The sequence below is a fragment of the Balaenoptera ricei genome, chromosome 19 (assembly GCF_028023285.1).
Source record: "Balaenoptera ricei isolate mBalRic1 chromosome 19, mBalRic1.hap2, whole genome shotgun sequence".
Taxonomy (NCBI): Eukaryota; Metazoa; Chordata; class Mammalia; order Artiodactyla; family Balaenopteridae; genus Balaenoptera; species Balaenoptera ricei.
In genome coordinates, this window is record NC_082657.1 from 62,458,217 (window position 1) to 62,741,245 (window position 283,029).

Below are 283,029 nucleotides of genomic sequence, written 5' to 3' on the forward strand. Positions count from 1 at the left end.
AGGTATGATTAAGTTAAGCATCTCGAGATGGGAAATGATCCTGCGGGGATCTGGGGGGTGCCCAGTATCCTCACAGGGTCCTTATGAGAGGGAGGCAAGAGGGCCCTAATTTGTGGCCATTTGTTCTGGTGGCTGCAGGAAACTCCCTATGGGCTAAAGCCCACTTCACTTGAGACTCAAGACTGGCTACATTTTCCCAAACGACAAGAAACAATTTGGGCTCCAAACCAAACTTTAAAGTGTCTCCTTCCCTCCTGGATCCCACGGGTCTGCAGTGGCTGCAGTCACCCACCCACCCAGTGCTCTGCTCCAGCTGGGGCAGCTGTGCTCAAACCAGTCACCAATGCTCCCAAACGCTCCTGTTTGACTCTGTGTCCCGTGTAAGCCGACATTAAAGCTTGTTGTGCTGAGTTTGGTCAGCATTATCATTTGATGGGCACTGGTGAGCAGTTGTACTTTTTCAGGAAAAACGTGTATAAGGAAGTTTAGGATTGCTTTCTCTGTAGTAGGTGCCAGAACATTGAAAAGCCCAAAGCCGGACAGTAAATTGTTGATACCACAGGAAGTCCTGTGATTGGAAAAAAAAAACCCCTATAAACCTCTGTCAAAATAAACCACATCCGTAATATAGGGTCCCTTTGGTCTTAGATGTTTTTTGTGGACTACAATAAGTCTGTTTATTCTTTATCTCCCCAAAAGAAATGGAGTTTATCACTGTACCTTGGTAGGCAGATGAGTATTTGCTTTCTTTTCTGGGCTGTTTTTTCCGTGTTTATCTGACAGTCAGTTAATGTTGGAAGATGACGTGATTGTTTGCAGAGCTGCATCTCTACCAGAGGGGAATGTGTTTAATGCTATGAAAATAAAAATACCATCATCAATTAGGATATTATTCAGCCTTAAAAGGGGAGGAAATTCTGACACCTGCTACCACATGGATGAAACTTGAGGACATTATGCTCAGTGAAATAAGCCCGTCACAAAAAGGCAAATACTGCCTGGTTCCATTTATGTTTGCTTCCTAGAGCAGTCAAAATCTTAGAGACAGAAAGTAGGATGGTAGATGCCAAGGATTGGGGGCAGGGGGGAGGAAATGGGGTGTTAGTGTTTAATGGGGACAGTTTAAGGTGAGAAGGTTCTGGAGGCGGATGGTGGGGATGGTATCAACACAGTGTGAATGCACTTTATACCACTGAGCTGTGGTTAAGATGGTAATTTTATGTTATGTGTATTTTACCACAATTAAAAAGACCCCGCAGTGAGAAACCATTACACACACCCCAGAATGACCATAGTTAAATGGTAGCATGTCCTGAGCAACCACTTTGGAAAACTCCTTGGCCTTGAAGATGGAGGGAGGGCCCACCAGCCAAGAAATCAGATGCCTCTGGAAGCTGGAAAAGGCAAGGAAACAGATTCTCCCCTGGAGAATGACTCCGGAAGGAAGCAGCCCTGCTGACACCTCGAATTTGGATTTCTGGCCTCCAGACTGTGATTCAATAAATTTCTGTTGTTTTAAGCTCCCCAGTTTGTGGCTGTTATGGGCTGAATTGTGTCCCCCTCCCCAATTCACATGTTGAAGCTCGAAGACCCCACTGTGGCTGTCTTTGGAGATGGGGTTTTTAGGAATTAAGGTTAAGTGAGGTCATAAGGGTGGGGTCCTACTCCAATAGGATTGGTGGCCTTATAAGAAGGGGAAGGGAGAGAACTCTCTCTGTGTGCATGCACCAAAAAAAGGCCACTCGAGGACACAGCAAAGAGCCAAGAGAGACCCTCCCAGAACCCAGCCGTGCTGGCACCTGGTCTCAGACTTCCAGTCTCAGAACTGTGGGAAGGAAGATACATTCTGCTGTTTCCCCCCCACCCCCAGTTTGTGGTCATTTTACAGCAGCCCCAGGACACTGATACACCAGGAATTTGTAATTGGGAAGAAAAGACGTTAGTCCCAGTCTCTGTGTTGCCAGGGCGTGGCTGTCTGGAGAGAGGACACCAGGGACCTGAGAGAGGGCTGGGTGGATGACCCCGGTCAGTGGAGTTCACTCGGCCCCTAAGGTCTGTGCACTGCTGTGGGTCCCTTGAGATATTCCGTGTCCCAGATTTCCATCCCCTATTGTGCTTAAGCTTCTTCTTCTTTTTTTAATATTTATTTATTTGTTTATTTATTTTGGCTGCACCAGGTCTTAGTTGCGGCACTCAGGATCTTCGCTGTGGCATGTGGGATCTTTAGTTGCGGCATGCAGACAGACTCTTAGTGCAGCATGCATGTGGGATCTAGTTCCCCCACCAGTGATCGAACCCAGGCCCCCCGTATTGGGAGCGCAGAGTCTTACCCACTGGACCACAGGGGGATTCCTGCTTAAGCTTCTTTGAAGTGATTCTTTTCCTTGCAACTGCAAAGTACATTGACTAAAATCGTGACCTCTTTCTCTATTTTTAATTTCAGAGGTTACATACGATCAGAACACGAAGCCTGGGAAACAACACTTTCTCTTGTTAAAGTCAGTTCTACCCGTTAGCTTGGATGTAGTGAATTTAGGATCCTGCACCATCTTCAGTGGCTGGAAGGATGAACGGACCTCCCGCTTCATCAGGGGCTGAAGTGGGCGGTAGTTGTTCACCATCGTCTTCTCTTCTTCACCAAGTGCAGAAAACATGAGCGAGCGAAACGCGGCCAGCTGGAACGGAGAGCAAGCAGAGTAATCTGGGTGCAGCTAGGGCGTGAACCAGGTCCCGTGTCCCTCGTGTCGTGTGTGGTCCCCTCCCATCCCTGAATCAGGGATGGCCCTGTATGACCAATGCAACATGGTGGAGGTGACCCCAATCTGGGTCAGAAAAGGCATGGCAGCTTCCACCTTGGCCTCCTGGACAACCTGCTCTGGGGAAGGCAGCCGCCATGCTGCAATGACTCAGCAGCAGCCCTCTGGAGAGGCCCACATGGAGAGCAACTGAGGCTCCCAGCCAACAGCCAGCACAACTTGCCAGCCACGTTGGGAATGAATCCTCCAGCCCCAGCTTTCAGATAACTGCAGCTGACGTCTGGCTGCAACTCCACAAGAGATAGATCCTCAGCCAGAACCACCTGAATTCTGACCCACAGCAACCCTGAGAGATAATAAATGATTATTGTTTTATTAAGCCACTACATTTTGCAGCTATCTGTTATACAGCAATAGATAACTAGTTTATATACTATAAATGCTAACGTAACATTTGATGCACTTTGCACTCCAGGAACTAAGAGGCCATTTTTCACGTATCATCACATCTGTTCTCGGAATATACTACGTGCTCTGTGAGAACAGCTCTCACACTTAACACAGAACTGGGATTACATCTGCATGGTGGCCACCTGTTGAGCAGGTCAGGTCCGCGTGGCTGAGGGGGAGCCCCCAGAGTTGTGTAGGGTGTGCTGCCTGCTTTTCCAGGCACTCAGGCGTGGTGTGCCCACTCGTGCGCACCTGCTTTCACCACTTCTTGACTCCCAGAAAAGCCTGCTTGGCAGGCCTGTCCCTGCCGTCCAGGGGGTGCACACACTACCTCCCCAGCCCCCTGGGAGGGGTGGGGGCTCTGCTCTGCATTTTTGTGTAATACTCACTCACCACTCTGCCTTAAAACTATTGACTTACGTTTCTATTTTCCTGCCGAGTAGCAGTGCGCAGAGACTATGGTCACTGCTCTGTGTCACCCCTCCATCCCTCCTGCTCGCCCACCCTCTCCTGCTGCAACATCTGACATCTAATGAGTGTTTATTATGCGTTTGTTGAGTGACAGAGGGGTCTTGGTGACAAGAGCCATTTTCTTTTCTTTTTTTAAAATTAAATTAATGGGTTTTTTTTAAGTCTTTTTAAAAAATTAATTTATTTATTTTCATTTTTGGCTGCATTGGGTCTTCGTTGTTGCACACGGGCTTTCTCTAGTTGCGGTACGTGGGGGCTACTCTTCCTTGCAGTGCGCGGGCTTCTCATGGCGGTGGCTTCTCTTGTGGTGGAGCACGGGCTCTAGGCGCGTGGGCTTCAGTAGTTGTGGCACACAGGCTCAGTAGTTGTGGCTCGCGGGCTTTAGAGCGCAGGCTCAGTAGTTGTGCACGGGCTTAGTTGCTCCACGGCATGTGGGATCTTCCCGGACCAGGGCTCAAACCCGTGTCCCCTGCATTGGCAGGCGGATTCTTAACCACTGTGCCACCAGGGAAGTCCCGGCAAGGGCTATTTTCAACCACTTCTGTAACAATTCTGGTTTGGGGGAAGGGTGGGTGATGTGCACCCACGTTCCACCTTCAGCCTTCCAAAACAAATAGCGTCATCCCATGACTTTATTTTATTTTTAAAATTTATTTATTTTATTTATTTTTGGCTGTATTGGGTCTTCGTTGCTGCATGCGGGCTTTCTCTAGTTGCGGTGTGCGGGCTTCTCATTGCGGTGGCTTCTCTTGTTGTGGAGCACGGGCTCTAGGCACACGGGCTTCAGTAGTTGTGGCTCGCAGGCTCTAGAGTGCAGGCTCAGGAGCTGTGGCGCACGGGCCTAGCTGCTCCGCGGCATGTGGTATCGTCCCAGACCAGGGCTCTAACCCATGTCCCCTGAATTGGCAGGAGGATTCTTAACCACTGCGCCACCAGGGAAGCCCCATCCCATGACTTTAAAATTAGAGGCTGGGGACTTCCCTGGTGGCGCAGTGGTTGGAAATCCGCCTGCCAATTCAGGGGACACAGGTTTGAGCCCTGGTCTGGGAGGATCCCACATGCCGTGGAGCAGCTAGGCCTGTGCGTCACAACTACTGAGCCTGCGTGCCATAACTACTGAGGCCCACGTGCCTACAGCCCATGCTCTGCAACAAGAGAAGCCACTGTAATGAGAAGCCCGTGCACTGCAACGAAGAGTAGCCCCACTTGCCGCAACTAGAGAAAGCCCGCATGCAGCAACAAGGACCCAATGCAGCCAAAAATAAATAAATAAAACAAAGAAATTTATTTAAAAAAATAAAATAAAATAAAATTAGAGGCTGTTTCACAGAATCGAAAGGCTGGAAGGACTTCCAAGGACTCATCAAGAGCCCTCAGAAAACATAGAGCTGAAGGCGAGGTGATGAATGCTGCTGTGATCGATTAGAAATGTCTGTCCTGGGCAGAGGATGGGAGAGTGGAGCATGCTTGCTGCATATCTGTCATCCCTAAACTGTGCCCTAGACAGACTTTCTCCAGATTCTGGAGATTTCCAGAGAAAAAGATACTTTAACTTTTTAAAAAGTATATAAGTAATATCTACTTATTTTAGAAAAAATAGAATATTTAAATAAGGATGAGAAAGAAAATAAGAACCACTGCAGACCTATGACCATGGGACAACCAGGGTTAACTTTTAGGTGCACATCTGTGTGACAGCTTAGGGCATTGCTCAGCAAATAGACACTCACCTCCTCCCTGCCCCACTGGCATTGGCCTGGCCATCATAACTTACTTTGGCCAACAGGATGTGAGCGGGCGTGATGCAAGCAGACGCTGTAAATGTGCATGTGTGGTTTGGCTTGTCTTTTGCATTTCTGTCACATGCCATGAGATCCAGCCCTGGGTGGCCACTGGTCCAAGAAGCATGAGAGACACTGGACCCAACCCAACCCCTAACCATGGCCTAAAACAGATTCTCCCAGCTCCCAGAGACCCTTGAGCAGGAAAATAAGTGTTTATTATTAGTCATTGAGCTTTGGGGTGGTTTGTTATGCAGCATTTTGTAGCAATAGCTAATACAATCCTTCTGGAATTTTCTCTGGGCACTTATAGTTCCATAACTTCTTAGCACAGCATGAGAGAAAACCCTCTGCGGTCTTGACTTCCTACTGTTCTATCAGCCAAAGAAGCGGAACAGATTCTAAAAGCTTCTCTTCTCCCTCAGTGACCCCACTTCTTTCACGGCTCTCCGGCATTCATCTATGACATCCCTTTCTTAGTTAATTTATTCACCTAAAACACCCACGGAGGTCCCAATATGGGCAAGGACCCATGTCCCAATTATAATGTCACTTCTGTTCTTTAAAGTTGCTTTACCCCAACGAAGACCAAAGAGCAAGTACTGGCCTCGTCCAAGCATTTTTCATCAGGGAGACTCTCCATGCCTGAGGCTGACCACTAAGATTAGAAGGTGCTAAATATAACTGTCCCCCCTCAGTTCCCTCCCCTCAGCCTGCCTTCCCTCCCTGTCTCTGTGTCTCTGTCTGTCTCTATCTCTGTCTCTCTGATTCTCTCTGTCTCTCTGTCTCTGTCTCCCTGTTTCTCTCTGTCTCTGTCTCCCTCTCACCACCAATATCTCAAGGTCAGAAGAAGACCTGTGATATGGGGAACTTCTGTTCACTCCCCAAGAGCTCCTGTTTCAACTGGAAGATTCTTCTTGTGCAGGAACATCTAAAACGCACCAAAGCACGAAACTCTAGGATGCTTGCTCACACTATCTTAGTGAAACCACCAAACCGGAGGGATTCCCATGCAGTTCTGTGCGTTGGATACAGGCGCCACTCACCTGGTCCTGAGCCACCTCAGTGGGCTTCTTGTGGATGATCCAGGTGACCGACTCAGAGAGCGGAGGCGTGGTCAGGGAGCCCGGATACGTCCAGTAGTCCCGGCAGGCGGGCAGCAGGCAGGAGGGCTGGAAGGGGCCCAGGGCCGCCCGCGCGTCCTGGGGGAGGAGACCGCAGGCTCTCAGGTGGGTGGAGGAGGCCGGGGAGGGGGGCACCACACTGGGCTTTATCTCAGCGATGTGGCCTGGAGGGGAGCATGTCTCCGAGATAAAGGCTGTGGTCGCGGTTGTCACATTTGGAAACCGTAACAAGAGAATGCGGCCCTTCCACGCTGAGCAGAGATGCCCACCGCAGGCTTGTAGTTTTTCTTTTAAGGCTACTCATTTTTGTATACCTTGGCTGTGAAAATATCACACTTTTAAAAGCTGATGTCAAATAACATACACAGCATAAAATTTACCATTTTAACCATTTTTAAATGTACAGTTCAGTGGTGATAAGTACCTTCACATTGTTGTGCAACCATCACCACATCCGTCTCCAGAATTTTCTCATCTTTCCAAACTGAGACTCTGTCCCCATTAAACACCAGCTCCCCATCTCCTCCCCCCGGCCCCCAGCACCCACCCTTCTACTTTCTGTCTGTATGAATCTAACTCCTCTAGAGACCTCGTATAAATGGAATAATACAGGATTTGTCCTTTTGTGACTGGCTTATCTCACTCAGCACAATAACCTCAAGGTCCATCCATGTTGTAGCCTATGTCAGAATTTCCCCCCTTTTTAAGGCTGAGTAATATTCCACTGTGTGGATGGACCACATTTAGTTTATCCAACATCCATCGATGGACACTTGGGCGGCTTCCACCTCTTGGCTGTTGTGAATAAAGCTGCTATGAACATGGGTGTACAAACATCTCTTCGAGACCCTGCTTTTAATGATTTGGGGGATATACCCAGAAGTAGAAACGCTGGATCCCATGGTAATTCTATGTTTAATTTTTTGAGGGACCACCAGACTGTTTTCCATAGCGGTTGCACCAGAAAACGTTACACTTTTAAGACAGCTGATCCTCTCTTTGGCAGACCTCCCCAACGTGAGAGCCATGGCAATTACAAACGCGCAGGGGGACGCCCTGCACTGGCTGAAGTCCCTGACTCGTGCCAGAATTTTCCTTCTCATCAGCGAGGGGTGGGATTGATGGACTGGGTCAGCCCAGCTCTCCAGGCTGCTCCATCAGCACGTGTCCTGCTTGGGAGCCCCATGTTCAGAATCCATGTTTGCTTGGTTTCCATGCTCTAGAAAAGCATAGGGAGAAACCTGCCTCTGAGTTCCTAATGACCCTGATGGGGTCCCACCATCACTCACTCACTCAGAGCTATTCTTGAGCACCCACAGTAAACCCAACTCTATCTTAGGTGCTGGGGCTACAGGAGAGACAAACTACCCGCTTTCGTGGAACTCACTTTTATTGGAGGAGAGCAGACGGCACACAGAACAAGTAAGTAAAACATCTAGTAGTTTACACAGCGATAAATGTGATGGGGAAGAATAAGGTAGGGCAGTGAAATAAGAGACGTGGGGAGTATAGGCTGGTGTTTTAGGAGGGGTGGCCCTGAAGGCCTCCCTGAGAAGGTGACGTCTGAACAAAGACATGGAGAGGGTCAAGGGGAGGAGATTTCTCCGAAGCAGTGGCCAGTGCAAAGGCCCTGAGGCAGGGTCTGGCCTGATGGGCTGGGGGATCAGTACAGAGGCTGCAGGGCTGGAATGAGCACATGAGACGCGGAAGTGATTAAAAGAGATGGGAGGGGGTGGTTCCCTGGTGGCGCAGTGGTTAAGAATCCGCCTGCCAATGCAGGGGACACGGGTTCGAGCCCCGGTCCGGGAAGATCCCACATGCCGCGGAGCAACTAAGCCCGTGCGCCACAACTACTGAGCCTGCGCTCTAGAGCCCGTGAGCCACAACTACTGAAGCCCACACACCTACAGCCCGTGCTCCACAACAAGAGAAGCCACCGCAATGAGAAGCCTGCGCACTGCGATGAAGAGTAGCCCCCTCTCGCCACAACTAGAGAAAACCCAGGCACAGCAACAAAGACCCAACACAGCCAAAAAATAAATAATAAATAAATAAATTTATAAAAAAAAAAGAGAGAGAGATGGGAGGGGGGAGACGGGGACACCCTGCTTCTGCCCAGGGCTGCGGACCCCTGAAGAAACCCAGCGGCAGAGGCAGGGGCTAGGGGGCTGCTGTCTGGACGCTGTGGAGAGAAAGCAGGGCCTCTTGGCTGCTCTCTGCCTCGTTGGAAGCAAAGCTCCGGGGCAGCCTCTGCTCGGAGGGGAAAGGCTCCTCGGGGTCCCTCGGGTTGACAGGCCCAGGACGGTGGCTGCCCCCCGCCCCCCGTGAAGTGAGTGAGGTGGAAGGCTGAGGGGGCGGCCCTGGGAGGAACGGGACACCAACCAGTGCCCAGCCGGAGCGGAGCCTGAACCAGGGGCCCGGCCGCGTGCTGGGCAGGCTGGGAGGACAGCCAGCACGAGGCGCCTGTCCTCGGGTCCCCGAGGAACGAGGCTCCCTGCTGGTGGGTGTCCCTCCCCCCAGCCCTCAAAGGCAAAAGCAAGGAGCCACTGACGGCTTGTCCCCGGGTGCTGACTCACCGCTCAGCCATGGGGAGGTGGTGTTTAAGCTTCTGGCAGCTGGAAGGGGTAAACTGACTCGCTCTGACAGATGGTCGCCAAGCACCTTGTGCCGGGCTCCACCTTGTAACCGATGTCTAGTTGACGGCTTACAACGGCATGATTGAAACACGATTCCCAAAGTGTAGCGCCCACCCACGTAAAGTGGACGATTCTATGGCTGTTCGTATATTCACAGACGGACACGCGAACCCTCAGCACAGTCGACTCTAGAACATGTTCGTTACCTCAAAACAGAACTCCAGAAGAAAAGAGCCCCAGTAAACACTCTTTAGCTGTCATTCCCCCTAACCTGCCCACCTGCCCTCACCCCGCCACAGGCCCCACTGATCTGCCCATTCTGGACATTTCCTAGAAATGGAATCATGTAATACGGAGAATTTTGCATCTGGCTTCTTTCACTCAGAATGATGTCTTCAAAAGCCATCTCTGTTGTAGCAGGTGTCAGAGCTTCATTCCTTTATATGGCTGAGTAATATTCCACCGTGTGGTCTAGTCAATTCTTGAAGGACACAGGTCACATATGCACATGGGACAAGATGCAGAAAGTACCTGCGGGTGTGCAGTGACAGATAAATCCCCCTCGTCCCCCCAGACCCCAGCCCCATAGGCACTGACGTGCCAGATGCCCTCTGAGGCTCTTACCTTGGATTTTCAGAACCAGCCTTTATGTCTGTTTCATGATAAAGAAAGAAAGATAAGAACTTCCGAAAGCCACGTGATTATAGATGGCGGCAAACCCAGATGCTACGGGATGTCTGTCCCATCCCACAGAGCTGGACACCACAGAGGTGCCTCCTAAGGCTGAAAACTTAAAAAATCAACCCAGACATTGGGGGAACCCAGGAAGGAGCACAGACTGTGACTAATGACTTGAGCCGATCACCCTCCCAACCCACGAGACACAGACCCCTGCCCTCTGAGGCGGGGCCTTTCTCACTTAAGATTCTAACTCTTATCTTTCAGGTGAGGAAACTGAGGCCCAGGGAGGAGCCCAGGACCAGAACTGGGCCCAGCGGCTTCCTCCAACCCCTGCCAACACCGTTTCTCCTGCACGTTTGCCCAGAGCCTTCGGGGAAGCAAACAGACCCCTTAGCACACAGCACCTCATAGCAGCTCTTTCTCTCCCACCCAGCGGTGGAGACCATGCCCTGAGGGGGTGGATGCCGCCGGGGAAACGTCCAGGTTTACTCTGGCTGCGGACCAGGGAGGAGATGGATGCTCTCAGCGCCTCGACCTTGCTGAGTTCCTGAGCTGGCAGACGGGGCAGCGGGGGGTGATCTGGTCTGGTCCCAGGAGGTCACCATCAAGGGGAGGGCGCCACACAGATCAAACAGCCCCTGTGAAAATGCCGAGGAAGGGCTGGCCCCCATCTCCCATCTGGAGCCGCTCTCGCCATTGTTAACACAGGTCGGAGACCCACCCGTCCCCACGTCCAAGGACCACGGGTGACTCCTTCCCTCGGAATTCTTTTGTTTGGTGCTGAACAAATAAACTGCAGTTTTCAGGAATTTCCATTTCTCCATCAAAGCCCTCTCTCAGCTGATACTGGAGAAAAGCTACCTTGCTGGCCTTGCTGTCTTTCGGAGCTACGCTGAGTGCAGCCAAGTGTGCAGGCGAGCTGGGCAGGATGGGTGCGTCTGCAGGACCCCTTGCCCCGCCTCCCTGTTCTCCCAGGATGGGGCTGACCCTAAGGATGCCAGGTGGCTTGCCGGTGGACATTCTTAAATGTCGATAGTTGAGAATTTATTTCAATTGGTTTCATTTTTTTTATTATTCTTTTAAACTTTATTTATTTATTTATTTATTTTTGGCTGCGTTGGGTCTTCGTTGCTGCGCGCGGGCTTTCTCTAGTTGCGGCGAGCGGGGGCTACTCTTCGTTGCGGTGCGCGGCCTTCTCATTGCGGTGGCTTCTCTTGTGGAGCATGGGCTCTAGGCACATGGGCTTCAGTAGTTGCAGCACACGGGCTCAGTAGCTGTGGCTTGCAGGCTCTAGAGCGCAGGCTCAGTAGCTGTGGCACACGGGCTTAGTTGCCCCGCGGCATGTGGGATCTTCCAGGACTGGGGCTTGAACTCGTGTCCCCTGCATTGGCAGGTGGATTCTTAACCATTGTGCCACCAGGGAAGTCCACGTTTCAATTGGTTTTAAAACAAACGTTATTGCTAATGGATGTTGTTGCCTGGGACAAGGCTAAAGATTTTTAAAAAGTGGATCAATTTCATAAAAAATACTAAGTAACTAATAGTACCACAGGTGGGTAGACAGGCAAAAACCTTCAAGATGCTGCCTGAATGGCTGAATGTTGGGAAACCCCATTACGCCGAGGAGGGAGGGCCCGAGAATAGCAGGAACACCTCCAAGTCGGTGAGCCAGCTCGAGACACAGCTGGAATCAGCTCCAGTGAGTCCCAGTTCCAGAATTGGACTCAGACCCTCTCTGCAACGCTCTCTCCACCCAACTGGTTCCTTTTTTTGGTTATTTTTTTGGCAAAGTAGTCATTACTCTAAGCAATGTCGCTTTTCTAATTATGTTGATTTCAAAACACGTAGCTTACCTTGTGCTTTATGTCCGGCAAGACTGCCACCAGCTTCTGCAGCGCCTCGTGGCGGGCCCCCAGCTGCACAGCGCGGCACGCCGAGCGGTCACGTGACAGGGCAGGGGACAGGGTGACAAGCACAGGTCACTCTAAGCGGACCTTGTTCAGAGAGCAGATCTGACTAGGAGAGCTGCACCCCAGCAAGCTTACCTTTAAAAACACGCCCACCACCGCCAAGCCGTCCTCTCCCATCACGGCTTCTGTGTAGTTTTGGTATTTCACAGCGTTCCAGTGAACTAGATGCAGCTGGAACCCAGAAGAAGAGAATTCCCTCCATCACCGCGTAGCCGAGAGAGGTTAGCCCGGCCCTCCTCCCTCTGTGCGGCTGACATGTGCCCGATTTAGGCTTTCAATGAATCCACGGCTGCAGCCCACGGTTCCCCCAGCCAAAGCTCGCTCAAAGCCCAGAAAGCAGGGCCTCGGCATTGCCAGGGGGAGAGAAGGGAGGCTCGCTTTAACTTTGTCAAACAGAAATGGGTGGTTGGATTGTTCGCTACTGCTCAGATAGCCTTGAATGAGGGTTGCCAGATCAGATATAGGACTCTCAGTTAAATCTGAGTTTCAGATAGACAATGGATCATTTTGAACGTAAGTACGCCCCCCAAATGGCATTTTTCTACATCTGTCACCCTCCTCTGCACTTCACCTATGTCCTTTCTTCGCACACCGTCCGTTGGTTTTCCTAAGTCCCAAGTCAGCATCACAACGGCAGGGAAACAGGCTGGGGGAACGGGCTTTCCTGGGCCCCGGTGAGTAAGAGGCAGAAGCAGGACCCCTGGGTTCTGTGTGAGGGCACGTGGGCCGATGCTGCGTGCGGCTCAGAACCAGGAAGGGGCCTGGGTGTCTGTCCGCATTTCCTGCTCCAGCATGCGTGGCGGTGGAGGCCTTTCTGAACGGTGGCCCAGGCCCTGAGTCCACAAGGACTCGGCCCAGAAAGTGCTGCAGCCTCTCGTGGTCAACAAGACCCTCCCCCACGCGGCTGCTGGACTCCAGGGCCAGGGCGGCCCTGCCAGGGGTGCGGGTCCACGTGGCTCCAGGTGGCACCTTGCTGCCAACAAGTCCCAATGTTCCTGGCCACGCACACCAGGGACCGTGAGGGTGGCGTGGCCTCCCCCTGCCCTCCTGTAGCTCACCTCGGCCCCCCACCCACTGTCACGCGTGGTCTTCCAGAAATAGGGACAGCTGGGCCTGAGGTCCCGCCCACAGCCTTCCTCCTTCATGGACCCCACCTGTGGGGCTGGCCCGGCCTCCCCAACCCCACAGGAAAAGGCCCGCCCCAACATGGGCCGGAAGCACGGCCGGGACGGCCCGGCAGCCCCCCGCCACCTGGCTCACGGACAGCCGCTGGTGGGTCCCAAGCTCTGCTCCTGCTGCTAAACGAGCGAACTGCAACAGACTCCTTTACTGAAAGAGCTGCTCACTAGAAACCGAGGTACAGTTACTCAGAGGAGTGAGGTTTACCAAAAGCAAGCCGCTGTTCCTTCATTTTTGTCATATTTGTAAAAATGTGTGTAATTATAACAATCAATGGAACTCCCTAATTATCAGCTGTCCCCAGAGGCCACCTCCGGCTGTGTGATTGCAGTGATTTTCACTTTCTGGTTTGACTGGACTCCGGGTCTATTTTAACCTTAGTATTACTTCCGTAACAACGGTGACGAGAACAGTCCAGAACTTGAAATACATGTAAAATCCAGGTGGCTGGTGGGTGGACAGAGGTGCAATAGAGTGAATTTGGCACATGTCAATCACAGGATCTGGGTGGTAACCTCACGGGTTCTCACTATACAGTTCTTTCATTTTTTTGGTAAGTTGGAAACGTTTCACAATAAAATATTGGGGGACACCAGTAAGGCGCCACTTACCACCCCATAACCACCAAAACCCAATTCCTGACCTTTATCTCTACTCCTTTTCTTTACTGACTCCCGTTTTGGAATGTTGCAAATATCACTTTGTTTTAAGAAGTTAATTTCTATTGTAAAGATTTTTCATTCTCAGTATAAGATCTTGAACGCCTCGAAGGACAGGAAGTTTCTCGCCTCTCGTCGACCAGCAGCAAGCGCGTGGCTGAGCGAGAGCTAAGGGCACAGACTCTGCTCCTAAACCCCAGCTGTCGGACTTCGGCAAGTTACAATACCACTCAGGACCTGTCTCTTCTCCCGTTCACTGAAAGGGCTAACAGTACCCTCCCCTTAGGATAGTCGTGAGGTTGAATGCGTGGGGTGGCCAACGGTTCTGGTTTGAGCACTGAGAGTCCCGCGTCCCAGGGAATCCATTCTGAGCGACTGGGATGCTTGATCACCCGACATCGAACCTGGCACATGGGAAGTCCCCACACATGGGCTGCTACGAACCTCCGCCGGGTACACGTGATCGTCCACCGTGTGCTCTGAGCCCCACTCGTTCACTGCTCCCCAGTGGAAGTGGAACTGCTTTAGTCTGTAGTGGTTTTCCAAGGGGCCACCACTAATTCCTGGAAGGTGAAACAGTGGAAATGGTGTGTTAGTCTAGTTGCTAGACTGTGGGGTTGCTGTGACATTGACTACATTGGGGTTACTCGATTTTGCTCTCAAGAGACTGATGTTCTGCTGAAACCACAAACTGAAACGTGGGACCTTGTCTGCCCTGTCACCTGGCCCCATCACCTGGTCCCGGCGGGCCCCCAGCAGCTCACAGGAAACACCTGAGTGATGCAGATGCCAGTGCTGCCACCTGGTGGCAGTAGGGGCCTCAGCCAATCGCAGGCAGCAAAAAGGCAAAGAAAAACCATTTTGGAGATGCGTGCCATGCCAGTCCTATAAGATTTCCAGACTTTCCTTTAATTAAAAAAAAAAAAAGAAAGAAAAGAAAAAAGAGATGTCTTTCAAATGAAAGAAGAGCAGATAAAATTCTATCACCAAATAATTTCATGAGCTAATATGTAATGAGCAAGATGTTTAAATAAACAAATTCTGAGATATGAGGTGCTACATTTTGGGGACTTCCCTGGTGGCGCAGTGGTTAAGACTTCGCACTCCCAATGCAGGGGGCCCGGGTTCAATCCCTGGTCAGGGAACTAGATCCCACATGCATGCTGCAACTAAGAGTTCACATGCTGCAACTAAGGAGCCCGTGTGCTGCAACTAAGGAGTCCGCCTGCTGCAGAAAAGACCTGGCGCAACCAAATTAAAAATATATATAAATATTTTAAAAAAAATAAGGTGTAACCTTTTCCACCAGGGCTGATCTGCAGGCAGCCCCTGCTCGGCCTAGCCTCACTATATGACCACTTTCTAAGTCACCCTGAATTCCTGGTGAGGCATCCCCAAGAGCTGTTAGCGTGATGCACACAAGTTCATCACCCCTGAGCATCTGTCATGGCGGCATCTGCTCTGAACTGTGGGATCATGGGTGCTGTCCCAAGAGGTCCAGGGCCACGGCTGGGAGCCTGCATTTGAATGAGCTCCCGGGGGGCTCTGATGCACAGGGTTTAGCCGGTCTTCCGGGCTTCAGCTGCACTTTGCTAACAGATTTCCACCACCAAGTGCGACACACGTAATGGTAACGGTTGGACATCCGCCTGTATTTGAGGTGAGCGTAGTGTGACGCTGGGATCCTCGGACAGGTCTGGAGGACACGGGCACGGCGATGGCGTGAGTTCCCGGGGTGGGGGGAGGGGCGGGCGTTGCCTGCATCAGCTCCTCCATGCGGCAAAAGCAGGGACAACATTTAGTGACGTGATAGATGCTGCTGAAAGTGTCAAATATGACTGGTAGGGGTGCTTCTGCTTTGTTTTTGCCATTGAAGGTCCTGGTAGCAGAAAGTACTGAACTATAAACTGGAAAAACAGATTCAGTCCATTATTCTGCCCTCGATCGAGTCATGAAGCTTCTTGCTGTCTGTCTTCACTTGAAAGCGTTGGTCTAGAACGTCGTTACGGGCATCTCGTCATGAGGCTCTATGGCTTTATTCTCCTGAACACCCACAAGTTATATCTCACTTTAGAAACATACACAGAAGTATCTCATCCCCCCGCAAGTATAAAAAAACAGAGTAAATCACGAAGCCTGAGTCCACGGGTGTGGAGGAGCCATTCTGCAGGGAAGAGGCTGAGATGGATAGAAAACCTCCCTGTTGGGTTCAAATTACAAGACTTTACTGGATTTTCTGTGGCTGAAAATACAAGGGGGTGATTGTTTTCCTTTGAGGGGTGAGGATACATGAGCCTACTGACCTCTGTAGTTTTGTGTTGTTTTTTAATTTATTAAGAGAGGTTAAAGAGGTTGTCGGTAATCCCGGGCACAGGAGCTAGGATTCGAAGCCAGGTCTGACGCCCAAACCCGTGCCTCGAGTACAAAACATCATCTGAGGAAATTACAAAAGCTTGAAGCACCAGCAGTGTGATCTTTGTGCCACTTCTGTCTGGCACTTTGCATCATGGTGGAAGGGGAGTGGGGAGCCCTGGCCAGCAGACACCTGGAGCCGCCCAAATGCACTGACTAGTGCGTTTGCTGTGTGACCTCGAGCAAGTGGATCAGCCTCTCAGAGCCTCAGCTGTCCCACCTGTGAAATGAGCAGTGCTGGCAGGAGGGCCTCATAAAGTGCAGTCAGATGGTGAAGACAATGCTGGTGGTGACCACACGCCATGTAACCCTTCAGGGACTCGGCTCCTTCACCTAATAACGAAGAAAGGATTCCTAGCTAGGTGGTCCTGGTGGTCCCTCCCACCTCAAGCATCTGAGGACTCTGATGTGTAGACCCCACATAAGGTCTCCAGAAAGAGCGACACCAAGTGCACGAGGCAAAAACCCACCACGAGCTGGGTGTCGGGCAGACCCCGCCAAAAATAACCTCGTAGAAAAACCACTCCCAACGGTGGCCACCAACAGAGAGCAGGGGAGGGGAGGGGGCCGGGCACGAGCATCGCCCCCCGCTCCGGCAGGTGAAGACTTTCCCAGGGTCACCCTCAGGGCAGGCCTGGAGCCCAGGGACCAGGGCCCCACGCTCTCCCCGCATCCAGCTGCCCCCAGAATTCTCCAAGGAGCAACCTCTCGCAGGGTGACTCCCTCCTGCCTGCTTCCCAAAGAGGGCTGCCTGTCTAAGGAAGAGAATGTGGACAGAGGTCAGCTTTGGAATCGGGCCTGCAGGGAGGAACGTTCCCCTCGGTGGGGCCTCTCCTTCCCGACTGCAGGCTGACACCTGGTCGTCTGTAAGCGGGCGGGGGCCACCCCGAGCTGGGACCAAGCAAACTCACAGCAAACCCTGCAGGCTGCTGCCCCTCGCCAGCTCTGTGACCTGCAGATGCAGATACGGAGGAAAGCACGGCACGAGCATCTCAGGAGGGAAGCGAAGAGGGAGGGCAGGCATGGCCAGAGGAGCCCTGGTGCCACGGGCTGGGCTGCAGGGGCGCCCTGCGGCCGGTCGGCGGTGCACCCGGAACCGGGCACTGTGATGCCCTCAGCCTCCCTCCTTCAAATGCATTTCAGGAGACAAACAGCATCAACTGTACAGGAGCTGCTTGAGTACAAGCTCGGGTGTCAGACTTGTACACCTCGAGCATCTTTCAAGTCAGGGACGGAAGACTCTCTGGAACGACGTCTCTAAAATTAGATGGATGGGCAAAGACAGCCACTAGCCGAGTGCCAGCGTCTCTGCTGAAAAACCGGAAAACAGTGCCCCGTTTCTGCAGGTGGTCGGGGGTGCGCTCTGGGTCGGTGCTGGCGCCATCGCCTCCAAACGCGGCGATCTCGGTCCGGTTACTAAACTGTTCCCAGCCTCAGTTTCCCCGCCTGTAAAATGGGGAGGATCCTAGCACCTACTCCATGGGACGTTGCCAGGATTAAATGCAAAGTTCTCAGCAGAATGCCCGGTATTCTGGAAGCACCCAAAGGACGAAAGCCGGCAGCCATGGCACATCTCTGCGATGGGATGAGTAAGGGGGTCTCATCCGTCCTCATGGGTCAGCATCTCCTGCCTCCTGGGCGCTGTGCACCCACATCTGTCAGCGCCGTGATCGCCAGCGCCTGGTGGACAGTCAGCACGAGCTCTGAGTGCACTAACCGACAAGCCAGCGTTCACCCAGCGCCCGCTGCACGCTGGGCATCGTGCAAAGCACCCTACCTTCCCCAGTGACCTCTCCTCACAGTGACCCTGCAAGCAGCTACTACTGGCCCAATCTTGAGATGAGGAAACTGAGGCTCAGAGGAGTCAATCACCTGCCCCAGGTCCCCCAGCGACTCCACCCCAGGCCTGCTTGGGTCCAGCCCCTCGACTTTCGTGGCAGGGTTCAAGCCAAACGCTCCTCTTTTCCTGCCAGGAAAGTTAGGAACCCAGTTGAAGGCGGCTGCCCTGGATAAAATAATCTCAGTGACTTTTCATAATGACCAGACAGTGTCAGAGTAATTCCCTTCAAGAAAACAGGTGTGGGGCTTCCCTGGTGGCGCAGTGGTTAAGAATTCACCTGCCAATGCAGGGGACACGGGTTCGAGCCCTGGTCCGGGAAGATCCCACATGCCGCGGAGCAACTAAGCCCGTGAGCCACAACTACTGAGCCCGCACTCTATAGCCCGCGAGCCACAACTACTGAGCCCGCATGCCACAACTACTGAAGCCTGCACGCCTAGAGCCCGTGCTCCCCAACAAGAGAAGCCACCGCAGTGAGAAGCCCGCGCACCACAACAAAGAGTAGCCCCCGCTCACTGCAACTAGAGAAAGCCCGTGCACAGCAACGAAGACCCAAAGCAGCCAAAAAGAAAAAAATATATTAATTAATTAATTAACGTTTAAAAAAAAGAAAGAAAAAGAAAACAGGCAAGCCCAATTTGTGACAAGGGGGCCTTTAGCCCGCCAGACCCCAGACTCTGCCATCCGCAGGGCTGTTCACAGACCGGAGGCCATGCATCCCCCTGGCAGTCTCCGGGAGCAGGTGTGTCAAGACGTAACTGGGGAATTGCATCCCTGAGGACAAAGATGTTGGAGGCTGGCTCCAAGCCCAGATCCTACTGTCTCTGTTCTCACAACAGCCGCTGATAACAGCCGTCAATTTGTAGTTTGGTGCTTTGACCAGGATAAGCAGGCTGTTGGCAGGCATGGTTGTTTTTAGGCTTAAAATAAGTCCAAGAGCAGTTTGACATGTTCTAATTAATCAAAACTGCAAATAACTCGATGGTGCTGAGGAGCAGCCTGTTCTCGGTGCCCCTCCAGGATTTAACTAACGTTCCCTCCGACACTCCACGCACAAGGGCAAAGGCTCTCCGTGCGTTCTCTGGATTAGGGAGGTCTTTGCCATTCTCTCCAGGAAAGTGGGAGCCACAGCTGGCGGCCAGCGCACTGGTGGTGCCTGAGGGGCACGACCCCGCCCCCAGTACCCCAAAATCCAGAAATGAGGGAGGTGAGATCGCTCTTGGGGACCTAACCTCTGGGACCACCACACATCGGCTCTGGGTTTGAAGCCAGGCAAACGTGAGCACAGCCCCTGGTTTCAGGCAGCGGGTCCCACACAGTAGTCCTATCTCTCTGGACCTCAGACCTGACGTCTGTAAAACGATAATGACGCCCCCACCCCCGTCAGAACGTGGCGAGCATCAGATACAGTAGCGCTTACCGAACCCTCCCTAGCACGGCCCCTGGCACCCCGGAGGAGCTCAACCAGCGGTAAAACCTTCTGTTATTATGACCGTATTCTGGTGGTTATTACATCACGATCACCATCTCATCATCCAAGCAGAGATCTGCAGTCACCGGAAATAGCCACTATTACTCCCAAGATAGGACCTGCACGTAAAGACTTTGAGGGATAAATGTATCTTAAGAGAGTGTCCTTTAGAAGGGGCTCGGCCAGCCACAAAGCGTATAAAGGAAAAATCATGCATTCATTCAACAAATATTCACTGAGTTCCTACAACGTGCCACAGCCTCGGCTTAAGTGTTGGACGTGGAGAGGGTGACAGAGGGCAGCCCTGCCCCTCCTGGAGTATGGACTGCCCAGGGGCAGGCAGGCAGTGAGTCGTGGACATGTGGGCAAGGACAGGGTGCTCTAGGGGGATCTGAGGGGTGCGGGGCATCAGAGAGGGCCTCCCCGAGGAAGTCGGGGTTCAGCTGAGCCGTAAGAGCGAAGAGGAGGGCCGGCTGTAGGCGGGAAGGGACAACAGGCAGAGTGGGCTGGAGGGACAGAGCGGGCCACTGTGATGGACCTGCGAAAGCTCCCAGTGGCGGGAGCGTAAGGTCAGCAGGGAGACGGGTCGGAGGGCAAAGGGGTAGGTGCCGGCAGTGGCCACATAGGGGAGCCTTCGTCAGCAGACTTTGAATGTTCCAGTCTTTAGAAATGGATGTCTGCCTAGAGAGGTGGGGTCTGGGGGCGACACTTGCATCCCCGTCCTTGACGTAGTTTATCCTTCAACGCACCTTTTCCCGCATTTCCTGACTTGAGATCTCCTTGCGAGCAGAGACTGTGTCTGGGGAGGTCCTGGGACCTAACGCGCCACCAGGCACAGCGAGTGCTTACTGCGCGGCTGTATTGCAGATTTACAAGCCTAGCTCCTTGCATGGAGCAGGAACGGCTAATTCCTGGGTGGTTTTGCGGAAGCAGTGGTGAGGGGCACTCCTGGCAATGGACGGAGGGAGAACGGGGTCACCACACTGGGTGTGACAGCGGGTAGGGATGTCACACGGTCCTACAAGTGTCCACCTTCCACCTCCCAACCGATGCCGGTAAGTGGGGTGTTTCTTAAGACAGCTGCCCACGACGCTGACGAGCCCCCAGGAGTGGTAGGGGTGTGTTGGCACCAGACGGGCCTCAGGCTTGCCCTGCAAGACTGGGAGCCCCCTTTCCGAGGCAGAGGAGCTGGTGGTTTAGGGAGATGCAGAGAGGGAGGAGGAGAGGGAGGCTGCCGGGCTAGTCACGAGGACCCTGTGTCCCTAAGGTAGCAGCAATCGAGGTCAGGCCGGGGGAGGGAAGGTGCGATGGGAGTGGGGCTGGGGGCCCTGGGAACAAAGAAGGGAAGAGGGAAAGATGGGGGGCGGGGAGAGCAGTGGGGGAGGAGGAAGAGACGGAAGGGATGCACTCACTGGTGACCTTGGCCTGGCTGGTGTGTGCGGTTGGGAGGGACTGACATGGATTCACGGGACGTCGGGGGAGGAGTGTTTTCCTGGGTGGGGATTATCATTTCCACAGATTGGGTGAGGGGAACCACTCCACCCAACCTCCACAATCACACCTTTGCCCCCCAAGATACCCACGCCCAGAGCCTGAGGGAAGAAACAGCGGATATACAAGGAATGAAGATGGAAAGTATACAGTTTTAGGAACCAGAATGCCAATGAACGAATTTGCAGTGAAAAATAACTGTCCCAGGAAACAAGTGTGGACCGAGTGGCCACAGTCACCTTCCTGACAGCACAGGACTCCCTCCCGGAATGCATCCCCCCCGCCACCCCCTTGCATTGTCTGGGAGGCACCAGCTCACGCCCACTGCAGGCCCCCCGCCTGACCCGTGGGGGAAGAGTACCCTCGGCCCTGGGCCCTGCGTGGGATGATGCAGGGTCCTGGAAGATGGCAAAGCAGTTCTGCTGCCACATTCACGACCCACCTCCCGGCCCCATCTCCAGCCTGCCTTTCCAGCAGGGACCCCCAAACTCTTCCGGCGTCTCCCTTTTGGCTTTCGTGCTGGAGTCAGTTTTCTTGGGTGAAGATTCCCCAACTGATGGACGTGAAGTCTGTGAACTTTAAAATCGTACTGACCTGCAGTTACGCGTTCACTCCAGGAGCAAAGGCCGCTCACCGGGCCCTGCTGTGTACACCCGCTGCCGACTCCGTGAAGCTCAGGCTCAGGACCCTGCCCCGGTGGCGCTGGGCATCCTTATTAGTCGTCATTTAGAGGATGAAAGGCCATTATTGGCCCCCCTTTACAAACGGCTTAAAATCCACTTTGGTGTTGGAAGGAGCCTTAGCAGGCCCATGACCTCTGTGCCCACTTGGGTCCTTGAGAGTGAGTGACCCTTCGGGAAGGCTGCTCACAGCTCCAGGCTTGGAGTTTCCATGTTTCCTCCTTCGGCCGATGGATGCGGTCACCAACCACAGAGTCCTCCGTAGTCAGAGGCAGCCGGGCCGGGCCTGGCCGGCGCTCTGTTCCCTCCAGTGGGAGGCCCGAGAGGGGCACAGCTGTGCCTTGTTCTGGTCTTATTTGGGCGGAGCCCCAGCAGGTGAAGCTAAGCTATCACGGGTGAAACGCTCACTTCTCCTGGCTCGGAGGTTAGTGCTTCCCACAGGCCTCTTCTAATCCTCCCTCCGGGCGGGTGTCCGACCTCAGTGGACAGAGGAGGAGACTGAGGGTCAGAGAGGTTAGGGAACGAGCTTATACTACCTGGCTGATAAGCTCCTTCTGCTGCAGAGCTGGGCCCTGACCACCATGCCGTCCTCCCCGCCCCCTGAGCCCTTCAGGAGGAAGATGAGCTGCCCCCAGAGGAGGAGGGTCTAGCAGGGAAGGCGGCTCACTCAGGCCACGCGGCTAAGTGGGCGGGAGGAGCAACAGCTGGGCATCTGAGCTCCTGGGACTCAGGCCCTAAGTGCCAGCAAGACACGGACTCCCGGCTTCTTTTCTTTTCTGTGGATGGCGGGGAGGGAGTGGGATTTGGAAACAGCCCTGATTTGAATGTTGGACACGGATGTCCTCTTCCCATGTATGGGCATATTTACCCGTCTCTTGGGGTTACTGTGAGAATGAAATGCCTTCAAAAGTGTACCCTGATTTGCACATTGGTTTGTCGCGTAATGGGCACTCAATAGCACCTGGCAGCAGTAACGATATCACTGCTAGTGGTAACCTAGGACCTGGTTCAGCGAAAAGGAGCAGCGGCATCTATCTGTGGCCTTTGGCCCTTGACCTTCCACCCCACTTTCTGCACCTACACTGCCCATCGGGTGGAAGCGGCATTGTCACTCCTTAGGAAAAGGATCGCTCGGGCGCTGGAACAAGGGGGCCTCGCCTGTGAGGGGTTTGCGGGGTGTGACCACGGGGTCCGCTTGGAGCCGGCGCTATGTTCCTTCTTGCTTCGTCCCCTCTGCCAGCCCTTCCTTCCCTGGCCTTCAGTCTCACATTCCTTGGAAAGAGCCGCTGCCTTCACCTCTGTTATTCATCATCGTTCTTGCTGACCGGCCTTGACCTCTGAGCTCTCCTATCCCTCACCCGCTGGAACCCTAATGTCCTCAGCCCCCGGATCTGGTTTGCTCGGCGTTCCTGCGCGCACCTATTGGTGTGACCTGACCAAAGTGATCACATACTGTGCAAAGTTACTTCTGCACCGTGCACCTTCTCCACTCACTTCCCCTCCTGCTGCCGAGGCTTTCCGTTTCTGTCGAAGAATTTAAAAAAAAAAAATTTGGGGAGTGTCTCATGAGTCTCATTTTCTTACTGCAAAACTTTTTCTTAGTTCTTCCTGTCTTTCAGCTGCATTTTCCATTTCCTTTGCTCCCGGCACCTTCCAATTTCCATTGGAGGTGAACAAAGAAGACAGAGAATCTGAACAGAGGTGGCTAGAGGCTGGAGATGGGTGTGGGTGGGGGCGGAGCATGTGAAACTGAGCAGGAGAGAAAGAAAGGAAACTGGGCTTTGCAGAAAATGACAAGTAAAGTAAAACCAGATTGGCCTGAGTGGACGTGAGCCGCAGGGGGATTATCCAAATAATTTATATGGCCAGGGAGAGACACCCAGAGAATTCGTCGGGTCTGTGGCAGGGCGGGGAGGGGCCCTTGGAACCCGATTGAGAACGTGCTGGAGGAGCCAAAAAGCGGGGGTCAGGACCTGGTCAGCACAGAGGCCTGGCTGCAACAGGGCGCAAAGGCCTTGAATTTGAAAACGACCGGGATGGGGGGATGCCGGGGTCAGCTCAGGTTCAACCGCCAGGTGGGAGCTCCCAGGAGAGCATGGGGAGTGTGCCTCTCTTCTGGGGACCGTAGCCCTGGGGTCCTCCCCTCTCGGTCCTCTCCTGCTCCAGGCGGGCTCATCCCTCACAGTCACTGTGATGGCCTCACCCCACACGAGTGACCGAAGCTGGGCAACGACCATCAGCCTGGGGCCAATGCGGCGATCGTGGGGACAGAGGCACTGCCCTTAGTGCCGCCCTACTGGGAAGTGGGCCCATGCTGCAGCCCGCCCTTGTCGCCCCATTTGGGAAGCCCCCGCCTGGGACAAATCCCCCCAGAAGGAGGCAGAGCCGCAAGAGGGAGGATTCTGACCCAGCTGTGCCTGGACGTGTCAGTACACGGTTGACGCAGTGATGCGACGTGGGCTTTAGAATCAGCAGGAGTTGGGCCTGAACCAGACCTCCCCCTGCCCAACCCCCACCGTCACTCCCCCCGCCCCACCTGCAGCCTCCGTTCCTCCTTACATAGAATGAGGATGGGGACTTCCCTGGTGTCCAGTGGTAAAGCATCTGCCTTCCAATGCAGGGGACGCGGGTTCAATCCCTGGTCAGGGAACTAAGATCCCACATGCCTTGGGGCAACCAAGCCCACTCGCCTCAACTACTGAGCCCGAGCGCCTCAACTAGAGAGCCTGTGTGCCGCAAACTACAGAGCCCACGTTCCCTGGAGCCTACGCACCTCAACTAGAGAAGAGAAAACCCACACGTCACCACTAGAGAGAAGCCCACGCGCCGCAACGAAAGAGCCCACGTGCCACAACTAAGACCCGACGCAGGCAAAAATAAATAAATAAATAAATAAATAATAAAATAAATCTTTAAAAAAAAAGAAAAGAATGAGGCTGCTCATACCCTCCAGAGCGGCATCTGTCTGTGCCGTGCTGTTGTTCATCCAGCCAGGGGCTCTTTTGAAAGGGGGTGTTTGCATGTCTGTCTGTCCAGCATACCTTCCCCCTTCTAGAAACGGCGCCACGATTTCCCCTGGACCAACACGTCCCTGGGCGTGTGATCTTGGTGAGGATCTTGGTCAGGGTGCTGGGTGTTCCGCCGACGAAGGGCAGGGTGACTCCAAGCTCAGCCACCAGTCCTCTTCCCCTGGGGCTCTGAATTCGTTTGTCAAACGTATCTTAACCATACACATACAAAAGTCCAAAGTAACCTTCGAAGTTTTTCACATTTTATGACTTAAAGGAAAACGAACTTGTTATAGAGATACTGTAACCGAGAAGGACCCTATGGGGCCTTCCCGGGACAGACCCCTCCCCTAGATCCTCTGCTATACCTCCTCTCTGAAGTACCCAGATAATAGTATCTCATGCATATTTCCTGAGTTTTTCAGATGCTAAAAACCACCACTAAATGAGGAAGAAATTAACTAACTGATGATCCTGAGCACATAGGCCCGGGACCTCCCGGAGCCATCAACCAATCAGAAAATTGTGCACAAGCTGATCACATCCCCTGGGACGCCCCTCCCTTACCTGACCTTTAAACATGCTGTGCTGAAACTCTTCAGGGAGTTTGGGGTTTTTTGAGGGGCACGAGCCACCTGTCTCCTTGCCTGGCCCTGCAATAAACCTTTTTCTGCTCCAAACTCCGACATTTTGGTACCGTTTGGCCTCATTGTCCGTCGGGCACATGAACTTGCATTCGGTAACAATGTCTGTAAGACCCATGACTACACATAAAAATTATATAGGAAGAGTATAGATTCGATAGGAACTCATCTACGTCCAAATCTGTTTTTCTCAAAATGACTAGTATATTCACACAACTATTAGCCAACCAATTAAAAGTTCAGGAACTATTATTCTTTATTCAATCTTTCAAAATTGCTGCGTAAAATTTTAAAAAAATTAATACAAACCGTATTAAACCTGAAAGGACAATTTTAGTCGCTCCTTGGGAATTTGGGCTTGGAACAGACCAACAAAGGCAGAAAAAAAGTTGGCACGCTAAGTAAATAAATGCATAAACCTCTGCTCCCCAGATCCCTGAGCTGGCCTGGTCCCTGTGCTTTTAAAGATGTGGTTAGGGGCTTCCCTGATGGCCCAGTGGTAAAGAGTCCACCTTACAATGCAGGGGACGTGGGTTTGATCCCTGGTCAGGGAACTAAGATCCCACATGTTGAGGGGCAACTAAGCCCACGCGCCACAACTACTGAGCTCACGAGCCTCAGCTACAGCCCACATGCTGCAAACCACAGAGCTCAAACGCCCTGGAGCCTGCACGCCACAACTACAGAGAGAAAAACCCGCATGCCACAACTAGAGAGAAGCCCGCGCGCCAAACGATCCCACGTGCCACAACTTAGACCCGACGCAGCCAAAAATAAATAAATAAATAAATAAATAATAAATCTTAAAAAAAAAAAAAAAAAGATCTGGTTAACATCCAACTTTCCCTTCTCTTCTTTGAGGTAATCTTATACTTCCAAGAAGGTGCTTTGGTTTGCGTCGGCCAGAGGTGGGGTCCCTATCCACTTGCCTTTGGCAAGCCCTACATGAGAAGCAACCCTGACGGATACTGTGAGAGCCATTCCAGGCATGTAGGCTGTGCTCAGGAAACACGGGCTCCTTCTCACCTGTGAGATGAGGAAAGAGACCCCTGGAAACTCTGAGCCACGGTGTGCGTGAAGCACCTCACAGGGCCTGGCACAGGGAAAAAGGGCTCTCATGCCGTGCTGCAGCCATTGGTCCATCAGAGTTGGGGCGGGTCAGGCTGGGCCTCAGTTGCTGTCCAGTCCCTCTGCCTGACTCGTTTATACCTTTAACTTTACATTCATTATTCATCCACCAGTTTACCGAGCACCTGCGGCGTCCAGTAGGAGTGATCCCGCCCTCGTGCAGTTTACATCCTCACTGGGGCGATGGGTTAGTGAACGAGACGACTGCACATATGGGAGGAAGTGGACCGAGGGCCGGCCTGGAGAGGACCTGGGCTTGGGGGCTGTGTCTGGCGTCCCCAGGTTCTGTGGTTCCCTAGGACAACTCCCAGGACTCGGCGTATAGTCATATGCACGGCTAAGACCTATCACGGCGAAAGGATGCAAGCAACGTCAGCAGAGGCAGAGGTAGTGTCTGGAGGAGACCAAGTTTCCAGAGTCCTCTCTGGTGGCGTCACAAGGGATGCCCTGAAATCCAGCAACGAGCTGTGACAACACGTGTGGAGTGCAGCCCACCAGGGTTGCCCATAGGAGACTCGGTGCCCAAGCTTCTCAGTGGGGGCTGGTCACGCAGGCACCCTCCGCCCATTGCAAATTCCCGACTCTCAGAGGCAGAACAGAAAAAGTTGAAAAAACACCAGATGGAATCCGGCAGCCAGCCCCCACAAGTAAAATAGAAGTGGAAGGAAACTTCCCAAACCTGTAGAGTATCCACCCAGCACTGGTGAGGGTTCCCACCAGTGAGGCTTTAATGAGATGGTGCGTGTACAGCCCTTGGCAGGACGCTGGGACCCGCCTCCCTGCCCACCTGCCTTGCAGCCCTCCACCACTGGCAACACCCCCAGACAGCCTCCTGCTCGTCCCTACTCCCCACTTTCCCCTCCCCTCCTCCTCCTGTAGCAGCTGGACATCAGCCAGGTCACTGCCCCGTCTCACTCTGAGCGAGCACCAGCGAGGCTCCCGGGCTCCGGACGCCCGGCCACCATCCTTCCTCCGTTCCTTCCAGGCCTCCTCACCTCGGAGACTCTCTCCTCTACCCCACTCTGCTTTTCCCCTCTGAGTGCAGTGTACGTTTTCTTAGCTCACTGTTTCTGCCTTCCAGCCCCTGGAATGTAACCCCCCAGGGAGGCCCTCAAGTTCAGAGTTTTGTCCCCAGTGACATAGCCGGTCGGCATCACCAGCTTTAAGGTGAACATCACTCTGCCCGTCCCCACCGCCAGCCTCGGCCGTTCTCCGTGCCTCGTCCGCTTCTCTGCTGACCCCGTGACCCACTCTCCGGAGTGACAGGAGGAAAGGGCCCCGACCCCAGCTCAGGCTCACCTGACCCCTCGGCGGAGTCGTCGAATTCCACCTGGAAGAGGTATCCGGTGTTCCAGACGTAGAGGCAGGCGGCCGAGTCGTAGGAGACCCTGAGGGGCTTTAGCCGGGGGTCGTAGACGCTGTCCTTCCAGCGGATGTTGATGGGGGACTGCCGGGCGCCCCCTGGCACGGAGGCCGGGCCCTTCCAGAAGGCGTGCACTGGGGGCAGAGAGAGGGAAGAGGAGACCCTGATGGTGCGTGGGCGCCGTTGCAGCCTCAGAGGGGGAGGCAGAAACCTGCAAACGCGGTGCCAGAGGAGCCAGCACTGGGGAACCCGGCCCAGCGTGGAGCCTGGGGCCACCAGACCCTCCGCCTCTTAACGCCGCCCCCGGTGGGCGGGGCCCTCGCGTCACCTCCTCCGCGGACCACGCCCAGGAACCGATTCCTTCCCGCCGGGAACGCAGCTCAGCTGGCTTTGGCCTTGCGCTGCGCCGAGCTGGTTCTGATCTGTGGTCATTGTCACAGCATGGTCACAGGGAGTCATGCCTGGGGGTCCAGCCCAGCCCCGGCGAGGCAGGCGGTGGAGGACTGTGGACTGGGGGGCTGCTACAGGTCTCGGAGAGGAGGAAACCAAAGCCCCAGGATCCACAGCAGACCCTGCCTGGAAGGGTCTGGAATAGAAGCCTTGTCGCTCCCAACCCCCGATCTTCCAGTTACCCAGCACTCAAGGTGGGGTCCGCGGACCAGCAGCCCCCCGGGGGCCTGCTAGAAATGCAGAACCTCAGGCCCCACCCAGACCCCTTGCAAGTTTCAAACCATAGAGAAGGGTCTGCACTCATGTAGAAAGACCCGCGCACCCCGATTCCCAGAGGCAGCTGCCTCTGGCTGGTTTAGAGCACAGCCTTCTGGCGCTTTCCTCCAAGCTCACAGAAACATACAGAGAGTTTTCAAAAAAAAGCAAAAGTACTGCTCAGTACAAAGTGGGTCTTCACCTCGGTTTTCTTCACTTAACTGTGGACGTCTTCACAACTGTCTCTCAGCACCTGTCCCCTCCTTTATACTCCGTGACCATGAAGAGCATCAGGCCATGTGGACCGGAGTCCTGGCCCCACCACTCTGTGGCTGTGTGCCCCTTGGCAAGTTTCTTAACCTCTCTGAGCCTCAGTTACATCACCTGTAAAAGGCAGATCACAATGGTACTTATCACACAGCACTGGTGGGAGCATGAAACGAGAGGCTTAGAACAGCGGAAAGACGGGGATTTTGGCATCAGCCTCAGGTGTGGACCAACGGATTAATTGGGAAGAGATAAGAGTGTTTGCCGAGAGCCCGGTGTGTGCCAGGCTTTGTGCTCACGTCGTTTCATCTTCAGGTGCCCCTGTGTGGCATTTCATCACCCCATTTTACAGACGAGGAGACTGAGGCTTGGGGAAGTGAAGCAACCCACCAGCTCTCACCTCTGACAAAAGTCACCAGTGCACACCCCCCTGGAGACTGGCTCCGAAGCCCAGGCTCTTCCAACCACCGAAACCTGGCAAGTGTGGAATACTGACGTCAGAGGTGAACTTAGCTGTCCATGCAGCCCCTGTATCTGACAGAGGAAGAATCTGAGGCCCAGAGAGAGGGCGGGATGAGTCCAAGGGCACAGAGCACAAAGGACACCACCACCGGGACAAGGCTGACACAGGGCAGTCTCTGGACGGAGCTGGCTGCCGACCTAGTTACCATGTTTGCTGAGATGCTCTCTGCTGGTGTTTGGAGCCCTAATGACTGGCAGCATGGCTTGTTCCATGGGGGCTGTAATAACAGCTCGTCCTGGGGGGGCCCTTGCTACCTGCCTTGCTCCGAGCATCTCGCCTTCCTGATGGCCCTGTGAATCTGAGGTTAAGGACTGGCCCACGTCTCCCATGGGAAAGACAATGTGGAAATCTGAAGCCAAGCTGTCTGGCTCCGGACCGTCTCCCATTTTGAAAGACACCATAAAATGAGACAAACATCAAATTGCATCTGGGGAAACTGGAGGCTCTACTTACAAGCATCATTCCTCTTTCTCTGTACACAGGGACCCTGAGAGCACCATCGCTCCAGCCTCAGTGGGTGACTGCGGAGGGTCCCCCACATCTGCTTGACCAGGACGGAGAGACCTGAGGATTTCGGATGACTCCTGCCTGACCCCAGGAGCCTGAGCATTTGCTTCTGTTCCCCGGGGACCCAATAACCAGAGGGAGGTTTTCCCCACTATCTGCCCTCACTTCAATCTAGACAACCGAGGAGTGGGGTGGACACACCTCTTCTGTAAAAACTCATCCAAAGCCCTGATGGTTAAATTTCAACCCGGCTTCTTGGATTACATGGGGTTTGGCTTAGGGGTGGGTGCACTGGGACAAGGGCCCTCGCTGTGGCCAGTCCCTCGGGTCACTGTGCTTTGACCTGGTAAACAGCAGAGTGAGGGAGGGTACCAGGGAGTGAGGGGAGCTTGCAGAGAGCTTGCTGCCAGGCCAGGGAGCAGACAGGAGCAAACAGACCAGAGCAAAGTCCCTGATCTTGGGCGTGACCCTGGCTCAGGGCTGCGCAGCCCTCCAGCCTTGGGGCACTCAAGACCAGGCACGGAGCCACACTGTGTGTACCTACAGGGGAGCAAGTGGCTCTTCTGCCAAGGGCTCCTGGGAAGCAGCCGTCACCTCTCCACAAAACAGACACCATCTGATAGGAATTCGTTCTGCCCAAAGTAGGGTGTCCTGGTTGGCCCGGGATACTCCTAGGCTTTGCCGCCTGCCTCAGCATTAATATGAATGTGCCCCTTTCGTGCACAAAATATCCACATTTGGACCATAAATTAGATGGTCACCTTAGCTACACAGCTTGTAATATTTGCAGATGCCAGATAACAAAACACTTGCTTTGGACTATACAGCAGTTTATTCCCCCAGAGACTTTCTACCTGTGAAATGGAGACATCAGTGTTCGGATGGAAAGGTGTGTAAATTTGGGGGCGGGGAGGTTGAAAGTATAAGCATCAAGGGAGTAGGGGTAGCATAATTGATCCTGGAATCCTGGATTCTTAGATCTGGAAACCCCACAGGACAGGGGTCCTGAACACTGAGCCTACTTGTGGGCTCTCGAGGGCCCGAGAATCCCATTGATCGGACGCACAGTTTGGTCTGCAACTTCCTTCCAATTCTCTGATGGGCCTGTGAGTTTGATTGCCTGGGTTGCAAGCCACAAAAACCAACTCTGAAATATATACGCTTTTCTTCCCATGGAGTCATTTTAGAAATGTACCAGCCCTTGGGTGGCTTCATTCATTCATTCATTCATTCTTTCATTCACTGACTTTTGCCTCGGTTTCCTCATCTGTAAAGTAGGGAACTACTAGCACGTACTCTGTTATGTTGTCGTGTTCATTATCAGTTGTAATGAACTGATGCAAAGAAAGCGCTTAGATGGTACCACTTCCATTACCCCCTGCAGAGCGCCAAGTTGCAGGTGCTGGCTGAGCCCTGAAGGAGAATGTCCTGGCATCACAAGTCCATCAGCTGACACCCCAAGGACCCCCTTGGCTCTTAGGGGTGTGTCCTCAGCACTGTCGGCTGGCTGCCCTGCTGCCTTCAGCTTCCTTACTTTAGGTAGACCACCTCACTGGCTGTCTCTGTGGGTCTGGGGTCTCCCTGCTCCCTGCAGCCACATGGCAGGGCCCTGCTTCACTTAGAAAGTGCCACCAACCCAGCTCGTCCCAGACATCCTCATGGCTGGCTCAGACATCAATTCAATTGCTGTTACAGTAGGAGCTGAACTCTCTGCCGTTAAAAAAAATATAAGGGCTTCCCTGGTGGCACAGTGGTTAAGAATCTGCCTGCCAACGCAGGGTACACGGGTTCGAGCCCTGGTCCGGGAAGATCCCACATGCCGCGGAGCAACTAAGCCCGTGCACCACAACTACTGAGTCTGCACTCTAGAGCCCGTGAGCCACAACTACTGAGCCCACGTGCCACAACTACTGAAGCCCACGTGCCTAGAGCCCGTGCTCCGCAACAAGAGAAGCCACCGCAATGAGAAGCCCGCGCACCACAAGGAAGAGTAGCCCCCGCTCGCAGCAACTAGAGAAAGCCCGTGCGCAGCAACAAAGATGCAACGCAGCCAAAAATAAATAAATAAAATTAAAAAACAAACAAACAAACAAAAACCATATAAAAGCCGTATACATGCGTGTTATGGAAAACATTTCAAGGGCTTCAAAAGTGAAAATTCTGTCTTTCCTAGAGTGAACTGCTGATAGCAGTTTCTTGTAGAAAATACACATATATATGGTTATCAATAATGGTCACGAATAATTTTCTCCATCAGTGTATATAGCTTTTTTTTTAACACAGTATTTCATTAAGAGACATACCATAATTTATCAAATCACTCCCCCTACAGATGGACTTTTTTTTGTCTTATAAATAACACTGCACTGAACATCTCTGCATGGAATTCCTGGGCTTGATGTCTGTGGGTCGAAGGAGAAATGCACGGACGCTGCCAATGCATGCGTTGCTGCTTGCCCAAGAGATTGTGCTACGTCCTGCTCTCACCCACTCACCTTATATTGTGAGCCACAGAGCCTCATTTCATCCAACTCAATATCTTCTAATTTTTGACTGTCTCCTTTTGCCCATACAACACTCAGTAATTAGTGAGCTTCACATGACCTGCAATTCTCTTCGGGAACTGCAAGTTCCTCATGTGGATTTGTGAAGGTGAATTTTGTGTCAGCTTGGCTGCACCGTGGTGCCCAGATACTGGGTCAAACGTTATTCTGGATGTTTCAGGATAGGTGCTTTTTTTTGGATGTGATTAACACGGAAATCGGTGGACTTTGAGTAAAGTAGATTACCTGCCGTAATGCATGGTCCTCGTCCAATCAGTTGAAAGATTTAACAGAACAAAGACTGATTCCCCCTGGGCAAGCAGGCATTCTGCCTTTGGGCCCCGAACCACTCTCCTGGGTCCCCAGCTCGCTGACCCACCCCATCAGATTTTGGACTTGCTAGGCCTCCCCAGTCACATCCATCAAAGGGCAGGAAGAAAAGACTGGAATTTCTATTTTTATTTCCTCTCTCACCTTTTATAATTTCTATTTTTCACATGTTTCATAGAGTACACAGTACATTAGTATCTGATACACGGACCTAATTCATACATAAATACACATGCGTCGGAGGGGCAGACTCAAAATCTTTTTGCTGAAATGAGTGTGTGATCAAAAAAGTTTGGAGCCCACCTTTCTATAAGACCCTTCAAATTTCTTGGCATTACTCTTTTCAAATAATGCTTTATTCTTCTTTTTTTCTTTCTATTTTCTTTTTGGCTGCACCACACAGCATGTGGGATCTTAGTCCCCAGACCAGGGATCGATCGAACCCACGCCCCTTGCAGTGGGAGTGCGGAGTCTTAACCACTGGACCACCAGGGAACTCCCAGTGCTTTATTCTTATATGATAGAAATTCAAATTCACTCCTAAATGCAACCAAATGCTCTCCAAAGTACTTTAAGATCCCAAAAGATACATACGCTATTCATAAAAAAATTCTATTCTAGTAAGAAAAAAAAAAAATAAAGAAAAAGAAAGAAAGGAGGAAAGAAGGAAAGAAAGAAAGAAAGAAAAACTCACACTGGGCAAAAATCTTGAAAATGCACGGAAGTTTCTACATGTGTTATTCACAGTAATTTCTTTGGCTCCTCCACTGGATTTTTTATACCATGATTTTCGGCATACACTTTTATTGATTTTATGGATCTGCTGATTCCCGATCTGAAGAGCCTGAGGGGTTGCTTTGTAGCTGAAATTTTGTCTTTACATGGACGTCAAACCAGCAGTGCTGTCCTGACGGTCATCACCTGCCTGGGTTCACTGCACTGCGTCCTGGGACAAATGAAAAGCAATGAATCAGGGCTGCCTGGGAGCCCAAGGGAATCGGTTCCTCCTCCTGCCCTGAGACGCACTCAGCCTCTTTTTCTGGGAAGTGTGACTCAACAGCTGCTGGGAGAAAAGAGCCTCTGCTCCGCTAGACAGACGCCAGTGTCAACGTCACAGCTCACGCTCCGATGCTCCTCTGGGTCTCACAAGAGCCCAGGGAGGCTTGTGTTGGGGCAAATGCTGTGATGTCTGCCCCACGCCTGGTCCCTCTCCTTTGGTAACGGCACCTGAGTTTTCCCTGGGACACTCCCTCTCCCCAACCAGCCAACCGCCCCCCCCTCCCCCACCATGTACCTGAGGCTTGGCCAATTGGAGGGAAAGTGGTTCACAGGGAACCTGAGCTGGCCAGTGTTAGCCCTGGGAATTGCTGCGGTTACGGGGAGAGAAGCACTGACTCTCCCTGGGGATTATGAAACTGCTCACATATGCACTATTTGCAGTTGCTGGGAACACTTTTTGAGATCCTGCCCAAGAATGGAGAGAAAATTGAGCCCAGAGCTGGGAGGGGTGGGGAGGGAGAGACAGAGACAGAAAGAGACAGACACAGACACATGCAGAGAAAATGACACTGCTTCAGCCAAGCAATTCCTGTTCCTATACCCTGAAGTCCACTTCCAAACTTTTCACTTATGTGAATCAGTAAGTTCCTTTTATTAAGTTCATTTAATTTTTTTTTTCTGTATTCCAAAGGGTCCTACCTTAGTTTCCATCTTACAGATGATGTAACCAAAGCTGAGAGCAGTGACATGACTAAGTCCCCTTGCTAGGAAGTGGCAGAGGCAGTGCTCAAATGGTGATGGAACAACTGGATGTCTACATGAAAAAAAAAGTCAGTCTAGACACAGACCTTATACCTGTCATAAAAATTAACTCAAGGGGCTTCCCTGGTGGCGCAGTGGTTGAGAATCTGCCTGCTAATGCAGGGGACCTGGGTTCGAGCCCTGGTCTGGGAAGATCCCACATGCCGCAGAGCAACTAGGCCCGTGAGCCACAAATACTGAGCCTGCGCGTCTGGAGCCTGTGCTCCGCAACGGGAGAGGCCGCGACAGTGAGAGGCCCGCGCACCGCAATGAAGAGTGGCCCCCGCTTGCCGCAACTAAAGAGGGCCCTCGCACAGAAATGAAGACCCAACACAGCCATAAATAAATAAATAAATAAAGTAGGTAACAGTAGCTTTAAAAAAAAAAAAAATTAACTCAAAATGGACCACAGACCTAAATGCAAATTCAAAACCGTAAAATTCCTAGAAGACAACATAGGAGAAAACCTAGATGACCTTTGGCTTGCCAATGACTTTTTAGATACAACATCAAAGACATGATCCATGAAAGAAATAATTGATAAACAGGACTCCAATAAAATTTAAAACTTTTACTCTGTGAAAAACATTGTCAAGAAAAGGAGAAGACAAGTCATAGAAGGAGAAAATATTTGCAAAAGACGCACCGGATAAAGAACTGTTATCCAAAATATACAAAGAACCCTTAAACTCAACACTAAGAAAACAAACAACATGATTTAAAAATGGGCCAAAGACCTGAACAGACCCCTCACCAAAGACAGACAGACGGCAAACAAGCATCTGCAAAGATGCTCCACTTCCTGTGTCATCAGGGAACAATGAGACAACAATGCGATTCCACTACACACCTATTAGAATGGCCCAAATCCAGAAACTGACGACACCAGACGCTGGTGAGGGCGTGAGGAAACAGGAACTCTCATTCATTGCTGGTCAGAATGCAAAGTGGTGCAGCCACTTTGGAAGACGGTTGGGCAGTTTCTTACAAAACTAACCATCCTCTTATCGTATGAGCTAGCAGTTGGGCCCCTTGGGATTTACTCAAAGGGTTTGAAAACTTATGTCCACATACTAACCTGCACATGGGTGTTTACAGCAGCTTTATTCATAACTACTGAAACTTGGAAGCAACCAAGATGCCCTTCAGTAGGTGAAGGGATGAATAAACTGTGAAATAAACATCCAGGCAGTGGAATATTATTCAGTGTTTAAAAGAAATGATCCGTTGAGCCATGAAAAGACACGGAGGAATCTTAAATGCATATGGCTAAGTGACAGAAGCCAATCTGAAAAGGCTACAGACTGTATGATTCCAAGTCTGTGACATTCTGGAAAAGGCAAAACTATGGAGACAGTGAAAAGATCAGTGGTGGCCAGGGGTTGGGGGGAGGGAGGGGTGGCCAGGTGGAGCGCAGGATTTTTAGGGCAGTGAAACTACTCTGCAGGAGACTATAAAGGTGCATACACGTCATTACACATTTGTCCAAACCCACAGAATGTTCAACACCAAGAGTGAGTCCTAATGTAGACTTTGGACCGGGGTGATGGTGGCGTGTCAGTGCAGGGTCATCGGTTGTAACAAATGCACCACTCTGGGTCGAGAGGTGATGTTGATGCGGGGTAAGTTGGGGAGGTGCCAGAGGGTATGTGGGAAATCTATACTTTTTTGCTCAATTTTGCTGTGAACTGAAAACTTGTCTAAAAAATAAAATTTAGTAATTAAAAAAAAAAAAGGGAGCAAAATGCTGACACACGCTACAACATGGATAAACCTTGAAAACACATCACACTAAGGGGAGGAAGCCAGTCACAAAAGGCCACATATCGTGTGATGCCACGGATGCGAAATGAAATGTTCAGAACAGGCACATATGCAGACAGACAGTTGCCAGGAGCTGGGGGGAGGGGGGAGGAAGGAAGGGCAATGACGGGTAAAGGGTGATGAAAACGTTAGGGAACGAGGCAGTGCTGGTTGCACAACATCGTGAATGCACCTGGTGCCACTGAATTGTGCACCTTAAAATGGTTAATGGTTAATTCTACACTAGGTGAATTTTTACTGATGGCACTTCCTTAAAATTCTCCATGGCCCAGAACGTGCGGCAGTGGTCTGTCCTGGCCTGGGTGGAATCCCCGCCAGCAGCGGTGGGGCTACAGGGGGTCCTGGCTCCTGCGCCTTCCCACTCCCCCTGAATCATCCTCTGAGCTCTGTCCCCAGGACTCCGGTTCACCCCCAAACCAGGTCTCTTCCAGGTGTCCGGGATGGGGGAGGAGCTACACGAGAGGTCCCCTGGGGGGACCAGGCACAAAGAGGCACTGTTCAGTGCAGGCTCAGGGAACAGCATATCCGTCCACCCAGTCTCACATCGGCAGGCCCAGGAGGCATCCGGAGGCCCCCCTCCCTCACCCCTGTCCCAGGATCGGATTCGTGCTCCTGTCCCGTTGACGTCACCCCTTGGAATCTCCTGATTCGGTCCCCCCGCCTCTCCGTCTCCACTGTGACCACCCTGGTTCAGGTCTCCACCGTCTCTTGCCTGAACCCCTACCACAGCCTCGACTGCTCTCCCCAAGTCCACTCAGGACCCCTCCTCCCCATCCCCAACTCATTTTCCAACACTCCCGCCAGAGTGAGTTTTGAAAATGCAAATCTCATCATATCCACCCTTGCCCCACACCTTGTAAAAGCTTCCCGTTATTGTAGGATGGAAAGAAAACTTGTCCCCTGGCCAACAAGGACCCGCATATCCCACATCCTAAGTACCTTTCCCACCATAGCTCACGACCTTCCTCCTCAAAGCTCTAGTACTGCCATGGCTGTGTGACCCTGGGTGCGTTGCTTAACCTCTCTGAAATTCATGTTCTTCACAATGAAAAGGGATTATAAGATGTGCCTGGCCAAGGCAAGGTAATTCAACACACGGTAATATGATCATTTCCTGAGTTAGACCCTCCGCTAAATCCTTTACAAACTCTGCTTCATCGAATCCTCCCAATATCCTCATGAGCTCTGAGTCTGAAACGCCAGTTCCCAGAGGAGACGGCCAACTTGCCACAGGGAGCTTGGACTCCAAGCCCACGTCAGGCCTGCTCTCACAGCCCTGGTCTATGGAGTTATACTGTTTTCTAGGCTTTTCCTGGGCAACTGAGGGCTTCACAAATAACTCACTGTTCTCCATGCTGGTGCATCTTCAGGAACAGGACCTTCTAAGGATTCCAGGGTGTGCCTGAAGTGGGCTCTGCACGGTTTTGAAGAAGGGGCCTTGGAGATCTTTGCAAACGCCTGGTGCACGCACATCCACGTGGTCCCCCATGTCTGGTGCCATCCAGGCCAGGGTGCACCTCCCTCTCTTTCCATAAAGCCCCCAGTGATGTGACTTCAGCCTAGTTAACTCCAGGAACTTGGATTGGATTCTTTATATATATATATTTTTGGCTGCGCTGTGTGGCTCATGGGATCTTAGTTCCCCGACCAGGGATGGAACCCTGGCCCTCAGCAGTGAAAGTGTGGAGTCCTAACCACTGGACCACCGGGGAATTCCCTGGATTGGATTCTTGTAAGGACTGATGGCAAGGAGAAGAGTCCCCTGTGGTAGGGAAGTCAACTTTCATTGGTAGGCAGTTGTCTTCGCTAATTTCTAGCTATTTAATTTTTTTTAAACCATGGTTAATCAGCTGTCAATACTGCACACCTTCGTCTATTTGAGCTTCCTGGGCAGCAAAGTGAAAAGTAAATAAACCTGAAACATCAAAAACAGAAAAGAGAAGTCAAGCACTCCAGCCTAAGCACAACTGTCATTTTGATCAGCTTAAAAATGACTTCGGATGACTTAGCAGTGGCCTGGAAAGGAAGGAGCAGGCAAACCCATGCCTGGAAGGGAGCTGCAGATGAGGACTTGGTGATATTCTGAAATAGTGTGAAAAATATCACCCTACGTTCATCTGCTTTCTAGTCAGATATTCATGAACCCTTGTCAAGAATTTTAGAGTTATGTGTTCAGACTGGTTGTAATTGAGACAGAGGTGGGGCTAGAAAGCACGGCTCTCCCGGGACTTTTGTGGCTGGCTTCAGAAACCCTTTTCCCACTGCAAACGGACTCTGGACTCCAGACCCAGGTGCTTTGGCTTCCAGACCCCGCTTTCATCTCTTCCCAGCTATGTAACCTTGCTGAGCAATGTTTCCAATCTCTTTGAACTCTTCCTCACCTCTGAACAGGACAGATCTCATTTCATTATCAGGATCTTCCCAGCGCTGACCTTTTGTGGTTCTTTGGAATTTCTTTAGGGCACTTTTCCTGCAGAGGAATCCAGTGACCAGTCTCAGGAGACCCCCGAGGGCTATTTCTTGAAGAGCCCCTAACGCAACAAGGTTGCCCAAGGCCGCACAGCTGGTTACTGCCCTGAGTACAGTGTTATTATTGGCGAAAGAGAAGTGGGCAGGAAACTAACGGTACAGCGTTTTCCTTTCCGAATGAAAATAGCTCCACCGTTTCGTGTTTGGAGGATCAAATGAATTTTAGCTCGTTGTAAACAACTCAGAAAACAGAGGCGAGTATAAAGAAGAAAAATGAAAAAGCAGTGGTAATCCCAGCAATACCAGTAAGCAGGAATAACATTTCTGGGAACTGGCTATAGTTTGGGAATTTTTTTCCTACGAGTACCCACAAACGCACTTTTATGCTCTATAAATACAGCCAAATTCATACTATGTTTTTCATATATAATAGTCCCTATATTATACACGATACATAACTAACATCAATTACATATAAAATATACATCACGTGTAATTAATATATATTTTTCCAGGACTGTGCCCTCGAGCCTGTGACGGCCCTAGGGACCCCTGAGCACCCGCTGTTACTCGGGGGAACACGGCCAGAGCAGTAGCTGGAGCCTCGCCGGGAGCAGCCGACCGCGGCATCTGAACTACAAGTCCCACCATTCCATGCAAGGGCGCAGTCGGGCGACCGGAGGGCGGAGGGACCACAAGTACCGGCAGGCTTGGTGCAGACGCAGGAACCACGAGTCCCAGAATGCACTGCTCGAAGCTCGCGCAGGGCCCTCCGGGATATGTAGTCGTCGGGGAGCTAATTCGTATTCATTAGGCCTCAAAGAAAATGCAAATTCCTCCAACGGTCCAGCGATGCGACTTCTCAGGGGCTAGCGAGGAACCCGAGCGCGCGACGCGGGAAGAAAGAAGCCTAGGGGCCTAAACTGTGGCGCGGGAGCAGGACGCGTGCGCATGCCCGGCGGTCACCAGCGCCAGCGAAGGGAGCGCGGGCGGCCCGGAGCGACAGGCCCCTCCCCTGTGCCCCGCCCCTCGGCCGGCGCGCCCGCCCAGGGAGCCTGCGCAGAAGGTGCAAGGCGGAGGGCCGCGGGGAGGGATTCGCAGCGCCTGCGCAGAGCGGCGGCTTCTCTCGCGAGGACGGACGCCATTATCGCATCTCCTCGACAAACACCACGAGAATTCCGCAGCCCACACGGTAATTGCAGCTCCCGCAGCCGGTCGCGTCTCCACCTCCCCCTTCCCGCGGGGCGAGAGCGAGAGCGAGAGCGAGATCTCCCCTCCTCCCTCCTCCCTGCGCCCTCCTCCGGCCGCCGCGCCCGCGCCGCCGCCCCCGCCCCCCCGACGCGGGGACCGGCCCCGACGGCCCGCCGCCCTGGGCGCCCCCGCGTCAGCCCTGTCAGCCGCCGGCCAGCCGCACCTCAGCGCCCGGCTCCGGCCGCCCCTCCCACCGCCCCGCCGGCGCGGGCCTCCCCTCCGGGACCTGCCCCTCACAAGCGGCGTCCGGCCGCGGGGCGGGCGGGGCGGGGTCGCGCTGCTGCTGCTGCGGTGCAGCCCCTCCGGGCCGAGAGGCCCCGGGAAGCCGGAGGCTGCGGGCGCGGGGACAGCGGCTGCGGAGCGGAAGTGCGGGAGGCGGCAGGTTCACGCGGGGCGGGCCCGAGTGAGGGGGACGGCCGTGGGGACCACTACTCGGTGCTCGGAACGCCTGAACCGCCCGTAACTTTAACTCCGTGGATTCAGCTCCAGTTCTCCTTTGTCTGGCAATTAAAATAAGTGTGTGTTTGTGGGACGTGGGATTCTGTCACCACTGGCGTTGATTTTTAGCAAACGGCTGCCATGTGTGGGTCCTGTGCTGCGGCCGGGCCTGCCGAGCGTTTGCAGCGTTTCTCATCACGGCGGTCCAGTCAGGTGGACAGGGAGGTGACCGAGGCCCACGGAGGGTAAGGGGCTTGCCCGGGACACACAGCCAGGTTTGAACGCGATCTGTCTGAAGTCCGTGTTCTTAAAAAGCTGCACACATACTTGATATTTTAATAAAGAATCGTACCCAGTAAAACGTCAGTGGAAAACTTAAGGTGAGAAGCAACAGCCCCCTGCCCCACTTCTCAGTTCCACTCCTCAAATTCTTTGATATCTTTTTGTTGTTTCTTGAGGAAGTTCTCCGTAGCTCTAAATAATAAGCTGGCATTGTATTGGTTTTATACATTCTTGACTTGCTGGTATGATAGGATGAGTTAGCTTTTCATATCTTATCTCACCTCTTCTATCCCTGCTGAGCAAATACTGCTTCACAGCCAGCTAATCCATTTCCCCTCTATACAGCTTTTTTTTTTTTTTCCTATTGTTTGTGATGGCCTTTCTTTTTCTTTGCACTTTCTGTTCCCATTGATTCTTTACCTCGTTTTAAATTCTCAAGGATGGTGTTGGATCTCTCCGACCTTGCCCTTCCCCAGCCCTCTGTCCTTTTTCTCATCTGGACTGATGACTCTTTAGACCAGCCCAGGTATCATCCTGATGTTTTCTCTTACTCTACATCTGAGTTTCTTCAGGTCTCATGTTTTAATCTTGGCTTTCTTTATTTCAATGAAAACTTTCCGCCAAGGAGCCTTATTCCTTTTGGGTAACTCGTGAGGATCCTCTGTGGTGTTCAGCCATTTCTAGAATGCCAAAACAATGTCGAGTCCCACCATGAATGCTCTTTGACTTTGGGGACGTGTCCTTCAGCTCTGGAATTTGAAATTCTCTTGTGTCATTTGAGAATTTCTTCTGGTCTGCTTTTATGCTTCTGTTTTAGGAGTTCCTGCTAGTTTGATGATGGACATCTTGGATTAACTCTCTGAATCTCCTGTCTTTATCCTCTTCCTGTGTCGTTTTATTCTTGTTGCTGGGATAGGGCTTCCATTTATCTTCCAGTCCTATTTAAAATTTTTTATTTCTACAACGTTTTAAGTTCTAAGGGCTTACTTGTTCTTTTTTTCGTAATAACGTATTGTCTGATGAATGCATTATCTCCTTGACTTTGGGGATACTGTTAAGGATTTTTTCACTTCCCTTGTTCTCTGATTTCTTGTTTCCTCAAGTGCCACTTGTTGTTCTCTTCTTTTTAAAAAGATTGGCTTCTTACTTTGTATGGCAAGTACTCTTCAAATATTGGTAATTGTTGTCTAAGGCAAGAGGAAGCAGGCAGAGAAATCTGAGTCTGTGGGGCTGATTTTTTGTTTTTTTTTGGCCACATTCGCACGGCCTGAGGGATCTTAGTTCCCCAACCAGGAACTGAACCCTGGGCCCACTGTAGTCAAAGCGTGGGGTCCTAACCACTGGAACGCCAGGGAAGTCCCCTGTGGGGCTGATTTTGAAAATGTGCGGGTTTCCCTTCGGGTGTTTGGGAACTTTTTATTGTGCTGGGACCTCAAATGCCAGAAGGCAGATTTTCTCTGGGCCTTTCAGCGTAAGGAAGACCCCTTTGATTTGGGGCTGCTCCACTTGGTGTAGGGAGGGCCGTAGTGCAGCTTTTCTGTATAGGGATCTGACTTCTGTGGGCGGCCACAGCCCTCGCCCTCGACTGAGGAGCCGGGGTATGGGGTCCTCGCCTTCCACAGGCTTAGAGCCCTCCTTTGGTTGTATCCACTCCTGTGTGCTCCAGGTTGCTATTTCCTTTTCCCCCCATTAAATCCTCTTGGTCTGCCAGAAATTTGCAAAATCTCTTGCCTATTGTCTTATATTCTTTCTTGTGGGTTTATTATACCATATTAAAAGTCATTTTAATGGGATGAGCAGAGCTCACCTGTGGGGCCAGTCGCTTTCTGTGAGTAGGTAGTCCAGAGTCTGTTCTCATTGCTCTGCTCTCCTGCCTCCCAGTGGCCTTGGTGATGGTTGCCCACCAGCAGTGGGATGGATGGCCAGATCACGGCCCCCATGGCCGCCTCCGCGTTGCCGTTGTGGGCGGGTGGTGTGCGTTCCTGCTGGCCGTTCTGGCTCCGCAGCCTTGCAGGGTGCCAGGCTCGTCTGGGGAAGGCGAGGCACAGACGGTGTTAGAGCAAGGAGTGTGATTTTAGACTCTGCAGTGAGCTGCTCTCTGTGTCACTGGGCCAAAGTTTAAGGATCACCTCTAGGTAAGCAGTGATTACAGTGCTCAAAGTGTAATCTTCATGCATTTTACTTGATTGTCCTTTGAAAGTTGTGAGTAGTGAAATACGTCAGTTGTGTTTTCCAGGGCCTTGCTAGTGGAGTGGTCCACAGCAAGGACCACAAGCGTCCCCATCACTGGGCTTTTGAGAGAAAAGCAGACTCTCAGGCCCTGTCCAACATACGGAATCCGAATCTGGAGCTTTGTAAACTTTTCCTTTTTAAAAAAATTTATTTTTTGTTTATTTTTGGCTGCTTTGGGTCTTCGTTGCTGTGCGCGGGCTTTCTCTAGTTGGGGCGAGCGGGGGCTGCTCTTCGTTGCAGTGCGTGGGCTTCTCATCATGGTGGCTTCTCTTTTGGCGGATCACGGGCTCTAGGCGCACGGGCTTCAGTAGTTGTGGTGCACGGGCTCAGTAGTTGTGGTGCATGGGCTCAGTAGTTGTGGTGCACAGGCTCAGTAGTTGTGGTGCACGGGCTTAGTTGCTCCGTGGCATGTGGGACTTTCCCGGACCAGGGATCGAACCTGTGTCCCCTGCTTTGGCAGGTGGATTCTTAACCACTGTGCCACCAGGGAGGTTCCAGTAAACTTTTCCTTTTGAAGGAAATTTAGACTTAAAGAAAAATTGCAAAAATAGTTTAGAGAGCTTCCCTCTGCCCGTCACCCACTTCCTTTAATGCTGACGTCTTAGATTATCAAATATTCTTATAAAAATCAGAAAATTAACATCGTCACAGTACTGTTAATTGAACTGCAGACCTTGCTGAACTTCATCAGTTTTCCACTAATGTCTTTTTTCTGTTTCAGGAGCTAATCCAGGATCCCTCTCTGCATTTAGTTGTCATGTCTCCTTAAGTCTCTTCCAATCTGTGATATTTACACAGCCCCAAAGTATCTCTCCCAAGATGTTTATAAATTACAAAGGAAAAATAGTAACTTCACAGTGGAAAAACCTGGCAGATAGCATCTCAGCATCACCAGTAATAAGACATAATGATATCATGTTTCTTGATATGCACTGAGACAGAAATGCATACCCAAAGTCTAACCATGACGAAACCCAAGTTGAGGCACATGTGCCAAAATCTTGACTAGTGCGCCTCAGAAGTACCCCAGGTGTTGAAAGATAGGGGAAGATTCAGAATTTGCACTTTAAAGGACTGCCAGGTGTAGCATATGCACTTTGCTGAAGAAATACTTCCTGTGCTAGATGGTTGACAAGGAGAAAAGAGATAAAGAACCACAAGCCTTGTTTGGTGGATTGGTAAATGGGTATCCCTGGCACAGGGTCTAGGTGAGTTTGCATAAATGGCTTATTGATAACACCACTTACAGCTTACTAGCCTTAGTTTTTCCTTATGACCTTCATCTACGCTGTAAATTCTGAAAACTTTAGCTGTGCAGTTAAGTATACATATTACATGACAATGCCAGACTGACTTTAAAATGTCCATGTAACTTTACCACTTGAGCTATTTAAACCTGGAAAAAGTAAGCATTTTCTCATTTTGAAGAAAAGACTTCTGGGGGAAAATATGTATTAAAGTTCTCAACGAGAATGTCTTAGAAAAAGCTGTAAAAAGTCCTCCCTTTACGAGAGGGAAATAAAGGTCGTTATTGTGTTCCCTGACTTCACATATATGATGGTCATAAAAACAATCGCATAATGAATTGTTCACTGGAATTGCCCTGAACCATTCTGAAATGTTCATTTTTGGCAAATTTGAGAGCCGCTGGGGGGGTGGGGGGCGGCATCACATGGTTGAAATTTGCTCTTAAAAAGTTACACTTGTTTTGTTGTTCCAGGATAGTACCTGGAGCTCATTTAACTCCTCACAGAAGATTTAGAATCCTAGCATCATCCCTGCCTTTCTGAGTAGTTTTAAAAGTACTTAACCCTTAGGTTTCTCACTTTTGTGTAGGTTGTGAAACCAGTTAAAAACTAGAGCTTTAGCTAATGATCTCATTTTATGCCATCTGCCTTGCCTTTGACTCTGTCTGTCCACTATCCAGGGCTGTGCCCGGGCTGCCTCCTGGGAAGAGAGGGGGCTGTCTTCAGTTCTAGAGGGCAGGGAGCAGGGGGATCGCTCTTGACCCCTTGCCACCCCCCCAGTGCACGCCCTCATCGTAATGCTGCAGACTAAGTCTAAGAGGAAGCTGAGCTTGGGATGACCACCCAGAGCCTGCCGTTGCTTGAAACCTGTGGGTATTCTTGAATTAAAACGTGATGGAAACCTTAACTTCCTAAGCCACTAGCAGAGAGTACACCCGAAGCATTGTGGAAGTCACGTGAAATTGATTCCTATTTTGAATTCTCTGCATCTTTCACATCTGCCCATAGCCAGGAACTGTCCAATTTGATTAAATGTTTTGGATCATCTGCCTCTGTGGTGGGGTGGACAGTAAGATTTGCTTTGTCTTTATAAGGACCCTCATGCTGGGGAGGGGGGATGGTGGTGGTGATGACTGGTGACCCATAAGGTCGGATTGCTGACAATGCACAAGTGATGGAAGAATAAAATCCACCAGAAAAGTCCAGAGAAGGTGAAGAGATGAGAATAAGTTTTATTACATCACTGAAAAGGTAGATAGGTGGGATGGAGTGTCTGTGGAAGCTGACTACCCTTTCCTTGCCCTAAGTCCTTCTGTGTTAGCATTTAGAGTAAATGAGCCCAGGTAATGCTCTGAAGGAGAAAGTGAGTTGGCAGGGAGGGCCCAGGTAGGGATGGGGCGGGCGGAGTGGTGTCAGGAAGCCGGGACTGCGCTGAGCGGCTTTGGGCAGAGCCCTGTACTGACAAACCTTTTGTAATAAAGATTTACGTTCTGTGCTGCAAAGAATGCTGCTTCTGGTCTCTAGTGATTTTTCCTTTTTCTTCAAGGTGGAAAGTCATCAAATGACTTGAAGCAAAGTTAAACCTTTCTAAAGTAGCAATGGGTTTGGATAAAGCTGGCAGTGAAAACTTGGTGCGTGTGCTGCTGGCATTTCCTTGTTCGTGTGAACTGTGTGTCCCTTGAGTGTGGTGAGAGCCCCCGGGCACCTTGATCTTCCTGGGTCGGGGGGCGGGATGACTCAGGCTGCGGTTCCAGCTGTCACCACCAAGAGTGGCCCTGCACTTGCGTGGGCAGGTGGATGGCAGGACGGGACCTGTCCTGTGAACTGGTGGGCTGGAGCCAGGGGTGGGCCTCAGGAGCAGGGTGCTGCGTTAAGCTGCCTTTCATGCTGGGAGCTTCCCTGGAGACGCCAAGTCATTCGCTCCACCCATGATTTTGACTGAATCTGACAAAGAACGCGGGGCATCCTGTTTACCAGTGAAGAATTGCTGCAGCTGTCAGTGGGCAAACATAGTTTGCTGTTAACTGGCTTTCTAGTTTTGAAATTAAACATTTTGTGGATTTTTAAGATTTGCAGGATTCAACTAATTTCACGATTTTTGTGAAGTGACGGTTTAATATTTATTACATTATTTTACATTTGTATAACTTAAATTTGCATAATTCAGATTTGTATAAAATGCAGTCCTACTGTGTTGGGAGAAAGAAAGCTGAAGGGGTGCAGTAAGATGAAAACAAACGTGTACTGCCTGGGGTTCCCTCTGTGCGTAGCTGTTAATAAAACACTCAGGGCTTCCCTGGTAAGAATCTGCCTGCCAATGCAGGGGACACGGGTTCGAGCCCTGGTCCGGGAAGATCCCACATGCTGCGGAGCAACTAAGCCTGTGAGCCACAACTACTGAGCCTGCATGCCACAACTACTGAAGCCCACGCACCTAGAGCCCGTGCTCCACGACAAGAGAAGCCACCACAATGAGAAGCCCGTGCACCGCAATGAAGAGTAGCCCCCGCTCGCCGCAACTAGAGAAAGCCTGCACGCAGCAACGAATACCCAGTGCAGCCAAAACAAACAAAAAACACTCAATTCAACTTGCTTCACGAGTTCTCCAGGGATCATTCAAGAGCTCAGGAAGCCTGCTTTGCCTCTTTGGGATTTCTGTGGATCCACTATAATCTGAAGCAGAAATCACTCTTTCCGGCCAACAGGAGGTGGAGCAGGCAGAGCCAGCCCATCCTGGAGCACCTCTCAGGAGGCCACGATCACTGCCCTTCAACAAAAGTTCCTGTTTCTTTTTCCCCTGTCTCAGTCTCCAGGCCGTTTCTAGAGTCTGGAGATGCCACTGATGTGGTTAAACGCTCGGCTGTAGGGCAGAAGTCAACAAACTTTGTGTCAAGGGCTATATGAGTAGACATTTTTGGCTTTGGGGGTCTGTCCCAACCACTCAACTCTGCCCTTGGAGAAGCCAGAATAGACATGGCTGTTTTCCAATAAAACTTATCTACAAAAACTAACCGCTGGCTGGACCTGCCCCTCAGACCGTAGTGTGTGACTCGAGACTGCAGGTGCTCATGCGAGTTGGGGAAAGAAGTCAAGCAGGGGAATTCAGCGAGAGTGAGCCGGTGGTGAGGAGCGCTCCCGCTGGGCCCCTTTCCCACAGGCCGCGCCACCTCCAGCAGCCGTGCTCCTCACTGCTGACTTGGGGAGCCTGGGGTGATCTGCAGGGTGTATTTTGGGAAAATGTGCATGAAGTATAATTGGCATCAGCGAAGCACCTTCAGATGAGAATGCGTCTGTCTGTTCTCACTGCTGTTCTTTGGAAGAATAGCCTCAACATCTCTTCATAGGAATTGGATTTGGGTTTTTTCAGGCTTCGAAGTTGCAAGAATAGTACAAAGAATTATGGTGTAGGCTTATCCTAGAGTCTCAGATGCTAATATTTTATATTTGCTTTATCCTTTCTCTTCTCTGCAACTCTCTGTGTTTGTGTGTGTGTATATTTTTCTATTATTTTTTCCTGAACAGTTTGAAGTCCCTTTAACCTTAAACACTTAAATGGCTGTTTCCTATTAACAAGGACCTTCTCTTATATAACCACAGTACAGTTTTCAAAATTAGGAATCTATCATTGATGCAGCTGTGTTATCTAAGCATCAGATCTAGTTCAGATTTTATTAATTATCCCGATAACGTCCATTTTTAGCAAAACAAAAAGGGACTCCTTTATTAACTTTGGATGTATTTTTCCCTAAGAACATTTGCCCTTACCGACATGATCATAAATTAGACACCATAATCCTTACAAATTACAAGTTTAGTGACATCAAAAGTCTGCATATTTATTGTTGACAGCAATCACTTTGCATAATCATTTCCTTCTGCTATTCTGTTCGGGAGAGGGAAGGGAAAGATTGGCAGTAGAGGTAAGAGGCAGAATGCCGGGCTGTTTTTAAAGTCTGCCCAGATCATTGGTTGCACGTGTGGATGCGGTGGGATTATGATGTGCTAGAGCTGTGGGTCAGAAATGAGTATGACCTTACATGGTGTCATTTGCTAAATTTATAAAAAGTTCTTTAAGGTCACTCTCCAATCTACATAGTCCTGTTGGGCTGGGTAAGGGTTATTTTCTAAGGGCTTCTGCTGTTCAGTGCTGGACCCATTTATTTACCAAAGTACAGTTGACCCTTAAACATTGTGGGGGGTAGGGGCACCAACCCTGCACGTAGTGGAAGATCTGAATAGAACTTGTAGTCAGCCCTCTGTATCCGTGGTTCTGCATCCTCGGTTCAACCAGCTGCAGCTCTTGCAGTACCGAAATATTTACTATTGAAAAAAATCGGCGTATCGGTGGACCTGTGCAGCTCAAACCAGTGTTGGGGCTGCTTGGCTTTGGGGCAGACTTGGCAGTGCCTGCTCTGCGTGGAGGACAGACACGCACGGCTTCCCTGCCGCGGTGGCGTGGGGCGCACGTCTGAGCATGTGTGAGACCCTTGGCACACGGCGTTCTTGGTGCTTGGGCCTCCTCGCCCACTTGCAGCCTGAAGTTCAGAGTCCTCGTCACGTTTCAGACCGGCTTCCTGGGCTTCTGGAGCAGTAAGAGGGAGGCATTCTGGTCTGATTAAGGCATTTGACTATGCATGCGGCTTTGAAAAGGTTAAAGTATCTTTATAAATACATGCTTTACATGGACATTTTAATGGCATGAACTTTTCATCAGTCTTACATCAGGCCCAGTAATTTTGGGGTTCTAAGTGCAGTTTCTAATCTTTAGGGTGTTGTTTTCCATGACTTTTTTTTGTTTTTTAAAAAATTAATTAATTAATTAATTTCTTTATTTTTGGCTGCGTTGGGTCTTCGTTGCTGCGCGCCGGCTTTCTCTAGTTGTGGCGAGCGGGGGCTACTCTTCGTTGCAGTGCGCGGGCTTCTCACTGCGGTGGCTTCTCTTGTTGTGGAGCATGGGCTCTAGGAGCGCGGGCTTCAGTAGTTGTGGCACGTGGGCTCAGTAGTTGTGGTGTGCAGGCTCAGTAGTTGTGGCTCACAGGCTCTAGAGCGCAGGCTCAGTAGTTGTGGCGCATGGGCTTAGTTGCTCCACGGCATGTGGGATCTTCCCGGACCAGGGCTTCAACCTGTGTCCCCTGCACTGGCAGGTGGTTTCTTAACCACTGTGCCACCAGGGAAGTCCCCATGACTAAGTTTTAATTAGACATTGAGAATTATGATCTTGAGTAAAATGGAGACTGTGAACTTGGCTCCTTGGCCCCCGAGGTGACAGTGGCGTGGGCTGTGTCTGCCACCACCGAGCCATGCCAGCACCGTGCGTGGGTCAGCCAGCATCTGCGACTCGTCCTTGACGGGCTCCCTACACTTTTGTCCATTTTCTGTTGTAGATCAGATTACTTTGTTCTCCTTCGTTATGGGCCCTGCCTCTGAGGGGCTGTGTTTGCCTGATGTCAGTTGTGCGTCAGAAACCTCTGGAGTGGTCCCTGCATCTGTCACCTGTCCTCGTTACTTGTTTTAATGACTGCTCAAGCTGGGTGTTCATCGTCTTTTTTTATGTTCCTGGCTAGGATTACAGCTTTCCTTAACATTTTGGCACATGATTGTTAGTATTATTTGGTTTCTGTAAAATTTCAAGGTGGAAAAAGATTAGGACACTGGCATCCTTACCCTGGACGGCTGACCACCCTCCTCCCCAAGCTTTGCAGTTCATGGGAATAAACAGGAGGGGCAGGTGAGTGATAAACGGATTTCAGTTTCTGGAGGGAGCTGAAGGATGGGTGGGTGCACAGCCCTGCTCTCAGGGGAGGCAAAGGGAACATGTGGTGATGGATGACAGTGGGGTTCGTTAGCCCAACACAAAGTGAGTTACCGAGTGACCGGGCCCTGCTCCCCATGCCTACCCCCCCACCCCACCCCCGCCACCCCACCTGCTCTCCGGTCTCATATTGCCTTAATAAATATTCATGGTGAGGGGATGGGCCTATCTCTGTAAAACGGGGATGCACCTACATCCAAGGTTGTGAAGACTCAGTGAAATAATGCTAATATGTGTTTAGGATCCAATGAATGGTAGCTCCTATAATTACTGTTATTATCATCAGCTTCACCCACCAGGCCCTGTATCTTTTTATGCTTACCAGTTTATATGGGGCAGATTTAATTGATAGAAATTTGCATGTAGTCAGAGTTTTGTCTGTGATAAACTTACGTCACAGAATCTTAGAATTTGAGAACTGGACAGGAGCTTAGAGGTGATTTAAATAGTACAACTTGCTAGTTAAAAGCTTGGGCATGGTTGTAAAGTATACACTTGTTAGAAACGCAAGGACCCTTGATAAATGTGTGTTTCTACTGTGAAGAATCCTCCAGTGTGAACTCCACACAGCTGGCCCGGCAGCCGCCCTTGGCAGTCATCAGGCTTAAGACAGCCTCTTGTTCTCTCCAGGGAGGTGACTTTTCTCCTGCGCTTCTCAGAAAGTAAATTGTGGTAGATTCTGTTGCTATAGAGTGTTGTAAGTTTGGCAGATTATTTGATATTCAGTGATATTTTATTGACAATTTTAAATTCTATCAGATGGTTTTAGACAGTTTGCAATGTTGAGTTTGAATTCTTATAATTTTAGGGCCAGTATTTCTTATATGGGCACATGTCAGTGGGAAAATGACTTTAAAAATTTTAAATTTCACCCTGAATTCAGCATGATGTGTTGTGGCTCTTTGCGACATAACATTCTTCTGTGGAGGTAAAAAAATTGACCTGTCATCTAATTTGTCCTCACGTCTGAGTGTTTTCCATGTTAACTGTAAAAAACACAGCAACAAGTGAAGTGTAGGAGAGAGCATTGCCTGTAGTCTCCAAATGTTGCATGTTTTACCTTTTTTTTTTTTTTAACGGGAAGATGATTAGAACCAAGATCTCTTCTGTCCCTGTAGCTGAAGGATTGAAGGAGCTGCCAGGCCAGTGACTAGTTCAGGAGAATCTGTGCTTACGGAGCACATGAACCTCAAGGTCGTTTCTTTATTCACTTGCTCAGGATTTACGGGTCACTCCCATGTGCCCAGCAGGGTGTTTGTGGCGTGATGATCCAGCGCACAGAGCAGAGGTTTTTACATTACAGTGAGGCTGTCAGTCACTGGACAAGCCGTGACAGCCCCCGAGCAGCCTCAGCCAGTGTGCAGACAGCTGGTTGCGGCTGTGTTCCAATAAAACTTTATTTGTGAACACTGACGTTTGAGTTTAATGTAATTTCATGTCAGGGAGTACTGTTCTTCTTTTGATTTGGTTCATGGGCTGTACAGGTGGAGGGTTGGAAATGGTCCACGGGGCCAACCCTTGGTCTAGAAGGCATTTGTTGAGTGAGTGAGTAAAATGAGGTCGTATCTAGGTAGGCAGGAGCCGGATTGGGAGAGGCCTGAAATGCAGATAGAGTTTAGATGTGATGCCAAGCCGGGCGCTGTGACGACAGCCCTTTGGGAGGTATGAGCCTGGAACTCATCTGCAGGATGGATGGGAGGGAATTGGCTTCCCGCCTCACCATGTGTGGCTTTGGGAGGGACGAAGGGACAGATCCGTGGATTCCACCTTAGGGTGGGTTACAGAGAGATGACGCCTAATCGCCAGGGACTGGAGGCAGGGACAGGGAAGCCGGTTCACGGGTTCAAGGAAGCAGAGCCCAGCGGCACAGGTGCAGTGGGGGAGGAGGAAGAGAGGAGTCGGGTGGGAAGGAGCAGGCCCCCGGGCCTGGTGATGGTCGGATACTGGGGGTGACAGCAGAGAGAGTTAAAAGAGGAGTTGCAGGGTTCTTTCTGGGGGGGTTGGTGGGATCTCCTTGAGCGGTGCTCTCGGGAAAGAGTAGGGATGGGGGCAGAGTTCGGCTTTGGAAGTGTGGGAGCGGATTTTATTGTCAAATGGCCATAGTGTGGTTTGACATACTGGACCAGGGAAAGCACTGGTGAGGGGTCCGGGCGGCAGTGGTGATTTGGGGGCGTGGGTGTTACTCCCTGTAAGGGCCTGCCGTGCGCCCCCGGGACATGTGCTTCTGGGCTCTGGTTCCCCGAAGGGGCTCCGGGTGGCGCGGCGTGAGGCTCAGACCTGGTGCCGCTGGAGGGCCCAGCGTAGGTGGGGCCAGGGGTGAACCCCGGGGAGGAGGAGGACCCCAGGGTGCTCTGAGCGAGGAGAAGTGCTGAGCGGGGAGGCCGGTGGGAATCGTTCACAGGGCTCTTGTCCAGTCCGACGGTGAGTTTGGAAACCAGTGTTTTGTTTGGGGTCCTGAAGGGTGTGGGAAGGGATGGTGTTTGCGGACGGGTGTGGGTGAGGGTTCCAGAATGTGCTCTAGGAGTTTGGCTCTGGAGGGATGTGCTGGCAGCTGGCGGGCGGCAGAGTGGATTGGAGGGTTTTATTATTTTTGTTTTTTCTAAAACAGTTATTTTGCAATCGCCTGAGATTTGCAGGTACGTAGCAGAGATGGTACAGGCTGTTTTTCCACCATTATGTCGTATGTGGCCGTGCCCGGGACGGTGTCCTCCTCCAGGGCGCTGGCTCTCCGAGCTCACCTGAGCTTGTTGACTGAATCCGTGATCCTGGCTGCCTCCTCGCTGGAATCTAGGGGGCACTTCCTAGAGGGGCCCGATGGACACACAGGTATACACCCTGCATCTGGGTGTGCGACGGGGCGACGTTCTGGCACATTGCGTCGTTTCTGTTTTTTCCTGCATTTGATAGTAAGTTGCAGAGGTCACCTCATTTCACCCCTAAGTGCTTGAGCACTCGTGTCCCGGGAGCAAGGGCATTGTTTTACATAACTGCACCTACAAACAGGAGCAGTGACTCCGTGTCACTGAAGATACGGTCCATACTCAGGTTTCCCCTGGGATTCTTTGTGGCTGCCTCTCCCCTGTCCCGCCCCTGGGCCTCCCTACATCGGCAGGTCTCCGCAGCCTCTGCCAGTTTGTTTCATGCCGTGGACTTTTCAAGAGTCTGGCCGGTAGACCAGCATCTCTGACCCCTTCCTTCCTCCTCCGACTGCTCAGCTCTCCGCCGGTTCTGGGCAGCGTGCCCTGATCCTCCTGGCCAGGCGGCTGCTGCAGCCCCCCACCGGTGTCCACCCTCGGCCCTGGCGGGCAGTCGATCCCAGGATACCCCCAGTGTCACTTCTCCGACTTACTGCCTTAGTAAGTGTCTCGTGGGCAGGGCTAGCTCTGCTCCCTTCAGCGTGTGTCTAGCACAGGACCCGGGGGTTGTTTTTTGAAGAATGTATGAATAAATGCAATAAGATCATTGATATTAATTGTATAAGTAGTCCACAGACACTCATTAAGGCTTGTCACAGAACTAGGAAATAAGGTTAAGGTGTTTAAGCCTACAGTCCCCGTACATTATTATAGTCCTGCATCTTTGGCAGATTTAGTATTTTATGTTATCAGAATAATACTTCACAGTGTAAGCAATTTAGGAGCTACCAGAGAAGAATTAAAATATGGGCATTATCTATGTAGAAACTAGAACTTTTATTGCGAGATATATGCAGGCCTCTGCAATGTATTTACATTTATCGTTGGCAGTTGGTAAATCAAGTAAAAGTTGCTTTTAATTGCTTGTATGATTTCTGTTTTATAGCAGACATTATCTGAAATTTGTTTTAATGTGCATGTGGTTCTTATGCTTTCTTTCTAGAAATATAATTCCTGAAGGCGGTGGTTGCCATCGTGGTCCACAGACCCCAGGGATGTCCTGGAGACATTCCCAGTGGGTATTTGTGGTCAGAATAGTTTTCATGATTGTCAAGAGGTCATTTGCCTCTTTTTGCCTGTTGACATTTGGACCGAGTCCCCGAGCTACCATTGTTGCTGGATTCTTTACTGCCGTGCAATTCAGAAAAGCCATTCTCATCTAAGAATGTCCTTGATGCAGCAGTAAAAATCATTCATTTTGTTAAATCTCAGCCCTGAGTACACCCCTTTTTAATACTCTGTGTAACAAAACAGGAAGTGTGTGGAAAGCACTTCTGCGTTTTGGAGTTGGGAGGTTGCCTGGAAGACGGGCCCTTCTGCAGTTACTTGGGTTGCTAGCTGAACTGGCCGCTTTTTCTCATGGACCACCATAACGGAATAATTGACACGTTACCAGCATTTCTTACTAAACGGACAGAGTTAGCCTGTCACTGCAAGGAAAGCAGCTAACACTATTGCCAGTGGTAAAATTTGTACTTCCAAGTGGAATTGGAATTTCAGAAAGCTTGTATCTGCCACTGTGAACCTGGCAGCTTCCTAATACTTCAAGACTTTTCTTTTTCTTTTTTTAAAATTAATTAATTAATTTACTTTTTTGGCTGCGCCGCGCGGCATGCGGGATCCTAGTTCCCTGAGCAGGGATCGAACCCGTGCCCCCGCAGTGGAAGCACTGAGTCTTAACTACTGTACCGCCAGGGAATTCCCCAGGACTTTTCTGATGAGATCAGTGCTGATGTTAAGGAATGTGATGCTTTAGGTAATCTGTAATGAACAACATTCGGAAGGTCTGCATAACTCACTGAACCAGTATTTTCCAAATGACCAAATCAGACCCGGGTAAATGTCCATTTAAAGACAGATTTTAAAGTGATAAAGTAACAAAAAGTTCAGCAGTACAGTTTTAGATTCCACATTGCAGCTCACCTTTGGGGAGAAATAAAGCCCTTGTTGAGGTTTGGTGTTGTATTACAGAGGAATATCCACAGTTATCTGAACGGGCTGTTCAGATGCCCTGCCCTCTTTTTCATGCAGTAATAGATATGAGAACCCAGTTGTTTTCCAGTAAGTCTGACATTAAAGAGATTTGTAAAAATGCAAAACTATGTCTCTCTTCTTGCTAAGATTTTGCTGCTGTTGTTTTGGAAACTCTAGTAGTTATTTTTTTTAAATTAATTAACTAATTAATTAATTTGTTTTTATTTTTGGCCGTGTTGGGTCTTCGTTGCTGCACACGGGCTTTCTCTAGTTGTGGCAAGCTGGGGCTACTCTTCCTTGCGGTGTGCGGGCTTCTCATTATCGTGGCTTCTCTTGTTGTGGAGCACGTGGCACGGGCTTCAGTAGTCGCGGCACGCGGGCTCAGTAGCTGTGGCTCGCGGGCTGTAGAGCAGAGGCTCCATAGTTGTGGCTTGTGAGCTCTAGGCGCGTGGGCTTCAGTAGTTGTGGCGCACGGGCTCTAGAGCACAGGCTCAGTAGTTGTGGCACACGGGCTTCAGTAGTTGTGGCGCGCGGGCTTCAGTAGTTGTGGCGCACGGGCTCTAGAGCACAGGCTCAGTAGTTGTGGCGCACGGGCTTAGTTAATCCACGGCATGTGGGATCTTCCCGGGCCAGGGATCGAACCCGTGTCCCCTCCACTGGCAGGCAGATTCTCAACCACTGCACCACCAGGGAAGCCCCTCTAGTAGTTATCTTTAGTAAAAAAAAGTTTTGTATGTTAATATTGTAATGTATGGGTTTTTGTGATTTTTAAATGAATAAAGTATTCACACATTTTCTGTTCTAATATCAGAGATGGTGATATTGATAGATACACGTCCACGAGTACAAGCTCACTAACTTTCAGATGGGGAAGGGGGTCCTGAGACCAGTGTGTCTTGAAGTAAGACAGCGGTGCTGTGGGATCAGTTTAAAGTCAGCCAGTTCTCTTTCCTGCATTGGTGGTTTGTATTTGAGGAGGTTTATATATTTTGGAAAAGGTGAATAAAAGTGGCCAGTTTAATCAAACGTGTTAACTATAGAGGGGAAGGACCTGCCATCTGAGGCTAGTTTGACCTTCTTCTCCTAATTTCAAACTTAAACATTTTTAGGGGGGCTGTTTTGAAGAAGAAACAGTGTGGCCTGGATTTTCCTAAGAATCACTGCTTCCCGATGATCTAGTACCTGGCTGGTCATTTATAGTCACGTTTTCTCTTTCTTCCCTATTTGTCCTTTGAGTATCCCCCTGCCACCCCACACTGACTTGGGGAAAATCAGTAAGCTGAGTCTTGTTCCCATGTCTCAGTTTAATAAAAGTTGATTTCTTTGCTTACTTCATACTGGCGTTTAATTAATTTTATTACTACATCTATATCCAGATGGATCTGACTGAATGGAATGATCTTTATTTTCTTGGAGGTGCCCTGTTTCTGGAAGTTGAGCTTTTTAACTGGGCACCACTGGGCCACTTCCTGCTGGGGGTGGAGGTTACCGCTCTGGTCTTCACGGTGTGTGGACTTGTCCTTGCTGCTCAGGTGGACGTGAAGCCGGTGCCAGAGGCGGGGCGGTGGCTGGGGCAGCGGGGCCTGGGGGGGCGGGGCTGCCGTTGGGCCTGGGTGCTGGCGGTTCCCACTGTCTCCTGAGTGATTGCTCTCCGAGACTTGTCTTCAGGGTCTTCTGTCTCTTGTACTCATCGGGGCCGCTCCTGCCCCTCCGAGGACTGTCTTCAGTCCGTGTATTTGGCATCTGTAAAGGGAGGTCAGCCTGGCATGGCCTACTCCCGAGGCCCCTCCACGGTGAGCTAGGCGCGCCCCCGCTTCCACTCATGACGTCACGGCACCTGGGCCGCGTCTCTTTACACGGGTCGCCTGCAGGGATCTGACGGCTGGGAAGTAGTTCTGGTAGAGCAGAGTCGGAGGTCACACAGTGGCTGTAGTGTGCGCCTCCCAGGGACAGCCTCCTGCAGACAGGTTCAGTGGGGCACTTGTTCAAGGGCTGATGGGAGAAACAGCTCTGTGCAGAGTGTCTGCCCTAAAAACCCCATATGTTGTGACATCCCCAATGAGATGACCCGTGTGATGTCGTTCTGGTGGTGACTGAGAAAATCCCAGGGTGGGCACAGGGGGCTTTGCCTGGTGACGTCTGCTGAAGTTCAGTCGTGTGCTCGATTACAGTAGCTTTTCTTTTTTTCCTGTTTCAGTGGCGTTTTGGTTTTATTTTATGGGTGTCCGAAATATTTAAAAATTAGCAAAATTAAAACTAAATGTGCAGTTCTGTGTTTTTTTTTTTATTTCAACACTTCTTTTTAATACAGAAAAATAACATATTTACATAGTTCTGTGTTTCTGCTGATGAACAGCTGCTCGTGTCTGTTGCTGACAACCCCTGAGCAGCTTGTATTTTCACTGTTAAACCTAACATGTCATTTGCATGAAGTTCACAGTTGTAAGCTAAACAGATATGTGACTTAATTATGGTACAGTCCTTATTGAAATCAAAACACAGACGTAGAGAACTCTGCCACCCTTCCTGCACGGTTTGTCAGCAGATGTGCGGCCCTTCATAGTTCTGCGCTGGGGGGTGACTCTCCCTTGGGCTCTCCCACTAGACCCGCGGCATGGACGTGCATGGTGTGCCAGGCCCCAAGCCGGGCAGTGAGCAAGATGGTGAGCGTTCCGGCTCAGTGGAGCTCGTCTTCCAGCAGGGGAGACAGATGCTAAACAAGATGGGTATTTAGCCTGTGTCGTAGGTTAGATATAAGGGCTTTGTGATAAAGCAGGAAAGGGCAGCAGGGACGTGGGTGCTGGTGGTGGGTGTGACGGGTGAGGAGTGGCTGGCCGAGGGGCAGGTGGACTTCGGAGGGTGAGGGCTGAGCTGGCGTGTGCCTGCCCAGCTGGGGCGGCCTCCTTAGGTGGCGGACTGAGGAGTCGCAAGGGGAGCCTGAGGGGTGCGGAGAGAGGCTGGCTGGTGCTGGGCGCCAGGCACGCACCTTGAATGACTGGGGAACCTTCAGTGGGCTTTGAGCAGACAGTGATGCTGAGATGGGCTTTAACATGATCCCGTTTTTAAACATTGGCAGTAATTCTGGGGCAAAGGCAGAGCAGGGAGACCCAGGTGGGGGCCAGTGCGTGGGTCCAGATGTGCGATGACAAGGCCAGAGTGAGGACAGCGGGAGATTCTGCCTACAGGTCGGATGAGAGAGGAGAACCAAGGCCCAAAGGTTCTGGCCTGAGCACCTGGGGTGGGAAGTCTGGAGGTGTCGGCTGGTTGTGGAGAGGGACGGGTCCAGTTTGGGTTCCTTCACGTTGAGACTAGACACTCAGGGGAGTTGGCCTGGAGGCCGGTTGTCACGTAGATCTGGAGTTCCTGGGAGAGGTCGGAGGTGAAGTGGATTGTGAGCCTCGGCAGATAGATGGTATTTCAGTGTGGACGAGAAGAGGTCCAGCGCTGAGCCGCAGGGCGAGGGGGTAGTCTGACCCGTGGTCCAGCAGAAGGGGCATCGCAGGGCAGGGCTCGGCAGGGCGCACCTGCGCGAGTGGTCACGGCTGTGGATGCCCACACGCCGTAGGCTGGGAGGTAGATTTAAGGCAGGGTTGAAGAAGGCTCCCTAATTTTTATCCAGATTTGACGTGCTTGGCCTCATCTGTGTACTTATTGCTCTGTTTTAGAAAAACAATCTCTATAATAATAAGCACAGTAAGTAAGTAATATGTACTTATAGAAAGCTCAACAGTCCGGGGGCTTTCCTGGTGGTGCAATGGTTAAGAATCTGCCTGCCAATACAGGGGACACAGGTTCGAGCCCTGGTCCGGGAAGATCCCACATGCCGCGGGGCAACCAAGCCCATGCACCACAACTACTGAGCCTGCGCTCTAGAGCCCGCGAGCCACAACTACTGAGCCTGTGTGCCACATCTACTGAAGCCCGCGCACCTAGAGCCCATGCTCCGCAACAAGAGAAGCCATCGCAGTGAGAAGCCCACACACCACAACGAAGAGTAGCCCCTGCTTGCCACAACTAGAGGAAGCCCGCACACAGCAACGAAGACGCAACGCAGCCGAAAATAAAAAAAAAAAAAGAAAGCTCAACAGTCCAGAAGGATAAAGGATGAAGGTCAGCTTGTTTTATCTGTACCTTTTCCCTCCTGTGTCACCTTGGTTCAGTGTGTATCATTCCAGAGCATCTCGTGTGCATTTGCATACACGGACACGTGACTACACACGGACACGTGACTACACATACATGCAGTTTTCCTCTTACACTCCTTTCTGTTAGTATTGTGTTCTGGAGACCTTTCCATTCACGTGAATGACTGTGGTGTCTCATGTCATTTACTTTACCAGTCCCCTGAGACTGAGCACTTGGGTTGTTGATTTTAGTTGGTGGGCTCTTTTCCACCCGCACCCTGGAAGATGCTCTCTTCACAAGCTTGTAGTCGTTGCTGTTCAGAGACGTTATTGAACAGTAATTGCAGTCCCGCTGCTTTGTGATATTAAGACTGGACTATCTCCAGGACTTCTGAGAAATGGCAGATTTCATTTGCCAAACTGGCAACCGCATGCATCGTTCTGTTCCAGTTTTCTTGGGCTTGTTGCCCTAATTTTTTCTGTTCAAACGTTCACTGTTAGCAGAATTTTAAATGACTCTTTATCCTGGCAGTAGAATCATTTTGAGTAAACAGCTTGGATAATTGTGTGGTGTCCTCATTTGGAAGAGGGTAGGATTCAGGATTTTATGGTGAGCTCGGAGTATTTTCTTAAGTTACTCACGGAGCTTCTAGAAATCAGGAAAAGCTTGAGTTGGGCACCTGAGAACTTTCCACCAGCCATTTGTGAGAGACAGGTATTTAACCTGGGACGTGTGGCCCCAGGGCCATCATGAATGGGCTTCAAGGTGAGTCACGGAGGTTAAGCCTGGCTGCACGCTGCAGATTCCAAAATGTGTTGTTTTTAGAGCAGGTGGTTGGTGATTTTCCTTTGGTATAAGGAAGTCCGAGGCAGGCAGTCCGGGAGGCCAGCAGCAGGAGGGCAAGAAGGAGGAAGGGTGAAGGCGGAAGGGTCCAGGAGCTGCCCCGCACTGCGTCTGCGCTCACACCCCATTGGCCAGAGTGGGTCACGTGGCCACAGCGTGCTGCAGGAGAGGCTCTGCTCTCTGGTGGCCCCGTGCCCTGTGAATTCGGATTCTTGTAACACTGAGCATCAGGGAGAGCAGGTACTGGGGTAGGCAGCCAGCAGTCTCTGGTAATTATGAGGCTCTGAAACTTGGCAGAGCTGTGTCTGTGCTTTTTTCCTGGAAAAGGAGCTGTAATTTTTTAAAAAGTAGATCCTGAAAGCAGTGTGTGACCCTAAAACGTTTTAAATCCATCAATTCAAAGGTGGGTAGGGTGGTATTATCTAACTGAGGACCACTGCCTTCATGAAGGAGTTCACTGTGCCCCTTTAATAATCCTTGCTTTGGTTCTTAGTTGGGAAAAAAGACCGAGTTATGGCATGAGTGACTTTGGTCTTTGTACCAACCACAGTTAATCTGCTCAGAGGTCACCTTCAGAGGACCCAGGTTTAGAATAAACCCCGGTAGGCCTGGTGGGCCCTCCCAGCTGTAGGTCCCGCCTGCCTCTGAGTCCTGGGGCTGCGGGTGAGGCTGAACGGGTGCCAGGGCTGAGAGTCGTACTGCATATGAGGGAGGTCGGGAGTGAGGATTTCCTCACGGTGGACGCCTCAATATTTAGTTGTCTGACCATTTTTAAAAAGTATTTTTACTTTTGAAAAGCTGATAAATGTACATGATTAAAACAAGGCAAATATAATTTCCTTTCATCTTTGTGCCCCAGGGGTAGTCTGTGCATGCCCCGCATATTTTTTTAAAATGAAGTGTGCTGTACACATTCTGCCCCATTTATGTTCGTGTAATACTGCATCTCGGGAGTCGTTCCTTAGAGAGCTCTGACTGGTTCTTCTAGACCAGCAGTCCCCAACCTTCTTGGCACCAGGGACCGGTTTCATGGAAGACAAGTTTTTCCACAGATGGTGGGGGGAATGGCTCAGGCGGTGATGTGAGTGATGGGGAGCGATGGGGGGCGGCAGATGAAGCTTCACTCGCTCGCCCGCCGCTCACCTCCTGCTGTGCGGCCCGGTTCCTGACAGGCCACAGACCGGTACCGGTCCGTGGCCCGGGGGTTGGGGACCCCTGTTCTAGACCGTTGCCTAGTCTCTCATTGTTCAGCCGTGACAGACTTGTTTTTTTAAAACAGCATTCAGGTTGCATCATCCATTCTTTTGCTGCTAAAAGCAACGCCTTGATTGTTTTGTTTCTCTGGTGGGTAGATATTTGCACACACATGTGACTCCCTCTGCTGGGCGGATTCCTTGGTGGGAAGGTCAGGGCCGGGCAGCAGCACTTTGATGCCTGTTGCCTATTGGTCTTCAGAGCTAAGCTCCCATCAAACGTGCAAAAGAGCGCCCACGTCCTGACAGGCCTCCAGCACGCCTGTCACACTGAGCGTCTGGTTGAAATTTGCATTTTAAAAAACACGAGAGAGGTTGTGTCTTCTCATGTTTAAAAGCTTTGTGACTTTTTTCCCTGAGAATTTACTCTCATTCTTACGCTCCTTTTGATTAGGTTTATTGGTCTTTTTTCTGTTGCTGTGAAAGGAAATTAGCTCTTTGGTGCATGTGTAACAAGTATTTTCCACTTTGTTTGAATTTTGCCTTAAGAAAAACCTTTTTATTAAATATAATACAAATAGAGAAAATCATAGTTTTGCCTGTTTGTTGTTGTCATTGAAGTCTCCTTTAATTTATAGGGGCCTTTTTGATGCCTGCCCCCCCCGCCCCATTTAATGAATTTAAAAATATTTCTCTTTCAGCCCATTGACGTTATCCTTGTTGAGGGTCATTTTTTCCCACCTTCGGCCAGGAGGAGCATCTTTGAGTTGGTTTCTGAGTCCTTTTGATACAGCCCTGATGTCTTTGATCGCTTCCCTACGTCTGGGATGACAGGATGTTATCTTGCATATTCCTTGCCTCAGACGTGGAATTAGCCATTTCTCCAAGAAGCCCTCATCTCTTGGTGAGAGGCGGTATTTCACAGTGTAGGCTGTAGGGAGCCACACTGCTACTGGATTCAGCTACTGGATTCTGCACACACGCCTGAGTTCATACCTCCAATTCCAATACGTGCCCCGAGTCAAATCTGCAGCCCCGAGACCTCTTCTGCCCGACCTCTGGATCGGCTTGTCAGGACATCGGGAGTGACAGAATTGGAATATCCTGTAGATCCTCATTTGCGCATGGAAAATTCTCAGAGGGAATTCCAACACCACCACTCAGTGTGATTGTTAAAATTGTTAAAATTTGTTGTGTGTGTGTTCTCCCAATTTTTCTCCCCATTTTTAAGCGGGTAAATTGTATCTCCGTTGTCAGAGCACAGAGCCGTTGCATACTGTGCTTTCTCCTTTAGTCTCAGTCCTCCCCGTAAACGTAGACTGCTCACCACTGACCAGTTCACATGTTGCGTCTCCAAGTGGTCTTGGTTTTCTGAATCTTGTTTTCCAGCAGTTTCTTCAGGAAGGGTTTGTGGGAGCGCTGTTGTCTGAGTGCTGTATGTTGGCACAAGTGGCTACCTGTGTACCTGAAGCTCACTTTGTCTGGATGTAAAGGCTCCCGTTACTTTCCTCCAGTGTCTTGTGTGTGTGAGTCTCCGTCCTTCTGCTGTAGTTTGATAATCTGCCCCGCCCCCCACCATTTTAAGGTGTCCAGTATTTTTGTCTAGATGTCTAAAATAATTTTTCTTTTTTTCTTCAAATAATTTTACTAGAATGTGTCTTGGTATTGGTTGTTCTGCCTGCCCTGCCCCAAGTTTATGGTGTGTCTTTTTCATACGTAGTTTCAAATGTTTTCTCCTCATTTCTGAATAGTTTTTTCGGATTTGCTTGTAGTATTCCATTTCATTGCTTTCCTTTGGTTTTCTTTGTAGAATCCCCTATTAAACATATGTTGTATCCTCTTTGCTACTTTTTCTTCAACTTTTTTCTTTCATTTCATTTTTTAAAAAATAAATTTATTTATTTTATTTTATTTATTTTTGGCTGCATTGGGTCTTCGTTGCTGTACGCGGGCTTTCTCTAGTTGCGGTGAGCGGGGTCTGCTCTTTGTTGTGGTGTGCGGGCTTCTCATTGCGGTGGCTTCTCTTGTTGCGGAGCACGGGCTCCAGGCATGTGGGCTTCCGTAGTTGTGGCTCGCAGGCTCACTAGTTGTGGCTCACAGGCTCTAGAGCGCAAGCTCAGTAGTTATGGTGCATGGGCTTAGTTGCTCCGCGGCATGTGGGATCTTCCCGGATCAGAGCTCGAACCCGCGTCCCCTGAATTGGCAGGCGGATTCCTAACCACTGTGCCACCAGGGAAGCCCCATTTTGTTTTTCTTACGGTGTAATTTATTGTATTTACTTGCTCTTGGATTCCTTCTAGTTTAGCCTTCATTTCCAAAATTATTTTCCTTTTATTTGTAATCTTTTCTGAGTTTCCCCCCCTCATTTCTGAGTTTTTCTAATGCTGGTTTATGGTTAGTGATACCTTATATAATTTCCTTCATGAATATTAGTTTGTTTTGAAATATTAGGAGAGAGTTTTCATCTCTTAGGGACATGTCTTTCTAGCATGCTTTCACTGTCTGTAGTGATGCTACTTTGCTCCTATTCGCTTTTAATAGGTGTCACCTTGGCATGAGATTTGACCTCAATATTTTCTGTTGTTAATTTTCTATGGAATTGATTTTCCTGGATATATGGAAGGAAGGCTAGATTTAGAATAGTTTTTCTAATTTCTGTGTCCTAGAGCTCTATTTTCTGTTGTTTTTAGAAAGTTGTAAAAAATGTGGTAGCTGTTTTCTTGCGCTCTCCTGGCTGTTTTCCTCTCCCCCCTGTAATTAGACTCTCATTCTCCCTGTCCTGTACGCTTCGTATTCTATTCTAGTCATTTCTTTCCAGTGTATTTAGCGCAGGAGGGAGCTTTGGATGAGTAGTCTTTGTGAGTCTGTGGTCCAGAATGTTGCCCTGGTGTTTGTCTGCCCCCAGTGGTGCTCACCTCCTGGGTTCAGCCACTGTTCCCAAGCAGACCCGTTTTTTCCTTCTCTCGGACCTCTGCTTCCTCCTTGCTGCTCCCTTGAGAACCTCGTGCTGTCAGTGGTTTGCCCACTTGCTCATGCTTTGGGGTTCTTTAGGAAACACCCGATCTCTCAGCTTGTTACCGACCTTGACCTGGGTTCGCTGTCCTCATTTGAGAGATTAAAAATCTCTGTCCCTGCCATCCCTCCCTAGTTGGACTTCTAAAGGGTTCGGCGGCAGTACCTCTGCGGTCCCTTGCCCCCCCCCCCCCAACCCCCCAGTTGTTTGTCATCGGCGTCTGCTCTGGAAGGGACATTTGGTGCTTTCGTGCTTTCCTCAGTCTCACGTGAGGTGTCTAAATGGCGGTAACACACCTTGGCCATTTGATGGATTGCACCTACATGAAAGTGTTGCATTCGTTCTGTGAAGGGAAATTTAAGGCAGGAGCTTGGCTTCTTCTCCTGCAAATGGTTGTCCCTAAGAAATTCTGGAGCTGCTACCGTTTAAGCTGTAGAATTTAAATCTGGATTTATAGGATTTAAGAACATGTGTGGAACCTGCAAATTTAATTTTATGCCTTTGGAACTTAGCCATTTAAAGGAGCTGTCAGTAGACTCCTGGTTGAGACTAGGTGATCTGAACCTCTTAATTCAGCTGCCCTGCGTGGGCACAGTGGGGGTGGGGTGTGCCTCAGGATGGTGGGCACATACGAGGCAGGCGCTGTGCTTTAAAGTTGGGTGCCCACTGTCTGCCCTCAGGGAACGTGCAGTCCAGTTGGGGAAGATAGATTACTTCTTTCATAAATATTTGTTTATAGGTAATTAAAATATAAAGTGTAGAATGATAAAAGTATTACGGTGGCATTGATTCCTGATCTCCAGGCACCCTGTTTGCAAGTACTGCATTTAGACCACTGTGTTGATAGGTCGTATTTGGAGAGACGTGGCCTCATTTCTGTTTTGGAGACGGTGTGTCTAGGTCTAATCAGAGTGTTTGAGGATCAGGAAGAAAGGAACGCACTGCGTTGCAGATGTGGTGCCATCTTGGCGGCGGCAGGGTGGTGGCGGACAGGCTCCGGGCTGGGGCAGGGGGCTGGTGCTGGGCTCAGTCCTCCCAGGAGCTGCCGCTCTCTGCCTGCCTGAGGGGAGGGCGCTGCAAGGAGTGGAAATGGGGCGGGGGGACAGCCTTGGCGGAAGGGTCCGTTTGGGTAAAATTCGGGAGGTATGTTTTTGATGGTTTCCGGGGTGTGGTGTGTCTAGTGGATCTGAGAGCTGGCAGGGGCAGGCGAGGGACAGGACGTGTTCCGTGGGCAAGAAGGGGACCCGGGACATCTGGCTTGGGGTGATGTGTCCTAGCTGTCTTAGGAAGGTGACTTAGGACGCGGTGTGGGAGTGGACTGACGAGGTGGGGACTAGTCTTGTGCTGAAGGACAGAGGCAGTGAGAAATGTTTGGGGGCCATTTCTCAGTTCTCAAAGGGCACTAACCTTTTGGTGGTTTGGGGCAAGAAGAACCCTATATTTAAAAAACCCACAGGCTTCTGGTGTCCTCTTGGATACAGATCATGGCTAGCAGTTTCCAGCATTTCAAGGTCACGATCGTTCATCTCCCTCTCCGCTGTCCTGGCTTTTGTTTTTAGGTGACAGAAACCCCGTGCTTCGTGAGTCTGATTCCTGCCCATTGACCGGCCACTCTCCTCTCGTCCTGGATGATGTCAGAACAGGACCTGGCGGATGTGGTGCAGATCGCCGTGGAGGAGCTGAGTCCCGACCACCCAGGTACAGGGCGCGGGCAGTAGGGGGCCGGGCAGTAGGGGGCCGGGCAGTAGGGGGCCGGCGCTCCCCCCCAAAGCGATTCCACAAGTTTCCTCTCCCTTCAGTAAAGCGAGAGAAAAAGCGGTGCGTGCCCTGTATGAAAAACCCGGACCAGAGCGCGTGAGCTCTGTCAGCCCCGTGCCCATCCCGGTGGTCCCTCCGCCTCCCCTCGGCCCACCTCTGCACCGCACATGGCTGTCCAGCCCCGGCCCCTCTTCCTGCCCCGCCCCCCGCTCCCCTGACTCCCCGTTAAAGCCCCCTGTGGTCACGTCTGGGCCTCTTCCACTGCTGTGCACAGTCTGCCCTGCGCGTGGACACCTGCGAGGTGCTCCCTCCTTCATCCACCTCCTCCCCGGGACGCTGTTCACATCGTTTGCACTGTTTTTCTTTTAAGTACATCCTGCTACAAAGGTCCTTGCTGCGTATTGCAGCAGATAGTTTTGTAGGGTAAGTTCCCAGAAGCAGAACCGCTGTGTATGTTCAGAGTTTTGGTAAGACAGGCTTTATCCGATTATTCTGTGAGGTGACTTTCCTGCCCTTTTGCCAGGGCTGGTAATTTTCCTTAGTGACTTTAAAGGCACCCATCTACTTTGGAACTTTAACTAGATATTAGACACTTTATAAGGGAAACCCTAAATTTCAAGAACTTCATCTTGAGCTACTTCACCTATGAAATACTTTGTTAGCACTTTATTTTATAAAAGGATTTCTTAGTAAGGGTCCTCCTTTTTTTTTATATAAAGTTTAATGTGTTTTATATTTCTGTTAAGTTTGAAATAACAAGTGTACACAATTAAATCACATAGTGTTTTGGTTGTCTGGTTATTCTTTCTGGAATAGTAGAGTTGAAATGCTAACTTTTTTCCCCACAGAAAAGAGAATTTTTAGAAATCTCATAAGAAAGTGTGACGATGTCTATCTTGTATGATCTCTTTGCTGTGTTAGTTGAAAAAGCTTCACTGGGAAATTAGTTATGTATGGAAGGGTGGGTAGCACATGATTTTGGGATTGAACAAGCAGTCACAAAGAGATTGGGGCACCCTTTCACGAATGCTATTCTTTAGTCAGTTTTTGTCATTTTGCCTCTGATTTGTTCATAAGAAGCACTATCACCTGGTAACTGGCAGGATCAAGACCTGCCAGATCCTTGAGCCAAGTCAGGGCATCTGAAGGTAGCTGTTTAACCCCAGTTTTCTCTGTAAAAGTGAACCAGTTTGTTTAGAGCGAGAATGTGAAGGCTTGACCTCATTTAGCACCGCACCTCAGAAACCAGTGAACTAAAAAAAAAAGCAACACTGTCACTGTACATCACAATTTTAAAAACAACTGTTCATATTTTGGTGGGTGGATGACAGTTTCTTTAGAAAACACTCACACTGCAATGCTGTAAAAGAAAAATGTTCCAGTTATATAAATTTTAAGCATTTTTAGAACTATTAAAATTCTGACAGTTTACTTCCCAATTAAATTCTCTCTCTGTAGATTACAGTCCAAAGAAGGATTAGAGAAGTCACTTCTGACCCTGGTGGTGTTCTGTGTGGGTTCCTTAACTAACTGGGAAGTATAGCTGTGGCTGTGTAATGAACACCTACTGTGCGCGGGGCCCCCTGAGGCCTTCGTAGACAGGAGGCCGGCCATCTCTGGCCCCAGAGGACTCCCCCAGCACCGGCAAGCACTGTGCTGCATCCCACACGTTTGTCCTGAGTGGGTTTAAGATTGAGATGATTTTTTCCTCATTTCTAAAAGGTGAACTTTGTAAAACTTAAACGTATAGTCAAGCAAGTAGAAGAAATAAAAGTTTCCCATAATCCTAGTGATAAAACTGCTTCTAAATTGTTGGCATGTATGTCCTTCCGTTTTTTTTCTGATTTCCATTTAAAATCAAAATGCTTAGGTTCTTGTGACTTTGCACGCACTCACCACACGGCTGCAGTCTCTTTGCCCATCTGCACACACATACGATTGTAAATTTCATTGGGCCTGTCATTCCAGGTGATCGTGATGGCTTTAAAATGAACATTGAGTTCTTTTGTCTAATTTTAAAAGTAATGCATGCAGAGCGATAAAAAACAAAGTAAAAAAGGACCAAGAAGAAAGTAAACTAGCAGCCCCGCGGCCCGTAGAAAGTGAGCGCCGGAACCCAGGTGTGTGCCCCTGTCACCGCCACGGGCTGTGTCTCCTTTCCCTCATCTGCTCCGCTGCCCTTTGCTTACAGCCTTGAGGTGCTTTGCTCTGCCAAGGACTTGGAGTCTTCTTCCTGTAGTTACAGGAAGCCGGCTGTGTGACCCTGGTCAAGTCGCTTAACCTCTCTGGACTGGATTTCAGCAAGTTAAAGGGATTAGACTAGCGGTTGCCGGAGTCCCCCCGTCCTCCCAGTCCTTTCTTAATTACCAGCGTCCAGTGGGAGTAGGTAGGCTTCGATGAAGGTTCTGAGAACCTGTGTTTTGCACTTGTAGCCACGGATTTTTCCTTTTTTACCTTAATGAGAACTCATTCCCACACATTTTATGGAGGTGTTTGAGGTGTGGAGACACAGTGTACGATGCAGAGCCCTCTGGTAAGCAGGATGCTTCTGGCATCGTTGGCCCGTGGCTGGTTTCTGCGAGGTAGAGCTTTGGGTGACAACTTACCTCTGGAAACCAGCTTACTGGTCTCGCCTGGGACCCCTGACAGGTTCTCGTTAGAGTCGCAGGTCTGTTCAGCGTAAAGAGTTTAGAGTTTTGAGACGAATCACCTGGCACATACAGGTGTAAAGGCACCGGGCTTGGGACCATGTTGTGCCGGCCTTGAACTTGGGCCGAGTTGCTCATCCGAGGAGAAGCCCTGAAGACCCCTTGGAAGGTGCTGGTGGGAGACCTTGATTTCAGCCACACTGGCCGGGGGGAACAGCTTTCCCTGTAACTTAGCGTGTTACGTTTGAGACGAGTTTGATGACCAGCACCTCAGAAAATGTAATATTCAGAGAGTGGCTTTGATTTTGGAATGAGGTGGCCGGCTGACAAGACTTTATTTTAAAGTCGGAAAGAAATCATTATTAGCGATTGGATTCTATCAGAAAAGGGTAGCTGGATAGAGCATTGAGTGAGAAGCCTGCAGTCTTGGTGTTGGGGTCACCTCAGTGGCACATTAGCGAAAAAATTTATCCGGTATCTCAGTTTTTCTTGAGATTAGGGAGAGATCCTATTTTCTGCCTGACTGAGAATTTTAAGTTAAATCTGTAAAAAGTAAAATATGAAGCAGGTTGTGCCATTTCTCATTTAACCTTAAGGTGACACCTTTATACTTAAGGTGTCAGAACTGTTTACTATCTTAATATTAAACAGCTATGTGAAACCTTTTGTATTAAAGTTTTTTTTGTCTCTGCCTTTAATTTTCAGTTGTACTGGAGAATCACGTAGTGACAGACGAAGATGAACCAGCTTTGAAACGCCAGCGACTAGAGATCAATTGCCAGGACCCTTCTATAAAGGTAAAAATATTAACGTATGTTTTTGTTTGTATCTTATGTGGGGCTACCATAACAAATTATCACAATGCGGGGTGGAGTGGGGAGTGCTTAAAACAACAGAAATTTATTCTCTCGCAGTCCTGGAGGCCAGAAGTCTGAAATCAGGATGTTACCAGGGCTGAGTTCCCTGCAGAGGCTCTGGGGGAGGGTCCCTCCTGCCTCTTTCAGCTCCTGGGGGCCCCAGGCGTCCCTTGCCTTGTGGCCGCGTCCCTCTAGTATCTGCCTCCGTCTTCACGTGGTCTCTCCTCCGTGTCTGTGTCTCTCCTTTTCGGTCTCTTATAAAGGCAGTCTCATTGGATTTAGGGCCACCCTAACCTAGGATGACCTCATCTTAACTTGATTACATTTGGAAAGATCCTGTTTCCAAGAAAGGCCACATTTGTAAGTTCTGGGGGTGAGGATGTAGACGTATGATTTCTGGGAGTCACTGTTCAACCCCCCACAAATGCATAAAGTCATGACGTTTTCCCTCGAAGAATCACATTGTTTAATTGGGATCGCTGCCACATGAGGCCTCTTCCTTCGTAGACCCGTGGACCTATTGTGCACAGAGGGAAAGTGCACAATTCCTGTGGCGAATATTTTCTACTAGTGATGAAGCACTTTTGTGCCTATCGTTTAAGTCACCTCAATTTTAAAGTTTGCTGGATGGGTTCTGGGAAACCGCTGAGTCAGTCGTGGGTGATGGCTGCTTCTTGGGTTTGCTTGTCTGGTCTGCAGTTCGCAGAGCCACAGAGATAAACACCAGCACCTGTGAGAAGTTAGGACAGCAGTGCAGAGAACCTAAGCGACTTCTCCTGTACCCTGTGGTTAGAAACATCCGGCTCACCTTTTTAACAAGGAGAAGCAGCGTGAGCGTAAAGATACGTGGGGTGGTATAAAGACACATTCAGTTAAATTTCTATTTCATACTAATGGATAGAGGGCTGCTGCTTCAGTAACCCCACATTATGTCTTAAAATAAAATGCAGTTATAATTTTATCACAAAAGAGGCGTGTGTGGTAAACAGCACAGCAGTCAGACGTGGATAAGGTGCAGTGAAAGCGGCCCTGCCTCAGCCCCGTCCCCTGGTCGGTGAGCAGGGCCTCGGGCCCCGGCTTGAACCCAGCACTCGTGTGCTGGGAAAAGTGTGCTCACCAGATTGCCAGAGCTCTTTATTTTATTTTTTTTCACTTTAAATTGGTTAATTTAACTTTATTTTTTAATACGTCTTTATTGGAGTATAATTGCTTCACAATGCTGTGTTAGTTTCTGCTTTATAACAAAGTGAATCAGCTATACATATACATATATCCCCATATCTCTTCCCTCTTGCGTCTCCCTCCCTCCCACCCTCCCTATCCCACCCCCCTAGGTGGTCACAAAGCACCGAGCTGATCTCCCTGTGCTATGCGGCTGTTTCCCACTAGCTATCCATTTTACATTCGGTAGTGTATATATGTCCATGCCACTCTCGGAATTCGCCCCAGCTTCCCCCTCCCTGTGTCCTCAAGTCCATTCTCTATGTCTGTGTCTCTATTCCTGCCCTGCCACTAGGTTCATCAGAACCATTTTTTTTTTTAGATTCCATATATATGCGTTAGCATACAGTATTTGTTTTTCTCTTTCTGACTGACTTCACTCTGTATGCCAGACTCTAGGTCCATCCACCTCACTACAGATAACTCAATTTCGTTTCCTTTTATGGCTAATATTCCATTGTATATGTGTGCCACATCTTCTTTATCCATTCATCTGTCGATGGACATTTAGGTTGCTCAGAGCTCTTTAAAAGGAATAGATTTGGATGATTTTTGGTTAATATCCCTTGTATATAGAAGACTTATTTAAAAGTACTATTCTCTGCCTTTCTTTGTTTTATTAATTTGTGAAGTTGTGTTATTAGTGTATAACAGTGATGTTCGTCCAAACTCCAGGCAGAATCACTTCTAATTCAGAATTAAGACAGTGAGGTTTCACTGTGTTTAGGGAATTTGGGAGCCACATGGTTGATGTCTTCAAATTATAAAAAATAATGGGGTCATCGGTGATTGTATCTCAAGACTTCAGCCAGCGGCTAGTGGTTGTCACGACGTCTTAGGTCAGGGTGGGCCTCGGGCGCTGCCTCGATGTCGCTCTCAGGGGATGGGCCATCAATGCTGTGTCTCCACATGGCCCTCTCACGGTCTGCCGTGCCTCCACGGCCCGTCCTCCTGGGGGGAGTCAGCGGAGGACGTGGGATTTCACCCTCTCGCATATGTGTTAGCTCTCCCGCGATGGGACTTGTCAGGGAGGTGATTGCTTGAGACACAGCAGGTTGTTGGACAGTGTGTGGGTTTTATTTACCCCACTGCTGCCCTTACTGACGTACAGACCGGGCAGTTAGATGCGTTTAAACTCTTCAAAAGATCAGCTCAGTCTGTTAAAAGCACTGAATAAGAGTATCCATTTTCCTCGCCTCCCGGGCCTTGATTCCAGCCGCACGGTGTGATGGACCACGTGGCTCTAGCTGTGGGGTCACCTCCCATGAGGAAGGGGAGCGGCCGCCGGAGTGGGTCTGCCGCGGCTAGTGGGCAGAGGGGCCGGCCTCCGTGCCGCCGTGCGCTGGGGTCCCGGTCTGCTCTGAATGGCCCCTGTGCCCGTCTGCTCTCCGCGGTCTGTCCCCTTCCTGCTGATGTGACTGGCACTCTGGGCATTTTTCCCTTTGAAGTCAAGGGCAGAAAAGGAGAGAGAAAAGGTGAAATACGAACTCTTCACTCTTTTCGGCTGCCGCCTCCCCTGCCCCCTCACTGCTGAACTGGGCGGCTGGACGCTCCAGGGGCTTGCTCCTGGCTGGCGCCCGTGTCCCAGTATCAGCTGGTGAGGCCACTGAGGGGAGCAGCCTGCTTCCCTCTGTGTCCCTGCCGACTCAGGGCAGGAGTGGCCGCCGTGGGAGGGGGCGAGCTTCCTGTCCGGTGTTTGTCTGAGCCGTTCCTTGCCTTTGGAGCCACGCACGTCCCTGTGGTCGGCGGGACTTGGGTGGCAGCAGTGGAAGGCGAGGCTGCTCTTTCTGTGGCCACTAGGTGGCAGGCGTGCTGCTCCCACGCGCGGGAGCGTCATCGCCACATTTCACCTTGGGGGTGGGGCTCAGGGGAGCGTAACATGAGCAGGCGGGTTTCCGGGCCGTTTTGATGTTGGATGTAATCTGTTTTCATTGTAGAATTTGACTAGTTTTATGTGTAAGTTTACTGATTAATAGAAACTTGCGTCGTAACGTCCACTTACATCTTGTGTTATACGGACTTAAGTGTAACTAGGAACCGCAACTACACAGAAGTAAGGGCCCGATTAAGTAGTCACGTTGTGAGTGCACAAGGTCGAGCTTGTTTAGTGAAATGCTTCTGGCTTATAACTAATGAGCTGAAGTGCGGGGATTGTTCTGTGGGAATAGACACAGCTGAGTCTGGGAAATAGCTGCTTGATGTTCCTTGGAATTGTCTCCTTGGAGTTCAGGATGCCCTTCCTGAAGCTTTCTTTTTTTTCACTTGCAGTCATTCCTGTATTCCATTAACCAGACAATCTGCTTGCGATTGGATAGCATTGAAGCGAAGCTGCAGGCTCTGGAGGCCACATGTAAATCACTGGAAGAGAAACTGGATCTGGTCACCAACAAGCAGCACAGCCCCATCCAGGTGCCCATGGTGGCGGGCTCTCCTCTCGGCGCCACCCAGACCTGCAACAAAGTGCGATGGTAAGAACCTCCTTCCCGGGCCCGGGCCCCTCGGCGCTTTCAGGGCGGGATCCTAGTCAGACTGGACAGAAACACGGGGCCTCTGCGGGGCGGCTGGGGTCGTCCTCACCGTTTCTTTTTGACATAAGCCAGGCTGGTGCCTCTCTTCTTTGGAACTGGCCCACTGGAGCTTTGAAGCTGTACGTTCGTTTCCTCTCTTTTTTTTCTGTTCCACCTGGCTAGTCTTGAGAGATTTTTTTCTTCATAGGTAGCTTTTTATACATTTCACTTGAGTATATCAAACTTTGCATTCGTGTCTGTAGTTTTTATTGTGCCTGTATTTTGTTTTTCTATCTAGAGCCTAACTGTAGTGACGTGTAGTAGTTCAGGTGCCGTTTGAATCGAAGCTTCTGGAGAGTGTGGGCCGATGGGAAGGGTGTGTCTGTCTCTGACCTGTTTTCCTGTCCTTGGTCCGGGGCACCGTCAGGGGCTCTGCTGAGATGAGCGGAAGCTCAGGTCGTGGGCGGCTCCTTCCATCAGCCCCGTTGGGGTTTTTATCCTTGCCCACGGCGGGCTACGAGGAAGTCTCACTGTGACGGTGACAACAGTTGTCTTTGCGCTTGACGAGAGCACGGGGCTTTTACCGAGGGTCTTGTCGCGGCTCTCTGGGCCGACTGCTGCCTCTCTCCCGTGTGTCTGCGGAGGAGGGCGGTGGGGCTCAGAGGAGGGGGGGCCACGGCCAGGCTGCTGCCCGTCTGCAGGTCCGCCCGCGTGTGCCCCGGGGCACGTGGGCTTGAGGAGGGTGCTCGAGTATGTGCCTCGTGTCAAGGTGGCTGCCTGTCCTGGTCTGCCTGGGACAGCCGTGGATGACGCCTGCAGTGTGGGCCTCCGTTAACTCTCAGAAGTGTCCTGGGGTGTTGGAGACCCTGCGTGGGCCCGAAAGCTGCTCTCCAGCCGGGGTGGGGGACCCCAGGGGTCTCTGTCCCCAAAGGGAAGGCCTGTTGGTCCGTGGTGATTCACCCTGTGTTTATACCTTGTCCTGACAGGTCAGCCGTATCTTTTCTCCCAGGGAACATTTGTGGAGTGTGTCCTGTCTGCGGGCAGTGAGGCTCAGACCTACCAGGACCAGTACCTTTTTTTTTTTTTTTAAAGAAGCTGGTTGTCCATTTATTTATTTATTTATTTATTTGGTTGTGCTGGGTCTTAGTTGCAGCAGGCGGGCTCCTTAGTTGTGGCATGCAAACTCTTAGTTGCGGCATGCAAACTGTTAGTTGCGGCATGCATGTGGGATCTAGTTCCCTGACCAGGGATCGAACCCTGGCCCCCTGCATTGGGAGCGCAGAGTATTAACCACTGCGCCACCAGGGAAGTCCCAGCCAGTGCCTTTTTTAAAGAATAATTTTTTTGTAATGCCCTCATACCCTAAAATGCAATGTTTAGAAAATGTAATTAAAAAACTAATGTAATGTCTTAATTAATGTAAGGAGAAATAAAAGGATGGTCATGTGTAATAAAATAACATATATTTTGATATGGAAAAGGCTGGGGGAACTACATAAGGAGTTAGTGAATAGGACCCAACCTCCCATGTTAGAGCTGGCAACTGGGAGGGCTGTCACCCTGGGACTCAGATACCAGTTGGTGGTAGAATATTGCAAAATGAGCAGTTCTTGATGAAGTTTCACATAAATCAAAGTGTAGTTTTTTCTAGACTCGAACAATAGTGAAATTCCGGGAAAATTCACCTTATATTGAAACTATCCAAAAATACTTTGTGTATGAGTGTAGAATGGAGTAAGATTCTGGGCTCAGAGAGTGAGAAGCATGTTGTTCACTCACGTGAACGGGGCCTTTGAGATCTGTGTGGGAAAGGTTTCTGTCGGGGAGGCTGTCTCATGCCTGGAAGGCTGTCAGCCTCCTTGGCTCTGCCCGCTAAACCCGTGGGGTCTCAGGTATAACCAAGTGCGCCCCCGGGCCCTGCCCTTGAGGACTGTTGCTCTGAGAGGTGAGGCGAGAGTGAGACAGGCTTCCTGCCCTGAGTAAGGATGGCTCTCCTGGAGGTGTGTCACTTTGTCGGGAAGAGGTCAGGACCCAGGGGCGTGCCGCTCAGACTCCACCGTCGGTGGTTTGTGGCCGTTCCATGAGGTCGGGCGATGAGGACGAGTCCTCAGGGCTGCAGGTGGCTCTGCAGTTGTGCTTGGACCCCGAGGCCGCTCGTTTGGGGCTTCCCTGGGTGTCAGGGCCTCGGCGGGCAGGTTGCCCTCGTTTGACACCATGGGGTGACGGGGCTGAGTCACAGAGTTGTACTGTTTCCAGTCTGCCCGTCTTCAGAAGGAGGATGGGGGAGAAGGGCAGGTCTGCAGGGGCCACCAGCCCTGGCCTCCCCTGCACGCCCGTGACGGACCTGCCATGGCCACGCCCGGCCTGCTGCTGAGCGCGGCCTGACTCGCGGGCCACGTCCCGCCTGACGATGGCGCTGCTGGCTGCCTGGGGGAAGGCACTTCCAGACTGAAGGGAGGCCCCTTCTCTCTCCAGCATTCCGGTGAGGGCGGGGCTCGTGGGGGCGTGTTAGCGACTCTCCCGGTCAGGAACCCCAGAGTGCTTTCCTCCACTGGGGAGAAGCTGTCATCGTGGAGAGACCTCCGTGTGCATTGACAAGTGGTGAGATCAGAGTAAAGTTTCCTAATACACACTCAGATGTATAATCTAGTTAATCCAACTCAGTTAGCTTTTCTGGTTTTAAAGGGTCGTATTGTGACATAAAATCAACCCATTATAGAATACACTTATTGTATGTTGGCAGCAGATTTATTACTATCGTTAATAAAACCATTACTTATACAAGTTAATGTTAGATTAATAGAAGGAAAGGTCATTCCTTCGCTTTCTTAGATATAGTTTAGAATAGGTTGTTTATGAATTATTTTCAAAGAGGATACTAAATCTGGCATTTCCCTCCATGAATGTTCTAAAATTGAGAAATAAAAATTGCCAGTAATTGAAAGCTGTTAACAAGAAAATTTGGGGAGAAGTAAAGGTCAAGAATTCAATCCTAGTATATCAATGAAAAAAGTGTATATTTAAATTAGAAAATGACTAATTTATAAACACATAAGTAAATGAGAAATGTGTGTCTTAAGTGTGGGTTGTAGAACACAGAAAAGGAAGTCTCCAAAAAACAATGAAAAATTGGTTAACATTCTGAGTAATAAAGTACTTCTACAAGTACTTTGTACCTCAGATACTTAAAATTTAACAGTTAGAAGCATATAAACCCCAGATTATTTTATATCCGGATCATGTGCTTTAAAAAATAACTTAAGATTCCTTAGGCCACTTGGCACTGGCTGTGAGTGTTGTTGGGAAGTCTGTCATCTCCCAGGACAAACGAGGACGACCCTGAGGGGCTTGTCGGCTGTGACGAGGACCCTGGATGGTGGGTGAGTTGTCGTCCACTGCAGCGTCCCTGACCCCTCCACTCGGAGAGGCCGCACCTGGCCCAGAGCAGCCCTGCAGCTGTGGGACGCACCAAAATCCACTCGCCTGTGGGTTATTTCTAATTAAAACTGGCCTGGACTAGACTTTGCTATCAGCTCTGAGAATTATTTATTTATTCTCTTGAATTCCCAGAGCACAGAAGGCAGTGGACTGCTGCCAACCCTATTTGGCATTTTGGATCCAGATTTTTCAGATTCTGCGCCTGAATGAGATCCTTTAAATAAATTCAAGAAAACAGAAGAGAAAGAAAGAAAGAAAACCTTTTTCTTTGATGCTAAAGCTTAATCATTGTAATAAACATGTTTGTAAGGTTACTTGGATGGGGTTTCATTCAGCAATAGTGTTCTACTTGGGAAAAAGAAAAATGGACTTGAATTCTTTTAGGTGGGTGCTTTTTTTCCTCCTTGTAAGTGTGCCGTAAATTGGGATTTTGCCTCATTGTGATCCTAGGTGTAGCGACGTGAGGTTTCAACCCTAAAGCTGTGTCGCACTGGCATTGGAAGGGGCAGGCACCGAAGCTTTCTGTGACGAGCTGCACAACTCAGTACCTGGCAGCTCACCCTTTAAGTGCCCTCGTGAGCATTTCAGGAATGACCTCCATTGAATTGTGTGGCGTGACGGGATCAAGTGTGTGGACAGGGACGTTTATATGATTAATGTAAAACCCCGTTTTCTGAGCTTCTTGAGGCCAGGCACAGCCACTTGAAGGACGGGCAGTAGGTAGGACCGAGCTGAGCCTGGGGTGCAGGTCCACCTGGGTTGCTGTCCTGGTAGATGCCCTCTGGGAGGCCAGTGCGAGTGCCCATGTGCAGTGTGGGGGCCCAGGGAGCTGTCCCTGCTGCCCAGCGGGGTCCTGTGGAGCCAGATTACTGAGAGTGACTCAAAGCCAGCTGGTTCAGGTTTGTTCGTTTTCATGAACTGAACATACTGATTAACTAGAAAAATGCTTGTGTTTCTTTTATTTATTTATTTTTATTTTTGGCTGAGTTGGGTCTTCGTTGCTGGGCGCGGGCTTTCTCCAGTTGCAGCGAGCAGGGTCTACTCTTTGTTGCGGTGCGCGGGCCTCTCATTGCGGCGGCCTCTCCCGTTGTGGAGCACCGGCTCTAGGCGTGCGGGCTTCAGTCGTTGTGGCTCGCGGGCTCTTGAGCGCAGGCTCAGTAGTTGTGGCGCACGGGCTTAGTCGCTCTGCGGCATGTGGGATCTTCCCAGACCAGGGCTCGAACCCGTGTCCCCTGCATTGGCAGGCGGACTCTTAAGCACTGCGCCACCAGGGAAACCCTGTGTTTCTTTTAAAAGCAATTGATTTTTATTCTTTTTTTTGTTTTATATATATATATATATTTTTTAATATTTATTTATTTTTCTAGTCTTAGTTGTGGCGTGCGGGCTCTTCATTGCGGCATGCGGGCTTCTCTCTAGTTGTGGCACATGGGCTCCAGAGCGCGTGGGCTCAGTAGTTGTGGTGCGTGGGCTCTCTAATTGTGGCGCATGGGCTCCAGAGCATGCGGGCTCAGTAGTTGCCCTGCAGCACGTGGGATCTTAGTTCCCCAACCAGGGATCAAACCCACGTCCCCTGCATTGGAAGGCAGATTCTTAACCACTGGACCACCAGGGAAGTCCCTCTTTTCTTTATTTTTTAATGTACAAATGGTTTATTTATTGAGATATTATTGACATGTAACAAATTTTTAGATGTAAAAGCTTAAACATTTCTTTTAAAGCTTTAGTGTGTTCCTATAATTTTAAAACAATTGTAATGAATCAGAGGCTTCTTTTTTTCCCTCCTTAATATTTATTTATTTATTTATTTATTTATTTATTTATTTTGGCTGTGCCGGGTCTTAGTTGCAGCACACAGGTCTTCGTTGAGGCATGTGGGATCTTTTAGTTGCGGCACGAGGGCTCTTAGTTGCAGTATGTGGGCTTCTTAGTTGTGGCATGCGGGCTTCTTCCTTGCGGCATGTGGACTCTTAGTTGTGGCATGCATGTGGGATCTAGTTCCCCGACCAGGGATTGAACCCGGGCCCCCTGCATTGGGAGCGCGGAGTCTTACCCATTGGACCACCAGCAAAGTCCCGAGAGGCTTCTTTTTTTTTTTTTTTAATAAATTTATTTATTTTATTTATTTATTTTTGGCTGCATTGGTTCTTTGTTGCTGTGTGTGGTCTTTTCTCTAGTTGCGGCGAGCGGGGGCTACTCTTCTTTGTGGTGCGCGGGCTTCTCACTGTGGTGGCTTCTCTTGTTGTGCAGCACGGGCTCTAGGCGCACAGGCTCAGTAGTTGTGGCTCGTGGGCTCTAGAGCACAGGCTCGGTAGTTGTGGCGCACGGGCTTGGTTGCTCCGTGGCATGTGGGATCTTCCCGGACCAGGGTTTGAACCCGTGTCCCCTGCATTGGCAGGCGGATTCTTAACCACTGCGCCACCAGGGAAGCCCCCGAGAGGCTTCTTTTAATACTCAAAACTGAAAAAAAAAAAAAAAGTGATTTCTTTTAAAGTTTTTCTTTCAGAGACATGTGTCATGTAAGATGAAAGTTTACATGTAAGGGGAAAGTTTTCTTCTTTCTTTTCCTCTAAGCTGGTTATCCACCCACAGAGAATTGAACTATTTGATCAAAAAATTATTTAAATTATTAAATTATTTAAATTCCCTCTAATATGCTGATTGCTGATTCTTTGTTTTATTTCCCAGAGGGTCTTTAAAAAAAAAAGAATGTTGATGGATGTTTGTGGAAAGGCTGTTCTGGTTTTTTGAGCCCTCATGGCTCCTGGGTAAAGAGGGGCCTCCTCCTGGGCGTCTCGGTTCTGGCAGTGCAGCCCCAGAGTCTCCGGGTGGTCATATCGTTCAGAGTTTAAGGCCAAAAGTACAGCATTTCATAGGCTTTGGACTGTGACAGGATAGGGTTGTTTGAATTGTGAAGAAATGGTTTGGTTTTAGCCATGAGGGATTTGTTTCATCCTTTCCTTATCGAATTTTGAATTTTGCGATTTCTGTTTAATTTTGTGTACATATGACTTCTTTTCCTGACTGGTGTTGGTTACCTTTCACAGCTGCACATTTCTGGTGGCCTAATCCTGATACCCTGTACATGTCAGGGCTACCGATCAAAGAAAACATACAGTTTACATACATACCATTTAGGGGATTGTTAACCTCATGACTACAGATTAGAGATACAGTCTAATCACCGAAGCAGATATAGTCAAAAGTTTTAATAGATCATGCACATTCTCATAATTTGGAGTACCTCTCTAGTTTTAGGATAACTCATGCCTCATGATTGGGGTTGTGCTGACTCTGAAGACCCACTTGGAGAGAACTGCCATCCTAACACCACTGAGTCTTCTGACCCACGCACGAGGTACACCTCTCCGTATTCGCAGGTCTTCAGTCCCTCTCAGCAGTGTCTTACAGTTTTCATTGTAAATCTCTTACGTGCATTTGTTAAATTTATCTCTAAGTACTTCACCCTTTTAGATGCTCTGATACATGGTATTGTGTTTTAAATTTTAACTTCTGCATGTTCATTGGTAGTATATAGAAATACAGTAGACTTTTCTCTGCTGACCTTTATTCTGAATTATTTCTAAATTCACTTGTTTTAGTAGCTTTTCAGTAGGGTTTTAAAAAAGTTTTACTTCCTCTCAAAGTTCTGTACCTTTTCTTACTTTGCTGCACTGGCTAGGATCTCCATTTCAGTGTATACTTTTTAAAAAATATTTTTACCTTATTTCTGGTCTTTGAGTGAAAGCATCCAACCTTTCACCCTTAAGTGTGATGTTAGCTGTAAATTTTTCATGGCTGCTCTTTATCTGGTTGAAGAATTTCCCTTAGATTCCTTATTTTGTGAGAGTTTTTGTCCTGAGCAGGCATTGAATTTTTACATGCTTTTTATGTACCTACTTGAGATGACATTTGGTTTTTCTTCTTCTTTTTTTTTTTTTTTAATTAATTAATTTATTTATTTATGGCTGTGTTGGGTCTTCGTTTCTGTGCGAGGGCTTCCTCTAGTTGCGGCGAGCGGGGGCCACTCTTCATCGCGGTGCGCGGGCCTCTCACTATCGCGGCCTCTCTTGTTGCTGAGCACAGGCTCCAGACGCGCAGGCTCAGTAGTTGTGGCTCACGGGCCTAGTTGCTCCGCGGCATGTGGGATCTTCCCAGACCAGGGCTCGAACCCGTGTCCCCTGCATTGGCAGGCAGATTATCAACCACTGCGCCACCAGGGAAGCCCTGGTTTTTCTTCTTGATTCTGTTTCTACGGTGAATTATACTGATTGATTTTGGATACTAAAGCAGCCTTGCATTTCTGTCGTAATAAAACCTGACTTGATCATAGGGTATTACCTTTTTATGTTTTTGGAGTGATGGCTAATATCTGGTTGAGGATTTTTGCATCTCTGTTCATGGACTGTATTAGTCTGTAGTTTTCTTTCTTGACGTGTCTTTATCTGTTTTGTTATCAGGATAATGCTCGCCTCAGAAGGTGAGCTCATTGTCCGGTTTTTTTTAAAAAGTAATTAATTAATTAATTAATTAATTTATTTATTTATTTTTGGCTGCGTTGGGTCTTCGTTGCTGCGCCTGGGCTTTCTCTAGTTGCGGCGAGCGGGGGCTACTCTTCGTTGTGGTGCACGGGCTTCTCATTGCGGTGGCTTCTCCTGTTGCAGAGCATGGGCTCTAGGCACGCGGGCTTCAGTAGTTGTGGCACGTGGGCTCAGTAGTTGTGGCTCACAGGCCCTAGAGTGCAGGCTCAGTAGTTTCGGCACACAGGCTTAGTTGCTCTGAGGCATGTGGGATCTTCCAGGACCAGGGCTCGAACCCGTGTCCCCTGCATTGGCAGGTGGATTCTTAACCACTGTGCCATCAGGGAAGCCCCATCGTCTGTTTTCTCAAAGTGTTTCTATAGGATTAGTTTCATTTCTTCCTTAACTATCTGGTAGAGTTTGCCAGTGAAGACATCTGGCCTAGGTTTTAATTATGAATTCAGTCTCCTTAATAAATACAGAACTTTAATAAACGTGGAACTTCTTGAGGCGGTGTTGTTTGATTTGTGTCCCTCAGGAGATTTCCTGTTTGTTGAAACTCTGGAGTTTATTTGTATAATATTCTCTCTTCACTGTAGGCCCACGTGACATTCAGTTGCTGAGTCTCCGCGGGCTCCTGGCCTGTGGCACTTACTCAGCCCCTTGTCTGTATGGCTTTTTGGGGTGCGCTGGTCAGGTGTCTCGTGGGGTGCCCCTGGTGGCTTGGGGAGGGCGGTCGCAGAGGTGAAGGCCTCCCACCGCCTCTGCTGGGGTGCAGCGCGGCGTGGCCCGTGTGGTGTGGAGGCGGGTCCCGGGGCTGAGCGGCGGCAGGCCTGGCCTCTGCGCAGGCGCTGTCCTCCCCGGGCCCTGCGCCAGCCCCGCTCAGGGAGCCGCGGCCGCGCTCTGCCTCCCGGGGAGCGTCCGCCCCTCAGGCACTGGGCTCAGGGCGGACGCTGGGGCTCACGCTGCTCCAGCTGTGGCCGGCGGGAGTGCTCTTCGGGGGCTCCCGTGGCCTTTGACACCCCCCCCCCCCACCTTGTGGGTCTTTTGTTTGGTTCGAGTGCTTCCTTTCGGGCTGTGCAAGACGTCCCTTGCCCAGTCCTCGAGGCGCCCTCTCTCCTTTCGTTGGGGTCGGAGCTGTGGGCGCCAGGGTCTGGCTGCCCGGGGCGTCCCCCAGCCCCAGGCCTGCCTTTCTGTGAGCAGGCGTCTCTGCAGCTCCTCGGGAAGGCGAAGAAGGGGCGCACGGCCCGTCCGCTGGCTCGGGGCTGTGGCTTCTGTGGGGTGGGGGCGGGTTGGATCCCACGCCTTCTGGGCCCTGTTGGCTCCAGGCAGCTGGGGTTTGACGTTCGTGGCAGCAGGTTACCCCATGTCTCTGGTGCAGTTGGTTATTTTGGGGGAATTGGTTTTACACTGTATTTTGCTCATCCCCTTTGATATTGGAAACAAAGTTTTAATGCTAATTTATTCTTATCCCTAAGAGTATTTTTTTGGATCCTGGTTTTTGTGACTTTTTAATCTTTAACCTGCAAGCTAGAGAAATAAACCCTTTAAGACAAGTGTTAGTGACTGTTTAGATGCTCGGGTGTTGGCTGGATTACGTGAACTGCCACAGCCCAGGACCCCTGAGACTTGTGCCTCCTGCTCATGTTCTTGGTGCCGAGTCGCATTTCTGGTCCTCCCACTGCTCTGCCCGCAGGGATCTGAGGCCCCGTGCCCTCCATCCTACCCCCTAAGGCCTCTGGGATGCGTGAGCACTTGTCCCGGGGCTACCTTTGCGTGGAAGGCACCCGGAAATGGAGCCTGGCTGTGCGGCGTCTCCCAGAACAGGTGCACCTATGAAAGGGGGCAGGGGGTCATGGTGGACCCCAGCCTACCTGCCTCTCAGGTGTGAAGACCTCGGGGCATCTGGTTTTATTGTTTAACTGAGGAGTGTCCCCCCGACCCCTCTTTTTTTTACTCTTATTGAAACTCTAGGATCCTGGTAAAAAAGTAAAAAAATTTCTTTTTGTAAGTACAATACGTGGGACACAATTTCGTATTTTACTAGGACCCCGGTTCTTGTATGTGAGGCAGGACTATAAGTGGAAAGCCAAGGATATGTGCCTTACCCTCCTGCTGGCATATTCTCATAAGCAGAAAAGAGGATTACTTGAGATTCTTGCGAGCTTGCTTCTGTCAGTAGAGGGTTACATGAAACTCAGAAAATTAATATTATACACACTTCCCAAACTGAGCTGGATGAGTGACAATTTTGAATTGCAGAAGGATCAGTGTCAGCAGATACACTGTAGTGAGGCTCAGTGGTAGGAGAGAGGAAGGCAAACACTTTCACACACTTTTTATTTTTATTTTTGTATTTATTTATTGTTTAAGATTTATTTTATTTATTTATTTTTGGTTGCATTGTGTCTTCATTGCTGCACGTGGACTTTCTCTAGTTGTGGCGAGCGGGGGCTCCCCTTCATTGCAGTGCGCAGGCTTCTCACTGCGGTGGCTTCTCTCGTTGCGGAGCACGGGCTGTAGGTGCGTGGGCTTCAGTAGTTGTGGCATGTGGGCTCAGTAGTTGTGGCACGCAGGCTCAGTAGTTGTGGCGCGCAGGCTCAGTAGTTGTGGCTCGCGGGCTCTAGAGCGCAGGCTCAGTAGTTGTGGCACACGGGCTTAGTTGCTCCGCGGCATGTGGGATCTTCCCGGACCAGGGCTCGAACCCGTGTCCCCTGCATTGGCAGGCGGATTCTTAACCACTGCGCCACCAGGGAAGCCCCACACACTTTTTAATATTCGGCTGGAACTCCACCCCCACCACAGAAAACAAAACTGGGCATCACTGTGTGAGCAGAAATAATGTCCGACTTGACTGCCTCACTCACGTGTTGACGAAAATAATCAATAAACAATCTATAATATGAACAGAGAAGAGTTTTTCGTGAGTGAGACTAAGGACTATAGCACAGAAGACTGCTCCAGAGAAGCAGGGTTTTCAGCACAGTTTCATATCTTGTCAGAACAGGGAGCATCAGACAGGTCAGGGACACACGCACTGCTTCAGGGTTCCCGCGGGACAGACCAGCCTGCGCACAGCGAGCCGGCGTGGCCTTGGCCCCTGGGAAGGGGCGCTTACCGTGGAAGGAGGAGCAGCACCGGCCTCCCAGGGAGGGGGCATTTCGTGGTATTTTCGCATGGACACTCTCTGCTTCTGAGCACTGTGGCCTTTTCTTTAGTGGTTAAAGCATATGTACAGTGAGTGTCCGCTAGGCCGCAAAGTCCAGCTGACGCAGGTGTGGGCCAGAGTGATGCCCATACCTCAGTACGTGAGCGTCCCTTTCACCACAGGCTGCAGGCGGCAGCTCCTTGTGAACCGCGGTGCTGTGCGCAGTTGCGGTCGCAGGTCACACTGGAGGCTGGCTTTGCCGGCTGGGAGTTGGTGCAGACACCGTGGCCCCGCCCCCCCGCCGCGCAGCCTCGCCTTTGGGCATTTTAAGTCGCCTAGGCTTGTCTTGGGAAGGTTAGAAGTTTCTCCTAAGACGGCAGTGCCCCCAGCCTGTGTGGACGCCCACTTGTGGACGCTCGGGACGCGCCAGCCCGGCCCCAGCCCTAGAGCATCTTGGTGTCCATGGCGCGTTGCTGTGGGTGGCGGCGGGTCTCCTCTCCCGGATGAGCTTTTGCTCAGAGAACTCACAGTCAGCGCTTGTGGACGTTCTTCTTGCTCCTTGGAAACTGGAAATAAGGGGTGACTGTGCTGCTTGGACAGACCTGATTTTTCCCAAGGGACCCCGTTCCGCCAGGGAGCGTAAGGAGTGCTGGTGGGGTTTGACCCCATGCCTGACCTGCCCCCGCCCGCCCTGAGCCACGCCCGTGGCCGCTGGTTCACTGATGGCAGCCTCGGTGTCCATTCAAACCATGGTCACATGGTGGGACTGATGGGCAAGGGGCAGAAGAGTCGGTGTTTTAGGACAGCAGCACAGGGCGTTCTGACCTACTCACAAAGCAGTTTCCTGAAACTGAGGGGAAGTTGAAGGCCACTTTGTAAGTGAACTTGGAAAATGTTTCCCAGGACAGCTCTGAAAGCTGAAGATATTTGGTTTTAAATCCATCAAAATAAAACCATTAAAATCCCCAGCACTGAAAGGGTAAGTGGTAGCAGTAGCTGAAATAGGATTATTCCTGTTCTCCACCGACAAGTGGCAAAGGGCATGAGAGATTCTTGGTTTTGAATCCAGGCTGCGTCACCTGTACGTGATGAGACCTTGGGCAGATTCTACTCTTTCTAAGCATCAGTTTCTTCATCAGTCAAAGGAGAATAAAAATCGTAAGCGAGGGTTGCTGTGAGGGGATGACGCGTGTGAGTGCTTAGTGTTCCTTGATCTTCAGCGACCCCGGGAGGGTGAGAAATCACTAACACTAACCCTCATCATTCACCGAGCGTCCGACATCAGCCAGCCTCGTGGTGCCTGCTGGGCGCACCCAGTCAGCCCTCAGGACGCAGGTTGCCCCGAGTGTAGACGGCATCCTGGGCTGTGCTCTGGGCCTCGCGTCTATGGGCGCCTGCTCTGTTCTTTTTTTTCACCGTATGGACCAGCCGAGTGAGCCCGAGGTTGCCCCTCAGATCTGAGGCTGCTCCTTGAACACACAGGCTTGCCGGTGTCCTGGGCGTTCATCTGCGCAGCCGGGACGCATCACTGAACAAAGCAGACGGAAGGTCACGTCGCACAGTGGGCTGGACCGGGTGGGCTCTGGGGGAAGCTGGTGCTACTGGGAGCAGTGGGCGGGGATTTTGTGCTTGGTGTTGTTTTAAACCAGGGGCACCCATCAGGATCACCTGGGGGAATTGTTAAAAAAAGAGAAGTCCAGGCTCTCCGGGCAGGCCCTCGCTTCCCCAGGAGATTCTGACGCTCAGGGAGTCGTGGGGTGCAGGTCCGGCTTCACTGACTTTGGTAAAGAACTTTGGCTCTGCCACTTGAGGACTTTGGGCTCAAACCTGCCTTTGCCACTGAGTAGCTGTGTGATCTTGCACGGGCTGTTGGCTGTCTGCGCGGGGAAGGTACCACGGTGCCCGCTCCAGCTTTGAGGCTTTGTTGCACGCGGGGCCCTGGGGCAGTCCTGCCTGAGGGGGGCGGCCCCCGCGTGACTGCTCCGCGGAGGTGGTGGGGGCCCTGCGCTCGCGGTCACTGTCTGCCGGGGCGGGCAGCCCTCGGCACGGGGTCACAGGTCACAAGCTGTAGGGCGTGCTTTACTTGTGAATGATAATGTACTTAGGCAGGAGTGTTCAGCTGTGTGTAACTAGCATAATCTTAGAATTAGGCAGGAGTGTTCAGCTCGCACATTAGCCTCATCTTAGAATTAAAACAGTCAGGATGGTCTGTAGGTCTAGGCGTTGCCCTTTTCCCTTTTGGTTAAGTTTTTATTTAACAGGAACTTTGAAAACTGACATTCAGTTCTAAGTAAAGGTATAGATAATGGTTTAAGATTGTGAAAGAATGAACTGAGCACATAAAGTTTTAAAAACCAGAATGACCGAGGAATAGATAAATTGATGAGTGGAACTGAATAGAGAGCCCAGAAATAGACCCACACAAATATGCCGGCTAGATTTTGACAAAGGTGCAAAAGCAGTTTGATGGAGGAAGGACAGCTTTTTGAACAAATGGTGCGGGAGCAGTTTCCACAGGCAAAATGAAAGAAATGCACCTCGGTGGAAACCTCACACCTTGAACAGCAATTGATTTAAAATGGATCACAGATTGCAACATAAAATGTAAAACTGTAAAACTTTGGGATGAAGACACAGGAGAAAACCTTTGGGACCTGGGGCGAGGCAGAGGCTTCTGAGACAGTCACACCAAAAGCACTATCCACGAAAAATAAAAGAGAAAGTGGACTCAATCAAGATTAAAAACTTACTTTCCTTTAAAGACCTGTTAGGAGCTGAAAAGACAAGCTACCGACCAGGAGAAACTGTTTGCAAACCACATATCTGATAAAGGACTAGTGGAATGTCTAGAATAAAGACCTCTCAAAACTCAACAGTGAAAAGTCAAACAATCCAATTCGAAAGTTGGCAGAAAACAGAAACAGCTATTTTACCAGAGAGGAGACGTGGACGGTGAGTAAGCACGTGAAAAGACGCTCAGCAAGGGAAACGAGGCTAGGAGACAGCTAGACACAACAGGGACCCCTCCAGATGCCAGCGGGGCGCGGAGACCCCGGGCCTCTCGCCGCTGCTGGTAGGCGTGTAAGACGGGGTAGCAGCTCTGGAAACAGATCGGAAGGATTTCTCGAAGTTAAAATGTCCTCACCGTGTGGCGCAGGAAGCACATTCCTGGGCACTTATCCCAGAGAAATGGAAACTCATGTTCACACAGAACCTCCACACGAATGTCCATGGCAGCTTTGTTTGTAATAACCAAACCTGCAAACACCCCGAAAGCCCCTGTCTGGGTGAAAGGTTAAACATGCGAGTGTGCCCCTAGGCACATGCTCGGGCCTGGCCGCCTGGGAGGTGTCAGCAGAGGCGTCTCCGAGGTCACACGCCCTATGCTCCCATCTCTGTGACATCCTCCGAGCGTCCGAGCGGTAGACGGGGAGCAGGTTAGTGGGTGCGGGGACGCGCCGGGGAGGGAGGGTGGGCGTGTCTGGGGGGCAGCACGACAGGCACACGTGGAGACTGGTGCGATCTGAACGAGGCCTGGGGTCGGTGCCAGCAGGGCCCCAGTGTCGCTTTCCCGCCCTCGGTGTCACGCTGCAGCTTACACGGGATTCCCAGGGGAGCAGGACCGGTGGGAGGGGTGTGTTTGGGGACAGCCAGCACCCACTCTAAGGGGCTTCCCACGCGGAATTGGCTCACACGGCTGTGGAGGCAGCCGAGCACGTGCGCAGCCTGTGTGGCAGGTGGACAGGCAGGGGGCACCGTCACCAGGTGGCACCCCATGGGCAAGAGCTGTTTGGAGTCTCCAAGATCAGGGGAAGCCTAAGCTGCCTTTTATTATTATTTTTTTAAATATTTAATTTATTTATTTAGTTTGGCCGTGTCACACAGCATGTGAGATCTTAGTTCCCCAACCCGGGGTCGATCCTGTGCCCCCTGCAGTGGAAGCGCAGAGTCCTAACCACTGGACCGCCAGGGAAGTCCCTAAACTGCCTTTTAAAGCTCTCACCCGATCAGGCCAGGCCCACCCAGGGTGATCTGCCTCTCGAGTAATTTAGCATCAACCAACTGGGACTTTCTATCACATCTGCAGAGCCCCTTCCCAGCAGCACTCAGAGTCGCGTCTGACTGGGTACCTGGGGCTGTGATTCGGCCTCGGCAGGACCCTGACGTGCTGTGACAGTTGCTCCGCACGGACGCTCAGGGTGACTACTGCTGTCTTCTTAATGTGATGTGGATGTTCCATAATTTTTGAAAAACAAAACATTAAGTTGTACAATTTGAGGTTGACGTAATCGCATTAGTGGAAAGGTGTATTTTCTGTAATATTAGTATTGGTATTTAAAAACAGATTCATTGCCCACTTAAATGTTTCCGTTATAATCTAAATACCGTCATCCATTAAAAAAAAATCCCCTGATGAATAAGCTTTGGACAGTCCAATTTTACATCGTCCCTTTTGCTTTTTGAACTTTCATTCCCATTTCATTTCCTTCACAAAATTTTATCCTGTCAACCAGGCTGGTACACTCCTTTGCAACAGAAATACGGATAGAAATTGAAGCTGGAAAATGTATTTCCTGTAACCGTGAGGCCTGGAGGGTTAAAAAAAAAAAGCTCTTCTGGATTGAGGTCTCATTACGGTTCTTAGTACACAGTTGAACAAAACAGGGTAAATTATTACCAGTTTATAGTTAACTCTTAACAATGCAGTATTGTGAATTTCCCCTTGAGATGGATGGGGCTTTAGTGTTAGTTAATTCCTGAATCTCTGGAGGGTTATGAGTAATCTATCGCTTAAAATGACGCAGGGTTCAATGTTGGTTCCATTTCTGTTTTCAGTTTTTATAGTTTGAAGTTCTGAGAAACTTTGTTTACATAGATAAATATGTGGGAGATGAAGGAGGTCCTCATTTCTTGCAGGTGTGTGCCAGCAATCTTAGTGGTCTGTCATCACAGATTACTTTGATTATCTGTGAGCTGAAACACTAAGTAGGTCCTCCGTGCGCTTCGTTAGAGGCGAGTGGTAAGGAGTGACCCCCGCAGAGCGCCTGCTGTCTTACGTCTGGATGGACGGCGTGCCTGAATATGATTGCGGGGAGGCTTTGTGAAAGGGAACAACCACATTGGCCAGAGGTGCTCTCCTGGGGCATCATCTTTAGGACATAGAACGTTCTGGAAGGAGGGCATCTGGGAATTGAGGCCCTGCGGGGTCTGTACACCCAGGGACCCCCGACAGTCGGGCGTCCCGAGGCTCCCTGTGCTCCAGCTTGAAGCTGGTTGTCTCAGACCAGCATTTCCTTGATCTTAAGGTCCTTTAGGAAACAGAGGTATGTTCAGTCTAACGACTTTGCCGGATGTTGGCATGAATCCATTTTAACCTGTTTATTTCCGGCAGACATCTCAGACCTTGAATGTGCTCATGTCCATCGTGATGTCCTATCGGGGTGAGAGGGAACGCCTTTGTGTGGGTACCCTGTGTGTGACCTCGGTACCAAGTCAGAGGCCACCTGGTCACTTGTGGTGCCTGACCTGTGGGTAGGTGGTCAGGATTTGGTGGGTTATTTCAGGTGTCACTGATGATTAAGTAGCACGGCTGAGAAAATGATAATGCCTTTGAGTGGAATACAGGTGATTATGCTTCTATTTTAGGAAAATACCCTGTGGTCCTGCCATTCACTTCAGCATGAAACGGTGCCATTTGTGCCTCTGATTTTGGGGACATTTAACAGGGTGTGGCTGGGACGGGGGGCTGGGTTCTCATGGGTGCTTTTGGGTTCATGAGCTTTCCTCCTGTAAAATCAGGGTTTCCGCGAGTTGGTTTTTGGAGAGTGAGATCCAGGCATGACATTGCTCTCAGGTAACACTGCTGTACATCTCGAGTGCCTGTTCTTTCTGCACAAAGCACGGCGGGAAGCGCTGAGGGCTGGAAGGTTAATGAGCAAAAAATCTCGACGACTGTTGTGCCTAGAGACGAGCCGTTGGCTCCTGCGTGTTTAAACACGTGTCTCAAAAAATAAAAAAATAAATAAACACACGTCTCCCTCCGGGAAGAGCCCCCGGTGGGGCACAATTCTTTTGTAGCATCTTTCCCTTCGAAGCAAAGTCCCCGGACCCTTGGCTGTGGTTCCTGCACTGGCCCAGCAGAACCCAGAGGTCAGTGCCCGGCGGTTGCCCCGCAGCCCCTCCGCGGGTGTTCGCCCCTTTCTGTGCATGACACTCACATCCTGGGACGGAACTGATAAGCACAGTGGTCACGAAAGCCTAGATTTCAGATGGGAATTCGCTCGGATGCAGTGAGTAAGTCTCAAGCTGTTTTTCATGCAGACCTGCTCCTTCAGAAACCTTGCACAGTGACAGCTGTGACACCTCCGTCTCTTCTCCGTAAAGATGTAAATATTCCTAACCCGGCTCTCCTGACAGTGCCAGCAAGGAGCAGAGCTAGACACTCTCCATTAAGAAGCCCACCCCCGGCTCGCCCTTGCCCGGTGTCACTTGTGCACGTTGCGCAGCCCTGCCGGGGCCTCCCCTCTGGAGCTCGGGGCGTGGGCGCTGACTTTTGATGACTCTGTGCTCTGACAATGAACGCTGTCGTGTTAAGGTCTTCTTTTTTCTGTGATTCTTTTGTTCCCTAGCGTCGTCCCCCAGACTACAGTAATTCTGAACAGTGATCGGCAGAACGCCGTTGTAGCCAAGATGGAAGACCCCCTGAGCGGCAGGGCGCCGGATCCCCTGGAAAATATCATTAGCAAGTCAGTAGCACGACACCCCACCTCTCACTGCCACTGCCGGGGCCCCGGGGACAGGGCGGCGTCCTGGGGCGCCCGTGTCGTTTGGCCCGGGGTTCTCCGTGGCCAGGGTCTGGGGAGGACGGCCCGGCCTGTGTCCACTGCCGCGTGTGCTGGCGGGAGGTGCCCTGTGTGCTCACCACGGTCCGCGGATCCCGTCCTCTCACCTCACTCCCATCTGTCTGTCTGTCTGTCTGTCCGAGCATGTCGGGTCGGCGACGCCCCCTCTGGTTGGCGAAGTGGTGGAGGTGTTTCGAGGTGGTGCCTTTTCCACTCCTTTTTCTTTGGAGACGCTTTACCTGTATCCTGGGTCAGAGGCGGGAGTGCGTGGAGGGCACCGTCACCTCTCGTGTGCTGGCGCCCCGCCAGCGTCGGCCTCACCGCGCTGCTTCCCGGCGAGTCTCACAGGCCCTCCTGCAGCCGGTCCCGCTTCTTCCTGGCTGTAGCCCGGGTTCCCCAGGGCCCCAGACCCCCAGGAGCCCGGCCGTGGACGCTCCGGGCCGAGGCCGTGGGCCGGCAGAGCAGCAGAGGGTCCGTGTGCCTCGTGCCCACGAGGGCGGAGTCGTGGCCAGGTCTGGAGTGTTTAGCGAGGTCCAGCCCCCAGGATGGAGCCCCCCAGGGTTTGCCTCGGCAAGCAGGGACCTCGCGCTACCTCCCCTTCCCCGTGCGCGGCAGCGTCTCGAAGGAAGTCGAAAAGGTCGTTCAGAAGGCGGTCGCGTGTCTCCAGGTAATGGAGCACTTTTTGGAGCTGGCGGGTGTTCTGGTTTCCTGGCAGCGTCTTACTGTTCTGTGTCAGGGTCCCCTGTGGTGGTAAGACTACCCCCCAGGAGATCCTCGACTGGCTTTTTTAACCCGCTCGAGTGGTTTCTGTCGGCGGGCTAGTTGGAAGCGAGAGCTGCGTCTTCACAGGCCGGGTCATTTCCAGGACACCTCTCGGGACGGAGTGGATCGGTGCAGTCAGTCTGGGTCTGCAGACATACTTTCTCTCACTCAGCCTTTCCTTGGACACGGCCTCAATCTCACCCTGAGTCAGACGTCAGCATTTTGTAGGGTCACCTCCCTGATCAGAAGGCAGCGTTCTAGGCCTTGGGTCACAGCGAGTTGTGATTTCACTTCTTTTGTGATGTAAACATTTTTTTAAACGTTTCAAGTTTCATACAGTTTCTTGGAGCCACAGACTGTTTCCTGCTATTAATCTGAGTAGAAAGAGCTGAGGGAAGGCTGGTGGCCCAGCGCGCGTGCAGGGGTAGCTTCTCTGAGACGTGAAGGGGAGAACGTCGGGGTACAGAACCGTCTCTGCGTGTTGCTGTGCTGCTCTCACCACACCGCTGGTGTCTCTGTTTCCCGCGCAGCGCGGTGCCCGGGCGTCGGCAGAACACCATCGTGGTGAAGGTGCCCGGTCAGGAGGACAGCCACAATGAGGACGGGGAGAGCGGGTCCGAGGCCAGCGACTCTGTCTCCAACTGTGGACAGTCAGGAAGTCAGAGCATCGGCAGCAACGTCACCCTCATCACCCTGAACTCGGAAGGTGCGTCCTCGACGCTGCTCCTCTCCTCCGCGTGGACGGTAACGGGTGTGCCGCGGCTCCTGAGCAACTCGGGCTGAGACTGCGCGGGTCCGTGACACGTGGCCTGTTCACTAGTAGATGTGACAGCGTTGTACGGTCTGCACACGGGGGGCCGTGAATATGGGGGCGCTGCGTTCACGGGGGGCCCACTAGCAGTTACGTGTGGATCCCTGACCACATGGAGGGTCGAAACCCCCCACATTGTTCTGGGGTCAGCTGTAATTTTTTTCCCTGCTTTTTAGAAAAGTAATATATGTTGTTTTTGAAAGATGATAAGATATGAAAATGACAAAGACAGTACAAGTAACCGGAGACATTCGTCATCCAGAGATCTCTAGAAATCTTCTGGGCTTTTTCTACGTTAACATACACGCTAGGTTTACGATTTTGTAACTCGCTTTTCCCCATTGCATAGTAGAAATCTCTCCACGTTAATACAGATTTACATAATCGTTTTCAGTCAGTTTTGCTTATTGAATCTGGTTCTGGAGGCTTTGTGATGATGGACAGCTGTAACTTGAGAGCTGTCGGTCGGCTCACCTGTCTGACCACAGCTCTGTCCTGTGTCTCTGACGAGGGCCTCACGCAGACTCAGAGGGGCTGCACGTCCAGGTTGAGTCCACGCTGCCCCTGCCCACTGTGATATAGGGGGAGCGTCCTCTCTCCTGCTGGGTCTGGGGTCCACTCTCACCTGGCTCTGGGTCCGGGTGGCGGCCTGGCATGCCCTCCAGAGGGTTCCTGCCGCCTGGCAGCTTTGTCCTTCTCTCGAGGGCCGAGTCGATGTTTCCCAAAACAGCGCGGAGAGAGAGGAGGGAACTCGGGCAGATGTACCATCGTGTCACCGAGTCCTCAAGCCTATAATTTGTTAACTAGGAAGGGCGGAGAGGTGTTTCTGCTTCTCCGTCTGAGTCATTGATTTTTCCTAAGAGCACAGTATAGATTTTTCTACGAAGATTTTCCCGTTAGACTTGTTACCACATCTGAAGCATTGAAAACATTTTCCTTAAAACGTCATTCACCTCTAACAAAAGTTGCTAGGGTTGAGATGGCACAGCAGGGCACAGAGAAAAAGCAAATTGGGCAACTTAGAAAAAAAATTGAGGTCTAATTTCCATTCCATAAAACTGACCATTTTAAAGCAGACGTGCCGGTGGGCTTTAGTCCATTCACAGAGCGTGCATGTCACCCCTATCTAATTGCAGGGTATTTTTACCACCCCAAAGAGACGCCACAGCAGTACCCCCATGCTCCAGCCTCCAGCCCTGCCACCTCTGATCTGCTTCCTGTCTGTGGGGTTGCCTGTTGTGGACGTTTCATACGAGTGGAAGCACGTGGTGCCCTCCCTTTGTACGTGCACCAGTCCTTCATTCCTCTTTATGGCCAGATGGCGGCCCGTCTAAGTGTGTAGATAGGCCACACTTTGTTTATCCGTCACCCATCGATGGACGCTGGCGTTGTTCCCACTTTCTGACTGTCACAAACAGTGCTGCTCTGAACGTTTATGGGTAGGTTTTTGTGTATGTTTTCATTTTTCTTGGGCTGATACCTGGGAGTGGAATTGCTGGGTCAGGGCAGCTAGTCTCTTTACTCATTAGACTTGAGGAAACGAGGGGTGCTCCTGACTTCATCTTAGTGGATATCGAATGAAAATTACATCTGCAACAATTGCAGAGAAAGCTAATTGTTCTTATTCTTTTTCCATGTGGATTTTGGGTAAATACTCCTGTAGGTCTGGCTGTGTACTTTAGGCCTAGTTTGTTTGGTTTAAACGGCCTCAGCTCTGAAACATGACATTGGATAATTTGGGGGGAGTCTGGGGTTATCATAAGAACAAAAAATGTCATCTTTTAAGTTTGTATTCCCTAATGTGATCTGATTAATGTGAAATATATTTCAGGGGGGACTGCAGACTGACTCTAATGTGAGCTTACAAAAAGGGGTCAAAATTTGAGCTTATTAGTATTAAGATCTGTAGGGAAAAAGTACAGGTTTTCTGTGTGTCTGAGTGCAAGCTTGCTGCCACTGTCCTCGGGAAGGTGTCCCTCCCCACCCCCCGCCCCCACCCCGCAGTTCTATGTCCTGAGAATGTCAGGTTGAGCTACCTCGGTTGGCACGGGGTTTGGGAAGATGGAACAGAGACCGCCGGTGTGTGCACGTAAATGTGGGCAAAAGAGCTAATCTGCGAACGTCTCGCACTGGCCTGTAGTGGCGTCATGTGGCCAACATCCTGTGACATTTATGCAGCACTGAGAGTCGGATTCGCTGCTTCCCTCCTGCGTCCTCCTGGGACCAGAATAGCTTGCTCGACTGGGGAGCGTCCAGTCAGCTAGTTCCTATCAGAGAAATGGGGGTAAGATGTAGGCGCTGGAGGGCTGGAGGCTCGGCCTTAGGTGCAGTCATCTTGCTTCCTGATAAGAGCCCAGGGCTGCACGTAGACAGATGTTCTTCTCTTCTTATGAAAGTATTTCTGTGCCTGATTGCAGAGAACCACAGAGTTTCAGAATGGCTATTTCTTAAGAAGTCCGCATTGTCTGCACGAATTGGCATGCCGTCCCCTAGCAGATCTTTATTATACTGCAGAGGTGCCAGGGGATTTACCCGTGCGTTAATCGGCAGTTCTGGCTGTCACGGCACCACCTCCATTTGGATCAGAGAAACGCTGACTGTGGGAAGCAGTGAGCCGTAGGCTTCTTTCTTAGCTCTTGCCCTTCTCTTCCCTGGCACAAGGTCTTCGTTTACCCCGACCTTTGGTAAGTACTGAAAGTGTGTGGGGGTTCATCGTTCAAAGATTAAGCTGGTGAACTGAGTCAGAGAAACAAATAAGCCAAAATGGACCAAAAATGGGATCTGTTCATTAATGAAGGGATTTAGTTAGATTCTTAATAAAGAGTTTTTAAATTCCTGCTGTTTATGCATTTGATAATTCTTACAGAACTTGACTAATCCTGCATGTAAAATGTTTGGTACTTGCCTTTAACAGGGAAGTACTTCTGTTATAATTGAATTATTGTCAGAAATCAGCCTTGTGTATGTTACAAAGCCCCGAGTCAGTGAAATGATTTATACGCACATATTTGTGATGTGCTGGGGTGGGGGGCAGGGCAGGGAGATAAAGTCTGGGAGGAGCAGGTGATTTGGGAGGGTTGTCAGGCACAGCAGGGGGCACCCCGGGGCATCTTCTCCGGGGTGTTGCTGGGCTGTGGGCTACGAAACAAGATCAGTACAAATAGCTGTGTTCACGAAACTGCAGCTGTACGTGTGCTGAGGAGGAAATTTAGCCAGAAACATTTCTTGAGAATTTGTTCACATAATTTATTTTACATGAACTTTTCTTAACACAAATTCTTTTTTTTTTTAAAGCTTTGTTTTGATGGGGACCATTTTTAAAGTCTTTATTGAATTTGTTACAACATTGGTTTTGTTTTATGTTTTGGTTTTTTGGCCGCAAGGCATGTGGGATCTTAGCTCCCCGACCAGAGATCGTACCTGCACCCCCTACATTGGAAGGCAAAGTCTTAACGACTGGACGGCCAGGGAAGTCGCTGCATAAATTCTTTGTGTATTTGGTTGGTAACACTAAAACGCATTTCAGCAGCCGCCATAAGTTGGCTGCTGACAAGAGCAGGGTTACGGAAGAGGATTAGTGTAACAGCGTCAGTGGGTCTCTGTGCAGGACCCCGTAGTGAATGGTCGCTGGTCCCAGATCAGAGAAGAGTGGCTGGGGGGTGGCGTCACAGCGTCCCTCGCCGAGTCTCGGGTCGGCACGTGGGACCCAGCATAGGGACACCCGGTCTCTGCCCAGCGCTCCCGCTCTTCCTGCCAAGTTCCTTGGACACCCGCTGTCGTCGCAGTTGAGCTCATGATGACTGTGCTCAGCGGGCGGGATTCCCCGGAAGAGGCTGGGCTCCGTCCGTCCGAGGTGTGGCCACGTGGTTCTGTGGGATGGGCCCAGCCTCGGGGGACGGAATCGGCTGCAGTGCCGGAGACGTTGTGTTTTCCCTTTCCCTACAGCATTATCCTGTGTGTAACCTAACCCTTTCGAATTCCCAGTTTAAAAACCCCAAATTGTCAGTCTGTCCATAGCTTAAAGATGTCACGTCAGTCCCAAAGAAGCAGAGGTGCTTGGGCTACAGGCACACAGTTTACTGTGTCTAAAGCCAGGAAGGCAAGCTGTCAGGTTCTGTGGTTGGTTGGAGTGTTACCGATTCACTGCAGGTGTCACCCTTGAACGAGGCTCCCAGTCAGGGTGTAAACACCTTAATTCAGAAGGGCTCAGAAACAGGCGACAGCTTCTAAGGACGGAGTGTGATCCATGCTGGGAGGCGGCCCACAGGGCCTGCTCTGGAAAGCCTCCTTGAGCCCCTTCCCGGGGCCACTTGGTCCCCCCGACCCCCAGCCCGCACCTCACATGTGGAGAAGTTCTTAACCAGCTTGGGCAGCCTTTATAAAAGCCCGATGGAAACTCAGCCTGATCCCTGCTCGGGGGGCACGAGGTGTCCTCGGAGGCTGGCCCGGAGGTGCTGGAGCCGGCCTCGAGGACCTGACCTCATGTGACCCATGGGCTGTGTGTGGACACCCCGTTCACCCCAGAGCCTGCGTCGTCACCATCCCTTGGGTGGAGACTGAAACGCCTCCCTGGTGGTCCCCTCTCCTGGCCGCAGAGACCGAGCCTGTTGTGAGTGACCGCTGAGGGGGACCGGCGCCCGGGGCGTCTGGGAGCCGAGGCAGCAAGGGTCCGAGTGGCCCATCCTGGGGGCCCTTCCCTCCATCACAGCTGCCCGCACAGGACTCAGAGGCTTCTGGGGCCCCCTGGACGGAACACCGGCGTCTTTGGAGAGAGCCCGGCCGCTGGGTTGGGCGTGGTTCCGGGGTGGCATCTGGAGGGCCTGGTGACCTCCCAGCCTGCACGAGACGCGTGCAGGGCGTGCAGACTGCTGTCGGAGGGCTCGCAGTGCGCCCTTTGCTTTGGAGGAGTGGTGACGCCTTGCGCCGCGTTTTCTCAGAGTCTTGAGTTGCGGTAAGGCATGTGACGTCCTGGCACGTAGGAGGCGCGGAGTAGATACTGTCTTGTCTTTGCCCCACGCGATTAGCTCCATACTTGGGAGAGAGGGACGCCCACGCCTAGGCCCGGGCCCAGCCGAGTGGCTCGGAACCGAGGCTCCCTGGTGTCAGTGGGCGTGCTGGTGTGTGCATCAACTACCTCGGGACGTGTGCCTGTGCGTGTGTGTGCGTGCATGTACGCACGTGTGTATTCCGTATACACACATGTATGTATGCATGCGTGTCAGCGGGTGGGGAGCAGGGGAGGCATGACACAGGCAGCTGCTTTTTCTCTATGTCAAGTTGGCGACCCTGAGACTGTGGTCATCCTTTTCATCTTGGGGCTTTCTCCTGTTCCTTTCATTTTCCTAGAACTAAAATAGACCCTCAAAAGAAATATTTGTATTCTGAACTGTTTGGTAAGAAAGTTCAAGCTACTGCTGAAGGTTTTTCTTTGAATAGGTTTTTTAGCAGTGTCAGTTAATTTAATTAAAGATTTAAATGATTGGAATAGAAAGCAAGTTTATTTTTCTTATAACCCAACTGGTAGTTTTTAAATAAAGCCACTAGAATCTATTGTTTCAGATGCCAAAACTGGACCAAGCTATTTTAGTAAAATAAATATATCCTTTCTGAATTGTCAAAAGGCGAATTTCTCAAATTTCTCAAATATTTATGTGGGCAGGTGCTCCGTCTTGTTTTATATTTAAAAGACATGATTCATTGTCACTGGTGGGAAGCTGGGCCCAGGCTGGGCTCGGGTCCGGTCAGAGGTGCCTTGGGGCTGAGTCAGCAGGTGTGGCCCGCGCACCTGGGTGAGGATTGTGCGCCCGAGCGTCGGGGCCAGGGAGCGCGGAGGTGCTGCCGTCTCCCGGGAGTGCCTCGATGGAGACCGTGCAGCCCTGGTCCTCCCTGCCCCCGGAGGGGCCCCCTGTTCCCACGGCAGTGGCTGTGTCGGTCAGACGTGCTGCAGGCTGTGTTTCTTGTCTGCCTAGCTCGGGCTTCTTGCTGGTCAGATGACCACACACACCTGAGACTCACAGCATGAAGGAAGTTAGGTTGTAGACAGGTTATAAAATGCCTTCCAACATTTTGAGGTGTTTGAAAGAAACTTTCTGGACAGTTCCCTATGTTACCAGAGATGTTTAAGCCATTATTTTCTGGAGTGATAGGGAGGGAAAATAGTTAATTTTTAGACTAATTTATTTTTTGGGGGGAGCAGTATTCCCTGAAATAATATCTCCTGTAGGAATTTAAAATGCCATCTTTCCTCCTCCAGAATGTCCTGGTAATACTCCTGGAGGCCCGTCTGCCAGCTCTGGGGCTGGGCGTTCGTCCGTGGCCACGTGTCAGCGGGGAGCTGGGCGAGGAAACAGCCCTCGCGGGCCCGCGGAGCCCGTCCCAGTGGCTATGCGCCCCCTCCCGCTCACGGTGGCCAGCCGGTCGCTTCCTCACTGAGCCCGTCCGGCCCTTTCCATGTTCTCGTCTGCAGCACAGCTCGCAGAGATCATCCATGAAGACTGGGGAGTTTCTGATCAGTCTGAGGATGATTATTCTTTACGTAAAAATGAGGCTTGGCTTTCCTTTGTGAACTTTTTCATTCATTTAACGTGGTGTTTTGCCTTCCTAAGAATTAAGTTTAATAGATGAGGTCGCTTTTTCGTTCCTTCCTCCTGGATCAGTTTGACAGTGTCTGCCTTTACCCATGTGTGCCCCCCGCTGTGTGCGTGGGACGGCGTGGTGTGGCCCCGCCTTTCTCGGTTGTCGCTGGAGCTGGGAGGCTGAGGCTGTCCCGGGTGGCATCTGCAAGGAGGGTGGCCCTTTCTCTGGTGCATCGCTGTTGGAGCAGTAGGGCCAGGTCTGGGGCTTGGACAGGTGGGGCGCTCCTTGCCCCGGCCAGAGAGACGAGGCCCCTTGCTGGGGGCTGGCAGGACTCTGTCCCTGCCCCCCAACCCCCAGCCCCGCAGCTTCTGGTTCTGTCGTGGTGCATGTGCGAGGGCCCTGGCGAAGAGGGTGCTTCCGGGGCTGGGGAGCCGAGGAGGGGGCGCGTGTGCGGGCAGCCCCTGGGGAAGCCGGCTCTCAGTTGGAGTCAGTGGTGGAGAAGCCGAGCCAGCCTCCCTCTTGGACGGAACGGCCATCCCGCCACCTCCACGCACGCTCAGCGTCACTTTGATGAGACGTTGACTCACGGTTTGGAAAAGGATGCTGAGCTCCTGCCCAGCGTTTACTTTGCTTTAAAGGTATTATCTAAACGCGGGAGCCGGCCTTGTAGAATTCATGATACTTGTTCCTGAGAAAAGCGCAAGGCTCTCTGGCCCCGTGGCGGTTGGGGTGGAGCCCGCAGCCCACTGTCCTTGTGCCCCACGCGGCGCCCCTCCCGCAGCGGCCTGCCCCTCCCCTCCCCTCCCACTCCCCTCCCTGTCCCTCCCTCTACTTGCTTCGTGGCTTGATGGCCGCAGGTGGAGGGAGGGTGGTCCTTCCACTCTGTTTGGCGTAATTAAGCCTGTGATTCTACACTCGCTGAGGGTTTAGATCCTGAGCACTAGACCCAGTGCCAGGCATAGAGTTGCCCAGTATCTGTAGGTAAACTAATAAACTCCCCAGGAGTTGGAGCCTTCTTGGCATTCCAGGGGTGACTGAGAGCGCCTCTAGAAGTCGCTTCCCATCCACGTTTAGATCACGTGTCCACTAGCTTTCCTGTAGGCAGGTAAACGTAACAGGTGGCTGCCGGCGAGAAAACTGCACGTATCCGAGCCTGTGCTCGTAGCTCTCCCTCTTCACTTCTAAACCATCCGTGTTCCTGAGAAATGATTCTTCTGACCTATCTCTTATTCCGAGTTCCAAAAATCAGGTTTGTGATTTGTTCTCTGTCCTTAGCTAAAGTCAGGAGCTCAGCCTCCCCGGCCCTTCCAGAGGCCGCCCCGGCCCAGTGGTGACGCGGTCGTCCTGATGGGGTTGCAGAGCCTCGCCTGGCGTCGGAGGACGTCGTGTGACTCAGGAGCCCGGCTGGGAGCCGCTGCCTGTGGCGTGGCAGGGCAGGGGGTGCGAGTCACAGACCGGCTGGCCTCTGGGCCTCGTGCTCTGCTCCAGGCCTGCGGCAAAGCCAGGCGGGGCTGGCTGCCCTCTGTGGGGCCTTCTTTGCGCATAGAGGCCAGAATGTAAATATCAGGACATTTCAAAACAAATCGCCTGAGAAATCTTAAAACAGTGATGACCCTGGCTGGGACACGACTTAAAGGCCCGCTGGCCTCCGCAGGAAGCTGGGTCCCTCTTAGAGGTTCTAACTCTCCCCCTTATCGCCGCCACCCCCCACCCCCGCCCCAGCGCTGGTGCTTTCAGGGGCCGCCTCTCACACCTTAACTTGCCTCCACGTTAGGATCAGAAGGGAGCGTTTGGAAAGCGGCCAGGTGTCCAAGCAGAGTCAAGAGTTCTCTTGATTTGTGATCATAAGTGGAGTTTCCTTTTGCCAAAGGATAAGGCTTTTTAAAGTTGATGTTTGTTTGACAACCGTCAAGCCCTTTCACACACAGGGTCAATCCTGCAGCTCCTGGCAGGCTGTGACAGAGAGGGAGGCTGGGCGGGGGGCACTGGCCCACTTGGTCAGGGTGTAGCCGGGAAGCCCAGTGCCCACTCTGTGCCTCCGAAATCGTCCCTCATCCCAGACGGAGCCGGCGGGGTGCCGGTGGGCTTGCAGACAGGGGGTCTCCCGCCTCTCCGCCTGGGCGGGAGGAGCGCCAGCTGCCCTCTTTCTCTCTGTGGGCCCACTGCCTGTCCTGTGAACGCCCCGGGCTGCCTCGCTGGAGGTAGAGAGAGCGGGGGGAGTCGCTGGAGCTCACCGAGACCCCTCTCTCTTGCAGAGGACTACCCGAACGGGACGTGGCTGGGGGACGAGAACAACCCCGAGATGCGGGTGCGCTGTGCCATCATCCCCTCCGATATGCTGCACATCAGCACCAACTGCCGCACCGCCGAGAAGATGGCGCTCACGCTGCTGGACTACCTCTTCCACCGCGAGGTGCAGGCCGTCTCCAACCTCTCGGGCCAGGGCAAGCACGGCAAGAAGCAGCTCGACCCCCTGACCATCTACGGCATCCGCTGTAAGTGCGGCCGCCTGTGTCTGCTGCCACCCCCGTCCCTCGTGGGAAGGCTCCGCTGGCGGTGGGTGCAGCGGGGCGGGACCCATGCTGCCATGCTGTCAGGGGGAGGGGGCTCTGGGTCGGATCTGGTCACGGAGCCAGGAGAGGAGTTTGTGGATTGAACGTTTCCTTTAGGAAGGGCTGCCCAGGGCCTGGCCTGCGGCAAAGACACCGGGGAGTGGGGGCCTTTCAGACCCTGGCCTCCCCTGACCTGGGGCCGCCCTCGAGGAGGGAGGAGGGGTAGAGCCGAGCCTTCCCTGCCCTCCGTTGACAGCGGCCTCTCCCGGGCTTCCCAGGGGCACAGGCAGGCCACCCGCCTCGTCCCTGTCCCAGAGGGCTGGGGTTCTGGGCTGCGCTCGCTGGTGGTGGCCGGGGACCTCGTCACGCTGAGCTGGACCCCCCGCGTGCTGTGAGGGTGGCGCAGGCTGGAGTCGGTCGTGGCGGCATCGTCCAGGCGACAGCTGGAAGGGGTGCGGCCTGCCCGCTTCCTTCTCGCCAGCACCTGCTGGCCTGATCTCACCTGAGAGCCCGCCCGACCCAGAAGGTGTTCGACACGGCTTACGACAAAGACACGAAAGAAGCAAGTAGGCTTCCAGCAGAAGGGTTAGGTGGCCACGTCTGAAAAACCTGGTGCTGGAGAGCCGCTGCGGCTGGCGTGAAATTTAAATCTAAGTTAGCAAGACAGAATGGAAAACAGGTTACCCAGAGTTCACCATCTCACAACAGAGAAGGGGTGCCATCCTGCCCGGGGGAGCTCGTTGCTCACACAGAGCTCTGACGGCGATCCCCGGGCCTTTGGGTGAGGGGCGGTGAGAAGCAGGGAGAGGAGCTCTCCAGGAGCCTTCACGCACAGGGCGGAGAGGTCTTTCCTGCGTCTGCACGCCGACCTTGGTGGAAGCTGGGGTGTGGTCTGGCTGCAGGTTTTCCTGACAGGTACTCAGCAGGGCGTCTGGTCCCTGCCTCACCCCAGGGGGCTCGTCCTCCTGGTCCCCAGCTCATGGCCCCGGCCATTCCGAGTCCCCGTGTGTGTCTCGGAGCCTGGGAATCATGTGGGGTGGCTCCTGAGAACCCACCCGTGGGACACGCTGAGGTCAGCCCTCGGAGGGGAAGAAAGCCGGGCACGGTGGGCAGAGCCCGGGCCAACTGACAGATGCGTAAGGACTTTGCCGTCTGTGTTCTAGGCTTTGTGAGGCCTGGGTCGTGCCTACCTGGCTCTGAAGGCAGCCGTTCTCACAACGCGGACCGATGGGCGTGACCGTGTTCCAAAAGAATGTTGCTTTCATGGCAGGCAGCGTCCCCGCTCTAGAGCACGGTGCCAGCCGGGACCCTCACAGCGCGCCGGCTGATGCCAGGGCTTCTGGAAACATGAGCCGGGATGTCAGGCTTGGCCTGAGGGTCACCTGGGGGCCGCCATGGCTGCTGCGTGTTGCAGGGGTCACCGGTTCTCTAGGCAGCGGGTGGTAGGTTTACTGCCCCGAGCTTCTGAGTTACAAGCCGGGTGGTCGTGCTTACAGTGGAGCCAGCGGTGGGCTGGAGAGTGTTTTGGTGCGAGGCCGGCCTGCCTGTGTTCTCTCGGAGGCTCCTGTGCCTGGGAGAATGGTGGGGGGGGTGTCTGGGGGCTGGCTGGGAGCCGTGCGGACAGCTGCTGTGTGTAAGCAGCCCAAATCGCCCTGTACATTTAGCGTACAGTTTTTTCTTTTTCTTTTTTTTTTCTGAGTTTTTGGTCTCGCTGTGCAGCATGTGGGATCTTAGGTCCCCAGCCAGTGATCGAACCCATGCCTTTTGCATTGGAAGCGCGGAATCTTAACCACTGGACCGCCAGGGAAGTCCCTACAGTTTCTTTTTCAGGCAGGGGAAGCCTGTGGGTGTCCTTAAAATAGAGGAATTCCTGACCCAGAGAATGTACATTTGCCACCACCAGCCATGCCCACCTTGCTGTGGACAAGGCTGGACTTAACATTTCTCTTTTCTGATTGTCAGAAGTATTTTCCTCCCTTTCTTTTTTAAGGGAAAAAAATCAGCATTTTGAAACACATAGGCACTTCTTCTAGCAAGGGAACAAAGTTACTGAGGGAGAGAGAAGTCGTGCGGTATGCCACCTTCTTCAGGGTTCCCAAGGGTTGACGGGCCTCCCAGAAATTTGGATAAGCAGCCGTGTAGCTTGTGTGCTCTGTGCAAAAGTAGATCATTATTGTAACTTTAAAAAAATTGGCCATGCTTTCATAAGGCATATGACCTAAGAATGTAGCAGTTGCCTTTTTCCCCCTCGAATTGAGAATGTTATAGCCTTAGTTCTTAGGGTTTTTACCGGTGGGTCGCATAGGCGTCTGCTTAGGCTGCGGGACACGCCTGGCTGATCTGATGAGACCAGAGGTGAGGTGGGCGCGCTCCCCAGCGTCGGCAGGTCCTTGAGGACGTCCGTGAGCGGGGCGCCGACGTGCTGAGATCCCACGAGCCCCCCAGCAGCTTGGGCGCAGATGGAGGAGTCACGTGTCCACGGAGGACTGTCGTCGGGTCAGTCCCCCGGGGCAGACGGTGCTGCTGCCGGGGCTTCACTCGCGTGCGGCGGGCTGCCTGAGTGGCCCGGGGCTGCCGTACCGAGCTCCGCCGACAACACGGTGCCCTGTCCGGGTCTGGGGCCACGAGGCTGAGGCCACGGCGCCGGCAGGGCCACGCTGCCTCCGAGGGCTGCGGATGAGTGTGTCCTGCAGCGTAGCTCCAGTCTCCGTGGCCGTCGTCAAGCGGCCGTCTGCTCCTGTGTGCGTCTGTGTGTCTCCTCTCCTCCTGAGGGCAGCAGTCATCCTGCACTTAGAGCGCACTGCACTCCAGTGTGACTGCATCTGCAGTTACTTAATCACGTCTGCAGGGACCCTGTGTCCAAGGGAGGTCACGCTCCCAGGTCCTGGAACGGACGTGAATTCTGGGGGACACTTCAGCACAGTACGCAGGGCCTGGGTTCTTTGGAACCTGGGCGATCAGGCTCCTCTGGGCCCAGCATGTGTCTCTGGGAGCTGGGAGGAAGTCGTGGTCATTGTGGGCTGGTGGCGGGGCGGAGCCTGTGAGAACGGAGGCGAGTGGGCGCCCCGGCTCACAGTCACCTTGGAGCGGCCGACCGCGGCCCCCGGGCTCTCCTCATGCACCGAGGAGCGGCGTCACTCACGGCGCCGTGCCCAGCGCATGGGGCTCCCCTGTGTGGGGAGAGGGGGCCAGCCTGGCTCTGTGGCCGGGACGCTGGACCCCGCGGTGCCCACACGGGAGCTGAGACCGTCACTTGAAGAAGTCAGTTGCCAGCGCTCAGGTTTCTACTTCCCTCTCCCTGGAACTTGAGGCTATGTTAGCAGTGCCCTGGTTTTCATTCCTTTGTGACCGATAAGCCCACCCCACGCCCCTCCGCAAGGACACAGGATTACAAGCCCCCTCGTGGGGCTCACATGAGAGCCGGGAACCACCAGTGTCAGCGATGGGCGTTCTGGAAAGGGGGAGGTGGCCAGCAGGGACGGGACCCCGCTCAGATCTTCGGGGGGCGCCCGGGCAGCACTTGGGAGCAGCGCAGGGCCTGCCCGCTGCTTCGTCTCCCCGGGCTGCTGGGGGGCTACGTGGCTCGTCTGCGGAGGAGACCGTGTCCAGGCCGCGGGGGGGGGGGTGCCGCCACCTCCTCCCCGGCTCCCGAGCGTCCGGCCGGGCGCCCCCTGCTGTCCGGGCAGAGGGAGGCGCTGCTGGGCTTTCTGTGGCCGTTTCTTCTCCACTTGGGTGGGCGCCGGAGGCCGGAATTTTAAGGCTGGTTCCCACTCCTCACTGATAACTCGGTTTGGAGCTGAAGTGAGGAGATTGACTTCTTACTTCAGGAGGTTTTCTTAGGAGCATCAAATGACTGGAGATAAAATGCTTCAGCAAGTGTGAAATACCAGTTAATTCAAAGTAATCTTTTTATCACTCATTGTAAGAGGTTCCTCCTCCTTTCACTCAGCTGAGGTTGCTCAAGGCTGGCAGAAAAGTTGAACGCCTTTAGCAAAGTCAGAGGAAGCCCACCCATGAGGCTCCTGGGGCGGAGCCGAGCCCCCTGTGCCCTCCTGCACCACGCTCTCGGTGGGGGAGGCATTGGTGCTGCTGGCGCCTTCCTTAGTGTTTCCTGGCAGCCTTCACGGGGGCATTGGCCATCGAGCTGGAGTCTTGAGTCACTGTTGGAAGGAACTATGTAATAAGATGTCTTAGAAGAATTTTAAAATGGCTAATGCAGAACTCTACGAATGTACGTTTTTTCTTCGAAGGATGTAAGCCAGGTTTTGAACTGGCAGATTGGTTTTACAAAGTTGAATTTAAGTATTAACGTTTTCGCTCATTTCTTACGTTTGTGTGCCCACGTGTGTGTTGTATATATTCTCTTCTATTACTAACAAGCTTTGGAATTTTGCATGATCTCATTAATCCCTAGAGGCATTCGGAAGGTGTTTTTCTTGTGTGGGAAGGCATGAGCGGATCTGAGGGTGGTCTGCAGGGTGCCCTTCTTTATTGGAGCAGGTACCTAATGAGGTGGTTGGATACGTGTGGTCACCACTTCTTTGCCTGTATTTGGGCTCCTCTGTAGCTGTAGTGGGTAGTTGGCTCCTCCTGTGACTGTACAGCTGTACTTAGTGGTCGGGTCCCCTTGTGACTATACGGTTCTTGTTCTCATAGTTGGGCTCAGTCAGTATTTGAGTTCTGTGGTAACTACAGTTGGTAGTTGGGTTCTCTTGTCACTCAAGTGGGTAACTGGCGGGAACTTTGTGAGCCCCAAGCCTGCATCTAGAGCCGTACCCGGCATGGAGCCGGTACTGAGCCGGCTCAGTAAATGTTGCGATGACTCCAGTTAGTTTAGAGATGACCTGAAAACCAGCAAAGAGGTGCCACCTCCTTATGTGCTTCCTTTTCTGCAGGAGGACAAAGTGGGGCTGAGACGTCACCTTGCAGTTCATCTTCTCTCTGATCCTGTAAACCCTGCCCCTCCTTAACTCAATTTCTTTTTATCAAGGTGACAGACATTTTGGTTGTCATTCTGTTTGGAGTCAAAAATGCCTTAGGCTTAGGTTCACAAAAAAGTTAAGTGTCTTTCCAAGACAAAAGAAACTTAATACAGTAGTTAAGAAAACAAAGACTTCCTTTGTTTTGATTATTCCTAGGGTCTGTGCTCTCCACAGAGCAGAGTTTAGGGATTGGGCCTCAAATGATCTCTCAGCAGACACTCCAAACTGGATGCTCTTCGTAGCCAAAACAGCAAGTTTTCCAGCTGAATCTTTTTATTATTAAATTTTTGAATTTCATCCATTTATTTTCCCGTTAATCTGCGAAGCTTCATGACCAGCTAGAAAGGAGGTCACCCTGTTGAAAAGCATTTTTTGTGGTTCCTGTGTTCCTGACCATTACTCCCTGTTGATTCAGCACAAGGAAGAGGTGAAGTGGTCCAGTGAGAGGTGGGCGGGCTGGCAGGGAGGGGTCTCCATTTGCCACCCGGTTTCCTCCTTGCCGGTAAGGGGTCTCAGATGCCCACATCACGCACTGAGAGCTCGCCGTAACGCAGGGGCGGACAGCGTGGGTGCCAGAGGGCTGCTCCGCCCTCTGCGGCCAGCGGTTCAGTGGAGGTGATGCCCACTTGGCTGGGCTGGGCGTGCGGTGGGGGCCCCAGGGAGTGGATTATGTCCGCCCTTAGGGAGTTTCATTCTGATGGAGGGAGGCAGATGGAGAGGCAAGGGAAGTTCCGCAAGCCTCAGACTCAAGTAGCAGTGGAAGAAAGTCTTCAGATGAGTTGTAACCAGCATTTAGACAACAAATGCGTAAGCATCTGTCATGCGCCTGGACATTCTGGGCTCTCGGCAGGCGTGGATGAGGAGAGCAAAGATACCTGTGTTTGTGGGGGAGGCGGAGTAAACGCCATCAGTATCTAAGTTCTCTAAAGTGTTAGAGCGCCGGGACAGGGGTGGCGGTGGGAGGACCCTGGGGTGAAGTGGGCTGGTTGAGGGGAGGGTCCTGAGCTCATGCGGGAGCCGAGACTTGAGAGGAGGGAAGGAGGCAGCCAGGCAGGCGCGAGCAAGGAGGAACAAGCTGGTGTCCTGTCTCGGCCTCAGGACCTGAGAGGCCGCGCGTGAAACCAGGGTGGACAGTTGGGGCGCGGGGCCTCCAGGACGCTTGTGGGAACCCTCACCTCCAGCTTGTTGCCCGACTCCATCTGGTGGGGGTGGATCACGTCAGATAGGTTAAGGCTGAATAAATGAAAAGCGATCATTGCACCCGACAGGTAGGCCTGAGGCGGCTCTCGCCCGTCACGCTTCCTGTTGGCGCTGCGCCCTGACCGCCGGCCGCGCGGAAGGCCCGCGCCTCACAGAGCCTCCCCTCGGGTGTGTTCTTGCAGGTCACCTCTTCTATAAATTTGGAATCACGGAATCCGACTGGTATCGAATCAAACAGAGCATCGACTCCAAGTGTCGGACGGCCTGGCGGCGAAAACAGCGAGGCCAGAGCCTGGCCGTCAAGAGCTTCTCCAGGAGAACCCCGTCCTCGTCCTCGTACGGCGCCTCAGGTACGACGCGGGGTGGCCCAGGCAGGTGGCCCCGGGGGCGGTCAGTGCGAGAACCATGGTTCTGTGCCCGCACGTGCCCTGTGAGAGGCGGGGAGCCTCGGCCGGACCCCGAGAGGCTTGCGTGGCAGTTGTCTAGGTGGAGGGCATCCTGGGCTCAGCTGTAGCGGCAGGAGCCGGGCCAGGACCACCTCGGACGCCGCCCTGAGCGCTGCTCCCTCTGCCTGGGGGGTCAGCACGTCGCTGACTCGCTGTCACTGTCACCATCTGTGTGGCGCCTGCAGGTGAAGGCTGGGGTGAAGCCTAAGTCGTGCTCGTTACTGCCGTGGTGAGGACGCAGCCTCGGTTATACTCATCCTCAAGATAACGGGAAGCTCTTAGGCTTTCTTTTCAGGCATTGAAAGGACAGCTGGGAAAGTTCGCCAGGAGTGACAAGGAGACCAGCATCGCTTGTCACCGAAGATGTCTCAAAACGTTGTAACGGAAATGGTTTTTTAACTCCTGCAGACGCTCCCTTGCCAGTGGCTCTCAGGACCTGAGCCCTGACCGGGGTCGGGACCGGGATTCAGGGGCAGCAGTGGGCAGGGTGGGCGGAACTCTCGTTCTGGAAACGCTGCAGTGACAAACCAGGTCACCTGGAGTCCTCGCAGGTTTATGAATCTTTCTGAGCCAGACCGCAGGAAGCGGTTTTCCTCGGTGGTTTGGTGGTTATCGGACACTTGGCCTTAACTTGCCATGTGAATCATGCAAGCTGGGGGTGGCCGACTCTCGTGGGCCAGACAGGTCATGCCCCGAGCAGAGCTTCTGTGCGGGACCTGCATTGAAGAGTCTCTCAGTGAGGAGTCTGGCCTTTCTGTCACCACCAGGATTCTGTCATGGGAACTTAGGTAGCAGTTGGGGGCCCGCTGGGGGTGGCTCCTTGCCGAACCGGACTGGCTCTGTGGTCCTAAGAGGGTAGGCGTGGGGGCTGTGGCTCCAGGGATGCAGGTTTCATCGTGGCCGGGGATCTGCCGTCTTACCCCGGGGCCGCCTGGCCAGCACGGCCGTGCTCAGTGCCGGTCCCCATCAGATGAGGCGGGCTGTGGAACCCGCGTCCCCACCTCTGGAGGTGCCCGGGACACGTGACGAGCTGACTTGCAGGCGGGCCGCTCGGGATCGTGTTCAGTTCAGATCCTGCCTCCGGGCGGCGGTCTGAGGCTGGGCGTTGCCAGCCAGCACCTGCGTGAGGCCCCGAGCCTGTCCGGACCACGTGGGAGCAGGAGGGTGCTGGGTCCTGAAGCTGTGCTTGGGCTGCTGGGCCGGCCACCTTGCATCCGCTTCTGACCTTGTGGTTGGGGACTCAGGTGGCCTTTGCCCCTCAGGTCTGATCTCCATCACGGGCTGGTGATGTCATGCTTTGTCTTTACCCTCGCTCACTTGTTGTTTGTTTTTCTTCCAGTTATTAGTGTTTCTTTCAGTTGAATGACAGTAATTCAGTTTAATGGTAGTCATGTGTCTTCAGTTCCTCTGTTTTTCTGTCCATAAACACGTCAGGGTTCCTCCTAAGAGGCTGTGGGTTTGGTTTTGGTTTTGTTTTTCTTTTTCTTTTTGGCCGCGTTGGGTCTTCGTTGCTGTGCGTGGGCTTTCTCTAGTTGAGGCGAGCGGGGGCTACTCTTCGTTGCGGTGCATGGGCTTCTCATTGCGGTGGCTTCTCTTGCTGCAGAGCACGGGCTCTAGGTGCGCGGGCTTCAGTAGTTGTGGCGCACGGGTTTAGTTGGCAGGCGGATTCTTAACCACTGCACCACCAGGGAGGTCCCCAGGCTGTGGGTCTGAGCAACTCTCAGTGCTGCTGTTGGTCCCGTGGCCTCTTGCGGGTGGCGAATGGCCACCATGAGGGGCTCTTCAGTGCCGTGGCCGGGCAGGTGCTGAGCCTCAGGACGTGTGTCTCAGAATGGACTCTGGCCGGCCCCAGTGGCTTGGGAAGGTCCGCAGGCTCCAGCAGCACCGTCCATGGCCAGAGTGATGGGTGCTTTCTCAGGAGCAGGGGGCCCTCTGTGTCGTCCTGATGGGCCAGCTGCCTTCTGGGCCTCGGAGGACGGACGCCGTGGTGCCACCTGGCACCTTGCTGCCTCCGCCCACCCGGTCTCTGTGCCTGGGTTGTGCAGCAGGGGGCACCGCGTCGGGGCGGGGGTCAAGGTGCACCTTTTTAAGGAGCACTTGAGGGAGGCCGACACCGTCGCACCCGCTTTCCCTCAGGTGCTGTATGTCTGGGAAGCACGAGGGGCGAGTTCCGGGCTCTGGGACGGGTCTGGACTGCTCTCGGGTGGTCCGCTGGAAGCCAGAGGGCGGCCCCTCCTCGGGCGCTGGAGCCCTGGGAGTTTTGAGGGAAACACGGACCATGTTCTTCTTTTATCAAACTCTTTTGGAAGTACGTTGTTCTGTAACTTTCTGTTGACTGGATATTCTTCTACTTTAACGCACTGCCTACTTGGCCCAAACTCGATACAGCACAGGGTGCTTGATTAAAGGGCCTCTGGGATGTCGTCCTTGTTCTTCCTGCGGACTCGTGGCCTGACCCAGCGAATCTGGTCCTTAAGGCTATTCTGGTGACAGACATAATCCAGGAACATGTAATTTAGCCAGGATTCCGTTAATTTGGAATTGGTAGTAATTCCAGCTGGAGTTGTCATGTTCTCTTTTGAAGTATCAGCAGACAAATGCTACAAGGGAGATTCTGAGCCGAGGCTGGTGTATTTAAAGCTGAATTAGTACTGCCAATTTGAACACAGACCACAACATCACTGGTTTTCAAGGGATTTTTAAAATATCAGTTTATTAAAACGTTTGTATCTCACACTGCTGTCTGGCCACACCGCGTGAACTTTCATATGTGCTTGAGTTTAAGGTGGCTGCGTTTTACTGCGTGAACCTCCGCCCCCAGCGCTTTTCCCCACAGCTCTCACTGGGGAGCACCCGTGTAGGGCCCAGAACGTTAGGGTCGCAGAGAACCAGCTCCTGACTGTGTGTCTCTCTGGACATGGGGGAGCGCGGCCAGTGGGGCGAGGCCTTTGAGGGGCTGCCCTTTCCGTGTCACTGCCGGGGACTGTGGTCCTCCCTCGGCGTGAGTCCTTGCCTGGGGTCACTTGCCGTATCTCTTGGATTATTCTTGACCACAAGCAAGTAACAGATGCAATTTTTTGCACTGCACTTTGATGTCAGTATTGATTGTAAAACATAGATTTAAATTGGTCTTCACGTTGCGTAATTAGAGGGAGCTATTGATGACGTGGTAAATTCAATAACTTGAATTTTGTAAGGATTAACATCTTAACACTGTTTTATTGTAACTTTTTAAAAGGCAGCCAGTGGAATCTATACCATGTCAATTTGTTACCCACCATTAAGCTATTAAAAAATGCATGAAAATTCTTTTCTTCAAGAATCAGACATTTTATATCTTTTTCCTCTTTCCATTCATATCAGCATTCTACTTCTCACAGAATTTCATTCTAATGTAGTATGTTTTTATCTTTAGAAGTCTTTTTGAGTAATCCATTCTTTAGAACAAAAATATGTATATACATTGAAAATTAAAAAAAATTTTTTTTCTGAGTCCTAATGTTCTAAGTATCTAAGAAAATTCTTCTGATTGAGATAGTATTACAGTTAAAAGTAATACACAACACGTGAAAACAAATGTATCTCATTCTGGGTTAAACATGGAAAGTAAACTTTTATTGGAAGTGTTCCTTTAATTGAGTGGATGGAGCTTTTCTCCCAAGTTAGTTTTTTGTTTGTTTGTCTGTTTATTTACTTTTGGCCGCGTTGGGTCTTCGTTGCTGCGCGCGGGCTTTCTCCAGTTGTGGCGAGCAGGGGCTACTCTTCGTTGCGGTGCGCGGGCTTCTCATTGTGGTGGCTTCTCTTTGTTGTGGAGCACGGGCTCTAGGCACGTGGGCTCCGTAGCTGTGGCTCCTGGGCTCTAGAGCGCAGGCTCAGTAGTTGTGGCTCAAGGGCTTAGTTGCTCCGCGGCATGTGGGATCTTCCCGGGCCAGGGCTCGAACCCGTGTCCCCTGCATTGGCAGGCGGATTCTTGACCATTGCGCCATCGGGGAAGTCCCTTCCCCCCCCCCAAGTTAGTTTAATTATCCATGGACCTACCTTGCGCTGGTCTGACACAGAGTTTAGTATGCACTTTGTTCCTGTTTTTCGTTTTCCATTTTTGTCGCTACATCTGAGGAGCTTCAGTTACTTACGTAGTGGGTGGGAACCGTCTGTGTCTGCGGGTCATCGGGTCTTTAGACGCTGACTACAGGTGGGAAAGCCCCGCTGTCTTAACAGCTGTGGCTCACGACGCTGCACACTGGAAGTCCAGGAACGAAGGCTCTCCCTTCATCTCCGGGGGCAGTGTGGCTGGGCAGAGAGGGAGGCAGAGGTGGGCTCGGCCCCAGGCTGGCAGCTCAGGCTCGTGTGCATCTCCCCGCAGAGACCATGATGAGCACGCCGCCGCCCGCCAGTGAGCTGCAGCAGCCCCCGCCTCAGGCCCTGCACTACGCCCTGGCCAACGCGCAGCAGGTCCAGATCCACCAGATCGGGGAGGACGGACAGGTCCAAGTAGTATGTACTTCTCGCCAGTTTGCCTTTGCGAGTGGAAGGGGAGGGCACGGCTGGGAAGCGGGGGGAGGGGCGCCACGACCAGCTTTCCCTGCACTTCTGGATCCCGCTGACACCTTGGGATGGGGTCCAAGTAGAAATAGTTAAGGTAGGCCTCCTACGTCTCGTAGACCTCTCTGCCGGCCCCTCGCGGCTCCCCTGCCTGTGCGCTCTGCCTGTCCTCCTGGGAGACATCGAGATGTATCATAGATATTTTCTCCGTTCAGAGGCATGGGCACCCTTTACTGAGGGGAGAAGAATAACTTCGTTCTGGGGCCAGCGGAGAGAGCTGGTGGCCTTAGTCATTGTGTAGTTTCCTTCGATTGTGTGACGAGTCGCCCTTGTGCGCTGCCGGCCCAGGTGGACGTTCCTCCCGACCCTTCGTGGGAGAGCAGGGCAGGAACTTCCAGGGGATCCTGGGGATGCTTTAGTCACCCAGCCTCCTCGCCGTGGGCCTCGTTGCAGGGCTGCCTCCTGGAGACCTGGTTCTGACCCAGGCGGCCTTGGTTTGCTGCTGCACTCAGCACGCCGTCTGGAAAGGGAGGGCTTCCCGAGAGCACTGAGGAGGACTGTGAAGAGTCCTTCTTCTTCCAGGGGAGACGGAGCAGTTATGAACAGTGATTCTTTGTTTAGCTGACAGTCACAAAAGCAGTTACTCTGATCTCGTTAGTAAGGAAGCTCTTTGAAAGAATTCCAGAATAGATAACTGTGGTACAGGGTTTACATAGATGTAGTCAAATGAAAGCAATAGAAAATTCAACAGTAGTTTATCTTCAGGTCCATTTTGATTAAGGTAGAATTTTAAATAAGATAATGGATATTCATTTCATTGAGCTAAGTTAAGATTTACAGGAATTATTTGTCTGCCTGTATCTACAAACACAAATGCATTTTAGTTGGAGTCTGATACTTTGGAACCACGTTTACTGTTTACTTCAGCTGTTTAAATCGCCACGTGTTTCTTTGCTTTAAAAAGCGTTGGCTGACGTGTTTTCCGTGTAGACACGTGTACAGCTGCCCCCCACCCTCCTAGTCATGCTGCTGTGTAGCCTCCAGCACCCCCAGGTCACTAGGGACCCTGTCCGAAAGTCCATGAGGTTCCTGGTCCCTCTGAGTTGATAGTACAATTTAAAAACAAAAAAACAAAAAACTTGTCAGTTTAGTTTTCTGGAAAATTGTGGTTTCTCCTTTTTCCTGTATGACCTTCACATTCTTAAATTTGCCTGTTTAGTAACATTTAAAGATTTCACAGATTTTTCCTAGGCCTCATTGCCCCTTTAAGAATTACTGCAGAGTATTCTGTGTTATGTCCTTAAAGTAGAACTTCAAGAGGGTGTTTAGTAAGCTCACACCATGCCTGTGTGATACTGGCCACTCAGGCCTTAGCTGTCTTTTCTTGAACGGCGAGTGGAGAATCAGGAACAGACGTTTCGGAGAGCGTTTCTTGTTTCCTCTGATGCTTCTTGGTGTCTTCTCTTCTGCGGATCCCACAGGGCCACCTCCACATCGCCCAGGTGCCTCAAGGGGAGCAGGTGCAGATCACGCAGGACAGCGAGGTGAGTCTGGCTGCCAGCCCAGGGCCCGCTCTGTGCCCACGGGCCCTCTGCACTCTGACCTTTGTCCAGTGCGGTGGACAACTGGGCATCCCCAGATGACACAGGTGTCCAGCAGAGACCGCCTGCTTCCCGCTTCCTGGGGCACCAACCCGAGGCCCTGCCTGCCCTCCACACCTTCCTGCCCTTGCTGCACCGTGGCCCCATCTGGGTTTCTTGGTGAACACTTGCTATATGGAGGCTTTTGCTCCTGGCTGAAGTGCCCTCTGCAGCCCCAGGGATGGGAGGAGCACGAGGGGGCCGCCCTTGAGACTGTGGCCTCACTTGTCCTCGTGGGGCCAGTGCGGGACTTGAGGGAGGTGGGACTCTGGTGAGAGAGCCCGTGAAGGTCCTGTGAGCCTTCGGCGCAGCTTTTTCTGACTCAGCCTCGACCGCCTGCCGTCCCGCCATCCCGGCCTCTTCCCACTGGTGTCCTTTTACTGTTACTCCACAGTAAGGACAGAGGCAGGAGGCCTTCCTGGCTGCACTCGTACCTGCCCAGGGGGCTTGGTGTGTGAAGGTCAGCTTGACCCTCCGAAGGCGGGTCAGGGCCTGGGGCGCAGGGCTGCAGCCCGCAGATTGGGGCGTGGCTTCCTGCACCTTGGCCCCGCCTGGGAGCAGTGCGCCCTGGATACCACGCCCACCCCCCCCACCCCCCCCCACCCCCCGTGTGCCATGTGGGCGGAGCTGAGGGCCGGGCTTGCTTCCAGCCTCGGGCATCTGCCAGCGCCAGGGGCTGTTGGCCCCCGGGTCTCAGGAGAGTCCTCCGGGAAGCCTGGGACTCGTTTAGGGGTGCTTGCTGGCTCCTCGTGTTCCAGCCGCGCACCGGGCTGCTTTCCTTAAGTGGGTGACGTCAGTGCCCCCGACCTCTCAGTCCCAGCCCCCAGCCCCCAGCCCCACAGTCGGAGGGAAGAGGCGGGCGGGTTCTGAGGGGACGGCTCCGAGCTGGACAAATCCCTGTGAGTCGTCAGATGACGGGACAGGTGTGTCCATGGGAAGGTGGGGCGCACGGCCGGGTGGGTGCCCGGGGGGTGGGGAGGCTAGCGGGGGCGGGGGAGCGGTGAAGGGGAGCAGCGCACGGGGGTGGGGGGCAGGTCCCGGGAGGCCTGACCGCAGCTGAGGAGTGGGCTTCCCCCTGCCTCCTGCGGGGCCAGCGGGCGGGGGTGGGCGTCTGTGAGCTCACACAGAGCAGCATGTGGGGGGGGGGGGGCGCGGAGTGGGCAGCAAGCTAAGCGCAGACGCCCCCTGGGGGCTGGGGGGCTTCCCTTCTCCGGGCACGGGTTGGGGGGAGGCCACGCCCACAGAGGGCCGCCCGTCAACCGGCACGCCGGCCTTGCTGCCTGCCTTGCTGGGGGCCCTTGAAAAGAAGGAAAATGGTTAGGGTTGGAAAAGGAGAAATCAATGCACATCCACTTTTATATTGTTTCTGCTCAAAATTCATTAGAATACTTCTTGAATTTCAATTTTTGGTATCAATTTTGCCCTTTTTTTTTTTTTAAGTTTTCTTAACTGAATTCCTCCTCTGTATAATCCAGTGGGGTTTTTTTTCTGTTTTGCTTCCATTAGGAATTGAATGCACTGAATTAGAAAAAATTGCTGATAGTGTAATGATTACTTTGTAAAAAGTTACAATACGCAATTAGTCTTCTCATCACAATGAAACCTTACTTTGTTCACTTAAAAATTAGGTAGTTATTTTGTCAAAATGAGGATATCTGTAAAGAGACATTTAGCAGCGCCTACCAGACTTAAAACAACTATTATTTTTTTTAAACAAATGAAAATGAATTTCCAGCTGGTGAGATCTCAGTAGGCCTGTAGTCTGGTTAATTGCATTACATCCCATTAATTTCGTGGTTGCCATAATGCCCCATGATGTGTCAGGTGTCCCAGAGGGGAAGCTGGGTGATGGGACGCAGGACCTCTCTGTACTACTTTGGTTCTTCTTGTGAGTCTGAGATTGTTTCAAAGTGAAGAGTTAGAAGAAAAACATTTCCATTTGGGGGTCAGGGTTGGGGGATGGGTACAATGTTTTTTTAACTGGTTTGTTTTGTTTGTTTTTTTAAGAAAAAATAGCACCTGTAAACTCAGCTTAAGTATTGATAGTTTGGGATTTTTATGGCTACAAGGGACCGATGTTGGAATTGATGTTAATGGTTTTGCTGGTTTTCACTAATGGCCTGGGGATGTTCCTGCCTCTGTCTCGTGCATCTTGAAGCTGTTGTCCTTGATCACACTCTTATTCATCCATTTTGCAGGGCAATCTACAGATACACCACGTGGGACAAGATGGGCAGGTAAGTGCTCACCTGCGGTGGATCCCAGCGTGGCAGGAGCGGGAGCGTTGGCCCCGGGGACACACGGAGACACACGGGGATGGGGCATGTGGACGGCGGGGCGCTGGGCTGTTGTGCAGCAGCTGTCTGTTAGAATAAGGCAGGTTTCGTTCCCGTTCATTGCTGTCAAACTCCAACCACTGCCTTTTTTTCTGGTCCTGAGAAAAAGACCCTGAAACCCTCATTGAGCTCACCTGATGTGAACTGTCTACAGAGTGAAGCGCCCGGCTGAGGCGTTCTAGGGGCAATTTGCTTCTAAGATGGAGTGAAATTGCTGGTGAATTCGAGGATTGACATTGTCACGTCCTCATGAAGAGTTTCTGTTAGAGATGTTTATAACCTGAATAATTATGAAAGGGAGTCTGGAGGATCTTCCCTTTTTATAAAACGTAATTTAGGAATCATGAACATGGAGCTCAGTCACTATCGAGATAATCACAGACGTTATTCTCAGAGCCGAGTGCACGCTCCCCTCTGGCACACTGTGTGCACTTCCCACGTCCTCGACGCGGGCCTCGTGTCTGCCACAAACGGTCACGCAGGGTGTGCGTTGCTGGACTCGAAACCAAAGGCCATCACGCCCCGAGGGTTTCCCGTTGAGCCCTCGGAGCGCCTTGGGACGAGTGTGACGTCCAAGTTGGAGTTTCTTTGTTTAAAGTGTCATCTTGAACGCAGTCATGAGGTTTTAATCAAAGTCCTAAAGCAGTATTAATATATAAAAATAGCTGCCTTGGCAAAGAGCCAAAAAGCCAAAGAATTGCAGAATTTTAAAAGCTGCACTGAGTTTTAACCTTAGTTAAACCTCTTCTTTAGCATCCTTCTCAGGGCTTTTACTCCAGGTCAGGAAAGCTGGAGACCCTTTGTCACTTGAGCATTGAAACAAAACCTCTGATTTCCCAGAGTTGTGCTTCTGGTTGTCTCTGCTCCTGCTGCTGGTGAGGCGGCCCAAGGTGACCCTGGGGAGGGATGTCGCTTCCAGGCAGCTGTGTTTGCCTGCCTTTCCGCTGTGCTTTCGGGGAAGGTGTAGGGAGAGCAGCCCTGTCCTGGAGGGTCGGTTACAGCGGGGAGCAGCGCAGGGGCGTCGAGCCAGCCTCTGCCAGCGGGAGGGCGGCCTTCTCCACACTGCAACGTGGGCCCCGCCACCCACGTTGGGCCTCACATACCGCGATCTACCGCTTGCGTCTGTTGGAGCAGATTAAGGGTTGAGGGGCCCCCCAAGCCCCAGGTAGGCCCTGTGAGGCTAGGCACTCAAACCCGGGGTGGAGGGGTGAGGGTGGCGGAGAGGAGAGCATGGGGGTTGGAGGTGAAGCTCCGGTTGGGCTGAGATCACAGGTTCCGGTCACTGGAAAAATGTCCCAGTCGCACTTCTCACCCTGTCCCTGCCAGTGGGGTGACAGTCATGGTCGGATGCTGAGATGCCTCTCCCTGACCCGGACGTCGAGTTGGCCGAGTGCGGACAGAACAGTCCCCAGAGGGTTCCATCGGTCAGCAAGGCCGCACGCGAGGTTCATGTCGGGTTCACTCTGGCAACACGTGCTTTCTTGGCTTTGCCGTTTTATACGTTAGAGATGTTTGTGAGGTTATGTGGACATTTTTAACCTTAGCAAGATATTTAAAATTTTTTAAATGAATTATACGGGATTAGAAGTTGACCTGGTTTGGTGCATTAATTAAGATTGATGTGATTAAAAACATGTTTAGGGAGCAGTAAATTGTGCCTTGTGTCCCTTTAGCACAGTGTCTGTCCTTCTGCTGAGACCTTTCCTCGCATTGTCCGTAAATCCTCGACTTCAGTCACATAACAGTTTGCCTTTCACGCCTGGAGTCTGGTTGCCTCCGGGGCTGTGCTGGCCTGATGTTCTGCCCCTCGAAATGCAGGCTGTCTTGGGGGGACAGTGAGGGTCTGTGTTCAAGCAGAAAGGTGCTGCTCTTCGAGAGGAGCGGACACGTCCGCCCGCCGTTGTGAGCGTGTGGGCAGCGGGGGCCTGGCTGCGGGCACGGTGCTGTGAGCCTCCTGCGCTGTTGGCTGGCAGGCAGGCCCCAGAGCTTGTGGGCGGAGCGGTCGCTTCAGTCGGGCTCGTCGCTGGGGAATCGGATCATGGGGCTGCTTTCAACCGTCAAGGCTTGAATTTGAGCCTCCAAAGTGGGGCCTCTGTGAGTCCAGCCAGCACACACTGGGCCTTGGACCCCAGTGGGGGCTTGCTGAGCTGCTCTCCCCACCCTGCAGTTCCCGGAGGAGCTTTTCCTGGTGAGGAGGGGTTCCCGTCTGGGGGAGAGAGGGGACACCCCGAGCTGGGGCCACTGCTCCCCGGCCGGCGTTCACTCGTCCCAGCTCACCGGTGGGCCAGGTAAACCTGGCTCTGGCTCCAGGTCTGTCCGCCCTCCTTAGAGCTTGGAGGTGCACTGCGGGTGTGAGTCTGCCTTCGGGCCTCGAGAGGCGGCCTCACCGTTTCCCTCCCGACTCCTGGCCGTGCGTGGGCAGCAGGGTGGGGTGTGGGACAGCCCCACCACGTGCAGGGGGCGTTCCCATCTGATGTTGTGCCTGGGCGCGTGGCAGGGCCGCCCTGCCCGTCCCAGACACCCGCCTTTCCCACCGCTGTGCTGTCTTGTCCACAGAGGGTTTCTGCTCACTCCCAGGCCCTTAAAGCACCGCGACGGGTTCTGTCCTGCTTCAGCCGCTCACGGCCGGGGCTGGGTGACTTTGCAGTAATGCATGACAGTTTCGGGTGCTTTCTCTTCACACCGCAGGACTGTGTACTGTCAGTAACTGTCTGAATTTGACCCCAGTCAGCAGGGTCCCCGGGTGCTGGCCGCAGCAGGTGCTGGGCCTTCAGGGATCCGACCCTTAGGAAGGGCGGGGAAGGCTGAGGGTGATGCTCTCAGACGGGGGCTGGCTCCCACGGAACCACAGCGCCTCCTGGCTTCTCAGAAATCACCCGCGACTCAAACAGTGGGCTCTGAATTTGCATGGTGAAGTCTGGGTACAAACGTGGCCAAGGCTTTATAGGGAATATCTGGGTATTCAGTTTAGACAGCAAGAGGTACAGGCTTTGGTTCTGATGAATTTGATGTGGTTGAAGATTTAGCCAACTCAAAATAATCTTTCTGATTTCTCTAATCAGTTGGAGGAAAAGCAAAATAATCTTACTCAGTTTCGGAGGTGGCAGTGCAGTTGTAGAACTAAATCTGGAAGTATAGATGTTACACGGGAGGTGAGCTCTGAGAATTGGAGGAAAGAAGTGGCCGAAAGAGGACGTTTGTTCTGGAAATGCTCTCCGTGTCACATTGGCTTCCAGGAGGCAGATCGTGGTGGGGAAGCGGAGGGCATCCTCCTGGCAGGAGGCGGGTGTGGGTCCGGGCAGGCCCTGCTCTGTGGCGGGGCTCTGTGGGGTCACAGGCACTTCATATCAAAGCCACATGTCTCCTGGGACGTGTGTGTGTGCTTTATTCTTTCCCTCTCACTTCTCTAAAGGTCACTGTTTTCTTGGGGGTCGGGTTGCCTGAGGCGTCGAAGTGTGTTATTTCACTTAGAGCTTCACGTCTGGCCCCTCAAGTGGAGACCACTGCTGAGGAGGGAGCGGGTATGGGGCCGAGCGTGTCCGTCACATCCACGAGTGTGATCCCCGCGTTGGGTTCATCTGGGTGGTTCAGGAAGATTCCGAGGGGACACATGCAGTGACACAGACGAGGCACTGCCCCTGCTCCATCTCCTGACTGTTCTGCTTTGAGTGTCTGAGCTGCTCAGCGTGCGTGAGTTCAAGGGAAGCCGGGTGAGTGGCTCATCTCGGCTCGGTCGTGTTTGGGGGCAGCAGCCGGCAGTGAGACCGTAGGATTGGGGACCCGCGTTGGCGCTGGCCTTGTGGCACAGAGGCACCTGGCTCTGAATCTGCTCCGGCTAGAGCCAGTCCCGAACCAGTCACCCTTCAGCTGTGTAGACGAACGCATGCCAGGAACCACACGCTTTGTTGTGGGACAGTGAGCACTGGGGCACGTCCCTGCGCTGCTGGGCTAGTCGGCATCTTGTTGCAGCCGTCTCTTGCTGGACGACCCCCGCCCCCACCGCCGAATTTGGGGCCAGAGAAGACAATCAGTTATTATCCTTGGGGCTTCCCTGGTGGCGCAGTGGTTAAGAATCCACCTGCCAATGCAGGGGACACGGGTTCGAGCCCTGGTCCGGGAAGATCCCACATGCCGCGGAGCAACTAAGCCCGTGCGCCACAACTACTGAGCCCGTGTGCCACAACTACTGAATCCCGCACGCCACAACTACTGAGCCTGCGCTCTAGAGCCCTCGAGCCACAACTACTGAGCCCGCATGCCACAACTACTGAAGCTTGCGCGCCTAGAGCCCGTGCTCCACAACAAGACAAGACACCGCAATGAGAAGCCTGCGCACCGCAACGAAGAGTAGCCCCTACTCGCCACAACTAGAGAAAGCCTGTGCACAGCAACGAAGACCCAACACAGCCAAAAACAAATAAATAAAAAATAAATAAAAATTATTACCCTTCACCATTCGGGGTTCGTTGGGCCCAGTGGGAGGGAGGTGGTTCTGCTCCACGTCATGTCACCGGGTCGTCTGGAGGCTCGGGGCTGCCCTGTCCAGGGGATCCCTCCCGGGCCTGGAGCTGGGCTGTCCCCCCAGCCCCTCGGTTCTCCATGAAGGCTCCCCCAGTGGCCCAGGGCCTCACAGCGCGGTAGCAGGGTCCACGGGGCAGATGTCACCAGCTTTTGAGAGCTGGGGTGCAGACATGCAGGCCCCATGGTGACCACGCTCCTGAGGGCGGTGTGGGATGTCCACGCCCTGGTCTGAATCCAGAGGATGTTGCTGGCAAAGAGGGATGTGACATCTCTCGGCATCCATTCTGGGCCCGGTGTGGCTTGACCGTGAGCTCCTGAAGGGCAGGGCCCGTGTCCTTCACGGGGAGGCAGGGGCCTGCTTGAGTGCCCGGAGCAGCCCGGTGGATTTCCATGGAGACGGTTACTGGGTGAATCACGCACCACGAGCCCCGGAAATGAGCCTCCCCGCTCAGGCTGGTGGGCTGGGGGTTAGTCTGTCAGTGGTGGCATCGAGATCGCAGCCCACCCACCCGAGTGGCATAAAATCTGCATCGAGAAACTTGACACTTACTGTGTGCTTCATTGGGTCAGCTTGGCTGATGGTAAAAGTTGGGTGCATTTTTTATGATTATTGTGTATTGTTAAATTTTTGTTGAACTGTTAGAGCAGTCTTAAAATGTCCTTTTCTGCATTTAAAGAATTGAGATTTTTAAAATCTAGATTTATACGATTTCTAAGTTTTGCATTCTGTTCATCTTGGTTTTGGGGGAGTTTAAGAAAACAAAGCAAAGACCGCAACATTTATTCGTGTGACTAAGAAGCAGTGCTCCCGAGCAGGCTGTCTTGGGATAAGCAGCAGCTGCTGCTTGCTGACCGCGAGGTCCCCTGGCCACCGTGTCTGCAGCGCCTCTGTTTCCAGGGCTCGTCAGCACCCGAGGGCAGGCCCGTTCCTGGGAGGGCGCTGGCACCTTTGTTTTAGTTAATACTGAGTTGTCACTAAAGGTCAGAACACAACCCAGGAGGAGGAGGCTGGGCCCCCCTGCACCTCCAGTGTCATGCTCCGGCCTCCCCACCATGTGTGGGTGACCCATGGGCGGCAGGGCCACCCCTGGTGCCACAGCCATGGGAGGAGCCAGCCCGCTGTCCACGGGGCCGGTGTCCCTTTCTGGAGCTGGACGTGTGCCCCCTCCGACATCCCAGCCCCTCTTGTGTTGCTGTTGATGATGTGAACTAGGGGATGTTATTCCCCGTTACACGTGGGGACAGTAGGCAGTGACTCTTCCAGGGTTGTGCGGGGAGGTCAAGTCCAGGATGGATGCAGCCCCCAATTCTCATATGAGTCCTCAAGCCCCCGCCTTGGCTCCAGGTCTCTAGAACACGGTCATCACTGCTGTTGTCACCTCCACCACCAGGACATCACAGCCACTGTCACCTCCCCCTCCACTGTCATCACTGCTGTTGTCACTGCCACCACCAGGACTGCACAGCCACTGTCACCTCCCCCTCCACTGTCATCACTGCTGTTGTCACCGCCACCACCAGGACTGCACAGCCACTGTCACCTCCAACTCCACTGTCATCACTGCTGTTGTCGCCTCCACCACCAGGACTGCACAGCCACTGTCACCTCCCCCTCCACTGTCATCACTGCTGTTGTCACCGCCACCACCAGGACATCACAGCCACTGTCACCTCCACCTCCACTGTCATCACTGCTGTTGTCACTGCCACCACCAGGACTGCACAGCCACCGTCACCTCCACCTCCATTGTCCTCACTACTGTTGTTGCCTCCACCAGGACTGCACAGCCACTGTCACCTCCACCTCCACTGTCATCACTGCTGTTGTCGCCTCCACCACCAGGACTGCACAGCCACTGTCACCTCCCCCTCCACTGTCATCACTGCTGTTGTCACCGCCACCACCAGGACATCACAGCCACTGTCACCTCCACCTCCACTGTCATCACTGCTGTTGTCACTGCCACCACCAGGACTGCACAGCCACTGTCACCTCCCCCTCCATTGTCCTCACTGCTGTTGTCACCGCCACCACCAGGACATCACAGCCACTGTCACCTCCACCTCCACTGTCATCACTGCTGTTGTCGCCTCCACCACCAGGACTGCACAGCCACTGTCACCTCCCCCTCCACTGTCATCACTGCTGTTGTCACCGCCACCACCAGGACATCACAGCCACTGTCACCTCCACCTCCACTGTCATCACTGCTGTTGTCGCCTCCACCACCAGGACTGCACAGCCACTGTCACCTCCCCCTCCACTGTCATCACTGCTGTTGTCACCGCCACCACCAGGACATCACAGCCACTGTCACCTCCACCTCCACTGTCATCACTGCTGTTGTCACTGCCACCACCAGGACTGCACAGCCACCGTCACCTCCACCTCCATTGTCCTCACTACTGTTGTTGCCTCCACCAGGACTGCACAGCCACTGTCACCTCCACCTCCACTGTCATCACTGCTGTTGTCGCCTCCACCACCAGGACTGCACAGCCACTGTCACCTCCCCCTCCACTGTCATCACTGCTGTTGTCACCGCCACCACCAGGACATCACAGCCACTGTCACCTCCACCTCCACTGTCATCACTGCTGTTGTCACTGCCACCACCAGGACTGCACAGCCACTGTCACCTCCACCTCCACTGTCATCACTGCTGTTGTCACCGCCACCACCAGGACTGCACAGCCACTGTCACCTCCCCCTCCATTGTCCTCACTACTGTTGTCGCCTCCACCACCAGGACTGCACAGCCACTGTCACCTCCCCCTCCACTGTCATCACTGCTGTAGTCACCGCCACCACCAGGACATCACAGCCACTGTCACCTTCCCCTCCACTGTCATCACTACTGTTGTCACCTCCACCACCAGGACTGCACAGCCACTGTCACCTCCACCACCATCACCTCCCCCTACACCACCATCACCACCATCAAGGGATCAAGCGAGTTTTGATGATTGTGAGCTGTGATCTGTCTTCTCTGCCTCGTTCTGTGGAGACCAAAGTGACAGAGCTCCCTCTGCCTGGCCCTTAGGAGTTTTATTGGGGGAGGTAACTTAAGCTAGGAGTGTGTGAGAAAGGTAAGGGGCAGATCCACGCGCTGTTCCTTGCCTGTCGCATCGTGCATTCAGTAGGCACTCAGGTGTGGAGCAGAGCCGTGAAGATTCACAGAGCTGCTTCCGGAGGGCATGTGGATCCAGGCGATTCAGATCTAGTGAGATGTGAACGCTCACTTGGTCCCAGCGCCATTGCCAGGCAATATCGTGTCTGTTGGAACATCTGAATCTGGGTCAATTTTTTCTCCATAGTTGGGAGATTTTCAGCCATATGGGGAATCTTTAAAGACTGGAGCTTTAGTCATGTTGCTTACATTGTGAATCACGAAATGGTTTAGTACTGTTTCAACTAGATTTTGGTAGATTTTTATTTTTATTTTTTTACAGTTGTGGTTAACGTCATCTAAGATGTGTATGAAAAAAGTTGTCTGTCTGTCTGTAGGCTGAACGACGTCAGGACACTTGGAAACCTGGGAGTTGTGTGTGTTCTGGCAAAGCCCGTCTCTGCAATAATGAATATGCCACACACACACACACACACACACACAGAAACACACACATGCATGGGTCACGTGTTAAAAAAAGGCAACACGGTGATGTGTCCAGGTTACTCTCATCCTGCATCTGTGAGATAACTTCACCAGTATCTAACTAAACAGCCCTGGCATTCTCGAGACTCTTAAACCTCTCTCGAGTTCTTTGGCATTTGTGTCCATCCTGATACTTTGCTTAAAAGTAAATTTCAGTAGCTCCCGGAACTTTTTCCATAAAATGAGGCATTATAAACCCAGCTGGGAAAAAGATTAGAAGAGATGGGAAGTATCCAACATTTTATGTGTAGGACGTTTTTGGAGTGTAGGCCTTTTTTGGGGTGGATGAGAAGAAGGGCTGTGTGTGTGTGTGTGTGTGTGTGTGTGCGTGCGTGTGTGTGGTGTGTGTGTAGGGTGCCTTTATCTGTAGCAGTGAAACAGTGTCTGCCATTCCCAGGGGCTCTAGTCCACTTTTAGTGGTCTGCACGCCAGGAGAGCAGTCTCAGCCTTGCAGATGGTACACACTGTCACTTCACTTCTTTTTTTTTTTTTTTAATTTATTTATTTATTTATATTTTTATTTTTGGCTGCGTTGGGTCTTCGTTGCTGCGCGCGGGCTTTCTCTAGTTGCGGCGAGCAGGGGCTACTCTTCGTTGCTGTGCGCAGGCTTCTCATTGCGGTGGCTTCTCTTGTTGCAGAGTACGGGCTCTAAGTACGCAGGCTTCAGTAGTTGTGGCACGTGGGCTCAGTAGTTGTGGCTCGCGGGCTCTAGAGCGCAGGCTCAGTAGTTGTGGCGCACAGGCTTAGTTAGGCTCCGCGGCATGTGGGATCTTCCCAGACCAGGGCTCGAACCCGTGTCCCCTGCATTGGCAGGCGGATTCTTAACCACTGCGCCACCAGGGAAGCCCTCACACTGTCACTTCACTTGTAATAAAAATGTTCCCTTCAAGAAAATACGTTCCTTCCAAAACACAGACACACATCTTGGAGAACCTAGGTAGCTCAGGGAATTAACCCCTCATGGAAAAGCCTTCTCTACCAGAAATGGTGGAAAATATCGTTTAAATGAGAAAAGGCCGGATGTGAAGGGAGTCTGGTGTTGAATGGTTCCCCAGAATACCCTAGAAGAGTCTCAGAAACAATGGCGTGTCTCCTGCCGCCCGGCCGTGGGAGCCGAGCGTGGCGCTGCAGGCTGTCGCCCTGCCCGGGGCAGCTGGCCCCGTCGGGACCCGGCGGCGTCTCCTGCTGCCGGCTCCGTTCCTCGGGAATCCTGGTCCCCAGCGGGGGTGGGGCTGCCGGGGGGGCACCCGACTCCCAGGACTCACTGTTCGCCACCTCCTGGGCCCATGGGAGGTGTGGCTGAGGATGACCAGTTAGTGACACTGGCATGGCAGTCCAGGCCTGTCATTTGTCCCTGGAGCTGGTGACAAACAAGACGGTTTCCTGTCGGACAAGGCCAGGAGGAGGTTGACAGAGGTTTGGGCTGGGAAGGATATTGTAATGGTGTTTTTAGAAGAAGTTGCACCACGTGGTTACTTACGTGTATGGTTCCAGTATTGTAGGTCATTGGAGTCACGATGTCTTTGGAGGCTCATGTCAGTTGAGGCTGAGTAGCTTTACAAGAAAACCCCAAAGGCCCTTCCGATTGTTCGGACGCATCGCCCACGGCCCTGAGCCCCTTTGGTCAAGCCCCACCTCAAAGGCTTTGACTCCAGACGGTCAAGGGAGGAGTGACAGGCCTTAAAATTCGAGAATCGTTTTTGATCAATTTCATCATTTTCAAATATATGTTTAAAATGTTAAGTTAAATAGCTTTAATGCTATTAGATCCAAATTTTGTTCATTTCCGTTCTTCACAGTACCCAGTGTAGTATCAGTTGTCAGTACTCAGTGATTCCTTGTTGATGAATGAATACAATAGTAATTATTTCAGATTAGCATTAGTTAACTGTAAGATATGCATGTGAGTTGAAAGCATTTTGATACACTTTTATTTTTAAGCCTTTTAAAATGTAGCATATGTTCACTGATGATTTTAGTCATGAGTAATAACTTGGAAATGTCCAGAGGAGTACTTACTTAAACCTTACAGCTCAGTAGGCTGAAAAATTGTGACTGACTAATTCCAAATTTCTTTTTAGTGAGGCCTAAGTTGTAGAACTTCTTCTGCATAAGGAAGGTTTGGTGATTGCTCTGGGCTCTCCTGAAGCTTTTCTGTCACTGTCTGTGTTTTCCGTGAAGGGCGTGCGTGCAGCGGGCAGTGGAGCCCATGCCTGGTGCTGGACCAGTGTCCCTGCCGTTTGGGTGATGGTGCAGAGCAGCTAAGTGCCCCAGCAACTGTACTCCAGACGCCGTCAGGGCAGCTGCTGTCTGTTGGAAGGAACCGAGTTACCACTCCTGCACCAGGAATTTACTTTCTGGATTTCTAGCTGTGGAGGAGGGTGGGTGGAAGGCCAGCCCTGTAATGGGGCTGCCCCGTGAAGTGCTGGCCATTTTTCCAGATGGTTCACTCCCTTACAGTCAGAGAAATAGGGGATGGAAAGTACCCGTGGGGACGTTTCCCTCCTGTTCTGCCCAGGCCCGGCTTTTCCCCGAGCAAGCCTCAGGAGCTCTGGCCGTCCATGTTGTAGAGACTGGAGGCTAGCTCTGCGTGCTCTTGGTGGGGTCATGTGTGGACTCTGGTGGTTGCAGCCCAGAGGGGAGTCGCTGCACTGGGTGAGGCGTCTGAGTTTAGACAGTGGATCTGGGCGGGTGGGGTGCCGGAGTTGGCGCTGGGCTCTCCCGGCGCCACGGGTCTCCAGGGCTTGGAGGTCTCAGGAGGATGTGGTGGAAGTTGCAGGAAGCTGAGCCGGGGGGCCGGGGCCTCCAGACGGGCCTGTGATGTGAGAGCTCTCACGGGGCTGGGACACGAGTGAGCCCTTGAGCCACTCAGCAGAGTTACTGCAGAAGACAGACCTTTCAAGCACAATGTCATCTCCCACTTTTACTCCCTGTGAGGGTGCACTTCAGGGTGACCGTTGGCTTCATTGCGTGTTCGTGAGGAATCTTTCGTCTAGAAATCACAGGCCCGGTCTGATCAGGGCGCCCGGGTGTGGGCTCAGGCCGCTGCTCCGGCGGGGCTGGAATTCCTGGCAGAGTTGGAGGACGCGGTCGGGCCCCCAGCCTGGGCCCCGTGGGCGTTGTGTTCGGACATTTGACCCCCCCCCCCCCGAGGCAGGACCGGTGCCATGCTCATGTTCGGGCTCCATGCAGCTCCAGAGCAGAGGTCGGGTTGGGGTGAAGAAGATCCCAAGGAATCGGGACGGCGTCCCCTCACGCTGAGTTTCCTCTCCCACAGGGACTGAGGGGGACGTTTGCAGGTGTGCTGGCAAACTCCGCTCCCGTCTTTCTTTACGTCTCTTCTGAGGACTTACGACCCCCTAATGAAATGAAATCCGTGTGACGTGCCACTGGGCTTGGACTGGAGAGAGAGGGTAGCACCTGGCACCCCTGTCAGGCGTGTGAGAGAGGAAGAGGGAGGGAGGGACTGAAGGACCCTTGAACCGATAGGCTCGCTGAGCGTGACAGGCATTCAGGGTAGAAAACGAATCTAGAATTATTTTCGTGTGTAGGCAAATACAGTCACTGATTTCAAGAATCCGGGCGATGTTTCTTGCTGACGCCAAAGTAAAACGAGCAGACAGCTCCTCGGGTGGCCCCAACCCGGCTTCAGAGCTGCCCGCTGAGCTGCTGCTTTCAGCCCCGTGCCCACGTAACGTTCCCATGTTGTCCCCTTGCTCTGTAGACACGCCCCCCGTGCTGACCGGTGAAGGTCGGCCCAGACTCTGACGGTGGCCTTCCTGCGGCGAAAGATGCACATTGGTGTGGATGGCCAACTTTGGAGCCGAGCCCTCTAGAAAGGGGGCGGCGTGGGCCACCAGCCCAGTGACAGCCGCCCCGCCTGCTAGCAGATGCTTTACCTAGCGAGGGCGGGCGCGGAGGGGGAGACAGGTGCCTCCCAGGCCACACGCGCGGCCGCGGCCGTCAGCTGTCTAGACCAGGCTCTGAGGGGACGGGGGGCACTCCGGTAAACCGGGCACGGCGAACAGGAGGGAAAGCGGGGCTCCTTAAAAGTAGGTCTTTGTGATGTAACTGCCAGGTGGGTCTTTTTGAGAGAATTATCTTCCATTTAGGGCGGCGCTCCCCCGGCACCTGAGTTGAGCTCCCCGGAGCCCCCAGAGCCGGAAGATGGATCCCCCCAGGCGGATGATGCCAGATGGGCAGGTGTTTGGCAAGGAGATGGGACAAAGGGCTCAAAGCCTTTTCATCACGGAGGCTGATGGGGAGAGGTGGAGAGTGCGGCTCTTCCTTATATTTTACAGGGAATTGATTTCTAAAGTCAAATGACGCTTTTGAGGTTTCTTCTTGTCTGATTTGCTGTGTGGCCCTTCTTTGACTCTTTCTAACGCGCCCCCGTCCCACGTGACCGGATCTGGCCTCGCGCTGTACTGGGGCAGCCTGGAGGGAGTCGGAACAGCCGCCTTCAGAGCCTCTTCTGTTTGGTGGTTTTCTTTCTGGCTCGCGGTCCTGGGCACGTAAGTTACCCTCTGAGTCTCAGCTTCCTCCCTGGCCACTCGCGATAACAGACAAGAGGCCATCTGTGCCCAGTGCCCAGCACTGCAGCTCTTGGGCTGAGGCCCCAGGACCCCGGCCTGTCCTGCTGCTCCCACGCAAACCCACTGGCCCTGGCGGTCATGTGACCCTGACGCCGGCAGCCCTCAATGCCCTCTTTCCCCCGTGTGCGGCCGGGCAGGTGCAGACACATATCCCTGGTGTCGGCCACTCTCTTGTGGGAGCTGGGCTCTCCTGGCTCCGTCCTCCCCAGGCCCCCTCGTCCACTGGCTTCCCTGGGCTTACCCAGTGAGGGAGCGTGGCGGAGGGAGCCCAGTGGCTGGGTGCTTCCTCTCCGGGGGTGCAGCTGGGGCCCGCAGCTGTGGGACGGGATCTGTGAGGCTCCCCGCCGTCCAGCCATCCAGCCCCCTCTCGTTAGCGGTCACACGTGGTGGTGGTGTCTCGTTTCCAGTGCACGTGGGACAGCGTCATCAACACAGCCCCGCGCTGGCTACTGGCTACGCTGCGGAATGCACTGTAAAGTGAAGTGTGGACGTGCCCTCCCCCGAGGCAGGCTCCTATTGGCTGAGCGTGGAGGGTTGCTTTCAGGTGTCTTTTCACTTAGAGGAAGTTGGAAGGCATTCTTTACACCCGAAGTTAAACGTCTGCACCGTTTCTGACTCCTGGTGTCCGTCAGTTGACCCTTGAGCACGGCGTGCGGTGTAGACAAGCACTTGTCACACACGAACGGAGCTTCTCTTTGTGAGCCTGGGCGTGTTTGCGGATGGCACACCTGCCTCAGAGCGCAGCCCCAAGCTCCCCTCTGCAGGGCGCAGGGAGGGGCCGGGATGTTTGTCTCCTGTCTCCCCCTGTCTGGGTTGGGCGGCTGTAATCGGGTACCATGGACGGGGCAGAAATGGCAGATGTGTGCCCTATGGTTCTGGAGGCCGGAAGCCCGATACCACTGTGCCTTGCCGCCGGGTTCTGGCGAGGACCCTCTTGCTGGTTATGTCCCCACGTGGTTTCCTTGGTGTGCCTGTGGGCGGAGTCCTGTGTCTCTCCCCCTCCTAGAAGGGCACTGACCCCTCGTAGGGGCCTCACACTCGTGGCCTCATCCAACCCTAATACCTCCTGAAGGCCCCACCTCCGCACCCGCGCCCCATCACTCAGGGAATCAGGGCTTCGACACTCAGTCCAGAGCACCCTGTCTGTTCCCAGGAAGGATTTGGGACCTGTGGCAGCTCTGCTGTGGATGCAGAAAGGGGATTTGGGCTGTTTGGTCCCCATATACCTTCTTGACCACACAGTAATCTCATGTGCCTCACATCAGCATGGATTGTTCTGAGACGCAACCTCAGGTGGGCAGGCTCCTGGGGAGGACACGGCCCCGGGGGTGGAGTTGGGTCCCAGCGGCCGTTTGCATGGTGGGTCCTTTGTTAAATGCTCCCTGCTGACTGGAGCTCAGTAGGAAAATTGCGTCATCTCTTTTTGGAAGTTCTTTCTTTCATCCCATCACAGTGAACACGACGATAATTTTTGTGGTTCTGTAGGGTGAGTTTTCCAAATTAAATAAAGAAACAGTGGGAGTCGAGCACACAGTCGGGGGTGGGGAGCAGGGAGGGAGGCCGGCCTGAGCCCGACCCCGGCCTGCGCTCTGCTTCCTGGTCGCGGCAGCTGCAGCGTCTGTGTCCACGTTTTGGCGTTTCAGCTCCTTGCCGCCGTGAGGGTGATGGCTGGGCACCCTCTTCCTTCCCCGGGACAGGACAGGTCACTTACATGCATAATTAACACCTTTTTTGTTCTTCCAGTGCTGTCTTACCCGCTCCCTACCCACCCCCACCTGACCCTTCTAGAAGCCAGAGGCCTGGAGCCCACGGGCAAGTGGAGGCCCTGGATTTGACTCTGGCTGAGTTATTCCACTCCCCCTCACCCCCACCTCACTCGACTGGAAGTCTTAAAGACACATGGCTAAGATCTGTTCCCAGGAGCGCCGCCCTCTCTGGAATGATGAGCTGAAGACCACGCATCTCCAGACTTCCGCTTTTGCTTTATCATATGTTTAGGCTTTGTTTTCCTTTCTTCCGGATTGTGATTGAGGCTCATGCCCGATGCTGGAAGGAGGAACAGAGCAGAGGGCAGAAGCCGCTTGTGTTGACGGGAGCCACCGCCCCGAGCTGTAAATCTGCCTCCTGACTGCTGGCCTGTCAGCTCTGGAAGCGCCAGCTTGCTGGCCTGGCCGTAGCATGCTTTTCTAAAACGTTGCATCCATTGGCTGGAGCCCTGAGTCCTGTGAGGAGTCTGCAGGCCAGGCCTCGCGCTGAGGGCTCCAGGAACACCCGGGGAGCGCTGTTCGGTCCGGTTCTGTTGTGTTCTGGGGTTCCTTGCCAGTTGTGCTTGTGTCTGGCCGTCCCCCTCGTGGGCAGGAACTCCAAGTGGGATCCAAGGAAGCAGATTAGCGTTCCTGTCCCTGGGTTTAGAGGCTTAAGAATGGTTGGTTGTTTCTGGCGTTTGCTGTACAAATGTACAAAATAGATTTTGTGTCGCGGGGTCTCCTGGCCGGTTGGCGGTTTGCGGCATCTTCCTCTCACCTCCTCATCTTTCTGTCGTGGGGGAAGCTGCTCTTTGAATTAACATCCAGGTTTGGAAAAGTCCACTGGTTGGGTGCATTACCGTAACCAGCTGGGTTCAAGCGGAAATGCAGACACAGGTCAGTGACCTTGGCTTCTCCCGGAGGCCTCAGGTGTGAGGGTCTCGTCCTTCTCCTGGCCACACACTTAATTAAGCTGTGCTCAATGCCTGTCTTGTGGGTGCATGAGGGTTTTTTGCTTGGTGTTTTGTGTGTGTGTGTGTGTGTGTGTGTGTGTGTGTGTGTGTGTGTCTGGGTGGATTCTTGGTTGGATTGAGAGTTTTGTTTCTAAGTATTACTGGAAAGTCCTTGGGCTCCTTGCATTTATTTTAGGCTTTGCACCAGTTTTGCATTATCTCAGTTGGGTATCAGACAGCGTTTCAGAACTGGCAGAATATAGAGAAAAACCAGATGTGTGCACTCCAGAGAAACAGCGCTTGTAGATCCAGGATTCCCTTAGTCGGCTGCTTCAGATTCGGACACTGTGCCATTTTTCTTTGGTCTGAAAATAATGGGCTCTGCTTCAGAAACACGCCAGGGAAGCCTGTGACCGAGGCCGGCCAGGTGGCGCGAGCTGCACCCGCGTCCGCGCATGCGTGTCTCTCCGAGGCAGCGCGGCCCCGCCGGCTCCCTCGCCCGGTCCAGCCGCGGGCAGCTGCCCTGGGAAGCCCGGAGGCGCTGCTTCTGGCTACTGTCCTGGGAGCTCGCTGCTTCCAGTTAGATAGTTGTTTCTGCCCCCCACCGCCTGTTGGGAAAAGGCTGCAGACAGAAACGAGCAGGAAGCAGGAAGGTGCCGCGGCTCGTGGTCGGGAGAAGGGGGAGCCAGGTGAGCCAGGCCCTCGCTGTCCGGCAGGACCTCTGGCCGCAAGCTGACTCTGTGCTCGTTCTGGGGCCGCCCCCGTCCCCCCGCCAGAGCGAGGCCCCCGGCGGGCGTCCAGCGGCCTCGGGTGCCGCAGGGGTCCTGCTGCTCTGCGCAGCGGGAGTCCTTGTCACCGGCTAAGATCCAGGTCAGCCTGACTGTGTGTGTCAAGAGCTGCGCGGTGGCCCCGCCGAGGGCGCCCGTGAGGTTGGCCCGCGGAGCTCTTTTTATTTGTCCTGGCTTCGCTCGCTCGTTTTCCCCTCAGGAGAAGCGTCCTGCCCCCAGAGCGTCTGCTCCTGCCCCCCCTCGGGAGAGGCCCTTCGGGTTGTCCTTTGTGTCCTTTGTGGGGTTGTCCCTGCCGGCTGTGCTGCTGGCTGCCCTGCGATGCCCCAGCTCCGGGTGCTGGGGGGGTCGCTCCTGCCCTGAGCAGCGGGGGCCGGTCGGGGGGCGGGCGGGGCACTGCAGAGCCGGCCTTCTGACTCCTTCTCACGGCCGTTCTCGCATCCAAGCTTCGTCCGGTTTTGAGAAGACATATTCTTAAGCCGGAGTTGGAGGCGGATAGGGCAGCCGGGCCTCCTCGTGGGGGCCGCTCTCCCCGTCCACCAAAGCCCAACAGGGCTTTGCTCTGGGTCCGTGTCCAGGACGGCTTCACCGAGCAAGCTGTTTGTCCCATCCGGGTACCCGCCGGTCACCCGGGACAGGCGCCTGGCGCAGGGGCCCACAGCGGGGGCCCGTGTGACCCTCCCACCCGAGTGCGGAGGCCCCCGGGGCCCGTGTGCCGCTGTGGAGGGAAGCCAGGCGAGGCCCCGGTGGTGCCTTCCCAAGGCTGCAGGAAGGCGCCGCAGTCGTGCCTCCTTGTCTGCGGGGGATGTGTTCCAGGACCCCCAGAGGACGCCTGAAACCACGGGTGACACCAGACCTGTACTAGGGTTTTCCTGTACGTACACATCTATGATGAAGTTTATTCTACAAATTAGGCACAGTAAGAGAACATCCAGATGGCCAGAATCACTGTTCTTTTGCTTCGGGGCCATTGCGAAGTAACAGAAGGGTGTCTTGAGCACAAGCCCTGTGATCCCAAGACAGTGGAGCCGATAAGCTAGATGCTGCTAAGTGGCTCACGGGCGGGACACGCAGGACAAAGGTCAGGACGGGATTTCATCACAGTGCAGAACAGCGCGCGAGCCAAACCTTAGGACTTGTTTATTTCTGGAATTTCCCATTTAATATTTTCAGACGCGGTTGACCGCGGGTAACTGAAACCGCGGATGAGCGAGGCGGCTTTGGTGGGTGGAGCAGCCCTGGAGGCCGTGTCACCGCCAGCCTCTCCCAGCCTGGCGGTGCCCTCGTGCGAGTGCCACGTGAGAAGCGGGCCCCTTCCTGCCCACTGGAGTCGGAGCCCCGTTTTCCATGGAGACGCTTGTCCCCCTTGGCTGTCCTTGCCACCCCACCTGAAGAGCAGACCCCCTCCCTGCACTTTTCTGGGGGGAGCGGGGGAGGGCGGCGCCTGGAGGGTGGGGGTGATATCGAAAGGCCCGGAAGGTCTTTCCCTCCTGTCCGTGCTCGTGCTCGCTCAGCGCTAGGTGTTCAACCCATTCCTGAATCGCTTATCAAGACCAAACCAGGGTGGAAACGTTTAAAGGGCATGGCATTTTGAAAGAATTCCCGGTTGAGAATATTCTTCTATGTTTCATTTACCCGCCAAGCTGGTAATGGGCCTACCTTCCTTATTATAAACGCTGCATGTTTAGATTCCGGGGTTTCTGACACTGTAATTCTTAAGATTTAATCAGCTGTGCAGATCACGTGAAAAGTCACTTTACTGAGAATGCGGAGAGGAAGAAGATCACTCGTAGGTACCGCAGCACACCTTCCATTTGTAGGGAGGGGTGGCTCATCCCCAAAACCAGAGGGCAGGCAGAGCTCGGAAAGAAGTTCCATGATTTCGTAAGTTTCATCAAAAGATAGTCTTAGATTTGACTTTAAATTCACCGTGTACAACAGTGACAAAACTGTGACGACGTTGTAATAGTTAACATGTGTAGTCGAGTCCAGGACCTGCAGGCGGGGGTGGGGTTGGCACGGGGGAGCACTGGTTACCGCCTCACAGCTTGTGTCCCCGGCCTCAGCCCTCAGTGGCGCTCTCCTCTGGCACCTCCCCCGGCTCTCTCCCTTGCCGGCCCCGGGCATTCCTGTCCCCCTTCTAACGGGCCCAGGTCCCCCCAGCTGAGTATCTGGACGCCAGCCAGTTCTCCTCTGCTCGTCCTGAGAAGCAGTCACTTCCCTTCACAGCCCGGGGATTGTTCCAGAATCTCGGCTCCTGGGGGTCGCGTCCTGCCCACGGTGCCTCGCACGCAGTGGGTCCTTAACTGAGGGGGCAGCGTGGGGTCTCCGTGCGCGTGGGCAGCGGCTGCTGGGGGGTGTCCGGCGAAGGCCAGCCGCTCGCTGGGGTTCGGTCATTAGAGACAGCTTAGTTAACTCGAGATGGTTTACATGGCTAGATTCAGACTCGGAGAAAAAGCCAATGTCCGTTTCGTACGTTCAGACTCGCCGGTAAGTTCCGTCTACCTCCGTCAGCTACTCGCTGTAATCTCGCAGTGTAACGTGTCTGCGCCCTGCCCCGCGCCCCCCCCTCCCCGCCCACCATGAGCGGATGACTGCCTGAGCCATCCGTGCTGTGCCGGGCCGGCCTTCGGCTGGTGCTTTGAGGTTGCAGAGCATGTGTGCGTACCCGCTCCTTGGGTTCTCGGTGTCCGGCTTTGATGCAGGACCAGCCTGGGGATCCAGATGCCCTAGACTGACCTTGCCTTTCCAGGGCCCGGCTGGGGATGTGCATGCGTCTCTTCACAGGGTGCCAGGGGCTTGGCCTTGCGTCTGGTCCCGAGGCCCCAGGTGGGTGGACGGAGCAGGCGGGCCGTGAGCCTGGCTTGTGTGTTTCTTCCTGCCTCTCCCCGGCTCACGGCTCCAGAGCTGTCACTCTTGGCGAGAAAGGCATCCTAAACAGCCCGTATCCTCCAGCTGACAAGGTCTCTCCTTAACGCTTAACCCCTCCTTCCTCCTGTTTTCTTCTGAAAGCTTTTCGTTTGAGTCTCTTAAGTTCCCCCAGAACTGCCAGGCTTGGGGCAGAGCGGACCACAAGAGAGCCAGGGCGAAGGGCATGCGGACACGCTTCTGAATGTTGCGCTACGGGACCAGCTCCGCTCCACTCCCCTCCTGTTCCTCGTCCTCTTTCCTCATCAACATCAGCGTGATCTTCACTTATTTCAGAAATAGTTACTGAGCGTTAGGTACACTGCTGGACGCTGGGGATCTGGCAGTGAACAGAAGAGACCCCTCCCACCCGTGTCGTCATGGAGCTCATGTTCCCGTTGCGTGGGATGGCTGAGTCTGGAGTCAGGTGCACGGTGGCCGAGGCAGCCAGGGCTCAGAGGGGCCCGAGGGCGCGGGAGTCCCTGGTCCCCGCCGCCGGCCCCGTCCTCAGGGGAGGGGAGGCCAGCGGTGGAGAGGGGGCGGTGGTCCAGCAGGCTGGACGGCTGAGCAGGAGGCTGGGGCGCGGGCCAGTGGGGAGTGGGCGCGCCTGGGGGTGGGGGACTGCCGGCCCGGCTGGCAGAGCCGCCCCCGTGGAGGTCACCCCCGGGGGCCCTCGTCCTGACACGTAGCTTGTAAGAGGCGGAACAGGCCCGTCTGTTCGGTTTGCTCAGAGTAAGGAAACGTGTTGTGGCTGTGTGATTTGGGGTGGGCTTTTGACTTTTTGCTCTTTGTGGGAAAATGGCTAGACTCAGCTTCCCGTCCCCCTGTCTTCAGGTCCTGCTGGCTTCCCAGCTTGGACCCTTTGACTTCCTGTCCCTGCTGGGAGTGTGTGGGCCGGAGGCCCTCCTGGGACATGCTGTGCTTCCGTAAAAAGCCACGAGGGTGACTGAACCCCAGCGGAGGCGCTCCTGGCCTCCTGGGGAGGGGGCGCTGGGCTTTGAGTGTGGGTGGCCCCTGAGCCCCGCTGCCCTCTGCCCTGCTGGGGCCACACCGGCTGCTGCCCGAGGCTGCTCGTCCCCACGGGGTCCAGGGCGTGGCTGCTCCCTGGCGACGGGGTGGCAGAGCTGCAGAACTGGGCAGGCCCGTGTCTTACTTCTGACCACGAATGATCTGGTGGTGGATAAGTTCTGGGGAAGAGAAAATGAATAATAGAGGGGACGTCAGTTTTCTCCAATTTTTAAAAACCTCTCGTGAACTCATTAGTACAAACAGTTAATACAGGACAGAGTGGTGTTTTACAGAGAGCCGTTGTTGTCAGGTCAGCTCTTTGGGGACCTAGAAGCCGGTTCCCGCCCGGAAGGAGGAAGCCAAGGAGATGAGCGTGGCCGTCTGCGTGGGCTGTGGCTGCGGGGACACGTGACCACACGTGGTGGAGTATGCACAAGTGTGTCCTCTCACAGTCTGGAGGCCATGAGTCCAGCACGGGCCTTGCTGGCTGAAGCTTAGGGGTCACAGGGCTGGTTCCCTCTGGAGAATCCCGGGGAGACAGAGGTGCTGCATTCCTTGGCTGGTGGCCCCTGCTCCATCTTCCAGATCAGCGTGGTGTCCGCGCTTTGTTATGTGGGAAGATTCTCTGCTTTCTGAGCCGCCTGTGTGACACGGGGCCACCAGATGCTTCAGGACGCTGTCCCCACCTTGATCCCCAGCTCAGTCCCGTCTGTAAAGTGCCCTTGCTGTCAGGGCACACGGCCCGGGGCCCGGGATTGGGACATACCCGTCTCTGGCCGTCACTCTGCCCAGCAGAGCTGGCCGCTGCGAGGTGTGAAACTGTGTTTGCAGATGGCTTCTGAAGACACAAGAGGAAAACCAGTTAGGACTTCCGTCTTTTATCCTGAAAATCGAATTTTCCTGTTTTTTTCCACTGATGGATTCATTATTAAAGAAATAGAACTTTAGCTCATCAAAAACTAGAATCACGTTTGAAACCGCAGACTGTATTTTCAGCATCCTCAGCTCTGACCCCGTGTGGGAGGCCGTGGGCTGGTCAGGAAGTGTGACTACGGCTGCCCCGCCGAGGGCAGCTGACGAGCGCCCCCAGGAGGTGGTGCCGTGGGCATGTAATTTGAGGGGGTGGGAGTGCAGCCCCAAGTCAAAAGCCCCACGGCTCATGGCAGCTCACCCCCGTGAATGCAGAGCCTCGGAGCCCCCCGGCCGCTCGCCATCCTCCCTGTGGGGCCTCGAGGCACCAGTCCGCCTGCCTGCCTATTGGAGGGCGCGGTGGGCCTGGTGTGGGCGCTCGTGAGTGATGGCATCACCCAGAGCCCGTCACGGGGGCCTCATCTGTCCCTCCCTCCAGGCACAGTCCAAGTGGGGTTCCTGGTGTGCAGGACGGGGGTCCGTGATCCGTGATTTGTCTCCTTGGAGGCAAGTCGGATCCTCCCCTGGGATCTGGGCCTCACCCTCCAGCTTGTGTCTCCTCTTCACACCCAGAGCCCTTCTCGACTCCCTCTGGAGCCTGGGGTCTTGTGACTGACATGCACATTTCTGCTTGTTTCTCAGACTCGATCAGTGGCCCACTGTCTGGGGGCCGCTCCTCCCCGACGCTCGAGTGAATGTGTCTTGCTTGCCCCAGGGTCGAGGCCCTGCCGCCGTCTGCCTGTCCTCCTGGCTGCCCTCAGGCTCCCCTTTCCATGAACCTGAGAAAGCGGTGACTCTGGGAAGGTCTCCAGGTGCTCTAGCTCCTGTTCCATCTCAGACCCGCGCTTGGCCAGGTCCCTGCGTTCAGTTCGCTCTTTGGGTATTTTTTCCTGTAAGGCCTAAACGCCCCTCTCTGTGTCCAGCACTTGGATGTTTGAGGGAGGCGACTTGCAGATGCAGTGGAGCGGCCTGGTCCCGCCGTGCACGTCCACACGGCACACCCGCACGCCACACCCTTGTCAGCAGGTGCCCCGCCCCGCGGTCCAGGTAGGACGGGGCGGCCTCCCCCGGCGCCGGCTGTGCTGACGCGGTTCTGCTCTGTGTCTGCAGGTGCTGCAGGGGGCCCAGCTGATAGCCGTGGCTTCTTCGGACCCTGCTGCCACGGGGGTGGACGGCTCGCCGCTCCAGGGCAGCGACATCCAGGTCCAGTACGTGCAGCTGGCACCGGTGACCGACCACACCGCTGCAGCCCAGGTGGGTCCTCCCTTTGGGAAGTGGACGGGGCCCGGGCCTCCTGCAGGTAGTGAACACGCTTGGGCATTTCTGCCTTGGGCCTTCTCCCGCGAGGAAGGTAAGTGATCCATGAGAGGTGCATGGTGTGGACGTAGACGCTCGCTTGGGACTCCGTGTCTTGTAAGTGCCTGAAAGTGTAAAGGTGAGAGGTTACTTCTTGGCCCAGATACCAGCCTTAAACCATTTCTTGAGATACTCTTGTCTCATGCAAATGTTTACCTATACATTTAGAGGCCAAATTAAGTGTACCTGAGACCTCTTCGTTCCTCGGGCTGGGGCAGGGCCGGCGCAGGGTCTGCGCGCCTGCTGGCCACGGGCAGTCAGTTTGCAACCCTTGCCTGTGGCCTCTGCCCTTTTCCCCCGTGGCAGCCTCTGGTGGGCCGAGCTGTGCCGCGCTGGGCTGCGGTCCTCTTCCCGCGCTGCTCGCGGTTGGCGCTCTCCCGGGAGCCCCAGAAAAGCAGCGCTTGGGCTCCATCTGGACAGTTTCTGAGCCGTCAGGTCGGCGTGGGGGCTGCTGCTCGAGATGTTCGAAGCGTTCGCACCTTCGGCCCCAGTGAGTGTGCTTGGTCAGGCGACCACTGTGGCCTCCCCTGGGTATGGGGGAGCCAGGCATGGGCCCCCGTGCTCGTGCCTGAGCCTGTTTGGGGGCAGTGTGATCAAGGTCTGTCAGGGCGCGGTCCGGAGAGGGTGCCCTTGGAGCAGCTCAGGCTGCTGGGGCCAGGGTGACACGGTGCCCTCAAACCTCGGGCTGTGGGCTTGACTCACTGACTCACTGCTGAGCGCCTCTGGGCGGGGGGCTCTCATCGCTGTGACCTCAGCCTGTTGGCCCCTCTCTGCCTCCTCCCTGGACCCCCTCCTCTGCCCAGCACTGATGAGGTGCGCGTATCATGCCGTCGGCCTTGACGCTTAGAATTAAAGCCCCGAGTCTCCACGCGGTCCCCCTCCCCTCCCGGCCTCCGCTCTTCGCCGTGCTAGGTGTCGTGTCCTGTCCCCGCTGGTAGTTGCTGAGGAACGCGGCTCAGCAGGGCCAGGCAGGTGGCCCAAGGTGGCCCTGGTGACCAGGTGTCTGGCTGGGTGATCAGCGGTCCTGCGGGGACTTAACCCTGGTTCACAACAAGTCCCCACCTGGCCCAGAGTTTTGGAACGTGTGTCCTGGAGAAGGCGCAGCCCCCTGCTCTCCCCAGACCTGTCCACTGTGCCACGTGGGCAGCAGCCGCGGCCTGGACACTTGTGCTTTTGTGCAGCGGTGATCAGAGAGGCATGTGCCACTCTGGAGAGTGACCGAGAGGGCATGAGGCCGACAGAGAGCCCACAGAACTTGGGGTGGGGGTGTGGACGAGCTTATTGATGTGGTGCGAGGGACATCTGCCCTAAAGAAGGACCCCGGGGCTCCGTCCGAGCTGGGCGGGTCTGACGCCCATGTCATTGCTGCTTCACACGCACGGGGGTACTCAGAATGTGTGCCTTGAATCTGGGGTGCGTGTCATGTGGCGGGTCTTCCTGGCCCAGGTCTGTGGTCTTCGTGTGGGTGTCACTGTCGAGGGGAGCCATGTCCACTGAGCTCCCAGCGCCTGACTTCCCGCCAGTGTCTTGGTCTCCAGTCACACCCTGCAGGTCTTGGGGACCACGCAGGACACAGAGCAGTAGATCGGAGGGGGACATGTGCACTTCCCGGGGTGTCTTCCCCGCAGAAGGGCTCGGTCCCCAGGGCCCAGCCTCCTCCCTGGGCCCCCGCCCGCCTCATGCATGGGGACGGGTCTCCCGATGGTCTCTTCATTAGCAGGAGGCCTCCCGCCCTCCTGTGGGTTTCCTTCCAGAGTTTGCTGCTCAGAACGGGGCTGTACTCCTCACCTGGTGCCTGGGGAAGGACGGGTCTGGCTCCCGAGGCCCCCGAGCCCCGCGAGCCCCCGCGGCTGCGTGAGGGGTGGGCCCGTTCCCCGGAGCAGCCACGGGCCGGGGAGAGGGCGCCCCGTCTGTGCTGGCGCCGCCGCGCTGTGTTCCGCTCCTGCCTGGGGCCCCGGTCTCCTGCCGCGTTTTGAGGACGAGGGGGAAGGGCAGGGCTTCCCATCAGAGCGTGGGCCTCCCGAGTGCCCAGCCCAGCCCCACCCCCTGCCCTTGCCCCACCATCCCGGGTGCCTGGGCTCAGAGCCGCCTCTTCCAGATCTTCAAGGGGAGGGGCCCCCGCAGCCTGTGGCAGGGCTGGAGCGCCCCCCCTGCAGCTGCCAGCGCGCGCCAGTCCATTCCCTTTTCCAGAAGGTCCATGTCTGTGTCGTCCCTCCAGCCCAGCCCAGCCCCTCTCGTGGCCTCGGGTCGGCGCGGAGGAGGCCTGTGCTGAGTCCTCAGATGGGTGGGGAACCGCTCCCACCACCCCACCCCACCCCCCCGCTACGAAAATGCCGTGTTGCCTCCGCAAACGGCCCCTTGAGCTGCAGTCGTAGGCGGAGCGCTGGCCCCGCCCGGGACTCTGCCTCCGCTGTGCGGCTTTCTCCACCTCCTCCTCCACGCACCGTGCCACCCCCCCCCCCCCCACCACCGCCCCGGGCCCCTCCTGCTACAGGTCCTCAGGGGAGCCGCGGAGCCCACCTCTGAGAGTCTGATGTTGCCTTTGACCAGCGGCTTAGGGGAGTCTGAAACACCCCCCAAGTGATCTCCATCTGGGAGCCCATTCTTGGTGGCTGAGATGGCTGGTCAGTGACTTATTCCAAGACTGTGTTTTTTTCCTTTAAACTACTTTAAAACTGTGACTATGCTGACCACTTGGAGTGCACGCCCAGTGGGAATGGGAACGCAGTGCTGGTGGCGGGAGCTGAGGGGCACGTGTGGGAGGCGGTGGGTAGGTGGGGGTGAGCAGGGGCCAAGACAGGGCCCCGCAGAGACGGACCATGGCCCTGGATCTGTCACAGCTGCCGGGAGCATCGTCTCCCAGAGCAGGGGCGACACTCGGGCCCCCAGCCCCACCCTCCAGCTCGGGTGTGTGTTTACTCTGTGCCTGAAAACCGCTGGTGTCCGTGACCAGGGAGCGGCCTGGACGCGCACACTGGGCCCTTTGATAGAAAGCCCCCTCTCCCCTCTTGCAGGCGGCCGACGCCCTGCAGCCCACCCTGCAGTCCGAGATGCAGCTGGAGCATGGGGCCATCCAGATCCAGTGAGGGGACGGCCACCGGACAGACAGGGCCCGGGCCAGAGCCACCGCTCAGCGCTGGTCGCCGTCACCCGCACCGTTCACACGCACCCGTCCCTCGGCTTCGCACGGGAGGGGGCCCGCACACGTTCTGCCCGAGTGCATCCGAGTGCCTCATCCTCGGGAAGAGCGCGCCGGTAAATAAAGACGACGGTAGCCCCTGCCGCCCCCGCCCGAAGACCCTGTTTCTTTCGATCACCCCGCCGTGTCCGGGGAAGGAGCAGGAAGCACAGCGCGGTTGCGTTAAGTACACGCGGGAAATCAAGAACTACGATATTTTTCTCTGTTCAAACAGCTTTTTTAATTTGCTATGGTGTTTATAACAAAAAACAAAATTGAAAAAAAAGTGGAGTAGCAGAAGCCTTTTGCTGTGTGCTCTGTTCAGCGTAATGAGAATAGGTATTTGCAAAAGAAGACTAACAATTTTGATGGAAACGTTGCTTACCTACTTTTCTAGGGGGATGTTGTCAGCACTGTGATTGTGCATTTCTAATGGAATAAAATGTATTTATGACCACAGCAGCTGTCATGTTGTTTCCTCTTAGGAGATGGCCCCTGGGCCTGTGGCGGCCCTGATGAAGCTGTGTGGGCCCTTCCAGAGGAAGGGGCGTGGCTGTCCTGGCAGTCCCGTGATGGGGCCTGGGGTGCAGGGGGCTGCACGATGGAGTGTCTCCAGGCGCCGTGTCCCTCGAGGCAGCGTGAGCCTTCAGAATTGGGGCGCTCCCACAAGTAAGCTGCGCTGTTGAATGGCATGGCCTCTTCCAGCCCCAGAAAGTCCCAGCTCTGGGGGCTCCTTAGAGAAAGTCGTGTCCGAAGGAGCATGCCATATTGACGGTCTAATTAACGTGTGTCTGGAATCCCAGAAGGAGAGAATAGAAGGAAGATGACACGTAAAGGACTGGGGAAGCAGAACAGATCTCACGTAGAAATACAGAGGAAGCCATGCCTGGACACACGCAGAACGTCGAAGACAAGCATAATCCAGAAGCAGCCAGAGAGGAAGGACGGACCACCCTCATGGGGGGAGGGAACATCAGAAGCAGAGGCGTTGAGGGAAAAATGCTCTACACGGAATCGGGTCTTTAGTAGAACAGCTGTTCAAGAACGCCGGTGACAGTTGGCATCTGGCCCAGAGCTCTGCTCTGAGGTGTACACCCAGGAGAATTGAAACCGTATGTCCACACGTAAATGTGCACACGAACATTCATAGCGGCACTTTTCACGATAGCCGGAGACTGGGAACAGCCTACAAAATGGGGTCCACCAACACAGCAGCCTTGTAACTCAGCCGTAAAAGGAAGGAAGCACTGACACAGGCTACAAGGTGGATGAACCTTGAACACGTGCTGAATGAGAGAAGCCAGACCCAATAGCCCACATACTATGTGGTTCTATTTATATGAAACGTCCGGAACGGGCAAATCCATAGAGACGAAGAGCAGATGAGCGGTGGCCTGGGCTGGGGGAGGGGAGGTAGGGAGTGACTGATACTGCAAATGCGGATTCTTCTGGAGAGGATGAAGATGTTCTGGAATTAGTGGTGCTGTTGGCACAACTCTATAGATTCACTAGAAGTCAGTGAATTGCACACTCGAAGGGGTGAAGTTTTGGGGATATAAATTATATCTCAAGATTATTAAGAATAAAGAATTGGGCAACATTTAAAAAAACAGGAACAAAAATGAGGGTGTCAGCTGCAGACGATTCCCTCTTATGAAGGAAGCTGTAAGACATTTTCTTCAAGAGCAGGAATATGGACCCAGGAGGAGAGTCTGAGAGCAGAAGGTTGGGGGTGGGGAGCAAATACAACAACGAGGAGGTGTATCTAGTACTCCACGTAAACTGCCCCACAATACAGTGTTGGAAAACATCGCTCTGCAGGTTGGGGCAGGCAGGAAAGGAGCTAAATCGTCGTAAAGCCCCCTTTCCTTGCCCTGGAGAGAAAGGGTCAGGATGCTGTACAATTGTCAGGCATCAAAGTCAATATTTATAACAGACGTTTAGGAAACACAGCACAGAAAAAAAAGTCAGTAAGGTGTGGGATGTCCAGACGGCGTGATTAGTGCACTTGACCTAATCGACGTGTAGAACGCAGCATGTGGCGGTCACGGGGCACGCTTTCTGTTCTTCCCACCTGCTCTTTTGAACTTTACTCAAGTCACCCACACACCAGACCAGGAAGAAGGTCAAACAGGAGATCAGAGTGGAAAAGTATTTCTAATTGACAATTAAATACAACAGGTCGACATATAAAACTCGTGGAATACATCGAAAGCTGTGCTTAGAGAAAAATTTATATTTCCTTAAGATATATTCCCAGAATTGGAATTGCTTTATCATATGGTAGCTCTATTTTTAATTTTTTTGAGGACTCTCCATACTGTTTCCCATCACGGCTGTGCCAATTTACATTCCCACCAACAGTGCACAAAGATTCCCTTTTCTCCACATCCTCGCCAGCACTTATTATTTTCTGTCTTTTTCATAATAGCTGTTCTGATAGGTGTGAAGGAATAGCTCATTGTGGTTCTGATTTGCACTTCCCTAATAATTAGCGATGTTGAGCCTCTTTTTACGTGCCTGTTGGCCATATGTGTGTCTTCTTCGGAAAAGTATCTATTCCAGTCCTTTGCCCATTTTCCCATTGATTTATTTGTTTTTTCGCTGTTATGTGAATTCCTTATATATTTTGTATATTAGCCCCTTATCAGATGGATGGTCTGCAGATATTTTCTCCCTTCTGTAGGTTGCATTTTTACTTTGTTGATTATTTCTTTTGCTGTGCAAAAGCGTTTTAATTAGATGTAGCCTCACTTGTTTATTTTTGCTTTCGTTGCTTGTGCTTTAGGTGTCATATCCAAAAAACTGTTGCCAAGACCAATGTCAAGGAGCTTTTTCTCTCTTTTCTTTTAGGAGTTTTATGGTTTCAGGTCTCACGTTTAAGTCTTAAATCCCTTTTGAGTTAATTTTTGGTTTTTGTTGTTTTTTTTTAATAAATTTATTTATTTATTTATTTTTAGCTATGTTGGGTCTTCGTTTCTATGCGAGGGCTTTCTCCAGTTGTGGCAAGCGGGGGCCACTCTTCATCGCGGTGCGTGGGCCTCTCACTATCGCGGCCTCTCTTGTTGCGGAGCACAGGCTCCAGATGCGCAGGCTCAGTAGTTGTGGCTCACGGGCCCAGGTGCTCCGCGGCATGTGGGATCTTCCCAGACCAGGGCTCGAACCCGTGTCCCCTGCACTGGCAGGCAGATTCTCAACCACTGCACCACCAGGGAAGCCCTTGAGTTAATTTTTGTGAGTTGTGTAAGATAGGGGTCCAATTTTGTTCTTTTACATGTTATTATCCAGTTTTCCCAGCGCCATGTATTGAGGACACTGTTTTTTCCCCATTGAATATTCTTGGTTCCCTTGTTAAATATAAGTTGACCGTATATGTGTGGGTTGATTTCTGGGATCTTGATTTTCTTTCGTTGGTCTGTGTCTGTTTTTATGGCAGTACCATACTGTTTAGATTACTATAGCTTCGTGATATAGTTTGAAATCAGGAAGTGTGATACCTCCAGCTTTGTTCTTCTTTCTCAAATATGCTTTGGCTATTCGGGTCTTTTGTGGTTCCATAAGAATTTCAGGATTGTTTTTTCTATTTCTGTGAAAAATGCCATTGGAATTTTGATAGGGATTGCATTGAAGCTGTAGATGGCTTTGTGTAGTGTAGACATTTTAACCATATTTTTCCAATCCATGTACACAGGATATTTTTCCAATTGTTTGTGTCTTGAGTTTCTTTCATCAATGTCTTATAATTTTTCAATGTACAGATCTTTCATTTACTTAGTTAAATTTATTCCTAAATAAGTTATTGTTTTTGATGCTATTGTAATTGAGATTGTTTTATTTGTTTCTGTTTCAGATAGTTCATTGTTAGTGTACAGAAACAGAAACAACTGATTTTTGTATGTTAATTTTGTATCCTGTAATTTTGTAATTTTGTATCCTGTAATTGTTTATTAGTTTTAACAGTTTTTTGGTGGCGCCTTTAGGATTTTCTATATATAAGATCATATTATCTGCAGGCAGAGACTAACTTATTCCTTTCTGACTTGGATGTCTTTTTTTTTTTTCTCCCCTAGCCTAATTGTTCTGACTGGAACCTCCAATACTAGATCGAGGAGAAATGGTGAGAGTGGGCACCCTTGTCTTGTCCTATTCCTGATCTTAAAGGAAACACTTTCAACTTTACACCATTGAGTATGATGTTAGCTGTGGGTTTGTCATATATGGCTTTTATTATGTTGAAGTGTGTTCCTTTTATAACTATTTGTTGAGAGTTTTTATTGTGAAAGGATATTTTAGTTTTCAAATGCTTTTTCTGCATCTATTGAGATGGTATGATTTTTATCTGTATTCTCTTAATATGGTGTATTACATTTATAGGTTTGTGTATGTTGAACCATCCTTGCCTCCCAGGGATCACTGTCATGGTGTATGGCCCTTTTCATGTGCTGGTGAATTTGGTTTGCTAGAATTTTGTTGAGAATTTTGCAACCATATTCATCAGAGATATTGGTCTGTAGTTTTCTCTCCTTGTGGTATCTTTGGCTTTGGTATGAGGGTAATGCTGGCCTTGCAAATGAGTTTGGGAATATTCCTTCTTCAATTTTTTGGAAGCGTTTGAGAAGGATTGACATTAATTTTTCTTTACATGTTTGGTAGAGTTCACCAGTGAAGCCATCTGGTCCTGGGCTTCTCTGTGTTGGGAGGTTTTTGATTACTGACTCAATCTCTTTACTTGTATTGGTGTGTTCAGGTTTTCTATTTCTTCGTGATTCAGCCTTGGTAGGTTGTATGTTTCTAGGAATTTATCCATTTCTTCTAGGTTATCCAGTTTGTTGGTGTGTAATTGTTCATAGTAGTCTTTTACGATCCCTTGTATTTCTGTGGTGTCACTTGGATGTTTCCTCTTATATTTCTGATTTTATTTATTTGAATCTTCTTTTTTTTCTTAGTTGGTTTAGCTAAACATTTGTCAATTTTATCTTTTTAAAATATCAGCACCATGAGCACTGTATACGTTTACAATTGTTATATCCTTTTGATAAATGGATGAATTGACCCTTTTATCGTTATATAATGACCTTATTTGTCTCTTGTTACAGTTTTGACTCAAAGTCAAAACTTTTTAAAAATGTAAGTATAGTTACCCCTGCTGTCTTTTGTTCCCTGTTTGTGTGTAATATCGTTTCCTTCCCTTCACTTTGAGCCTGTGTGTGTCCTCAAAGCTGAAGTGAGTCTCTTGTTAGACAACATACATTTGAGTCTTGTTTTTTTATTGTTCAGCCACTCTGTGACTTTTGATTGGAGAATTAATCCATTTGCATTTAGAGTTATTATTGATAAATGAAGAATTACTAATGCCATCTTATTGTTTTCTTACTGTTTTGTAGTTCCCTTGTTCCTTTCTTGCTGTCTTCCTTTGTGAATTGATGATTTCTATACTGTGTGCTTTGATTCCGTTTTCTTCATCTTTGTGTATCCCCTGTAGGTTTAACAACAGTCCTTTTAAAGCTGACACCAACTTTGACCATATACAAAAACTCTACCCTTTAACCCTCCCATTTTATCTTTTTGATGTCACAATTTACACCTTTTTACCTTGTGTATCCATTGACAAATTTATTGTAGCTATAGGTCATTTTTAATACTTTGGTCCTTTAACTTTTATACTAGAGTTAAGTGATTAACACACCACCATACTACAGTGTTAGAGTATTCTCAGTTTGACTATATACTTACCTTTGCTGGTGTGTTTTATAGTTTCATGTGCTTTTATGTTACTGATTAGCATCCTTTCATTTCAGCATGAAGAGCTCTTTAAAGCATTTCTTGTAAGGCAGGTCCAGTGGTGAGGAGCTCCCTCAGCTTTTATTTCTTCAGAAAAGACTTTATTTCCCCTTCATTTCGGAAGGACGGCTGTACTGGGTGTTCTTTGTTGGCAGCACTTCTAATATATCATCCCACTGGCCTGCACAGCTTCTGCCGAGAAACCCACTAATAGCCTCATGGGGCTTCCCTTGTATGTGAGGAATTTTTTTTTCTCCTGCTGCTTTTAAAACTCTCCCCTTGGCTTTCATTTTACACAGTTCTATTGTACTGTGTCCTGGAGAAGATAGTTTTGGGTTGAAATTTTAGGGGGATCTATGAGCTTTAGGAACTTGGAGGTCTAAATCTCCCCTCCAGCTTCGGGAAGTTCCGGCCATTATTTCTCTCCTTCTGGGATTCCAGTATTGTACCCATTATTTCTTTTAACGGTGTCCTATAGTTCACACATGTTTTCTTCACTCTTTTTCATTCTTTTTTTCTTTTTGCGCCTCTGGCTGGATGATTTCAAGTGGGCTGCCTTCTGGTTCACAGATTCTTTGTGCTGTTGGACCTCTCTATCAGATTCTTCATTTAAGTCACTGTATTCTTAAACTTTAGGGTTTCTGGGGGTGGAGGGGTGGTGTGTGTTTGTCTTCTGTTTCTTTGTCGAACTTCTCATTTTGTTCATGCATTGTTTTACTAATTCCATTTAGTTGTCTATTTGTATTTTCTTGTAGCTCACTAAATTTCTTTAAGAGGATTTTTCTGAATTCTCTGTCAGACATTTCATAGACCTCCATTTTTTGGTGTCATTCGTTGGAGTTTCATTAGTTCCCTTTCTTTTTTATAAAGATTTGTTTTTTTTGGATGTATTAGTTCCCTTTTGTGTGTCTTTTGTGTGTCTGCAGCCACCTGCAGGTGCTAGGGTCCGGGGTGAAGTTGGGCGCTCATGTCACTGGCCCTCCCCAGTGGGGAGGGTGTGTCTCTGCTGGACAGCCTATGCCTGGGGGAGGGGAGGTGGGGACGGGTGATGTGAAACTGTCTTTTCTACCCTCCTCATTGTGTCTTGTCCTATTTCTGTGCTCCGCCCACGTGCTGTAATCCCTCACCTGGAGTCCTTAGCTCTTGGGAAGCATTTTCACATGTGGATGGTTGTTCAAAGGGACATTCCTGGGAGGGGATGAGCGCTGGGAACTCCTATACTGCCCCCTCCTGATGGCGCTCTTAATAGCGCCTATGCTTATGAAATCTTATCTATAACTTAAAAACTTGTCACAAGAAAAATTCCAGGCGCAGATGACTTCACTGTTAAGTGCTTGGAGATGTTTACGGAAGAACAGCAGTCTTTATAAACTCTTGCACAGAACAAACACAGAGGCTCATGTTCCATCTTGTTGTGTGAGCAGCATAACCTTGACCCCAGCAGCCACAGAGCGGGGTAGGTGTTTGCCGCCCTTCTAGCCAGTAAAGGACATATATCTGGACCTGTAAGATAATAAGGTTTCTTATTACCAGGAAGGGAATAAAGACAGACAAGTCCATGTTGAAATGGACAAAGCGCGGGTGCCCCTAGGGAGACAGGGGAGGAGGGACGGGGTGGAGGAAGGAAACCATCTGATCATTTTCAGAAGCGGGGTTTATAACGGTCATTCATTCACTGCTGCCGAATTATTTAATGATTAGTGAGTTTTGCCCCCATGCTACTCCCCCGAAGAAAGGCAAAAGACATGCGCGCATGAACAGACCACAGCAAGAGGACCTCCAAATGGCCAACGAACGTATGACAGAGTTTTCCACTGATCAAGTCAAAACCACCATGAGATGGCTCCAGAATCACCAAGATTCGAAAGACTAACGACCTTGAGGGGTGTGTGGGTGGGGCCTCCCGCGAGGCGTGGGCGGGGCTGGGCGGAAGCGTGCAGACTTCCTACTGGGGAGAGCTCGCCCGGCGGGTGGTCCAGCAGCCCCTCCAGGCGCCGCACCCTTCACAGCAGCGCGGGTGCCTCCTCTGGCTTGCCCTTCCCACGGGACGCCAACAGCCGTGGGAGTGGATGGAGTCCTGCCGTCACACCGATGGGTGGGGCCAGAGGCAGGACTGTGACCCCGTTTATGCCCATTTCAAGAGGGGGCAGGGCGAGCCTCCTTCCTCCCTGGCGTTAGAATTATCCAGGGAGGAAGAGGCAGTGGTGAGGCGGGTGGGCGGGGGGCTGGCATCTCTGCGTGTCTTAATCTGGGTGCGCTGGCGCTGTGGGAAGGTGTGCCGTGATTTGTATGCTTTCCTTGTCACTCTTCACCCTAAAAGCTTTTTTTTTTTCTGCTTCTTCTTTCTAAATAAGACACACAAAGGGCCAAAGTTTGCTGCCGGTAGGCCCGCACTAAAACATCTTAAAAGCTATGCTTCTGGCAGAAGGCAGGTGGTGCCAGACGGAGGATCTGAGATTCGGGGAGGAAGGAAGCACAGAGAAAGTGGTAAATGTGAGTTGTCCAGAAAATCGGCCGCGTAGGAGAAAGTAATGTCTGTGGGGCTTACAAAGAAAAACAAAGAAGTAGCGTGTGATGAAGGGAGTATTCAGGAAGATGGTAGGGAACTAGTAGTTTGGGCTTCAGGCCATTAAGTTGTCCTTCCTTATCCCTTAAAAGACTAGGAACAGTATCTATAGCTTCCAGACTAATGGGGGGAAGTTGCTGTGAGGAAAAGTACCCAATGGCTCTGAAAGAAGGCAAGAAAGAAGGGGGCACAGGACGGGGGCTCCTCTTGGGGTACAGACGCTGGGCTGCTGAGGTCTTGCACTGCTGTGTCCCCACTGCCGGGTGAAGCAAACACGATCCTTGTGAAAGGAAGATAGCATGGAATTCAGTCCACAAGCAGTTGTGCACACTCACTACCCAGCACACAATCAGGAATAAGCAGGCAAACAAGAGAGAAAGCAGCACAGACGAAACCAACATAAACAGCGGACCACGGGTGTTGGACTCATCCCAGGCTTTCAAACAATCTGCTTACGATGTTCAGAGAGAGAAATACTGAGAATTTAAACAGTGACCTGAAAACTTTCTCAAAGTACAAAAGCATCATTGTACAACTTTCATAGAATAATCAAAATTACGAATTCAGGATGTAGGTATCATGGCAGATTAGGCAGAGCTGAGATCATTGGTGAACTGGAAAATAGGGTAGAAGAGAATAGCCAAAATGAAGAATGGTGTACCAAACACTCAAAGAAGGACTTATCCCACCCTTTCTCAAGCTCCTTCAGAAAACAGAGACGGAACATTTCCCAGCTCACTTTATGAGGCTCATATATCTTTGGCATCAAAACTTAAGAAGATAAGTAGGGACAGAAAATTACAGACCAGTCTTACTCAGAGAAAAAAAATTCTATGCAAAATATTAGCAAATCAAATCTGGCAATGCAAAGTACAGACAGGAGATCATTCGCTGCCTGACTTGCGGGTACCGAGAAACACATCGGGCTTGAGGTTTTATTTTATTTCTGGGAACCGGGCTGAGCTCCCTAAACTAAATACATGAATTCACAAGCATGAACACAATAAATCCTTCAGGTTTTCTTGGTGCCCATGTGTGTTTAGCTCAGGAGTGCAGCCTGGTTTGTGACGCAACACATTTAGAGATTAAGGGGGAAAGTCACATGATTAGCTCCACAGAAGCAGAGCCAGCCTTTGAAAAAAATTCAGCCTCTATTCAAAATGTTAAAGAAAAAAAAAGGCAGCATTCTAGAAATAAGAGGGAACTTCCTCACCTTGATCAAGGCTTTCCACAAAGCCCGGCCAGCCGGCAGCAGGCTCACCGTTGACCCCAGGAACTTGGTTCAGCGTTGAGCTGAAGGCCTTCCAAGCCGTGGGAGAGAAGGAAACAAACAAGGCTTCAGGAGTGGAAAGGGAGAGACAAAGCTGTCATTATTTGAGGTGATGCCGTTGTGTTCTAGAAAATTCCAAACAATTTCCAAAGACAGGTTATCGCAACTGTTAGAGAGCTTAGCAAGGTTTGGGGTCAAAACCAATTTACAGTAAGTCCCTACATACGAACGAGTTCCCTTCTGAGAGCGCGTTCATAAGTACAACAAATTAGCCTAGGTACCCAACTAACACAATTGGCTACATAATACTGTCCTGTAATAGGTTTATAATACTTTTCACACAAATAGTACATAAAAAACAAGCACAAAAAATAAAAGATTTTTAATCTTACAGTACAGTACCTTGAAAAGTACAGTAGTACGGTACAACAGCTGGCATACAGGGGCATGTTTGCATCTTTGAAAGTTCACAACTTGAAGCTTTGTAGGTAGGGGACTTACTGTACAGAGTGTTACTGCATTTCTACATTCCATCAGCAGTCACATAAAAATGAAACTTTAAAAAACCTTCATTAAAGTAGCCGTAAAATATATAAAATATCAAGAAATAAATCCAATTAAAGATGCATACGATGTTTATGGGGGAAAATCACGAACCTCCTGAGGGAGACCTGTCCCCATTGGTGGGTCACAAGGCGCCCTGTGGCCCTGGCCCTGGAGTCTGCTGGGCTTTGGCCCCCTCCCCTGGCATCCTGAGCCCAGGAATCCTTCACCCAGTCGGGAGCCAGTGAGGAGCCATAACCCGCTGACCGCCTCGCCCCTCACGCCCTCCCTTCCCTCCTCAACCTGCTTGAACTCTTACTCATCTAGCAAAAGCCCACACAGAAAATCCCAGTGTTCGCCTACCTGCACAGATGAGCGGGGGAGGACCCTGCGCTTCCCAGGGGACGCGTGATTCTGCCTGGCGAGCCCACTCTCCCCTCCCCAGCCTGTTCCAGCTCCTCCCGCCCTCACTCTGCTGGCAGAGCCTCACTGTTTCATCAAGGGAGGCGAGCACAGGGGTCACCGCCAAGCAAGTGTCGGAGCACAGCTAGAAACCCACACTCTCAGTGTCTGCGTGGGGCTCCGCACTGGAGGTGACCTTGGGGTCAGGTCAGCCACCGGGACTCAGCCTCTGAGCCTCAGATGTGCTGAGCGCTCTCTGTGCTGCATCCCACGGAATCCTGACTGTGCATTAAAATCACCCACCATCTCAGCCAGGCGAGGAGGAAGCAGGCCCGGGGAGCACCGGCCCCTGACCTGACCCCCGCCTCTCACCGCCCCACATCCTGGCCCCCCTCCCCATGCCCCGTACCCCAACCTGCTTTCCCAGGGCCTCCCGGAGGGTTAGTCCTTTGGCCGGCTGTCCTGGTCTCCTGAGGTGGGCTGTACGTGGTCTGGCGTCAGCGCGTGGTCTGGTGTGGCTGTGGCTCGGGGAGCACGTACCTTCCTTGAAAGTGTCCCCTCAGCCCAACCCCGGCCGCTCCCGTTCCCTCCCACACACATCCTCTGGTTGCAGCACAAATGAACATGTCAGGAAGTTTGGAGGCTGCCGCTCTGGCCTGGCCTGGGTGGGCTCAGAGCTGGGACCCCTCCTCACCTGGATGGGCCTCCTCTCATCCCCCCAGTGAGTCTCGTTTTCAGAAGGGTCTGTTCCCCGCCACCCCACGCGGCCCAGCCATTTGAAGTCACCGGGCCGTAACCCTGTCCTGGGTTCTGCTTTCCGGACTGTGCCAGGCGGAGGGTAATGAAGGGCCCAGCTCCACACACACACGAGCTGGGGGGAGCTCCTCCCGCTGCGTCCAGAGGTGGCCAACTCGGGAAGCCTGTTCCTGTCCTTGACCGTGGGCGCCGGGAGGAGGGGTCAGAGCAGAGCCCCTAGCACCCCCTGCTCGGGCGCAGGGCTGGTCGGTCAGCCTTGAGGTTTCTCGGTGACCGCCACCCCCCGCCCCGAGTAGGGGACGCGTGCCAGGTGCCCAGGGGCTTTTGAGAAGGCTGGCGACCCTCCAGAGTGGAGCTGGGGGCAGCGGCCAGCAGCTGGTTTAGGGGAAGGAGTCGGCGGCCGCCCTACCAGTCGGATGGAATAACAGACTGAGCAGGGCCCGTGCGAGCCGCGCCTCTTCTCTGTCCATTTCCTCTGCCAGAAAATGCGGAAATGGGTCAGGTTCTGGTTCCCCCTCTAACGGCATCAAACCACTCACCCACGCTGCCCACTTTCTAGGACGGTGCCACATCACACAGAGCCTGCCGTCCACCTGCCCTCGCTGCTCCCTCCCTGAAAACCCACATGCCGCGGCCCTGGGGGAGTGAGCGGCCACTGGCTGGCTCTACAAGGAGTGAGATTGGCCCAGAGAACCGCGGATCCGAGCGTTTCCGGCTCAGACCTGGCTCCTCTTCCTCGGTTGCCGGGAGGAGAAGGCGAAGCAGAGGGTGTCCAGCCGCCGCGCCGGCAGATGCCAGGAGTGAGGGTCACTGCTGTGGGCACAGCTGCCAGGCAGTGGTTGTGACTGTCCTTGTCGTGTTGCTTTACCACTGGGTTCGTTCCATGAGGCGTAGGACCCATACGCCCAGGCTGGGTTTCTAGGTCAGCTGCCCTCTCGTTGGGAGGACGGGCAGAGGGCCGAGGGGCCGTGATGCCCAGAGGAAGCCGGGAGTCGGGGAGGGTGGGCGGCCTGGCTTGCCGGCACCGCTGGATGGCGGTCTGAGGTTTCCGTGGGACTCGGCTGCTTAGTGCCACCCCGGAACCAGGCTGCCAGCCCAAGTGGGCAGAGCCGGGAGGACTGGCTGCAGACGCCCTTGCTGCCCGGCTGGACCTGAGCCCCTGCCTGACCCTGGGAGGTGCCCACTGGGACTCCCTACCCCCACCCCAGTTCCAGCCTCCTGAGGCCCGGGGAGGGGCCCTCGCCATGCACTGCCATGGCCGTGACCTTCCGTAAAGTTTGCACGGTGACGTCGTAGGTGTATTTGGTTATGACCACCGGTGCGCGCCACCCCCCATCACCCCTGCCCTCCTGGCACGGGCGCTGCAGTGGCTCTGGCTCGTCTGAGGCCTGTCCCGGGGCAGCAGGCGGGGGATACGGAGCGTCTGGGTTTAGTGGGGTGTGTTGACGGGTTTGCTGTCTCTTCTAGTAGAACTGAGCACCGCTAGCTGTCCTGGGTGTAGATAGGGGCGGCGCCCAGGGGGAGTCTGAGCGCCCCCGGGCCCAATGCACCCGGTGGTGACGCGGGGATGCCGCCACCACTGCGGCACCGGCAGAGCAGGAACCAAGTGTTCACCGCTGTGCCGGTCGGGTGTCCGTGACTTTGTACTGCTTTTCCTGAAAAGGACTCCCCAAAGTTGCGTAAGCTCTTGGCCTCACAAAACCTGGATTTATTCTCCGTCTAGTCACCAGCTCCCCGATTCGAGGGAGCTGGTGGCTGAAGAGCCCAGAGGGAGGGCTGAGGGCTCTGGCCTGGGATGCGGGCGGCGAGGCTGGCCTTCAGCTCGTTCCCTGTGCACTGTCCCCTGGAGGACCGTGCTGGCCCTGCTCCCTGAGAGGACCTCCGGGTGTGACCACACAGGGGCCCTGGCTCCCGGCCAGGCTGGTGGGTGTGAGGCAAGGCCGCTCCTTGGAGTCCCAGGCCCTCTCCGCCCACCCGCGGGCGGCCTGCCTAGTGAGGACCTCCTGCTGGCCAGGCCGCAAGGCCCGGGGCAGCTCCAGGACCCCTGAGCCCGGACCCGGCTTATCGCGGCCCCGCTCCCCCCGGCCTTGCTGTTTTCAAGGATGATCTCAGTGCCGTGGGTGTAGCTGACTGCAGGCCTGTGTTTGGTCTTTGCTGGAGTTTATCACGAGCCCTGCAGATGGATATCTCGTGCACCCAGTACAGTTTGCTTTATTCTCGTGCTGCTTTCTCCAGCTGGGACCAGGCCCCTGAGGACCGGGACCGCTCGAGTGCCTGCGGGAGCCCCCATCCCAGCCTCCCTGGCTCACGTGGGGCTGGTGGAGTCGTTTCAACCACAAGCCACGGGTGCCAGAGCCTTGCCAGCGAACAGAGGGGACAAGGGTGGGTATAGGAGGAAACCGAGTTTCTCAACAGGGTGATCCTGACCCCGTAGGAGATGCTGGTCAATGTCTGAAAATGCTGGGGGGTTGCAGCTTGGGGGCGGGCGTGCTACTGGCATCTAGTGGGTGGAGGCGGGACCTGGGACGTCAGGTGCGGGAGTTATTGTGAGCAAAAGGGGGCGGGGTGGGAGACCAGAAAGCCCTGGAGGCCCCCGTTTCCCCTGCAAGGCCGGGAACCCCTTTGGGCACAGCTGGCTTCCTACCACGGGGCAGCCCTTCTTTCCTCGGCGGGGACGATGGGGTGGCAGTGGAGCACGGGCAAGAGGGCAGAGGCACCGTGGAGGGGCGCCCTCTCACCCTGGTGCCTGCACTCAGCGTCCGTGGAGGAGCGGGCGGTGGACGGACCAGGCCCGGGGCCCCCTGTAGGTGCTCTGGGCGCTGGGACACGCCTGTCCCTCGGGGCCTTGCTCAGACCCATGGTCCTGGGGGCCCTCCTTGCTGACCACCCCCCTACCCGACCCCCACGGACCGGAGGCCCTGCAGTCCCTCCAGCCTGGGCCCTCGTCCGGTGTGAGGCCTCGGGCAGCAGAGCAGGAGGTGGATGGTCAGGAGGGCTCGGTTCGGGTCAGGAGAGGCCGGTGGAGGGACGAGCAGAGCTGGGCCTGTGGACGGGTCAGCCCCACACCCGGGGAGGGCGGATGAGCTCCACGCACAGGCGGAGGGGGGTGGTTCGGTTCATCCCTTTACTGGCTATGCAAACGGCATCAACCTCCCCTGCAGAGTTACTCCTTCGCTCTTTATTGTAAGTAACTGTTTTGTAGGAAAGCACTTTAAAGCTACACAAACATCCCGTGCTTCCTTTGACTTCCACTTACGTGTCTATTCATCTGAGTATAAGCGCATGAATTACAATTTTCTTCAACAGGGGGTAGTCTGTCACTGTCAGGGCACCCTGTCAAGCTGGCTCCAAGCACGTTGGGGGCCCCCGGGGGCCCTGGACGGCTTCCTGGCCGTCTGGTGTTTCAAGATGTTCCAGGAGCATCTGGTGTTTTCCTGCCCAGGTTGGAATCGGCTATCTCTCCAAGGAGTCCCGGCCACTGTCAGTGGAAGCTGGTGTTTAGAAACCATGATCTGGGCGCTGGGGTGTCACAGCTGCCAGCCCTCTCAGTGGACAGAACTAGGACTTGTACAGACGCAGGTCCACACTCACAGACAGCCTCGCACAAATGCACTCACTCACATTTATATCCGTGTTTATCTCATGATGTTTCCCCATTGCCGGCTCACTTCCCCTGCCAGGCGGGCCGTGTGTTCAGTTTATTGATGCACAGAGCTCCTCACTCGGTCCTTGGCAGGGTTCTGTGGGCCTTAGGAAGCTGTCCCTCGAGGCTGTGATCTGATGGATGGAGCAGCCTGGGCTCAGCGGGAAACCTGGACCGGGGCAGAACTCAGAAGAGAGTCCGTCCTCGAGGCCCTCCTAGCAGATTTCTGCAGCAGCTCCTGACCTTGGCAGAAGGTTGAGCAGGCCTCCGTGTCCAGTGGTGGGGAGTGATTCTGTGAACTACGACTTGGGCGTCTGTCACGGAATTCTTGGCTCCCGACTGAGGGCCAGGGGGCAGAGGGCGAGGCAGGTGTTCTCAGGCTGCAGCCGGGGAGGGGAGGAGGGAGTGTTTTGGCGAAACAGCTTGCACTTAGGCCAGGGCAGGCCAGTGGTCAGTGCGGTGACCCCCTGACCTGCGTCCGGGGTGGCTGGGACTTGCTGTTTCCTGGGGTCACGATGGAGCCCCCAGCTCTCCACTCTGGAGCACACCCCGTGACCTGGCTCGGGGGCCCACGGGGCCTTCTGCTTGTTGGACTTGCCAAGGATCGAGGAAAGGGGCCGGGAGAAGTGAGTCCGAATCCACATGTACCGTCAGCCAGTGTTTACGTCCCTTTTCCCTGGGCCGCCAGAGCTGCACCCTGACTCTCACCGAATGTGGTCGATCGGTAGGAAAGTCACACGGTCAGTGCCCGTTTCCTTTGTGCAGGCGCCCGGCCAGCTTGCGGGGCTGCGCCACCGTCCCCCGCCGGTGCTCTGGCCTGTAGGACCCACCCACCCCTTGTCCCAGGTTTGGCTGCAGGACGGCCTGGCTGGAGCCAGAAGCACAAAGGAAAGGAGGGTCGGATCGGGGGGCGACATTACACCCACAAGCTCCCCACCCTGTGGGGCTGGATGGGTCCCAGGGTGAGCTGCAGGGGCTGGGAAGCCTCTGCAGGAGGGGAGGGCGGAATTATGCCACCGGCCGCTGGGACCCTCTCCCCACAGAGCCAGAGAATGTGGGTAGGGATGTCGGCCCGTGAACTCGGCGCTGGATTCAGGAAGCAGGTTCTGACTGTGGTGCTGACTCGGGACAGGCCACCAGGCTTCACGCCAGCATCACGGGAGCGAAGCGGATTCTCTGGTGATATCCACGCACAGGTGGCTCGGCCCTGAGGCGTCCAGACCTCTCTTCCCACCGAGGTCCTTTTCAGCCTGAACTTCATGGTTCCTAGTACCTCCAGGGGCAAGGAGTTCCCTGCTGAACTAGCCACACTGACTGGCATTTCTCTTCAGGGCCCGAAAATACCCTCTCAAGTGTCAAAAGGCCTCATGAGTCTGTCGTGGTGACGGCAGACCCAAACCACTGAATCACGGGCTTCGTGTTGGTGAAACGCACAGCATGTGAATTACATCACAGTAAAGCTGCGAATGACAACGGCATCACTCTTTGGCACTTCATTATTCCTTCTGTTGCTCCTTTGAACTCCTAACAGGTGGGTGTAGAAGGGGGTCAGGCACCGCCACCGTCCCCATTTTGATGGTCACAGCCCCGGACGGGAAGTGGGAGGGCTAAGACTTTGGCCCATAGATTGTGAGTTTGGCTCTTCCTGTAAGCTCACCGTCAGCCCACCTTCCATGATTTAATGCTGATCACCCTCCTATCTGAGTTGGTCACTTTCAGGTTGATTAGTCTGATTCCCTGGACCCTCCCATTGCTTTGCTCTGAACCCTCTCTCTCAGACAGCACTGTGGCGGTCGGGCAGCCTCACCTTCCCGCATCAAATCAGGGCTGGTCCACGTGGCCAATAGCATATGGCGGAGCTGATGGGGTTGACTTCTGAGGCTGTAAAAGGCGCTGCAGCCTCCGCCTCGGCCTCTTGGATGGCGGCAGCCACCGTGTCGTGACACTCAGGCAGCCCCACGGAGAGGGCCACTTGCAGAAACCCAGGTCTCTGGCCAAGAGCACCAACGTACCAAGAGCAATGCCGTGTGATGGAGCCACCTTGGAAGTGCCCCTCCCGCCCTAGTCCAGCCTTCAGATGAGGCCATAGCCCCGGCTGACACAGGACCACAACTGCATGTCACAGCCCAAGTGAAGACCGCCCAGCCAAGCCCTCCCCAGAGGCCTGGCCGACCGACGGTGTGAGAGAAGCCACTGAGTTTGGGGGTGACTAATTACACAGTAGGGGGTGTGGCTGGAACAAGCACCCAGACCTGCACAGAACCTAGACGTGGGGATACACCCGGGACAGACAAAACCATCTCATTTTCCTGCCCAGGTCCCTTCTTAGTCATCCTGGGGTAACTGTACTCCCATCAGCATCAGTGACCTGCTCGGAGGGTCCACTCCAACCCGCAGGGCCGCAAGCAGGGCACACCCTCACGTGACAACCAGACTAGCAGTTTCACCACTTGGGAGGCCAGGTTTGGGTCTCGGCTCCTCCCCAAAGCTGGGCAAGCTGTTAGCAGGGGGCGAGCCTGTGTCTGCCCCACGAAGGAAAAGCCTTCCTCTGAAATGCCTAAATCAGAGCTCTTGTGGGTAGACCAGAGGCACTCAGCCTCCGCCATGCATTGGGAGAAGCGGGGGGAGCTCGAAGCCCCCGGTGCCGGCCCCAGCCCGACACCGGCTCAGCGTCTGGGACACATCGGGTGCCAGGAAGCTCAGACCTACCCGGGCGTTCTGAATGCAGCCGCGGCTGAAACCGCTGGTTCACATCAGCCACGTTGATGCTTAAAAGTGTTTTCAGGCCTTGTTTACAACACAGAGCAAGCACTTGGTTTAAAAAGGAGACTCCAACACATCAGGCAGTCCACATCTTAGGAAATGGTTTTTCTGGACACAGTGGTCTAAACTGAGATGGTTTATGTTTAATCGCATTTTGCCACAGGAAAAAGTGGCCCAGGAAATACTGCGCGGAGGGCAGGTTGCCCAGCTGGGCTCTTTAAATAGAAGTGGCCACAGACAGCCTAGTTCACTGACTCTGTAAACGACCACGGAGGCTCTACCTGCCTGGAGCACAGCTGCCCGACTGTACGAAACTCATTAGGAAGCAGGCGCTACGGGGACGTCCACGTTTTACTAACTCATGAGGTCCCTTCAGACAGCTGACACTCAGTGACCGGTTCGGTCTCGTACTGGGCAGGGTTCTACCAGGGACAGAAGTCGTAGGACATTTTTATGCAGAAAGATTTCTTACAGGGCTGGGTGCAGACGGCTGTGGGGCTGGCACCTGGGAACAGCCAGGAGCTGACGCTGTGGCCCAAAGGCGGGATTTCTTCTTCCTCGAGGAAACCTCCAATTTCTCCAAAAGGCTTTTAGCCTAGTGGCCGAGGCCCCCCGCACATCACGGAGGGGGATCTCCTTCACCTAAAGTCGGCTGATGGCAGAGGCTACCCACATCCCGCAGGTGCCTTCACCCCAGCCCCCAGGTGAGCGTTTGATTGAATGACGGGTGGACAGCAGCCCAGCCAGGTGCCTCGCCAACCTGACCAGGTCCCTCACTCGGCCGGCTCCGCCCCAGGTCCCTCCCGCCCCTTCCTCAGAGGGGCCTTCCCTGGACACTCACCCTGAAATAGCCGCCGTGTTGGGCTTCTCTGCCCAGACGCACCACTCCTGGACGCCTGTGATGTTCCCTTACTGGTTTAGGGCCCGCGTCCCCTGCTCCTCTGCAGGGCGGTGCAGACTTGCCCCCAGATGCTCCCTGTGATGATGGGGACGCCGGGATGACCGTGACATGGATTGCAAGGCCACCACCCCCAAGGGCAACTCCCAGACAAGCCCCAAAAGGGAAGCCCCACGTGGGACTCGGCACCTTCGCCCTGGTCCCCACGGGGGAGTTCCTCACCTCACAGGCCAAGGGCTTGGGCTCAAGTCCCAGCCCTGCCACCTGTTAGCTGGGTGACTTGGGCAGGTCACTTAGCCTCTGGGAGCCTCGGCTCCCATCTGCAAGTCGGGCAAGAACACCAGCAGACCCTAGGTGGTGAGCGTGACAGCGGGCCAGGATGCTGCGGGCCTGCAGACCAGGCAGGGGACAGCGGGTGGCCTTTTGGAGGAGGGAGGTGGCTTGGTCAGGCAGAGAAGAGCAGAAACAGAAAAGTGGGAGCAACGAGAGAGACATTTCAAAGGAAGAGCCTGTGACAACAGGAGGGAGAGGTCAGGGTTGGCTTTTTGTTTTGCAAATGTCTGTTTCCTGATTATAGAAGCAGTCCTGCTCATTGTAGAAAAGTCCAAGATTAAAGTCTGGGGGTATTTTAGTTTATTCATTCTTCTTTTCTCCACCCTCCCCCACCTCCCCGATTCAGCATTTAATGTCTTAGACATCAGTTAAGATGATTTAAAAATTCTAATCATTTTATTTATTTATTTATTTATTTATTTATTTATTTATTTAAAAGATTTTTTACTGATTGATTGATTGCTATATTGGGTCTTCGTTTCTGTGCTAGGACTTTCTCTAGTTGCGGCAAGCGGGGGCCACTCGTCATCGCGGTGCGCGGGCCTCTCACTATCGTGGCCTCTCTTGTTGCGGAGCACAGGCTCCAGACGCGCAGGCTCAGTAGTTGTGGCTCACGGGCCCAGTTGCTCCGTGGCATGTGGGATCTTCCCAGACCAGGGCGCGAACCCGTGTCCCCTGCATTAGCAGGAAGATTCTCAACCACTGCGCCACCAGGGAAGCCCCCTCTAATCATTTTATTTTAATGCATTGGCCCTCCATCCTGGAGATCTTATTTTGTCTATTCTAGATAGAATTCTAAATATATATATTAATATCTATTAAACCTATTAAATTATATCTAAAAATATATATTCAGATATAAAGCCCACAAGGTAGCAGCCCCTCAAGCATCACCCCGTGAGCTGTATGCTAACCCGTGTCATTATGTTTCCTAATTTACCAGCCCCCTATGTGGGGGCCTTTCGTTTCCAGTTAGTCAGCATTCTTGTAACATGTGTCCTGGAGCTGGCAATTCTTCCATAGAGGAGTGCCCACGGAGTGACTGCCCTAGAGGTTCACAGCATTTTCAGGGCTGCAGATACGTGTCGGCAGATTCACTGCCTGGGGCCTGCTCTTATGTGCTGGAACTACAGGGCTTCCCAGGAGCCCTGTGTCAGGACCAGGGGATGGTAGAATCTCTCCTTTGATTTCTAGTAATAGCACCTCTGAGAATGTTACATGTGTTAAAAGTCATTTAATCCTGAACACCATCCCCACTAGAGAGGTACTATTATCATCTGAATTTTGCGGATTTGCACACTGAAGCTCAGAGAGGTTAAGCAACTTGCCTCAAGCAGCACAGCCAGTAAGTGGTGGAATCAGATTTGAACCCAGGCAGCTGGCTGCAGAGTCAGGGTCCGACCTGTATGGACCTGCATGTCCCGCGCCTGCTTCCCCTACACCCGAAGCACCTGACTGACCTTTCTACATACTTGCCCCAGGCCAGCTGGTGATTATTCTCATCAAGGGGAGGAGAGGGGCCTCGTGCCCCTCCGCTGGTTTCCCTGGTAACTAATGAGCCCACCTGGTGGCAACTCCCCTGTAACTGGTAACCTCCCCTTCCCCGCCGGAGGGTGGCTGCCACATCGTCCTGCCCACTCTCCACCGCACTCGGTGGGGTGTTGCTCCAGGACCTTCTTGCTTCAGATACGTAAGCTCCGCCACCCATGAAACCACTGAAGTCTCTGTCACCGACTCCGGGCTCCTTCTTTGGTCTTGAGGCTGGGCAAGCACAGGCCTTGCAGGCCTGCAGGAGGCAGCCCAACAGGGCCCCTACACGCCGCTGCCTCTCCACCACGGTGTGCGTGCTCAGGGCGGTCTCACCCCTTTCTTCCACGTGGGAGCAGGAGCCACTTCAGGGGGAGCCACTGAAGGAGACCCCAGGGATGTCCCCTGTGGACTGGAGCTCTTGGGGCATCAGCTGAATTCTGGAACCAGGAATCTGAACCAAGATCGGGGACACGTCTTTTCAGGGTCCCCATCTAATGGCTACTGAGGGTCCTTCCTGAAGGGGTCTTAGTAAAGAGGGAGGATTCCTGAGACCCTTTGGGAGGATCACGTGACCCTCGTGTGACCGGGGAGCATAATAACAAGGGCCTCCCAAGGTCCACGTGGTCAGACCGGGAGGGAGGACCTGAGCGCCTGTGTGTGCGTGGGCACGTGTGTGGGGACGTGCGTGAGCGTGGGTTCGTGCATGAGCGTGTGCGTGGGGACGTGCGTGAGCGTGTGCACGTGTGGGGGGCGTGCGTGAGCGTGTGCGTGGGGACGTGCGTGAGCGTGTGCGTGGGGACGTGCGTGTGCGTGGGGACGTGCGTGAGCGTGTGCACGTGTGCGGGCTGCGTGAGCGTGTGCGTGGGGACGTGCGTGAGCGTGTGCGTGGGCACGTGTGGGAGCGTGCGTGAGCGTGCGTGCCATGCGTGCGTGAGCGGGGCTGGGGGCCCTCAGGGGCGGGGACTTCTCTCCCTCCCCGGCCGCTGGCGCTCAGGGGGTCGCTGCCGGCTCCCGTTCCTGCCTCGGCCGTGGACTCCCAGCCTGGCGGGTGGTGGGGCTTCAGGACCCGCTTCGGGTCAACATCAACAATGGCCGTGTTAAGCTCTCGGGCTCTGTTTCCCCGGGGGCTCACGAGAGTTGAGGGCGCCGTGGTGGGAGTACAAAATGGGCACCTCAGGGGCGCATCTCGGAGGAAAGGCGACCCTCCCCCCCACGGGCACGTACAGCCCCCCTCCCCACCCCGGGGTCACTGGTGTGTGCGTGTCGGTGCTGTGAACAGCTGCTGGACGAGGACGCCGGTCCCAGAAGGAGCGTGACCGCTGAGCATGCGAGGGGAACCAGCGGGGAGGCTGGTATCCGCCCGGCCATGCTTCTCCGCCCCCCCGCCCCCCGCGCCCACCAGCCTCCCGAGCCTGCGGGTGGGTCTGAGCCGCTCCATGCTCTGAGGGAAGCCCCCCAAAGGAGCCCGGCCAAAGGCAGCCCCCTCAGAGACCTGCGGGCTGGTAGCCCCGGGGTGGACGTCTCCAGAAATCCCTGCCGGCAGGTGCGCCCTCGCTGCCCGGGGAAGCGGTCCGGAGGGTTAAGAAGCGGGCCCGCTCTGCGGAGAAGCATCTTCCGGCTCCTTGCACATGTGTTCAGTTTACGAAGGAGAAGCAGGAGGGAAGCCAGCTGGGGACCAGGCGCCGCTCCTTCGTCCGGGAGCACACGAGACTGGGTTTCTTCCAGCCGCGCCTCGGCAGGCACGAGCAGGGTTAAGTGTGTGCGAGGGGAGAGGGAATCCCAGACCGCCCGGAACTTGAGACTTCCCAGCTGAGGGCGAAGCAGCGCCAGCCACCCTGCGGTTTCCGCAGGCACCTGGGCCCGCGGAGTAGGGGAGGACACGTCAACAGCCTTCCCGTCACACGCCACCCGCAGGACACGCGGCAGACGTGCCACGGCCGCCTCCGGGGTAAGTGCAGGCCCTCTGGGTCCCCGCCGGCTGGCAGCGGGGTGTGAGATGAAGTGCTTTCATTAGGAGGTGGGATGTGCTGGTGATAGGGCTGGCTGTGTCTTCTTCTTATTAATGCATTCAGACTTGCAACCAAGTCGTGACAACAAATGCAGTCTGGAAACGTCTTTATGGCAAAACAAAGCATTCTGCTTTCCTGTTGACAATTCAAGTGCTGGACCGAAAGCCAGAGCCCAGAGGCAGATTCGTTTGGCGCGTAGAGATCTGTCTGCGGTCTCTGCTCTGAGGGCGCAGTCAGGGTCTCCCTCCTTCACTTCGGGCCTTCTATTCTTTGCCCGATTTATTCTTTTTTTTTTTTCTGTGATATGTCCCCGGTGACAGTCTTCTGTCTCACCACCCAGGCTCGGATGTGCCGCAAACAGGCCTGATTAGCGACACTTTCTGCTCAATGTGCATCTCATTATGGCTGTTCTGAGCAAGTGTGGAGACAGGGCTGGGTCCCCCGACCCACCACGGGCGGAATGGGGGGCTCGTGGTTGCATATAACCTGTCACAAGCCTGCACTGTGGGTAACAAGCCATTTTACCAGACATGGGGCCACCAGTCTCTTCATAACGGTTTCACTTGAGCAAGTTTCAAAGCAGGTCGCCTCCTGGTGCTTTGATGTGTCTGTTTCCCATTATATGGTCAGGCCACCAGCAAAAGTGACAGTCGCAGTTTCTGTGCATAGACTTTCTGAAACACCCCGGGAGGCCTCGTCCACACGTGCAGATGCACCCACCGCCCTCACTCTCGGGCCTTCGTAGCAATGAAGGATGGCAGCCCCCCATGGGTTCTGGTTTCTTTTATTTGTTTGTTTTTAAATTAAAATACAAAAGCCCACCTGTTAAATGGTAAAGGAAAGATGAAAGATGAGACTTGGCAATCCTGTTGCCTGCAGAGCTGGGATGGTAATGGTAATAACAACATAGTAACACTGATAATAATAGACAGCTTCCCAAAGGCCTTGTGTGTTGTGCTTTTATTTTTTCTTATCTTATTTGATTTTGCAACTACCATTTTCAAATGAGGAAATTGAGGTTGAGGATCTTGACCAAGGACACATACCTAGTGAGTGGCAGAAATATTAATCCCAGGGTTCCGATAATAAGTCCTATGTTTTGTGCTGAAGTCGTTCGCCCCTTCCTTTGTTATTCTCCGTTACACCCGAGTGCTACCCTAGAAAACCCCCGCTAGGCAGAAGGTGAGGCCCAGCTGGAGGCCTCTTACGATGTGAAAACTTGGTGTGTGTGTGTTTAAAATCCAACAGTTAACGGGGTTAGATCTATGTCTACCATCTACTAGTAGGTAGTTCAGAGAGCCCAGAATGATGATATGAACGCAGCACTGATGTGACCTAGTGGGGAAACAGATGGAAACGCGAGCTGCTAGGAAGCATTTCTTGGCCCTTCTGCCACGTACCGCGTGTGCTTCCATAGGGCCCTGTATCCGCTAAATGCTGTCACAGAGGAGAAGGCCCTGGATTGTTAGCGGGATTTCTGGGAGGGGCTCAAGTGGCAGAACAGGAAGGGAGATGGATGAGGTTGGCCAGAGACCAGCCTCAGAGGTTGCTTCTCCTGAAGTGTTACTTTGCTTTGTGCAAGAATCTGACGTGACGTAGAATCTCGGGAAGCCCTTGCCATGTGGTGGCAACTCAGTCTCCCCGCGTCCTGAGTGGTAGCAGAGACGGCGGGGACGGCTTCTTGATTGTTGAAAACATGGGCAGGATTTCCCGCCCCGCTGAGGATGGGGTGGGAACTTGGGGCCTTCTGATGCCCTGGGCTCCCGTCGGGTCTGAACCTGGCGGTGGTCAGGCTTCCAGATTTGGAAATGTCAGCTGTCGGGCACCTCCATCGTCTTCCTGGCTTGGACTCCAAGAAGAGGGTCCCTCCAGGCCGGGAGTTCGGTTTAAGCTGAAAAGACAGAAATGAGGTGCTGGGCGGGTGAGCCCAAGCCCCGGGCACTTGCGGCTGACGTGTTAGCTGCCGGGAGCCGAGTGTGTTTGTCCCCACCGCTGCCTGCTGGGATCTGTCCCCTGGGTTTTGAGTCCCATGGCGTGAGTTTTCAAGGGGGAAGACTGCCAGGGTCCAGGGCGAGTGCTTACTTCACGGTTCTGATTTTCCTGGCAACGGTGTCCCAAGTCGCCAGAGTGCAGAGGGCCCTGTAGGTAGAAAGGGCCCTCGTCCGCCTCCCCAGACCTGGGCCCGGACAGCCGGGGAGGTCATGAGGCTCCGTCTCCAGAGTCTGCAGTTCCTCCACCCCGAGCACCGGCCTCGGGTGCTACCGCGTCTGCCTGCGGGCAGCAGGGCTGCGGGTTTGGCTGGACTCTGTCCCCTCCGCCAGGCCCCTCACTCCTTAGCTGGTGACGGGGGGCACGTGGGTGCAGGTCCCACTCTGTTGCTCCCCCAACCTGCTGAGTCCTCCCTTACCCGAGGCTGCCGGAGCCAGCCCCGCCTCCCTCCCGGGACCCGCTTGAGACCCTCCTCGCTGGGCGCCCTGCACACGCGCCAGGTGGGCCTTGTGGATGGGTGTGGGCGTCTGCTTCCCGTTCTCCTGCAGGGAGCGGCTCTCACCCCGTGGGAGCTGTGGGCCCTGCCTCCCAGGTGGGCGAGGGGCGGGCACATCCCTCAGGAGTGGTCAGAGCGGCCCCTTAGCTCTGGCTCTGGGATCAGGCCTGCTCCCGAGCGACCGGCTTTCCTGTCTCCTGCGCGCCAGGCCGTTGCTGTCGTGGTGTTTCATCCTCACGTGAGTCCCCATAGACGAGCGGGGTGAGTTATCTTAACCTCATTTTATGGTCACAGAAGCTGGACCTCAGCGCAGTTAAGGCGCTTGCCAAGGCCACCTGGCCGGAAGCTCTGAGCCCCCCGGCAACCTGGCTGTGCGGAGAGGGGTCATCTGCCTCCCAGATGTGATCTTAAAGAAAACACAGCAGATTTCTTGAGCTGTAACTCACGTACCATTCAGTTCACTCATTTAAAGAGTCCAATTCTGTGGTTTCTAGTGTGTTCGTGGAGTGGCGCAGCCCTCACCATAACAATTGCAGAACATGTTCGTCACCCCGAGCAGAAGCCCCGTTCCCGCCAGCAGTCACCCCATCTCCTGAGCCCCTGGCAGCCCCTGACCCTCTCAGTGTCTCTGTGGATTTGCCGGTCGGGACGTTTACCCTGAACGGAATCAGATAATATTTGGCCTTTGTGTCTGGCCTCCTCCCTCAGCATCACATCTTCAAGGTGCATCCCCGTGGCAGCCTGGGTCTCTACGTGAGACCCCAGCCTTTCCCGCCAGAGCCTCCGAAGGCGTCCAAAGACTCAGGGGGAGGCTCGGGCTTCATCCAGGGCACTGCTTCACGTTTCTCGTGGAGATTCTATGTTCTGCCCTGTTCTCCATGTCATGACAAATAAACACAGAAGGCTGTGGACCCCTGGCTGCCTGTGGCCAGATTTGCTAAGCCAGCAGCCCAGACACCTTTCACCATAAACGCGTGGGACCCTGCTGGCTTCCCTCACCACTTGGACGTGAAGGGGAATTTCCACCGTTGCAAGTGTAAAAGCCATTTCCGGGAGACCCTGGGGGACATTTTCAAAATAGTGTATGAGGTGTGTATTTGAAAGCAAACAGCCATCTCAGGCAAGATAAGTGAATATGTGTCATTTCAGGTGGACAGAGTATTGAGGACCTGCCTGAAGCACTGTGTTGTAAAGGATTCCAAAGCCCTGGCTTTGGAATTTTGGTGATTGATTGATGATGTCTGCCGTGGGCTGGGGAAGGGGTGACAGTGAGCTGTGTGGTGGCTTCTGGTTGGTGCAGATTTGGTTGGAAGGGAGAAGCCTGGATCCTGGAAGCCAGGGCCGGGCACACTCAGAAGGCAAGTGTTTACACCAGCCCGTGTGTGTGTGGACGGAAGGACACGTCCTCAGGCCCAGCTGCGCGGACCAGGCCAAGTTTCAGGAAGGCGGAGTCTGGGCCCAGGCCCAGCAGGCTGGTTTCGGGAGTCCATGAGGAAGTCATCTTCCAGGTCATCCCCCTCTGAGTAATCGAGGATTTAATAACCAGAATCTCTTGCCTCACCACATCTGGCAACGTTTGGGCCAGCACAGCGCGTTTCCTTCTTGGCCGGTGGGTCCCCGCGGAGGGAGCGGCGTGGATGGGCGCCAGCGCTGGGCCGGCTTCCAGCCCCCATCACATGCCCCGCACCTCTGAGGTCAGCGCGTTGCAGAGGCGTTACGAGCCCGTCCCCGCTCCGTCCTGCCCCCGGCGCCTCCCCTGCTCGTAATTAACGGACAGTCCTTGGCAGATGGGGCTCCTGAGGAGTATTCCTCCAACGGAGGGACAGGGGGTACAGCAGACGCCCACGGATGAGGCCGGAGGAGGAGCCCGTGTACCATCTCGGGGGGTCAGGTGTCTGGATGCTCGCCGCCAGGTCCCAGCGCTTTCCTTCAGTGTCCCCTTAATTATGCGTCTCCTTTACTGGCCTAATTCGTTTCTCTTGAAAGGTCAGCTTTTCCCCTTAAAAAGCAACCCAGATAGCAAATGTGACCAGAGCGGGGAGGGTGTGGTCAGTCTGTCCCTGTCTGGGCTGACGAGGTTGTCTTGGGGTGTCACCCCACCTCTTCCTCGCCCATGGTTTCCTTTGCTCTGCGGCGTGCAGGCAGGTGGGCAAGGCTGGCCTGAGGCTGCTCCCGTCCCGGTTAAGTGCCTGGGAGGTGTTTATCCTGTGCAGTCAGGGGCGAGGGGGTCGCTGCCAGCCAGGAGAGGGGACCCCAGGTGGCTGCCGCTCTCCATGTGGCAGGGTGACCTCAGCGTGGTCCCTGCCGCCCCTGCCACGTGGACCTCGCCAGGCCCACGGGCGGGTGCGTGTCCCGCGTGCCTCTGCCTTCTTAGGCCCATGAGGGCGGGTTATGGCTTTCTGTTTTGAGATGAGGTGACTGTGAGGGGCTGGAAGGTGGCCCCCAAGACACCCCCATCCTGATCCCCAGAAGGGCGGATATGTGACCCGACACGGCGGAAGGACTTTGCAGGTGTGGTTGCGTCAGGGAACGGAGATGGAGCGTTTCGTGAATCGTCCGGGTGGGCCGGGCATAACCATGGGGTCCTCATACGAGGCTGGGGACTAAGCCTCTGACGTTGGGCCCGTCAGGCCACGTGGGTGTTGCGTTCCATTCCAGCCCCCGGGACGGGGGCTCCATCGGCGAGTTCACGTCTTACCTGCGAACATCTGGTGGGTGTGAGCAGGTGTCCCGAGCAGTGGCCACCCACGTGGGGCGAATTGAGAAAACCCTCTGCTATAAAAACATTGTCCCTGAGGCACACACCACATGGCCTGGATCCCCTGTTTACAATCCTGTTTTGTCCTCACTGCTCAGCTATGAAATGCAAACCCTCCAAGGAAGAAACCGCATGGAACATTAACGTTTTAGGGTGGGAAGTGGCTTTCACAGGACGTCCAACTCCAGCCCCTTCTGGAATGACCCAGTGCGACGCCACTTACCAGAACCCATGGGGAGGGCAGGGGTAAAACAGCGCGGGATGTGTGATTCAGCAGGCCCGGGCGGGCCTGGGAACCTGCATCTCTCACACGTTCCCAGGAGGCACTGCTGCCGCTGGTCCAGGGTCCACACTTGGAGAGCCCCCTCTGGTTCACGGTTGGGCTGAACTGGGGGCTCCCCCAGCCCCTGGGTTCTCAACCTCTGGTTCTGGGAAGGACGCTCCGGGAGTGTCCCTGGGTGTCCCCAGGTGGTTCTGACGCAGGTTGCTCACAGGGTCTGTGTCACGAACGAGCGATTCCACCTGCAGGACCTGAGTTGCTCGAGGTCACCCAGCCTGGCGCCCGGCCTCCTGGGCTCTCTTCAGGCCGTCGTCCCTTTGCCTCCGTGCCATCCAGCGTGGAAAAGATGTTCTCCTATTGTGAGCGGCAGCTGCCAGCTAAGAATCCTCATGTGGCTGTTAAAAGCCTCTCATGGCAAATACCTCCTCCAGGAGAGACAGCTGCTTCGTCAGAGGTGGGCATCAGAGCAGTGGGTCTCGAGCGAGGCGGACCCTCCGAGGCCTTCAACCAGGATAGGTAGCTGTGCAGGTTGGGCTTTCCTGGCGAGCTCACCCTGAGTGTGTTATTCATGAGGGGCCCAGGTGAGCTGGGAAGGACCCACCGGGCAGGTGCCAACCTCTCGACGACCTTGGTACAGCCATGATGGAGAGGTAGGCCTGTGTCTCACGTGCTCGCCTGTCTTGGCCTCTCTGGGGCCCCAGGAGAGACACTGGGGTCCAAGGAGCTGCAGGGAACCGGGAAGCAAACGGCCTGTTGCCGCCCGCACATCAGACCACCTCCTGCAGTGGGGCTGGCGGTGCTGCTGCCTTTGGGGACCTTGAGAGACGCTCTTTTTACTTAGAGCCGGTTCCCATGGCAGCTGGTCGTGGCGTGGCCAGGTTCCCCGGGATTGGCGATGCCCTAGGCGAGGAGAGGGGACCAGGCGTCTGGGAAGCTGGGTTTGAAGCCCAGCGTGTTGGTGGGACGCTGCACTATGACCTCGGGCCCTCGGTTTTCTCCATACAGCAGGGCTGTCGTGGCCTCCGACCTATTGTAAGCGGTCAGCAAAGGGCCGCTCTTGGGACGCGTCCAGGGCCAGCCCTGTGGGCCGCCCCCCCCGCCCCCACTGTGTCTGCTGGGTGAAGGGCGAGGCGAGGCGGGGCCGCGACAGGATGAGCGAGGGATGCGTTTGCTCTGCGCAGCCGCCGCGGTCCCCTGGGCAGAGGTTCTGGCCTCCCCAGGAACGTGGGGACCTGCTGTGAGGGCATTCCTGCTCGGCCACAGGGCTGGGGGGCGGACGGCGGGCTCCGTGCCGGGCTTGTGCCTTGCGACGCGGACCCCACTGCCCCTGATTGTCTGGGTGACACCAAAAAAGTGCCCCTTCCCGACAGCGGGGCCCAGCCTGGCCCCCACCTGCAAGTGGGGAGAAGAGTGGTGAGCAGGTGGGTCGTTGAACGTGAAGCTTGGACTGAGCTCCTGGGGCCCTGGGCCTCGAGGCTGCTGGGCAGGGCGCACCCCTCCTGGGCTGTCGGGGGGGACAGAGGGCACGGCCGGAAGAGGGCTCTGGGCTTCAGCTTGTCCGCTGCGGCAGGGATCTGGATTTGGGGGCACAAACGTACAGCCCAGAAGAGACCCCTTCCTGCTTTGGGGGAGGGATTTGTGCACCGGTTCCGATAAGGGTCTTAGCTATCTGCACGAGCCTCATACACTTGGAAAAATCAAATCTACCGAACAAAAAAGCTAAATCCCAGTTTACCATTTGGAGGATAAGTGGGCCCCCCTTGACCTGCACTGGCACCGCCATCGACTCCACGCGCCTGTTCCAAGGGCTTTGACCCGCGCTGTTTATGCTTTTCACCATACCCGGTCCTTGTTCTGCAGGTGAGGACACAGACGCCACCAGAGATAAAAAAACAAAATGCTGTCCAAGGTCACGGGGTCAGCAGATGGTGGATCCCGGATGAAGACGGGATTATCTTACCTGAAACCCCAAACTTGTTACGACCACACTGCCTTTTCTTGTGTTTAGGGCATGACTCAGTCGAAGCCACACTTAAAATAGCAGTGTGCAAAGGTGGCAAATGGGAGTGCGCAAGCCCCAGATGGTCCCAGTATTTATTCCTGGTGGGTTGGGTTATTTTTATGCGTCATTGTAGTTTCTAATTTATCTACAGTGAATATATATTATTTTCATAATCAGAAAAAATGTTATAAGGATCTTTAAGAACACAGGGCATGATGTGCTAATCACGTGAGTCCCGGCGGGTGGGGCAGTCACCTCCTGAGAGAGGCTGGCGTCTAAACCACTGATGGCCCCGCGTGCAGCCGTGTGGTCAGGGCTTTCTGGCACACGCCATCATCCCTTCTCTCCTCCCTTCCTGATTTAGCCCTGACTTGTCTGGGGTGACAGTGGGCTCCGTTAAAAATACTTCCAAGGCTCCCTTGTGGTTAGGGCTGGTCATGTGGCAGCTCAGGTCAAGGAGATGGTAGCCGAGTGTTCCTCATAAGGCTTTTAGGGAAGCAATGAGTTTCCTGCTTAGAAGGGACAGACTCAGCCTGCGAGCACTGTTTACCCTTCCCCCTCCTGTCTGGAAGGCAGATGTGATGCTCAGAGGTGCAGCAGCCATCTTGTGTCATGAAGACAAAAGCCACACGCTAAGGATGGTGGAGTGGCAAGAGAGGAATTGGGTCCCTGATGGCATCGGGCCCCGTTCTGCCACTGGACTTCTGCTCCATCCTAACTGATACCCCTTCCTGTCTATTCTCTGGTCCAGTGTCTGGTGGCCCCAGTATAATAAAGATGCCCTGAGCACGACAACTGTCTCCAAAAGACATCTTCTCATTTTGCTTCCTCCTTGAAGACGTGGTCCCTAGCTGCTGTAGGCCTTGGGGGTAAACTCTAGGACAGGCTGAGTTCATAGCATCTGCCCTCCTGGGTGGGGATGTCCTAGCGTGGGCTTGTGGCCACAGAAGTGGTGGCCCAAGAGCAGCCTGGGGAGCTCTGCTCTGCGGGAGGGGAATTTGGCCCTGGGCACGTGGGTGAAAGTGGGGGGTAGCGGGGCGGGGGGGGCTCTGGAGGCAGGCTGGGGTTTGTGGGCCAGTTACTTGACTGAGCTTAGAGAAAGAGGTTTTCTCCTGTGCCGAATGGTGACCGAGGTCTCTGCCACCTCACCGGCCTCTCGTAAGGATTAAATAAGACATGCAGGTGCCCACATGCGGTGTGAGTGTTCTGGGGCAGCTGTGGCAAATCGCCCCGGACCTGGGGAGTTACAGCAGCAAGCGTGCCCTCTCACAGCTCTAGGACCAGAAACCCCAGATCACCTTCACAGGGCTGGAATTGAGGTGTCGCAGGGCCGCGCTCCCGCTGGCAGCTCCGGGGGTGGGGGATCCCTCCGGCCTCTTCAGCTTCTGGTGGCTCAGGCGTCCTGGGCTTGTGGTCGGATCACTCCAGCCTCTGCCTCAGTAGTCACCTGGCCTCTTCCCTGGCTCTGTGCCAAATCTCTAAGGACACCTGTGACTGCACTCAGGGTCCACTCGGATAATCAGGGCCATCTCCCCACTTTAAGATCCTCAGCTCAGTCACACCCAGAGTCCCTTTCTCCAGGTGGGGTCACATCACAGGTTCTGGGACGAGGACCTGACGTCTCTGGGGCGTTATCATGCCACACAGGTAGTGCGTAGTTGTTCCTGTAAGAAGGGCCTGGCTATCCCCATCTCCGACCCGGCTCAGCTCGGGGAACAGGTAACCTTCCAGCCCTGAGTGGACGACAGGAGAATGCATGGACTGATACCACAGAGCCCTCCGTGCGTGTGACTTGAGTCCTGCCACACGTGTGACATGCGACAGCTGCTTTCACGTTACGTGTCCTGCACTCTGTGATTTTTCCTTCAGGGAAGATTCTATGAGTCGCCAACATATGATTAAAATTAGACTTACTTTGCAAGAAAGCATTTTCCTCACTTCTCCACCCTTCCTTTAAATAATATGAACGATACAGTCTTTACTTAAAAATGCAACAGCAGTCTATCATGTGATGCAGGCGTTCTCAAAGTGGGGCCCCCAGGCCAGCAGCGGCATCACCTGGGAAATGCAGATTCTCGGGCCCTGCCCCGCCCTCCTGGCTCAGGAGCCCTGGGTGAGGCTGGCCGTTCACAGCCCTCAGAACACTGCTGCAGCACAGGTGGCCAGCCACTTTTCTAAGGAATGCTTCCTCCCAGCCTGCTACCTGCTCCTCCCAGGACCAGCCACGCTGCTGGGAGAGGTTCCTGGTTTTGCGAATCTGCTGGGGGAGGGGCCAGCTCAAGGGGACAGGGGACACTGGCCCAAAGGAGGGCCACCCAGGAGGCCACTTACTAAGTGGTAAACACTGGTGGCCAAGGACGTTGCGTTCACATTTACTGAGACTTTGGGAAAATGTTTGGGGCACCGTTGGCCAGGGATTTGCAAACATGCCTGCATGAATGTAGATCATTGCAAATGCTTATTTTTATTTTTTTTTTTTTTTTTTTTTTTTTTTTTTTTTTTTTTTTTTTTTTTAGATGCATTTTTTTCTTCTGTCTGCAGAAAGTAAGCCTTCTTTTTTTTTTTTTTTTTTTTTTTTTTTTTATAAATTTATTTATTTATTTATTTATTTATTTATTTATTTTTGGCTGTATTGGATCTTCGTTTCTGTGCAAGGGCTTTCTCTAGTTGTGGCAAGCGGGGGCCACTCTTCATCGCTGTGCGCGGGCCTCTCACTGTCACGGCCTCTCTTGTTGCGGAGCACAGGCTTCAGACGCGCAGGCTCAGTAGTTGTGGCTCACGGGCTTAGTTGCTCCGTGGCATGTGGGATCTTCCCAGACCAGGGCTCGAACCCGTGTCCCCTGCATTGGCAGGCAGATTCTCAACCACTGCGCCACCAGGGAAGCCCTGCAAATGCTTATTTTTAAAAAGGAGAAAATAAAAACCCAGCATGGATTTTGGTAGACATGGACAAATTTATTCTAAAATTTATGTGGAAAGGCAAAGAACCTAGATTTTTAAAGTGGGAAGAACTACTCTACCTGTTGCTAACACTTACCTACAGAGCTGCAGCCATCAAGACAGGGTGGCGTCAGCGGAGGGACAGAGGACAGAAAATGGGGCAGAACAGAAGGCCCAGAAACAGACCCACTCAGACGTGCCCAGCTGACCGGCAATAAAAGTGCAAAGGCCACTCCGCAGAGGGACCACGGCCTTTTCACCAACTGGTGCCGGAGCAGCTGGACATCCAGCTACCGTGCACCTCATACTAAAGTAAGCGCAAGTTGGGTCGTGGACGTGAATGTAAAACAGAAAAGGACAAAACTTTAGAAAAAAAAAAACATAGGAGAAAATCTTCAGGACCTGGGCCAGGCAGAGAGTTCTTAGACCTGACATGCAAAGCACAGCCCCTCCAAGGGTTGTCAGAAATGTACTGACACCCATAAACTGGGCTTGATCAAAATGAAAAGCTTCAGCTTAGTGACAGACTCTGTGGAGAAGACGGACAGACGAGATCCAGGCTAGGGGAAGACAGTTGCAAACCACGGAGCTGACAAAGGACTTGGGTCTAGAACATAGAGAACTCGCAAAAGCCAACAGTAAAAAACAACCCAGTTAGAAAATGGGCAAAAGACATGAACAGACACTTCATCAAAGAGAGATACGGGTGGCAAATAGGGCACGAAAAGATGTTCAACATCATTAGCTGTTGGGGAAATGCAAATGAAAACCACAGTGAGATACCACCACACACCTGCCAGCACGGCTACAGTCCAAACAGTGATAACACCAAGTGCCGGGAAGATGCAGAGAAGCTGGGTCTCGTCTGTCGCTGGGGGCATGCAACACGGTGCAGCTCTTGGAAAAAACGGTTTTGCGCTTTCTTCTGAAACTCAACAAGCAACCCGGCAATGACACTCTGGGGGCACTTATCCCAGAGAAATGAAGACCTGTCTTCCCGCGAGAACAGTCACTGCAGCTGTATTTCTAACAGCCCCAAACTGGAAACCACTGTGATGTCCTTCACCACCATGGAAAACTAGTCGGCAATAAAAAGGAACGAGCTCTGTGAGTGGAGAGCTGCTCACACGCACACACGTGCACACACGTGCACACATGTGCTCGTAGGGCTGGCAGAACCTGAATACGCACGAGGCCTGTACGGACCTCCTGGTCTGGCAGCTCTGATGCCCTCCTCCGCCTCTGCAGGATGTTACTGCGGGGAAGATGGGAATGGGGAAGGGGGTACGGGACCTCCTGCACATTTCTTTCCAATTTCCTGTGAATTTATCATTATTTAAGAATTAAACATTTTAGGGACTTTCTTGGCGGTCCAATGGTTAAGACTCCGCGCTTCCACTGCAGGTGGCACCAGTTTGATCCCTGGTCAGGGAACTAAGATCCTCCATGCCATGCAGCATGGCCAAAAAAAGAAAAACAAAGAAAGAAAGAAATTAAACGTTTTAAAGAAGGAGAGAATCGAAGGAAAAGCACCACGAATTCTTATTTTGTCCCTTTAATCTTTTTAACTTGGGGAAGTGACTAAGTCCTCTGAACAGCCGGCGCCTGAGTCACGGGGAGGCTCTGGGGACTCAGGCTGATCAGACCCCAGGGAAGGCGGGACTTTCCCGGGAAGGCCTTGACCCTGCTGAGCTCCAGGGGAAGCCTGTCTCTCCGAGCCTTGGGAGTGGGTGAGTAACCTACCAAGTTGTCAGGCGGGCTGGGAGGGGGAGCATTTTGAAGGTTGTGTAGTTCAGTTACATTTGTGGCTGTTGCCATCGACGTGTGCACTCTGTCCAGCCAGCAGGTACTTACTGAGCACCTCCTGTGTGCCAGACACAGAAGGCAGAGCGGAGTTGCAGAGGGGTGAAGCCGCTGGCCCCAGGTCACACAGCCAGTGCGTGGCAGAGCGGGAATTTGAACCTGACACTGCTTCTGGAGCCCACACGCTCCAGATGCGGCTTCTGGAGGCCCACTCGCCACGGCTGGACTGGCTGCCTCACGTCCTGGGGGTCTTCGTCACCCTCCTTCCTCAGTGCGGACGAGTCTGGGTCCACCCGGGTCACCCAGCTCCACTCGTGGAGGGTGGCTGCGGTGAGGTGTGTCTGAGCAGCGGTGGCTCAGCCGGGAAGCCCTCGGCGGGGTGCAGCCCACTGTCCTCCCCGAGTGTTGACCCGGCCCGGGGCATGGGCTGTGCTGAGGCCGGGCTCCTCGGGCAGCGGAGGCCAAGAGAGTGCGGAGCCGGTCTGGCCCGAGAGCGCAGCGGTGCCTGTGGGTCCTTGGCCACCGGAGCGGTCTCCCAGCCTCGACAAGCGCTGTCCGTCGGGAGCACCGCCAGGTGTCAGAGGGAGGGAAGCCCCCGTGAGCCCAGAGGCTGTCCCGCAGGCTCTGCGCTTGTCCTGCTGTGGACGGGAGGCCGCTTAGTGAAGGGGGAGGCAGCACAGTCGGGGGCCTGAAACCTGGTTAGAGGCCCAGCTTTGAAACTTCCTGCTGTGTGACCTCCAGGAAGCCCCTTGACCTCTCTGGGCCCTAGTCTCCCACCGACAGGCTCTGACAGGCTGTGGGTTGGGGTGCAGCGGCCTCTGCCCTCCTTTGCACCCTGATCGAAGGTGAGCATCTCCTTCTCTCTAAGGAGCACCCGGCCTTTGTGGATGGCGTCTTGTTACCTGGTCGCCTGTGCCAGCATCACGATTGAGAGACAGTGGTCCGGATGAGAGGAAGAGGGACACAGCACATGTTCAGGGCCGGCTCCCACCCCTCCCATCGCTGTGCTGCCACGTTCCTGTCGGGGAGGGGCACCGCCCTGCACCTGTACCAGCGGCAGCCCCCGGGGGGGTTTCCGTTCCCTCACCCAGGAGTTTCGTTCCCCGGCTGTGCTGCGGGTGGTCCTGGGTCAGACCAGAGCCCCTAACCCCCGGGTGCCATGGACCCCATCTCGGAGTAAAGACTTCTAAACGTGTAAAATAAAAACTCTCTTCTGGACGTACAGCGGGGCCCAGCTCCATCGTGGGACAGATTCCCGACAAAGCAAATCCGGCGAGGGAGGCGTGAGCTCCTCGCAGAGCTGCGTGGCCGCCCAGCGGCTCCTGGACCTGGGTGCAGTGCTGAGCACGGACGACCCCGCCGGCAGCAGAGGCCCAGGTGCCGCAGGTCCTCCCCCACGTCGAGGCCGACGTTTGCACTTGAAGGAAACGCTCCAGTTCATTAAATGAAGATGTAGTTTTTTCCCACCCAAGGTCATGGAGTTCTTTATCCGTCCTGGGGACGGCAGATGGGCCCCCGGTTAGGCTGATTCAGAGACGACGGGGCCTGCTCATCGAAAATACAGATTGCTGGGCCCCCCGGAGAAGGTCAGATCCTGAATCCCTAAGGGCAGCACTGGGAATCTGCATTCTAAGCCACGCCCCCTAGGTGATGTTTATAGCACTAAAGTTTGGGACTTTTTCGAGAATGCAGGATGGGTTCTAATAACTAAAGTCTCAGTGTGTTTCTGCCGCAGACCAGGAGCCAGATCCCCAGGCCATGGACAAATGGCCGCGAGAGGCCGGCCTCCCTCCCTCCCTCCCTCCCTCCCTCCTGTCTTTCTTTTCTCGACAGTCACGCCTGTAGACATGTTTTTCTCTGTGGATGGCTGTTACCAGCACCTCTGTGTTAAAAAGTTGCCTTAGAGCTTTCAGAGGTGCTGTGTTTCTTCCGGGGTATGCGGGGGCGTGGGGGGGCTTCTCCAGAGGCTTGGGCGGTGCTTCAGGCCTTTGGACTTTCCTCAAGGGCCGTTCGCAGCCGGGCTCAGAGGGGTGAAGGCCTTGGGGCTAGGGCCTCACGCCAGCCGCCACAGGAAGGGACAGCAGGGAGGCCCCAGGGTTCGGCCGTGCGGGGCGGAGGGCCCGCTTCGGGGCCGGTCATGGACTGAAGAGCACCGTCTGCATTCGGTTCACTTTCCACTTAATCTCTGTGTAAAGCTGAACATCAGCTTCCTCGTCTGAAGAGTGCGGAGTAAATGAAACACAGATGTTCGGCCCATTATCGGTGCACCAGATAGGTTCACTGTCCTGTTTTCTTCTGTGCCGAGTGGGCTGATCTGGGCTCGCAGCCACACCCGGCCGTTTCCTGGCAGTGAGACCCCAGTGGAAAAGGATCATTTCAAAAAGAAGATAAAATTCGGACTGTAAACAGTACAAAATGCACGCATGTCAGAGATTTTATGTAACTCGTTAACAATGAGGGAAACAGGGAGATGTCGCCCATGTTTCAGAGGTTTCAGAGAACGCCACACGCAGGCACCAGTGAGGAACGTCTGCGGGTTTACACGTGGGCTGAGCCGTCCGCTGCTGCACCTGCCTCTCTGTGGACCAGAGTCCCTGCGCCGTGATCACCCCCTTGCGGGCACAGGGCTGGCAGCGTCACTGGCAGTGAGGGCGGAGAGGCAGACGGGACTTTCTCCATTTCAGAGCCTTTGCAGGTTTCCTGACCCTGGTAACTGTTGAATGGTAATGACGTTCCCCCAGCCCCCACGTTGTCCTGAGTGAAAAGGAAAGAGACGGAGGGAGGAAAGGCTCTGCAGAGGCTTATGTGCATCAGGTTTGTAGAAGCCAAGGGGCTCGGGGGGCTTGGGGGGCGCGGTACAGCCGTGCTTTCATGTCAGCTCTTGGCTCGGCTGGAGCCGTTAAAACTTACCGCCCTGTCTCCTGTCTCCCCCCACCCCCACCCCAGTCCTCCTTCAGAGCAAGTTCCCTTGGCCCCGAAGCCGGGCACACGGGCGCCCGCAGTGCGTTATCACTGTGGCGCATAGCGAGAATGCCCTCCGGCTGCTGGCAATCACCTTTTTTTTTCTTGTTCACTGGTTCCCTTTCCAAGCCAATTGCTCAAAGCAACCAGACACCCAAGTTTCTGGCGGAGTCCCTCCCGCGGTGTGCAGAGATTCATGACGCCTGCTACTGCCGGGGGCCAGGGCCAGGACCAGGGCCCGGGCCTGGATGCCATCCACGGTGGCGGGGGGGGCGCCGTGGAGCTGGAGGCGCAGGCGCGGGAGCTGTCCTCTGCCCGGCGGCCTCCACCCGCCAGGGCAGCTGCTGGCCGGCCAGCGGGCCTGGATGTCAGGGCAGGTGCGCTGCTCCCAGCGCCTCCCCCCACGTGCGGAGCGCTTTGAGGAAGCAGGCTTCGCCCCACTCCCCAAGCCCTGGTCTTTGTTAGTTGGGACACGTCAGAGTGGGCGCGGGCGAGGGGAGGCAGCTCGCCGTGCGTGAGGGGTGTGCACGCCCGCAGCCTGTTCCGAGCATCGTGGGGGGCCGCGGGCCGGCCTGGGGAGCCCGCCTGGTTTGCCTGTCCTGACCAAGTCGCTCGCAGTTTGGCTCCCTTCTGGGGAGGCCGCTCACAGCGCCGGGGGCCTGGCTCTCCCACCGACAGAGCTGCGGAGCCCCCCACGTCCACACGGGGTTGTGGAGGGAGAAGCCACCAGCAAAGCTGGCTCCACGTGGGTGACGAGCCCCGTCCTCGAGGGTGTGGAGCAGGCCCGGGGCCGTCCTTCCTTGGCGGTGCCTCTGGACATGCGCTCTCTCCAGGGCTCGGCAAGGGGCTCCAGGCCCCTTCCTCTGCCTCGTGCGAGTCACGGGAACGGCAGATGATAAACGCATTCGTGCCTCTGAGCTTTGTTTCCGTTTCATGGGGTGATGTCATCGGCCCTTTCGGGAGGCGTCACTAGCTACAGGGCTGGGAAGGTAAGCCGAGGGGCTCCCCTGAACCTCATGTGGCTGGGGGACGCGGCCCGATGTCAGTTACTAGGGTCACCTGAAAACTCATCAGTGGCAGGAGGCTGGGTGTCCCAGGCCTGAACCCCGAAGTGGAGGCGAGACCCGCCCCCCGCCCCCCCCCCCCCGCCACCGGGGCAGGCGCCGTGCTGCATCCGCAGAGCGCTCAGCTGGGCTGGCGGGGCTGGTAGCGTCCAGTCTGCCAGAAAGCGTGAGTCACCACAGCTCCGGTGGACCTCATGGGCGAGGACAGATGGTTCCCACGCACCCTCTCCACTTGGCTCCTGGCGGGCAGAAGGCACGGGGCAGAGGAGCTGGAGGGTGGACCTCTGCCATGTCTCCTAGGGGCTTTGGGGGCGGGGACCCCTGTCTGGGTGACAGAGGCCGAAGTGCCCACGTGGTCTCCCGTGGCACCCACGTGGCCTCAGCCTGGGCTGGGCTTTCCTGGACCTCAGACCCAGGTGTTTGCCTTTTGAGGTCCTGGAAAAGCCCCATGATAAGGTGTGGATGTTTTGTCCCCGCGCCTCATGGGCCGGATGCCTGCTGCGTGTCCTGCACGGGCCTGTGCTAAGTGTCGCCCTCACTAGGACCCCCATCCGCATCAAAACTCTCCAAGAGGTTAACCCTAGTACAAAGATTAAAAAAAAAAGAAAAGACAAACTCAGAGAATTTAAGAGGTTTGTCCAGAGTCACACAGAAGATAGAACCTCAGCTGATGCATCCAACGCCACAACACAGGCTGAAAATTTCAAAACTATTGATTATGGTTATTGGATGGGCAAATGCGTTTAACACTCAGAAGGACATTATTAGCAGAGGAATGAAATCGTCCTTGAAAGGAATTCGGCTTTGGCCGCACGGCCTTTTCCGTCTGGCTGTGGACCATGGTGCTGGCTTGTCTGCTCCAGTCTGGCCCTGGGCCTGTGTGAGAGTGAGTAGGTGAAATTCCAGAAATAGTTAAGCATATCTATACTTTATTCCAGTGACCTCAGAATAATAAATCATTTTGTCTGTTGTTCGGTAACCTTCAAGTCCTGCCTTCCTAATCCCTAATTGGCAAAGCAGTTGCAACACCAAATTGCATAGTTCTGATGTAACTATGTAAATATTAACATGCTAGGTCCCGGCTCTGGTCGAGTTTACTCTTTATAATTCAGGCTTTATTTTGTCAAAAGACGCCTCTTCTTCCTTATTCCACTGGCTGCTAGAGTTTCATTAAAATGTGTAAAGAGATGGAGTGGCCTCTCTTCCCCATCCCAGCTGTTTCCCTCCCTTTTTTCAATCCCACACAGAAATAAATAGTATAAATGAATCCTGCACTGCCCCTGCCAATTAATTATCCACATTTTGCAATTTTGTTTCATCAATTCCTCCCTCTCCGGCCCACCCCACTCCTGCTACCCAAGTCCTTAAAGCGAACCTCAGCGTGGATTTGCCCGCTGGGCTGGGACATCGGGGCCCCTCGGTCCACTGGAAGAGCCCCTACTTGCCTTCCGCCGGGGGCTTCAGCGGCGGGTCAGTGAGCCTGTGTCCGAGGCTGCGTCAGGGATTGACTGTCTATCGTTCCTTCTGCGTGTCTTAGCGATGGTTCTTTACGGAGAAGGACTTTTCCTGCTTCATACAGGATCATGTTGGTAAGTAAAGCAGGGAGGGGGAGACCAAGCATTCATCCTGATGAACCAGCACCCTCCAAAACCCACGCGTGTGTTTTAGTGTGGTTGTGACGCCAGGGTTGTTCGTAGGCTGCTTTGCTTTAAAATCTACTGCAGTCTTTATGTTTTTGATGCTCAAATCCATCCTCGGCCAGTGGGAACCCTCCAAGATTCTCCTGAGTCCTTTTAAATTCTAATGTTTTAATTTTAATTTTTTCATGTTAAATACTTTTATTTAATCTTTTGAATTTTACACGTTGATGAGTTTGGACAAATTTATGCATGTGTGTAACCAACATCACAATCGAGATAAATCGCTTTCATCAGCCCAGTCATATCGCCCCCACCTGACCTGCTTCCTCTCACAGATTAGCTAGAATTTCATGTAAACGGAACCATCCAGTGTGTACCTTTTGTGCGTCGGGCTTCGTTCACGGCGTAACGTTGCTGAGATCTACCCGTGTAGTGTTGTTTAGCGGAGGTTTATCCCCCTTCGTTGTCGGCAGTGGTGGGTTGTTTGGATGTGTGTGTGTTCCCGTGTTGATGGACATTTGGGTTCGTTCTGGTTTGGGGCTGTGATGAATAAAGGTGCTGTGAACCTCCATGTAGAAGCCTCCGCGTGCACTTGCCATTTTCATCTTCTGGGCTCGTACCTGGGAGTGGAATTGCTCGGTCTTAGACTAGTGTAGGCTTAGCTTCATAAGCAACTGCCCAGGTGTTTTCCAGCGTGGCTGTTCCCTGTGCACTTGGACCAGCAAGGTGCCCGAGTTCAGGTGTCAGGGCTGGGAGGAGGCTGGAGTGAGTGAGGTGCCCACTCTCGGTGTCCCCCACGGCCAGGCCTGCATGAGCCCAGAGAGGGTGCCCCTCACACGATCACCCGCATGCCTCATTGCCCCCCATCCTCGCTAGCCCTTGGTACTGTCAGCCGTTTTAAACTTTTTTTAGCCATTCTAATAGGTGTGTAGTGGTACACGTAGTGGTTTTAATTTTCATTTTCCTAGTGACTAATGATTTTGAGCATTTTTTTCATGAGCCTATCAGCAATCTTTGATGAAGTGTCTACATTAATCTTTGATTCATTTTTTATTGGGATATTTTTCTTATTAACTGAGTTTTGAGAGGTTTTGTATGTAGTCTGGACACAAATCCTTGATGAGATACGTGTTTTGTGAATATTTTTCTCCCAGTCTTGGCCTTGCTGTCTCATTTTCTTAATAATATCTTTTGGAGAACAGAAGTTAATGATGTTTAACTTATCAATTTTTGTTATGGTTCATGCTTTTTTTGTGTCCTCTCCAAGGACTATTTGTCTATCCCAAGGTCATGAATAATTTTTCTTATGTTTTCATCCAGAAGTTTTATTAATTTAGCTTTTATGTTTAAATCTATGGTCCATTTCAAGATAATTCTTGTGTATGGTCTGAAGTAAAGTTTGAGATTCATATTTGTTTTTCATATGGATATGCCCTTGTGTCAGCATTGTTTGTTGAAAAGACTGTCCTTGCCCCCAGCAAATTACTTGGGTACCTTTATGAACATGAATTGACTATTTACATGTGGGTCTATTTCTGTGTCTCTTCCTCTGACCTCGATATCTGTCTTTGAACTAATAACCACCCTGTCTTGGTTATTGTGGCTTCATAGTGTGCCTTAAATACCATCTTCTGAATTTGTTCTTCTTTTTCAAAGCTGTCTTGGCTATTACAGATCCTTTGTATTTCCCTTTAAACTTCAGAATTGCTCTGTCAGTTTCTACGAAAACAACCTGCTTGTCCTTGCCTGGGATCGGGTTGAATCTATGGGCCAGTTTGGGAAGAGTTGCCATCTTGCTGTATTGACTTTCCTGGTCCATGAACATAACATAGTCCGCCTCTCCTTTTACTTGGGTCTCCTGTAACTTCCCTCAGTAATGCTTGGTAGTTTTCATCGTCAGGTCTAGCACGCATTTTGTTAACATTTCTCTGAGCATTTTAAGATTCAGTTGTAAGTGATATTTAAGTTTCTTCTTCAATTTCCAGTTGCTTGTGCTTATACAGAGGAATGCAACCTATGTTCAGTATTGACCTTTATCCTGAGACCCAGCTCAATTCTCGTTCTAGTCATTTCTTCTTTTTAATTCCTTGGGGTTATCTAGGTAGGCATTCACGTTGCCCAAGAATAGAAGTTTGTTTTTTTAATTGAAGTATAGTTGATTTACAATGTTGTGTTAATTTCTGCTGTACAGCAAAGTAGTTCAGTTATACATATGTGTACATTTTTTTATATTCTTTTCATATTCTTTTCCATTCTGGTTTATCACAGGAGACTGAACATAGTTCCCTGTGCTGTGCAGTAGGACCTTGTTGTTTATGAGAGTAGAAGTTTTACTTCTTCCTTTCCAACCTGTGTTCCCGTGTTGTCTGTTTCTGCCCTTCTGCTCTGGCCTGGACCTCCAGCATTAAAATAGAAGTGAGGCAAGCGGATACCCTTGCCTTGTACCTCACATTAGCGGGGAAAGTCCAGTATCTCACCATTAAGGCCTGTGTGTGCTCTGGATTTTACATGGATGCCCTTTATCGGGTTGAGGAGGTTTTATTCTATCTCTGATTGGCTTGGAGTTTTTATCGTAATTCGTTGCTCAGTTTTGTGAAAAGCTTTCACTGCATCTTTTGAGAGGATCTTATTGTCTCCTTTTTTACGCTTGAATTGGGGAATTTTGTTGATTGATTTTCAAATGTAAAACCAACCTTGCATTCCTGGGACAAACCTCACTTGGTAATTATGTGCTATCATTTTCATATGTTGCTGGAGATGATTTGCTCATATTTTGCTAAGGAATTTTGTGTCTGTGCTCATGAGGGGTCTTGGCCTGTTGTTTCCTTGTAATATCTTTGTCTGGTTTTGGTATCAGAGTAACAGGCCTCATAATGTGGATAAGAGATCATTCCCTCTCTCTCTTTATTTTCTTAATGAGTTTGTGTGATTTTTTAAAATTAATTAATTTATTTTTGGCTGTGTTGGGTCTTCGTTGCCGTGCATGGGCTTTCTCTAGTTGTGGCGAGCGGGGGCTACTCTTTGTTGTGGTGCGCGGGCTTCTCATTGCCGTGGCTTCTGTTGTTGTGGAGCATGGGCTCTAGAGCTCAGGCTCAGTAGTTGTGGCTCACGGGCCCAGTTGCTCCGCGGCATGTGGGAGCTTCCCGGACCAGGGCTCGAACCTGTGTCCCCTGCATTGGCAGGCAGATTCTTAACCATTGCGCCACCAGGGAAGTCCCAGTTTGTGTGATTTTGATGTTATTTTTTTTCCTTAAATTTCTGGTAGACTTCAGTGATGAAGCCACGTGGACCTCAGGATCCAGCTAGAATGTAGTTGTTTCACCTGTTTTCAGTGTTTCTTATGGTTACTTTCTATGTAGTCAGTTGATTCTGATTTTTTCATTTGCCACGGCAGTGTCAAGTTTGATTTCTCAATACTTGTATTGGGGCTTACAAATAAAGATAAGAAGTGAGCTATAGGACAGGGTGTATTCAGACGTGGCAGTAATTGTGCGTTTAGATTAGAAAGACTGAAGTATGAAAAATGGGACGTGCTGGGCTGCAGTAGGAGGGGCCTACAGGTCACCCTGTCTCCCCAAACAGTTGTGTGTGGGATTCAGATGGATTCAGACTAATGGTGGGTGTGGGTCTCCTTTTGATTTGGATTCTGTGCTAGAGACGAAGAAGATGAGATTTGGTGACAACCAGAGCTGTGTTTCGGAGGAAAACTTTGTTACTGGAAGCAGCGCTTACCCCTGAGTTACCAGAGGGTACATGGGTCTTAAAGGGGTCTTTCCGACCCTGCAGATCAGAGTTTCTTCCCAAATGCCTCCCTTGGAAACACGTGCCAGAACATGTAAGCAGGAAGCTCGTCTGTATGAATTGCGATTCCATGCTAAGATGTGTGTGTCCTGGGAAGGAGCGGGGTCTGCACATGGGGATCAGGTCACTGTAGCCCGTGCCTGGGCGCCGACCCTGACGGCGATTAGGGGTACGGGCTGGTGCAGCGCTCTGTAGGATGGCACTTCTTTGAAGTTTTACATTTAATCCCACCATAGAGCCATATTTAATGTTTAAAATAATTGAGCAGTTTAACCTCCTGTTCTCACCTCCAATCCTCCGATGAAATTAATGCTCTGGGAACTCACCCATTTTCCTGCTGCACTTGCCCCACTTCCCGAGCTGGCCCGGCTCCTCTGGAATGTTCTCTCCACCTGCGGAACCTGAGCTTCTAAGCAGGGGTGCTCCCTCTGTGGTGTGAAAACCGTCAGCCCAGGCGAGAGGACCTTTCCCAGCGGAGCAGGGATTTCTCCCCCCACCTGTCCAGGTGTCCCTCTGCCCCCGGTGTGACGTCTGCCCTCTGCACTTCTTCACCACCTCCGCAAGGTAGAGCAAGCCCCTCTGGACCGTGGATTCCCAGGGCTGCCCGGGGAGGGGCCAGGACCCCTGCCAGGGCCTTTCAGGGGCCTTTGCTGCCCGCTGCCCATGACTCGGTCCCGGCTCTGCTCACCTGGGCTGCGAGGATGCAGCGGCCGGGACAGGGAGATGGGGGCGGCAGTAAAAGCAAGCAGGCTGTCTGCTGTCGGTGCGTCACTGCCGCCGTGACAGCGCTCAGGCTTCGTTCAGGGCCACAAGGTAACAGGGTAAAGAATGGAGGGAGCCTTTCTCTTTACTGGAGGCCTTGCACCAAGACGAACAAGTGAAACACACACCTCTGCTCCTGAAACTCCCACTGTGCTACGCCTGTCATCTAAATAGCTGAGAATGAGTAAAGTCAGTTAATGAAAACAATTTGTAATATAGCAATAGAGTATAAACTCCCCCAGCAATCCAGAGGTGCCTGCACGTCTTCCGAGGAGACCTCACTGGCAGTGCGAGCTGCGTCCGTAGCCGGCTCTGCCCCTCACTGTGCACGTTTGCACAAGTCACCAACCCTCTCTGAGCCTTGGAGCCCTCGCCTTCGGATGGGGTCAAGCTCGGGCTGTCTGGGGACTTCCCCCAGCTCCTCGGATGAGCTGGGGGTGGCGTCTGGCGGGCGGGAGGTCCCCACCACCCGCAGTTGCTCTCGGTCCTTCCTCCTCTGAGCCGCGATGTGCGACTCGGCAGGGGAGGTGGCCCCGCCTCTGACATGTGCTTACTATTGAGGGCGCTGTGTTGTATTATATCCACTCGTCCAAGTGCCTGTTTCTCACTCTAGAGTCTTGCTTGGTTTGATGGCTGGTGCTTAGAATTCAGGTGATAAACCAATTCCTGTTCCATTGAAGGGTTTGCTTAACCAGCCGTTGAAGTTATTCTGAGGGAATCCTTAAGTTCTTTGGTCCTTGATTTGAAAAAGTTACCAATTTGGTAACTGAATTCTTATACTCAAGACCAGGTCATGCTGCAGGAGGAGATTTTTGTAGCTTTCTTTTTAGTGAAAATCGCTTGTCAGACTTAAAAGGACTATTATAAGCGTGCGGGTGAGGGTGTCGTGCTCTACAGCTCGCCACAGTCTGGTCCTTGCCTCACGGTCATACACGATCCAAATCCATGCAGGAGGCAAGGGTGTTCTCTGGAAAAACTGCACATCACATGTAACATGGATGATTCTGCTGTACTATAACACACGAATTCCTAAAAATCACCCTGTCCTGCAAATTCACGCAATAAAAACCACAGGGCTTGCGGGAAAGATGGGGCCGGGGGCATAGCCCTCAAAACTCCATCAGTGACACGTAAAGATGAGAACCCCATGAAAAGGGCACCATTTCCCACGTCCAGTGGGTGCACACATAGCCACCGTGGTGACCCTGCGCTTGGCAGAGACGGGAGCTGGCAGGGGACGTAGGTGCAGGGGGGCTGGCTGGGGTGAAGGTGGGTGTGCCCAGCGCAGGGGCCGCAGGCTTGTGTGTGTGCGTCTGTGTTCCCTCCAGGCTCTGTTCAGCGGGGTGTCCGAGTTCCCCAGTGTTTCCGGAGGGCGAGATCGTGCATGAGAAAAACAGGCGATCTGTCTTATCTTCAGACTGTTCCCTAAAACATCAGTCGTGTTGAACAAATTTGCGTTTTCACGACGGGCGTTGCGGCAGGGCTCGCGGGGGAGCTGTCTGGCCATCCTGGGTCGAGTCTTTGTAAAGTGAAAAGTTGACACACGTCATCCTCGCCCACTGAATAAATTAAAAAATGACCGCTTTTCTCTGCCAGAGACTGTTGAAAAAATGAAAAGCAAAACAAAACAAAGACTTGGAGTGTTGGCTAAGCCCGCGACCCGTCCAGACACAGACGGGGGCTGGTTAGTACCCCCCGCCCTCCCCTCTCTGGGGGGGCAGCCCTTCCCTAACCCCCTTCCCGGATCTTCTAGCTTTTGGGCAAGCGTGGTTTCACATTTCCCCCCTCCGGCGCGAGTGTTCTGCAGATGCTGGGGGATGAGGCTGGCGGGGCTCGGCGGGGCCAGGGCGCTGGGGGCAGCTGTGCCTGGCGGGGCGTGGGAAAGCGGAAATAGGAGGCAGAGCCGTCCCCGCTGGGCGTCTCGGTGGGCACCCCCTCCAGGGGGGGCGCGTGGGACAGGGGCCAGCCGTTGCCCTGTCCACTGCTGACGGGCACGTGTGCTCCCCCCGGACACAGCTGAGGTCAGATTCACCTCTGTGACCTCCTGGGGGTGGGTGTCCCCAGCTGCCCCCACATGGCACGCCTGGGCCAGGCAGGACGCAGCGTGCGCCTGTCCCCCATCCGTCTCGGGGAGCTGAGGACAGTGGTGCTTGTCCTTGGCCCCGAGGGGCCCCGTCAGCTGGGAGGACACGTCCCGCCCCTCCATCTGCTTTGCATCGTGGCCCGGAGTTCCAATGCTTCTCAGTCACTCTCGGCCACGTTTTGGAAGTTACCCTCCGCGGACCGGCCTTGCCGATGACTTCAGCTAGCCCACACTCCCTTGCAGTAATGTCACAGGACCACGGCCTGCTTCCCGTCCCAGCTCAGAGCCAGGAGGTTCTCGGGGCCCCCTGGGTCCCTCCGCCCTCGCCTGGCCCTGACCTCGGGCCTCTGCGGCCACCGCTGCCACCGCCTCTCATCATTCCTTCCCCGGTGCTCTGCCGACCCGTGCGCTTCACACAGAGGCGGGGTCCCGGCCGGCCTGCGGCCTCCATCACCCCGTTCCTGGCGGCCTGAGTGAATGGCGTGGCCTTTCCCAGAGGGTTTTTCTCTGTGAAATCAGGACTGAAAGCAGTGACCACTCAGGTGCTTCACAAATGGGACTGTTACATCTAGTGTCTCTGTGTGTGTGTCTGCCCTTCCCGGACGGATCTGAAGAGCTTCAGAAGCCGGGCCGGCGGTTAGCGGTGGCGATGGTCACAGCACGGCCAGAGGGCAAGTTGGGGTCCAGTCCCATCTCGGCCTCGCGCGAGGGTGCGGCCCGCCAGGGTGTTCGGTTGGGGCAGCGGCGTCGTGTCGGGAGGAGACTCAGGCTTCCTGGCCGTGTGGCCGTGGGCGCTGGGTCTGCCTGAATCTCAGCCCTGCACCTGTGGGGGCTGGACCGGCGCCTGCCGGGCAGCTCTGTGTGGGGCCCCGGGGCGGTGCCACCTGTGCACTGGCCTCGTCCCTCGGCGCCCGGCCCAGGAGGTCCTGCTGCCGTGCTTGGCAGGGTGATGGCCCCCAGGGATGGCCATCACCAGACCACACACCCCCAGAGTCGGCGGATACGCCGTGAGGTCTTTGCGGACGTGACTAAGTTGAGGACCTTGAGATGGAGTGTCCGGGGGGTCTGTGTCACCACAGGACCCTTACGGGGGAGGTGGGAGGTCTGAGAGGAGAGGAGGTATGGTCACGGGAGCAGAGTGAGGGTCAGAGAGGGGCTGGGGGCTGCTGCTCTGAGGACAGAGGGAGGGGCCCTGAGCCTCTGGAAGCTGAAAAGGGGCAAGAATGCAGACCCTCCCCGGCCCCCGGAGCCTCCAGAGGGAACCGGCCCCGTGACGCCTCGGCGGAGCTCCGTGAGGCTTGGGTCCGACTTCCGGCCCCCTGACTTCAGGGGATCGATTTGTGTGGCTTTAAGCCACCAAGTTCGAGGCTGTTTGTTCCAGTAGCCGCGGGCCACTCAGACACCTCCCTGCCCTGCTCCACTCCCTTCCTGGCTGCAAATACGAACCAAAGAACCGGACCGCGGATGGTGGCTATGGCAGCTCCGCGCTGTGGCCAACGGGCTCAGCTTAGGCCTGCCGCCCGCAGGTCTGCTGCGTGCTGAGCTCGGCGACGTCTCTCTGACTGGCGTTGGGATCGTTTCCAGGCCTCCTGAGCTGTGTCCGCCCGGTTTCACAAACTCGTCAGGACTTGCACGAGGCAGGGCGGCAGGTCGGCCCCGGATTCCACACGCTCACCCACCGCGGCTCGGCTGCCACTTATCAAAGCATTTTTGGAATCGTTTAAAGCGTCCGTATCTCCTTTCTTTGGATGTTCTCGGTGGTGACAAACCTTTATCTTGCAAGAGTGGATTCAAATTTCAGGACAGATGGAAATGGCTGGAGCAGAGACTTGCTGGTGTCCTTGACAAGTGACCATCCAGCCTGTCGGCCCACGTTTCTCTGTAAGTGAGGTTGGAAGGCTGCCTGGCGGCCCCGGTGAGGGAGGATTAAGTGAATTAAGACACGCCAGCAGGTCGGCAGGGCCCCGCGCGGCAGACACCCCGTGGACGGAGATGACCTGGGGCGGATGGGGGCTTTGTGAGGTGACGGGGCACGGTTGGCGCTCTGGGCACAAAGCCCCGCGGTCGGTTCCAGCTCAGGTCTCCTGGGGCATCTGGGGGTGATGGCGTCACGGGAAGGCCACCCCACTCTGTGTGTTCATGCTGTCGGCAGACCCTGACGGAGAGTAACTGGCTCCTGTGTGCCGGGTGGGCTTGGGGCGTGGAGTGAAGGAGAAAGAGGGGGTCTTCTCGGATGCGTCGGCATTTATTTAGTAGATCCCTGATTGATGGGTGTAGGTAATTCGGATTTTTTCTACTACAAACCCCGTGGTGGTGAGTATCTTTATTTATCCATCTTTGTGTAAACATCTCATTAATGCCTTAGGATCCGGCCCTGGAGGTGGGGTCCCAGATCCGGAGCGAGGCCATTTAACATTCAGACAGGAATCCAAGTAATTCCTACAAAGCCTGCTGCCCCGGCTTCCGTTCTGCCGGCCCGGGGGTCTGCCACGCCTCTGCTCCGGGGGGCTCTCTGCTCCCTTGGTCAGGCCTGACAGCTGCTTGGCTGGTGTGTCTTCGAGGAGGTGCAGGTGGCCAGGGCCCCCCCCGCCCGTGTGGGAGGTGGAAGGCGGCTGGCTGGGGTTCGGGCCGTGGGCCTTCCTCAGGGCAGGGCTCCGGAGGGACCTTCTCGGCTCCCGGGTGACATCCCCGTCTCTCCCCCCCCTTCGCCTCCCAAAGCTTCCTTATCCCGAGTGCATGTCTGCTGAGGAATTTCTTGGCCCCCGCTGCCTGCCGGCCGCTCTGAGTGGGGCTCCAGCCCACTCCGATGGCATCTGGTGAGAAGAATTTGAGGCCGGTCGGACTGCTGTCAGTGACACCGTCAGAGCATTCACCCCAGGAGGGGTGGAGCTGGGAGGGGGCCACCCCGAGGCCACCCGGAGGCCTGCTGTTGGCGGGAGCTGCCTGCCCAGTATGGCGTCGCCTGGCTGGGGGCCTGGCTCCCTCGGTGGGGGTCTGCTTCTCCCTGATAATCAGGGCGCCCACAACCAGGGCACCCACAACCACGCGCGCTGCAGGGGAGCTGGCGTGAACAATGCAGCCTCTCATGAAGCTCGAAGCGCCAGAGAGCTGCAGCACCATCAAAAGTGGATTGAAAACCTTTGCCCTTTTCCTGCGGAAGTGAGGAAGCGGCCCCCCCACTTTTTTTTTTTAATTAATTAATTAATTTATTTATTTTTGGCTGTGTTGGGTCTTCGTTTCTGCGCGAGGGCTTTCTCTAGTTGCGGCAAGTGGGGGCCACTCGGGGGCCACTCTTCATCACTGTGCGCGGGCCTCTCACTGTCGCGGCCTCTCCCGTTGCGGAGCACAGGCTCCAGACACGCAGGCTCAGTAGTTGTGGCTCACGGGCCTAGTTGCTCCGTGGCATGTGGGATCTTCCCAGACCAGGGCTCGAACCCGTGTCCCCTGCGTTGGCAGGCAGACTCTTAACCACTGTGCCACCAGGGAAGCCCTCCCCCCCCACTTTTAAAAAAAAAGTGACGAGAGCTGCCAACACCCTTCTGCACAAGTTCAGTGCTAGCGAGAAACAATTCACGTAAATTAAAAGGTAGAACCATTAAACACAGTTGAGAATCAGAGAATATAGGCCTACAGTTTTCTTCACAGATTTGAACTCAAATTCAAAAGTTGATTTTGATATGAGTTATGTCTGTAAAATTTTTCTCAACTTTTATTAGTTTGGTGTGGAGAGAGCTATATAAAACGTAACTATTGTTTTTTTTTTTTTTTAAATAAATTTATTTATTTATTTATTTATTTATGGCTGTGTTGGGTCTTCGTTTCTGTGCGAGGGCTTTCTCTAGTTGCGGCGAGCGGGGGCCACTCTTCATCGCAGTGCGCGGGCCTTTCACTGTCGCGGCCTCTCTTGTTGCAGAGCACAGGCTCCAGACGCGCAGGCTCAGTAGTTGTGGCTCACGGGCCTAGTCGCTCCGTGGCATGTGGGATCTTCCCAGACCAGGGCTCGAACCCGTGTCCCCTGCATTGACAGGCAGATTCTCAACCACTGCGCCACCAGGGAAGCCCTAACTATTCTTTAATACTTTATAATAGACAAGCAGATTTCCCAGTGAGCAAGAAGCTTCCAGGGATTTGAGTAGAGCAGGAAGTTTGCCCCGAAAAATAAGCCCAAACCTTTACTCCCTGTGTATCTGGGAACTGCATTTATACTGTCTCTGTGGCACAGAATCAAGCAGATGAGACTTTGGGTAAAATGGAGGCCAGGACCAGGGGGCTGGTGAATGCAGGGTCCCCCGACACCCTCAAAAAAAACAACTCCTGCCTGAGATGGGCATGTAGTGAAAAACCATACTAGGAAATGAACTCCTGTGAGGAATAACTAACCAACCTAGGATTAGCACTCTGTCAACTAGAAATAATAGAACAAAATGAAATAAGTATGTTTATTTAAAATTATGAACTATAAAGGAAGGAGTCAGAATGAAAGACCAACCCGCAGAACTTATTTAAATGAAAAATGTATCCTTTAAAATAAAAGAACTCACTGGGTAAGTCACACTGAAAAAACTCTAGCAAAGCCAGTGAGAAAAGTAGCTAATTGGAAGAAGGATCTGAAGACACAGAAGAGAGACAAAGAAAAGAGGTGTGGAAAAGAAGACAGAACTGTGTAGAAAACAGAGGCTAGAGTGGGAAAGTCCAGTGACAACTCCTGGGATTAACAATGCGTAGATGGGATATGAGAGAGGCGATTAGAAGATGTTGGGGAAAGTCGGGGGCCTTGCCCTCCTCGTTATTAAAATACAACCTGAGGCCACGCTAACTCAGAAGCACGGTGCAGAGACAGGTAAGTGGATTTAGAAAATGAGTAGAACCTAGCATGTGGCCCTTTAAATGAGAATTTAGGAATTTGGAAACATTTCAAACAGAGGAAAGGGTCATTCAAAAGTATTGTTAGTACAATTAATCCACCTTTTGGAAAAAAATAAAGTTGGAGCCCTACCTCATGTACAAAATAAAGCCTATGTGGATTAAATGGCAAAATATCAAAACAAAATATAAAAGGATTAGAATAAAAATACAGTATTTTCATAATTCTGGTGCAGGAAAGGCATGCTACCCCAAACCCCAAATCCATAAAGGACAAGATGAACACATTCAATGATGTAAAAAGTTAAACTGTTGTGTAGTAAAGACATGAAAGGAGACGTTGCAAGGCAAGTTCAGACCAGGAGGACACGCTGGCAGCATGTGGAGAAGGCAGGGGGATAGGCGGGGCAACGGCCGCCAGAGACAGCGGTGTCCCGATGCCCGGGACCCATGGGTAGGTCACCTCATGCGGCAAAAGGGGCTTTGCAGATGAGGTGATGTTAAGGCTCCTGAGATGACGTCATCGTGGAGCGGGGTGGACCCAGTGTCATCACAGTGTCCTTACAGGAGGGAGGGAGGAAGGTCAGAGTCAGAGAAGGAGATGTGACCATGGAAGTGAAGGTCAGGCTGGCACACGGCCATGAGCCAAGGAATGCAGCACCTCCAGAAGCTGGAAAAGGAAGGAGACGGATTCTCCCCTGGAGCCTCCAGAAGGAACCAACCCTGTGACACCATGATTTCAGCCCAGTGAGAGACCCGTTTTGGATGTCTGCCTTCCAGAACCGTGAGAGAATCAGCTGCCGTCGTCTTAATAAGTTTGGTGAATTTGTTACAGCAGCAACAGGACGCTTTATACGGACGTAGATGTTCAGATCAAGTGTGGCGCACAGATATCTGATGTATATATTCAGACCAGCTCTTCTATAGATAACATGAAACTAACCCATAACGGGCCAAGGACCCGAAAAGACATTTTCCGGGAGAAGAAATACAAACATGGCCTGAGGGCATGTGGAAGGTAAAGCCTGAGGGCTCCTTCTTAGAAAGTGACAAGAAGTCAGCATCGAGAGTCAGAGACCTGGGCTGGGGGCTGGGACACCGCCCAGGGGTGGGGACAGTGTCCGTCAGGCCCGAGGGGCACCCTGACCCAGCCGGCCATCTGTCCTGGCAGGTGTGTCAGTAGCCCAGCCTCCCCTAGGCCATGTGGTCCCCGCTTCCCGCTCCCGGGATGTGCCGGGAAACAGCTTGCGAACGGCCGAATTCCATCCCTCTACCCGTCTGTGAACGGCAGTTCCCCATCTGAATGGAGGTTGGGTTTCCAGGCCCCTCTTCCTCTCCTCCCTTTTGTCCCCCCAAATCACCGTGCACTGACTCTGTGCCCACACCCTCATTATTGATGGAAATGCGTCCCCAGAACATTTCTGTAAACCAGCCTCACTCGTCTCCCTGTGACCCATAGCAGGGCTGCGGTCTCTGGCGTGGCTTCAAATCTTCTCCTTCGCTTGAGGCCGTATGACCCGGCGGGTGTCGCCAGGCCAGGCTCCACCCCTGTTTCTAGGGTGGGCGACCCTGCTCTTTACCTCGTGGACTGCTGTTTCTGGACGTGGTGGGGGGCGCGTGCGTGGTGGCGGTGGGCATGCTCGCTCTGACTCTGCCAGCCGGGCGCTCCGTTAGCTCTCCAGGCGGGGAGTGCGTGCCCCCAAGGGTGTGAAGTCTTGTTCCTTTCAGGAATATCCTGACGGTTACCGAGCTGGATCACGTGAAGGAAACAGACAGGGTTAGTGTTCCGAATGCGCAGTGTGACTCAGTTGGGAAAACACTCCTGGTAATCGTCTCCAGACCCAGGCAGCCTTTGATCAGGAAAATCTGTTTATTCTGTGATATAAATATGGAAGAAATCCATTTGTTCCAAAGTGGATGCAAATGAACCCCAGCAGATATCCCTGCCCCGCCGAGCTGCCAAGAGCTAGGAGGGGAGGGGAGCACAGAGCCGGCCAGGAGCGCGAGGCCTCTCCCCGCAGCCGGGGTCCACCGTGCGGCGCTCACGCCAGTGGCCCAGGAGCTGTCCCTGAGCTGTGACACCTGCGCTGGCATGTGATCCCCGCCCTCCTTATGCACAGTTTGGGGTCAGTGACACAGTCTGTGTCCTTAGCCAGAGCAAGGACGCTGCTGTTTCTGTGTGTGTTTTAGCCGCCTGACTCTTCCCAAGGCCTCTGATAGCATCTGGCCCTGGGCCTCCCGCCCTCCCTGCCTCCCTTCTTTCCATCACAAACATTTACCAGGAGCCAGCTATGTGCCGGGCGCTGGAGAAACAGCAAAGTGTTTGAAGCAGAACCAGTGTATCTGGGGAGAGAGATGCACGGAGAGGCGATTGCACCCAGGAGGAGTGAGATGGCAGAGATGGGGAGGGAAGGGGTGGGGGAGGCCTTGAAGGCTTTAATAGAAAGAAGCCCAGACTTTGTCTGTTGGGCCTTGAGGAGTCGGCTATCAGTCATTTACACTTTAGTAAGAATTTAAGCCAAGGTGTTGCTTTCTGTAGGTTGATTCTCATTTTACGTTTGGTTTGTGATTGTGGAACGAAAGCCCTGTGCTCCCGGGAAGGATTCCAAACACCTTGGGTCAGGAGGAGTGGTATTTGGAAGAAGGCAAGGGGTGGGTGATCCACAGTCGGACCACGGAGCTCAGACGGTGCACCTGGGCTGGAGTACCTTCTGGGCGGGGGAGGCTGGACCCCTGGGTGCATAGCCTGGGTGCCCTCTGGGGTGGTCCAGGACGGGTCCTGCGTGGGGGGCTGTGGGGAGCTACCAGGTGAGCTGTGTCCGTTTGTCCACTGGGTCGTGAGTAGCTTCAACAATCACGCACAGTGTGGCCGCAAGTAGAATAAAATATGACCAAATATTTACTTGGTGTCAACTTAGCTCTCTGATGTCCTGGGGAGGCGGAGAGAAGATAAAGGATCATGTATGATGAATCCAGCTGCCTGGCTCTGAAGAGGGAGGTGGAATCTCTCTCATCCCTCCACCTACTCTGACCATTACTCTGTTACGTTTCAAGTCCTTTCTTGCTCATTTTTCTACCTGTTTTCAAGGACAGATATGATCACAGATGTAGCACGTGCTGCATTGAAAGTGTTTTAGATTAATTTTTGCCTCTGATCCCAGGCTCTAAGCTATGTGTTTTCTGAGCCCTCTGTGCTTGCCCGTGTGGCCCAGCAAAACCCACTTGTTCTCATGAGAAGGCAAAGCTGAATTAATGAAACCTGGAGTCCACATAGCGGACTTTGCAGCACTTTTTATATATTATTGTCTGGCTATGTCCCTAAATTTCGGGCTAGAGCCTCTCACGTCAGGCATCGGTTAAATGCCATTGTTGCCTTTTTAGAGATTAAGTACAGAATTTTTTAAACCTTGAGTGACCCGAGTCCCGGGGGCAGTGGTGAGTCACGTTGCAGGGGAGCAGCCTGATGTTCAGTCGAACCGATTGCAGTTACGGAAGCAGTGATTTGGGTAAGATTCAAACTCGCACACACAGAACAAGTGCACCCACCACCCAGCTTCGTGTCCCCCTCATAGCCCCCTCATACCCCACCCTCCCCGCTCCCCACCCACTGGGCTGTTCGGAGGCAAATCCCAGGTGCCCTTCCCAAAGTAACGCACCGAGATCCTGGCTTCTCGGGCAGCACGTGCTTTGCCATCTGACCCCTGTGGCCTCGTGCTCGGCCCCTCTGCACCAGGGACCCGCTGTCCTCCTGGGAGAGGCTGGGGCAGGGGGCTCGCTGGCCTCATGTCCCAGATGCCTGAGGGGCCACAGTTGCTCCTGACTCCTCGCTCTGGGTCCCCCAGGGGCCCGACGGAGCCAGCGCGCCGGGCCAGGCCTCTGCACCCTCCCCTCCCAGGGGGCCTCCAGGGCCCGGCCGCTGCTGCGGGGAACATGCTGGGGAGACCGAGGCAGGGCTGGCGCCCCACGTGGAGCGAGTGCTGGAGGACACGGGGCGCTGTGAGCGAGACTCCTGACGGGCCTTTGCAGCAGGACTCTCGGCCCTGCTGTCAGGAGGTGGCCCGAGATGCTGGGAAGTTCCCGGCGGGCCACAAATCCCCGCTGGGCGACTGGAGCCTGAGAAGAGGCTGGGGAAGGCCTGTGCCGTCCACCTCCTGCGCCCCCGTGGTTGTCGGGGGACGGTAGGGCTCTCCACCCCCTTCCCTGGCCGCTGCCCTGGGCTGGGCAGCTCTTGGCCCCCTGCAGAGTGGGGGTCTCCTTTTATGCTGCTGGCTTACGGAGGTGATTTCCTACCGCCCCTCCCCATCCTCCCGGACAGGCAAGGGGCGGCCGTCAGCCCAGGCAGTGCCCCTGCGAGTGGGAGAGGGGCCATCCAGAGGCTGTGTCTCGGGGGCGGAGCCTTGAGCGCAGCGATGGAGCAGATTTCACGGGCCGCCAGGATGGGAGGGCCGGTCAGGGGCTGGAGGGACGAGCCGCCGTGAACTGTCGCCGGGGCTCCGGCGGCGATTCAGTGGGCCGCTGTGTTTAGTGTCCCCAGGGAGGTCCCAAGCGCAGAGAAGCACCCCCTGCCTTGGGTGGTCGGATGAGGAATGGCCCCAGCGGTGCCCACGTCCTGCTCCCTGGAACCTTTGGGGATGTGGCCTCCCACGGCAGAATGCAGAGGAGATGTGGCATCTCGGGACGGGGAGGCCCTCCTGGGTCACCTGTGATCGCCTCCTGCAGGAGGGAGGCTGGAGGCCCCGCAGCACGGGCTGCAGGCTGCGGAGGCCCTGGGAGTTGCAAGGGGGCAGGGAGGCCCCTCCCACGGAGGCTGCAGAGGAGGCAGCCCTGCGGCGCCTCGATTTCAGGACTTCCGGCCCCAGACTGCGTGCGAGCGTAGATGGGAGTTCTGAGCCGCCAAGTTCAGGGTCACTTGTGACAGCAGGCCCGGGACACTTCCACAGTGGATAAGTACCTACTGCCCCCCAAACCCTGGCACGTCTGTGGGCCCCAAAACCATTCATTTCCTGGACAGAAGAGGAGGGTACCAGCCGCCTTCCACACCGCTGGTCTCCGGGGGCCTGGGCGAGGGGCTGTCAGAGGTGCCCCTGCTCTCTTCTGCGCACAGTACGCCCGAGAGGGTGGCCTTCTGGAGCGGCACCCGGGCTGGGTGACTGCAGCCCCACCCTACCAGACAGGCCCCTCCCCCTGGGCCTGGTTCTAGCTCTGGCATCATCACGCCGCCGCAGGGTTGGCCCCCAGGGCCTGCCTGCTCCTGCCCGGGCCTGGGATTTCCGGGTGGTGTGCGCTCTGCAAGGGAGGGAAGGACACTGTCTTTGGTGAGCTGCCTGCTTGGCCGGCGTCCCCAGGGCTGGCCGTGGCCCTCAAGGCTGGCTGCAGGTGGCTGACCACTTCTCAGCTGTCTGCCCACCGCCGTCGCCTCCCTCCTGCCGGCGGGATGCCGGGTGGACTCGCTTCTGATCGGGGTAGAACTCACACTTCACAGCATGGCAGCAAACTCCCCAGGGAGCAGCTGGGGCTTGGGGCCACCGTGGGAGCCCGGGAGCAGCACGTGGTCCTGGCAGCGGGGGCTGGGATTTTCGGGGCCTTCTGTGGGCCCCAGCTTTGCACCCGCTGCCTGGGCCGCCTCCCCGGCAAGTGAGAGGGCAGGGTTTTATTGGTCCCTCTGGACAAACTCCTTGCTTCTGTAAATTCTCACGATTCCTGGCTGTTTGGGGGTCACCTCTAGACTAACACCTTTTAAAAAAGGTTATTACAGTGTGGAGATCTGGGGCCGTGAAACATTACAAGACGTGCTCGTGAAAATCAATTTCAAGTGGCTTTCCTCTCTGGAATTCAGTCAGAGCTTTTCGCTGGGTTTTGGTTTGTGAATCAGTGTTTTGAAGGGCGATCCGCAGCCTCTGGCTGAACGACAGACCCGCCCTCTGTGCCTTTTCACATATACGTGGCCACAAGAACCGTGTGCGGGGCCTCCTAAAATACAAGTAGTTGCACCCCCTTCACCCAGAGATCGATTCAGAGCCTGGAACGGTGCCCAGGAATCTGCGTTGTAAACTGGCCCCAGACGCCTCTGTGGTAGGTGGTCCTCTGACCGCACAGCAAAAACCCCTGCCCAGATCTGCATGTGAGCAGGTTGATAACAGCGGGGTGGGGCCCACGTGGGAGCTGTGGGTTTCCAGGTCTGGAGCCCGCAGTCCCCAGGAGAGGCCGGTGAACCAGGCTTCGGGGGGAGGACTCTATCTGGACTCTTGGTTTATTTACTTATTCATTTTTACTGTAGTAAAATACACATACCATAAAATTTACCGTCCTAACCATTTTTAAGCGTGCAGTTCTGAGGTACTAAGTACGTTCACGTTGTTGTGCGACCATCACCAGCACCACTGTGCACAGAACTTGTTCATCTTCCCCAGAAGACCCTCTGTCCCCATCAAACACTCACTTCCCCTCCCCCTCCCCCAGCCCTGGGCACCTACCCTGCTAGTTTTGTCTCTATGAATTTGTCTACTCCAGGGACCCCATATAAGTGGACTCCTACAGGATTTGTCCTTTACGACTGGCTTACTTCACTTAGCATAATGTCCTCAAGGTTTATCCACGTTGTCACGTGTCAGGATTTCCTTCCTTTTTAAAGCCGAATAATATTCCACGTTGTGGATGGACCACGTTTTGTTTGTCATCATCCGCTGATGGACCCTTGGGTTCTTCCACCTCTTGGCTGATATGAATAATGCTGCTGTGAACATGGGTGTACAAACCTCCCTTTGACCCCCTGCTTTCTGTTCTTCTGGGTGTGTACCCAGAAATGGAATTGCTGGATCATATGGAAATTCTACTTTAATTTTTTGACGGAGCTGGATTCTTGGTTTCTCTGACGGTTATTAGCATTTTCTGTGACATGGGAGAAAACCTTCCCTGTCACCTGTCAGAGGAGTCCTTCCAGAATTCACTCCTAATTTGCCACGTCCCCTCCTGCCTCCCGGCCCCAGAAGCTGTTTTACTGCTGTGGGTTTCAGGGCTGTGAGCCCGGCCTGGCCTCCCCTGGGGCCTCTCGGGGCCCGGGATTCCCCCTCACCCCACCTCAGCAGACGTCCCCTGGGTGAGCGTTCACACAGCTCAGCTCAGACCCCGCCGCCCCGTGGATTTGGGTCCAGTGTGGGGCAAACCGGCGCACACAGATGCAGGACCCTCAGCTACGTACGAGCTGTCACAAGTGCAGAGCGGGGACAGAGGGGCAGCAGGAGGTTGGTCGTGGTGGGCGAGGACGGGAGGGCGTTAATTGTGTAGAAGCCACATTTAAGCAACAGTGTGAAGCCGGCCCCGCTGGAGAAATGCCGGTTCTGCGAGGGAGCGCGGGACCGCACCCTACGGCGTAGTGCAAGTGCTGAGAGCAGAGGCTCAGGGTCTGCGTCCCACAGCCGCGGAGGCGGTCACGGCCAGCGGGTGGGTTTCAGATGCGGGAGGAGAGTGCTTACAGAGCGCTCACAGCTCACGAATCCCCAGAGCACAGACCTGATGCTTCATCCCTGAACCAGCGTCCTTCAGAGTGACGCCTGCAGGGCGAGGCACGCAGAACCCAGAGAGCGACGCAGCCGGCCGGTCCGGTCGGGGGCAGACCCTGCGGTGAAAGCTGTGCTCCTGGACGTGGCGCTTGGGTGACGCGGCACCCGCCACCTGCGGCTGACACCGCAGGTCATGCCGAGTGAGGACACGTCACCCGCGCCTCGCTGCCAGCTTTTTTTTCCTAAATAAGATAAAAAAAATTCATGGAGCAAAAAATCAACTAACTGTCATGATGTTTATAAAAGAGATGGAAATTAGTCTGGAGATTTCTTATCATCCAACAACAAAAAGAAGACAGAGAAGGAGAGAGAGAGATCTGTTTTTTCCCCACCCTCTAGAGTGGTTCTTAGAACTGGCTCAGGGAACCTGGGTCGGCCCAGAAGGGCCAGGTGTCTCTCCGCCTGATTTATTCGGTTACTTAGCAACAACTTAGAACGCAGAACCGGAGCACACACCGCAAGTGTGTGCGTGTCCCCGATGGAGCCATGAAGCAGGACTGGCCACAGAGTGCCCTGCTTCGAACCGGCTCCAGAGCGGGCGCCCCACTCTGTCTGGGAGTGTTGGAAGGTCCCTGGGGACACCGGGCTCCGGACGAGACCCCTCCTCCGGGCTGCGGGTGGAACCTGCCTCTGCTGAGGTCATTTGTCCTCACCGTGTCTGTCGCTCCAGAGCCCGAGTGTCCTCCGTGTGGTCACTGGCGCCGACCCGAAGGACCCTCATCCTTCACTGGGATCGTCCTTCAGCAAACCGCGGACGTGCTCTGTGCGGCCACTTGAATTCGGGCAGGGGAGGGCGGGCGGCTCAGGCCTTGATGGAAAAACAATTCTGAAAACTACAGCACAAGGAAAATCTCATTTTTTAATGTGGTGAAAAAAAAAAACCATTTGGCTAAAATTCCCCACCAGGCACTGCTTTGCTCTAGAGCTGATGTACAGCCTCGTGGGCCGGCTCTCCAGTCCCCACAGGGTCTCTGAGGGTCCTGTCCCCTCGACGGTGTTTCCCCCTCCCGGTGCCAATGGGGCCTGGGCAGCTATGGGCTTCCGCTGCCCCAGAGACGGGATGTGCACGGCTGGTGGCGGCCTGGCCCCCTAAGCACCGGTGAGCTGGGATCTGCCACCGGTGAGCTGGGATCTGCCAGCTGGTCTGCTCCCGGCCCGTGGCTGATGCCAGCCCCGACTGAGTCACCGGGAGCTGGGCACCCTCCAGATGCTTTATCCCGACTGTCCTTGCTAACAGGAAAAAACAATTAACGTCGACCTGGGTCTCTGGATGGATTTTTTTCAGTTTTTGGATGTTTTTAAAATGCCAGACTGCTTAGCAATTGGTAAATCCCTTCCCTTCCTTGAAAACAACTTCACTTCCAGAGAGGCTGCCGCTTTCTGGGAATCCTGAGGTTCTAGAGATCTGCACGCAGCGCTGGGAACAGGGCCTTGCTGTGGACATTCGCTACACATTTCCTACACAAACGGCCATCTGATGAGTTGCCAGACTTAAACCATTTGGGTTTTCACTGATGATTTTGGACCCGGGGCAAGTTTCTGTCAAGCGGATTTGCTCCAAATGCCGTTTCCTCTGTCTTTCTTGCTGGGGAGGCACCCGGCGCTGTGGGTGCCCAGGTCCCCTCTCCCAGCCGGTTATCTGTGGCCAGACCAACAGCCTGCCTGGGCTGGGGAGCGTGAGGGAGTCCAGGCCCTCCCACCAGAGGGGCTTCGTTCTGGGGCTCCCACCGACCCACGTGCAGAGGCTGCCTGTGCGCCAGCCGACCAGGGGCCGTGCCGGAACCCGGGCGAGGGCACAGGGCACTGGGCCAGCTCGGCCACACCAGCCTTCCCCAGGCGGGACGTCTCTCGCCGTCGTGGCGGGTGTGGGACGGGAGGCTGGAGCTTGCACCCTTGGCCGAAACCTTTCCCTTGAGCCCCCTTGGATGTAATCAGGTCGGTCTAGGTTTCCAGCAATGCCTGTACCCACACACCTAGGAGTGCAGTTGCTGCATCCAGGTGCCCTTTAAACGTTGGCATTCAGATGCCCACTTTCAAGGTGGTCTGTACTTTGGCCGATGCTGTGTGTTAAAGTCCCTTCTGACCCTTGTTAATCTGACGGGCTCACCTGGCCCCTCCTGGCTCTACTTTGCTTAGTGGCAGCTCTGATGCCGAGAGAAGGGGGGGCCGCCTGCCCCTCCACGGGGTGCGTTTTCCGCAGCGCAGGTGGTCTGCGGGCTTGCAGACACGACTCCTGTCCCTCCCCGGTCTGGGTGCCTCTCCGGGAGGGTCAGTCTGACCTTGTCGGGCCATTGGGCTGGACGTGTGGGAGACCCGGGGGCCTGTGTCAAAGGGGAGGCCTCCCTGCCTCACCTGTGCCGTTGGCCCCGGGCCTAGGGGATGCCGCGGGCCCTGCTCGGGGTCCTGCTTGAGGGAAGGAAGGAGAGCGCCTAAAATGTGGGCGCCTGCCATGGGGCACCGTCTAGGGACAGAGCAGGGTCCGGAGTGTGACAGTGGAGCGCGGGGGCTGACGGAGGGTGGCTCGGGGCACCGCGGATGGGTGGATGGAGCAGAGCGGCCTTGCTGCCTGTGCGGACGTGGAAGAGGCTGCCGGGGACCATGTCTGACCTCGATGTTCTCAGAGCGAGGTCAGACCCCGAGCACGCAGGAGGCTGGCACGTGTGCTCCTGGGACCTCCCTTTGTGGGGTTCTGTTCTTCCCTTTCCTCATCCGCTCCCGTGAACCACAGACGTGGACGAGCCCCTGCCGCATGTTAGGGGTGAAGGGTGGAGAGACCCCTCCCCTGAAACGTCCACTCCCCACTGGTTTTCAAGGAAGACAGTGGAATGTACTGGAAGAAACAGACCGTCTGACCCGTCCTGTGCCTTCAGGGTCGCCCCATGCCCGACACACAGTAGCGCTCCGTGGCCACCTGCACCACGGCCTCCGCCAGGCATACACACAGGTGAGCCCCAGCTGGGAACTTACCCCGTTGTAGGACACAGCTCTGCGTCTTTCCAGCCTCACCACGAGCTCCACACCTGTTCCTGTGCCATAGGACGGGGAAGATGCGTGGGAACGGATGGCGTAAGTCTTGCTGGTGAGCAGGACACTGGGCTTCTCATCCCCGAACCATTTTCCGCCACTGCCGCTGTTGCTTCTTGGGGCTGGCCGGTCCCCTCCAAAGGGGAACAGCTCGAAGGTCCACACGTCAGCTTGTAGACTTTCCTCTGGGTCCGTCCTTTGCCTGGCCCCGTGGGTCTCCACCTTTGGAGGGCAAGACCTGGCATCAGGGTTGTGTACACCCAACTCGTGTGCCAGGGGACACTTTGACCACACAGCTGTGACTTGACTTTAAAATCTCACGTGTAAGATGTGACTCCATGGCATTGAGTCAGGGAGGAGGAAAGAATATCATCCCTTTCCTACCCTCGTGGGTCTTTTGTTTCCAGTGTGGGGTGAGTTAAATTCATCTAAACACCTGTCTGCAGCACAGGACTGTGGTAGTCAGAGCTGCACATTTGTGTGTTTGTGAGGTGACTTGATTGGCTGGGACAGGGCTCACAGGAGCAGTTTCTAATTTTTTTTTTTTTTGGCCAAGCCACATGGCTTGTGGGATCTTAGTTCCCTGACCAGGGGTTGAACCCGTGCCCCCTGCAGTGAAAGCATGAAGTCCTAACCGCTGGACCACCAGGGAAGTCCCAGTAGTTTCTGAATTGAGCCTTGACAGAGGATCGGGAGGAACTGACCAGATCAAGAAGGGGATGGGAGAGTAGCACTAATAGAATCCTCATGTTATGGTAATAATAACAGCTGTCATTTGTTCTGTGTTCATTATGTGAGACGTGTGCTTTTGCTTATTTAATCCACTCAACAACCCTTTGAGGTAGGGACCATTATCCCATTTTACAGATGAGGAAACTGAGGTCCAGGGGGATGAAATGAATTGTTCAACCTGAGCTGAGTCCTGTAAATGTCAGGACTCAAACCTAGGCAGAACTTGAGACATTAACCAATATTCTAGAGGCAAGGATGGACTAAGATGTGAGAATTGTAAAGAGAAACTGCAAGGATGTCAGATCTGATTTTAAAAACACATTATTTAAAGGATCTTGACAAGTAGAAGTGATAACCTTTCTTTTAGAAAGGGAGTTTGTCTAGCAGAATGAACTAACTTTTTAGTAGCAAACCAAAACAGTCTATCAGCAATAATTATCAGATGTTTCCAGCTAAATGAGAGCAGATTTGCAGGTTGCTTCTTTCTCCCTGTGTAGTGACAGTAGGAGATAGACAAAGACAAAAAAACATGCTTCCAAGAAAGTCATTTATTTGGATGAAAAGTTACATTTTCCTATTGATAAAAGATACCATCTTTATCTTTCAATTTGAGCATTTAGTCTGTTTACATTTAACGTGCTGATTAATATATTGGAGAGTTCATCTAACATTCCAATCTATCTAAGTTACTGTGTGTTTTTTTTTTTTTTTTTTTGACTTTTTCAAGGTCTTCCAGTGTTTGCCTGCATTTTTTTTTTCACACACACACACTGTATTTTATTTTTACAAGAGATAAATAGACTGACACCAAGCATTGTACATGGATGACCACAACCAAAGCAACAATGATTGCAATTACCAAACATGAAACACACTCATACTATGTCATAATATTGACATTCAGTCCAGTAATCCTCCACTGTAACAGCTCCTTTACTTTGCAGTGAAAATTGATTTGTATATTCTTTGCCTCTGAGTCCTTGTGGGATTTTTTTTTTTTTTTAAATTCAGACAGAAAGTCACAAAAATTATACTCATCCTCATCAGTTCACTCAGTCCCATGTAATTAATTTTTTTTTTCATCTTGATCTTTTGTTAGCACTTTTATGAGTTCATCAGTTTTTCATTAGAGTTCTGAAAATGCTTATTCATTCAGTTCAGCAGTACAGTCAGTTACCAGAAACCTGTACTTGTCAGAGTCTTTTCCATGAATTTCTTGAAGATGAAACCCTTTTATAGGAACATATTTGCAAAATCATCAGAGAACACCCAGAACTGTCTGTAAATGACAAAAGACTTAAAAATGACCATGGTTAAAGATTTGATGAAAGTTCATAATAATGCAGTTGACAAGAAAATTAGTTATTTCTGAGATATACATTTTAAAGTAATAACTAGGATTATTACTTATAACATTATACCAGAACATATAAGATTTTTAGAAATTTCATGTAATGTCTGAAACATTTATATTAACATATTTCCATACATATTTCCATACAGATACAAATATACGATTTTTAGAAATTTCATGTAATGTCTGAAACATTTATATTAACATATTTCCATACATATTTCCATACAAATACAAATATAAGATTTTTAGAAATTTCATGTAATGTCTGAAACATTTATATTAACATATTTCCATACATATTTCCATACAAATACAAATATAAGATTTTTAGAAATTTCATGTAATGTCTGAAACATTTATATTAACATATTTCCATACATATTTCCATACAAATACAAATATAAGATTTTTAGAAATTTCATGTAATGTCTGAAACATTTATATTAACATATTTCCATACAAATAACCCAATGAAAGTTTAGTATTAGTTGTTTTGTTTGTTTTTTTATACTGCAGGTTCTTATTAGGCATCAGTTTTATACACATCAGTGTATACATGTCAATCCCAATCGCCCAATTCAGCACACCACCATCCCCACCTCACTGCAGTTTTCCCCCCTTGGTGTCCATATGTCCATTCTCTACATCTGTGTCTCAACTTCTGCCCTGCAAACTGGCTCATCTGTACCATTTTTCTAGGTTCCGCATACATGCATTAATATACGATATTTGTTTTTCTCTTTCTGACTTACTTCACTCTGTATGACAGTCTCTAGATCCATCCACGTCTCAACAAATGACTCAATTTCGTTCCTTTTTATGGCTGAGTAATATTCCATTGTATATATGTACCACAACTTCTTTATCCATTCGTATGTTGATGGGCATTTAGGTTGCTTCCATGACCTGGCTATTGTAAATAGTGCTGCAATGAACATTCGGGTGCATGTGTCTTTTTGAATTACGGTTTTCTCTGGGTATATGCCCAGTAGTGGGATTGCTGGGTCATATGGTAATTCTATTTTTAGTTTTTTAAGGAACCTCCATATTGTTCTCCATAGTGGCTGTATCAATTTACATTCCCACCAACAGTGCAAGAGGGTTCCCTTTTCTCCACACCCTCTCCAGCATTTGTTGTTTGTAGATTTTCTGATGATGCCCATTCTAACAGGAGTGAGGTGATACCTCATTGTAGTTTTGATTTGCATTTCTCTAATAATTAGTGATGTTGAGCATCTTTTCATGTGCTTCGTGGCCGTCTGTATGTCTTCTTTGGAGAAATGTCTATTTAGGTCTTCTGCCCATTTTTGGATTGGGTTGTTTGTTTCTTTGATATTGAGCTGAATGAGCTGTTTATATATTTTGGAGATTAATCCTTTGTCCGTTGATTCATTTGCAAATATTTTCTCCCATTCCGAGGGTTGTCTTTTCGTCTTGTTTATGGTTTCCTTTGCTGTGCAAAAGCTTTGAAGTTTCATTAGGTCCCACTTGTTTATTTTTGTTTTTATTTCCATTACTCTAGGAGGTGGATCAAAAAAGATCTTGCTGTGATTTATGTCAAAGAGTGTTCTTCCTATGTTTTCCTCTAGGAGTTTTATAGTGTCCATCCTTATATTTAGGTCTCTAATCCATTTTGAGTTTATTTTTGTGTATGGTGTTAGGGAGTATTCTAATTTCATTCTTTTACATGTAGCTGTCCAGTTTTCCCAGCACCACTTATTGAAGAGACTGTCTTTTCCCCATTGTATATCTTTGCCTCCTTTGTCATAGATTAGTTGACCATAGGTGCTGTGGGTTAATCTCTGGGCTTTCTATCTTATTCCATTGATCTATGTTTCTGTTTTTGTGCCAGTACCATATTGTCTTGATTACTGTAGCTTTGTAGTATAGTCTGAAGTCAGGGAGTCTGATTCCTCCACCTCCATTTTTTTGCCTCAAGACTGCTTTGGCTATTCGGGGTCTTTTGTGTCTCCATACAAATTTTAAGATGATTTGTTCTAGCTCCGTAAAAAATGCCATTGGTAATTTGATAGGGATTGCATTGAATCTGTAGATTGCTTTGGGTAGTATACTCATTTTCACAATGTTGATTCTTCCAATCCAAGAACATGGTATATCTCTCCATCTGTTGGTATCATCTTTAATTTCTTTCATCAGTGTCTTATAGTTTTCTGCATACAGGTCTTTTGTCTCCCTAGGTAGGTTTATTCCTAGGTATTTTATTCTTTTTGTTGCAATGGTAAATGGGAGTGTTTCCATAATTTCTCTTTCAGATTTTTCATCATTAGTGTATAAGAATGCAAGAGATTTCGGTGCATTAATTTTGTATCCTGCAACTTTACCATATTCACTAATTAGCTCTAGCAGTTTTCTGGTGGCAGTTTTAGGATTCTCTATGTATAGTATCATGTCATCCGCAAACAGTGACAGTTTTACTTCTTCTTTTCCAATTTGTATTCCTTTTATTTCTTTTTCTTCTCTGATTGCCGTGGCTAAGACTTCCAGAACTATGTTGAATAATAGTGGTGAGAGTGGACATCCTTGTCTCGTTCCTGATCTTAGAGGAAATGCTTTCAGTTTTTCACCATTGAGAATGATGTTTGCTGTGGGTTTGTCATATATGGCCTTTATTATGTTGAGGTAGTTTCCCTCTATGCCCACTTTCTGGAGAGTTTTTATCAGAAATGGGTGTTGAATTTTGTCAAAAGCTTTTTCTGCATCTATTGAGATGATCATATGGTTTTTATTCTTCAATTTGTTAATATGGTGTATCACATTGATTGATTTGCGTATATTGAAGAATCCTTGCATCCCTGGGATAAATCCCACTTGATCGTGGTGTATGATCCTTTTAATGTGTTGTTGGATTCTGTTTGCTAGTATTTTGTTGAGGATTTTTGCATCTATATTCATCAGTGATATTGGTCTGTAATTTTCTTTTTTTGTAGTGTCTTTGTCTGGTTTTGGTATCAGGGTGATGGTGGCCTCATAGAATGAGTTTGGGAGTGTTCCTTCCTCTGCAATTTTTTGGAAGAGTTTGAGAAGGATGGGTGTTAGCTCTTCTCTAAATGTTTGATAGAATTCACCTGTGAAGCCATCTGGTCCTGGACTTTTGTTTGTTGGAAGATTTTTAATCACAGTTTCAATTTCATTACTTGTGATTGGTCTGTTCATATTTTCTGTTTCTTCCTGATTCAGTCTTGGAAGGTTATACCTTTCTAAGAATTTGTCCATTTCTTCCAGGTTGTCCATTTTATTGGCATAAAGTTGCTTGTAGTAGTCTCTTAGGATGCTTTGTATTTCTGCGGTGTCTGTTGTAACTTCTCCTTTTTCATTTCTGATTTTATTGATTTGAGTCCTCTCCTTCTTTTTCTTGATGAGTCTGGCTAATGGCTTATCAATTTTGTTTATCTTCTCAAAGAACCAACTTTTAGTTTTATTGATCTTTGCTATTGTTTTCTTTGTTTCTATTTCATTTATTTCTGCTCTGATCTTTATGATTTCTTTCCTTCTGCTAACTTTGGGTTTTGTTTGTTCTTCTTTCTTTAGTTTCTTTAGGTGTAAGGTTAGATTGTTTACTTGAGATTTTTCTTGTTTCTTTAGGTAGGCTTGTATAGCTATAAACTTCCCTCTTAGAACCGCTTTTGCTGCATCCCATAGGTTTTGGGTCGTCGTGTTTTCATTGTCATTTGTCTCTAGGTATTTTTTTATTTCCTCTTTGATTTCTTCAGTGATCTCTTGGTTATTTAGTAACGTATTGTTTAGCCTCCATGTGTTTGTCCTTTTTACGTTTTTTTCCCTGTAATTCATTTCTAATCTCATAGCGTTGTGGTCAGAAAAGATGCTTGATGTGATTTCAATTTTCTTAAATTTACTGAGGCTTGATTTGTGACCCAAGATGTGATCTATCCTGGAGAATGTTCTGTGCGCACTTGAGAAGAACGTGTAATCTGCTGTTTTTGGATGGAATGTCCTATATATATCAATTAAATCTATCTGGTCTATTGTGTCATTTAAAGCTTCTGTTTCCTTATTTATTTTCATTTTGGATGATCTGTCCATTGGTGTAAGTGGGGTGTTAAAGTCCCCCACTATTATTGTGTTACTGTCGATTTCCTCTTTTATAGCTGTTAGCAGTTGCCTTATGTATCGAGGTGCTCCTATGTTGGGTGCATATATATTTATAATTGTTATATCTTCTTCTTGGATTGATTCCTGGATCATTATGTAGTGTCCTTCCTTGTCTCTTGTAACATTCTTTATTTTAAAGTCTATTTTATCTGATATGAGTATACCTACTCCAGCTTTCTTTTGATTTCCATTTGCATGGAATATCTTTTTCCATCCCCTCACTTTCAGTCTGTATGTGTCCCTAGGTCTAAAGTGGGTCTCTTGTAGACAGCATATGTATGGGTCTTGTTTTTGTATCCATTCAGCCAGTCTGTGTCTTTTGGTTGGGGCATTTAATCCATTCACGTTTAAGGTAATTATCGATATGTATGTTCCTATGACCATTTTCTTAATTGTTTTGGGTTTGTTTTTGTAGGTCCTTTTCTGCTCTTGTGTTTCCCACTTAGAGAAGTTCCTTTAGCATTTGTTGTAGAGCTGGTTTGGTGGTGCTGAATTCTCTTAGCTTTTGCTTGTCTGTAAAGCTTTTGATTTCTCCATCAAATCTAAATGAGATCCTTGCTGGGTAGAGTAATCTTGGTTGTAGGTTCTTCCCTTTCATCACTTTAAGTATATCATGCCACTCCCTTCTGGCTTGCAGAGTTTCTGCTGAGAAATCAGCTGTTAACCTTATGGGAGTTCCCTTGTATGTTATTTGTCGTTTTTCCCTTGCTGCTTTCAATAATTTTTCTTTGTCTTTAATTTTTGCCACTTTGATTACTATGTGTCTCGGCGTGTTTCTCCTTGGATTTATTCTGTATGGGACTCTCTGTGCTTCCTGGACTTGGGTGGCTATTTCCTTTCCCATGTTAGGGAAGTTTTCGACTATAATCTCTTCAAATATTTTCTCTGGTCCTTTCTCTCTCTCTTCTCCTTCTGGGACCCCTATAATGCGAATGTTGTTGCGTTTAATGTTGTCCCAGAGGTCTCTTAGGCTGTCTTCATTTCTTTTCATTCTTTTTTCTTTAGTCTGTTCCGCAGCAGCGAATTCCACCATTCTGTCTTCCAGGTCACTTATCCGTTCTTCTGCCTCAGTTATTCTGCTATTGATTCCTTCTAGTGTAGTTTTCATTTCAGTTATTGTATTGGTCATCTCTGTTTGTTTGTTCTTTAATTCTTCTAGGTCTTTGTTAATCATTTCTTGCATCTTCTCAATCTTTGCCTCCATTCTTATTCCGAGGTCCTGGATCATCTTCACTATCATTATTCTGAATTCTTTTTCTGGAAGGTTGCCTATCTCCACTTCATTTAGTTGTTTTTCTGGGGTTTTTTCTTGTTCCTTCATCTGGTACATAGCCCTCTGCCTTTTCATCTTCTCTATCTTTCTGTAACTGTGGTTTTTGGTCCACAGGCTGCAGGATTATAGTTTTTCTTGCTTCTGTTGTCTGCCCTCTGGTGGTTGAGGCTATCTAAGAGGCTTGATGGGAGGCTCTGGTGGTGGGTAGAGCTGACTGTTGCTCTGTGTGTTTTTTATTTGTCTTGATTATTCAGTGTCACTTTTTCTCTCCTTTCTCGCCTTTTTAAAATAATTATTTTTATTATGTTATACCCCCCTTTGTTAGTTTGATAGTTATAAATACCTTTCTTATTCTTTTAAATTACCATAGAAATTAAAATATGTATCTAGGAGTTGTCAAACTCTAATAAATATTAGTATTTGTAAAAAAGAGAAATAACCTAATTTTTTAAATACACAAAAGTTTAGAATAGGCCCTTCATTTAAAAATCTTCAGATGGCCAATAAGCATATGAAAAGGTGCTCAATATCATCAGTCGTTAGGGAAATGCAGATGTAAACCACAGCGAGTACCAATATACTTTCACCAGAATAGCTAAAAAGTTATTATTTTCATCTGCAGAATTTCTTTGATTTATCTTCCAGTTTACTAATTCTTTCTTCAGTTAGACATAATCTATTAAGTTCTAAATTCCAGTTATTATATTTCTCAGTTCTGGAACTTTTTTTTTGACTCCTTCTTATAGTTTCCACTATACCAAAATTCTTAATCTTGTCTTTCATTTTCTTGAGTATTTTAAGGGATTATTAGAAGTTCATATTCTGATGATCCCATTTCCATAATCCATGGCTCTGTTTCTATTGTCTGTTGTTTCTCTTGATTTTTTTTTTTTTTTAACATAGAAGGCATTGCTATACTTGTTAGACAAATGAGAAAACAGTACCAGAGATTTTTTTTTTTTTAAAGTTGCTTTCTTAATTATTATTTATTTATTTATTTTTGGCTGTGTTGGGTCTTCGTTTCTGTGCGAGGGCTTTCTCCAGTTGCGGCAAGCAGGGGCCACTCTTCATCACGGTGCGCGGGCCTCTCACTATCATGGCCTCTCTTGTTGCGGAGCACAGGCTCCAGACGCGCAGGCTCAGTAGTTGTGGCTCACAGGCCTAGTTGCTCCGTGGCACATGGGATCTTCCCAGACCAGGGCTCGAACCCGTGTCCCCTGCATCGGCAGGCGGATTCTCAACCACTGCGCCACCAGAGAAGCCCTCTCTTGATTTTTGATCATGTTGTCCCATCTCCTTATATGTCATATTATTTTTGATTATGTGCTGGATATTGTACATGAAAAAATACAGAGATAACTCAAGGCCTAGGACAATGTCATCTTCCTCCATGAGAGGATTCATCTCAGTTTCTGGCAGGCAGCTAGAGTGTTAGGCATACCCCTGTCACTGCTGCCTGATCAGGGATTGAGTTCCAAAATGACTGGTCCTGCTTAACAGTGCAGCAAGGCGGCAGGTGAGGTAGCGCTTACCTCGTGGGATGTGGATGACCCCACTGAGGATACTGAGAGTGTCTCCAGGAGGAGATGGGAAGCTGACGCAGTGATTTTTAAAGTTCCCTCCAACACAGTGCCCCAGAGTCTCTGTGGCTGTAACCCCTACGGCGCACGTGTAGGACAGGCAGCCTGTCTCCAGGGCTCCTGCTCCACCCTCATGAGTCGCTCCTTCTGGCCTCAGAACAGTGGCAGCAACCGCCTCTTTCTCCTGAGGCAAGGAGGCCTCCTCTGCTTTCTTCAGCCAGATGTCTCCCGCTCACACGGGAGGGATGAAGCAGCCAGCCTCAGGGATACAATCGCAGCGCCTTAATGTAGACACGAATTCCCCGTGGATCTAGTGAAAATGCAGATGCTGACCGGCACGTCTGGGGCGGGGCCTGAGATTCTGCATTGCTCCCAGGCTCCCAGGTGGTGCTGGTGTTGCTGGCTCAGGGACCATGCTTTGAGGAGCACGTGGGGCTAGATGACTGGTGATGAGGAAATCCAGGCTTAGGGGAAACCTATGTGAAGGTGTAAGTCCGGAGGAGGTGACAGAGCCGGCAGTGAAGAGCTTTGACCTGAAGGGCCTGAGTTCAAGTCTTGCCTCTGCCCTTTATGTGGAACGTGGTCCGTTGATTACTGCCCTGGGCCTCAGTTGTTCTTAACATAGCTTTATTGAGAAGTAATTCATGTACTGTACAACTCACCTATTTAAAGTGTCCAATTAAACAGTTTTTAGTATGTTTACAGAATTGTGCAGCCATCACCACAATCAATTTCAGAACTATTTGGTCACCCTGAAAAGAAACCTTGTCCCCATTAGCAGTCTCCCCACATTTCTCTCTCTCCCTGCCCCTAGCAACCATGAATCTACGCTTGCCTATTTTGGACATTTCACATAAATGGAATCATATAATATGTGGTCTTTTGTGTCTGGCATCATTCACTTAGCATGATGTTTTCAAGGTTCACCATGTTTAGCCTGTGTCAGAGCTTCATTCCTTTGTATGGCTGAATGATATTCCAGTGTACGGATTGGCCACATTTTGCTTATCCATTAATTTGGTGGTCATTTTGATTGTTTCTGTTATTCGCCTATTAAGAATAATGCTGCTATAAACACATATTTTTGGTGTGGTCATGTTTTCACTTCTCTTGTGTATGTGCCCAGGAGTGGAATTGCTGGGTCGTATGGTAGCTCCATGTCTAACCTTTTGAGGGGCTCCCAGACATGGCAGCTGCACCTTGTTACATCCCTGCAAGCAATGCTTGAGGGTTCCAGTTTCCCCCCATCCTCATCAACACTCTGGTTCTCTGTCTTTTTTTTTTTAAAGCATTTAAAAAATATATGTATTTATCTTTGGCTGCATTGGGTCTTCATTGCTGCGTGCAGGCTTTCTCTAGTTGCTGCGAGCGGGGGCTACTCTTCGTTGCAGTGTGCAGGCTTCTCATTGCGGTGGCCTCTCTTGTTGCGGAGCACGGGCTCTAGGCGCACGGGCTTCAGTAGTTGTGGCACGTGGGCTTAGTTGTCCCGCAGCATGTGGGATCTTCCCAGACCAGGACTTGAACCCGTGTCCCCTGCATTGGCAGGTGGATTCTTTTTTTTTTTTTTTTTAATTTGTTTTTATTTATTTATTTATGGCTGCGTTGGGTCTTCATTTCTGTGCGAGGGCTTTCTCTAGTTGTGGCAAGCGGGGGCCACTCTTCATCGCGGTGCGCGGGCCTCTCACTATCGCGGCCTCTCTTGTTGCGGAGCACAGGCTCCAGACGCGCAGGCTCAGTAATTGTGGCCCACGGGCCCAGCTGCTCCGTGGCATGTGGGATCTTCCCAGACCAGGGCTCGAACCCATGTCCCCTGCATTGGCAGGCAAGCAGGTGGATTCTTTTTATGGAACTTGTTTTTTTGTTTGTTTTAATTAATTAATTAATTAATTTATTTATTTATTTATGGCTGTGTTGGGTCTTCGTTTCTGTGCGAGGGCTTTCTCTAGTTGCAGCAAGCGGGGGGCCACTCTTCATCGTGGTGCGCGGGCCTCTCACTATCGCGGCCTCTCTTGTTGCGGAGCACAGGCTCCAGACGCGCAGGCTCAGCAATTGTGGCTCACGGGCCCAGCTGCTCCGCGGCATGTGGGATCCTCCCAGACCAGGGCTCGAACCTGTGTCCCCTGCATTGGCAGGCAGATTCTCAACCACTGTGCCACCAGGGAAGCCCAAGCAGGCGGATTCTTAACCACCACGCCACCAGGGAAGCCCTCTGTCTTTTTGATTAGAGCCATTATAGTGAATGTGATGTGGTATCTCACGGCATTTCCCTGAAAGCTAATGATGGTGGGCATCTTCTTCACATGCTTATTGCCCATTTGTATATGTTGTTTGTCTTTTTATTGTTGAATTTTAGGAGTTCTTTATTTTAGATACAAGTCCTTTATCAGGTATGTGACTTACAAGTATTTTCTCTCATTCTGTGTCTTTTCTCTTTCTTGATGATGTCCTTTCCCGTCACAGAATTTTTAATTTTGGTTAAGTACAGGTTACCTATTTTTTTGTTTTATTGCTGTGCTTTTGGTGTCACATCCAAGAAACCATTGTCTAATCCAAGGTCACGAAGCTTCACACCTTTACTTTCTTCTACAACTTACAGCTTTAGCTCTTACATTTAGGTCTTTGAGCCTTTTAGAGTTAATTTTTGCATATGCTGTTTTGTAGGGGTCCAGCTTCATTCTTTTGCATGTGGGTGTCCAGTTGTCAGCACCATTTGTTGAAAAGATTGTCCTTTTCTTATTTTTTATAAATTTATTTGTTTATTTATTTTTGGCTGCATTGGGTCTTCGTTGCTGTGCGTGGGCTTTCTCTAGTTGCGGCGAGCAGGGGCTACTCTTTGTTAGGGGGCGCGGGCTTCTCATTGCGGTGGCTTCTCTTGCGGCGGAGCACGGGCTCTAGGCGCGCGGGCTTCGGTAGTTGTGGCACGTGGGCTCCAGAGCGCAGGCTCAGTAGTTGTGGCGCACGGGCTTAGTTGCTCCGCGTCATGTGGGATCTTCCTGGACCAGGCATCAAACCCGTGTCTCCTGCACTGGCAGGCGGATTCTCAACCACTGCGCCACCAGGGAAGTCCTGTCCTTTTCTTATTGAGTGGTCTTGGCACCCTTGTTGAAAACCAAAATGACCATACTCATGAGGGTTTAGAGGGTCAGATTTTAGTCTTAAGCTCAGGATAAAGATTAACGCCTGCGTCATACTGCCGTCACGAAGGTTCAGTGATCAGTTCCCCCGAGGAGCCTTCGCACATGGCCTGGCACCCAGCAGGCGCTCAGAGCGTCGGTGATGATGTGGACGCAGGAGCCAGGCGTTCACCCCGCAAGAGGCACAGGCTGGGAGGGAGGGGGCAGCGTGGCCACTGCTGAGCTTGGGGGTAACGCTTCCCTCCTCCCAGCCTGTCTCGTTGCCATGCCAGCGTGACCTGGCCAGCGGGGATGGAAAGAATTACTCTGACTTTTCACAAAGATGGGCGATGATCTTAGGTGAGGGGTAGGGAGTTGGAACAGAGCGTCCTTGCTTGGTAACAAAGCAACAAAGCCTCGGAGAAAACATGGCCGCAGACAATGTTTTCCAGGGAGGCCGCCGGGCCCAGATTTTCCTGCTGGGCCCCCGTTGCCCGCAGAGCGGCTGTGGGGGGCTCTCCTTCCCCTGCGGGGCTGGCTTATCCTCCGGCTCCTTGAATCCCCCGTGAAGCGTGCCGGGCACCAGGCAGCCGGCACACAGCTGTCGTCCGCGGCCACCTCCAGCTCAGGGCCACACTCGTGTCGCTATGCCGTGGGCTGGGGGATGAAGCAAAGACCACCACCCGTGGTGCGTCCGGAGGGCCTGGCGTTTGGATACTCTTTCTACCAGCATGTTTTCCACCCCAGGATCGATGGAGCACCTGCGAGCTTGGGTGCGTGATGGTGGCTCATCGTTTCACGACTCACATCGTGCCTCTGGGCTGCTTCTTTACTCCAGGCGTCCTGTTCGCCCCAAATTCCACTTCCTGTACAAAATCCTGGCAAAATCCGTAGATTGTGTCCTGCTGGGACTCTACCATCTCAGCTGCTGCTCATGGGCTGGTCGAGACTTGTCCCCTACAACCTCTGGCATTCCCGTCAAGGGCAGTGCTGTCCCCTCAAGGGTGGGCAGTGCCCATCTCTCAGGCCTCCCCCTCCCGAGGTCCCCCAAACCTGCTGTCGGTGACCACGCCACGCAGTCCTTCTCGGGGATCGGCAGTGCCTCGGCGGGGTGGGTGCCGTCGGGAAGTCTGATTTGGTCCGAAGTGGGACTACTGAAGAAATGCCCAGATCCTCCCTGTGGGCAGCGCTCCCCGACCAGAGCCCCCCGACACAGAGATGGAGCGGGTCTCGCCGGCTCACGCCTTCTTCCCCCGCAGCCCCCGTGTCTGCAGCGTTAGTATGTGACTGTACGTCCCCACAAGGGCAGGGACTGGCCATCCTGGCCACTGCTGAGTGCTGGTGGCCAGTGGGGACCCCAGGACCTCTGCTCGCTGGGACCCCGCCCTCCCTCTGCCAGGAGGGACTTTTCCAGCACCTCTGTCAGCCACTCAGCGGCATCCGGCTCCTCCCTCCTTCAGGCTAAGACGCGCGGCCCTCTGCTGCCTCCCACCCCAGCCCTGGGAGCCAGTCCTGGCGGTGCGTCCACGTGGCCGTGCCCGCTCCTCTGCAGGTGCTGTGCTCCCCCGCCCTGCCTGTTGGGAGGCCTGGTCCTTGGACTGCCCTGGATGGCCTGGGCTGGGGCCGAGGGGAAGGGTGCCGCGCTTTCCAGTGTGACGCTGGGCTGGGCACTCACCCTCTCCGGACACGCCCTGCGGACACTTGCGGAAGGAGGGGCGGGCCGTCCCCACACGGGCACAGGGGTGCCTGTTGGGTGAGGGGCGTGGGTGTCCACCCCACTGTTCTCGGAGCTCCTGGGCGACAGGCCGGTTTACTGGCCTCCACCCTCTGCAGAGCGCCAGCGCCTGGAAGGGGGGCCGGAGAGAGACTGCGAAAGGAGAGGGTGAATCAGGACCGTGGGGCCACGGTCTGGGGTGCGGGGAGCGGGGAGAACGTCTCCCCCACGTGGTTCTTGCATCCGACGCAGCTTCTGGAAATGAAAACAGCAGTTGAGCCTGTTTTTCCAGTGTTTCATTTTCCTTCGAAACAGAGCTGCATTCCTTCAGAGCCTCTAAATATTTATCTTAACATTCTTCCTATAATTTAAAATTATTTGCCATATTCTAGGGGATGTTTCACGTCTCCCATTGTGCAAAAGCTCTCTTGTTGTCACAGACGCAAGCCCGGCGTTCTCTGTCCCTGGTCACGGACAGCAGTGTGACCAGGAGGGAGACTCGGTCAGGCACTAACTAGTCGTGTCTCTAACATTCACTAATCTCCCTTTGAAGCAAAGACAGCAAACATCAGGCCGGAGATTTGGGTGGCAAGAGAATCTAGCTAGGATTTAAAGATTTAAAAAATGAATTTATTTTTAACGTGTAGAGCCTGCTGCCCTGCCAGCCTCTGGTTTCTGGCTGTTGTGCCGTCCCCACCAGTGGCCTGTGGGACACGAGGAGCCCCACGCCACCAGCCGACAGGGCAGCGGGCCGCATAGGAAACAGTGCAGAGGCTTTCTCGGATCCAGTTTAAAAGTTCAACGTTGAAGGTACAGTAATTTATTTTTGCAGTGATAATACAAATTCAAATTCTGGCGGAACACACATCATGCTGAAAACAAGATTTTGCCAAACTGAGATGTCTGTGGAGCAGAAATATGCTTGGAATTGACAGTGCTACCCAGCAAGCGATAACTGCGTCAGAAAATCCTCCCCATCGCGAGAGACGCTGAGGCTCGCGCAGTTCACAAGTAAGAAGCGGAGCGACTGGACCGCAAAACCGGTGTGATGCGGCTGATGCTGAATTGAAAAGCAAAAGCAAGTTCAGCCGGGCAGTCGTCCTTCCCCCTGTGCTCACTGCCACCCTCATCCGTCGGGCTCAGAGCTGCCGGGTCCTTAGTAAATAAAGTGGCCCACAGTGGCATTTAATTGTTAAACAAGCCCTTTACATTTGGGGTGCATTTTATTCAAAACCCACTGGGAACTTAAATTTTTCAATGAATGTCGTGCCAGAAAACTTCACTTCGGGAAGCTTTTAGTGAAGCACAGTGATCACAGAGCAGAGTCGCTCACGGAAGGATGCCGACATGTTTCCCTGCAAAAGCGTAGGAGGACCAGCGGAGTCACACGCTGTGGTCCTGGAACGGGGGTCTTTGGGAACAGTGCTGTCATTTCACTGTGGAATGTTCTGGACCAGCGGAAGAATCTTCTGACGAGGTCCACATTTTAAAATCAAGTGTATTTATATTCTGTACCCACATGGAATGCAGAACCAGAACCTTGCATCACCGGGCATCTTTTATCCAGTCTGGGACCACGTCCATCCGCTGAAGTCCTACCCACCTTGCATAACTCCCCCAGGAGGCTTCCCACCGCCTGTCACGGTAGCACACGCTCCTGCCGGTCCGGGCTCCCCAGGCCCTTGGTTTACGCTGCCTCAGGTGACCGTAGCTTGTTAATCCTGGTCCCCACGAGCCTCCAGCATGATGTCCCCTGATGCTGGTTGAAGGTCATGGAATGAGGATGTTACTCCCTGTCCTGTCCCCGTCTCAGCGCGGTGCGCACTCAGGAGTCCGGTGTTCAGAAGCGTCCGAGGTTCAGGACTTCGGGCCGTCTAGCAAGTCACATCTCAGCCTCTTGGTTCCTAGCGTTGCAAGCAGAAACGGCTGCTAAGAATGGCTGGGGACGCTGAGCGCTTGCTGTCGTGCCGGTGCTGGCAGCGTGCTCTGAGCACATCACCTTTTAACCTTCACACAGCCCTGAAAACAGGTGCTGTCATTGCTCAGCATTTTTATTTGGGGGAAAAGAGGCGCAGAGGTGAAGACGCCGGTCAGTTCTGCAGCTGGCGTTCAGCACAGTTAAGGACTCGCCGCAGACAGGCCGGCCCCACCATTCACACACACAGGGAAGTCGACCTGATTTTATCACGAACACCCACATAACCCACCACCTGATCCCACCATTAGCGTCGAGCTGCATTCACTTTATTAGCTGGTGATCCAGCTCTCCATCCCTCTCTGCATCTGTGGATCCGTCTTATTTTTGTGCGCATTTCAAACAGCCACCGCAGACTCCAGTACGCTTCACCCCTTAACACTTGGGCTCACATTTCACCAGCTAGAGTTCAGTATTGATGTTTTTAAGTAAACTTTCCGTGCAGTGAAATGCACAAACCTTAGGTGTACCGTTCGCTGAGTTTTAACGTAAGCAGACACCTGTAAACCCCTCCCTTATCAGCACGTGGAATTTCCCATCCCCCCAGAAAGTGCCCCCACCCCAGTCAGTCCCTGCCTGCACCCCAATGAGGCGGCCAGTGTCCTAATCTTTCCATCATTGATTAGTTTTGCCTGTTGCAGAACTTCATATAAACCAAGAGTCAGCGTTTTTAGCTACCAGTCTGTACTGCCACCTGGGTGAGGAGTTTTCAAGGGCTAGCCTTGGGGGACTGACAGATCTTTGTTTTCTCTGTGTATCAGCCAGGGTTCTCCAGAGACACGGGACCAAGAGGGTATCTATCATCTATCTATCAATTATCTATCTAATCTATCTATCTGCAGAGAGAGAGAAATTTATTTTTATTTTAAGGATTGGGGGTTGACAAGTCCAAAATCTGTAGGGCAGGTCAACAGGCTGGAAACCCTGGCAGGGTGTCTGTTATAGTCACAAGGCAGAATTTTTTTCTTCTCTGGGAAACCTCACTTTTGGCTCCTAAGAGCTCCAACTGGTTGGATGGGGCCAACCCACCTTACGAAGAGTAATCTCCCTTACTGGGAGCTGGCTGATTGTAGGTGGTAACCACGTCTACCAAATTCACACAACCTTGATGCTGGCATTCGACCAAGCAACGCACAGCTTGCCCTCTCGCTGTGGGATGTCTCCGTGTTGAGACCTCCCGCTCCGGACCTGGTTGAGAATTGGGAAGGCAGTGTCCTGTCCCAGAGACCCAACTGGAAGGGAGGAGCCAGGACCCTGGTCAAGAGTCTCACCAGCCGGTGGAGGGAGCCATGCTGGGCCGGGACCAGGCTGGGGGGCGGGAGGGGGTGGGAGGGCGGTGCCTGGGCCTCCCTACTCCAGCCCAGCCGCTGAGCGCGGCTGCATGTAACCAGAGGGGCTTCTCTGTGCTGCCCTCCTCCACGACGGCTCTTCCCCAAAGATGATTTGATTATGTTTTAATGAGAATAATATTTGCTTCGAGGAAGGATGAATCCAGCCGTGTTTTTATATCAGCCAGATGTCCTCAACTATTTACCCCCTCCCTCCGCTAGGAATCTGGCAAAACTTGTGAAGCAGTCGGGCCCCAAAGATTCCCCTCCCCGGCCTCACCTCTCCCAACCGCCAGCTTTAATTCTCAGGCCCGAGGGTGTTTCCAGGGAAAGGGAGCCACGTGGAGCTGATTCATCTGCACGGTGCTCATCAAAGTACAGTTTTGTAAGAGCTAATTGGTGCGCGGAGAGCCTTTCAAATCTTTTTTATAAGCCTCTTACTGACCCTGTTGTTTGAGCCAAGCCTTAATAGAACCTCGACTTCAGAAGACTGATGATTGGTCCGAAACTCAGAAGCTCTGGTGGTGAAGCAGGCACCAGACTTGGCTGAAATTTTCTGCTGATTTTAGGCTGAGCAAAGCCAGGCAGCTGGGAAAGCCTAGACTTCAGCAAAGCTATTAACTGTTTTCTTCCCTTCTGTTTTTCAGGCTGACAGCAAGCTCTGAGCCGTGAATCTGGAGACCTGCCGCAGCGACAGGTAGGGCTGGTCACTTGTCCCCGCCGCTGATCCGCGATGGCCCAAGGGGTGGCTGTGTTACCTTGCCCTGCGTCCCTTTTGATAGAGTTTTCTTTTGCCAAAGAAATGGGGTGTAGGGAAGTCACTTCGTGTGTTTCTTGTCTCCAGAACTTAGTTGTTCGCTCATTCATTCTCTGATTCAGTAACTTTTATTGAACACCTACTGTGTGACGAGCTGTAACAAGGGCCGGGCATCAGTGTTGAGAAAGAGGCATTGCGTGTGTCCTTCGTGGGGAGACGGATACCTGCCAGGCAGACAGCTAAGCGGGAATGTGATTGCCGCTCGCGATGGAGGGAAAGAGTCCTGAGCGCAAGACAGGCGCCTCCTCCGGCAGGTGGTGGGACGAGGGTCTGCAGCTGGAGAAGGAAGGGTGTGGGCGGGGCGGGGAACAGAGTGTGCAGGGTCCCTGAGGACCGGGAAGACCTGCGGGAGGGGCGGCTGGGAGGCGGGTGAAGAGGCTGAGGAGAGGAGCGTGCGCCGTATCCCAAGAGTAACGAAAAGATGCCGACATGTCTGCAGCAGGAGATGGACGTGGTCTGACGTGTGTTGTTGTTTAAGCCAGGTTTATTGGGATATAATCGACATCACTAAAATCCACCCCTCTCACTGTGCTGTTCTGAGTGAGGACAAATGCGTCCAGTTGCATCACCACCACAGTCAACATACAGAATTCTCCCGTCACCACCCCGTCACCCCCCAGAATCCCCTTTGTAGCCGACCCTTCCCGTCGCCAGCCCCTGGCAGCCCCCATCTGATTTCTGTCACTGGGGATCAGTTTTGCCTTTTCTGGAACGTCCCTGAAGCGGAATGACCGGACCTGCCCTTGGGGTCTGTCTTCTTTCACTGGTCGCAAGGCATCCGACGGCCACCTTGTCACAGGCATTAGTCCTGTGCTCCTCGTGACTGCTGGCTGGTCTTCCGTGATACAGACGCATGCATCCACCTGCCGCAGACGTCTGGGCGATGCTGGTTCTCGGGGCCGCGCTTAGAGCGCTCAGGAGCCCTTGCACTCGGGCTGGCGTCTCTGCCTGTCTCTCCCCAGCGTCCAGTCGGCGCTCTGTGTGTATTCGTCGGGATTTCTGGGTTGTACGGTGAGATAGATGTAACATGAGAAACCACCAGAACACATTGCAAAGTGGCTGCACCCCAAGGCACGCCCACTGCCACGGCCAGGAGTTCCCGTGTCCTGGTTGTCCGTGTCCGTGAGCCTGGCCGTCCTGGTGGGTGTGCAGTGGCCCCTCGCCGGGGTTTTGGTTTGTGTTCCCCTCAGGACTGGTGCGTTGAGCATCTTCCCATGGGCTTCCATGGTCTCGGGTGGGGTGTGGGGAGCACCGGCTGGGAGCCGGGGCCCGAGTCCCGGTCTCAGTTCAGCCGCCAGCTCGCTGGGTGACCTTGGGCACGTTCCTTCCCCGCTCTTGCCTCATTTCCTTTGCTGTTCGCTGGGGGTGATAATGCCGCTCGGGGCTGTTGTGAGGATGGAGGCCGAGGTCACTGTGGGAAGGGGCTTGCCAGCCGCCCGCCTGTCGTGCGGTTGTCGTTACGGTTCCCAGGAACAGCAGCCGCCAGTGCCCTGTGCTCCGTCTCTGCCCGTGGACTCAGCACACCCCTTCCGTCCTTGTTCACTCCCCAGCACGACCACAAGAGATCAGCGACGAGGGCAACCGACCTTAATCCATCTTTGGCCTGGCCAGCCTGCAGGTCACCTTCACAAGCACGTCTGTTTGATTTTCTGTGGTGCAGGAAGGTGGCTCATACACGGTGAGCCATCCTTTCTGGAAAACCATTCACCGTCGCTGTCCTCCCATCCCAGCCTCGGCCCCCGCCCCATCTGGCTCCTCCCACGAGCTCTCCTGAGCTCTACAGGCAGTGCCTCGTTTCCACCTTCTCGGCCGAGAACCTTCGAGTCATCCTGGACCGCGCGCTCGCGCCCACATGCAGTCACCTAGCAGGTCCTGTGGCGCCTTTATTAAGAGAGATGCGGAAGCTTGCCATCACCTCCATCACTTGCTGCCAGCCCAAGCCCTCCTCTCTCACCTGGACCACGGCCAAGGCTTGCTCATGGGTCTCCCCGTCCCCTCACCCTATAGTCTGTTCTCCAGAAAGCAGTCAGAGAGGTCCTGCGCCCCCTCAGAGACCCGTCCTCCTCCCGCCTGGGGCTGGCATCCTGGCTGCCGCCCCGGGACCTTCTGCCCAGACCCCTCCGGGCTGCCCGGCTCCGCCCTCCACTCGGGCTCTGCCCCAAGGCCACCTCCTCGAACACCTCTGTCCCTGTTCCCTCCTGACTTCTCTCCACGGCACACGGCCCCGCCGGGATGTATTTAGTATTTACGGTCTGTCCTGCATCCAGGAGGTCACCCCTCCGCTCTGCAGAGGGTCTGCGGGTCTGGAGCCTGGGACACAGCCCTCGGCACATGCGGCCCTGTGAGCACCTGCTGCATCAACAGGCACGTGAATGATGAGGAATCAGGGCTGGTAACGGTGGTCCTATCCCAGCGTGAAGGTCCGTGTCACAGGGCAGCGGTTTTCCTGAAACCCCCAGGGGGTCAGCAGGTGGCCCCTGGAGGTCATGCTCCTCCAGTCTCAGGTGGGTTCACACGTGCCTTCTCAAATGGGCTGAATAAGGGCGACCCTTGGGTGTGAGAAGAAAATATTAAAACTTCTATGGACTTTTGAATACCATTCTTTTAAAATTTCGCTGTGTATATGTGTTGAGCAGTTTGGCCAATATAGTGATCAGATAGCACGTGTGTACGCCTTATAAACAAGCGGACAAAATTATTTACAAATGGAGATGTGCCAGGAGAAGAGTTGAAAGACTTGTTCCAGAGCTGCGCGTCTTAACCAGGGGCACGTTTGCCCACCAGGTAGGGGTGTCAGGTAAAATACAGCATGCCTGGCTAAATATGAATTCTGGAATTTTAGACGAACAAATAGGGTTTTTAAACAGTATGAGTATATCCCAAATATTGCTTGGGACATACTTATACTAGAAATTATTTATTGCTTATCTGAAATACAAATTGGACTGGGTGTCCTATATTTTTATTTGCTGAATCTGGCGTCTCTGTCCCGAGGGGATACGTGGCAGTGTCTGGAGACAACTCTGACGTTGCAGCTGAGGGAGGCGCTCCTGGCGTCTCGTGGGAGGAGGGGTGCTGCTCAGCACCCCACAGTGTTCGGGACGGCCCCTCCCCATACAGACTGCGTTGCCCCACTTGTCATTTGTGTCCAAATTGAGACTCTTCTCTGGGGGGGACCGCTTGGTGGTGCCGGTGGCTCTCCTGGTCCTTGTCACCCTTGGGGGAAGGGACTTTCCTCTTGGTGGGCTCCAGGTCTGCTCCAGAAACCAGAGGAAGCCCGGCGACAGTGCCCACTGGCCAGCTCACCACGTACAAAGTTCACGGAGAGGAAAGTCAAGACCCCTTAGATGGTCCTTGCAGGCCAGACAAGGCAAACTTGATTTGGGAAGGTGACGGCCGTCGTGTGAAACTCAGTCCCTTTCCATTCTTTTCCTGTCTCTTTGTTTTTCAACGTAATTGCCCCCCAGAGCTCTCCGTCCACATGGTATTGAGAGTCCAACAGGACGTTATTTTCCACTGAAGACCATTCCCTGCCTCTCTTCCCACCTCAAACCCTCTTTCCCAGACGGGCTCACACTTCTCTCTGTTAGTTGTTTCTTCTGATTATTTTTCACTAACTCTAAGTATTTTGCTTTTATTGCTACTTCGTGATCTTTCACATTTTAAACACCCTTTATCTCTCTTGCACAGCTCCCCACCCTGCGCCGCCTGCAGCCTCTTCCACCTCCCCATCCTCATGGAGCTAAATGGTGCCCCTCGGTTAAAGCAGTATTTAGCGTGTGAAGCGTTATGGACAGTGTCAGTCACGTTCCCATCAGGCTGCACGACGTGCTAGAGTCACATTTCTTTTCTGCAACAACCTTTTGTTTTCTCTGGGGTTAATAGACGCTTCTCTCCTACAAGCTTAGTTTTCTGCGTCTGGTCCCCTGTTTCTTCTCCAATCCATCTATCTCAACCCTCAGATTCTCTCCACGTGGTAAGCCCTGCGGATAGGTGATGGTCCAACTGTTTGAGGGGGTTTCCTCCCACGCTTCTGTCCACCCTCGGCCACAGCTGGGAGCACTGTTTCTCCGCGTCTCACATCTTGCCTTATCTTGGTGTTCGCCTTCCCTTCCTAGCTTCTTGGGAAACAGTGCACGGTGGGTAAGTTTTTAAGAACTTGGGTGTCTGGAAATGTCCTTATTCTGCCCTTACACTCGATAACTTGTCTGACTACAGAATACTGGGTTTGAAATAATTTCCCTCCAAATGTTAAAGGGTATTGGGGTTGCCATTGAAAAACAGATGCCACCTGATTCCTGATCCTCTGTGACGTGTTTCATGTGTCTGGAAACTTCTAGGCCCCCTCCCTTCTGAAATCTCATGGTGTGAGGCTGCAGTGTGGGTCTCTTCTAGGAGCTGCCTGGGAACTTGGCAGTGTCTTTCATCATGACGATTCCTGCCCCTCACTTATGGGAAATTTTCTTTTACTGTACCTTTAATTTAAAATAGTCCTATTTTGCCTCCGTCTTGTGTGTTCCGTAACTTCTACTGGTCAGGTCCTGGGCCTTTTGGGTTGGTCCTTTTATTCTCGTACCTCTTCTCCCCATTTTTAATCTCTCAATCTATCTCTTTCTCTTTAGCTGTTCAACTTTCTGGGAAATTTCCTCAAACAATTTCTTCCTACTCTTCCATGATATTTTTGGTTTTGTTTTACGAATATGTTTTAAATTTCCAAGATTTCTTTCTTATTATTGGAATCATTCTTCCTTTCTTACGGCACCCTGTTCTTCTTTCATCGATACACCGTCTTTCCCTTCCGGACAGTTATTAACGGTGCCTCCTCTGGAGCTTTCTTCTCCTCCCTGCATTTTCTGTTTCCTGAGAGTTCTTTTTTCTTTCTGCCTTCTTCTTTTTTCCCAGCTTTTGGGTTTGATCTCTGTCTTTGTTGTGAGGGTCTCCACTCAGTGTCCGGGGTCCACGGCTGACCTCCATTCTCAGAGTGGGTGTGAGCAGGATGGCACGTTACTCTGAATTAAGCCAGGCTTGGTGAGGGCCTCCCAGGAGGACAGTGACCCAGGAGCCAGTTGTTTCACAGGAGGATTCCCAAAGTCAGTATCTGTGCTCACAGCTCCCCAGATGACCATTTCTCTGGAGGGGGTCCGCTGGTTTCCATCTGCCGGTGAAGAGGCTGCTCGCCAGTGAGTGGGAGGAGGGGGTGCAGGTCTTGGGCATGGCAGGCAGCCTGCAGCCTGGTGGTTGACTGATGGATTGAGGCAGCCAGCCGTCATCTTGACTTGTGCCTGGGTTCCCCAATTCAAGAACAACCCCTGCCTTTGCCAGGGTGGGAGAAGGACGGTCTCAGCCGATTGGGGGTGGAAAGGAAAGGGCACGGGGGTCCAACCAGGGCTCTTGCTCCCCATCTTAGCCCACACTCCCACCCTCGGGGACTCCTGGGGTCTTCACTTCGTGAGCCAGTGGCAAGTTCTCTATTTGAACAGGGCCTCCGTCTCGCTCAGGCTCCTCAACTCTGCTCTCCATCACTGGGACCCCCCCCAGCCTTCTCTCCACTTGGTTTTCGTCTTCCATCGGACAGTGTCCACCTCTGACCCCCACTGCTCCTGGTGGGCGTGTGCCGTCTCTGCCTCTGCTCTAGTTCTGTTCTTGTTAAAAGGGCAGAGAAAAATGGCGTGTGTTCTTTCAGCCAAATTTAACTGGGCGCTGCAGAATCTTTTTCAAAATTTCCAATTATATGTAAGAGAAAGTCTCAGTTAGGTATTAATATGACTCTAATACCTCTCCGGAAGTTGCCGGTCTCTCTTTTTAATGAAGAATGAGAAAGTCCCAGGAAAGCAGGAGCATCTGGCTAGAAGTTAATCATAGTGTATTATTTTCATGGGTCCCTGAGGGTTTTCTTTAAAAAGCAAATGATACTGATTTCTCATTGGTGGCAGTGACGTAAATTTCTTTTGAAAATAAATTTAGATACTTTTAGAAATGATGTTAAAGAAACATATTAAGTGAATAACAGGTGGGTATTGCGGAGATTTGGCAAACATTTGAGGGAGGTACGTGAACAGCTGGTATTTGGGAACCACCTTGACCTGACGCTTGGCAGACCCAGGTTCACCCTAGCTCCACCTCTCATGGCAGTGGGCCACCTGCCACCTGCTCCAGGATCCCTTTGAGAATGCAATACGATATTGATATGAAGTGCCGGCCTGGGGGCACCTAGAGGTGTGTGGAGCCCGCTTTAGAGATCGCTGCCCTGCGTCTTGGTGACAAGTACCTGTCCCTGTGTCACTTTGGCTTCCGAAGCAGAACATCTGCCCTTGATTCTGCCAGGAAGACACATGCGAAGGTCATGCTCACAGTTTCTGCTTCACATACACACACCTAATAATAATAAACCACATTCCTAACTCCTATTCCAAGCATGGTATCTCCATCATCTCTGATCAATATTGTCTTCAGTGTCAGCCTAGGAAAAAACGTTCAAGTCTGTGGTTAAATAAGGAAATTGCAGAGAGTTTATAAACTGGTGTAAGACCCACAGCTGTCCTACTTTGGGGAGAAATACCCTTTATCCTGAGATAGTACTCTTTTTGTTATTTCATGAAATGATAGTGACAGTAGAGAAGAATGGATCTTAGGGGTTCTATTTAAAATGTGGGGAAAAAAATCAGCTCTACATTAGACCAAAAACCTCTTCTGAAAACGTTACTGACTTTTGGTTTTGGACCTCTGATTCTGGCCAGCGTGGGGTAACAGGCATGGGAATTACCTTCCTGCTGTAAATGACCAGAAAGCTGGAGGGAATGTACCAAGCACAGCTCTCACACACTGGACAATAGACAGTGAAAGGGACAAACAAGGGCCCATGACTGCACCAGCTCACTGTAGGGAAGGGAAGTGAAATAGAGGTGGTCCTCACTGAGTGGAGGAGAGAGAGCTTGGAGTTCAGGGAAGCCAAATTAGCAAGACTTGGAGGGCAGAGTGCTGGGGCAGAGAGAGCTGCAGAGAGGCCCCACCAGGTCGTGGCTGATGTGTGCATGTATGTGAGCGAAGGACAGATGGCTGGGGAAAGAGCTGCCCAAAGGAGCAGGCAGAACAATCCTTGGAGCTCACACAGGGCTTAGGGTAGTCTCTGTTTACACCAGTCAGGATGGAAAGACCTTAGAATACACTGGGCATTAGTAGAATCCTCATGAGTATTTTCTGAATAATGGCGGTAAGTTAGTTTTAGCCTAAGTCTGTTCTGGACCCACGCTAATGACACTTGATAAAAAGGCTTCGGAAGAGTCTAACTAATTCCAAATAACTCAGAACTGCACACCAGAATAAAATCCAAGACCATTTAAAGGAGCACCACAAAAACCAGAAAGCAACAGTGAACATTCACAGTGTCTGGCATTCAATCAAAATTAACCATGCATGCAAAAACAGAAAATTCAGACCCAAAACCAGGGGGAAAAATCAGTCAGTAGAAGAATACCCAGATGTGGCAGAGATGATGGAATTCGCAGACAAGGATGTTAAAACAGCTACTAAAAATATGTTCCATACATTCAAGAGGGAAGAGCAATAAACAATAAGAAGCAAAATGAAAGATATAAAAAAGTCACAATGGAACTTTGAGTTGAAAATTTAATATCCGAAATGAAAAATATGCTGGATAGAATTCACAGCAGAGTAAACACTGTAGATTTAAATATCAGCAAGTTTGAAGCCATAGAAACTATTCAAATTAGAGCAGAGAGAAAAAAGACTTAAAAAACAAAGTAATAGAACTGTGGTGACCCGTGGGATCATATCCAGTCATCCAGCCTGTGTGTAATTGGAGTTCTAGAAAGAGAAAGAGGCAGGGACAAAACCTGTTTTGAGGAAATAATGGCCAAAAGCTTTCTGAATTTGATGGAAACTAGAAACCCACAGATCCAAGGAGCCAAATAAAGCCTGTTTTGAGTAAATACTGAGAAAGCCACATCCAGGCACATTGTAAACAAATTGCTGAAAACCAGTAATAAAAAGAGATCTTAGAGGCAACCAGATAAAAATGACACATTGTAGACAGAGGAACAGAACCATGAGGGACAGCAGACTTCTTGCCAGAAACCATGCAAGCCAGAAAACAATGGGGAAGCATCTTTGAAGTGCTCAGGGCAGTGGGGGGCAGGGTGCCTGTCAACAATGATTTTATTAGCCAGTGAAAATGCGGTTCACAATTGGAAATAAAATAGAGACTATTTCAGGCAAGCAAAAACCAATAGAATTCATTGTCAGCAAATCCAGTTTACAAGAAGTGTTAAAGGAGGTTCTTCCAACAGAAAAACAAATAATCCCAGATGGAAATTTAGATCTACACAAAGCAGTGAAGTTACCCAGAAATAGTAATTAAATAGGTAAATATAAAAGATATTTTTCTAATTTTTACATCTCCTGCAGCGGTATTTCACTGTTTAAAACAAGAATAATAACAATGTATTTGGGGGTTTATAGTTTACAAGGAAGTAAAATCTGTGACAATAATAGCACAAGGGATGGGAGGGGGACATAGGAGTATATTGTTGAGTGATTATTACACCAAATGTGGTGGGGAATAATATTACTTGAAGGTAGATTGTGATAAGTTAAAGAGGTATATTGTAACCTCTAGAACATCCAGTAAAAATAAAAAATTAAGGGGTAACTAATAAGCCCATAGTGGGAATAAAGGAGAATCATTAAAATAAAACCCTTGATTAATCTAAAAGAAGACATGACAATAAGAAAGAAAAACAAAGAACAGATGGGGCAAGTAGAAACCCAGAACAAGGAGGTAGATTTAAACCCAACTATATCATAATTACATTAATTACATAATTAAACCCAACTATATCATAATTACATTAAATAGTCTAACGTTCAAAATGAAGACAGAGATCGCAAGGTAGGATAAGGAAGCAAGACCCAAGTAAATGCTGCCTACAAGAAGTGCAGTTTACATAGGAAGCCACAAAGGTTAAAAGTAAGAGGATGGGAAAAGATGTACCTTGCTAACACTAACCAGTAGAAAACTGCAGTGACCGTACTAACACCAGACAAAGTAGATTTCACATCAAAGAGTATTTCCAGGGACAAAGAAGTCCATTCATCAAGATAAAGGCGTCAATTCATCAAGAAGACACAAATGCTGAATGTGTATACCCCCAGTAACAGCTTCAAGATACATGAAATGAAAACTGATAGAGCTGAAAGGAGAAATAGAGAAATCACAATTATTGCCGGCAGTTTCGATACCCTGGGCTTAGTCAGGCTTCAGCCAGAGGAGCAGAACCTGCAGGAGGTGTGTTTGTATCAAGAAGATGAGAAGTCCATTCATGCAGTCGTATAGGCTGCAAAGCAGGTGTGACAGCAGGGTGACGTGGGTGCAGACACAGCCAACGCTGTTGTTCATGGGAGGAATTTCTTCTTTCCCTGGGGGAGCCTCAGCCCAGCTCTTAAGGTCTTCTGACTGATTAAGCCAGGCCCACCTAGATCATCTCCTTTACTTAAAGTCCACTGATGAGGGACTGTAATCACATCTGCAAAATCCCCTCCCAGCAGCACCCAGATGAGTGTTTGACTGGGTAACTGGAGACCATATCCCAGCAAAGCAGACACATCAGGAAGCGCATCACAACCCTCCTTCCCCCAACAAATGAGGGAACAAGTAGAAAATCAGTGATGACACAGAGCACTTGAAAAACGTTATCAATTAACTTTACCTAATTGACATTTACAGAACTTTCCACCCAACCGCAGTAGAACACACATGGAAGATTCATCCAGATGGACTACATTCTGGACCATAAAATAGAGCTCAATAAATTTAAGAAGATTAAAAGCCTTCAAAGTATGTTTTCTGATCACGAGGGGATTAATTTCAAAGAGGTCAGGAGAATTCTCCAAGACCAGGCCGCTGGTAAGTGGTGGAGCTAGGATTTGAACAGAGCCCTTCTTGCCTTTGAAAGATGCACCCACTTCCTGTTACGCCTCCCCGACTCCTGGGGGTGAGCAGGTCTGTGCCTGGTGGGCTAGAGATGTCTGGCACCTGGCTCCAGTTGCATCTTGTCACATGCTTACAGTTGCTGGTGATCCTGTGTTATTAGGACCAGCCTGTGCAAACGCTCGTGAATTCAGGCTCACATCCATCATCACGAAGGGCCTCGTGTGCGCCACCCCTGGGTGCTTCTGTCTTCGGAGATGCCAGGGTGAACTGATGCGGCCGGCGTTTCTCTCTGAGGACCCAGAGATGCAGTAGAGAGAACATGATGCATTGGACCTGGGCCATCAAGGGAGCTGGCTGGGGAGCCGGTGTCCTGTCAGTCAAGGCGCAGAGGCGCCGGAGAAGGAGATCTGTCCTGGGACGCCGAGGAGCAAGCCCAGGCCTGTCCAGTACCCTCCAGACACTGCCAGAACCCTCTCCAACAGAGCTCGGGGTGGTGGAAGTGGTGGTGCCCTGAGCCAGTGCAGCGGGCTTCACACATTGCCCTCTCTCCCACAGAATAATAGAGCAGGTCCTGCTCCAAAACGTCTTGAACTTGGAACTCAAAACAGCAGCTGAGAGAAAACTGTAATTCAAAAAGATACATGTACCACAATGTTCATTGCACCACTGTTTACAATAGCCAGGACATGGAAGCAACCTAAATGTCCATCAACAGATGAATAGATAAAGAAGATGTGGCACATATATACAATGGAATATTACTCAGCCATAAAAAGGAACGAAACTGAGTTATTTGTAGTGAGGTGGATGGACCTAGAATCTGTCATACAGAGTGAAGTAATTAAGAAAGAGAAAAACAAATACCATACGCTAACGCATATATATGGAATTTAAAAAAGCAGTACTGATTAACCTAGTGGCAGGGCAGGAATGAAGACGCAAATGTAGAGAACAGACTTGAGGGCACAAGGTGGGAAGGGGAAGCTGGGATGAAGTGAGAGAGTAGCATTGTCATATATACACTACCGAATGTAAAATGGATAGCTAGTGGGAAGCAGCCGCATAGCACAGGGAGATCAGCTCGGTGCTTTGTGACCACCTAGAGGGGTGAGATAGGGAGGGTGGGAGGGAGACGCAAGAGGGAGGGGATATGGGGATATATGTATACATATGGCTGATTCACTTTGTTGTACAGCAGAAACTGACACAACATTGTACAGCATTTATACTCCAATAAAGATGTGGGGTGGGGGGAAACCAGCTGAGGGAAATACCAGTGTTAAGGTGGGCACATTTTTAATTGTTATCACTGCGTCTCTGTCCCCTGGCGGGCTTGTCAGCTGCCTGCTGCAGGTCGTTCCAGACTTGTCAGCCCAAAGGCCATCTGAGCATCTATCACAGCTCGCAAATGACCGGCACATCATCTTGCATACTCATCTGCTTTTGTAGTAAGTTTGGGTAAAAAGCAGCTTTGGAAAAAAAGAGTCAATTAAATCCAAACAGATGTTACGTGAAATACGTATGTGAACCGTGGATGGTGAAATGATGGGTTCTCATGCGTGGCCCTAAAAGCTTTGGCAGAATGGGGTGTGGCTCATTCCCATGTGGCATGTGGCAAAGAAGTTCTAATTTTGGAACCCGGCACGCTTTTCCAAGGCCATAGAAATGGTAGAGCAAAGGAGAGGCCTTCCTGTACTTATCTGGTGATTGACAGGTGATAATGTTTTATTGGAGCAGAAACATTTCCGGACTAATTTATTCCTTCACTCATCTGGGTTAAAAGGGGTGGGGGGAGTTCCAGGGAGAGAAGGAGAAAATGGGAGCGGATTGGGGGGGGCTAAGCTGAACGTGTTTGCCAAACCACACATACCCAACTTTCATAACTAAAACGAAACGTTGAATTAATCACAACAAATTAAAACACTATTTATTGAGGAACGGAGGGGCCCAACTTTTTGTAGCTTGTGGAATTTCCTCTGTCCCTTCTGTTCTTCTCTCCCCTCTCCCCTCTCCCCAGCCTCACTCCCCACTGGCAGATGAACTTGTTTTTCTTGCCACGGGAGTCCATCGAAATCAGAACACTACCTCGACAGGAAGCAACATATTCTATAGTTACCCTGGGAGCGGGGAGGTGTCCGTTCTCCTTCCTGGCACTTGGCATCCCAGGCAGCCTGGGGATGTGCCCTCGTACCCCGCTTCCACTCCTCCTGCCAGGGCCAGTCACCGTCAGGACGTAGCCAGGCTTTTTTATTGCAGCAAAGTGAAACTCACTCACCGAATTCTTTCCACTTTTAAAGCACTGCCTGGCTCGCTTCTCACGGAGGTCGTATTGACTTGTGATCCACAGCTTCTGAAAACTCCTCGGTCTGTAACGCAGGCCACAGGGGAATGCGACGCTTTATTCTCTCTCCTAGGAGTTCTGTGACTTTTCAATCCTATTCCAGTGACTGAACTCTCGAGACCACCCCGCCGCCCCCTCCCTCTGTCACGTGATGCAGAATTGGAGATGGGAGGGGAGGACCGGCCCCAGGCTTGGGGGGTGGATGACAGCTGGGAGAATAGGGGGGAAGGTTTGGGGGGGCTCTGGTAAAAGGGGCTTAGGGGTTGGGCTGTGAGAATTGGGGGAGAGGAGGGAAGGGGCGCCACAGGTTATGAACTGGGCTCTGAAGGCTGGGGTGAAAGGAGCCGTGCCCCTGAGTGGCATCTGCTCCGCTGATACGCCGGGCCCTTCCCGAGGGCACTGATGCAGAAAAGGAGCACCATCGCCTGCTTCTTACCCTCAAGAGGACTCCTCATTTTGCCACCAAAGGGTAGAGCGTGAGATAAACTTTTGTCATCATTCTGCCTGTTTTCAGTATACCCTGGACTCTGTTTTTAAAGGAGGTGTTTAGACTTGCTATGTTGGAAAAGCAAAAAAAAATAATGTTTTGTAAAACAAATATTCATTGGCTAACTAATATTTTGGATAGACTTAGGTTTCCCCACATGTTAGGTTTGCTTGAAGAGGAGACGGACCACATCAGGGGAGAAGGAGGAGAAAGATTCCTTCATTCATTAAAAGTGATTATTGGGTTAGAATAGCAGTCTTGCCTTGGGCAAAGAGAGGGTGCTGAGCGCTGTCACCGGAGGAGGCCCTTTCTCTTTCACAGCCAGGTGTCCTGGGTTCCCACAGACCCACTGGATGAGACCACTTAATGGGCCATCAGAATTTTTCCCTTAAACCCCAACCCACCTCTCCCCATCCTCCCAGTATGGATATATCATCATTCAAGTTAGGTTGATAACCTGTGTTAAGTAATTTTGTTTACAGCAGTGATTCTCATGGTGGGGGTGGCCCCAGACCAAGGGCATCAGCGTCACCTGGGAACTTGTTAGAAATGCAGATTCTCAGGCCCAGCCCCACAGTTGCTGAGTCAGAAACTCTAGAGGGAGGGGCCAGGCCATCTGCCTTTTAATAAGCCCTCCATGTGATTCTGACACAGTTTGAGAACCTCTGGCCTTTGGAACTGTGCACTTTAAATGGGTGAATTTTATGCTCAGTGAAGATTTCAAAAACACACACAAAAATAGACCATGTGAAACAAAAATTATAGTGCTGTTCTGTGGGGTTTATAGCTGGTCAAAGTAAATATATGACAACAATAGCACAAAGGATGGAAAGAGGAAATGAGAACATGTGTTGTTGTAAAGTTATTTCCCTATATGTGAAGTGGTTTAATATTATCTGGACAGACTTTAATACGTTAAAGTTATATATTTTAAGCCCTGTTGCAACCACTAAAAACTAAAAGGAGAGGTAATCAATAAGGTTGTAGCAATGGAATCATAAAAAATACTCAATCCAATAGAAGGAGGAAAATAGTGACAAAAATTTAAAAGGAACAGATGAAGACAAATTGGAAAATTAATAGTAAGATGATAGATTTAAATTCAGCTTCCCAATGAAAAGATAGAGATAAGATTGTGTAGAAAATAAGACACAAATATATGTTCTCTCAAAAAATTTTTTTTAACATTAAAACATAAGTGGATTGAAAGTAAACAGACAGAGAAAGTCACACCATGAAAATGCAAATCAAAAGAAAGCTAGGGTAAAGATATTAACATCATACAGAGTAGACATCAGAACAAGGAAAATTACCAGAGATGATCAGGGACATTTTATAGGAATAAAATTGTCATTCTGGGGACTTCCTTGGTGGCGCAGTGCTTAAGAATCCACCTGCCAATGCAGGGGACACACTTCGATCCCTGGTCTGGGAAGATCCCACATGCCGCGGAGCAACTAAGCCCATACGCCACAACTACTGAGCCTGCGCTCTAGAGCCCGCGAGCCACAACTACTGAAGCCTGCGTCCCTAGAGCCTGCGCTCCGCAACAAGAGAAGCCACCGCAGTGAGAATCCCATGCACTGCAATAAAGAGTAGCCCCCTCTCACCACAACCAGAGAAAGCCTGCACGCAGCAATGAAGACCCAACGCAGCCAAAAAAAAAAAAAAAAAAAGTGTCATTCTGCAGGAAGACGTAACACTGTAAATGTGCCCTCATCTACACGTGAAACAAAAAGTAAAGTAGAAATAGAAAAATCCACAAATATAGTTGGAAACTTCAGTATGCCTCTCTGTAAGTTATGGAACAAGTAGAAAATCAGTAAGGATGTAGAAATCTTAATCATAATATCATCTAAGTTGGTCTACTTGATATTTATTGGACAATTTTCCCAATATCAGCAGAGTACACATTTTTTTACAAGTGCATATGGAACATTCACAAAGTATGGTGGGCCATAAAACAAATCTTAACAAATTTAAAAGAAGTGAAATTATGTGAAGTATATTATCTGGCCACAACAGAATTAAACTAAAAATCAATAATATGTAACTCCAAATATTGGAAATTAAACAACATACTTTTAAGTAACCTACGGGTCAAAAAATCAAGAGAAATTAGAAAATAATTTAATTGAACAAAAAAGAAAGCACAGAACTTCCCTGGTGGTCCAGTGGTTAAGAATCCGCCTTCCAATGCAGGGGACATGGGTTCAATCCCTGGTCAGGGAACTAATATCCCACATGCCGCAGGGCAACTGAGCCTGCATGCTCTAGAGCCCGCACACCACAACTAAGATCTGAGACAGCCAAATAAATAAATAGATAGATAGATAGATGTATATATCAAAGAAAGCACAACATATGACAATTTATAGGATGATGCTGGTAAGGCAGCACTTAGAGGGAAATTTATAGCATTAGATGTACCTGTTGGTAAAGAAGAAGTTCTCAAAGCAATAATCTAAGCTTCCACCCTTCAGAGCCTTGAAAAAGGAAGAACACAATAAATCCAAATTAAGCAGAAGAAAGGAAACTATATAGATAAGAACGGAAATCAATGAACTTGGAAACAGAAAAATAGTAGAGGAAAATCAACAAAATCAAAAGCTGGTTTTTTGAGCAAAACAACAATTGAAAAGCCTTAGCCAGACAGATCAAGGAAAAAAGAGAGCAGTCACAATTACCAATATCCAGAATGAAAGAGGGACATCACTACAGATCCTACAGACATAAACTGCAATAGTAAGGCACACAATAAGAGACTATTAACCTTTATGACAATAAATTTAATAATATACATATAATGAACAAATTTCTTGAATGACACACACTATTAAAGGTCACTAAAGGAGAATTAGATAACACACACAGCTCTCTATACAACATAAAATTTGAATTCATACTTAAACATTTTCCTACAAAAATAAACTCCAGGCCCAGATAGCTGGTAGCTGGTGAATTCTACCAAATATTTAAGATATAAACAATTGCAATTCTACACAAACTCTTCCAGAAAATAGGAGATGAGGGAACACTTCCCAACTCAATTTACAAGCCCAGAATAACCCTGATACCAAAACCAGACAAAGATATTGCAAGTAAAGAAGACTACAGACCAATATCCCTCATAAATATAGACTCAAAAATTCTTAGCAAAATTTTAGCAGATCAAATCCAACAACATATAAAAAGACTGACACATCATGACCAATTCTGTTTACCCTAGGAATGCAAGATTAATTCAACATTTTAAAACAAATGAATGTAATTCATCATATCAGTGGTCTAAAAGAGAAAAAACATATGATCACCTAAATATATACAGAAAAAGCATTTAGCAAAATTCAGTATCCATTATTGATTTGTAAAAAAAAAAAACTGTGGTAATTAGGAGTGGAAGAGAACCTCAGGCTCTGATAATAATGGACAAATAATGAACATCTGTGAAGAACCTATAGCTCACAATCACACTTCACAGTGAAAGACTGAAGGCTTCTTCCTAAGATTAGAGACAAGGTAGGATGTCTGCTCTTGTCACTTCTATTTGACGTTGGGCTGGAGTTTCCAGCCAGTGAAGTCACTCCAAAAAAAAAAAAAAAAGTAAAGGGCATTCAAATTGGAAATAAGAAATAAAATCACCTTTATGTGTAATTCAACATGATCATCTATGTAGAAAATCCCAAATGATCTGCCAAAAAAGAAAAAAAAAAGTTCAAGAGCTAACAAATTTAACAAGGTTGCTGGACACAAAGTCAATATATAAAAATTAATTGTATTTATATATACTAGAAATGGACAATTGGAAGTTGAATTTAAAAGGCAATACTATTTACAGTAACATCACAAAGTTGAAATACTTGGTGGTAATCTTACAAAATATGTTCAAGGTTTGTATGCTAAAAACTACAAAACATTGATGAGAAAAAATATGAGAAGACCTAAATAATTGGAGAGCTATACCATGTCCATGGATTGGAAGACTTAGTTTTGTTAAGATACCAATTCCCCCCAAACTGATCTATCAATTCAGTGCAATTCCAATCAAAATCTCACCAGACTTATTTTGGTAGACATTGGCAAGCTAATTCTAACACTTACGTGGAAATGTAAAGGAACTTAAATAGCTCAAACAATTTTGTAAAAGGAAAACAAAGTTGCAAGACACACTATATGATTTTAAGACATACTATAATGCCTCTGTAATTAAGACAGTGTGACATTGTCATAAAGATTGACATGTAAATCAACAAAACAGAATAAAGTCCAGAAGTAGACCCACATACAGATGGTCAATAGATTTTTCAACAGAGGTGCCCATATAACTCAATGGAATAAAGACAGTCTTTTCAACAAATGGTACTGGAACAACTGGATATTAATATGCAAAAAAGAGAGAAATAAACCTTGACTTAGATCTTGCCCATATACAAAATTCAACTTACAAAGGTCATAAATCTAAAGGTAAAATTTTAAAACCATAAAACATGTAGAAGAGAACAGAAACAAATCTCTGTGATAATTTGTTAGGCAAAGACTCTTAGGATACCCAAAAATGACCACAAAAGAAAAACTTCATTAATTGAACTTTATCAAAGTTAAAATCTGCTTTTAAAAGCCACGTTTAAGGACATGAAAAGACAAGCCACAAACTAGGAGCAAGTATTTGCAAAACACATCTGACAAAGGACTTGTAGCCAGAATACTGAACTCTTATGACTCAATACTAAGACAAATAATCCAATAAGAAGCAGGTAAAAGATTTGAAATAATACATGAAGTAATATACAAAAAGATGCTCAACATCACTAGTCGTTAGGGAAATCGAAATTAAAACCACTGTGAATTACCACTAGGCACCTACTAGAATGGCTAAAATAAGAAAATTTTAAAAAAGGAAAGGTAAAGAAAGTCAGACTATACCACGCGCTGACGGGCGTGCGGTGCAACAGGAATGTCTCACCTTACTGGTGGCACAGCCTTGTCGGCAAACTGTTTGACAGTTTCCTAAATAGTTAAAGTACCCTTTACATAGGATCCAGCAGTTCTGCTTCTCGGTGTCTCCTGGGGAGAAATGAAAACCTACATTCCTACAAAATCTGCACACAGATGTTTATAACAGCTTTATGCAAAGTAGCCAAAGACTGGAACCAACCCAAGTGCTTGTCAACTGGTGCCCAGATGAACAGACAGTGGTGCGTCCATACAGTGGAAGCTACTCTGAAATAAGGAGGAACAGGATGCTGGTACAACCACGTGGGTCTCAGGAGTATTGTAGTAAGTGGACGAGACCAGACTCAAAGGCTGCGTGCTGTGGAATTCCACGTACAGAACGTTCCAGAACAGTGAAACCACAGGGACAGAAAAGAGAGAGGTGGTTGCCTGGGGCCAGCGCTAGGTGAGGGACCGTCTGTTAAGGGACCGGTGTTTTGTGTCTCTGTTGCCGGGGAGGGATAGCCTCGCCAGACACACTTGTCAGGTCATCCAACTGCACGTGTGAAAGGGGTGAAGTTTACTGTATGTAAATTATGCCTCAGGAAGCCAGAACTTAGTTAAAATGTGTAAAGCCATCAGGCAGGACCTGCCAAATGTAGTAGGTGCTCAATTAAAAGGGGATCCCATCATTGCAGCCCACCTGTCTGTTTGGGGGGGGACAGGAAAGATGTCCCATGGGAGGAGGGGACCCTGTGGGCTTGGATGTGAGGAGGTGCTCCAGGCAGAGGGGGAGCCCCTCCAGAGGCAGGAGGGAAGGAGCAGCTTTGTTGGGAGCAGCTGAGCAGCAGAGGCAAAGGTTCTGGCACAAACCCCTCTCCCTGCTCCTTCCTGCCTTCGCCTCCCCCGTGGGTCAGGGAGGTGAGGCTGGCCCACCCGCCTCCGCCCTTGCCCAGTGACACACCCCTCACTGGCTCCATGCCGCTGCCTTTGGTATCTATTTAACCGGGTACCGTGTGGATAACCGGGTACCGTATGGACACAGAGACCGAGGTCAAACCCAGAGATGCCAGCCCCCATCTCCCCCAGGCGCTCATACTTGTGCCTGGAGCCATCCTTCCCAGCCCACCTGCCTGAGGACGCACCTCCTTCCCACCTGCTCCCTTCCCCTCTTCTGCTCCTACGAGGCTGAATGAGATGCTGAGGGCAAAAGGGGCCCAGCTTGTGAGACTTTCTTTTGGGACTTTCCAGCACGGGGGTCAGAGGTCCACAGCATTCGGGAAGGAGCCCAGACATTTGAGGATTTATCCAACTGACTCTGCCCCTGACAGCTCACCCGTAAGTAAGCAAACTCGTTTTCCCGAAGATGCCCGCCCTCTTGCCCCACTCCTGTCCAGCTCTTGGGCATACAAGGGTGCCATGTGGGAAACAGGACCCGACCTTGTAGTGCCACTGTGCCAGGTGCAGCCATGGAGAAAGGTTCAGTGGAGACTGGGGCCGGGACAAGAAATGGTTAAGGGAACCGAGGCAGGCGGTGATCGGTAACCCGCTGACAAAATGACAAAATGACGGGTGTACTGGGAGAGCAGATGCAAGCAAGCCAGTGTTTGAGTAGCCCTAACTATGTGGAGGTGAGGCGGACACACAGAGGCTCCAAGCTGGCAGATACCTGTCCCGGCCTCGTGTCCACAGCCGGGAAGACCCCCTCCCAGGTGGCAGTGCTGCCTTCCCCCAAAGGGAGGGCCGCGCGTCTCTGACTGATTCCGCAGTCCTCAACACGGCTCCATCTGAAGAAGGCCTGCTCCCCGGGCCGTGCTGGGGTGGCACCACAGCCTGGCGTGTCCCCGGCCCGGCAGCGTCGGGGCAAAGGGCCCAGATCTCCCAGCGACACGGGGAGAGCGATGACGGAGGCACAGCAGAGCCACGGCCGGCCTGCCGCTGGAAGATCCCTTTGGAAAGGGGGAGGAACCGGCTATTTAACGTATTCTTTGTGCCATCCCCCCAAAGGCGCAGCCAACTGGAAAGCTATCTTAGCAGGAGACTGGAAAGAAAAAGGCAATTTTTCTTGGCCTCGTGGTCTCGGTTTCCTCTGCTTTTGGCGTCGGGGCTGTTTGCTCTCTGATCACTGCCGAGCAGTGGTGCTGGGCAGCGGGCGGCGCCCATGCCCCGTCACCTCCCCATCTCAGGTTGCGGGCACCTCTCAAGTCTGCAATAAAGCGCCACTGTTTACACAAGCAAAAAGACCAGTGATGAAAGAAAAAACTCCAGGACCACAAAGACGACCTTCACGGGTGTGTGGAAAGCGCCGGAGGCATCAGACCCCCGTGATGCAGTTCCCATAATCTTGTCATTAAGCAAGCGCTGCTGATGGCTGTGTTCAGGGGACACCCCCTCGCTGGCCCTCGGCTCCTGCCTGCCTTGGCTGGGCTTGTGCTGGGACGCGGGCGCGGGTACTCCCAGGAAACACGCTCGCTTAAACAAACGTGCATACGCTGGTGCATACACAAGACACGCGCACAGACGTGTGGACCCGCTCCCACTCCCACTGCCTGGGGTGGCCCCGGGGGGAGTGAGACAACACAAGTATCCTGCACGCTTAGAAGTCGCTCCACCTGAAGTAGACGCTGTGGTGGTTGCCCTTTGTTATTCTGACGATGATGACGGTGACAGTATCTTAGATTCTGGGGCCCCAGGAGGAGGAGTCCAGCCTGGCCCAGTGACCTTCCTCCTGGGAGGACCAGCTCCGCCTCCAGGCCCCCACATCCAAGGACGTCTCTTTCCCGCTGGGACGCTGGATTTGTCAAACTGGGTCATGCTGACGGGTATGCAAACTTGGCCTCTTTATCCCCTTTCCTGATAAATCAGCCCGTAATGGGAGGCTTCGCCAGGAGCCTCTGGAAACAAGCGTTGCTCTTCCGCAGCCAGCCTGGGTAGCGAGTGTGGAGGGTCGGGCCGCCCCACCCGCAGGCTCCACTCGACGTGTTTGCGGGGAGGTGAGCCAGGCTTGGGTCACGTGCTGCAGAGTTGTTTTTGGCACCAGCCTTTTCTGCCGGAGAGCACCAGAGGGGCTGAAGAGTCAGACGATAGCTCTAAACAATAAGTGCGAGCCCCAGTACCCCCGAAATGTGGCAGGGCTCCCCCTTTTCCCAAGAAGAGGTAGTTCAGCCCAGATGGCATCGGCTGCTCAAATGCGCCAGCCCGGGTGAGGGAGCTGCTGGGAGGTGGATGGAGGGGGCAAACTGCCCTCGCTGGAGGGTCGGCCCGCCCGGGGCTGGTCGGGCTGGCGGTGCATTGGCCAAAGGATTCGAGGAAGCAGCCCGTGACCGAGCGGAGGGTGGGTTCCAGAGTAGCTGCTGGTCAGACGGACCCTCGGGGACCCTGGACTTTGGACGGTCCACGTGAGTTTGGACTGCCCAGGGTAGGGAGGGGGGTCCTGGGGGGTGGCAGGGCGTGGGGAGTGCCCTCCGTTAGCAGGAGGAGCGGGTGGGAGTCTGGCCCGAGGTCAGCTCCTGCTGAGGCCCCGCCACGTTCCCGCGAGAGGCGGCCGGGGGTCCAGCGCTCCTGGTGGGAAAGCCCTTGAACGTGGAGGGGTGTGGACGCCCAGTGGTCCCGTGCTTGCCCGGCGTTGCCCGCGAAAGACCCGCAAAGCTGACGGCCTCGCCCGTCCTGCTGGCGTCCCCAGAACCCCAGCACCCTCTGTGCCCACTGTGCAGGCTTGTGTTCAACCCAAGAACCCACACGTTCTACTAATAACCAAGTTCTCCTTGATAAAATTGGAAAATCTCCTGCAGGCCTTCTAAATGCAGCAATTCACAGCCTCTCTGTAATTAGAACAAGGCTAGCTTATGCCAATTAGAATAATAAAGGAAAGCCTGCCTCACTCTGTGGATAATGCTTTTTGTGGAAACAGATTATGAATCACGACCCTGACAACGTCCCCCCCCCCCCGAGTTTATTTAGGGTTTTTTTGACTTGAAGAAGTCTCTGTAAATTGAACCTCAGAAATGCTGAGCGAATCCCAAATGTGGTTTATAGCAGTTTGAAGTAGTCCAACTTAATTCCAGATTGCCTGCATTTTTTTTTTTTTTTTTACATCTGCGAAATCAAAACCAGACAGATGCTTTATTAAAATGCAGTGCCTAATGCTAATTTTTTTCCCATGGCTAGTGTAATCGGTCCCGACTTTTTCAGTTTCTCTGAGTGTTTATCTTGGAGTGGCTCGAATCTCTTCCATCCTCTTTCTCCTCCTCCCGTGGCGTCCCCGGTCTCTCTTCCCCCTAGCAGGGTCTCAGGAAGCCGCCTGGGCAGGGAGGCAGGGGTAGGGGCGGCTGCTGGGGTCTGTTTCCCAGACCCTCCTGCTGGGATCGCGGCCTCCAGCCCGCTGGGCTCTGCCTCTGCCACCGTTTCTCCTTCCGTGACCCCTTGTCCACTCTGGAACTCTGGTCTGGCCCTAAGCTCTTTCACGCTCACTGTTTCCGAGCAAACCATGAGCATTCATTACACACGCCCCGCCCCGCTTTTGCCCAAGCTGCTCTCCCACCCGAGTGCCTACCATATTAGCCTGAGAATGCCCCCGTCCCCCATCCTCCCGGTGTCTGTTCCTGTTTCACCAATTCCGTGACATCTCCCTCACCCCAAGCACCGCGACTGGCTCCCTCCCCCGAGGTCCCATGTCACTTTGTAGCGTCTGTGACATCGTGGGAGACTGTCTGTCGTCATCCTGAGTGTGACTCCCGGGGATTGCCCCAGCTGCTGTGTTGAGAAGGATTCTGAGGCTGTGTGACCTGGTAGGGCACTGCCGGCTTCTTTAGTGAGGCCATCGCGGCAGCTCCCGGGCAGACGTCTGCTGAACACGGTCTGGATCCCGTGGTGCTTGAACCTGCCAGAGCACCAGAACCCCTGGAGGCTCGTTAAGCATGGACCCCAGTCCCAGAGCTTCTGGTTCTGGAGGTGGGGACACTGATGCTTGTCCTGGGCTGGCAGCCTCAGCCTCCCCAGGAACCCTGTGCGAAATGCAGACCCTCACCCTGCCCAGACCTACTGCGCGAAACTCTACATTTAAAAAGATCCCCAGGGGGCTCCTGTGTTTACCAGAGTTTGAGAAGTGCTGGCTTAGCCCCTCAGCTCCCTGGAGCAGCGACCACGTCCTGTGTCTCTAGCAGTCTTTGCACATACTTGTAGGACGGATGCTCCGTAAGCCAGGTGTTGCCTCATTTTCCCATTTGAAAAGGAAGACCCTTCTTTCCCGAACCTTGACCCCAGTGAGGGGAAGATGCTCTATTAAAACCCTGAAGGGTGGGCTTCCCTGGTGGCGCAGTGGTTAAGGATCCGCCTGCCAATGCCGGGGACACAGGTTCGAGCCCTGGTCTGGGAAGATCCCACATGCCGTGGAGCAACTAAGCCCGTGCGCCACAACTACTGAGCCTGTGCGCCTAGAGCCCACGAGCACAGCTCCTGAGCCCATACGCCTAGAGCCCGTGCTCCGCAACAAGAGTAGCCCCCTCTCGCCTCAACTAGAGAAAGCCCACTTGCAGCAACGAAGGCCCAACGCAGCCAAAAATAAATTATTTAATTAATTTAAAAAAATAAAAACACTGAAGGGCATTACGTACACAGCAGCACTTTTTAAAGTTTCTGGAGGTTCAGCAAACGTGGATAAGATCGGGGGGAGGGCACGCCTTCAGTGGTACCTTCTGAGCTGTGTACCTGCCCCGTCACCTCTGACAGCAAAAGCGTCTGAGTGCACTTCTCAAAATAGCACCAGAAGGATGAACGTGGTAACGCTTGGACGCCGTACCCGAGCAGTAGGTGGGGTACAGAGGTCTCGTGAGGTCAGGGAGGAATTGACTCGGGGAGGGATGTTGGGCCACGTGGACGCGTGTGCCTGCACAGGCCTGGGACTCCTCTCTGGAAAGCACTGGGTATACCCAACGCGGATTTATTGTGCTCCTGCTGTATGTGGGGCACTGGGCTGGATCCTGGGGGTGGGGAATTGCTCCCTGTGCTGGTTGCCACCGCAGAAAAAGCCACAGAAATACTAACCAACCAGGAGGGAAGCAGATTCCAGGGAACTTTGGAGAGCCTCATGCACCATTCCTAACTCCGACCCCTGCCTGTCCTGCCTTGACTTTTCTGTCTTGTTTCCTCATCTTGATCCTTTGTGCTGCGAGGTGGGTGCTCGTACATGGGGCTTTGGGCTTCGGGCTTCGGACTGGTGGGTGGGTCCGAATCCACGTATGTAGCTAATCTGGATACATCAGGCCCAAACCTTCCCACTTTTCTGGGCGTCTCTCTTTTTTTTTTCTTGGTCTGAAACGTTTTGATTAGTATAGACTCACAAGAGTGGGGAAGACTTTAAAGGCTAATTTCAGGTCCAACACCGACACATTTTAGAGGAGAAAAGAGGGACCCTTGGGCATCTGCCTGGGTAGTAGCTGAACCAGCACTGACACCCTTCCCCTCCACGGCCCCCACACGCCGGGCGCCATGCTGGGCGTTTTGCACACCTCACACTTCTGATTCGCATAGTGGAAGAGATGACATGTTTGTGAGATTAACAGAGGCTCGTGTTAGCTGGAGCAAGGAGGGCGGGGAAGGAGAGGGTAGCAGAGATTGAGCTGGAGAAGTAGATGAGGATGAGATCACACACAGCCATATGATGCGTGTTTGAGATTCGTCGTTAGTCCTGAGGGCAATGGGGAGCCATTGAAGGCTCTAGGCTGGGAGTAGCACAAGCAAAACTGTGCTTTATAAGCATCCCTGTTGGATTTGGCAGGGCTGAGACGGAGGCTGAGGTGAGGCTGGTGCAGAGCCCGGGAGAGCGACGGGGTTGCTTGAACGGGGGCGGTGTGTGTATAAACGTGTAAATGGGATTTTGCAAATTGTTGCAGTCATGCTTTGCCTTCCGTGGAATATTAGTTTCCTGTTGCCTCTGTTACAAACTTGGGGCTTTAAACAACAGAAATTTGTCCTCTCCCAGACCTGGAGGCCGGAAGCCCCCGAATCCAGGTGTCGCAGGGCCGAGCTCCCTCCAGAGGCTCCGGGGGCTCCTTCCTGCCTCCTCCGGCTCCCGGGGGCTCCGGGCTGCATCCCTCCATCCCTGCCTCCTCTCCTCTCCCTCCGTCTCCCTCTTTTAAGGATATTTGTGACCGAACTCAAGTCATCCAGGAGCATCTCATCTTAACTCACACCCGCAGCGTCTTTGCCATGTAGGGCGGCATCCACAGGTTGAGGGATTAGTACCTGACGTCTCTGGGCCACAGTCCAGCCCCTCACATGGGGCCAAAGGGCTCACCTTCATTTGCTGGCTCCCTGCTAGCTGGAAGGGGCTTCCGTGGTCCCTGGCCTAGCCTGGACCTGCCGTTGGGAAGTGCTTCCATGTCCATGACCTCTGACCCTCCCAGGAATCCACGAGAGGGGCAGGCAGCTGCACTCCTGCCTGGAGAGAGGAAGGACAGGCTCAGAGGGAGGTTGTGACCGGCCCCAGGTGGCCCAGCCAGCGGCACTTACAGATGCGAGCGTTGTGCTCTGATGAGGGCACAGGGGAAGGGCTTGCAGGCAGGGCGGCAGGCTGGCCGGGCCACCTGGGGAGGCGTCGCGGGGAAGCCAGGAGAGCCGTTTACCACTCGGGGCCCTTTGGCTGCAAGGGCAGAAACCCAGCCTAGGCGCCCCCAGCACAAGCGGACCTGCTGACCTGAGCCCTGAGGGCATGTGTCCGGCTCGAGGCTCTGCTTCCTTCTCAGGAGGGCCGGCCCTCATGACAGCAGGGTGGCGTCTGGCAGGGTCTGGTCACGCCCCTGTGTGGCACGAGCTCCTTTCTCCAGGGCTCCCAGCCGTGTCCCAGAACCTCATGGGCCACTGCCCCCTGGACCAGTCCCCGAGACCAGGCGACGGTTGCTCGGATGGGCTGGATCGTGTGGCAGTTCTCGGAGCTGGTCAGCTCTGCCCAGGCCACGTGACCTGAGGAGAGATGGGGGCGGGGGCGGGGGTGCCACGGGGGCGACTGAAGTGCTGTCCCAGAAGCTGGGGCACGGACCCCGTGGAGCCGTGGCCGTCCTGGCCAACACGCTGACCAGCAGAAGGCTGTGCCTCGGGAGTGTGTCCACCCCGGGGGCGTCTTGGTCCTGAGACCCTGAGTGGCAGAGCTTCTGACCACACCAGAGGATGACCTTCCCGCCTGCGTGGAGTCTGTGTCCCACGAGGCTGGGGGACACATGCTCAGCTTCCACTTAGCTGTTCCCTCCTGAGTGTGGGGCAGAAGCGTGTTTGCAAACAGCTATAAACATTTAAGACTCCAGTGACCACATCAAATGTGCACTGGGGAAAAAAAAAAGAAAGGCGCTCCATGTGAATGCAATCACACGTCTGCAGGCAGCTCGGGTTTCTCTCTGACACCAGGGACGTTCTGAACTTTGTGGGAAGAAGCCTCAGCTGTTTGCCCGGTCACCACTGTCCCACGTGTGGGCGTCTGAGCCCTCACGTCACGCGCAGGGAGGGAACGTAGCATCCGCTGCGTGCCAGGCGCCGAGCTGAGCATCGGACGTCTGCTCTCCAGTCCTCAGCGACCTTCAGAAGGAGTGTGGCCAACCCCATCCTCATGAGGACACTGCGGCTCAGAGAGGCTCGACAACTTGTCCAGGGACGCCCAGCAGCAGGTGGCAGGGCAGGCTGTGCTGTGTGTCGCCGATGTCTCTTTTTAATCACAACGTTTTCTGTGTCCTCCTGTGCGGCTGGATTAGAATGTCATCGTTCTAGGCGAGCTCCCAAATGCTGTCCCTTTGCAGCAAAGGGGACCGCGTGCAGCATTGGAGAGCCTCCGGGTTCTCTTAGACGCTGGAGAGAGTTATGTGGGCTTAGCACGGGTGCTGGGTCTAAGGAGTTCTCCTGGATGAGCAGGATCTGGGTGCCTTGAACTGTCTCCCCAAGTCTCTGGGGAAGCTAATCTCGCCCCTGTGGTGAAGCTGGGCCCCCATCCCAGCCACGGCGAAGGCGGGAGGGGCAAGTCCTCCCTGCACCCCCCTCAGTTCCTGCCCACCTTGGGTCCCGTGCTGTGACCCCACGTCACAGAGTGGGGAAGGGGAGCAGTGGGGCCCGAAATCCTGCACCGTGGGTGCCGGGATCTCAATTTCCCACACGATGACCCCAGACTCAGGTCCCACAGCTGGAAGGCCTGGGCTCGGATTCCAACTCAGGTCTTCAGATTTCCCGGGGGTGCCCCATGTTGCTTAGCCGCGGGATAAGCGTGTTGGTTTAAGGTCTGCGCTTCTGCTCTGCTGTGCCGTCTCCCCCCGTGTAATGAGCATCCCACACGCCAGGGCTAGAGGTCCCAGCAGCTCTGCAGGCTCTGGAGGGTGGTGGAAACAAGGTTCGAGGCTGGCTTTCCATTCACACGCCCCCCCGCCTTCGCCCGCCCCGGGCCGGGCATCCCTGTGGGGCCAGCGTCCTTGCCCCCCTGTGCAGGCGGGACCCCAGAGACCCAGAAGTCCAGCCACCCAGCCGGAGCTGCAGCTGCTTCAGCTTCCTGCCAGGCAGCTGCACGATCAGAGCGGCCGTGGACACTGTGTGCGCTAAGTGGAGGTGCCCTCTGGACCCCGGCTTCCCGGCGGGGTCTCCGTGCCCTTCTGGCTGTGGCAGCAGGCCTGCCAGGTAGGCATGGGTCACCCTTGGGTCGTTGCCAGAGGTGGGTGTGTTATCGCTGAGAGCAGACGTGCCATCGTGCCGTCCCCTCCCCTCTGTCCCCGCACCCACCATGAGGACGAGGGGCTGGCGCCCTCCTCGCTGGGGTGGAGGTGCCCTGGCGGGTCACCCTTGCGTTGTGAAATCAGTTCGTTTGGCATCAGCGTGGCTGCTGCTGTCCAACTCATCCTTCATCGTGTCAGGGCTCGCGCCAAGCATAGCACAGTGTGTTGCTGGCACTGTCCCGCCAAGTGGGAGGGCCGTGGATGGCCAAGTGGCATGGGTCCAGGAGGCCGTCAAGGGCAGGGAGACATGAGGGGCTGTCTGCTGCTGCTGGGGGAGCATTCCGTCTGCAGTGGCCGGGGCCTGGGCCTCGGGATATGGACACGGGGTCCTGAGAGAACCGTGTGTGCTGTTGCTGGGAAACCCATCACTAGTGGACTGGGGGCAATGACCATGGCCCCAGCCCCGACTACCTGAGAGGTCGTTGGCTTTTGCTCTGAGTCCTTCTCTCCACCTGACTGCAAGTCCCTGAGGGCTCCTATCTTGCTTCCCCTGAGGGCTCCTGTCCTGCTTCCCCTGAGGGCTCCTGTCCTACTTCCCCTGAGGGCTCCTGTCCTGATCCCCTTGGGGGCTCCTGACTTGATCCCTCTGAGGCTCCTTATGCCCTTTGGCCAGTAGAGCAGTGTTTGGGAGGCTGCTTGAGGAAGAGCCTGAAGGTTGCAAACAGGAAGAGAAGTGCCAGTTGTACAGATGGAGTCAGGGTCTGAACAGCCCTCCTGAAGTACTCGCTATTTTGAAAGAATATCTGTCAATATCTGTACCAGGTCTCCAGCAGGACTGGTGTCCACAGACTTCAGTCCAGCCCTGGGAACTGCCGGCACTGAGGTCTTGAGGGGTGCTCCCGCATGGCTTGAGCACTTGGCCGTGGCTGGACCCTGCGTGTTGGGGACAGGCCTAAGGAAAGGGGCTCTGGGTTGGGCGAACCATAATGAAGGAGCCTGAAGGCTCCACCAAAGGTTCCAGCCTGCCGAAAACCCAAGGCCCAATGGGTGCTGCTCGACCCTCAGGACACCTGACATCTCAGGTGCCAGGCACGGAGGTGGGCGGTCCTAGGGTTGGCCAGCATCTCCCCAGAGGCCCCGAGGCCCCAGCTCGTCCCATGCGTCCTTAGTTGCTGCTGTAGCGTCGTCCGGCATCTGCAGGCACCAGGCCGGCTTCTTTCCGGAAGGCACAAAGGCGGCCCAGGTTCCAGCTGGGGCCAGGGGTTCCCAGGCCATGAACAGACCAGACTGCATCCTGCAGTTGGGTGGGTACTGGATTTGGGGTCTGAAAATCTGGATTTGAGATCACAAGCTGCCTCAACAGTGTGGCCTTGTCTCACTTCTGGCAAACGGGGTAATGACGTCACCACCCCGAGGGTTTCGGGACGATTAGTTGACAAGATGCATCCGCAGGTACTTTGAACTCTTAAAATATATTTATTTTTCTTCATTCGGTCACAGAAGAGAGAAAGGGCCAAGGGAGCTGAATAAACAAGAGTAGGGGAGGAAGCTTTGAGGGAGAGGAAAAAGAAGAGGTATGTATTGGGGCAAAAGTCAGAATTCTTCCAGCATCTCTCCTGGGAGCCAAGTGATAAGCCTCATTCATTCATTCATTCGTCAGTCCCCAAACACCAAGACACGGTAATAGGCCCAGCTGAGAATTTTAAAGGGAATAACAATTCCTGCTCTCATGGAATATAGGCAGATAGGAAGTAGTGATTGTGTTTGGTGGTGAGTTACTGGTCAGTTTTGCCTCTCTCAAGGAGAGAGGATTGAATGTTTGCATCACCCCCAGATTCATTCACTGAAGCCCTAGCCACCAGCAGGGTGGTATTTGGAGGTGGGGCCTTGGAAGGTAGTTTGGTGTGGTCATGATGATGGTGACAGTGATGATATTGGTGATGATGATGGTGATGGTGGTCATAGTGCTGATGGTGGTGGTGGTGATGATGGTGTTGCTGATGGTGGCGGTGGTGATGGTGATGGTGGTGGTGATGGTGGTGATGATACGCTGACAATGTTGATGGTATTGATGGTGGTGATGGTGGTGATGATGATGGTGATGGTGGTGACGATGGTGTTGCTGATGGTGGCGGCAGTGATGGTGGTGGTGATGGTGGTGATGATACGCTGACAATGTTTATGGTATTGATGGTGGTGATGGTGGTGGTGATGATGGTGATGGTGATGGTGGTGACGATGGTGTTGCTGATGGTGGCGGCAGTGATGGTGGTGGTGATGGTGGTGATGATACGCTGACAATGTTGATGGTATTGATGGTGGTGATGATGATGATGGTGATGGTGATGGTGGTGACGATGGTGTTGCTGATGGTGGTGGCAGTGATGGTGGTGATGATACGCTGACAATGTTGATGATATTGATGGTGGTGATGGTGGTGATGTTGATGGTGATGGTGGTGATGATGGTGCTGACAATGTTGATGATATTGGTGATGGTGATGATGGTGGTGGTGATGATGAGGGTCAATACCCTTGGAGCATGGGCTTTGGTCCAGCCACTCTCTTGAGCTCTTGACCTTGATTACCTGGTTATTTCCCTTCACAAATCAGCCAGCTTGGAGTTATTGATTATCCTCCTCTTCTAGATGAGAAATCAGGGACCTGGAGATGAAGACACTTGCCCAGGTCACGTGGCCAGCAGATGGCACTGAGCTGGCCAGCGCCAGAGCTCACTCTTAACCACTTCAGGGTCCCGTCAGGTCATCCCAGCCCCGGGGGGAGGGTGCAGACATGGGACGCCAGTCAGGTTTGTCCCAAGACTTGGCAGAGGTCACTTTCCCTGCACACACCAGGCAGCGGGATGGGGAAGAAACGGTCTGTGTTAACTTGTATCATCTGCCCCCAGGACGCTTGTGGCTCCCAGGCCTGGTGGCCTCGGGCACCAGGTGCTCGGCCGGCGTCTGGAAGCACTCAGCTCCTGCTGGAGAGGGTGGCCTCACCACGTAGCCTCCTCCGACGGGCGTGGGGCAAGGTCTGCAATTTCACGCTGTGTCCTTTCCTCCTTCCCCGCCCACTGTGATTCGCTCTGGGGCAGATTTAAGCCCTTCTTTATTTTCCAGTCCAGGGGTTTGTCAACGTTTCAGTAGACTTGCATAAATCCACCTTTCTGGTGCCAGGACAGTGCGGCCGAAGGGAAACGTCCTGTTGTTCTGTCCTGGAAAGGGACGAGGGAGCGTCGGGTTTCAGGAGTTCGAGGGAGCCCGGCGATCGTGGACACTCACGGAAGGCTTCTTCGGGAGACCCCGCTGCTCTCCCAGGAAGTAATTCTCTCTGAGCCCCAGTCAGGGGCCAGTTTGGCAAGGGGGCCCAGGCTTCGCGGCGTGGTGGCAGTCTTGTTGCAAACCGTCTAGTCTCAGAACACAGCTGGGCTGCGTTGTAATCACACACAGATCTCGGCAATAAATAAGGTGTGCGCGGACATGCTCTCAGATGAGTGTGAATTTCTGCAGTGTGCACAAACAAATCTCCCAGCCTTGAGACAGCTAGAGGAAGCCAGGAGGGGTGGACCAGGGCTGTCTGGGGGCCGTGGTAAGTGGTGATTTGAAAATCCACAGTTTAGTTCACACTGATGGTTTGGTATGAGGCTGTGGACGTGAGGGTTTTCTGGGGAAGGGAGAGGCTGGTCGGGAGCGGGTGTGAGGCTGTGGCCGCTGCCCACCCTGGTCCAGGAATGGGTTGCAGTTCGCTTCTGGAAGTCAGGCCTGCTTTGGCGGGTGCCCCTGGCACATCGTCAGGGCCTGACACACAGGTAGTAACAGTCCTCGCCGAATGGGTGAGGCATGTGTAATTTCGTTTAGAGAAAGGGTAGAAACAGACAATTGCTCTGGGACTTTGGGGTACCACAGAGGCTCCAACGAGAGCAGAGCTGTGGACATCAAGAAAGGGCCTGATGACTCTCTTATTGGTTTTCATGCCCTGAGCTATCTAAACAGAAATCTCTTCCAGAGTGATTTATATTCTGAGTAAACTGGTCGAGGACATCCTCTGTGGGCTTGGGAAGATGAGATGGAACTCCAAAGAGGATGATTTGACGGGCAGATAGCCGGTCCCACAATGATTGATTTGGGCATCTGGAACCATCCTGCCCAGAGGAGGCCGCGGCGCCATCCACAGCCTCTCCCGAGGCCTCGGGTCAAATCAGCAATAGTCTATTCTCACTTGAGGTTTGGGCTCTGACTCAGCCCCACCTGCCCGGCTGCACCTGGAACGCTGGCACCTCTGAGGCCAGCCCTACCCTTTCAGTCTGGGGGGAAACTGAGGCCCAGAGAGGGCTGTGGCCCGCGCCGAGGGGCACTGAGTGTGTGAAGCTGTGCTTCGCAGACGAGTGCCCTGAATCCCAGCCTGGGTTCATCTGGACGGCACCCAAGCTCGTCGGCCGCCAGCTCAGAGGGGCCGGTCCGGGGTCGGGTCTGCTGCCTGGACCAGGTAAGGGGCTGGCTCTGAGTGGGACGGTTTTGTGACTCTCAGAGGGAAGGGCCGGCGCAATTCAGCTCTCCTTGGGTCTGCCCGCACCGCGACTAGGGAAGCCTGGGCTCCGCCCACGGGGCTTAAACAGGAGGAGGCGGGGTTGGCGGGTCCACTGAGAACTGGTTGCACAGAGGCCACCAGGGAGTGTGGGGGGCCATGTAGTGGTCACGCGCCGTGGACCCCGAGGCCCGTCTCACGCTCACTCTCTGCCTGGGTCCTCACAATGGCCCTTCGCACCCTGGTGTCACCGTTCGTCCTAGACGGGAAAGTGAGACTCAGAGAGGGCAGCCAGGTGCCCAAGGCCACACAGCAGGAAGGCGAGGCCCTGCCCCACACAGAGCTCTTCCCCAGGGGCCACGCGGCCTCCTGAGGATCAGCCCCGCCTGCGCCTCCAGCGGGACGTCGTGGAGGGGACATCTCGCTCTTGAACAGCCAGTTACTTCTCACCTGGGTCATGGTCCCCAAGGGTCTCTAGAGGAGAAACATCTTGTTCATAATTTGTCCGTGGGTTTCTGCCTTTGACGGTCCTCGGAGCCTCGTGGCTGCTGCCCCAGTAAATCAGGTCGTGATTTACTGGCCTTGGGCAGCGCTACCGGGCACCCCATCTAGGAGGCTGGCTGTGCCCTCTCTCGAGGCCTTTGTGTGAACCGTGCTGCGGGGAGTGGGGAGACAGCGGCCTAGACCAGCCGTGGCCTCAGGGGTCCTGCCCCCTGTACGGAGAGACGGGGAGCAGGCTCTGGGGCCAGTGGGACAGAAGCTGGCAGGGATGCCTCTTCCCACGGACCACCCGCCATCTAGATGCTCCTCTTTCCATTCTCAGCGCTGGCGCACAGCCGGTGCTCAGGCACCACGTGTCACATGGGACTCAAGGCACAGACGAAGCCCGTTCCCATTGTGGTAGTTATCACTGCTGTGTAACAAATGACCCCGAGATGCAGCAGCTGTGCTCCATCTCACAGTTTCCGTCCAGGAATCTGATAGCAGCTTGGCAGGGTGGCTCTGGCCTCACAGCCTCTCCGTCAAGATGGGCTTGTGCTGTGGTCACCTGAAGGCCTGCGGGGCCTGGAGGGTCCACCTCCAAGCTCACGCCTGGAGAACTCACGCTGGCTGCTGTTGGGGTCACCTGCCGTGTGGACGTCCCCATGGGTCTGCTTGAGCTTCCTCACAACCTGGCAGCTGACGCCCCCCCCCCCCGCCCCCCAGAGCCATGAATCACGGGAGCGAGGTGGTGCCTGTTGACCTCATAAGTCACACACTGTCATGTCCGCAACCTCTATTCATTAGAGGCGAATCTCTAAGCCCAGCCCACACTGAAGGGAAGGGAATTAGGCTCCACCTTTCAAAGGAAGGAGTGTCCATGCATTTCACAGCATATTTTAAAACCACCATGCCCATTAAAGCTAGATAAAGCGAATTTCTTCATTCATCCAAAAAATATTTAATGAGCACCTGCTATGTCCCCAGTTCTGGGGACAGAGCAGACATAAGTGGCCATCACGTACTCACATGGCAGCGGGTGAACAGACAACACATGGGTGTGTTCCAGATTGTGTGGTTTAAAGGGTAAAGGCTGGGTAAGATGCTGTTTCAGGTGGAGAAGGCAGGGAAGCCTCTGGCAGCTGACACTAGCGCAGAAACCCGAGGAGGTGCTGACCCACGTGGGCTCTCTACCTCCCGTGTCTAGAGGCTTGCTCTGGCTGCTGGTGGACGGGAGGCTGGGCTGGGGCTCAAGCGTGGAAGCAGCGAGACCAGTTGGGGCGACGGCAGTGTCCAGACCAGCACCGTCCAGTAGAACTTACTGCTACAGTGGAAATGTTCTACATCTGCACGAATGCAATCGCCATCACTCACATGTGGCTTTCGATCACTTGGAATATGTCTCGTGCAGTTGAGGAAGTGAATTTAAAATGTATTTAATTCTAATGACTTTCAACTTAAATAGCACCTGTGGTTCCAGGTGGCTGTAGTGGACAGTGCAGGTCCACAGTGGCTTGGGCGCAGGTGGCAGCATGGGAGGAGGTAAGAAGCGGCCAGAGCCCGTGTATATTTTGAGCGTGGGGCTGACAGGTGTTTGATGGATGGGTGATGAGCAGAATGGGGTGCTCGCTGCCCAGGCCTCCGGACTGTGAAACCCGGCTTTGAATTCCGGCTTCGTTAACGGGTGGTTCTGTGGGCTGGGTGCAGTCCCCAAACCTCGCCAAGTCTCAGTCTCCTAAGAGTAGGGGTGGTCGCTCTGCTGGCTTCTCAGGGGTGCCATGAAGCACAGAGGTGATGGTGAGAAGCCCGCGTGGCTCAGATTCTGTACATGTCAACGCGGGGCGAGCCAGCACCGGCTGGGGAGAGAGACCCTCTCTTTATCGCGCTCATTCTACTTACAGGAACGCTGCTGCCTCCTCGGTGACCGGTGTCAGCCCAGGTTCCACAGGGGCTCCCCTTGGTGCCTATGGGGCGCGCCAGGCTCTGTGCTGTGGCCTGATGGCCCAGGCCTGGCCCTCCCTCTCCCCCAAAAATGCCTCCTCCTGGGCTTCCCACTCTGGCTTCGCAGGCACGAGGAACCCTGGCCGGCTCTTCGGCAGTGGCTGCACATGATGTTCTAAGGGCTGCCTGTCAATGGCTGTGCACCTGCCAGGCACATAGACGGGTCCTGGGCGCACGTGCTTGTGGGTTCATGGCCGCAGCACGGTGGCCTTGGGGCCCCAGACTCCTTGGTCTGGGAGCCTTGCAGGGCACCAGCCTGGCCTGCCTGGGCAGCTCTGCACCTGTGAGCTTGTCCCCAGTGGCCTCCCCTGGGTTCCCGCATCTGACAGCCCTGCGACGAAAAGCCCATGTGACAGTGGACGATGGAGCTTCCAGAAAAGATGAGACCTTTTCATTATAAAACAGGTGTTTTCAGAGGAAAAATCCAGCCAATGCCGGGCAAGCATCCGTCACCGGGCCGTTCGTGCCGCGCTCTTCGGCCAGCCCCTCCGGGTCCCATCCGCCGGCAGTGGGACTGTCAGCAAGCAAGGGGAGGTGTTGCCGCCTGGCAACGTGGACGGCAGGTGGATGAAAGGGACACGTGCACGAAGTGAGGGGCCGGCGATGGGGCAGGCACGCAGCGCTGGCACCGCCAAACCCCGGCAGGCTTTCCTGGAGAAGATGGAATCGGGAGGCAGGCTCAGCAGCGACGTGCCAGGTTGTCCAGGGTGCCCCGGGAAGAGGGGCAACTCTGGGTCCAGGCACTGCCTCTGGGGCTCGGACAGAAGCCTTCCCTGGAGCCTGGGAGACCGAGAAACCGTCGCTCCCTCGTTCAGAGGGTGGCTTCCTGCCCTCTGTCACCGGAACCGAAGGCCCCCCAGGAAGAGCGCATCCTCTGCACGCCTCGGCCCCCCGCTCCCACAGCCGAGCTAATAAGCAGGAAGACCGACCCTCTCCCGTCGCCGGACCAGTGGTCTACGATACAAGGACGTATTTTTGAACGGCCGGCCGTGCCTCTGCTTGTCGTGTGCATGGCCGTGGGCTGGATGTCACGGCACGACCAGGTAAGGGCAGCCGGTTTACTCTGCCTGGTCTCACTGTTAAAGCCATGGCGTGGGATGTGACTTTGGAGAAAAATCCTAACAAGCAAGACGTGTTTCCAGTTTTCTGAGAGCCTTGACGCCTAGCCTCTGGGCGTGAATAGCCGTCGGCTCCTCAGGTTCTCCCAGAGACGCCCTCCGCCCACGCTCAGGCCCGGCCCCGATGCCATTCCCAGCAGCTGCTCCGGGTGCAGGAGGGGGAGCGGTGGCCCTGGCCTTGGGGACAGAGTGAGTCCCTTGTGTGTGCGATGAGGTGGCCCGTCCGTCCGAGCACACTGTCCCTGGGCAGGGGCCTGGGCAGTTCTGTGTCCCTGCTGTGTCCACAGACGCCCCCAGGCGCCAGCGCTGTCGTGGTCCCCGCCGGGCCGCGCGCCTCGCCCTGGCCCTGAGAGCCACCAGCCTGCTCTGCGCCCCAGCTCACCCGTCTGGACCAGGCAGCAGCTCTTTTCTGTCAAAGGGCCAAAGGGTAAATACGTTTTTGTCACTTACTCTTGCTTTGCAGCTTCTTTCTTTAAAAATGCAGGGTTGAAGAGCGGTCTCAGTTCACAGGTCAGACTCGGCCGTGGGCAGCAGTTTGCAACCCCTGGAGTGGACGGCGGGGTGAAGACAGCGCCTGTCTCGGAGGGACCCCAGAGGCCCCGAGCGGCGCGACGCCTGGCGGGCGCGGCTCCCCCGGTCGCTTGCCTGGGCCCCGTGTTGTACCAGTCAGGGACCTGAGGCTTGGAAAGGCTAAGAATGTCCCAGAAGTGCCGCGGCTGCTGGTGGGCGGGGCCCTGCTGAGCCCCAGGCTGCTCCCTCCGTGCTCTTGGCCGACAGACCCCGCTGGCCTCAGCCCGCCTGCCCGCCGGGCTCTCCCCTCCCTGCCTTCTCCGGTGTCTCCCCCACCCCCTCCCTTCTCCCCAGACGCCCCAAACTAGTGGCCCCTCCAGGGAGATTTGCATCTCAGAGTCCCCAGAGGGCGGCGCCTAACCCAGGGAAGGGCAGCCTCAGGGAGCTCCTAGCAGGGCGCAGGGGCCCGGGAGCCAGTGACCCACAGCGTGCGTCGGCTGCTGTATCATTCCGTGTGAGGTGAGGGTGGCGCCACGTCCCATAAGCCCTCATGGCGAGGCCACGTAGAAGGGACCGAGCTTCGCTGCCCCTCAGGAGGTGCCTGCAGCCCCAGCCTGGGGGCTGGGCTCCGGCCGTCCGGCCACGTGTAGGCATGGAGGCCCCGGTGGGCCCTGCTCGGCGTCCCCGAGGTTCCCGCGGTCGGCTCAGCTGCACCGGGCGAGCTGGGGCCAGGTGCCCTGTGTGCCTGCCGCGGTGACGTCTCGCCCTTCACCCGGCGCCCTCGTCCCCGATGGAGCCACCCAGCAGGACACGTTTGCTCTGACCCTGAAGGATCCAGGTTCATCTCCTCTTAGAACCTGAGGCACAGAACGGGTTTACGGTCCTGGGGAGGAACTTGGGGGAACACAGCCGAGCTTGCACTTCCAGGGCAGCCCCGAGGGGCGTGCGTCATTTCTCATCCTCCTGCCCGCTTAGATGTGTCCTCAGGCCCCACACTGTCCCCGACGGAGTCTCCCTGGGCCAGCACCCGGGGCGCGGAGGTGACGGGGACAGGGGTGTGCGATGACGGCCCCAGGAGGGGTCTCTGCCCGTGTGGCCCTCGGCGTGCGGCACGTGTCCTGCACCGCACGGGGCCTTGCTGAGCAGCGCTGCAGCCTCGCACAGCTGGGTAAAGTGCCCTGTGACAAGGGCAGCCTGAGGGATACTTTGGGAACAAGAGGAAGGTTCAGGTCAGCCACCAGGGAGTCGGAGCCGAGAGGGAGGCGGAGAGGAGGCAGGGTGCCTCCACAGGGGCTGCGACCTGGCCCGGGTGCCCGAGAGCCTCAGCCGGGGGCTACCCATCTCCGTCTGTGCCCTGGAGCCTCTGCCATCAGCCTGCTGCTTGGGGGCACTGGGTGTGCCCGGGTCTCACCCACACTGTGTCTTCAGTCCTCGTGGGAGCTCAACCGAGCAGGTCCTCGTGCTAGTGTCCTGGGGCCACCGTAGCAAATGACCATGCACCAGGGGCTTCAAACAACAGAAGTCTATCCTCTCACAGTCCTGGAGCCAGAAGTCCAAAGTCAAGGTGTCAGCGGGCCAGTGTCCTCAGGAGGCTCAGTGGAGGGTCCCTCCTGCCTCTTCTAGCTCCTGGGGGCTCCAGCGTCCTTGGCCTGTGGCCGCCTCCCTCCCGTCTCTGCCCCTGGCCTCCCGTGGCCTCCTTCTCTGTGTCTGCACGTCCAAGTCTCCCTCTTCTAATGAGGACACCAGTCATTGGTTTACAGCCCACCTGACGACCTCATCTTGACTTCATCACGTCCGCAAAGACCCTGTTTCCAAATAAAGTCACATTCACAGGTGCTGGGGGTTAGGACTTGGGCATGTATTTGGTGGTGGGGGGGGGGGGACATAATTCAACCCGTAAGAAGTATGAAGTTTTAAGTAAGAAGAATTTTTTAGGAAGTACGTCCTAGCCCCTTAGAGTGGCTAGAGGCGACCAGAGCTTTGGCCCTGAGGTTCCTGGGAACCAGAGCAAAGCAGAATTTTGTGGGCCTGCATGCGGCCCCTCTGCTTCTCTTCAGCCGCTCACATCAGGCCCTCCTGCCCTTCAGCGCAGAAAACTGTCCAGAGGGAGGCGGGCGGACAAGAGGGAAGAGAGGTCCCGCTTCAAGCTTCTGAAGGATTTTCTCCAGCAGACAAGAGGCTTCGTGGGCCAGAGCTCAGGATCACCTTTGTAGGAGGGAACCAGGCACAAGATGCAGACAGAGCGGGGCGGTTAGACATCTCTGCTACGGTCCCCGCTCGATTGGACTTGGCTATTGGAAGCTGGTGGCTGTGGGGTGGGGCCCGCCATGTGCTTTTCAGAAGTCTGCAGCTTCCCACCGTCACCCCACAGACCTGGAGCAGCCCGACATGGGCAGCGGAGCAGTTGCTATGAAGCGAAGGAGTTCCACTTGGGGTGCTGGCACCAGCCTCCCGGCGTCCAGGAAGCTGGCGGGCGGTGGGCTGCAGGCGTCCAGCAGGAACCGGAGCGGGGCCAGCTCTTGGTTTCTGATGTGGAAAGTGGGGAGCACATTCGGAGGGGTTGCTGAGGCCACAGAGTCTTGCCCTGTCCTGCTGGGGGACAGGGCAGGCAGCCTCGCCCAAAGCCTGCAACCTCCCCAGCACCCCGATTTCACCCCTGACGTCCTCGAAGCTCTTGGCCGCGAGAATCTGAGGGAGCTCGTTACTTTAAGAAAATAAATGGTGAACGAGGAAGATCATGTCCGAATACATAACCTCAAACCGCAGTGGAAAGTGTTCCCGAAACAAAGTCAGTGTCTCCTGTCCCCTGATTACTTCCCCGTGTCCTCCGGGAGATCTGAGGGGCCCCCCGGGCGGGGGGAGCCGGAGAAGGTTTCCTGGGGCATCTCTGTGCCTGGACATCTGTTGCCAAGCAGAGTCCCCCGTTTGGACTGTTGCGCAAGAGCCGTTTCTCGGGATTCTGATCCCCTGGTCAGCAGCCAGTAACAATCCACCACCCGCGTCCCGGCCTTTCCCTTCACATCAGTGTAACGCGCTGAGCCCCCGTGTGGCAATCCTGAAGGTGGGGTCAGGCGCCTTGGGGTCGTGCTGGAATTCCCCAGAAAAGTTTGCACAAGGAGGGAGAACGGCCGGAGCCGGCCCCGCACGTGACAGGCGACGGGGACGGGGACGGGGTCTCCCATCACAGTGCCTGCCGTGGCCGGGGCGGGGCCTCAGGGATGCACCGCCCCTCCTCCTCTATGAGAAGGAAGCTGGGGCTCCCGAGCCGTCGTGGAGGGGAGAGTGGTGTCTCTCGGGGCGCGCACAGGCCAGATGAATGACGGGTTAACACAGATCTGGAAAGCAGGCCTGAAAACCAAGGAAGGTCCGCAGCAGAGCCAAGCCTCAAGAATGTTCCAAGGAGGAATGGGGCTGGGGCCGTGGAGGGTCCTGGGGGGGTAGGGGGGCACTGGGGTGGCCGAGGGGCGCCAGTCCCCACGGCCCACACGTGGGGGGCGGGGTGAGGGCACTGCCTGGCCCTGGGTGCAGGCATCTGTAAGGACCCTGCTGCCCCAGGAAGGGGTGCAGGCGTGCGTCCTGGGCAGATGTGCCACCCGGGGGAAGCAGGACAGGACGCAGGTCTGGGCGCCTCCCCTGGAAGTTTTTGTTCATTTTCACCCCCAGATACTTCAGGCATGGTTTCCTCAGCACAAGGACAGCCCCTTCCATGACCACAGCTCAACTTTTGAGATTGAAAAATTAGCATCTAATCTACAGACCTTGTTCACATCCTGCCTACTGTCCCAATAAGGCCCTTCATAGCAAAAGAGAAAAAAGAAAGAGTTATTCCCGGTCTGGGAACCGACCCGGAGCCAGTGTTGCACGCGTTGCCCAGCTCTTTGTCGTCCTTCAGTCTCGGCCTGTCCTTGTCTCCACACAGGGGCGCGGGGGCTCTGCGGGGGGCTGGCAGGTAGGATGCCCCTCGCTGGCGTGCCTGGTGCCTCTGGAGCTGAGATTCCGCTGGGCGTCTGCGGCGGGAATGGCAGCAAGTGAGGCAGGCGGCGCCCCTCGGTGTGTCCCGACCCCCGACCTGAGGCACCGGGTGCCCAGGGGCCCCTTGCTGTGATGGTAACTGACCACCTGCTGAACGGGGCCCCCAGGTTTCTCCACTGGGAGGTGGCAGTCGTATGAGGTTTCTGCAGCTGCTGTAACAAAGCGCCACACACAAGGAGTCTCAAAAGAATAGAAATCTACTCCCTCCAAGTCCTGGAGGCCAGAGTCAGAAATCCAGGGCAGGGTCCCTCCTGCCCCGTCCAGCTCCTGGGGGTCTAGGTGTTCCTGGGCTCACGTCCGCATCACCCCAGGTTGTGCCTCCTTAAAATGATACAAACGACTGTAGTCAGGGCCCAGGAAATTCTCCTTACCTCTAGGTCACTCACTCACATCTGCAAAGACCCTTTCTCTCCGTAGGATGCGCTCCCAGGTGAGGGCGTTAGGGCCCGATGTGTCTTTGGGAGCCAGTCTTTAGCCTGCCTGTCCGTAGTGATGGATAACTACTCGGTGAGATGCCTTGGGAACGGACAAATGTCCTGAACTTCATCAACTGTGATTTTCCAATTCTGTCATTTCTTTGACATGCACTAGTGGGGTTTCTACCATGAGGAGGAGGTCTTCTTTTCTCCCACTTATGTTTTCATCTGTTTACTTATATCAGTATGGATTCTTGGGTTTTTATATATTTGTGGGTTATAATCCGTTACTGATGCAGTTTGACGCCCAAATTGTCACAGATTTGGCCGCTGGGACTCTGTCCCTTTGACATGTTCCCATCATTCTTCAAACACTCCCTTATTTTCTGGCAAAAAAAAAAAGACATTCCCAGCTCATCTTGGGCATCCTCTGTCGCAGCCCTTCGAGCTGGCGTTTTTCCCAAGAAGCCTCCCTTCAGTGGCGAGTGGTGTACCTGGACACCAGGATCTGGTGCTGGGCGTGGTTGCTGCCGCTGTGCCTGTGCTTCTAAGGCTTCTCAGTGGCTGCACTGAGGCAAGGAGAGAAGGGAGGAAGAGAGGGAGGGAAGCACAGAGGGAGGCGGGAGGAGGAGAGAAAGGGGCAAGACACGCCTGCATCCGAATTTCCCCGTAGTGTTTGCACACGCATCACGCGTTTCCCGCCGACACCTCCACCTGCGTCCTGAACCACCGGTGCCCTCTTGCTGCCCCCCTTTTCCACGCTCGCCGCTCCCTCCTCCGACAGCAAGGAACCTGGCTTCCATTGGCCTCCACATATTTACTTCTGTGCTCAATCCTACAATACACAGAAAATAGTTTCAGAATTGCTGACCCACACCACTGTGAAAAACAAACCTATTCACCAGACTTCAATGTTGCTTACATTTCTTTTTGTCTTTAATCAGAAGGCTGTTCAAAAATTACGTGGGTGAGTTTTCCCTGCCCGAACGTTACTCATGTGAAACACGGTTTGGTTCTTTTGTTTCTATCTAGAATCTGCTGAGAGTCACCACTCCATCCTTTTTTTTTTTTTGCATATGTAAAATATTAACATGGGTTCCACAAAACTCTACACACAAGCATATTCAGAGAATTTACCAAGGATGACCCTGTACTGACACGCCACCATCACCCGAGTCCAAAGTCTACATTAGGACTCAGTCTTGGTGTTGGACATTCTGTGGGTTTGGACAAATGTGTAATGACGTGTATGCACCTTTACAGTCTCCTGCAGAGTAGTTTCACTGCCCTAAAAATCCTGCATTCCGCCTGTCCAAGCCTCCCTCCCCCCAACCCCTGGCCACCACTGATCTTTTCACTGCCTCCATAGTTTTGCCTTTTCTAGAATGTCACAGACTTGGAATCATGCAGTCTGTAGCCTTTTCAGATTGGCTTCTGTCACTTAGCCATATGCATTTAAGATTCCTCCGTGTCTTTTCATGGCTCAACGGATCATTTCTTTTAAACACTGAATAATATTCCACTGCCTGGATGTTTATTTCACAGTTTATTCATCCCTTCACCTACTGAAGGGCATCTTGGTTGCTTCCAAGTTTCAGCAGTTATGAATAAAGCTGCTGTAAACATCCATGTGCAGGTTTGTATGTGGACATAAGTTTTCAACCCCTTTGAGTAAATACCAAGGGGCCCAATTGCTAGCTCATATGATAAGAGGATGGTTAGTTTTGTAAGAAACTGCCCAACCGTCTTCCAAAGTGGCTGCACCACTTTGCATTCTGACCAGCAATGAATGAGAGTTCCTGTTTCCTCACGCCCTCGCCAGCATTTGGTGTCGTCAGTTTCTGGATTTGGGCCATTCTAATAGGTGTGTAGTGGTATCGCATTGTTGTCTCATTGTTCCCTGATGACACAGGAAGTGGAGCATCTTTGCAGACGCTTGTTTGCCGTCTGTCTGTCTTCTTTGGTGAGGGGTCTGTTCAGGTCTTTGGTCCATTTTTTTTTTCTTCTGGCTTGTCGCGCGGCTTGTGGGATTTTAGTTCCCCAACCAGAGACTGAACCCAGGCCCTTGGCAGTGGGAGCTCGGAGTCCTAAGCACTGGACCGCCAGGGAATTCCTTTGGCCCATTCTTTAATTGCATTGTCTTAGTTTGTTTTTAATTTCTGTTTTTTATTGAAGTATAGTTGATTTACAATGTTTCAGGTGTACAGCAAGGTGATTCAGTTATACATGTATATGTATATGTATTCTTTTTCAGATTCTTTTCCGTTATAGGTTATTACAAGATACTGAATATAGTTCCCTGTGCTATACAGTAGGTCCTTGTTGGTTATCTGCTTTATATATAGTAGTGTGTATATGTTAATTCCAAACTCCTAATTTATCTCTTCCCCCCCGCCCCGACCCTTGCTGTCCCCTTGGGTAACCACAAGTTTGTTTTTGAAGTGAGTCTGTTTCTGTTTTGTAAATAAGTTCATTTGTATCATTTTTTTTTAGATTCCACATATGAGCGATATCATACGATATTTCTCTTTCTCTGTCTGACTTACTTAGTATGACAATCTCTGGGTCCATCCATGTTGCTGCAAATGGCATTATTTCATTCTTTTTTATGGCTGAGTACAGGTTGTTTTCTTTTTTTTTTTTTAAATAAATTTATTTATTTATTTTTGGCTGCGTTGGGTCTTCGTTGCTGCGCGCAGGCTTTCTCTAGTTGCGGCGAGCGGGGGGCCACTCTTCGTTGCGGTGCACGGGCTTCTCATTGTCGTGGATTCTCTTGTTGCGGAGCACGGGCTCTAGGCGCGTGGGCTTCGGTAGTTGTGGTGGGCTCAGTAGCTGTGGCTTGTGGGCTCTAGAGCGCAGGCTCAGTAGTTGTGGCGCACGGGCTTAGTTGCTCCGCGGCATGTGGGATCTTCCTAGACCAGGGCTTGAACCCATGTCCCCTGCATTGCCAAGCGGATTCCCAACCACTGCACCACCAGGGAAGCCCCCAGGTTGTTTTCTTATTGTTGAGTTTTAAGAGTTCTTTGTCTATTGTGGATAACAGTCCTTTATCAGATGCGTCTTTTCCAGATATTTTCTCCCAATCTGAGCTTGTCCTCTTCTCTTGACAGTGTCTTTCACAGAGCAGAAGTTCTTAATTTTAATGAGGTCCAGCTTATTATTATTTCTTTCATAGATCATGCCTTTGGCATTGTATCAAGGTCATCTAGGTTTTCTCCTATGTCATCTTCTAGAAGGCTTAATTTTTGTATCTTACTTTTAGGTCTGTGATGCATTTTGAGTTAATTTTTGTGAAGGGTGTAAGGTCTGTGTCCAGGTTTATTCTTTTGCATGTGGATGTCCAGTTGTTCCAGCACTGTTTGTTGAAGAGGCTACCTTTGCTTCATTGTGTTGCCTTTGCTCCTTGACCAAAGACCAATTGCCTATATTTATGGGGGTCTAATGTGGGGCTTTTTACTTTGTTCCATTGATCTATTTGTCTGTTCTTTTGCCAGTACCACACTGTCTTTGATTACTGTAGCTTTAGAGTGAGTCATGAATTTGGGTAGGGTCATCTTCTTCCCCTTCAATATTTTTTTTTTGTCTTTATAGGTGTTTTTATTTATTTGTTTATTTTTAACATCTTTATTGGAATATAATTGCTTTACAATGGTGTGTTAGGTTCTGCTTTAAAACAAAGTGAATCAGCTATACATATACATATATCCCCATATCTCCTCCCTCTTGCGTCTCCCTCCCACCCTCCCTATCCCACCCGTCTAGGTGGTCACAAAGCACCGAGCTGATCTCCCTGTGCTATGCGGCTGCTTCCCACTAGCTATCTATTTTACATTTGGTAGTGTATATATGTCCATGCCACTCTCTCACTTCGTCCCAGCTTACCCTTCTCCTTTCCCATGTCCTCAAGTCCCCCTTCAATATTGAGTTGGTTATTCTGAGTCTTTTGCTTCTCCATGTGAACTTTACAGTCAGTTTTCAATATCTACAAAATAACTTCCTAGGATTTTAATTGGACTTACATTGAATCTGTACATTAACCTGGGAATAACTGACATCTTGACAATATTGAGTCTTCCTATCCATGATCATGGAATACCTCTCCATTTATTTAGTTCTTTGATTTTGTTCATCAGAGTTTTGTGGTTTTTCTCATACAGATCTTATACATATTTTGGTAGATTTTTACCTAAGTATTTCATTTTCGGGGTGCTAATGTAAACGGTATTGTGTTTTTAATTTCAAATCCCACTTGCATGTTGCAGTATATAGGAAAGTGCTTGACTCTGGCCTATTAACCTTGTATTCTGCAACCTTGCTATAATTGATTATTGGTCCCTGCAGTGTTTATTTTTTTGTCAGTTCTTTTGGATTTTCTACATAGACAATTATGTCATCTGTGAACAAACAGTTTTATTTCTTCCCTCGCCATATGTATATTTTTAATTTTCTTTTCTTGTGCATTAACTAGAACTTCCAGTACGATGTAGAAAAGGAGTGGTGAGAGAGGACACCCTTGCCTTGTTCCTGACCTTAGTCAGGAAAGCTTTAAGTTTCTCACCATTAAGCTTGATGTTAGCTGTAGATTATTATTTTTTTTTTTTTTAGTATTAGTTTTTTTGTTTGTTTTTTTATACTGCAGGTTCTTATTAGTCATCAATTTTATACACATCAGTGTATACATGTCAATCCCAATCGCCCAATTCAGCACACCACCATCCCCACCCCACCGCGGTTTTCCCCCCTTGGTGTCCATACGTTTGTTCTCTAAATCTGTGTCTAAAATTCTGCCCTGCAAACCGGTTCATCTGTACCATTTTTCTAGGTTCCACATACATGTGTTATAATGTCTCTGTTTGGTTTTGGTATTAGGGTAATGCTGGCCTCATAGAATGAGTAAGAAAGTATTCCCTCTGTTTCTGTCCTCTGAAAGAAATTGTAGAGAATTGATGTAATTTCTTCCTTATGTGTTTGGTAGAATTCACCAGTGAACCTGTCTAGGCCAGATGCTTTCTATTTTTTATTTTCTTTTTAAATTTTTGGCTGTGTTGGGTCTTTGTTGCTGCACGGGCTTTCTCTAGTTGCGGTGAGCGGGGCTTCTCATTGCGGTGGCTTCTCTTGTTGCAGAGCATGGGCCCTAGGCACGCGGGCTTCAGTAGTTGTGGCACACGGGCTCAGTAGTTATGGCTCGTGGGCTCTAGAGCGCAGGCTCCAGTAGTAGTGGCGCATGGACTTAGTTGTTCTGCGGCATGTGGGATCTTCCCAGACCAGGGCTCGACCCCATGTCCCTTGAATTGGCAGGCAGATTCTTAACCACTGCGACGCCAGGGAAGTCCCTAATTTTTTTTTAAATGCATTCTTAAGACCCAATTCTGTTTATTTATTTATTTATTTATTTATTTATTTGGCTGCGTTGGGTCTTAGTTGCGGCACGTGGGATCTTTGTTGTGGTTCACGGGCTCCAGAGCCCGTGGGCTCAGTAGTTATGGCGCACAGGCTTAGTTGCCCCACGGCATGTGGGATCTTAGTTCCCTGACTAGGGATCGAACCTGCGTCTCCTGCATTGGAAGGCAGATTCTTAACCACTGGACCACCAGGTCCAGATGCTTTCTATTTTTGAAGGTTATCAATTACTGATTCAATTTCTTTAATACAATATAGACCTATTCAAATTGTCTGTTTCTTCTTGGGTGAGTTTTGTCAGATTGTGTCTTTCAAGAAATTGGTCCATATCATGTAGGTTATCGAATTTACAGCACAGAGTTATTCACAGTGTTTCCTTTTTTCCTTTAACATCTTTATTGGGGTATAATTGCTTTACAATGGTGTGTTAGTTTCTGCTTCATAACAACATAGTGTTTCTTTATTACGCTTTTAGTTTCCATGGGATCTGTAGTGATTCATTTCTGATATTGATAATTTGTGTTCTCTCTTTTTTTCTTAGTTAGCTTGACTAGAGCCTTATTAGTTAGTTTTATTGATCTTTTCAAAGAACCAGCTTTTGATTTGTTGATTTTCTCTATCGATTTCCTGTTTTCAATTTCATTGATTTTTGCTGTAATTCTTATTATTTCTTTTCTTCTGCTTACTTTGGATTTAATTTGCTCTTCTTTTCCTAATTTCCTAAGGTGGAAACATAGATTATTGATTTTAGGCCTTTCTTCTTTACTAATGTAGGCATTCAATGCTGTAAACTTCCCTCCAAGCATTGCTTTTGCTGCATCCTATAAATTTTGTTAGGTTGTGTTTTCATTTTTAGTTAGTTCAAAACATTTTAAAATCTCTCGAGATTTCTTTTTTGACCCATGTGTTATTTTAAAGTTATAATAGTGTTTTTTCCTTTTTTAAAATAAATTTTATTATTTATTTTATTTATTTATTTTTGGCTGTGTTGGGTCTTTGTTGCTGCGTGCGGGCTTTCTCTAGTTGCGGCAAGTGGGGGCTACTCTTCGTTGCGGTGCGTGGGCTTCTCATTGTGGTGGCTTCTCTTGTTGCAGAGCAGAGGCTCTAGGTGCAGAGCACGGGCTCTAGGTGCGTGGGCTTCAGTCGTTGTGGCATGCGGGGTCAGTTGTTGTGGCTCGCAGGCTCTAGAGCACAGACAGGCTCAGTAGTTGTGGCACACAGGCTTAGTTGCTCCACGGCATATGGGATCTTCCTGGACCAGGGCTCGAACCTGTATCCCCTGCATTGTCAGACGGATTCTTAACCACTGCAGCACCAGGGAAGTCCCGTTTTTTTTTTCCTTTTGCTACCGTTGTCCCCAAATCTCAGCCCCTCCATCTCACAGTGTGTGTGTGTGTCTGTGGGCACATACACAGACACACACATGAAGAGAGAGATCTGTATTTCTGTATGATGGCTCTGAAAGTAGCTGAGCAGGATGAGAATGGAATATCTACAAGCCTGGGCTTCTAGACTATTCCTTTTTCTGTTTTTTTGACCCCTTCGAAGGGGTCAAATTCTTCATTTTATAGCTGAAGACTTCTTACATATCTGCATTTTATGGGCAGGGTTGGCAAGTTGGAGTTGTTTACACAATTCTGAGTCAAAGAATACTGTCTCTTGTTCAGACAGCAAGAGCCTTTGGGGCGAGTGTGGTGAAGGGGCTGTGCTCTCCCCGAGGTGTTCATGTCTTGTGAGATCCCAAATTTCTCTCCTGAGTTTTCGTGTCACTGTGCCCTGTCCATGGAGCCCCTCTTCTTAGCCCCCAGAAGAATTGCCTTCTGAGGTTGCCTCCTCACATCCCATGTGCACTACTAAGGGTCCTTCCTGTTGTCAGGGCTCTGGTTTATTAGGACTCTTTTTCTGTTTTCACATTTACGATGGACTTTCTCTTTCTGGGAGTGCTTTTAGCTCAGCCTCCACTTGTATGGTCCATGCAGCTTTTCCAGACTCTTTCTACTCCCACCCAGCTCTCTGCAGTGGGAGCTCACGAAATAGGCCTGTTTGAAACCAGTGTTTATTTTTCCATCTACAGGTAATTTATTTTTTTTTTTTTGGTGCTCTTTGTCATGTAGATATGCTGAAGGTGTGGAACTTCTGTGGTTTTGCTCTCGATCTGAGTGAATTTTAGAGGATGTTTGGAAAGATTTCGATTCAGGTGCTGCTATTATCTTCGTTGCCAGAAAGTCCCAGTGCCTGCCCATGTCTTTTTTATAGGAAACTGCTCACACCTTGAAATGAGTAACCTTGAGGAAGTACTGAGGTTACCTTTGAAAGAAAAGAGCCAAGAATTTGGGCACATGAATGAAAAACAAGGGGCATGTGTCCACTGAAAAGTAACCCACTCCATAACGAGGCTGTGTTCCCTTAGAAAGGACTCCCTGGTCACCTCTCAACAAGAGCATGCTGGGGTTGTCTCAGTGGTTGCCCCATCTGCACTTGGCTCCCAGCAGGGATTTCAGACAAAGAGGACACCCTCCCTGAAGCCTGGGTTTTCGCTTGGCCTTTTTAGGCATTTCGATATGCATTTCTATATGAGAGGACCCAGGACCACTCTTGGGATCCTGAAAGAGGTGTGTTAATGTCCCCAACTATGACTGTAGTTTTTCTACCTCTCCTTTTAGTTCTGTTGACTTTTTAATGAATAAACACAGACTTAGGATTCTAATATTTTTCCGGTGCATTAACCATTTTATCATGAGGAAATGTCCCTCTTTGTCTCTGCTTCCTTCTTTAAAGCTTCATTTATGTAATATTAGTATAGCTATACCAGCTTTATTTTAGTTACTGTTTGAATGATTTCTTATTGTATATTTTGATTTTTCAAACTTCCTGCCTTATGATTAAGGTGTGTCTATTGTAATCAGCATATAGGTGGACTTGGGTGTTTATATCTTTACCTAGTCTCTAATAATCTTACATTGGAGTAGTCTATTTGCATTTAATGAATTACTGAAATATGTGGATTTATATCTACTATACTTTTTCCTATTTGACTGTTCTCTTTTGTATTCTCCCTTCTCTCAGGTTTTGCCTTTTTTTTGGGTATCAATTAAAAATTTTATTTTTTCACTACTTCCCTCTACTAAGTTTTGCTAGTCCTTCAATGGTTATCCTAGAGATTAAAACAGGCACATTTATTTATTACAGTTGAATATAAATTATTACCTTTCCCACTCTTTGATAATGCTAGAAACTTAGAATAACTTAACTCATTAAACCCTACTGCTTTTTGTGTTTTTGTGGTCATGCATTTTAATTCTACATCTACCTTAAACCCTACAATTCACTCCAATCATTGCTTTGTGCAGCCAATATTCAGGAGATATTCATTTATATTTATCCATAAATTTACTCTTCTGTTGCTTTCTGTTTCTTCCAGGAATTCCATGTTTTTCTCTGTGGTCATTTTCCTTTTGTGTGAAGAACTCTCTTTTGCTTGCCTGAACATGTCTTTATTTTACTTCATTTCTGGAGGATATTTTAAGTAGGCACAGAGTTCTAAGTTGGTGGATGCTGTTTTTCTTATTTATTTATTTATTTATTTTTCGGCTGCGTTGGGTCTTCATTGCTATGCGCGGGCTTTTCTAGTTGCAGTGAGCGGGGGCTACTCTTCATTGCGGTGGCTTCTCTTGTTGCAGAGCACGGGCTCTAGGCATGCGGGCTTCAGTAGTTGTGGCACATGAGCTCAGTAGTTGTGGCTCGCGGGCTCTAGAGCGCAGGCTCAGTAGTTGTGGCACATGGGCTTAGTCGCTCCACAGCATGTGGGATCTTTCCGGACCAGGGCTCGAACCCATGTCCCCTGCATTGGCAGGCGGATTCTTAACCACTGTGCCACCAGGGAAGTCCCAATACTGTCTTTCAAAGATGTCACTGCATTGCCTCAGCACTTCCATCATTTCTCCTGAGAAGTTGGCTGTCAGTCTCATTGCTGCTCCTCTGAAGGTGATGAGTCTTTTCTCTGGCTATTGCCAAGATGTTGCCTTTGGTTTTAAGAGTTCTTAATATGATGTGCCCAGATGCAACTTTCTTTGTGTTTATCATGGTTCTGATTTTGTTGGGTTTGGACAGTTGATTCCTTTCATTATCTTTTCAAATAAGGAAAATAAATATTTCCTTTGTCATTTGTTTTCTCTTTTCTTGAGACTCCAATTACTGTGTCTTTACCTTTCAACCATACCCCACTTGTCTCCAACAGTTTTTTCTATATATTTCATTATTTTTTCTTTTGCTTCAAGTTGGTTACGTTCTATTAACCTGTCTTCCAATTTACCAATTCTGTCTTCTGCTTTGTCTAATCCGTGTTCTTCCTTTTCAGATATAGTATTTTCTCCTTCAGTTCTAGAATGCCCTCTGGGAAATTGCTCCATCTCTCCCTCTATTTTGTTGAACTTATTCAGCGTGGTTATTTTTAAAGGCCTTGGCTAATAAATCTGATACCTGGATCACTTCTGGGTCTGTTTCTGAGATCTGTGTTTTCTCTTGGTTTTTTGATCGTGTGGTCCTCTCTTTTGTCATGACAAGTAATTTTGATTGAATGATAAACATTGAATAAAGCACATTGTAGAGCCCCTTGTTCCTCTAAGAGGGTCTGCCCTTCCCTCTGCTGGAAGTTCGGTCTCCCTCTAGATGCCCCCTGATCCTTTAGGGTTTCAGTTGAGAGCCTGATGTGTTCTTTTCCCCTCCCTTTGGTGGGTCCTAAAGTCTAAACTGTGCTGACTCTGCTTCTCCAGGGCCTTCCATAGATCCCATTTCCACATAACCCCAGAATTCACCGCGTGACCATGAGGGGAAACTGGCCAGGCCCTCAGGCCCCCCATGTCTCCACCAAGAGCTCCGCTGACCCTCTGCCCCCTCCAGTGGCCCCCAGGTACAAAGCCACGAGATTCTCAGCCTCCTCCAAGTGCCTGCAATCAGCAGATGCCCCCGAGACAAAGGAGCTGCTGGAGTTTGCTCACCGTCCCGGCCCTGCCCTCTCCAAAGCCTTCCTCCCATTCCCAGCAGCTCCTGGTGCCTTGCAACAGACGATTCTGTGTCTGTAGAGGTTTCTAGTTGTTCTCAGCAAGAGCGATGGCATCATGCTGGCTCCTGTTGCCACTTGCAACCTGTCGGGATTCTGAAGCAGGCGGGTTCTGTGGGCTCCCTTGAATGTTTGCAACCCTCAGCATGAGCGGGATGATACCTGCCACATGGGCCAGATGTCACACACTCCCCACCTGTGCTACAAAACCCGGAGCACTGCTCATCAATAGAGAACTCCCGAGGTCTTGGTTCTGCCAAGGTGCTTTGGGGGTTCCGTAATGGGGAGCAAGTGCCATGAATCCCTAACTTCTCGCTGTGAGAATGACAGGGTTGCTTTCCTGTCCCACCAAAGTGCCCTGGAGGCAAGCCAAAACCAGGTGGAAGGATTTAATGATGTGGCGGGACTCGGGGGAATCGGGTGTTCTCAGTCAGTGCTCACGGAGCCCCAAGAGCTCACTGATTTTTGTGCTCATCTCGATTTTGATAACAGCTGTGAAGGCATTACTGTTATGGTCCCATTTCACAGATGAGGAAGGTGAGGCGGGGAGGCTGCATGACTACTTTAAGGATCAGGGCTGGAACTGGAAGTGGGTCTGTTGGCTCCAGGGCCTGAGCTTTGCACCCCTGCGGTGCACAGCTCCCGGTGTGGACATGGGCCGTGAGCTCCCCGGGACCTGTCGCCCTGGGGGTCCTTCCTGCCTGCCTGCCCTCCCAGGTCAACTCTTGCCTCCTCTGTCTCCATTTGGATCCAGCTCCACTTGCTCCCTGGAGCTGGAAACACTGGCTTCCACGTTCTCTGCCCACGGTGCCTCACTGACCCTCCCAGCCTGGCTGGTGCTGTGCCCTGCATGGCCTGGTGAGGGTGTCGGTCCAGGAGTCCAGACTGGCCGAGTGCCTGCTGGGCGCTGGGTGTGCGGCCCTGGGACGCTCAGTCTCCGAGCACAGGCCCAGAGCCCCCTCATGTGTTCTGGGTAAGGTGGGACTCACAGGAGAGAACTGGGGACTTGGGGGAGGACGGGTCAGCCTCAGGAAGCCGTCTCTTTTTGGCCTTGGTTTCCTCGTCCCCGAATCTATAAAACCGGCTTCCCGTGGTTGGGGGGCCCTGCGAGATGACGTGAGAGGAGATGCTTTGCCTCTTGTGAAACGCTGTCTCTGGGCTGCTACCTGCTCTGGCTGCTGGACCTCCCCTGCGGCCCGGCACAGGCCCCTGGTCACGTGGATAACTTCCCCTCGATGGGCCTGCAGAGCCAGGGTCCAGGGCCTCGCAGAAGAGCAGGAATGTGGCGGTCTTGGAGGGAAGGGATGCCTTCTGCATGCTCCCTCCAGACTGTGGCACAGGGGGGACCATGCCCGGCCCTCAGCCCCGGTGACGGCCACCGTCCAGCCTGCTGCGTCCCAGAGTGTGCCCTCTGAGGTCACCCAGAGCCTAGGTCGTCATTTCCCATGGCTGACCACGACCTGGGGGGCTTGAAAAAACAGAAACCTCTCCTCTGCGGCTCTGGGGGCGAGTCTGAGATCCAGGTGGGGGCAGGCCCGGCTCCGTCAGGGTCTCCTTGCGTCTCCCCCAGCTCCTGGCGGCTGCAGGTAATGCTTGGCACGTAGACGCATCTCTCCATCTCCACTCCCGGTGTCCCCAGGCCTCTCCGTGTCCCTTCCGCCCTCTTCCCTTCTAAGGACGTTGAGTTCAGGGCCCCCCCCCCCCCCTCCTGAGCCGGGATGGGCCCATCTCAGTAGCCTTGACTTAACCACACCTGCAAAGACTTCTTTTCCAAATAAGGTCACATTCACAGCTTCTGGGACGTGGGCATTTCTTTGGAGGGGGGTGTCACCACTCAACCCACCGCATCACGCTTACACACTTTGTTGACTGAGTTCACAGTCAGGACTACTTATTTCACCTTGACCCTAAACATGATCTGCACACACCGAGCTGAAACAGCCTCACACAAGACTGTTCCGTGTGATGCAGTATGTTCTGTGCTACTTCTGCTCCTTTTCCTTCGATCCAGTTGCAAACTCGCTGAGTGATTCCCGACGTACGAATGGCCTTTCGTCTGAACCCCAGCTCTCCCTGTGGTGCTGGCATCTTGGTTCCACACAGAGCATCGTGTCAGCTGGAGAAGGGGATAAAACCAGCGGCATGCGTCTTACTGAGGCCGGTAGCCGCCAGGCAGTGGTGTTTATAACAGGGACGGGCTGGAGGCCGAGTGAAGTGCGGGATGTCGGCCCCCCTGAGCGCTGTGCCGGCCCAACGACCGTGGTTGGAAATGGCTTAGAAATGTGGAGAAGGGTCCGGACGGTGCCGAGTGGAGAACTTAGAGGAGGGTGTCTGCTTGGGCCCCGGCCGCAGTCGCAGTGCACTGTTGATGGTGGCCGAGGGCACGGTTCAGGGAGGGACGGGCCCCTCCTGCTGCCCATTCCCCCCAGCCTCGCCCGTGGTTGGCCTGAGGGTGTGTGCCTCGTGTGCCACCACCGGGAGCCCCGCATGAGCCCAGACGCGGGGCCCGGGGAGAGTTTGTGGACGACTGAGTGACCAACGCGTGACGGTTTGGGTGTCTTTATTGTTTCCCCTACTGGCCTGATCATTTGTAATGTGGATCATTTTCTTTCAAACGGAAAGAGTGAGGCTTATTTTTCCATGTTTGAAACTACACAAAATAAAGCTGAAGCACCTGCCACGGCCCCGTGGAGTCGAAAGGGCCAACTCTGTCCTGGAGAAGCGGGGGCCGCGGGCCAGAGGCAGGCGGGAGGAGCGCACTACCTGGGCACGTGTGGCCACCCTGGCGCCAGGCTGGTTGTCCTTCCCCGAGCCCGAGGGCGCAGCATCCGGCCTGGCGCCAGCGAGCCCCGCGGAGGGAGCCGGGACTCGGGGATCCAGTAACCCCACGGGAGTTGCTTCTTCCTGCTTCGGTGTCACCGCCGCACAGGTGCCGCGGGAATCGGGCTTCGGGATGGGGTACCGCGATGGAGGTGGCTTCCTTTCCAGTTCGTGCCGCAGACACGCGAGGCCCCACATGGGGACACTGGTGCGTGGACGAGGCGCTGCCCACGCGCGAGGTCGGGGAGAAGGTGGCAGCTCCGTTGAAGGGGTGGGGAGGACACCGTCTCAGAGAGGGTGAGGGGCGGGCGAAGCCGCACAGGAGTGGGACCCGGGGCCCATCACGGCAGGCGCCTCACCTGGCCGGAGCTGGGCACCCTTCCCGCCGCCCACGCGTGCCTCCCCAGCCGGGCACGGGGTCAGCGTCCCCTTGGGGCATCTTTATTCATTCATTGACTCGTTCACTCAGCAGTGATTTACAAGCTGACCTTGGGGTCTGGATGAGAGAGGCGGGGGCTGGGGTCGTCGTCACAGCCTGAACCCAGGCTGGGCTCCCACATGCCGCGGAGCAGAGGAGCGCGTGAGACAGAGAAAGGGCACCTGGGCCGCGGGCCTGTGTGAGGGGTGGGAGCAGGGGAGGGCGGGAGAGGGGCACGGGAGGTGGGGGGAGGGGGCCCGCAGCTGCCCCCGCCCAGCCCGGCCGGCAGCATGGACCCAGGGCCCAAGCGCACCGGCCCAGCCACTCACGCGGGTGGGACAGAGCAACGGCCTGCGTCCCGGCCGAGCCTCGCCGAAACCACAGGACGTGCTGGGTGCGCTGAGATGCAGGGTCCACGTGTGGTCTTCACCGCGCAGACGCGGGACACCCGGTCCTGAACGCACGACGGCAGCGACGTTCCGGCACAGAGCGAGCGAACGGCTGGGTAGGCGTGGGGCGAGGGACCCGCCGGGGGACCAGGACCGCCTGCCGCTCCGAGTGGTGTGCGGTTACTGGCTTGTGGCGCGCCACGGGGTGGAGAAAAGAGGGCGTTTCAGAGACGATGTGCAGCGTTCTAGGGAAAATCATCATGGGACGGCCTGGGGGGTGGGGGGTGATGGAGAAGAGAGCGAGTGTGTGAGTGCGAAGGTGTGTATGTGACTCTGGGTCAGCGTGACTGTGTGCACGGGTGTGCATGTGCACGTGGCCCCCGGGTGCAGGCCTCTGCTCCTCCCCCTTTGGCCGGCGTCACTTCCGGGAGCTGGGCCGGGACCGCGTGGCCCCGGGAGCTGGGCCGGGACCGCGTGGCCCCGGGAGCGGAGGCAGGACCGAGGCCCAGGCTCCACCGTCTGCACCGCCGGCCCCCTCGGTGCCCCCCTCGCTCGCCCCGCCTCGGGGCCTGGGGTGCCCGCACGGGGGCCCCGCGTCCCTGCTGTGCCACCCCCGCTCCGCGGCCTCCTTCCCCGCTCCCCGCCCAGATCTCCTGAGTTTCTTTAAATATTTTGAAGATCACCTTTGATGGCACCCCGGTGAGGCTCTGCTCCTGATTTCTCCACGGCTGAACCCTGAGGAGTGCCGCGGTGACTGGACTCAGATTTCCCCAAGGCCTAAACGGGAGAGATGCATCCGTTCCTCTTATCCTAGAATCTTGTACTGTGTCGGCACTTCAAGGGAGGGTTCAGATAAAGGGGCCCCTTTCTAATTGAAAGAAGAGAGGCGTGGGCAGGGCGGGGTCAGGGACGAGCGGGGACGGGGAGATTCCCCAGGCGGAACTGGCGTCTGCTCCAGCCTTTGCGGGGGGGGGGGGGGGGGGGGGGGGGGAATGAGTGTAAGGGGTACGAAGGGTGGACACGAGCTGCCGTGCCCTCCCCAAGGGGCCTGTGGGGCTCTGGCGGCCAGGTTCCCAGCAAGCAGAGCAGGGGTGCCAGTCAGTGCCTGGTGGCGGGGCGCCGGGGCTGCAGCACGCCTGCTGTGGGAATCCTGCTTCCGGGGCTCGTACCCCTGAAGCCACACCCAGAGCTTCTCCTGGGAGTGTGTGTGTGCACGTGCAAGGTTCTAAACACCTTCCAGCCTGTCTTTTGGGACAGTGGTTGTGGGTTGAACTGTGTCCCCAGAGGACATGTGCAGTCCTAACACCCCCTGCTTGTGCATGTGACCCTGTTTGGAAATAGGTTCTTTGCAGATGTTCGCATTAGGGTGGTCTTTAGGGTGGGTCCTTTAAGGAAAGGAGAAAATTCACACGGAGTGAGGCCATGAGGCAGAGGCTGGGGTGCTGGGTCTACCAGCCCAGGATCACCAGGGATCGCCAAGGATCCGCGGGAGCCACCAGAGGCTGGGGACGCAGGGCCTCCCTCAGAACTTCCAGGAGGACCCAGCCCCGCTGCTGCTGGGTTTGGACTTCTGGCCTTCAGAGCGGGGAGAGAGTGCACTTCTGTTGTTGAAGCCCCCAGTCTGTGGTCATTTGTGACGGCCGCCCTGGGGCAGTCCTTTCAGAACAGCAGGAGCTGAGCTGGCGGTGATGTGTGCCATCCGCTCGGGGTCTAGGTGGATGGACGAGTGCGGCCGTCCCGAGGAGGGGAGCCGCCCGCCGCTGCCCATGTGCTTTCTTCTTGTTTGATTCTATTTCTTTTGGCCTTTGGTTATTTCCCATTCCTACTCACTTCACCTTAGAGGTCAGAATTGTGCTTTCAGAGCAAAGGACGTTTGGGAAGCAATTCCACAGCGGGTTGCAATTAGCGATTCCCGTCCTTAGAACCTGGAAAGGCCTCTCTCCGCGGCCCCTCCCTCGTCTCTGGAGCCCCATGCCTTGCAGTGGCTGCTCAGGTGACGGGGTGAGGTCCTGTGGGTGTGTCTCAAACCCTGACCGTGAGGCAGGAGCTGGGCTTGTGTGCGTCACCCCCAGGGCCTGGGACGATGCCTGACCCACAGCTGGAGTTGTGTACACACCCGTGGAGGGCAGGGCAGGGCCTTGGGCTGGCCCGCTCCGCGCTGTCTTCCCCGCACCTGGCCCAAGTGGCCGACGCAGGCCCCCAGAAGCCCACTCGGGTTCCGCCCTGACTCCGTAATGGCATCTCTGCGGGACCCCAGCACCTCACTCACCAGGTGCCCATAGGGACAGAGAGTGTGTTTGTGTCGTGGGGCCATGGAACCAAAGAACTGCAGACCGAGGGGCTTCAAACCATAGAGACGTGTTCTCTCCCCACGTGGAGGCAGAAATCCAGCATCAAGGTGTTGGTGGCGGGCCTGTTCCCTCGGGGGTCTCCGGGGGCCCCGGCGGTCCCGGGCTCTGCAGCCCGGTGCAGGGCACGCACGAGAGCCGTGTGGGACCCCGGCCGTGCGTCTTCGGCCACGTCTTCCTCGTCTGAAGGTGGGGATCACGGTGCCGGCGTGGTTGTCGCAGGATTCCCGGGGAGGGCGGGGGGTGCTCAGGGACCATTTGACTCTTACTCCCCTGTGGTTGGTTCAAGCAGAGAAGAGCTCTCTGGAAAAAGACGTGGAGGTTGACCCTGAACTTTCTGAACCTGCAACTTCTGGTTTTTTGTAACCCATTCTCATTAGGAAATTTGGAAAACACAGAAAAGTAGATAAATGAGCAAAAAGACACCCAAAGACAATGATTATTCATGTTTTGGTGTATTTATTTTCAGCCTTTTTTTCCCCCACAAGTTGTTTTAACAGTTGAGATTGACCCCGAGAACAATTTTTACAGAGCCCGCGGGGGGCTTGGCCTGGTCAGGTATCGTAAATGGGCCTTATTCTCAGGGCAGGACATAAGAGTTCGGCAGTGGGTCCCGGTGCGCCGGTGGGACCGGGGTTTGAGGCTGCGTGTGAGGATGGTTAGCTTGTGGGCTGGGAGGGGCGGGCCGCGGGCCATCTGTCTAGGTGGGAGCCAAACCATCTGCAGTCTGTGCTCGAGAGAGACGGCATCCCCCTCATGTCTCTAAGCACTGCAGTCTTTTCTGAGACGTCAAACACAAAGAGGCTTATTTTGCATTTCACTAAAATGAATCAACCAAAAAGAAAATAAAAAGTCAAAGCTAGGATAAAGAGATAAAATTGCTGTAAATATTTTCACCGATTTCCCCATGTTTTCCTCAAGAGGAGAGAACTGAGACTCTGCTGAGGGCCTTGGCTGAACAGTGTGTTTGCCGCTAGTCCCCAGTCTTTCCCGAAACCACCGTCCCGCGGACAAATCGCTTCTGAAGCAAACGGCCCATCGACGGGGACGGCCAGCTTCTGCGGACACACAGCAAGAGACGTGATCAGCAGTGACTTGGAGGAAAAGGACGCAGGAGGCGGTCTGAGGCGGTGAGGCCTCGCGTCCGGCAGGACTGGCCGTGGAGGGCGTCAACGCCGACATCAACGCACAGACGGACAGAGGAATCGGCGGCACAAGCCCTGCTGGCACGTGTTTGTGAGCGTTTGGTGCAGCTCCCACGGCTGGTTCTGAGTTCTTAGCTGTCTTTAAGTGAAAGGAGTTCTCCCTGCGTGAGCGACTGCTGCTGTGGGGAGGGGCCACAGCCAGGCCCAGGGCTGGCGGGAGCTCTCCCAAGTGGACGGCGGGGCTCCGTGTGACGCAGAGTCTGTGCCCGCGGGAGGGTGGGCGTGTGTGTGTGTGGCTATGTGGGTATGGGTGAGCGTAGGTGGTGTGTGCACACGTGGTGTGTGTTGTGTTGCAGGACTTCGGTCTCCCCTCCCGCCACCTCACCAACACACTGCTTCCTGCAACAATGGCGTCTCTGTCCATTTCTTCCTGTTACTCTGGGGGCCCCAAGAGGTCCAGTGACCATCCAGTCACGCACTCCCTGATCTGCTGTCCCTGGTGGGTCCCTGGTAGGCACGATGGGGTGGTTGGCCCTTCCCCTGAGGGCATGCTCCACTCTGGAGGACTCTGGGCTGCATTGGTTGAGTCAGGGATCCACAGCCACACGTGTCCTTTTCGGGGTCCTTTCCACCCCTGTCCTGCTCTGCGCTCCGAGTGGACGGGATCCTCACGGCTGTGTTTCCAAGTTCCAGGCGCCATCACTGACAACAGAACGGTGGTTCTGGTTTTAATCCCACTTACTGTTTTTTCCCCGAGGTCTCTCAGTGGGGAGAGGGCAGCAGAACTGTCTTCATACTTCCCGCTGAAACCTAGAGGAGGTCAGAAAATTGTGGCTGGTGGTTTGCAGAGAAGAGATGGCCCGGGAGGTGACCCGCCAGGCAGGCCCTGGATGAGGATTGGGGGTGAGTTTTATTTGGGAAGGGGACCCCTGGCGGCTCTGGGAGGAGGAGGAGCCAGCAGCCTTGTGGACGATCAGGGTGCAGCAGTGGGCAGCTGGGGACCCCGAGGTGGTGCAGAACATTTGTCCTCAACTCCCGTCCATTGGTGGGGGGCTGCGTCCCCAGCACCTCCTCGCAGGCACGATGGCCCATCCTGTGGGCAGAGAGCACGCTGGGTAGTGGCCCAGGTCTGGGCAGCCTCCCTTCTTTCCCAGTATGAACGTGAGGGTAGAATTAAAGCTTTGCATGCATGGCCGTTTTGGCTGTATCAGTTGTTACTGCGACGTTTAAAACACAGATTTTGAGTCCCCAGAATATTGTTGGTGGGTGGAAGAGTCACGGCAGGAGCCTGTCCGCCTTCCACGTGGCCTCTGCGGTCCTTTACCAGCTCCCGGTTCCCGGGACGTCGGGGCACCCAGGCCACTGTCGCTGCCGTGTTCGGAAGGAGCGCGGTGAACCCACAGCTGCCCTCAGTCCCAAGTGGGTCTCGCTTTTGTCAAGAATAAGTCCCATCCAGGTCCGTACTCTTCTCGCCGTGACAAGAGGTGACCCGGGGCGTGACCACACCTACCCAGGAGGCTGTCTGGTGCCTTCTCCGCAGTGGGGAGTGGGTTGGCCTGTTGCTTTCCAGGCCCTCTTGGGAATCAAGAGGGTCACTGGAGAGTGGGCAGGCCGCGGTGGTTTGTGTTGACCCCTGGGGACGCTCTCCTTGGCGGCTGGGCAGGCACGTTGGCCAAGTTGCCTGGAGTACAGTGGGCGTGACCTTGAGCTAGGTCTGCGTGGTTTTCCCTGCGAGCCCTTGACCGTGTGACATTCGGAGCGGCTCTTCTAGGCTCTGAGCACCTCACTTACCTGTGTCCAAGCCATTCTTAGATCAGTGACAGCCAGGAGCAGGGGTGCACGAGGCTCGGGGTCTGGCAGCAGAGCAGGCCCACGTGGCCACCTCCCAGCCAAGTGCAGGCTGGCTGGGGCCTGGCACCCTGACTGGCACCCTGTCCTCCTCTGCTGGACCCGGGAGCTCGCTCAGCCTCCCGAAGCCCTGCCCCTGCCAGCCCCGGCGACTG

At 52.7% G+C, this 283,029-nt stretch overlaps 2 protein-coding genes across 12 annotated transcripts; one reads left to right on the plus strand and one right to left on the minus strand.

The window, feature by feature from the left end:
- Positions 1-834: 834 nt before the first annotated feature.
- Positions 835-37,699, minus strand: CA5A (carbonic anhydrase 5A). Of its 3 annotated transcripts, XM_059904411.1 has the most exons (8): positions 37,588-37,699; positions 27,681-27,878; positions 14,152-14,270; positions 11,945-12,040; positions 11,753-11,815; positions 6,505-6,660; positions 2,577-2,675; positions 835-854 (listed from the first exon to the last, which is right to left on the minus strand). In XM_059904411.1, exons 1-8 carry the CDS (start codon positions 37,595-37,597, stop codon positions 849-851), a joined length of 747 nt encoding a protein of 248 aa, XP_059760394.1. In that variant the 5' UTR covers positions 37,598-37,699; the 3' UTR covers positions 835-848. The 3 variants fall into 3 exon arrangements, with proteins under 3 accessions (XP_059760394.1, XP_059760393.1, XP_059760392.1); XM_059904410.1 differs by lacking the exon at positions 835-854 and having other exon boundaries at positions 2,451-2,675; XM_059904409.1 differs by lacking the exons at positions 835-854; positions 37,588-37,699 and adding an exon at positions 29,693-29,849 and having other exon boundaries at positions 2,451-2,675.
- Positions 37,700-39,812: 2,113 nt separating this feature from the next.
- BANP (BTG3 associated nuclear protein) lies at positions 39,813-142,895 on the plus strand. 9 transcript variants are annotated; one of them, XM_059904757.1, is made up of 13 exons: positions 39,813-39,904; positions 65,597-65,735; positions 69,149-69,240; positions 72,790-72,989; positions 90,764-90,880; positions 92,269-92,444; positions 101,381-101,620; positions 108,042-108,209; positions 112,669-112,799; positions 114,329-114,391; positions 116,686-116,724; positions 139,013-139,156; positions 142,273-142,895. In XM_059904757.1, the coding sequence occupies exons 2-13, from the start codon at positions 65,666-65,668 to the stop codon at positions 142,342-142,344; spliced, it is 1,512 nt and encodes a 503-aa protein (XP_059760740.1). In that variant the 5' UTR covers positions 39,813-39,904; positions 65,597-65,665; the 3' UTR covers positions 142,345-142,895. The 9 variants fall into 9 exon arrangements, with proteins under 9 accessions (XP_059760740.1, XP_059760747.1, XP_059760743.1 ...); XM_059904760.1 differs by lacking the exon at positions 39,813-39,904 and adding an exon at positions 40,289-40,781; XM_059904762.1 differs by lacking the exon at positions 39,813-39,904 and adding an exon at positions 49,870-49,890.
- Positions 142,896-283,029: the final 140,134 nt, after the last annotated feature.

Bases quoted from the DNA above. Each gene is read 5' to 3' on its own strand.
- CA5A (XM_059904409.1), bottom strand. From the start codon at position 29,849: ATGCTCAGGCTCCTGGGGTCAGGCAGGAGTCATCCGAAATCCTCAGGT. The intron at 6,661-11,752 runs GTAAGCTACGTG...CTCCTCCCCCAG, and splicing joins TGCCGGACATAAAGCACAAG to GACGCGCGGGCGGCCCTGGG. The intron at 2,676-6,504 runs GTGAGTGGCGCC...TCTCCGTTCCAG, and splicing joins CTGAGGTGGCTCAGGACCAG to CTGGCCGCGTTTCGCTCGCT.
- BANP (XM_059904757.1), top strand. From the start codon at position 65,666: ATGATGTCAGAACAGGACCTGGCGGATGTGGTGCAGATCGCCGTGGAG. The intron at 112,800-114,328 runs GTATGTACTTCT...CGGATCCCACAG, and splicing joins AGGACGGACAGGTCCAAGTA to GGCCACCTCCACATCGCCCA. The intron at 114,392-116,685 runs GTGAGTCTGGCT...TCCATTTTGCAG, and splicing joins AGATCACGCAGGACAGCGAG to GGCAATCTACAGATACACCA.